The sequence below is a fragment of the Dipodomys merriami genome, unplaced genomic scaffold, assembly GCF_024711535.1.
Source record: "Dipodomys merriami isolate MVZ:Mamm:240054 unplaced genomic scaffold, mDipMer1.0.p SCAF_5, whole genome shotgun sequence".
NCBI lineage: Eukaryota > Metazoa > Chordata > Mammalia > Rodentia > Heteromyidae > Dipodomys > Dipodomys merriami.
The window spans coordinates 37,604,226-37,892,583 of record NW_027206068.1 but is presented as its reverse complement, the minus strand read 5'-3'; the positions used below and the strand labels follow the sequence as shown (position 1 = coordinate 37,892,583).

The 288,358-nt window shown below is 36.5% G+C and overlaps 3 protein-coding genes, 1 long non-coding RNA gene and 1 pseudogene across 15 annotated transcripts; 4 read left to right on the top strand and 1 right to left on the bottom strand.

Moving 5' to 3' along the window:
• Positions 1-16,045: 16,045 nt before the first annotated feature.
• Positions 16,046-16,141, top strand: LOC138810311 (U6 spliceosomal RNA; annotated as a pseudogene).
• A 16,307-nt stretch (positions 16,142-32,448) lies between these two features.
• On the top strand, positions 32,449-57,628 carry Steap4 (STEAP4 metalloreductase). The gene is made up of 5 exons (XM_069996420.1): positions 32,449-32,540; positions 49,750-50,207; positions 51,009-51,536; positions 53,243-53,407; positions 54,679-57,628. The coding sequence occupies exons 2-5, from the start codon at positions 49,752-49,754 to the stop codon at positions 54,940-54,942; spliced, it is 1,413 nt and encodes a 470-aa protein (XP_069852521.1). The 5' UTR covers positions 32,449-32,540; positions 49,750-49,751; the 3' UTR covers positions 54,943-57,628.
• Positions 57,629-77,626: 19,998 nt separating this feature from the next.
• Positions 77,627-101,183, top strand: Sri (sorcin). 2 transcript variants are annotated; one of them, XM_069996419.1, is made up of 8 exons: positions 77,627-77,716; positions 87,267-87,350; positions 89,725-89,794; positions 94,854-94,897; positions 95,793-95,940; positions 96,163-96,276; positions 97,124-97,182; positions 99,236-101,183. In XM_069996419.1, exons 1-8 carry the CDS (start codon positions 77,711-77,713, stop codon positions 99,260-99,262), a joined length of 552 nt encoding a protein of 183 aa, XP_069852520.1. In that variant the 5' UTR covers positions 77,627-77,710; the 3' UTR covers positions 99,263-101,183. The 2 variants fall into 2 exon arrangements, with proteins under 2 accessions (XP_069852520.1, XP_069852519.1); XM_069996418.1 differs by lacking the exon at positions 77,627-77,716 and adding an exon at positions 85,863-85,961.
• Positions 101,184-103,254: 2,071 nt separating this feature from the next.
• Positions 103,255-282,505, bottom strand: Adam22 (ADAM metallopeptidase domain 22). 11 transcript variants are annotated; one of them, XM_069996407.1, is made up of 33 exons: positions 282,359-282,505; positions 281,722-281,882; positions 255,462-255,538; positions 192,831-192,897; positions 173,545-173,627; positions 167,615-167,678; positions 165,956-166,025; positions 161,231-161,301; positions 158,509-158,583; positions 156,515-156,586; positions 155,576-155,742; positions 154,056-154,140; positions 152,980-153,070; positions 151,581-151,632; positions 150,074-150,173; positions 148,668-148,739; positions 148,351-148,443; positions 144,168-144,248; positions 141,650-141,700; positions 141,221-141,284; positions 139,169-139,274; positions 136,283-136,402; positions 133,734-133,902; positions 130,996-131,110; positions 130,128-130,218; positions 127,006-127,023; positions 122,826-122,933; positions 120,216-120,316; positions 119,861-119,927; positions 117,312-117,422; positions 115,123-115,209; positions 110,215-110,338; positions 103,255-109,247 (listed from the first exon to the last, which is right to left on the bottom strand). In XM_069996407.1, exons 1-33 carry the CDS (start codon positions 282,441-282,443, stop codon positions 109,227-109,229), a joined length of 2,919 nt encoding a protein of 972 aa, XP_069852508.1. In that variant the 5' UTR covers positions 282,444-282,505; the 3' UTR covers positions 103,255-109,226. The 11 variants fall into 11 exon arrangements, 10 of the variants coding, with proteins under 10 accessions (XP_069852508.1, XP_069852509.1, XP_069852510.1 ...); XM_069996408.1 differs by lacking the exon at positions 117,312-117,422 and having other exon boundaries at positions 122,739-122,933; XM_069996409.1 differs by lacking the exon at positions 115,123-115,209.
• Positions 272,610-281,731, top strand: LOC138809652 (uncharacterized). The gene is made up of 4 exons (XR_011366913.1): positions 272,610-272,807; positions 280,806-280,956; positions 281,332-281,451; positions 281,650-281,731. It is a non-coding gene; the product is annotated as an uncharacterized lncRNA (long non-coding RNA).
• Positions 282,506-288,358: the final 5,853 nt, after the last annotated feature.

The window sequence follows — 288,358 nt, the reverse complement described above, 5'->3', positions numbered from 1 at the left end:
ATTTTCTATATGTCTTTCCTGTATATATTCAAGAAAATTACCTTTACCTCTCTGAGAATCTGTCTCCCATCATAAAATTGGCCTGAAACAAATATGTCATAGATTTACAGGGAGAGCTAAACATGATATGTGAATATATCTTAATCAGTGTTCATAGCACTATATATTTACTCATTGAAAACAAGGAGGTTGGTTGGTTTGGTTTGTCCCATTTTTGTTATGTTTTGTTTTTGAAAATGAGAACACGAAAACTCAGAAACTCAAGAATTTGCCTAGGGCACAAAGGCTAGTGTGGTAGAGCAGAATGGAATTTTAATTGTAGCACAGGCTATTGGACCCATCATATCCTTCTCTTTTCAGCCCTTATAAGCAAAGCACACATCCCCCAGCTACACATAGGTTTGGTGGCTGACAGTTCGTATCTGCATGCATCCCTCTGGAGACATTATCTTAGGGCAAAAGAAGCTATATGCCTAGGAGCAAAACTCTTTTCAAATCGCTCACTGCAAGATACACAGGCCTGTACCCCCTGCCTAACGTGTGTATACCCTGACAGTCATTAGAGTTCCAGGGGTCCTGATAGGATCCACTGAAGCAGAGAAGCAGTCACTTGCAGAGAAGCTCAACTTCTCCCTCTTCGCAGTCTTGATTTCTTTAGCCCTCTGTTGGTAGTTACAAATTCCCAGAGCACTCCTGTTTACAAATCTCCTCAAGCTCTCCCAGGAACAAGACTTAATACAATCTCCTACCCCCAAATTCCATGTTGTTGGCACAACATTTTTATTATTTTTTATAATAATATTTGCAACTGCCTACCAAGTTATCAGCAAATCTTTTTAAGAATGTAAAGTAAGACCTCTAATTTTACATTACATAACAGTTTGGAGTTCCAGAAGAACAGAGCCCAAAGCAAAATTAAAAACCATAAATATTCTCTCATGTGTTTTTTTATGTGAGGAGATATAAAAATGAGACAAAATTGGTTGCTGCTTGTCAAGGAGCCTACAACCAAAATGCCTAGGACATCAACTCTAGCCAATCATATTTTCTCCTCCCCCAGTAATCTGGGCTTTTGACCCAAAGACTCTTGCTCATGCTAACATTAACCTACAGAAAATGTACAACCTCCAGAGAAGCCCTGCTTCCAAAAGTCTACATGTATTTCTTCTTGTGAAGAACAACATTCTAATATCTAATAAGATAGTTTATGAAAACAATCTGAACCGGATGTTGTTACCTGAAATCCAAAGAAATTAACTACACCAAGTTTTCCATAAAGTTTGATATTAAGCCCCAGCTATTTCAGTTTTGGCTTTGGCAGACAGAGAATGTCTGTCTGAATAAACTGATTCCCATATGGTGATGTTATTGAGAGTAAAAGAAAATAGCATGAAGTTAGAAAAAAAATAAACCTTGAAAAAACTGTCCACCTGTCTCAAATGCCATAGGACAAAGAACATGAAAGCAGAAACAGAAAAAATGAATCTATAACAGCAAGCAAAAGGGTCATAACAGGTTAGATCATTTCTTTCAGAAAAGCTAACAACAGCTTCTCATCACAAACAATACAGTCTTTACATTGGCTGGTCAGTGTAGTGCCTACCTTGTTGAGTCTTGGCTGTCTCTAATCTCATCTCCACCTACTCTCCTCCTCACTTATTCCATCTAGAATCACAGGCCTCTTTTTCCTTCTTAAGCACATACCTACCTGTTCATAATTTTCCTATGATAACATCTGTATACCTACAGCTCACCCACGGCTTACAGCTATTTAGTTCTCTGCCCAGATAGTATTTCCTTACAAAGGTTTTCTCTGAACTCCAATCTAAAAAATACCTCCGATATCCTCATATTTTACTTAATTTGACTTCATGACCTTTGTGATTATCACTACATTAGAGACTTGCTGCACTTCTGTTCATTGTTATCCTTACTGGGTTGTTGTGGCTATGCTGGTCATGAATGCGTGCTTTAGATCATTGCAGACTCTGCACTATTTTGAAGTGGATGATACACAGAAAATTGTCAACTGATAGTTATTCATTTGATTGATAAATAGTTAAAATCTGAGCAGGGAGATGTTTCTATTTTCAGATAGTGTCAAAATATGTGTGGAGGAGTGTGATGACTTTACCTGAGGCCCTCATCTTTCACAGGATATTCAATAGCAGTAAACCTATTCCTGAGAAGAGTCCTGGCATGCTGATGTCCACAAAGGGATCAGCTCTTCCATCTCTGTTTCCTCAACATATACTGGTAAGGGACTCAACACTGAAGCATCTCGAGTCATTGGAGGTGCAGAGTCAAGCGATTTTCATGGCTGCCATCAGAGCAAGGCAGCAATGAGTACCGATAAGGCCTGTCCCAATCTGGTTGCAGCAGAGGAAGAGTAGGCTTAGAATAGAAGCAATGAAGATGTCAGAATGTCTGGACCGGACCTATTGAAACATCGCTGAGCATACAGTATTTCTACTACAGGGGTTTCTTTTCTATTGTTAAATGGCTTTTCCCAAAACTGCTCATATTTTTAACCAGGCCCATTCCCTTATGCCTATAATAGTAGGAAGGGGGATGGGAAGAGTTGTTCTCCAGTTTGTCTTATTTCATGTCTACCTGCAATAGAGTTTCTACGAAGGTCAAAGAAACAATCAAGCTTTCATATGTCAAATTTTATGCCTCACAAAATGCATTTTGCCTGAGAATTTTCCAGCCTTCTTTAAAGCCAATTTGCTGGTGAAAGAATAGGCTAAAGCCTTTGTTGAACTGTCATTTAGATTTACTCAACAGTGGTAAATTGAATTTCAATATGATCTCTAAACAAATATGGATGAGGTACAACATAATGAGATATTCACACCTCACAATTTGTGAGGCGTTTTCCTGCCGTTCTTACCAAACACACTGGGCATGGGTAGAAAGCCAGGGATGGGTTGATGTGGAAGTGATCTTGAGATACGGATTTATACTACTACTATATGTCACATTTCTCTTATATAGTACAGTAAGTGGGAACAACTATATCTATATGTTCTTAAGTGTTTTTAAAAACAGGTAGATAGATAAACACATACATAGATTATTATTTTACATAGTTGGGGATCACACTAATGAGTGAATATAATAATGAATATAACAATGCTTCAAGAGGGAAAATAATTATGATCTCAGGGAAAGAAAAATATATCAAAACCTCAATAATGTGCTTCTTTTTTATTTAATTCTATTTCTAGAGCATACACTAATACAACAAATATATAGTGGGTAAATAGATTCAGTTACAATAATGTTGGCTTGTGTGTAATCATAACCATGCAAAGATTGGAAATGACACAAATGTTTCACAATAGATTTGGAATAAAACAAGCCCTGAACATGCACATTGTGAAATATGGTAACTCACTTGTCTGATGTTAAAATTTTAGAGAGTTTAAAAGTAATCATACATTGTCTTAAGTTGTCTTAAGTATTACAGCATTAAGAATTCTATTTTAATGTTTTATAATGCCAATTTAGTTTGAAACATATTTTTTACTCAAATAAAAAATGTATCTGGTAGAAAATATACCAGAGGTAAATTCCTATAAGTACTTAAATTATAGATAGTTTTTATTTTATTGCTTTTTGCCTTTATTCCAAACCAGTCACAATGAATGGTTATTACCTTTTAATAAAATGATCTGCATTTTCAATCCATATGATGAAGAAAATGTACTTTGTGGGCAGCAAAGATAGGGAAAAAGCAGCTATTTGTTGTAACAATAGATTAATTTGTGTGGTATGTTTCAGAAATAAAATCCTATCTTGTCACCTTGAAATGATAATAAATAACAACCACTCTTACAATGAAGCAGTGTCAGAGGGCTACAAAGGGGAGGCAAAGTAATATTAATAGTCGCAAAGTCATATGTCAAGCACATGCATAAGTTCCCCAGAGAAAGATGCTGGTAGAATAAATAATCTAGAATAGAAGATTGTACTCCTGGTAATAGTGCTCTTTGTGAGGTGACATAAAATAGGTTCTGAAGAATTTAAGTGTTATTATGCTGATTTTTGATGAATGGTGGTAAGGCCTATTGCTATATTTATATAACCACACATAAAGCTCTTATAAAAAGAAAGTTTTGGAAAGTTTTGATCCATCTAACATAACATTTAAGATCCTGTGTCAAGTAAGGTTTAGAAAATATATAAAAACTGTAAGTTTATGAATATAAGCTATAACTGACTGTATCTACCTTTCTTTTATTTCTTCTTATTCCCAAATTATTTACCCATCAGCTTAGTCTCTCTTTCTTTTTCCCTCTTTTTTCCTTCCTTATTCCCTTTACTCCCTCCTACTGTTATGATTTCAAAAACAAGGTGAATTTTTTGCAGTATTACCTTGTACATTTTTATTCACCAGCAATCTACTTACTTATTTTTGCTACCTAGGAAAAGTCCAGAAGAAATTTATGAACATTTTTATTCAAATTACATTAACCCTTGGTTAATAAAACAAGAAAGGAGTTGAGATAAATTTCAATGGCCTTACTACCTTTTCTGCATTCATTGTAGAGAGAAATGTGACCAATTCTGCACTACATTTCAAATCCAGGAAGAATTTCCTGGATCTAATGGTTCATAAAGGATTTTTCTGTCATCTGATGTGAAAAAAAGACCATGTATTTCATTGCTTCCCATTTGGGACAAACAGGACATATGGCCTGTCCATCTACAAGGGAACTTTCCATCATGTGAGCTTGTCAAGGCTTACTATTGCAGGCTCATTCAAGTGGTTACTATCTTTGCATTTGCCCTTTCTTAGTTCAGTGCCTCTTGACCCACAACCCTGACAACGAATTTAAAGGAAAATATAAATAAACTCTGTGTGTAAGAAATAATTAGTTTTCAATCTGGGTTCCTTAAAAATAGATCCTGGGTCAAGAATTTATGTAAATATTTATTAAGAAATAAGTATTTATTGAGCAACAAATATTTTCAGGAAACTCCAGTGCCTGAATAAGGGAAAAAAATATCCAAAGGAAGAAAGACAGTCAATGAAAAATAAGTTGTCAAGAAAATGTTAGTTTCTGCTGCATGACAAACCACCCTAATAATTACTGACCTTAACAAACATAGATAGGTCTTACACTTCCATGAATCCGTCATCCTGGCAATTTTTATGTGGGCTGAGTGCATTTAGCTGGCTATTCCACTGAGTCAAATCTGTCTTGACCAGACACAATGATTGATGGGTCTTAGAGGTTTCCTGGAACTATTTGTCTCTACGTCATTTCCCATCCTCCCACAAACTGGCTTGGGTTTCTTTAGGCAGCCATCTCAGGTTCAACCACACCACACACACACACACACACACACACACACACACACACACACACTAAGCCTTATTCAAAACACTTTTGGGTCATGTTTGCTAAGCATTCAATAAAGAAAGTCACATGACCACCCAGACTGCAATTTGGGATGGGGACTTTACAATATCATATAACAGCGAGGACAGTTTGTGGCTCATTTATAATTTACCATCACCACCTGCCATACTGGTGGATGAAACACAATCTGTCAGAGAAGTTTTGAATTAATACATTCTTCAGAATTAATCCCCCCAAACCTTTGGCATGAGGAAACAGATTTTTGTGTAGGATTCCTCAGCCATTGCAAAGCTGCTCTGGGATAGTTAAGAGCTTAGCCATTCTAGCTAGCTGCCAGGGAGCTGGAACAGTGGCTACCAACAGACTTCAGACACACTGATATTCGTACTGATGGTTGGAAGGCTGAGGCGACCAGAAATACTAAGTCCTTGAGGACAGTAGTGTGACTGATCGGAACTGTACACATTTTCTCTACAAATTGATTTGGAAATCTAAGGGAAATAACATTATCAGTTATTTCCTTTGTAATTTGTGGGACAGTAAAATGTATGAAATGGGCATGTGATATCCCTTAGCAATTCTCTGTTTTTTTAAAAAAAGGACATGGTCACTCTCTGGGGCTCAATCAGGAGCTTCCTACCAATAAGAGTCATTGAACTGAAAATCTGAACTAAAAGTCAGTCTGTTTACTGGGCAATTTTCAATATCCACAGGTACCATTTTTCTTCGCACAAAAGGAAAATAAACTACAAGCTACCTTGCTTTAGACAGTCACATTGTATCTTTCCAGCATGCCGATGAATGACAACCAAGGTAAGTGTTTTATGAAGCAAAATTTTCAGAAAAGAGCAAAAACATTAATTCAACCACTTTGAACAAGCTCTTATTAAAGACAAGTTGATGTTAGAAATGTAAACTTTGGGGTTTACAAAATGCTTCTGTTAAGCTGGCACTGGTAGCTCATGCCTATAATCTAAATACAGGCTGAGATTTGAAGAGCGTACTGGTAAACCAGCCAGAGCATGAGAGTCTGTGAGACTCTTATCTCCAATAAACTACTCAGTAAAGGCCAGAAATGGAACTGTGGCTCATATGGTACAACACTAGCCTTGAGCCAAAGAATCTTAAGGACACACACACACAAAAAAAAATCACGTAGTACATTAAAAACTCTTCCTATGATATATCTCCTGTTGTCACTGTACTTGATTTGGGTACCCTGCATCTTTTATATACATTTGTCTACTTAGGGGAATGGAAGGGGTATAACAAAATTCTGAAACAAGGACACAGGATGACCCATTGCAACAATGATACTCACAGGACACTATGTTGGAAATGAACCTTACAACTTGGGGGAGGGAAGTTAGGGAAGTGGGGGAAGACAAGTGATAGTAGGAGAAAAACAAAGGAGAGAGTAACAATGCTCGACAAGAAATGTACTCATTACCTTAGACATGCAATTGTAACCCCTCTGTATAGCGTCTTTACAATAAAATAATTGTTTTAAAGAAAAGAATCTCAAGGACAGTGCCCAGGCCCTAAATTCAAGTCCTGGGAAAGGAACAAAATAAAAAGCTTCTATTTAGTACTGTGAGACATGGTACAGTATCATTGCCACTGTTATAGATTCTGAATATGGGTTAAAATTCACATGGCTGGTCCTATGCAGCCATGTGAACCAGAACAATTCACATTCAGTCCCTGGGCCTTCATTTTATCACCTGTAGTAAGGATCAATACTCTTAACCCAATATTGGACAATATGGTAAGAATTTGCAAATTTTAGCAGTAAATTAACAGTTCTGCAAAGGCTGTTAGCTTGAATTAGTATGAATTTTTTGAGAAAAAAGAAATCTAAATAAAGTTTGCAAAAGTGTTTTATTTGCATCCAGATGTTAACTTATATATTGAGAAAATGAAAAAAAATGAGACTAAAAATTAAAAGCAAGCGATTTTGACCTCAACCGATCTTTTTTTCTCAGTAATTCTTAGTATGGAATAAATTTTCATCGCACACAGCCACCCATTTATAATACATACTTGTGTGCACACACACACACATACACACACACACACACCAAACTTAAAAAGGTTTCAGAAAGAACAGTCATTGCAGTCTTTTGTACTGTCTTCTATTTCCATTTATCAAAACACTGATGGCAATCTGTGCATCTCACGAGTGTAACCTTTTAAAGAAATACTGTATCACCAATTTTTACAATGAGAAAACTGCTCTTCCCAGTCCTGATCTCTCTTCCATTCAGACAAGCTCCCTTTTGTAATAAGGGAAACAGACGATTCCCAACTTTACCAGCTACCCTGATGTCTAGTCATGGTTTCAGCTATTCTTCTCAGCCCTTTCGTGATCTGCAGGATATAAGGAATCAATGTTTTTGCGTGGGAAAATAAACCTCTCTCTGTGACCTAAAGTTCTTCTGCCTAACATGGACATGGGAGGCAGAAGGCTAGAGAAGGAAGAGGTTATTAACCTCTAGAGAGCTGTGAAGAGCCTCTTTCAAACCCCAGAATAAACATCATGACCTTAGTCATTTTATCCAATTTGTGGCCAAAGTAGCACATGGCACACAGCATCTAATTTAATCCATGACACTGAAACACCTAACAAAGGCTTTAGAGACTGAAATTTTGTAGGACAGCAGATACAAGGCCAGATTAAGTATATTCTAAGATAAATAATGATGATTTTCATAGTAAGGTATCATTTTTATTTTTCTACTCAGGCCAACTGTGTATCATAGAATTCCACTTTTGGTCATGGTTCACATTTCTTACATTCTTTTAAGAACATAACTCTACTCATTGTTACTCATACTTGAAGGATTAAATTAAAGACCAGAGAACTTTATATCACAAAGCAAATTATAGCGTTCTAAAGATAGATGTTACTCAATAATGTGAATGTACTTAATGGTACTCCCTTATTTATTTAAAAATTATTAAACAATAATGTTCAATCATGATTAAACTGTTATTTTCATTTCATCACAATTTTGAAAGTAGATTGTTTAAAGTTTTAAAGTTTGACATTTGAGTTCTTCTTAATTTAAATCTTCCCACCTTGCTTCTAAAAACCAAAGATAAAAACATAAATAAATGAGCATGTATTACATTTAATAGTATATCAAGTAGGATTTAATTAATTATTTAGATCTTTCAATCTGTTATTTCTTATCATTTTCTAGTCTTTGTGATTTGAGGGAATAACCAGAGAAATCAGAACTATCCTTCTTAATCTCTCATTTAACCAAAAGTCTCCATGCATCCCTATCACTTTTCCACTGGTAAATTTCTTCAGAATAAACAGGTCTCTATAAACTGTTATTTTCACTCCTGAAATTTTGTGGCAGAAACCTACGGACTCAATTACAATTGTTTTTTAAAATAATCTCTGTAGAGAATCAAACAAACGTACTATTCCAAAAATATTAAAATAGAAGGATTGCTTAATAATTTCTTGTTTGATTGCATCTCAAAAACTAAAGAAAATAAGGACATTTTATCTAGATGCCTCTATTAAGTTAGGCATAGTTTTTAAGCAGAGCCTTGAAGGAAATGAGAATAGCAGTTCATTTAACATAAGCTTCTCATTGACCTTGCAAGGTACCCACCTAGCATCCTTAATAAAGAATGTGTAAACAAGAATGCTCTCTTACCTTTGAATTTTGATGACCTCAGAAGGCATTGGAGCTTCCCCTCTGTGGTTAAAGTGTCATTGGGCTCTGTTTCTAGTCATCTGTGAATAGCTTGGTTGTAGCTTCCAATTACCATACTATATATGCTTCCCTCTCATGCTCATCTTATTACCCAAGCAAACATTCTACTAAGAGACAAGCTACTTCATGTAAGATTTATTTTAAAAATCTAACTTTAAGCTTGTTTCCCAGAGCTTGAATAATGCATTTAGTATCTCTCATTCTTAATTCTAGTCTTGAAATGTAATAGCATGTCAACCACAGTCATACCTCCCTCACTGCTCTTAATGTCCCAAATAACTGATAAGATGTTAAACCCAATCTAACAAAAATCTAAGGCTAAATATATGGATACTTGTTTATCCAAAAGATGAATCTGGTAAAGCTAAAGGTGTACAGTTAAAGTGTATTTTGTGGCACTGACCTAATCTAGCATCAAAATTAATTTCTAGCCAAAAACAGCAAATAAATAAATATTTTCAGTATGGATTCTGCAGTGTACAATCCTTATGTACTTAAAGATTTGAACAAGGGTGGGGGTCAGCTTTCTAGAATTTCAAGGACAAAGCAATGCAAATAGCCCTGGCTAGATCATATTCATACAAAAATTAAATCACCAAAACAAGCTGCTTTTAAAACATCCTACCAAAGAGATTCTGTAATTAGCATAAAGATCAAAAGATGAAGATTTATAAGGGCACACCTTAAAAGTAAACCATTTTATAAAGAAAGAAATCTCAACCTTGGAGCCCTAAATCTCTTTGTAAACAGGAAGTATATTTCATCCAAAATGTTAGTGAAATTTAATTTTCATTAAACAGAGAATTTAAATAGCTATGAAGGATTAAAAATAATCAAATGTATTTTACATATTGGCCAGTTTGCACTCGTTTCATCTTTAGATATTCCCCCGAAATCTTTTAAGCTTGCAGCCAGGAAAACTTTCCAAGTGAGTCAGCTATGCTGAGTTCTTATTCTTATTATTACAATCTACTCTGCATAAGTAAGTGGCTTCTGAGAATTGTTGCTCTTTCAATTCCTACTCCTCACTTTGATTTTCACTAACTCCTTCTACTCCTCTACTCAAGAAGAAAAGGACTAAAAAGTTCTTTAAGGGGGGATATGTGAGGAATTCATACAAGGGAAAAAATAAACAAAAGCATAATTTACATGAGTCAAAAATACCTCTCTTCATTCCTTTCTTTTTTGCAAGTTAACTAAATTCAGTACCCATGTATTGAAATTCATTCTGATAATAATAATAGCTCCCATTTAGAATATCTTAAGAGTGAGGCATTGTTGTAAGCATGTTACAAATATCTCATTTGATATTCATAACTCTACAAGATGAGTAATGTTAATGTTCCATTTTGAAGACAAAAAAAATGTTCAGTAACTTGATTCTGGCCACAGAACTAGTAAATTCTAGATCCAGCAAACAGTGCAATAAAACTACTTATAAATCTGTTATTTATTATCTTCCATTGCTTTTCTGTGTTAGAGGACTCACTAAGCACTCATATACTTGTGGGTTCTGCTTTAATATTCTGCACTCATGGGGCAAGGTGATACTAGGGACTTCTTTCTTTTAAAGCACTTATGATAAACATATTCTACATGATTTGCCAGGCTTGCACTGTCTGAAAGAGATAGAAATATTAATAAATCCTGTTCAAAGGTTAGGTAAATGCATAATCCAGTAACGAGGGTAGGCTTTATACAATTCAGTGAAAGCAGTGATTGATTATACTGAGATATCCAATGGTGCTATTGAGAATGGTGTAGAGATGACTAACTACTTGGAAATCTTTCAGGAAATTGTTGCCAGGAAGGTTAAAAAGTGATCAAAGTTCTGGGGGGACAAGAATTCTTTAAAATAGGAAAGGCACAGGAAATCAGATGTCCATATTTTGATGCTTTATCTTTATTTAAGAGCTCTGAATGGCCACATTCCACTTCAAGAACAAATATTAAAGAAAGAATCTTCAAACAGGAGGAGAAGCATACATCACAGAGTAGTCATACTGTCTCCAATCCCTTTGCAGTCCCTGCTCTAATCTTTTGAGAGCTACTTATATTCTTAGTCCTGTATCTTATTTTCCTTTTATTTAACTCAATTTGGTTTTCATCAGTTAAAACCAAGTGGATCTTAAATATATTTCAGAATCTATGTGATACGTTATTATTAGCCCATTATCTAGGATATAGTGACAACGGGAAGGAAGGAAGGAAGGAAGGAAGGAAGGAAGGAAGGAAGGAAGGAAGGAAGGAAGGAAGGAAGGAAAGAAGGAAGGAAGGAAGGAAGGAGTAAGAGGGATGGAGAGAATGGAATGAAGTAGAAATGGAGAAATAAATTATTTTCAGTTATCTATATCTGTCACTACTTAAAACTCCCACTCCGCTCCACCATAGGGAAGATGATAGTTTCATATCCTAGGTTGCAAAAGTGTATTGATGTACTTCCTATAGGGAAGTAGGGAGGTCAGGTCTGGCATGTGCTATATTGGCCAAATGGTGGATGGTAAGGTCTGACATCTTGTCTTCATGGTGGGAGAAGGTGAAACCCTTGCCTCCCAAGTGATGGGTGTGCCAGATCACTGGAGGCAGGGGTGGGCACTTGGCTGATAGGTTACTGAACCTATCAGTCCAGTGCCTGGGCCTGGGAGTGTCCTGTGACCCTGCTCCCTGGCCTGACCTTATTTAGGCAGAGAACAGCAATGGTGCCATTACCCATTTCATGTGTCTCCGTGTTTACATCCTGTGTCCTGTCTCCTGGCTCTCCTCTGGTCATCATGGCCTCCCAATTCAGCTCTCCACTGGAGTTGAATTGGTTTGTTAGTATTGTTTTTGTCTTGTCTTTCATATGTGGCCTGTTTCCTAACAATGTTAAGTGAATTTGTGGGTGGCTGGTCTTTGTAACAATTGGCTGTCTGCAGATTGCTAGCACTCTAATAAAGACTCCAAGGTTCAATCTCTCAAAATGTGGTTCTCTGAATTCTTGCCTTACAACAATAGGAACAATTAATTTGGTGATTTCAATTTCCAGATGAATTTATCAGTGCTTTTGGAAAATGAACCGGGTGGTGGGTAGTGGGTAGGATGGGGAGTAGAAAGAGGAACATGCAAGGAATACAAAGGAGGGATCAGTTGGGAAAGAAGGAAAATCGTTACTGTAGACGATGAGAAATGAGCCTGACAATACCTAGAAACCAACCAGCTGCATGGGACAGTGAGGGAAAGGAGTCAAAGGTGACTATCTCATGGTGACTACAAGGGGGAACTAAAGCCTGACATCAGAAGGAAGACTGCATTTATGGGGATCATGAATTCATGTGGTATCAGCTGGCTTCTGTGGAAAGGTCCCACCTGCTCAGGAGGAAAAACAAGAGCAGAACTACATATCTGGGTGTTTTTCCATGGGGCTGATGGGTGACATGAGCCCACCTAGGCAAGACTTTACAAAGATAGAAGAAGGACAAGAGCAAAGTCATGAGGAAGAGTACCCACATTTAAGAACATATGGAGGAAAGAAAATATAACCAAAAAACCACAAGCAAAGCAGGTGGAACCAGAACAATGCAATGGCAGGGATGCTCAGGAGTTTTAAGGAGGTGGCCAACAATGTTAAACACCTTAGAGAGGTCAGGAAAAAAATTGAAATTCTGAGAGTAGCCACAAAAATCCACAATTAAGGAGCAGTTGAGCATTTTCAACAGGTTTACATAAAAGAATATCAGATTACGAAGGTGTTTGGAGTTTAGCAGTAAGAACCAAGTAAGGAGAAATCTTTGAAGAAAAGAAAAGAAACAGAGAAACGAGACCTGATTGTGACCTTTTTCCTCCTCTTTAAAATTTTTGGTTTCTTTGTTCTTCTTCCCTTTCTTTTTCTTGTATTTCCCACCTTTGGATATAGAGGGCCTATGCATAGCAATTGGGTATGAAGGACGAAGGCACAGTGCACACACAGATTAAAAACACATATAAGAGTAAAACTGGTAGAAACAAAATTCTCAAGGAACAGAAAGCATGACTGAGCCTAATTCATCTGATTTAGAGGTAAAGGCAATTAAGAAGGCCCAATGGCATCTACCCTGCCTGTAGAGCTACAAGAAGGATGGCCTCCAAGGTAAGGATGCTGGCATACAAACACACAATATACAGTACAGACATATAACACAGCAGCACCTAAAGATACTGTCTCATGTGTAGCACAAACACATCGGTGTAAATATACACCCAGCAATTTCTGTTCCTGATGGTTTTTCAAATTAGCTCATAAAAGGAAGAACGTTCTACAGCCATCAGCCCCAAACAGACCCAAAAGTGACAATAACTTCTACTAGTATCAGACATCAAGAGGGGCATCATTAACTGATAGGCCAGTGAATCTGGCCATACCTATCTACTAAGAAAGCCAATTCATCAGTGGAATAATTAGCCATTATGACAGGCAAAATAAACCAAGAACATTTTATTTCTGACAAGGAAATTCCATGATATTCTTCCCACATGAACTTCTGCTATTATTGTTTTCCTAGAAAATGGTTTTGTGCCTTCCATCATGAATATTTGCTTCTATCTGACTCAAATAAGGCTCGTCAAAATATGAACAAGACAGAGTAAAGATTCTAACACATGTAAAACTAAAACTGACAGTTGAAGATGATTGAAGATTATAATAGAGTACCCCTTTTTTCAGAAAATCTCATAAAATTTGCCCAGTATTATACATATGAACTTATATATGTGGGTGTGGATTGGGTAAAATTTGCTCAGTATTGCATACAAACACACACATACCTACACACACACAACAAGACCTTGGGTCCTTAAGGAAAATTGTAATGTTACTTATGGTCAGTTACCTGTGTCCTTGAAAGGAAACGTGTTTAGTAATTCAATTTGCTGAAGGACCAAATGTTCCAATAGTCACAAAGTTTAGCTACATTTCTTACAAAGAGCTAACACAGTAATTAAAACTTTCTGTGTCATATACTTCTTTGGCAACCTGACAAATTCATCCGAAATATATATACACATATATATGTATATACATATGTATGTATACATACTATATTCGTGCTTTTGTTGGTGTTTATGCATCACAACTCTAGAGTTCAGAACCTACAATAACAGTTGAAAGAAATTGTCAGTTTCAGTGTGAGCTTAATAGAGTCCCTCTTCCCATCTGAAAGTTACAAGCACCAGCTTACAAGCTTGAACTCCAATTTGTCCCTTTCATATAAACTGCAAATATTGTTAGTGTTCACTGACTGCAATTGCTAACTAAATTAACACCATCTCTTACCCTCTAAGAACTTCTAAGACTTCACTTCGTTTTCAAAGAGCACGGAAATAGAACTGTGGCTACAGCTACAAAGGGAAGATTAAAGTCCATGAATGTGGAGAATCTCTGATGTACTCTGAGAAACAACATCTAAGAAATTGACTTCACTGTGAAAGCCACTCTCGGAAGAGCCCTGGAAAGATGAGTACGCTGGTGCCTCTCTCCATTATCCCACACAGCATGCATTTCTCTCTGTGCTCTGAAAACCCATAATGTACAAATGATCATCTTAAATACCTAAGACTATGCTGTCATGTATGTTTCCTCACTGTAACATGTTCATTGAGCCTTGTCTGGAGGATCCACATTCTACTAAAAATAAAAAAAAAAATTAAGATTCCCCCAAATCCTGTCAATCACGGTTAATTCGAAAATTAATGAAGGATGATCATAATGAGATTATTAATAAAGCCATATATAAAGCACTCATAAAATAGTTAAAACAGGGGGCTGGGAAGGTGACTCAGTGGTAGAGGGCTTTCCTTGCATGCATGAGGTCCTGGGTTTTCCTCAGCACCACATAAGCAAAAAGAAAAAAGCCGGAAGTGGCACTGTGGCTCAAGTGGTAGAGCACTAGCCTTGAGCTGAAGAGCTGAGAGACAGTGCCCAGGCCCAGAGTTCAGGCCCCACAACCGGACCCAAAAAAAAAAATAGTTAAAACAGCAAATTCATAAAACTAAAATGTCTCTTTATTTAGTTGGCTGGTTGATGGTTGTTGATATAGGGTTGTTTTTACTATAAAGGATATAAAGATAGCCTTTATCCTAGCCAAAGTGGCTATCTCATAATGCACAGTAGCAGAGGATCTTTGTGGCCTCACTCAAACCAGAATTTATTATTTTCCTACCTATATGTAAAAATATTCATTTCCTAGAGCTATTATAGTAAATTACCTAAAATCACAAAACTTTACTCACAGTACTAAATGCCACCAGTAAAAAATCAGGAGCCAGGATTGGTGTTGCAAGACTGCCATTACAGAACTCAAGAGACAGAGAGGACATGAGTTCAATTCCAAACTCAGCTACATAATGAGATCCTGTCTCCATAAATAAATAAAACAAACAAAAAAATAGACCATGAATGTAGCTTAATGATAGAGTTCTTATTTATGGTAGGCCAAAGATGATGGGTTTGAATTGTAGCACCAAAGAAATATATGTCTAGGACAAGCAGAAAATGTCAAAAGCTATGTACATTGACCATATAAGATGATGCTAAATGAAATGAACCCCAAGATAGGGACACAAGGGGTTTTTTTCTTTCTTGCTGTTGTTTTTAATGTATTCCTAATGTACTATGTGATTTTTTTGTTGTTGTTTCTTTTGTATGTTCTTCCCCCATGGTATAATCCCTGTTTTCACTGTATTTGATTCTGATGTCCTGCATCTTGTATGTACATATTTCTAATTTGGGGAGGGAAGAGAAACAACAAAATGCTGAAATAAGGTTGACCTATTGTAACAATGAGATATACAAGATGCTATGTTGAAAATTAGCTTTACAGTTTGGGGGTTGGGGGAGGGAAAACTTGGGGAGGTTGGGAGGGAAGGGATGGTAGGAGAAAAACATGGGAGGGGATAACAATGATCAATAAGAAATGTACTAATGTGCTAGCTTCAGCAGAACATATACTAAAATTGGAACTATACAGAGAAGATTAGCATGGCCCCTGCACATGGATGATACGCAAATTCCATATTTTTTGAGACTGGTAATGGACACAGGGGAGATACAGGATCTTCCCATCCCTGCCCCCCCCCCAAAAAAATCAAAGAACTCTTTTTTGTACCTTTTTTTAAATTTTTATTTAAAAAAATTGTTTTCTATTAATCTTTTTTTTCTCTTATAATTTTTATTCTAGGTGTATATGTATGTGTGTGCTCTTTTTTCAAAAATCTCTTTTACCTTTTGGTCCTTTTTTGTTGGTATGTTTGTTTTATTCTTTTCATTTTTTTCCTCTTTCTTTTTTGCGTGACTTAATTGCGATTCTGCTCATCCCCAGATATATACCCATCATCAATTATTAGACATTATCCCCCATTGTGTACATACTTAATCCAGAAATTTATTACTCAATTCACACCTCTTAGGCTTAACTTCTTTAATAGCACTATTATCTCTTTATACATATATAATTTTCAAGTAACTAACTTTAAGAATTTTTATTTTTTAGTTTTTCATGTATCCTTTCTATCCCTCTCCTCCTCTCATTCTATCCTTTTCTTCTCTCAATATCATTTCTTTAAACTTACATCATTTTTAAGTGTTTTACTATTAAAATTTAAATTTTTGTTTTTCCATTTTTTTCTTTTTTTTCTTTAATCTCTCTATCAGTTTGTCCAATCAATTTCCCTCTCTGAGATTAGGACTTGGTTAAATTCACTCTCCTTTTACCTCTCCACATCCCTCTAATCCTATTTTTTCCCACATTTCTCCCTAACCCTAATAATTTCTGGTTTGCCAAATTCTTCTTTGCTTCTCTTAGACCATTAATCCACAGTTGGTTGATGCTGAATGCATTGTATCTGTTGAACTAGATTGTATCTGCAGCCATTTTGACAGTGAAACTACAGGACTCTGGTTGATACTTGCCTTAAAATAGTGTTTTTGGCACAAAATTGGTGTTACTTTCATACCAAATGGGCAGAACAAGCAGGAAAAACACAAGAAAAATGGCAAGTCTGGGTAACTCAACTCCCACTCATGACAATCAGGTGACAGAACAGTTAATGAATAACCCAGAGGAGAGTTCCCCAAAAGCTCTACAAACACTACTGGTAAAAATGGTAAATGAAAAGACAGAAAACCTGCAAAGGACTCAGTGTAAGCATGCTGGGGAGTGAGAGGAGGCAAACCAAAGATTAATGCAGGAATCTCGTGAGCATGAGGAAGCTACTCAAAGATAAATACAGGAATTGAGTGAGCAGGTTGAGAACAGTCAAAGAGAAACAAAGGAATTGTGTGAGCAGGCTGAGAACAGTCAAAGTAAACTACAGGAATTGCGTGAACATGAAGAAGCTAATCAAAGAGTAATACAGGAATTGCGAGAGCAGGATGACAATAGACAAAGATCCATAGAGGCATTCATGGAATCCATAAACAGACATCTGAAAGAATTTAGGGAGACCACAAAGGGAATGCTGAATGGAGCCCAGGAGAAGGAATGGGAGTCCAAGGAAACCATAACCAATCAACTAAATGATTTGAGAATAAACACTGAACACCAAATTAAGGAAGTAAAGAAGTTCATACAAGATCTAAAACAAAGCTCAAAGAATTTGAAGCCAACAAAGCTGACCAATTAGAAGGAAAAGAAATAAAAAACAAAGTAGAAAGTCTTGACAGTAAGTTAGACCATGCAGAAGATTGAATCTCTGGATTGAAGACAGCCTAGATATATAGAGAAAAAGGGACAACTATCCAAAACAAATCCAAGAAATATGATAGATATATTCAACATTTGGAAGACACCTTCAGAAGGCATAATCTAAGGAGAATGGTTGTAGAGGAGCACCTAGAGACAGAAGTTAATGGTTTAGGAAATTTGTTCAACAGGATCCTAGCAGAGAACTTCCCAAACATACAAAAAGATAGGCCTATTCAGATACAAGGAGCTGTTAGAACCCCAAATAGACCAGACCAGAATGGGACATCCCACCTTCACATTATAATCGGCCCAGGATCAATTCAGACCAAGGAAAAGATCCTTAAAGCTGTAAAGGAAAAAAGATCAATCACCTATAAAGGGAAACCAATTAGAATCACCTCAGATTTCTCAGCAGAGACAATTAAAGCAAGAAGAGTCTGGATTGATGTATGCCATGCCCTAAAGACAAACAACTATCAACCAAGAATACTGTACCCAGCTAAACTCTCCTTTATAACGGAAGGTCAAATAAAAGCCTTCCGTAACAAAGAAAAACTAAAACAATATATCTCCACCAAACGAGCCCTACAACAGATTCTTAAAGATGTCCTACACATAGAAAACCAACAAGACCACAATAAAGGCCAAGGAACTGCATTCAAACTGAGAATCAGAGAACCATAGGAAGAACCCAGTCATCATAGCCCAAAAAAGATAGATAACATGGCAGGAACTACCAAACATCTCTCAGTACTAACTCTCAACATTAACAGACATAGACTGTCCGTTAAGTGACATAGACTGTCTAGTTGTATTATAAAGCAAGACCCTTCTATGTGCTGCATTCAGGAGTCACACCTTGCCCATGAAAACAAACACATTTTGAAAGTGAAAGGCTGGAACAAAATCTACCAAGCAAATGGCCCCCATAAACAGGCAGGAGTTTCAATCCTAATATCACATAAAATAGACTAAAAATTAAAATTAGTGAGAAGAGATACAGAAGGTCACTACATACTAATTAAGGGATCTCTGCTTTGGGAGGATATTACAATTCTAAATATCTATTCACCAAACAACGGAGCACCCAAATTTTTCCAAGAAACAAAACTTTCCCTCAAATCTCACATAAATCCAAAGACATTTATTGTTAGGGACTTTAACACACCACTATCCCCACTAGATAGATCAACTCAGCAAAAACTCAACAGAGAAACTGCAGATTTAACAACTGCATAGATCAAATCGATTTAACAGTCATCTACCAAATATTTCACCCAGCAGCATCAGAATACACGTTTTTCTCAGCAGCACACAGAACATTTTCCAAAATAGGTCACAAAGCAAACTTGTACAAAATCAGAAACATTGAAGTTATACCTCGCATTGTCTCAGACCACAAGGGAATAAAACTAGAACTCAGCACCAAAAGCCACCAAAGAAAGTCCTGTAACACATGAAGGCTGAACAACACACTGTTGAATCACCAGTGGGTCATGGAAGAGATTAGAAAGAAAATTCAAATGTTCATGATATTCAACAAAAATGAACACACGAATTACAAGCTCCTCTGGGACAGAGCAAAGGCAGTACCCAGGGGCAAGTTTATAGCTCTGAGTTCCTACATCAACAAGTTGGAGAGATCTGAAACCAACAATTTAATGAGACATCTGAACCTCCTTGAAAAAGAACAGCAAGATGAACCCCAAGATAAACCCAGTAGACAGAAAGAAATAATTAAAATTAAATCAGAATTAAACAAATTAGAATCCAAAAAAACACAGAAAGAATCAACAAAACAAAGTTGGTTTTGGAAAAAATTAATAAAATTGACAGACCCTTAGCAAATCTTATCAGAAAAAGAAGAGAACACACCCAAATAAATAAACTCAGAGATGAGAATGGAAACATCACCACAGAAAAAAAACAAGATTCAGAACATTATAAGCAAATACCTCTCAAACCTTTATGCTAATAAGTTTGAGAACTTGACAGAAATGGACCTTTTCCTAGCAAATATCGACATGCCGAAACTAAACCAAGATGAGTTAAACCATCTTAATAGGCCCATATCAAACATTAAAATAGAAACATCAATAAGAGACCTCCCAGCTAAGAAAAGCCCAGGACCAGATGGATTTACAGCGGAATTCTACAAGGCCTTCAAAGCATAGCTCACACCAATACTGCTCCAACTCATCAATGAAATTGAAAGTGAAAGTTCACTACCGAACTCATTCCATGAAGCCATCATAACACTCATCCCAAAATCAGGCAGGGACTCATCAAAGAAAGAGAACTATAGACCCATTTCTTTGATGAACATTGATGCAAAACTTCTCAACAAAATTTTGGCCAATCTACTTCAACAATTCATCCAAAAAATCACACCACAATCAAACAGGATTCAGTTCAGGGATGCAAAGCTGGTTCAATATATGAAAATATATTAATATAATGCATTACAAGAACAAGGATAAGAACCACATGGTTATCTCAATAGATGCAGAAAAAGCATTTGACAAGATCAACACCCCTTTATGATGAAGGTTCTTGAAGAACTAGGAATCCAGGGAACATTCCTCAATATAATAAAGGCTGAATATGACAAACCTACAACCACCATTACACTTAATGGTGAAAAACTAGAGCCATTTCCTCTTAACCCAGGAAAGAGACAAGGATGTCCATTCTCCACTTCTCTTCAATTTAATATTAGAATGCCTAGCTACAGCAATAACACAAGATACATACATAAAAGAGAACCAAATACGGAAAGATGAAGTAAAACTCCCCCTCTTTGCAGATGACATGATCTTGTATTTAAAGAATCCACAGACTCCACTCCCAAATTACTAAAGCTGATTCAAAACTTTGGCAAAGTAACAGGATATACAATTAACCCTCAATAATCAATGGCTTTTCTGTATGCCAACAATGAGAAAAGGGTGGCTGAAATCAGGAAAGCAACTCTATTCCTAATAGCCCCACAACAAATAAAATACCTAGGAATTAACTTAACCAAAGAAGTGAAGGACCTCTATGATGAAAATTTAAAAAACCTGGAAAAGGAAATCAAAACAGAATTTAGAAAGTGGAAAAACCTCCCATGCTCCTAGATTGGAAGGATCAGCATTGTGAAAATGGCAATACTTCCCAAGGCTATCTACAAATTTAATGTAATACCTATCAATATTCCAACCTCATTCTTCAAGGAAATAGAAGAGGCAATCCAAAAATTCATATGGAACAATAAAAGACCCCAAATAGCAAAAACGATCCTTAACAGAAAGAACAATGTTGGAGGAATATCAATACCAAATTTCAAACTCTACTAAAAATCCATAGTAATCACAACAGCTTGGTACTGGCACAAGAACAGACCTCAGGACCAATGGAATAGAATTGAAAACCCAGAAATGAAACCACAGACCTATAGCCTTCTAATCTTTGATAAGGGAGCTAAAAAAATAGAATGGAAGAAAGACAGCCTCTTCAGTAAATGGTGCTGGCAAAATTGGTTAATCACTTGTAGAAAACTAAAGCTAGATCTTTATATAACACCCTGCACCAGAATCAACTCCAAATGGATCAAAGACCTCGGAGTCAAAGCAGACACTCTGAAAACATTACAGGATGGAATAGGAGAAACCCTAGGTCTCCTTGGCACAGGCTGAAATTTTCTTAATAGAGACCCAGAAACACAACAAATCAAAGAAAGGTTGGACAAATGGGACTGCATGAAATTGCAGAGTTTCGGCATGGCAAAGGACATAACTAGCAAGATCAATAGAAAGCCCATGGGTTGGGAGAATATCTTCACTGACATTCAATTGACAAGGGTCTCATATCTAAAATATACTTAGAACTCAAAAAATTAAACGCCCCAACAACAAATCCTCAAAGATATAACTGCCCTATAAATAAGTGGGCTAAAGACTTACAGAGAAACTTCTCTGAAGAGGAAAGAAGGATGGCCAATTGACACATGAAGAAATGCTCAACCTCCCTAGCCATAAAAGAAATGTAAATCAAAACAACATTGAGATACCACCTCACCCCAGTTAGAATGGCTAAATTGTTTAAATAGGGATACAGGTGGACCCATTGCAACAATGAGATGTTCAAATCCTTGTGTCGAAAAATGAACTTTACAACTTTGGTGAGGGGGGGTAGTGGAGGGTAGTGGGGGGTGCGGTTGATGGGAAAGGATGGGAAGGGGAAACAGAGGAGGAGGCAACAATGCTTGATAGGTATTGTACTCATTACCTTGCTCATGTAATTGTAACCCCTCTGTACAGTATTTTCACAATATTATATAAAGAAAGGAAGAAATGCCTACATAGATTGATTTATTAATTAATTAAAATATTAAATGCCAGGAGGATCCAATTCCCTCTGAGACAAAAATCTCTTCCCTGCCTCTCTTCCTCTTTCTGGTGTTTACCAGCAACTCATTATATTCTGTATCTCAGGACTACAAAACTCCATTCTCTGACTGTCAACATGCAGGAGGAAGGTCTCCCTCCCTAAATCCAGGATAATCTCTTCATTCTTATCTGATGACTGCTATACTCTATTTCCAAATAAAGTTACATTCTCAGGTACCAGGGATTAGGAATGACATGCTATTTTAAGGGATATAATTCTACCAACTATGCCAAAGATTCCTAAAATTACACATACTTTATTGCAGAAACATTTTAGTCAAAGACAATACAAAGCATCAACCTGTATCTCCTCCTGCCTCAGCCTCTGAAGTACTTTGACTACAAGTGTACACCATCATGCCCTGTAACATCCTATTTTTAACTATAATTACAAGTGACCAGTATTTGTACATTTGTATCAGAAATACACAAGAATATTCACCAGAATTTATTCAAGGAGTATATGTATTTACAAAATAGACACAGGATGTGTGGTTAGGATCAAGTTAAAGCTTGGTAAATATAGCCCCAAATCAGAAATTCTCAGAAATCTCTTCTGAATGGTGTGTTTGTTTAACTTTGAAGGGTGGGGGTCAGTGTAGGATGTGAGCGTGGGTTTAGTCCCCATTACTAACAATTCTTAGTGAGCTAAGCTAAGGATCACCCAATCCGTACTGAGCTATGTCTGAATTGATTAAGATATGCTATCCATATTTATGTTTAAATTAAAGTTTATAAACTATATATAATTAATCAAGTAGTTTATACCCAGTCCTTCTAACGGAATGTTCTATGTTTGCATAATACTAAAATAACAGTAGAAAATACTCATAATGTAGTACAAAAAGAAAATGGAATCTCATTTGTGTAGACTATATAATACCTGCAGTCATATTTTTTTTCAAAAGGGGAGACTACAATGATGCCCAAATGTGGGAATTCATTTGTGGAACCAACAACTTCAACATAGCATGAGAATTTTAAAGCTAGGTGCCAAGGTATGGTAATATGGTTTCATTCATATACCTAACTTCATAAATATTTTCTATGCACCAAGGTATGGGGATATGGTTTTATTTAATATACCTAACTTCATATTTTCGGTCCCTGAAATGGAAAGCATACTATCATCTAAGAATTAGAAGTGCACATGTAAATACATAATTGGTCAATCTATTTGCTCTTTGCACTCAGTGACACTGTGCAATATACTCCTTTTTAGACTGACTTACTGGAATAATCCTTTGTCTTTCTTGAAAGAATCTTGTTTTATTTATCTTTGGTACCTCCCACAATGTCTAGTACAGTTCCTGGTATCAGGGAGTCCACAGTTGAGAGTAACTAATACTTTCTGTTAACAGTCGACCTGTACAAGGTACCATTTTCATATGAGGAATTCATCTAAAATAAATATTACACAATATTTTTCCCACTGAAGCAACTATGAAACCTGAGTTTGGGAGCACCTAATTGTTTCAGTATACACCAGGCTTACTTAGCTGATATGGAAGTTATTGCTTCAGAGCTTTGCTGTTCAAATAAAGCAGTATTTGTAAAGTATTCAGAAGAATTCAATAGAAGCACTTTCATTAGTAATCCTGGTGGTATTATTACTGTTAAAACTTCCCTTCTTGAGAATCTTCAGAGCCATCATTGATTGAAATCCATTAACTTGACTGAATCAGAATGAATTTCTGAGGTGTCTTTTATTTGGCTTTCTTTCCTCAGGACAAATGAAGCTTCATTCTTGCAGAGAACAGGGCACTACTGTTGACCCATGCCAACTCCTGCTGACAGTAATAATAATTTTTATTTCTAGCAAGTGAATTTTTATAAGATTTGACAAACTTCTCTAACTTTCTGGTGTTCACCAATATTCTTCCAATCAAAAACTTCAATAAAAATGTGCTTATAAATAGTCTTCTTCACTATGTTAAAAATGAACTTTACAAGTTGGGGGGGGTGGTTGGGGAGGTGGGGAGGGAAGAGATGGTAGGGGAAAACAAAGGAGGGGGTAACAATGCTCAATAGAAAAGGTACTCATTGCCTTACTCATATAACTGTAACCCCTCTGTACAGTATCTTTACAATAAAAAAAAATTAAATTGTGGGCTGGGAAGGTGGCTCAGTGGTAGAGCACTTGCCTTTCATACCTGAGGCCCTGGGTTTGATTCCTCAGCACCACATAAGCAAAAAGAAAAAAGCTGGAAGTGGCATTGTGGCTCAAGTGGTAGAGCACTAGCCTTGAGTTGAAGAGCTGAGGGACAGCGCCCAGGCCCAGAGTTCAGGCCCCACGACCGGACCCAAACAACAAAAAATTTTTTAATTAAAAAATGGTCTTCTTCAGAAATAACCATTAGGTTAGGAAGGGGCCCGATGTAAATTCAGTGGTAAAATAGTTATGATTTAGGCTTGTAGTCAACTCATGTTAATGATATAAAAAAGTTGAATGTGGGGCTGGGAAGGTGGCTCAGTGGTAGAGCGCTTGCCTTGCATGCCTGAGGCTCTGGGTTCGATTCCTCAGCACCACATAAGCAAAAAGAAAAAAGCCGGAAGTGGCGCTGTGGCTCAAGTGGTAGAGTGCTAGCCTTGAGCTGAAGAGCTGAGGGACAGTGCCCAGGCCCAGAGTTCAGGCCTCACGACCTGACCCAAAAAAAAAAAAAAGTTGAATGTACCTTCACACTAAGGAGGATTTTCCTCTCTGGCCTATCTATTGCAATCACTATTTTACAATGGCAAGCCAGTACAAACTAAGAAAATTCTCAAGTAGCCAATGGATATATCCAAAAGGGACTGGTAAATTAAGTCATTTATATTGTCTTTTCTCTACTTTGTTTTCTAAATTTAAAAAATGTTTTTACGTACACCAACTGAGCATACACATCCATGTCCCTGCAGCCACCATACAAACACAGAGATGCTGGTTGTGAGGAGTTAGACCTCTTCCAGTTCCTATGTGCAGTTCCATCATATGAGACAGAAGTATCCACTCCATGTATGTGATAAATTATGATGGAAATCCTTCCACAGTCTGTTTACACCTGGTAACTCTCAGGACTTAGGAAACAATATCTCACTATAGAAATTCTTTTTTTTAAAAAAAGACCCAGGAACTCTATTATATTTTCACAAAATGCTATTGCAGACATAGAAGAAATGGAGCTTTGAAAGAAGTAATTAAATGAAAAGGTTATAAATGAAAAAAAGGAGTCTGGAAAAACATCAGAAACCTGGGAATAATAAGAGATGAACTAGCCAGGGGCATTTGGCCTTTTCTTAACCATTTTAGCACAGGACTGTTTGGCAATCTGGAGAGACATTCTGCTTTAGGTGGTGAAGCGTGACTTTAACCTCTCAATATGTTTTTGACATGGATAGTTTCAAAGATTTTGAATTTCTATATGTGTGTCATTCATCCAACAATGTTTATGGAGAGCCCTTCCTATGTGTCAGTCACTATTTTATGTGAGAGAGAGAAAGTGCAAAATGCAAATTATACACACACACACACACACACACACACACACACACACACACACACACACATTTTCATCATCTCTCCTGAGTTCCATGAGAAAGACCAGCAATGAACTTAATTAATAAAAATAAAAATGTAGTGAGTGTTATCAACATACAAGAGTGTGGAATAGAGCAAACTGGTCATGTGTGACTTTAAAGAACTACCTTGATGGTGGCGCTATTATTGGTCTCTAAGTTACATCATTAAATGAAAGGGGCTAAATGTAGAAGAATTCTACTACCATGCTACCACTTGTATTTTATTAAGAATAAATACATATGTATGTATTAAAAAACTTAGTTTCCCCATCTCTGCAAACTTTTTTGAACATTATATTTGATAACATCATAACTGAATTTTCCTCAGATCAGCAGATACAATTGGGCCTCTTCTAGATTTCTGCTGATGATGGTCAATCCATACCCATCCAGTGCCCTGGAAGTTTCTGGAATCAGTGCAGACTTTGTAAACCAAGGAGTCAAAGACTCAGATAAAGATGATAAGAGTTCCTTGCCCATTTTCTACTTCTATACATATTGTCCCTCCGTCCTAGTTTCTGTCCAAAACTTCTTTAAATATTATTATTCCTTTATATCACACATTTACTACTTTCACTTTTGCCTTCACTTGAACCACAGCCCTTTTCTTTTGGGGCATGTCTTTTTTCTCCTTCTTCTTCTTTTTTTTTTTTTTTTCTTAGTCCTGGTGCTTGAACTTGGGTCCAGGGCACTGTCTCTGAGCTTCTTTTGCTAAAAGCTGGCACTCTATGACTTAAGCCACAGTGCCATTTCTGGCTTTTTCTGTTTATATGTACTGAGAAATCGAACCCAGGGCTTCATACATGCTAGGCAAGCAGTCTACCACTAAGCATTCCCAGGCCATTGGGAAATATCTTATTTTTAAATTCTTTATTGTTATACCTGACCACCACCTAGCCCAGTCTCCAGTAATGCCAGTGTTCCCATCAGAGCTGTTTTGGGATACAAGTGGGCAGTAAAATGTTTGGTTTTACTTCCTGGTCTGCGTTGGCAAAAGTCCCATGGATGGGTTAAAATCAAGTCAGTGGGCTGGGTTTTTGCACTATAACTTCACTATAACTTCTGTGGAGTAAATGGAGGAGGAGGATTCTTTTTAATCCATTTCCCCATAGAGTAAACATGAAGCAGAAAAAGTTTACTGAAACAGGAAGTTTAATTTCAGATTTACTGGGAAGTAGCTGAGAAACTTCAGCCACAGAAAACAACAGTTTACCCAAATCTCAAATCTACTTCCAGAAAACTCAGAATGGTTTGTTTTGAGTTTTTATGTGTTTGTTTGTTGATTAGCAATGAATACCATGCTTACTCTAATTGATCCTAAGAAAGAATATAATTTTAAAAGTATGATTGATGGGATGATTATGTAGCTTAGTGGTAGAGTGCTTGCCTCGCATGCATGAAGCCCTGGGTTCGATTCCTCAGCACAGAAAAAGCAGGAAGTAGTGCCGTGGCTCAAGTGGTAGAGTGATAGCCTTGAGCAAAAGAAGCTCAGGAACAGTGCCCAGCCCCATAGCTGAAGCTCAGGACTGGCAAAAAAAAAAAAAGTATGACTGAGCCAAAACCATTTTCATCTTACTATTTCTAGTTTATTAGTCAGGACTATGTAAATAAATAAAAAAAAAAAAGCTTAGTATGTACAGCCCTCTTCAGGTATGCAGTTCCGCAACTTAAGAAGTCTGTCTCTTCCCATGTCTTTGCTTTCCTTTTGCTTAAAGAAGCTTCTTTGGGGGCTCATTTTCTTTTCATGGCAACCTAGGTTTATATCCTAATGGTTCATATTCTAGAATGAACTACTTTACAGGATATTTCAAGAAAGATTTATGTTTGCCCTCACTCAGATCACATGCCATCACTGAACCAATTACTATGTTCAAGCCTCGACACAAGAACCAAAATTGTGCAAGGATGTTTATGAAAAGAAAAGGGATGTTGCAGAGCCAAGACCACAATTCAACACTGAAGTACCAAAGAAGCAAAACTGAAGGCATTCCTTTTCAGGTTCATGGAGGGTATTTTGGGGGGGGGGGGGCGGTTCCTGTAGTGGGGCCTGAACTCGGCCTGGGCGCTGTCCCTCAGCTCTTCAGCTCAAGGCGAGCGCTCTACCACTTGAGCCACAGTGCCACTTCTGGCTTTTTTTTTCTTTTTGCTTATGTGGCGCTGAGGAATTGAACCCAGGGCCTCAGGCATGCAAGGCAAGCGCTCTACCACTGAGCCACCTTCCCAGCCCCATGGAGGGTATATTTTTGAAAGTGTCTCCTCTATGGGCCCTAGTCTCTTTCCTCGCCTCACTTTAATTCTGGCCAAGGAATAGATAAAATATTCATCACATCCATATTCAAAAATTTCTCCCACAGGGCCTGAACTTCCTACCATTTCACAATTGGAGCTTCATTTCTTTGACCTAAGCAGAAACCTCTCCAGGAGTATTTCCATTTTTTCTTTCTCTTTCTTTCCTTCCTTCTTTTCTCTTTTTCTTTTGTTGTTGTTGTTGGTTGCGGGACTTGAACTCTGGAGGCCTGGGTACTGTCCCTCAGCTCTTCAGCTCAAGATTAGTACCCTACCACTTGAGCCACATTGCCACTTCCATTTATTGGAGATAAGAGTCTCACAGACTTTCCTGCCCAGGCTGGCTTTGAACCACAATCCTCAGATTTCAGCCTCCTGAGTAGCAAGGATTACAGGCATAAGCCACCAGCACCCGGCCTGCCTCCCTTTCCTTACTCCTTTCTTTCTCTCTTTCTTTCTCTTTCTTTCTTTCTTTCTTTCTTTCTTTCTTTCTTTCTTTCTTTCTTTCTCTCTTTCTTTCTCTCTTTCTTTCTTTCTTTTTCTTTCTTTCTTCCTTCCTTCCTTCCAAACAAGTAGGGGGCAAATTTAAGTCAGTAATAGTGCCCCATACTTGTATTGATCCTAGAGTAAGCAACCTCCAGGGCTAGAAGTAGCAGGAAATACTCACCGAATCAGAGTAAATGTGGAAATCCCTAAGCAGGAAGACTTTGAGGCTGCATCACTTCTGGGAAGATAATCTAGAGTTCTGAGAACATAACTACAGAAAGAAGGATGAATCCTGCCAATACCAAATCCTTGACTATTCAGGTTACTGGCAACTTTTGGAAGCTTAATTTTTCCCTACAGCAAGGTTTAAAGAGAAACTAGGAGAGTTATGAATTCTATGACCTCCCTATGCCAAAGGGGGAAATCAATCTTTAAACCACAAGAAAAGTCAAATGCGTCTTAAGTTTAGTACTGACATGAAGTTCCATCCTTCATATCCCAGTAATTTAATATTTCTTTTCTGGGGCTTTGATTGCCCTCAGCAAAGAAAAGAACTTACATAACTGAGATATATTTGTGTTTCATAACAAGCGTGTTCTAAAATTTTTCATCTACCTAATAGTGATAAATCTATAAAGGTATGATTCTTTTAGTAGTTAGAAGCTATATCTGGTAATGTGCTTGTCCAAAAGTCAACTCAGACTGGAACAAAACCAAACTGACCTGTTCCATAAATGTAAGCTGTTAGTTTCTGCTGGAAGATTGGTAAAAGATGCTTTACCAATAAGAATTTGGTTAATAAGTTTTTAAGTATTTCCTGTAGATATGGTAATAAAGTATTTCATGTAGATATGATAATAACCATCAAGTCAATCAACTGCAGGGCCAGTACCCATTAACAATGAAAGGCGGGGGTGAAGGGTATTGAGCAAACAAGACCCAAACCAAAGGAAAGAGAGTCATAGAAAAGAAAAAAAAAGCTTGATATTTCTCTACAAGCAAGGGTATAAGGAAAAACTAAGAGTTATGAGTGTCTCTCCTAGAACTAAGGGAAAATTCAAGTCCACTTTGAGAAAATAAGAAAGTCATTGATTGAGCGGCACATATGATGATGGCTTGGGAACAGGGATTCAAGTTCTCCTGAATGATGTGTCCCACCATGAGAAAAGTTACAAGAACTCCTGTAACCACAGGAAAGAGTCATGAATCAATGTCATTATACAGTAACATAGGTCAGGTCATCAACTACCTCATGGATGGAAATCTGTGGGATTTAGATGTGGTCTTTAACACATTCTTACAGTCAGTGGAGGGTAGGTTCAACAGACATAGTAATATCATCTAAGAATTTTATCTACTAATAGTCAAGAGAATATTAGGTCAGATAGGTGGATAGGAAATGACTATTAAAAAAAAGCTAAATGTAGCCCAAAAATTTTTGGTTCTTGCCCTACTATACTCTGTTTCTCCTCAATTAAGATATTCTACTGAGGTTACATGCAGGATCTTTAGTATAGAGACATCTTTTTCATCTTCACACAACTTGAGTTCACAAACCACAAAATAAGTTAAGGACCTCTTAAATTAACAAATAAGGGTAATTTATTTTTGTGACCTATTTTAAGCTATGGTGCCACAGATATCATTGACTCTCTTAACCAGGTGCCAATAAATTTTGGAATCTTGTGACTCACCACCTTGCAGCATTCTTACAGATTTAAAAATGGCTTACACAGGAAGAATCCTAAGGAAGAGAATGCGAGGTCCCAAATATCTGGTGTTCTCCACAACTGTCTGTTTTCACTGTATCTATTTGTTTTCTGTTCCATCAGCAAGTAACAAATGTGATTATAAACATCAGGATCCATGTGTGGAGAATCAAGTTGTCATACACCCAAGGTATAAAGTCAGTGCTAAAAGATCTTAACAAAGCACTTATCTACTCCCAAACTGCATTGTAAAGCCTAGAATCCTCCTGCCATAACATTGACCAATCACAGAGCCTCTTAGGAGCACATTTACAAGCATTCTTCCCTAGGCAATTATCATTGATGTTACAACATCAATGAATACCTTCTTTAAGTTTTCTCTGGTCTAAGATTCCGATCAGATTAACTCTTTGCAAAATATAATTTTTGGCATTAGGTTTGTTAGTTAATGAATGTGATAAATACTTCTATGTGCCAAGGATACTTCTATGTACTAAGTGTGGTGAATTCAGATAGGGTGCCAACCCTTAGAGCTTGTATACCAGAAGAGGAATATATAAATAAGTCTCTTGAGAGGCAAACTATCCTAACTGCCATATTAAATATATAAACTAAACTAAATTAAGAAAGAAAAAAATGATTACAACTAGTGGTTCCGGGAAGACTTTTTCAATGACATAGGCTCTAAACTGACCCAAGAGATGCCCTAGGGAGAGGTGCAAGTCAGGGAGACGGGAGGTTGGCTCTGAAGTGCTGGAAACATTCCTTACATTTGACTGGGAATATGGACCTTGGCAAGCACATCATGGAATTTACAACCAGATGGCCAAATGAACCACTTACTGGGAGGCCTCTATGTTTCAGACTGGAGGGTCTACGACTAGAGGAGTGCTTTGCCTGTGAGATTACTATGATTATTTAAATATTATACTATGTGGATGTGGCTTTTGAACAAGTCCTGTCCAGAAAGACACACAAACCCATATACATTCAGTTCTAGGCATCTGAGAATGTCCGCTGTGTAAATTCACCCAAAATATTCAGAAAGACATGTTTTCATCAGTTTTGAATATGGACAGTTTTTATTATTAAAACAATATAATATAGTGTATTTATACCGCATTTCCATTGTAATAGGTTTTGTAAATTACCTGGAGATAATTTAAAATATGTTATACAAAGGGCTTGAGCTTTCCAGGATTTTGTTGTACAGGGCAGTTCTGGAACAAATGCTTGTAGAAACAGATGGTCCTCAGTACATGATAAGATCTCCTCATCCTTGTTTTATTGTGTTTTATTTGTTTGAGTTTGCTTGGTTTGGTTTGGTTCTTGTGATGGTTGTTTTATGAAGGGCTGAGTTTGGGGGGTTTTTTTCTTTACTTTTTTTTGGGGGGGAGAGGTGGGGGGAGGTATGTGCCAGTACTGAGACTTGAACTCAAGGCCTAAGCATTATCTCTGAGCATTTTAATTTTTGTTTATTTATTTTTTATTTTATTTACTTATTTATTTATTTTTGCTTAAGGCTGGTGTCCTAACACTTCAACCACTTGAGCCACAGCTCTACATCCAGCTTTCTAGTGGTTAATTGGAGATAAGAGTCTCAGGACTTTCCTGCCAAGACTACTCAGCTTTCTGGGTAGCTAGGATTGCGCGCCCGGGCACGTGTTTCTTTTTCTTTTCTTTTAAGAGTGATATATCTACTTGCATTAAGACTTGAAAACTCCACCAAACTCTGAGTCCCATGAGAACCCAGGCCTTCCAGGTAGAGAGGTGCGTGATGACACCTTTTACTCTGAACAGACAAGAGAAAGAAGACAAGCAAGTCCAGATGGTATTTTCTCAGCTTCTCAGAGACTTCTCTGGCTGGGATCAGGAAAGGGTTTGTCCTCTGCTTCTCCAAGCGGCAATCAGCCAGCGATGCACAGATCCCAGGGGCTCGGGAAAAACCCTGCTACACCCCAATCCCTCTCTGGGAGTAAGCAACAACATCTGCGAGCAAGATCGGCACAGGAAGTGCAGGTCCTTCCAGCTGCCCGGGAATCCCGGGCGGTTTGAACTCTTCCTGGAAACCTTTCTTCACCCCTTCTCTTGCGAAATCTCGCGGGCCCTCCCTCTTTCTCTCTTGCCTTCTTAAACCAGGCAAAGCCCGCCTGCAGCCTCGTTGCCTGGCTGGAAACCCCGCGAAGCTTTTCTCTGCGGGCCTGGCTGGGGAGCATCGCGGCTGCAGCGCGGAGACTCAGCCCGGAGGCTCCTCTTCCTTCCGCAGGTGGGTCACCTTGCTGGATGTGGCCCCCTGCCTTTCCTAGGTGGCCCGGTCCCACTGCCCACCTGGAGCCCCTGTTTCCAGGACCTCACTCTGCAGCCCGCTTGCACTGTGGAGAAAGTGTTTGGAAACACCGGCGCCCTGGCACCCCTCCAGCCCAGGCAGGCAGCCCAGGCCGCGTGGAGGTCGGTTAGGTAATTCAGCAAACTTCCAGCTTTCTGAAGTTGTGCATGGCTCACCATTTCACTGTCCCAGGGTGCAGAGAAACACCAAGAAGTAAGAGAGGGGGTTGGATTCCGTTTTCGATCTTAGTTCTGCACGGGTGCAAATCTGTGGCGCCCTTCAAAGGCAGCCTGGTTTAAAAAAATGTGAATTTGGCAATCTCAAAGTCCAGATGTGAGTCTCTTGCTTCAACTAGAGCTGAAGTTTGCCCTGAGACCGGGAACTTCTTTCTTCCTTTATCTTGATTTAAATTCACTGAGCACTATAGCAATTGCTTCTATAGAGGGGGAAAATTTTTTTTTAATGTTACTTTCTGCGAAGAGAAAATAAAGTCTTGATTCTTTGTCCGGAGACAGGAGGAAGATAAGATCATTTTAGTTTAGGTGGTGTTTTTGTTTTTTGTTTTGCTCTGAGTGGTAATTTGAGCATTTTCTTTCACAGATAAGTGTGTCAGGGCAGCTAATTGTTTGGAGCAAGAGGAATGGGATGGAAAATTTTATTTCTAGTTACAACTAGAAGCTCAATATCCCAGCCTCAATGTCCATGGATGTAAAATTAAAGGCTTTTGGTCTGGATGACCCAGAATCAGCTTTAGTAAGGTGAAAAGCCATGTAATTTAGGATGTTGCAGATTTAAAATACATTGAAAGTCTTGTTAAATGGTAAAGGTAAAAAGGTGTAATTGTTTTTCATAATAATGCAGGTTTCATTTTTATAAGACAACTAGCCCAGCTGTTGGAAGGAGTGTCTCTTCCCACATGAACGTTTTAAAGTTCTACCACATTTATCATTTTGCGAATGCTCTGGGTTTTCAAGAACCATTCTTCAGCCTCACTGTGTGAAAATGTCCTATTCTCTATAAATGGCAGTCATATAAATGTCACTCACATGAAGGAATATTTTTTTTCTGATACAGGAGGTGTAATTTTATAAAATGGCACATTTATTTGAGGCTGTAACTTTTTTGAGATATGGCCTTTTGCAAGGCCCTGAGTTTTTCAGAATGCTGTGATTTAGCACGGTATGAAATTTTACCTGCATGTATTCTACCTGCATGGCAAATGCTGCCAGCGCAGAAAACAAGATGAAGCACTCTGTATTATCAGGCTTCAAGGTTGTAAAGTAAATGGTACATGTGCACAGAGAAATTGGGTCATAGCACTTTTTCCATTTGGAAACATTTATGATTTTTCCTGAAGTTCAAATACCAACTGGAGGCTCAGAAAGCAGCATATACAAGGCCTGACCTCTAACTTGAGAGTGATTTCTAGACATCTGACTTGCTTGACTTGCTAACTGTTGTTTAGAGGGCACCAAATAGATTTTTGTAAACCGATAAGTAAGTTGAAAAACCTTAAGCCTTGTACTACGTTGTATGCAACTTGAGAGAAATAGGTTCATTTGTCATAGAGTTTTGAAGTTGAAAAACTCTTGATGAATTTCTTAAAGGACAACTTTTTCTCTTAAAGGAGCACCCTAAGTCATCCTATATGATCAATACCATTATTTACAAGATATAGGTTCTACTTTCAAAATCTAGATGATGTGTAGTTATAGAAATTCACTTCAGTGTTTTATGACTTCTAACATCTAGTTCTCTTTATAACTTTTTATCAGCTCCTATGTAAAAGTCATTGCATTGGAAAAAATCCCCAGAAACTGGATAAACATCTAGTAAACCAACCCATACACACACAATTAAAAATAAAACAGCAACAGTATGATGGTGCTTCAAAACTGGGAGAGGTACCTGGTGGCTAGTTGTCTCTGTGTTGTCCTCTGAGAAGGTTATTTGTTAAGTGTCTGTAGCTATATCTACTCATAATTGTGCATAATGATTTTTTTCTGGATGGGCTGTGCAATAGTTTTTAAGTTTAATATAATAACAAAATTACAGAGGCAGAGCAACTGAAGCTACCTATCTGAGTCTGTTTTTCACATAGCCACAAAGAATGATTCCTTAATGATTCCTGCAATTCTACATGATATATTAAACTTCTATATGTTATAACTTACTCACATTTTGTCAAAAACTTTGAGATAATTTCCAGAAGATTTGAATTAAAACATGGGTTTTTAGTTCAAAAGAAACTGAGTAAAATAAAACTAAGTAAATAACTGAATAGTTTAAAATATTGTCTAATAAGGAAATATTGTTGTCTTATACACGTGAACAATTTGTCCTTCCAAATTTTATTAAGGAATAAAGGAAGGAGAATGTTCACGCTGTTTGAAGATCATTTCAGAACTCTCACTGAGAAAAGAATGCAGTAGTCTACTAAAATATTTCCACTAAAATTAAGTAGGCAAAACATTGATATCTTAATCTAATTTCTCCATAATATTCCAATAGTTTATTTAGCCATGTGTGAAGTGATCTTATCCTGTTATACATTGCCACTCAGATATTGCTGAAAGTTATTTTGAGAGATTGGATTCTTTTTAATACAGATTATAATATCAGAATAAAAGGTTTACCTTTCAGCTGGGTGCTGGTGATTCTCATATAATTCTAGCTACTCAGGAGGCAACATCTGAGGATCATGATTCAAAGCCAACCCAGGTGAAAAATGTCATGAAACTCTTAACTATTTACCACCAAATTGCCAAAAGTGAAAGTGTGACTCAAGTGGTAGAGTCTTGAGCACAAAAACTTAGGGACAGCACCCAGGAACTGAGTTCATGCCCCATGATGGGGACACACACACACACACACACACACACACACACACACACACACACACACACACACACACACATACACACACTGAGTTCACTTCCTATTTTAAAAGGAAAGAAACTATGCTCAAAGAGTAATTTTGAACTTAGAAACTACTATGCTGAATAAAAAGAAAGCTAAGAGGCAATAATATAACTTGTAGAAAAATTATTTGTATAATACCAAGTAGTCATTTTGGCATCAGCACCTAATATTAAAAGAAAAGTAATTCATCCAGAACAAAGCTGGAGTTCCCAGCAGGCCTTTAGTGTGAAATGGCACTACTAGCATCGTGGATTATGGCAATAGGAAGGGGCAAATAATGTTTCCACATTTATGATGAAGCTCACCATAATGTGAAATCTTATGAAATATGCAATGTATTATGTATTACATTGTACATAATGTATTATGTCTTACATAATATATGTACATAAAAAGGTAATGCAAAATTACATTGTTACAGTGTAGAAACTGAGCTTTAACTTTGAACCTAAATTAACTAGTGCCTGAAAAAACTCTGTAGAGATCTTGGTAAACTTCCTTGTCCTTTTTCCTAACAGATTAGTATCCCTCCTCTTGGCTTCCAGCCTCTCTGCACGCTCCTCTACTCTGGCCCTCATACAGTGCACTATAATAGTTATTCTAAGACCAAAACTTCTTGAAGTCAGGGAGATAGTGATTTATCATGCTTTCCTATAGTGCCTATCACAGTCATTCATTAAATCTTGGCTGGAAACAGGAAATCTTGGCAAGTCATTATTGATAACCCTGGGTTTTGTTTTTAGGAAGATGTTAACAAACATTATGGACTATGATGGACTTAGTAGATAAGAATAGATAAGTATGGATGTTATCTGTCCTGTATTAGCTCACAGAGTCAAAGTATAATAGCAATTATACTTTTTAACTACATGCCATTTGGGGAGAAGTGGGAGGATGTTTTGTACTATTTAGTATTATAAACCATTTGATTACCATAATTTTTTTCAAAGCAGAAGAAAGTAGAAATTTTCTGATTCCTTTCAGCCACTCTAATTTTAGTAACCCTATTATATTGTTATACTGGATAGATTTTCATAATAAATTTGCAAATATTAAACTCTGGATACTAATTCTTTTTTTTAATGGCATAATACAAGTAAAGCATTTAACCAAGGTCATGAAAATTGGAATACCAAATGTTTTAAGACTTTACAACTTCAGTCAAACATTCTAGTCCTTATTTAATGCCTGAAAGCCTAGCATAAAATATAAAAATTACTCAACTATTCAAAAGAACTTGATTATGTCAAAGTATTCTTATATGTGTGTTCACACACACAAACGCATACACACACAAAATACTGTGTTTCTGGTCATTCGTCTACAGCCCCAAAGTACAAAGGTGATTTTTTTAAATATAGTTAGTTTCCTGACATCTACTGTGTTTCTGGTTATTCTTCTCTAGCCCCAAAGTACAAAGGTGATTTTTTTTTAATATAGTTAGTTTCCTGACATCTATGGTAGGGAGAATGTGAGGAGGAGGTTAAGGAAAATGAAATGAGGTTGGAAAATGGTTCACTGCAGTCAATAATAAAATTGTGCCAGTTGCACTTTTTTTTACCCTATTTTGGGTCATGTCTAAGAAACTATAAAGTATTTGTTTGGGGATGAGGGTACACAAACAGCTCCCTGAATCTATTTCCCTGAGGGAAACAAGACTCTAATGGAAATAGATTTACAGTCAAAACTGTGTTGCCTATGAAGATGAGGTAGATAGGGCGTAGGACTCTAGGAGTAGGAGAAAACACATTGGCTTGTTTTGATAAAGCTCTGGGAGCCTTTGAAAAAAGAGGCTCCTAAGGAAAGAAATTCAGACCTAATGTGTAGTCAGGATGAAAGCAGTGGTGCCATCTTGTCAGCCCAGTTATTTCCATGAGCACATGCCACAGCTATGGGGAGCAGTGTATCAGAGGTAGGGAAAGACCAAGATGTACATTCAAAAAAGAGGCTAGAGGCAGGCGCCGGTGACTCACGCCTGTAATCCTAGCTACTCAGGAGGCTGAGATCTGAGGATCTTGGTTCAAAGACAGCCCAGGCACAAAAGTCCTTGAGTCTCTTATCTCCAATAAACCACTCACAAAACTGGAAGTGGTGAAAGGATCTGAAATTAAAATCCTGGGAATTAAAAACAGGTTATTTCTTGTAAATATTTTGCTGTCAAGCTTGTATATCAGAGTATAACAAAAGGAAGGAGAAATGAGTTGAACAAGCACTTTTCTCTGTAGGGTAGAAAATGGAGCAAGTGCAAGGCCAGATTGTGCTCAGCAGTTCCATCTGATCTACCTCAGTAAACATTAGAGGCATTGGGCAGTGGGAGTCCTTTCCTCAAAATGCCAAATTAGAAAAGGAAGAAAATGATAGGGAAAAGAAGAAAGGCTGAACAACCCCCAAGAACTTTCTAAAAATGGAGTTCCCCTGTCAATTGGGTGGGCTGGTAGGGAGGGGATGGCATCAATCTCACATCAAAACTATCCTGTCCCCAAATTGAGTTAGTAGTGTTCAATATTTAAATAATTCCTAGAGGAAGGATTGTAAAGATGCATGACTATTTATAGGAAATTCTTATGTGGACAAAGTTGATTGAAGACTATAATTATCAGATCACTTTCTAAATGTCTACCACTCCAGTAACATAGAAAGAAAAACCCCTAAATGACACTAAATACTAAGTCAATTATTGCATGTCATCAAATTAAGCAAATATTCACATTGTGTGTATAAGCAAAATACTGCCAAATCAATGAAATAAGACTTTGGGTCCTTGGTGAACTACAATTTTGTAAATTGCTCCTAATTTTTTAATGTAAAGAGATAGCAAAATGAAGGACCATAGGCACCCTGACCTTGTCCTCCTGAGATGCAGGCTTTAATCAAAGGAGCCAGCCATCCTAGACAGAAGCTAATGAAATGCCAGGGTGAATCAGGAAATCATTACTGAATGAGGACCCTCCATTCTCAGTCAGGAAATCAAAAAGATATCTTAATTTATCCTGACAGATACTACTGAGATGTAAAGAGTGGATATGATGAGGGGAACATGACATATCAGTGAGATTTTTAGTTCAACTAGAAAGTATCAACAAAGAACTTAAATTATAAATCACTTGTAAAATTCAATTGAAATAGATAATAGACCTTCATTACCTTGCTGGCCTCATAATTCACAGGGTGGCAGTGAAATGTTATTAATAGAATCACTCAATAGCTCATTTACAACTAGTTGTTAGCAATTCATGTGGAAGTACCCATCTCCACCGAACATCAGTGATACCCTGTGGCCTGATCAGACTGAAGAAGTTGACTCTATTTTAATATTAGTTTATTGGCTCACACAAACATTGCTTATCAGTAAATTAAGTTTTGTGAGCTAAGTAACTTTTTCTCACAAAATAATTTAAATAATAATAGATTTCTGCTAGTCTATGGCTACTTTGATCTTGTAAAAGTTACCAGAATTTATTGTGAAAATCATGACTTACCTACCTTACTACATAGTTTTCCCTTAAACTGACAGGGTAGTAAGACATAATATGCAGCTGTGAGATGTACACACATCTGTACCTCTAGCTCAAGTTCTTCTCTCTCATTTGAGACAGAGAGAGAAAATAAATGTGTTCTTTTATTAACAAATACAAGTTTGGCATAATTAGAATCAAATTTTCCAGTTAAGTTATATTCTAAATTCAGAATGAATTATTTTGGTTGTCTTTGGTACTCAAACATGGACACTACTGCACAAGTTTGCAGTTCCTCTTCAGCCAAACTTGTCCATGTGCTACACTCTCCTATTACTTTATTATAAAGACCTACAAATACATAAAAGCATCAAGCAATCAGCTGTTTCATTTGGCTCACTAGGAAATATTTGCAATGTCAGAAATAGCAGTTTTTTGAGATAAGATAACCTAGGCTAACCTAGATCTTGTTAAAACTAACCTGTACTAAACTGAGTGTTTTGGGTAAGTGTAGACATTTACCACCACAGCTAATTAATGCATACACCCTAGCTTTAACTTTCTCCTTCACCTAGAAAGATCCTTACCTTAAAGCCCTCCACAATCCCTAGGTATCAGCTTGATTCAATTTACCACAAAATTCACAATGCCCAGACAAACTTGAACTTTATGTTAAAAGTGTTTTAATGTAAATGTGTCCTAAACGTTACAAGGGCTAGACTTGTATTCAAAGCTATTGGATAGTTGACAACAATTTAAACTTAATAGGGCACCATGTGTTTTAATTATTAAATCTGGCAACCTTCACTTGACTGGCACCTCTTTTTTAGAGAGACATCTACTGACCAGCTCTCAAAATGAGACAGTCCCTCTCCTAACTGAATTTTTATTCTGTAACCCTGTTCTGTCTTCTTTAGAATACTTACTCTGAAATCTGAAATCATATTTATCTGAAATTGACTTATTTATTATTTATGTAGACATTGTCTAACTTTCTTACAATAATGCACACACAACAGGTTTTGAAGCATACAAATTCAGAGTTCTGTCAATTTTCTTTTGGGAGGGGAGAGGGGGAAATCATCGAGTTTGACCTCAGGGCCTAAGTGCTGTCCCTGAGCTTTTTCACTCAAGGCTAACACTCTACCACTTTGATCCACAATGTTACTTGTAGTTGTCTGGTGATTAATTGGAGATGCTAGTCTCACAGACTTTGTTGCCCAGGCTGGTTTTGAATCCAGAGATAGATAGATAGATAGATAGATAGATAGATAGATAGATAGATAGATAGATAGATAGATACATACATACATACATACATACATACATACATACATACATACATACATACATACATGCATGCATGCATGCATAGACAGACAGATAGATAGATTGACAGATCTAGATATCCTTTTCTTTTCAAATTGCCTGTAGTTCTCAGATATGTTTTCTCTTTACAATCCCTGAAGTTTATTTTGATTTTTAGGTTCAGATGCCTGAGCTCTACCTCAGATCAACAGATTCAGACTCAAAGCTGGCTCCCCGGAGTTTTAGCTGTTCTTTAGCTGATAGTAATGTATGGCCAGAGAGGAAAACCAACGGAGCCAGCTATTAAAAGGAGCTAATAGCAACAACAAAACCCTGATAAAAGATTTACCACCACTGTCCTCAATCTGGACTACACATTAGAATCACCTAGGGGAGCTTTTGAGAAACACACACACCCACACACACACACACACACACACCCATCAAGCTCTATCCTAGACCCGTTCAGGGTAGGCACTACCCTGAATAAACTCACTGCCTTATTATCATGTACATCAGGACTAAGAACCACTGGCTTCTTGCAGAACCCATTGAAAAGTTTTCATATTTTTCACAAAGCTTAATGATTCTAGAAAGTTTTGAAATAAGGAAAGTTATGCTAGGAATATAGATGTCTATCTGCTTGTACACCACATGTCTCTCCTCCTTCTATACCCTCCCAGTTAAATTCTATCCATGTGTTTGTCTTTGCCTTCTTATCTCCTGTTGGATCCCAGCAAAAGAAATGTATACTAATGATAGTTTTGCCTTTCAAGTTGCTTTTTATTACTTCCAAACCTCTTTTATATGGAACATTTTATTTTTTTTAAATTTAATTTTATTTTATTTGTGAACATACTGTACAGAGGAGTTACAATTACATGGGCAGGATAATGCGTACATTTCTTACCAAGCATTGCAGCCTCCTCCTGGAACATTTTATTTACATTTTCACTTTGCATAAATATGTCAAAGTCAAATAAGCTAAAAAAGTTTAAGACTCCTTTGGATGTGTACAAATAACTAAGGTTGAGTCTTTACCTAAAAGAAAGTATCTTTATTTTAATTTTGTATGGATTTTCTAGAATTAAGAGGAATTCATAGAAGCTACTTTCTCCCTTCAGGGTTCTCTACATCAGAGAAAGATTTCTTTATCTTCCCAAAAACATTGTATTTTATATAATAAATATATAATATAGGAAATAGATATTTTCCCCTTTATTTTGTAAAATTTGAAGGAAACAAATGGCCTGTTTGCTGAGTGCAAGGCAGTATAATGACCACCTTTTGAAAGAGTTGTGATTGGGTTATAGATTCATCCTCTTACCAAAAGAACTGGGGAACAGAGTCTATTCCAAGGTATAATAAGGTAAAGTGCCATTTGGTCTCACGATGATGATACACAAAAAATTTCAAAATTGAATCATTAACTTATCTTCTAATGGAATCCTATCCATAGATATCCATATGCTACTGTTATGCGTTGGTGAGTGTCTGGGTTTTTTGTTTTTTGCTTTTTGTTGTTTTATTTTTGTCAGTTGTGTGGCTTGAACTCTTGGCCTGGGCACTGTTCCTCAGCTCTTCAGCTCAAAGTGAGCACTCTATCATTTGAGCCACAGTACCACTTCCAGTTTGCTGGTGGTTAATTGGAGATTAGAGTCTCATGGACTTTCCCACCTGGGCTGGCTTCAAATTGTGATCTTCAGATCTCAACCTCCTGAGTAGCTAGGATGACAGGCGTGAGCCACCGGCGCCTGCCTTGTGTTAATGTTTTTTAACAAGCTGTATTTATCATCTAAAAATATAATTTGTGTTGTATTTTTGGAATATTTTAAAGTATTTGTTTTTGTAAGTATCAGCACTTGAATAATGTATAAATATGTAAGCTTATTCTAGGATTTATATGGAAAGAAAAATGAACTAGAATAGCTAAAATAGTTTTGAAAAAGAAGGTAAGAAGCAGAACTACACTACTTAGCTTGAAGGCATTATAAAGCTACAACCCTGGGCGCTTTCTGGCAAGAGGGGTGCACAGATCTATAAAGCAGAACAGACAACCTGTAAATTGGCCCACATCTACATGACAATTGACCTTTTAGACAAAGATTAAAAAAGCCATTCAATAAATAAGAATAGTATTTCTACTAATTAATAAGCTAATAGTACTCGTAAGCAAATAAAGGAAACTTGAACCAAGCTCTCCATTTCATAAAAATTTCAAAATGGATTATGGGCTTAACTTTAAAAAATAAAACTTGTAAAAAAAAGAAAAGAAAAAGAATTATTTTGAATTTAGGCTTTTATTGAGTTTTGTAGATAAAAATCTTAACCCATGGACAAAAAAAAAAAAAGAAGAAATTGGACATCATCAAATTTAAGAACTTTTCAAAGCCAAGGAAAAAAAAACTATAAGCTGGAAGAAGAGACTATATTCACAAATCACAGATCTGACAAATGAGTTATAGATGAAACATATAAGAAATAATCTACAGTCAACAGTATATATATATATATATATATATATATATATATATATATATATATATGAAGAATGATAATTGAGAACTTAAGAAAATATTCAACATCTTTAGTCACTTAGGAAACGCAAATCAAAACCACAACGAGCAGGAAGGTATGGTGGTGAACACTTGTAATCCTGGCACTCAGATGGGAAGGGAGAACCACAAGTTCAGGTCAACCTGAGCTACAAAGAGACATCCTCACTCCCAAAAAAGAAGAAATATCAGAGTAGCTAAAATTAAAAATACTAAGAACAGAAGCCATCGCTCAAATGATAGAGTGTCAGCCTAGAAACATAAGGCCCTGAGTTCAAACCATCATATTACCAGAAAAAATATATATACTAGCACTCATAAATGCCTCATAGGAATGTAAAATAGTGCAGCCACTCAAAAATGCCACGGCTACTCCATGTACAGTTAAATATACATGACCCAGAAATTGCACTCTTGTGCCTTTGTCCCAAACAAATGGAAATTTGTTTTCACACAAAACCATGTTTATAAATGTTGACAACAATTTTATTTCCAGTGATCTAAGGTAGAAACAACTAAAATAAAATGTTCTACATGAGATACAGACCTACACAAGACAACAGAGAATTCAACAGTAGGGTATATGTTTGGCTTGTGGGAAACCATGGGTTCAATCTCCAACATCAAAAGCAAAAAACAGGGGCTAGGAAGGTGGCTCAGTGTAGAATGTTTGCCTTGCATGTACGAGGTCCTGGGTTCGATTCTTTAGCACCACATAAGCAGGAAAAGCCAGAAGTGGTGCCATGGCTCAAGTGGTAGAGCGCTATCCTTGAGCTGAAGAGCTCAGGGACAGTGCCCAGGCCCAGAGTTCAGGCCCTACAACTGACAAAAAAAGTAAAAACAAATAAACAAACAAAAAGTAGTATTTCTGTTCCTTGAGATAGAACTGTACAACAACGAACACATATACAGCAACAACAACAAAGTAGATGAATCTCAAGACCACCATGTTGAATAAAGAAAATGCAACATCAAAAATTTCACACATACTATGATTTCATTTTGAAATTCTCAAAATGACAAAATTAGAGAGTACAGGTTTATGGTTTTCAGGAGCTAGGGTTAGGAGAGGAGGATGAGCATGGTGTAAAAGAGTGCCATGAAAGAACCTCTCGGGGTTGAAATCATCTGTAGCATAATTACAATATGAGTTTGAAAATCTCTAGTTAGATCAAATGACATGGAAATAAGCATGTGCAGTGTACCATTGTCACTGTCCTAGCAATGTCAGAAGCGATGTTGGTTCATAGGATATTGTGCTAGGATAGTGTAAATATTGCCGTTGGAGAAAACAAGGTGAAGAGTGAACAGAACTCTCTTGTACTGTCTTGTACTATCTATAATTATTTCAATTTAAGAGTTTGTTTTTAACAAATCCTGACTTACTAACAGCATTTAATTAGTGAATTTTTAAAATCCTGTTTCAACATTTCCATGTTTTTAATAAACTGAAATCCTCAAAAGTTGGAAATGGTTTCAGCCAGTCTAGTCTCCAAAATGTAAGTGATAACATGCCAGGCATGCTAACACACACACATTTCTCAGTGACAGCTGCCTTCATGACCTTCAAACTCATCTTTGCTACCTTTGTATTTGCGTCACTGAATGCTAATCCTTAATCTATATAAACATTCCCGTGGGATCACTTTACATAGCTTGGCTGTTTTGTGAATAGACTTCTGTGGGAGATATGTCCATAAGAGATAAACCAGTCCTGGTGAGTTTTTAAGCCAAGAGACACTGGTTGTTTATCCTCTGACATAATAGAGGTTTACACAGTATTCATGGACTGAAAGGAGAGCACTGTTATATTTTAACTATTTAACTCATTTTTCCCTTAAGTCTTCTGATTATCCTCTCTACTTCTTATTATCCCTTGTCTTTACACAAGTAACCTACTCCCCTCATAAATCGCTGTTTCTACATAGCTTTCTGAGTTATAGCTATATTCACAGCCCTCTTTGTAGAGCACTTATTCTTTAATGCAACCAGATCTCCCTTGTGTTTGAGAATATGCATATATTCCATATCTGTGATCTCCTATTATTAGAATATTTTTTTCCAGGAGTTCAGAATCAAATTCTTCCAAAGAATTACTAGTTTAGTTTTTTTGCATGTTATTTATTTTACCATTCCAATTATGGTAACTTCAAGTTTGGTAATATTTTCCATTAAAACTATTATTTCATGGATTATCTTGTAAGTAGGGCCTTGACACAAGCCTAGATGCCAATAAAAAATTATTAGGTAAATGATTCAAAGGAACCAGGAGTGGGACCAAAAGCATGACCAAAGAAAGACAGTACAAGAGGAAGTTCAGTTGGCTCCAACCACAGATGACTTCTGCTCTGTTCTATGGGAGCTATATGATGATTCTTAAGAAATGTGTCAGAACTGGGTACCAGTAGAAAGAAAAGGCTTATCCATCAGATTCTGCTCCCATTTGATTATGGTGGCCCCAAGGGTTGTACATGTCTCTGTGCTGACCAGGCACAGGTCACAGAGAAGCACAAAGACAAAAGTATCAAGATGTATAAGACTTAGAATCCAAATTTGAGTTTCTGTCAGGCAATGGAAGCTGAGCAGAGCTTAGTTACAAAGCTCTTGTGTCTTCCATTTTCTAGAACTGGAAATAGAGCTGGGAGGATTTAAAGCAAAATTCCTAAAATGACAAAATATCAACCTTAGAGTTTCGATACATTGCATGAAAACTAACTACCCAATGATGATAAAATATCACTGGTTGACTTAATAGAAATACAAAAATTTCTATTAAGAAATTAAAACTAGTGATTTTTTTATATCTTTTTACTCTTTTTGCATCATGACTTTGCTCCTTGATGTCTCTGAAGTTTTGAAAGTTAAAAAAATACTAATAGTTGAGGTAACATACTAAGAATATTATATTGGACTGCCAAATAACATTTTTAAAAAGAAATAATAAAATAAAATATGAAAAAATTCTTAATAAGAGAAACTCACACGATCTGTGTTTATAAATTCATATGCTGTAAAGCTGTTTCCATATAGGTTTTGATATATAAAAATTAGTCAAAGTAAGAGCTTCCTAGAAATCACTAAACTCTAGTGATCATTTTGCATATTGACAATAATTGCAGTTATGTAAGTATAATTAGACCTTAATTGGAAGGCTTTACATTAAAGTTACTTTAATCCAATAATAATGGGTTATTTGACTTAGGTACTACAATACAATTACTTAGGAAATACCGTACAACTACTTGGGTAGTTATTGGATTAAATAATGTATTAAAGACAGTCCATTTATTGAACATTTATCATATCTCAAGAAATGTTTTGAGATACATAAATTCATCTATTCCTCAATATCTCTCAAAAACATACTATCTTTTTTTAAAAAAAAAATAGCAAGGATTAGAGAGAAATGGAGAAGGAAGAGAAGCATTTCCTGCCCGCCAATCCATAAAGAAAATCAGAGGTAAAAACCTCATGTCTTACCGTGATGAAATCGGTCCCAAAGTGTCTTGAGTAACTTGCCAAGGAAGCATTACTAGTAAGAGAGAGAGCCAAAATAGTGCCTTGAAGTGGATGTCTTCATTTGATAAAAAGAAGAAGAAAGGAAAAGTGAGAATGGAATTAGTGAAGTAGCTAAATAGTGAAAATAGTCTGGGACCACTCTATTTGCAACATGACTCCAATGATAATGTTTCAATAATTGAATAATTTCTCTCATTGTAGGACATTGGAAACTTCAACAAGTCTACATTTTGCTTCAAAATGTTCATTTCGTGTAAGGGAGAGGAGAAAAAAGTAATTATATCAGGATAAAATAATGGAGGCCAACATGAGATGAGTAGCCTCTTTGTCTTGTGACACATTAGCCAGTTCTACAAAATAAAATAATAAAGGCATCAGCCAGCAGTATGAAGGGTTTTTGTTGTTATTTTCATATATAAGCAGTTGTAAACTGATTAGCAACTAGCCAGCCCAAGTAATTTAAAGTACTAAACTAGTTTACATTATTAATGGACGCTAAGAACCTCTCGTGGGAACAGCTGGGTTCCATATCAAAGCCCTGATCATCTGCGGATGTTTTCTTATGTGGGTGTCACTTCTACTCACCTACAAATCCTGAATGGCCTGCTTGTCATAAGTTTCTTTCATAAATTAAAATCAAAGGGACAGATTTCTGAAAATCTGGTTTTAAAAAAAGCCAAGTAAATACATGCTCTATGATCTGCATGGAATCTACAATGTCAACATTGAATAGTGATTATATTTGGCTTGAAAATTCTCTATCAAATTCAGTGACTTTTACTTTTCACCCATTTGAATGAAAGAACAAATGTCTTTCCAACATCCAGCCCTACTTCTTTCCTTCTCTCTTTCCTCTGGGTTATTCTTTAATCATTCCACTTTCTCTTTCTCCTCTATGCCTGGAGCACAGTCTACACCTTATCAGAAAGTGGTGGATTTCTCTTCTAGCACTGAAGATAAATTATTAAAAACCAGAGAATCCTTACACACACACACACACACACACACACACACACACACACACACACACACACACACACACACACACACACACACACTCTCTCTCTCTCAACTATTTGTAGAGAGCTTGAAATAAAAATTAACAATAGTAGCCAGGCGCTGGTAGCTCACAGCTATAATCCTAGCTTCTCAGGAGGTGGAGATTTGAGGACACAGTTCAAAGCCAGCCCAGTTAGGAAAGTCCGTTAGACTCTTATCTCCAATTAACCACCAGCAAGCTGGAAGTGACACTGGCTCAAGTGATAGAGTGCTTGACTTGAGCTGAAGAGCTCAGGAACAGCACCCAGGCCCATAGTTCAAGTCCCACGATGAACAAAACAAAACAAAAAAATTAACAATAGTGTATTATATGTATGTATGGAAACCTCTTACATTGGTTTATAGGTGCTAATTAAAAACAAAAAGAACACCTGGAAAATTTTCAAAAAGACAATGCTGAAAGAAAAATTATTTCCTTCAAAAATATAGATAGTACCCATATTATTTGTATTGTATCATAAAAACAAGTTGCTTTTTGTATTTAAATTTTATAAAGTTCCAAGAAGGCAATCATTTGTAAGAGTATCTAAATTTAGTTCTAATTTTCATTTATTCGATTTCATATAAGTCTGAATCTTATCTAATTCTTATACAATAACTTGAAAGTTTTTTTATCCTTCCTCAAAATAACCCATCAGTTGATATCCTTTTCTCAGTTCAGATACTTATGTTTTTTTCTTATTTATATCTGTTGAAAAATTATTGGTTATCTTCTGTTTTTGATTACAATTCTTTTTACTTTCAGAAATTACTTATTTTATGAGATCATGTTTGATCATATTTGTTCATCTACTCTCTAATGTTTAATGATGTTGGAATAATTTTTCACGGTTGGATCTATTTCAATTATAATCCTATTTTTTAAAGTTAAATGTATTTTAAATTTACCTTGTAGTGAAGTTTGAGGAGAATAAAATTTTCTTCCAATTGGTCATTGAATTGTCTGTGCTAGATACTGAATTATCAATCTTTTTTCAATTAACTTGAGATGCCATCTTTATCACATACGTTTAGATATGTTTTTAAATTTTGTACTCCATTTTATTGAATGTTTTCTATTCTATTGACAGTACCTCATTGTTTCAGCTTTACAGTCTTTTAATATTTATTATGACTGTTTCCATGAATTATTCTGCTTTTTAGAACTGATAGATAATAAGAGAAAACTGACATTATTGTGAAGCTTAGCTGCCCCATCCAAGAACATGCAATGCATTTCAATCTATATGAATATTCTCTGATTAAGATCGTTCTAACATTTTCTTCCTATCTTTCTTGCTATCTTGTCACATGTTGCTATCTTTTTCCATTTTCTATAGCTATAGAGTCCTTTCTTCTAGCAAGTCCCCTAAGTGGTTTGATTTTAGAATATATTACAAATACTATTTTCAATTGGGTTCCTAGGAAAGATGTTGAATTTTCTCTATGTTCTATCCTTTTTTACTGCTGCTTTTTTTTAGGTCGCTTAGTCTACAATTTGCTCATATGAAATCTTTTTTAAGGTTATATATGTCAATTTTTTCTCTAAAACTTGTTAGCTACCACTTCTAGAAAAAAATGCCCAAAGTGGCCAAATTTGACATATTTGACCTGCTTCTGATTTTATTGGAAATGTTTCTAAGAATTCTATTTTAACTGTGAAAATAGGTTAAAATACTTTCTGATGGTTAAGAAATGTCTTTCTTTTACTTTGAATGAAGAATAACTGTCAAATTTTAACATATGGCTTCTATGCATACATAAATATGACTATATTGTCTATATGTTGTTACATTATATGTTGTTACATTAATAGATTTTTCTAATATTGAATCTGAAGAACTAAGTTTTTTGTAGAACAATTCCTATCTGAATGATGTGGACTTTCTCTTAGAAAGACAATAAGTTCTATTTACCAATGTGTTATTTGGTATTTTTTATCACTAAAAGTAAGTGAATGGCATATAATTTCTCTATTAACACATTCTTCATCTGATTCTGTTCTGAGAACTTTTGAAACCAAATGTTCAATTAATGTAATGTTATTGCAATTAGGTCCACAGTTTTAAATATCCACTAATGTCTTGGTTTTTTATTGCATCTTTTTGTACCACAGAAGTTTTTGACCAGTGATATTACTCAATACAATATACATATAAACATACATGACCATTTTTATTCCTGCCTAGTTTTGGAGGAAATATACTCAAGGTAATTACAAGGTTAAAACATCAGCTAATTACACTAGTTAATTACACTCTAATTAATTATCTGTTCCTAGATTTTTCTCAATTTTTTTCATGCCCATAGAATTATTAGCTTATGTTTTTAATCGGTGTGTTTCCTTTTCAGTAATGGAGAAAACATATACAAACACCTTTCCTCTCACTATGACTTCTTCTGAAAAGCAAGACACTATCTGTATTTTTGGAACAGGGGATTTTGGAAGATCACTGGGATACAAAATGCTTCAGTGTGGTTATTCTGTTGTTTTTGGAAGTCGAAACCCTCAGATGTCCAGCCTGCTGCCTAGTGGTGCGGAGGTATTGAGCTATTCTGAAGCAGCTCAAAAGTCTGATATGGTAATTCTAACAATCCATAGAGAACATTATGGTTTTCTCACAGAACTAACTGAAGTCCTCAAAGAGAAAGTTTTGGTAGATGTCAGCAACAACCTCAAGATTAATCAGTATCCAGAATCTAATGCAGAGTACCTTGCACAGTTGGTGCCAGGAGCCCATGTAGTAAAAGCATTTAACACTATCTCGGCCTGGGCTCTCCAGTCAGGAGCAATGGATGCGAGTCGGCAGGTAAGATTAAGTGAATTTGCACTCAATCTTTAGAAAGGAAATTTTTTTCTGTTGTTTTTTTTTTTCTTTTTTTTCTTTTTTTTTTTTTTTTTTTGCTGTGCTGTGCTTTTTTCTTACACACGATTTCACCATGTAGCCTCGGCTGGTCTTGAATTTGCAGTCTTCTTGCCTGGGCCTCCCCAGAGCTAGGATTATGCCTATGGACCAACAACCCACTTGACTCCGTGAACTATCTTGTAGCTGCATTTAACTCAAAGATCCCAAGGCACGGTTCTAAAATAAATTGCCCAATAAATATTTCATGTTCCTAATATTTGGCAAGAATAATTGCCTTGAATTTGACCAGCATAATACTTAATTCATTTACCAACTATCTCCATCATCAGTTTTTAGTTCGACAGAACACAAAGTATCAGAATCTGAAGGCCTCTTGCCAGTACTAGAAATAAGACAGCTTACTGGATTTCTTACCACTTCCATTACCTTGATTAGAAGAAACTGTAAGTGATGTTTGTTCCCACAAATATGAAAGAAAGATGAAACTGCTCAGAGTATAGAGAACCAAATCTTACAGCCATGTGAGATGCTGAAAATCTCCTTCAACTGAAAATCCTGGTACTTAGCTACACAACACTTGAGTGCAAGTTTAAAACATCATCTGGCTAGGTATGTTAATTCCACATCTGTTTTGAAAAACAGCTCACTATTACATGCCATTTTCCTACAGTGCTTACGCATAGATTTTCAATACAATTACTACATAAGGAGAAGTAAATATAGAATTAATTCTTTTTAACCTAGGTTTTTGTCTGTGGAAATGACGGCAAAGCCAAACAAAGAGTGGTGGATATTGTTCGCACTCTTGGACTGACTCCATTGGATCAAGGATCTCTCCTAGCAGCCAATGAAATTGAAAACTACCCCCTGCAACTGTTTCCAATGTGGAGGTTGCCCTTCTATTTGTCTGCTGCACTAGGTCTCTTCTTCTTTTCCTACTGTGTTCTAAGAGATGTAATCTATCCTTACATTAATGAAAAGCAAGATAGTACATTTCGCCTGGCGATTTCCATTCCAAATCGAGTCTTTCCGATAACTGCCCTTATCTTGCTGGCTTTGGTTTACTTCCCTGGTGTTATTGCTGCCATATTGCAGCTCTACAGAGGGACAAAATACCGCCGGTTCCCAGCCTGGCTTGACCACTGGATGCTTTGCAGAAAGCAGCTTGGCTTGGTAGCTCTCGGATTTGCCTTCCTGCATGTCATCTACACACTTGTGATTCCTATTCGCTATTATGTTCGATGGAGATTGAGGAACATCACCATTGCCCAGGTAAATCTTTTTCCCTGTCTTCATGAGGAATTCTGGTATATCACATTCTATTTCACAGTTGTGGAAGAATCTCTCTGCTAAACATCTTTATTTTCTAAAGTAAAAAGAATTAGAAACATCAACCCATTGAGACCTCATAGAACTATGAAAAACAAAGGCTATTCCCAGGCTTTTGGGATCCAGATCTGTCATCTCAAAGCTCATTGAGACACTGTCTGGCATATTTGGGGCTCAGGAACGCTTATGACACATTCTTGAATTCCTATGGGTGGAAGACAGTGGATTTTGTACAATAAGTGAAAACCCATGTGTTTTCAAGCTTCTATTTTTATGCATGCTACTTCCTTTTGGAAGTCAAAATAACTACCTTACAAGTAAAAAGGCTGTTCAAATTCATGTCACAGTAATGTATACAAACTTATAAAAGGGCACTTATAATTCTGCAATGTTTAACTTGTGAGAAGCTGTCCTTAATAACTAGAAAACTAAGCAGTTCTAACAAAATACCAAATATATGCTGTATATAGTCAAAAGTATAAGAATCAGGCTCAAAAAGTCTTAAAGCATCAAAGAGAAGTGCTTTAAGTCAGTTCTAGTTTAGAAATTAATGGCTCTGATGTACCTTACTACTATCTCAAAAGTTGTCACTAATTTGTTGGTGATACTTCTTTGTAATGTTGGTGATACTTCTTTGTAATATGAGAGTTTGTTGAATAAGTCATATTACAAAGACTATGGTTCCTTTTGACCTGAAGTGTGACAGAGTTTATGCTATAACTATGACATAGTCAGTGCAAATGGCCTAAACTTTATGTGTGTGTAAATAATCAACATATAAAACAGAAAAGTCAAAATCTCTTATTATAATTTGAAAACATCAGGATTATTTTTCTGCCTTGCTCTTGCTAGGTAAAAGCACTCTTCCAGCCTTGTTTTTTGCTAATTATTTTTGAGCTAGAGTGTCTCTTTTTGTGGGCACAATCCACCTATATTTGGCTTCCTGTCATAGCTAGGGTAACAGGTGCATTCCACCACTTCCAAATCTCTCAAATTTTTCTGTCCAGCCAGGCTGTCTGTAATCACGATTCTCCCAATCCCAGCCTCCCAAGTAGCATGTATATCAAGTTTTGCTTCAGGACCAAAAGTCATATGGTAAAGAATGTTTAAGTGAATATTTAATTTGTTTTAGATAGTGCAAGGTAAATTAAAACTCTCTGCAGGACTCCTAGAAAATATATATTATAGGCTGGGAAGGTGGCTCAGTGACAGAGCGCTTGCCTTGCATGCATGAGGTCCTGGGTTCGAGTCCTCAGCACCACATAAGCAAAAAGAAAAAAGCCGGAAGTGGCACTGTGGCTCAAGTGGTAGAGCACTAGCCTTGAGCTGAAGAGCTGAGGGACAGCGCCCAGGCCCAGAGTTCAAGCCCCACGACCGGACCCCCTCCCCCCAAAAAAAGAAAAAGAAAATATATACTGTAAAAACTGTACAAATCATAAAACAAAGCTACAGTGCAACCAAACCGGGACCATTTTTTTTAACAAAAGTAATTCTAATTGTGTTTTTCAACATTTTTTAAATGATGAATGAGAAGTGCCATCTAATTTGCTCTGAGCAAATTTCACATGAGAAGTATGTTTTAGTCCCTTAAAAGTGAGGTCAATTTCTAATTTAAAAAACTGTAATTTTTTTTTTATAACTTTCCTTAGATCATGGACAAGAAAGAGAATCCCTTCAGTGCCTCCTCAGCCTGGCTGAGCGACTCCTATGTGTCTCTGGGGATCCTGGGATTTTTCCTGTTTGTTCTCTTGGGCATCACTTCCTTGCCATCAGTTAGCAACACAGTCAACTGGAGGGAGTTCCGGTTTGTCCAGGTGAGAACTTCATAATTGAAACTTCTTTATACTGCAAAATAAACATAACGTTACAACCATTCTCATTTTTTTCTCTCCTATCATGCCTATGTTTCATTTTGCTCCAACACTTCTCCAGCTATCTCATTTAATGTTTAAACTCATATTAATGTTTGACAAGAAATGTACTCATTGCCTTACTCATGTAACTGTAACCCCTCTGTACAGCATCTTTACAATAATATAAAATTTTTCAAACATCTAAGGTACAAGCTGGCAAGTTCCATGGCAGTTTGGTTTTCAAATTAGGACACCTTGCCAGTATTACTGAATGCTCCCAGTGCCACAGCTCAGACAACTGAAAAGCACCAATAGTTAGGAAAGTAGGCATGGCAATGGACTAGGTAGAAAGTGAAAAGAAACCTAAAGACAAATTTGTACCTTCAGAAAGTGAACCAGACAATAGGAACATATTGCTAGGAAAAGGCAGATACTGCAATAAAATTTAAAACCATCCAAGTAAGATTTGATAGAATCACTTTAGAGATTCTTGGTCTGTAAGAAGCAAATTGGTTTTTTGTTTTTTGTATATCAGCCACTCACACACTGCATTCACAGCAATTAATGACTATTCTTGGAGACAAATTGTCCTCAAAGTATGGCCCCAGAACCAGTAGCAGCAGCACAAAGATAAATACATAAAGCACCAAACCACACCTAGAACCACTGAATCAGACACTCTGAAGACGTGGCCCAGAGAGTTACCAGGTCTCTAGATGAGTCAAATGCTTGCTCACTGTGAACCATTGTTAAGACAATAGACCATTAGTAGTGGACGTTGGAATGGATTATCAAGTTCTACAATTCCTCCCAGAGATCAGATTACAGCCCAAAGCTTTTCATGATAACACATTTAGTCAAAGTAAGACAAGGAAAAAAAAAAAACCCTGAGTTTTAGAATTTGGGCAATAAAAGATGATAGGTAAGAGAGTTTTACCACTGGAGACTAAGGCAAGGGGCATTATTATCATTCTAAAAAAACTTTTCCACTCATCCAGATTAAGGGATAAGTACCAACTCATTTGTCACCATCATTGATTTTTTTTTTTTAGTGAAAAAAAATAGTATCTTGAAGAAAGATTAATACATTTTACTCCCCATGGCAACATCGTAAATATTATAGGTTTCAAACTTTGTGGTTGTTCACAAATACACTTTATTGGCTTGAAATGTTTCTCGATTTAAGATATAAGTAATGTTAATGTACCTATTTTTTTCTTTCTTGTTTATAGTCCAAACTGGGTTATTTGACCCTGATCTTATGCACAGCCCATACTCTGGTGTATGGCGGGAAGAGGTTCCTGAGCCCTTCAAGTCTGAGATGGGGTCTTCCTTCAGCCTACGTGTTAGCTCTCATCATCCCTTGCACAGTGCTGGTTACCAAGTTTATACTCCTCATGCCATGCATAGATAAGACCCTTACTCGGATCCGCCAAGGCTGGGAGAGAAACTACAAATACTCAAAATCAGCACTGAATGGAAGATCCGACATTTAAAGCAAAGTTGAGCTTTTTCCCTCACCATGCTCTGAGGTGTTAGGAAATGTTGCCTGACTTGGAGAACCTGATGTGTTGAGAAGCAACACTTACTTTATTTCAGGTTTGTGATGAATCAGACCAGGTCTGGAGGCATGAAGCCGAGATTTAGATTAGCATAGTGGTTCCACATTACATTAAGAAGTTTCTTGAGTGTCTGAGTGTCGGCAGCATGAACAATGTTAGATCTTACAAATTCCAGAAGAAGAAAAAAAGTGTATCTCCCTTCTATACGTCGAAGGCAGAGATAAGTGAAAGAGAAAACAGTGATGAAGGTTTTGCTATAGGCGTGTGTCTGAAGAAGCAGCCTAAATGAAGCACAAAGAATGTAATTTGTTTCTATCTTTCTTTTCCAAAAATAACAGTGATCATAAATATTGCCATAGTGATTTTATTCTACTTTGTTTGTTAGCAGATTTGGTGGTGGTGGTGGTGGTGGGATGTTTCTCTTGCTTGCTTGCTTCTTCTAAAGCTCAAACTCAAACCCAGAGCTTCATGCATGGTAGGCAAATGATCACTGAACTATTTCCCCTCTCATCACATATCCCCTATGAATCAGACTATTTTATGACACAACAAAATGATCACCATCCAATCGGAAGCAACCATGCCTTGAGTATACACAAAACTGCAGTTGTAGTAAGTCTTCTTCTACAAAAAGTAGGTAGAGGAAAAATTGAAAAAAAATAGAAATATATTCATTTGGATTTTTTAATGTGTAAGCAAAGAAGGGTTAATAGATGCTCTTGCCCATAAAAAACTCACAAGCTAGAATTTTAGTTAAGAAATAAATACTATAAAGTTTCATTATATTATGTCTGGCATCATGAGGATATTATGGTAGATTTTGTAAATTATATATTCTGAATATTGCTCAATATTGGTCATTTATGAATTTAATTTCTAGTCTGGTATAATTTTTAAGCAGTCAAATTAGATGAATTATGTGGTGTGAATTTGAACAGTGCAGAGATGAGTAAGAACTGTGGGAGATCAGAGACGTGAGAGCAGTAGGTGCAGTATAAGACCCACTTTGTTTTCCAATTCTTGGTGGAATGTAAATGGATTTACCAATTTGCTGAAGGTCCCTTTCCAAGGTGACCTTCAACAGGATTAGCCATCCTAGCACAACCCTGGAGCTAAAAGGAGACTGATGCACAGTCTTCCCACATATCACTGAAATAACTAAAAAACATTGGATCTGACATTTTTCTGCCTAATCTACAAAGGCCATTTATAGTTTCTTATTTTCTCTTTTTTTCTTTTTACTTTTGGTATCACATATTACATATGACATTATACCAAGTGATTAAAATATGTGAGAACATCACCCACAATCCACCTTATTTTTCTATACAACTTTTTGCAAATAGCTACATCTATATAGTTCTATTCTATTTAACTTTTCTTTTAGTCTTTATTTATTGAAAGTTTTACACTCTAACTTATACATGATATACACATGTATTTAATGGCTGCATAACATTACATCAAATCGGCATTTAACTTCTGCCTTAATTGAACATGTAGGAAATAGCCATTTTTTTACTAAAACAAATATTTCATATAATATCTTTGTACTAATAAATTTTTTATATATGCAATTTACTATGTTCGGTCAACTAATTCTAGAGTGGCTTCATCAATACCATTTTTATTGGATGAGGGTATTTGTTTCATCATAGATTTGAAGTTCTATGATTTTTTTAAAAAATAACTGCACAAGAGCACAGAAGATACGGTCCTCTAATGTATCTTTGATCAGCTCAAGCAAGTCTGCAAGAAGCTGGAAGACTTGGAATGCTAAGAGATATGAGATTGACCCAGGAGCATCAGTGGTGAAGAGAGAAAAATGTCATTGCTTATTCTTGTTATGTGAAACAGCTCAATGTTACCGAACTGGCTAGAGAGTTGTTTGATTAAAGTTTCTCCACCCTCAAGGCTAGTCTAAAGAAGGCTTTAGGATTAATCACACTTCCTTGTCAGTAATAGTTTGATCCATCACTAAAAAATAGGAAAAACCACATCTAGATAAAGCACTTGCCTAAAGTAAAAATGAACTCTACTTTGATAATCCACTTTTTAAAAAGCTCTAGTGTTTGGGGCATAACAGCTACATTAACAGACATGACCTTTGTCCCCAAGCCATAGTGGTTGGCCACAGAAAACCAGCATTGTCCAATCCCTCTCAACCTCATCCCTCCATCTGCCCCAAATTCATGAACCCAAATTAACCACCTTAATAAAGCTGATTCCTTCAGCTAACTTAGACAGTGGACACAACGGGTTTACAGCCAATGTGACAGGTGCTTGCATAAACTCCTCCTTTTAACAGATGCAGACTTTTTGACATTAATAAGAGACTGCTTTCCTTGACTGCTGCTCCATTTCCTGTATCCTGAAAATTTTCTACTAAGTTCATAGACCATTTATTTTTGTATCCTTTCCCCATGTTAAGGGATAACAGCTATGGTAAATGTACACTCATTAAATGTTACTTTTGAAATATTTTCTAGCTTTGTTAATTCTGGTCTTGACTCATCAGCTTTCCAAAGAAATTGACTGAAAGGTTTTGAATCACAGTAAATCCAACTTTAGGGACTAAAAACAGCACTCTCCAAGGATCAAGGAAAAAAAACTAAAAATAAAAAAGGAGATGCAATATGTGTGTTTGAAGCAACTACATGAATTTATAGCTTTGTGCAATATATGCTTGAGCTCAGATACATGGTGCCTTGGAATGTGCTGTGGATGCTTCAGTAGTACCCTCAGAGAGAGGGATCCACTGGCTAAATAGAGGGAAAAGACTATCCCACCTTTGGCTTCTGTAAGAATTAGAAAAAGATGCTTTCCTTCTGCAGGCACATCCATTAGGACAGGGCTAATAGCCGACAAGTGGATGTCAGGTTGCATTGAGACTGTGTGACCTGTTATTAAATTCCCTGTTCAACCAGACAGCCACAGCCTTAATGGGTGATATCATTCTTTCAAAAAAAAAACTATAAAAGAAAGAAACAGTATTTTCTTTCCAGCAACTAACTAGGAGGAAATCAAAAAGTCTACTTAAAACTACTTCGATTAGAAAGACACTCAAGAGCCCTTCCTACATTTATTGTTTTGGGATCACAATGGAACTATGATGATGAACATGTACGATGCAGAACTCCTCACAAAGTTAGGGTGCCTGACAGTCAAAGTGTTCCACAGAGTGATCACAGTTTTCCTTCTCTCTTACCATGACCCGAACCCCACCAGCACATAACCAATGCAGGTGCACATGCACATACACATGAGCATGCATGCGTACACACACACACACACACACACACACACACACACACACACACACACACACACGCCAGAAGAGCCCACAAACATCCTTACAGGATCCCAACTCCCATTTTCTATAATAAAGATTACAGTCTAGAAAAACCTTCCACTCCTCTAAAACTTTGTTTGGTAGAATTTAGCTCAAAAGTATTAAGTTACTCTTATATGACCTTTCCTCCAGCTCAAGGCAAAACCCAAGCCTTGTTAAGATTGGTTTGGGAAGAGGGAAGGAGAGGAGGGAGATGGCTAGAGGAGTAAGTCTAATCAAGCTATACTGTATGCATATATGGGTGTGTCTGAATGAAATCCCTTGTACAACAAACAAAGAAATAAACAGAAAAAGCTTGTGTTGCCAAGTAAGACTCAAATGAGGAAAGAAAAGAATCAAGGGTAAAGGTACCAAGGCAAGAGAAAAAGGAAATGTGGAGGGGCGAGGGAAGATACCCTGGCCCTAGCCCAGCCAACACAAAAAGCACCTGCTGCAGTATGGTTTTGATGCAGAAGGGTTTTGATGATGTTTTCTACATAGTATGCTGGGTATAACCTGTGCTAACATGGTATGTTAACATATTCCATGTACAAAAGAGCTCTTTATTGCTATTGCTACATGGTTAGAGAAAGAAACTGAGTCTTAAATACGTAGCACCAGGGCTCAGTTCATACAGCTAGTAGGAAGCAGAGCTGGGGTTTGAATCCAACCCCTCTGACTCCAGGCCATCTTCTCTCAACACCATCAGACATTCTCAAATTTCCTTTACAATCCAAAACTTGGGGTACATAAAGCAAACTATCGACAAAGCCGGAAACATTTTTTTAAAAACACAAAGCCCGTTTGCATTTTAAATACATCCTGATTACCTTGTCCAAACATACCAACGGTTTGTTTAAGCTGATTTCAATACAGCCTACAAGGTTGTAGCAATGTAGGACCTGCAGGTTCCACATTGGGTTCAACACCACTGCCACTATCATTTCACTCTTCTGACTCTGATTTGGCCACAAGTCATCCTGAACCCTAAAGAGAGTCTTGCCCGGTAGACAGACAGGTACAGGTGAGAAGAGTCTAACTTCTCTCCAGGGCCTAAGAACAGTGTTTCCTTTTGCTTGGTTTTCTCCTTTGTGCTTTGTGTGCTGAAGGGGCCTATTTGTTCTTGAGATTTAGTGACTCATGCAGAAAATTTCATAAAAACCATTCGACTGGAACTTGCAGTACAATACCACCTATCAGGATGTGACCAACTAGCATCAAGCTCTTCCCTGTGATTTTTAGAGGCTGAAGTTTTTTTAAGCAGCATAACCAGAGAGCGGTCCTGTCCTCATTTCATTAGAGCCGAATAGCAGAATCTGTAAAGCTGCGAGCCACCAACACAGCTATCGTCCAGTCTCTCATACCCAGCCTTCTTACCATACAGGCTTTTCATAACAGAGCATTGACCTCTACAGGGAGGAAGTCTTTGGTCAGTTTTAACCACTGGGAGCAATTAGGAAGTTCTTACTTGCATATAATCAAAATGTTTTCTAATTGCACTTCTATTCATTCTCTATAGTGTTATTGCTTAAAGAGAAAAGTACCAATATTATTTTTCCAGCTCATCACAGATCACTGTGTGTATACATAAAACACAAAAATCTCACACTTGAATATGGTAGCAACATCAAACTTTCATAAAAGCTTGGCAGCAATTACTTCACAAAACAGCACCGTCTGCAGACAAGATGTTGAATAGCATCCGGAGATGAATGAAACCACCTAGTTTGATTTAGTTCCTCCAGAAACTGATCCTGCCGCAAGGATTCTGGGGCAAATACTTTATCCTAGAAGTGAAATCACTAAATACCGGGAATGAAAGCAAAGTACACAGATGAGCAAAGGAACGAATGTGAATTTTTAAGTTCTGTTCTGGTGGGAAACTCTGAAAGGCAGCGTCAAATGTAATCAGAGTTATCCCCATTAACAGGAAAGAAAACTGGTTTTCATCCATCAAACCTGTCATGGAGTGAGAGAAGACACCAAGCATGAACTTTCTGGCATTGGTGAATTCCCCCACATCCTCACATCCTATAGCACTTTGGCCAGGAAGAAGGGCCCACAGGTAAACTGTCACAGGTCTTGATGAATTTCAAGAGGGAATTGCTGAGACATTAGCTTGATCCATTGGGAAATCGCAAAGGCTGTGAACAGAACTCATAGGAGAAGTATGTGAAAACTTTTTCTACTCTATTCACAATGAAATGTATGAAAAGCCACACTTATTGAAAGGCCACTTCCTACATAACAAATGGGCAAGAATCCAACAGATTGAACACCCACTGGGTGGCCGAGGCTATGGAAATAAATGTTCTCTGGCACTGATCTTGCAATGCAGGACCACCCTTGCAGAAAACAATTAGGCAATATCTTTCTAAATTAAAAATGCACATTAAGCTTAACCCAGGAGTCCTAGTCTTGAGAAATTATACCGCAGATAAGTTCATAATCATCTGTAATGACAAACAGATATTGTTATTCATATTATTGTTTTTCCTGAGTGAGGGCATTGTAAAAGTAGAATATGAGCGATATCTTAAGCATGTATCTGTAAGACGACTTCGGCAAACTCTGATGCTTTCAGGGGATGGAAGAGCATGCAGCTATTCTAAACAAACAAGGTGCTGTGTTCTACAAACACAGAAGCATTTCGAACTGCATGTGATAAAGAAAAATAAAGACACGAAGAAGTGCAAATAGGTAGGTTAGGATAATATGTTATCTACAAAAAACAAACAGCATATACAGAATGGTTTATTTTACATATCTGTGTTTGCTTTTAATTGTCCGAAGGAACATTAGAAGGATCCAAAAGAGTCATCACTAAGCACGATGGAGAAGAGAAGAGTATGAATAGAAATAGAAGCACTGTTCGCCTTTTCATGTCATCTTGATTCTAGAGTTACATACTTGGTTGGTTAAAATAAATTTAATTGAAAAAGTAATTAATTGCCTATCCTACCTAAACTTTCCAGCTGGCTTAACCTTGTTCATTCTAAACCATTCCAGTTTATCCAGGACTTTCTCTCATATAATAATTTCCAAATCTTTTTTATCACCCTGGCCCCTCTTCTTCTCTTGTGCCTCCTAAAAGTATGTCAATGTGTTGTTTGTTTGTTTGTTTTTTCAAATGCAGTTCCTGAACCACAGGCAGAATTCCAGCTAAGGCCTATCCAAGTGAGAGCACAGCAAAACTGCTTGTTCCCTTATGCTAGATGGTGGTGTCCATACATATGATGTGAGAATTCACAGGGCATTTTGCTTTGTGTTTGGCAGTTACATATTATCAGGATCACATCAAATGATATAACGATATTTTTCACAAATGTATTAAATCTGTTCCACCCACCCAATCAGTCTCTTTTTCCACCATGTACCCTACCATGTATGATAGCATATTTTCCCACTTACATGTGAAGCAAAAACCAATAATCATTCTGTACTATCTCTGTAATAATTCCATAAACATAAATGTGTTCAAAGATCAAAGAGCTATTAAAAATAACCAAGCACAGTACCTTTATTACATTTTATCTTATGGACATTAATCAATAATGTAGTGTCTATCTTAGAAAGTTGTTTAAATTAATAATCCCGTTTTCCAAACTATGAGCAGGCTATAGATCTCCTATGGTTTCCACATTTTATGTGAGTGTATGTTGGTCCTGGGGCTTGAACTCAGGGCCTAGGTGCTGCCCCTGAGCTATTTTGCTCAAAGTTAGCTATAGCTCTACTTCTGGCATTTTGGTGGTTAATTGGAGATAAGAGTTTTACACAATGTCTTGCCCAGACTAGCTTCAAAACCCTGATCCTCAGATCTCAGCCTTCCGAGTAGCTAGAATAACAGGTATGAGCCTCCGGTTTCTTTATCTTTAGATTTTGATACCAAGTATAGAAACATTTAATCCATAACTTCCATCCTCAGCTGCAATATTTCATAGGCTAGATGAAGCCTATAAACTCATTTCACAGATGTGAAAACCAAAGCCCAAGGGGGTGAAGCAATTTCTGTAAGGTCACACAGCTACAGATGACTTGATTTCCAGGCTTAGGTATCTTCAGGTCCTTTTGGAAGCAGGCCATTCTGTTGAAAACAAACTGGTTGTACATCAAAATCAAAAGGGGCAAAAGGTCAGATGGATCAGAGGCAGATACACACACACACACACACACACACACACACACACACACATTCACCTACTGATTCTGCTATTTTCAGTCAGTAATGAGTGCTTTACCTCTAACAAAATAACAAGGTTAAAAGACCAGCATTGCCAAGGTTATATTTAGGCTGTGATTTATGTGAGTACTACATAGTAATAAAACATGTATGTATCCATTTTCTATATTCTCAGATTTTAAAAAAAATTTTAAATTCTTAGTAGACATTTTAAGAATACTTGACTGCAAAAATTATTTCGTCCCGGTTGGAATTCTTTTCCCATAGGACAGACTTTGTCAAACGATATAAATACAGCCAAATAAATACAATAAAATAGTTTTTTAAATAAAACTGGTTGAATGTAGCAAGCAGGCTGCACTAGCATTCACAAGGAAGGTGACCTACTCAGATGTCCTTTAAGACAACCTGCCCAAAGGGAGCCTGACTGGTTCACAACCTTTGGCTGCCATACTTTGGAATGCAACAAGTCATTCACAGGAGCCACATGGTCCCTGAGCTGCCCTGGCCAATGACCATTCATGAGAGGTACCAAGCCAGCCTGTCTCCTGAAAGTTTCTGCTAGTGAGTAACATTCGCTTCGGTATTTCCCAAAGCCCAGATGACAGTTTTTCACAACTGCATTATGATGTGAACTTCTGCCCACCTGATTATTTTTTAATCATTTCATTTTCTGCAAGTATAAAATCTGCATTGTAATACAAAGGCTTCTGCCTCCTTTACCCTTCAAGATACTTCCTCCTTGGACATCTTTCTCCCTGGACTGGGACCTGTGTCCTGGTCATATAGCATGTGCTCAACATAATTAACACCCAGAGTTCAGTTCCTCGCACTAAAAATAAAAACAAAACAAACTAATAAAGAAAAAAGCACCCTTTTCTTATATGGCTATTGCTGTCTCCGTCTTGGAATACTTTAGTGACAAAAGTTTGATGTCATGGCAGAACACTGAAAAATAAATTGTTTTTATCAAGAATATGTGGTAGCAATAATAGCATTTATGAAATCCTTTACCCAAGTACACATCTCAATAGTTAGTTTCACTAATTGCTGTGCACTAAGATGTTAGGTAAGAATAAGCAAAAGGGCACATGGACAAAATCGGTTAGAAAAGGATTCTTTTTTTCCCCCCAAGTTCTAATTCCTTGCTCATAAAATAGAAGACAACATTCCCTGCAAAGGTCTGGAAATATAAAATGTCCTTAAAAACACAAATGCAAATTTTAAAAAACACACGTTTCTATTTTAACCACCATTCTGATGCAGAGAGGCCGACAGCTAATGAAGAGAAGATATTGAGACAGTAACAGATAGTGCAAGTAGTAAAAGGCTGAATCTGAGAGAAAGACATGGAGCTCATGTCATTAACATCCTGAATCACAGGCAGACAGAAGAATGAGAATTATGGATTAAATATCCCCACTACTGAATGACATCTTACAAGTGTTAGTAAACTACAAAAGATTTTGTCTTCTGTGTGGCAGAGCTCTAAGAACACATCTCTCTAGACAAACCTAAGTGGAGCCCAGTCTGTTTTTATTGCTATGAACAGAACAGTTTAACTAAACTATATTAATTGTACAAAGGAGGGTGTCCTTGTCAAGATTTAATACATACCTACTGTTTTTGTACTTTGTGACCTCTGTTTCTCTTCCTTAAGCTCCCTCTCCCTCCCTCCTTTTTTCACAAGAGTTTTAATGGAGTTCATCATTGGTGTAAATGCATAAAATGTATTTAATCATATTCACTCATTTCCCCCTCCTGCCAGTTTCCCTCACAACAGTCTCCCTTTTGGAATCATATAATTTTTTTCAGTTTTTTAAGGTCTAGATTCTGCATATGAGGGAGAACGTGTTACTTATCTTTCTGCATCTCCAGATGCAGTCTTTTTTCTGCCTCCAGATTCCTTTCATTGGTTGGAGCTTTCCATCCTTTCCAGCCTTGCATTGGAAGTATTCTCAGTGTCCAGGCAGGATTGGACAGTAGCCAGGTTGACGTGCAGATTGCCACTACTGGGCTGTTGTTCCATTTGTCCACATGCTGAGGCTACAGGCGCAGTCCCCAGCATGACTCAGAGAGAAGAAAACTATCTGGAGCCTTAGCAGTACAGGCTGGTGCTCTATGTGTGCTGAGGATAGGCTTGGTTGAAGATCAGGTGTCCTCTTCTGGGCTGCACTTTGTTTAGAAGCTTCCCTTCCTACCTACACAGGGCTGCTGCTGACCACAGGAGCTCTGGAGCCTGTGGGCCAGGCAGGCTCTCATTGGTCCTATAGATCCCTCCCTTTGTATTGCTATGGTCAGCATGCATGAAAGCCAAGTGTGTACCCCAGTGTCTTGGAGCACTGTGATGTGCCCAGGGCCTCAAGCACACTACCTGCTGTCTCAGGCCTGAAACGCTGCCCAGAAGACCATCACTCTATCAGAAGGAGGAGGCTGGGGAGAGAAAGAAACCAAAACTCCAATGAAAACTCACAATGAAGCAAGGTAAATCACACTGGACAATTTTAATTCTTCCTTTTGTCTTTTTGTGCTGATCCTGGGGTTTGAACTCAGGGCCTGAGCATTGTCCTTGAGCTCTTGTTTGAAGGAGAGTGCTCTACCCCTCGAACTCCAGTGCTAGTTCCAACAATTTTAATATTAACAAAGAGGAGAAGCTCTATAGAAATATCAAATAAAATAAAGTAATAAAAGGTGGTTGTATGATTTTCAAAATTCCCCCAAATACATAGTTGCCAAGTGGGAGGCAAAAAGATATCCTAAAATAGAAGTTATGACATAAGATTGATACAGTTCTGTAAATTTTCCTGATAATATTACCATGACACAAAACAAAATAAATGATATCAAAAGCCAGATGATGAACTGAGAGAAAATATTTGTACTACAAATTGGAAAAAAAAATAACATCCTGTAAGGAAACTGTTGAACTGGTGATATAGATACATGGGGAGAGGGGAAGGAGGGAGGAAGGGAGAAATACATAGATCTATCAGCAGACATTTCACTGAAAAAGAAATGAAAATGGAATATAAATGCATGAAATGATGCTCAAAGTCATTCAAGGGAAGTGCACACAAAAACTATAAGCAGCTACAATTTCCCACCTATCAGATTAGCAAACATTTGTGTCTGATAACAGTCCATCCTCAAGGTCATGGGAAACAGCTGTGCTTAACAATGCACAGCACAACTCCTAGGCAATAGAACTTGATGATGTCTACAAAGGCAAATGCTCACCGCCACCCAGAAATCTCATTTCTAGGGATCTTCCCCAAAAATATTCTGGTAAACATGCAAAATGACTTATATGAGGCGCATTTTCTAATGGTAAGATACAGAACAGTATGCATAGGATGGTACCATTGAGATTAAAAGAGATTTAGGCAAATTCCCTGCATAGATATTGCCTGCATTCCCTAAGTAACAAATCAAAAGTAAAACATTGTTTTGAGACATTCAGGGAATTGTTACAAATTGATCATATTAAACAATACCAAGAAAGTGTTGATTTAACCAAGAGTGATAATAATTCCATGATATTTTAAGTCCATTTATGATAGAACTTGCTGAAATATGTCAGGACAGAAAAACACTATTTGAGATATTTTTCATTGTTTATTATCACCACAACGTTGTTACATCAGTTACATTTTATTATCATTAAGTGGTACAAAGGAGTTACCATTCAACCAAGATCTCAGGAAAAAAAAAAAAATAAGGAATGGAAAGCATGCCCAATTTCAAACCAAATGTGGTATTGTAGCTCCACCTTGTGGATTTGGGGCAGTACAGCCAATAACCAGGTTTTGTTCTGACTCATTTCCAGATATTGTTCCCAGATGTTTTTATGATTTTTTTTTCTCTTCCTCCATTAAAAGTTTCAGTCTTAAAAAAGAAACACTGAGATTTTATCTATTTGTTTCAGCAAGTTCTGTTTTGTGTAAAATAATAAAATGAGATCCAGTATAAAGTTCATCATACATTTTTCTAGTTTTCCTAAGTTCTTCCTGGAGGGTGGCTCCTAGAAAGAGCATGAAAACTTCTAGCCCTGTCCCCCACCCTATTCCTTGTCATACGTATTGCTTCATCAATATTTTCTGTAAGATGACTTATAATAAGCCAGTAAACATGTTTTCCTAAATTATATGAGCTATTTGAGCAAATGAATTGAACCCGAGGAGTGGGTTCCTGGAATTTTATTTAAAGCCGGAAATACAGGTAAAATATCTTCAAATTTGTGTCTGATCTCTACCTGGGGAATCTGATTCTATCTCCAGGTAGGTAGTGTTAAAATTAAGTAGACTTATAAGATACCCCAGTGGTGTTTACTGATGCATAATTGCTTTCCTTCTGGTGGGAGAAATCTTTACATGAAGTGTATGCATGGATTACGGTGTACATGTAGAGGAACAGACACTTTATTTCTGACAACTATGTATTCCCTAATTACTGAAGATCCAATTAGAAGACTGAAAAACTCAGAGGAAAAAAATTCTCAGTGACAGTTTTTAAGGTTTTTTTTTTCATTTTTGAAGATTAATGTGTACCTGAAATGAGATTTAGTGCATCAAACAATGCTCAATAGGAAATTACCTTGCTCATGTAACTGTTACCCCTCTGTACAGCATTATTACAATAAAAAATACAAAAGAGAATGACCAAAGACTGGTAATTAAAGGTGACATCTAGGAGGACCTGTCCAGGTGGATTGGGCTAGAACATAGATGACAAGGGACATGCAATGATGACAACAGTGTAAAGGGGGAAAAGGCATAAAGGTGACTGAGAGAAAATGAGATTGATCAGGATACATTTGATGCATTGTGAAACCCCTTTGTCTAACTAATGTAGGCTAATAGGAATTTTTAAATGGTTTTAGAGAGGAACACTGGTCAAGTACTACTTCAGTATGTACTATTAATAGAACTCATTTGGGAGCCAAACTGTATCTTGTTTTGATAGTGCATATGAATTATATGTGTAGATGTCTTGTTTCCCTATACAGATTACACATTTACAAAGCATAGATGTCTAATAAATGCCATAAATTATACCATGTGCTACACATCAGTGGTATACATGTAACAAACTACAATACTATATGGAAACCCTGTACCGGAGCATGTAACAAAGTGCTTCAGATTCCCAAAGGAGATGTGATTAATTGCAAGCTTCACAAAAGCATAAAACAATTCTTGCATTCTGTTCACATCACCCCCAGAGTTTTTATTAGCTTTACAACAAGCTAATAAATGCTGGATACATGAGTGAACAGAGGAACTAATGAACCAATAACAAAAGAAAAATGCAACAAAGAACAGGATACCAGGAACAAGAGAATTACCCAAATTGGTTGGAATTTTAAAAAGTAGAAAAGCAAATTGGCACCCAATGTTTGGAACCATGAGATCCCAGAGGAAAAAGGTTATACCTGAGGTTCTTCAAAGTCGCTAGTAAGCACAACTCATCCTTCTTTTTTCTTTTTTTAAATTTTTTGTTTTATTTTTTATTGTAAAGATACTGTACAGTTACATGAGTAAGGTAATGAGTACATTTCCTCCTGAGCATTGTTACCCCCTCCTTTGTTTTTCCACAATCATCTTTTCCCTCCCCACTCCTCTAATTCCCCCCTTCTCTCCCAAGTTGTAAAGTTCATTTTCAACATAGTGCCTTGTACATCTCATTGTTACAATGGGTCAGCCTGTATCCTTGCACAACTCATTCTTATACAGTTAAGAAGAAACAAAAGTTAAAAACAGACCATGGTTACCTAATATGGGAAATAAAATTAATAAGCGATTGTTTTAGTTAATTAACTAGTAGGTATATGGAGGAAGTGAGAAAGGAGGAATTTAGGCTCTACGCATCACAATTAGTAGGTCCCACATGGAACTTCGAACTTTATGAAATCAGAAAGACTTCAATTTACCAAATATGTCATCACCTAATATCAGTTTAACGACTGCTGCATGCAGTAAAATATTAAATTTTTTCCATGACGCATGAGACTATAATAATAAACGATAAATATAAATTATTTCCATTTTTCATTTATTTCTCTCTCTATTTTGTCAGTCCTGGGCCTTAAATTCTGGGCCTGGGTGCTGTCCCTAAACACCTATTGCTCAAGACTAGCATTCTATCACTTGAGCTACACTGCTACTTTCAACTTTTTCAGTGATTGATTGGAGATTAAGAGTCTCACAGACTTTCCTGCCTGGGCTGGCTTCAAACTCAGCCTCCTGAGTAGCTAGGATTGCAGGCATGAGCCACCGGTGCCCAGTTCTTCGTATTATTTAAGACTATTAATTTTCATAAGACAATATGGACAGGGAAAGAAAGGTGCATGTACCATTTACATCCTTTAAGACCACAGTTGTGTTGAGGAAACAGCTTGTTGGCTTAGAGGCAAAGAATTTAATTTCTAATGAAACTGAGCCTTTCCAAATCATTTTAGACACTGATTGAAGAATAGCTGATTGCCCAATCCCTTGAAAACATTGATATTTTGCTAATTATTTAGTTTTAAAGACACCTCCATGTAAAGCCTAGCACATAAAGATCTTGCTTATTAAATGTTGGCTATTATCATAAGAAATGGAAGACAGAGTGAACAGGAGTGTATATTATGAAAGGAGCACTCATGATTTACCCAGCTCTGCTTCTTCTCAGCTGTACAGCCTGGGGCAAGTGATTTTACCAGTCAGACTTCAGTATTTTTAATCTGCACAAGAGAGATAATGGTAGCAAATCCTGTAAAGATTCCATGAGATGTACACTTGATAGAGTCTTAGGCACATAGTACTTGTTAAAAATAGAAATAGCGGCACAAACAGCAGAGCAAGATCAAAATCAAGGCCTTTCATCTTCTTCCTCTATAAGAGAGTTGTTCTTTACTTTCTCTAACAAGTTTATTTTGCAACCTATGTGTGCTTTTTTAATTTTTCATTATTATTTTTTTGTTTATGTGGTACTGAGGAATCAAACCCAGGGTCTCATGCATGCTAGACAAGCGCTTTACCACTAAGCTACATTCCCTACCCCATATGTTGTGCTTTTGAATGAATATCTTTTTTTTTTTTTTTTTTGACAGTCATGGGGCCTGAACTCTGGGCCTGGGCACTGTCCCTCAGCTCTTCAGCTCAAGGCTAGCACTCTACCACTTGAGCCACAGCGCCACTTCTTGTTTAGTTCTGCTTATGTGGTGCTGAAGGATCAAACCCAGGGCCTCATGCATGTGAGGCAAGCACTCTACCACTGAGCCACCTTCCCAGCCCTTGAATGAATATCTTTTACACAAAATAATTTTTTAATCTTAATAATCGTAAATACTACAAATATTTCCCAACATTTCATATGTTATTGTTTGGTTTAGGGGGAAGAAGGTTTACATATTTAATGCACACAAGACTATCAAACTTTTGTTTTCTAAAAATCTGTTGCTTGTAAGATTAACTCTTCTGTGGTTCACTGATAGCAATACTTTTTCCATAGTCTCATTAGCTTTAAAATACAAAGAGAAAATATTGTTTTCTCAAAAAAAACATTATCATACAATTAAAAGCCCCTGTTATTCCCATCTTCCTAACCCTGTCTAACCCCGTCTGTACTCATTCCTCTAGAGTAAGCACTAAAGGTTGAGTATGCTCAAAGACATGTCTTTTGTATAATATAATTTTTTAAAAGTTGCTTTTTAAATTGTGTTTGATAACTAGAAAAACATAATGTCCAATTGTTCTTTTTTTGATCCAACAGCATGTCCTAAAAAGCTGTTTGCACAATTCTACATATTCCTTTAAACAACTGTATCTGTATCACTTCTTTAATCATACTCTTAATGATTGACTTTAAATTATATCCATTCCTTTTGCTATTATAAACAATGCAGCAATGGACATCTTTCTGTGTGGCTTCTTAGAGTAAATGTGAACACCAATGATAAAAAAATAAAATTTTTTGGCCAATCGACTTCAACAACTCCTCAAAAAAATCATACACCACTATCAAACAGGATTGATTTCAGGGATGCAAAGCTGGTTCAATATACACAAATCAATTAATATAATTCATCACATCAACAAGAGCAAGGATAAGAACCACATGGTTATCTCAATAGATGCAGAAAAACCATTTGACAAGATCCAACACCCCTTTAGAAAAACCATTTGACAAGATCCAACACCCCTTTATGATGAAGGCTCTGGAAAAACTAGGAATACATGAAACATTTCTCAATATAATAAAGGCTGTGTATGACAAACCTACAGCTAGCATTATACTTAATGGTGAAAAGCTAAAGCCATTTCCTCTAAACTTAGGAATGAGACAAGGATTTCCACTCTCTCCACTTCTCTTCAATTTAGTATTAGAATGCCTAGCCACAGCAATAAGACAAGATGCAAACATAAAGAGGATCCAAACAGGGAAAGATGAATTAAAATCTCCCTCTTTGCCAATGACATGATCTTGTATTTAAAGAATTCCATGGACTCCACTCCCAAATTACTCAAGTTGATTTGAAACTTTGACAAAGTAGCAGGGTATAAAATTAACCCTCAAAAATCAATGACTTTTCTGTATGCCAACAATGAGAAGAGCATGGCTGAAATCAGGAAAGAAACTTCTATTTTAACAGCCCCACCAAAAAAAAATACCTAAGAGTTAACTAAAGAAGTGAAGGACCTCTACAATGAAAACTTTAAAAACCTAAAAAAGGAAATTACAGCAGAATTTTGGAAGTGGATAAACCTCCTATGTTCCTGGATTGGGAGGATTAACATTGTAAAAATGGTAATACTACCCAAGGCTATCTACAAATTCAATGCAATACCTGTCAATATTCCAACTTCATTCTTCAATGAAATAGAAGAAGCAACCCAAGCATTCATATGGAACAATAAAAAACCCAAATAGCAAAAACAATCCTTAGCAGAAATAACAGTGCTGGAGGAATACCAATACCAAATCTCAAAGTGTACTACAAAGCCGAAATAATCAAAACAGCTTTGTACTGGCACAAAAATAGACCTGAGGACCAAGGGAATGGAACTGAAGATCCAGAAATGAACCCCCAGACCCATAGCCACCTAATCTTTGATAAGGGATCTAAAAACAATAGAATGGAAGAAAGACAGCCTCTTTAGTAAATGGTGCTGGCAAAATTGGATAAACATCTGTAGAAAACTAAAGCTAGATCTTTATATATCACCCTGCACCAGAATCAACTCCAAATGGATCAAAAACCTTGGAGTCAAAGCAGACATCCTGAAAACATTACAGAAAGGAATAGGAGAAACTCTAGGGTTCCTTAGCACAGGCCAAAATTTTCTTAATAAAGACCCAGAAACACAACAAATCAAAGAAATCAAATGGGATTGCTTGAAACTGCAGAGTTTCTGCATGGCAAAGGACATAGCTAGCAAGATCAATAGAAAGCCCACGGATTGGGAGAAGATCTTCACTAGCCATACAATGGACAAGGGTCTAATCTCTAAAATATACTTAGAACTCAAAAATGAAATCCCCCAACAATTCCTTAAAGAAACAAGCACCCCATCAACAAGTGGGCTAAAGAATTAGAGGGAAACCTCTCTGAAGAGGAAATAAGAATGGTCAATGGACACATGAAGAAATGCTCAGCTTCTCTAGCCATAAAAGAAATGCAAATCAAAACAACACTGAGCGTCTACCTCACCCCAGTTAGAATGGCTATAATCAAGAAATCTAACAACAAGAGATGCTGGAGGGGATGTGGTCAAAAGGGAACCCTACTGCATTGTTGGTGGGAGTGTCAACTTGTTCAACCACTTTGGAAAGCAGTATGGAGGTTCCTCAAAAGACCCCACATAGAGCTCCCCTGTGACCCAGCAATCCCACTTTGGGACATTTACCCAAACGATCACAAACAAGGCCATACTAAAGCTACCAGCATAACTATGTTCATTGCAGCATTATTCTCCATAGCTAAGATGTGGAACCAATCCAGATAACCTTCAGTAGATGAATGGATCAAGAAAATGTTGTATATATATATATATATATATATATATATATATATATACAATGGAATTCTGTGCCTCCATCAGAAAGAATGACATTGCCCCACTGGTTAGAAAATGGAAAGACTTGGAACAAATTATATTAAGTGAAGTAAGCCAGGCCCAAAGCAACATAGGCCCCATGGTTTCCCTTATCTGCAATAACTAATATATGTCTAGGACAAGCAGAAAAGGTCAAAAGCTATGTACATATGACCATATAAGATGATGTTAAGTGAAATGAACCCCAAGATAGGGACACAACTGGTTTTTTTTCTTTCTTGCTATTGTTTTTAACATATTTAAAATGGTACTGATTTTTTTGCTTCTTTTGTATGTTTTTCCCCCATGCTATAACCCCTGTTTTTCACTGTATTTGGTTTCAGTGCCCTACATCTTGTATATACATTTTTCTAATTTGGGGAGGGGAAGGGAAATAACAAAATGCTGAAATAAGGATACAAGCTGACCCATTGTAACAATGAGATGTACAAGACACAATGTTGAAAACGAACTTTACAACTTGGGGGTGGGGGAGGGAGGAGTTGGGGCGGTGGGGAGGAAGGGGATGTTAGGGGGAAAACAAAGGAGGAGGTAACAATGCTTGATAGAAAATGTACTCATTACCTTACTCATTTAACTGTAACCCCTCTATACACTATTTTTACAATAAAAACATAAATTAATTAATTGATTAATTAATTTTCCAGCAAAGTTTCCTAATATTTTTGGGGGGACGGGGGCGGTGGTAGGGCCTGAGGGCGTTGTCCCTCAGTTCTTCAGCTCAAGGCTTGTGCTCTACCACTTGAGCCACAGTAACACTTCTGGCTTTTTCTGCTTATGTGGTGCTAAGGAATCAAACCCAGGGCCTCATGCATGCAAGGTAAGCACTGTACCACTGAGCCACTTTCCCAGGTCCTAACTAATGTTTTTATTTATATTTGTATTTGTATGGAACATAGTGAAGGCCAGTTTTCTTCAGAAATCCAGAGCTCTATCACTCTTTTCTCCTCCCCACCTTCCACTATACCTACGCATATACTTACAGGCAATCTATTTCTTCATTAGGTATACTCATATTCAGATTTACCAAATACAGGTAAATGGCCTCCCAAATTGTTGTAACGAGTTATAGTCCCACCAGTACCAAATAGGAATTATTTCTCCATATTGCTCCAACTCCAACATATTGGAGTATTTCCGTTAGTTTTGAGGAACCAGCACTTATTTCCATAGTGGCTCTACTAATCAACATTTCTACCAACAGTATATTTCTCTAAATCCTCACCAGCATTTGTTGTTGTTTCTTCCTTTTTTCTCTCTTTACTTTTTTCTTTTATCTGTGTGTATGTGTGTGCACATGTGTTTGTGTGTGTGTGTGTGTGTGTGTATGTGTGTGTGTGTGTTCTCTATACAGTCCAAGATGGCCTCAAACAAAATCCTTCTGCCTCTGGCTCAAAATGCTGAGGTTACATGCCTAGATCACTGCGTATTTTTGGGATAGTAACCAATCTGACTAAACTGAAACAGAATCTTTATGCAGTTTTTGTATATATTTCTCTGGTAGCTGAAAATATTAAACATTTTTTCTTATACTTATTGGTCTTTCAAGGTAACAACTATCCTGATTTGTCCAGGATTGAGGAGTTTCCTGGAACAAGACACTCAAAACAAAACCAGAACAGCACTGGGTTATTATAAATAAATTTGAATAGTAACATATATTATAGGTACAGTGCTTTCTGATACTCAGGATGTTACATATACTATTGATCTGGTCCAAATTTAACTTATGTGCATCTTTCCAGATGGCTTGTCAAAATCCATTAGTAGGCAACTTAGTGCAACATTTTTCCCCTAGTCCTAGGGCTTGAATTCAGGGCCTGTGCGCTGTCTCTTAGCTTTCTTGCTCAAGGCTAGCACTCTATCATTTGAGCTACAGTGCCACTTCTGGCTTTTTCTGAGGTTTTTGTGTGTTTGTTCTGCTTTTTGTTTTTTTGAGATAGTTTCATGGACTTTCCTGCCCCTGCTGGCCTCAAACCACAATCTTTAGATGTCAGTCTCCTGAGTAGCTAGGATTATAGGCATAAGTCACTAGCACCCAGTTTAGTGGAATAATTTTTTTTTTAAATTGTTAAATTATAGCTATATCTTCATATGTTTTACCTGACAAACAGGTATGAAAACTACACAAAAAGCATACATTTGTCAAAATCAAAATTGCATATTTAAAAAGGAAGACTTTATTTTATATATAGCATAGCTCAATAAATCCATTTACAAAACCTTATTAAGTAAATGAATTTTAATTCCTCAGTCTAGTGTAGGTTTATTTTTCAAATAGACATTTTTTTAATCTTTTTTTATTGTAAAGATACTGTACAGAGGGGTCACAGTTACATGAGTAAGGTAATGAGTACATTTCCTGTCAAGCATTGTTACCCCCTCTAGATATGTTCTAAAAGTAGAAAAGAATAAAATTGTCTTTTGAAAGTCTTCTCAGTTTTGTTAGAGAAAGTGTTTTGGGCTACAGGTAGCAGAAAACACTGACTCAGCTAGATTAAGCAATTAGGAAATCTATTTCTCAGAAGTGTGGCAACTTCCCCGCGGTAAACCAGTAGTCTATTTTGTTTTCTGAGTCTGTTGTATTTTTGTCTTCTACTTGAGATGGAAAAAGATGTCACAGTTCCTGACAAATATTTCTTAAGTTACTTTCTTAAAAGTAAGCACTGACTTCCCAAATGCCCCACCCTTACTGATTCCAGCCCCAATAATTAGTTATATGCTCATTCTTTTTTTTTTTTTTTTAATCTGTCAGCCATAGGGCTTGAGCATTGTCCCTGAGCTCTTTTGCTCAAGGCTAGAGTTCTACCACTTTGAACCACAGCGTCACTTCTGGTTTTCTGGTGGTTAACTAGAGATAAGAGTCTCAGGGACATTCCTGCCTGGGCTGGTTTTGAACCATGGTCCTCAGATCTCTACTTTCTGAGTAGCTAGTATTACACACCTGAGCCACCAGTGCCCAACTCAATCTTCTTTTTAATAAGATAACTAAGGATTAACTAAACTGTAGAAGAATCTTACAATTGCATACTTTGCAGCCATCAGTATTAGGAACATTAAAGGAAAAATATGATATTAGAAAAATAACAAATGTTTTATGCATAAAATATTCTATGAATAAAATTAATGTGTCTAAATCAACCTCCAAATGGAAGTGATGAAGTTTGGCTCAAAGTACTGTTTGTACTTAGTGAACTCCATTCCAACTAGATGTGTAAAGCAATTGTAACCTAACCTAAGAATGTGTCTTTATAACCAAATTGAGCCTCACCAAATCACAGGAGTTTAGCTCAACCAATCACAGGCTGCTAAATGATCAGAACATGCCCATCTAAGGCAAATATTGGCCTCAGCCAACCAGGTTATATCTGTATATTACTTCCTTTTTTCTGAGTATAAAATATAGTTTTGATATTTAGTGAGGTGGGGCCTTCTGAACTATCTTTGACTTGGAAAGCTGCCCATCTATAGAACCTGTTTTTTTTGATTGGCTCATTTTTTTCCCTTAAATTACTTATTTAGTACTATTATTGTAACAATTGAAAGCAGCTGGATAAGTATAAATCAAAACAATAGCAATAGTTTTCTTTGAGTGGTAGGAAACTTTCATCTTATTTTTATTTATATTTTATAAATCTTAATTCATGCTATTTTATTTTTTAATTCTTCGATACTTTATGATTGAATGTTAACTCTTAAAGAGGAAGTTTTCCAGTATACAATTACATTAGACATCTGTAATTGCTTGCTGCAGCCAAAATGTAAGTGTTTCAGTGGGTATAATGGGGGTTGGAAAGTTAAGGAGCTCTTCAAGGAGAACTGCATGTAAATTATGGAGTTTGGACAGTAACACAGAAAGAGGAGAGACACCTAAGGCCCTGTCATAGCAGCTTCCAGAAAGAAGCCTGGGAGGGCCCCCAAACTTCTGAAAATTTACCAAGATATGTTACCTTCAGTTTACCAATCAATACCAAGCTCAAAGCTTGGTGCTTAGATGTACTTTCTTAAGTCCTTTAGTTCAAATGGCATCCCCTGGCTCTGAGGCTTACTCAGTGATGGTAAATATTTAACAACTGGCTCTATGATATTAGGGTTACTTTCATGTACATACATATGTATATAAGATGATTATAAATTTTACCTAACTAAAGGCTATGGTCTCAGCTCAGGTTGCTATAATATACTACATAAAATGAGGCTTACAAGGAGCAAAAAATTGATTTTTCCGAGTCTGGCGCTCACAAGTCCAAGTTTAAAGCAGATGTGATAGCTGGCCAGGGTTCTACTTTCTACTTCATAGATGGCAACTTCTAGTAGCATCCTCACAGGATGGATGGGCTCTGGGCCTCATTTGTTAGGGCACTAATTCAATGCACCCGTGTTCTACCCTCAAATTGTCTAATTACCTCCCAAGGTCCCACCTCCTAATAGTGTAATATTGGAGATCAGAAAACCAGCACATGAATTTTAAAGGGACACAAATATTCAGTCCATAGTGCATATGTCACCCAATGTGCAAATAATAAATATACCTGCTATGCCAAGTTCAAACTGTTAAACAGTGTGAGTAAGCCTGGAGTTGAGGAAACATGTCTGGCCGTATCACATGACCTAGTAAAACACAGAAGTGATGTGTTTGAGTATTTATTACCAAGTTTTTAGTAAGTTGAAATTTTAACCTTTACTATTGACTGTCCTGAGAATTGTCTCTCACCAGCTCTCCTAATCACTGCTTCCATGTATAATTCTGAAAGTCTTCAGAAGACTATTGAAATGGTAGTAACTCCAAAGCAATGCCAAATCTTGGCTTGGATACATGATTAGAAAAACTCTTTCTGCTAGCTCTGGCTGCCTCAGCTAAGGCATTATTTCTACCACAGAGACAAGCATGTGTCTCGGGAAACCCCATAAGCTCCCACAGGAAGTTGGCAGAAATACAAATTTGGTTATAGTTAGTTACTGATTGCCAAGGATCTATCAGGTAATGTGAGTCATCAACCATTTCTCTTGAGATTTCCTGACTCTGCCATTTGGTTACTTTCCAAGGCTTCTAAGAATCACCAGCTTTCTACCTGTGGACATCACCTCAAAATGCAAGTATGTTAAAAGAAAATGTAAATAGCGTTGGGCCATTTCACTTAACTCAAATAGTCTCATTCTACTACTCAGAATAAGAAAGTTCTTTACTTTTTATAAGTAGAAGGTGGTTTTTGCTTGACCTATAATAAGGGCACATATGTATGAGGTGCAATGTGATAATTCTATACAAGCATACAACCTGCGATGATCAAATCCAGATAACTAGCATTTTTGTCTCCTTGAACATTTATCCTGACTTTGTAATGGAATCTTGGCATACTTCTCCTCTAGTTTGTATAAAATATGCACAATATTCTTCATAAAATATATACAAAATTGTGGTAAACATAGTCACCTTAAGTTAAGTTTGTGTGATTCTACATGCTGTTTGTTTGTTTGTTTTTTGGTTTATTACAGGCTGAGATTAGCTATAGAGTCTATTGTAGAAGATATTTTTGAATGCTCTTAGGGTGTCTAAAATTGAAGAGTGAAGTTTACAAGCTTGTATGAGTGTGCTTGTGTGTTGCTGGGGATTGAACTCAGGGACTCACACATGGTAGGCAAGCTATGCCCCAGTACAAGAAATATTTTGCTCTTATTTAAGAAACCCTTAAATTACATGTAGCTGATTTATGTATAAGCTTCATGAATATTTTGCTTCTTGGAAATACCTCCTCCACCTGGGTACCTAGCAATCATAGTTATTTGTCCTTGTCTAAAGCTATAATTTGGAATTCTTTTTCTTTAATTTGTTTTCTCTCCCCTTAAGCCACCCTACTACATGCTAATTGAGTGTTAGGACTGGATCTTTTCTCGTTCCCTTCGCCCAGCCTCAGTTCACCTCAGGTTCTGCGCAGACTTTATTGACATCAAGACAGGTAGATAAAACAAAGAACTGAGATTATGAAGTGGGTGGGTAGAAAATATGCTCTAAGTGTTCCTTGCCCCACTCTACCCTGGCTTCATGCTTGGTCTTCTTCCGGAGAGCACTGGGGGCTTTAGAGAGCTATCAGTTTATGTTCCATGCCTTTATGGAAGAATACAGGCCAGGTTGCAAACACCCAGCTTATAGAACACAGCTTCTTTATAGGTTGGGAACACCCAACCTATAACCAACATTTGTCCAATGTTGTTGGAACATTTGTCCCCAGATGCTGGCCATAGATTATTGTCTACATGGGAATTCAGCCCTATTTAGAAATTGGTAAGCATGATACATGGCGGTGGTAATAATAGAGTCCTAAAAGCTTGAGTCCAGAGCCTTCCCACTCAAGATGCCCATGATCTGGCTTGATCTCAGAAGCTAAACAGAGCCAGGCCTGGTTGGTACTTGAATTGGAAAGTTATAAAGGCTTGGAAATTAGAAAAAGACAGTCAGTTCTTGCATTTATTTCTTAACTATCCATTACTGTATTTATATCATATGTATCAAAACACTAAAATTGTCTACCTTAAAAATGAAATACAGCTACTGAGCTGTCCATTATTTTAGGCAATTGGTGATTTCTAAAACACATTTTCTTCATTAATGGAAAAATTCCTCCCAGATTATTGAGTCAACACAATTGCAGAATCATAAAAAGAAGAGTTCTGAGAGAACAGAGGATGAGAAAAGATTTAAAGTCAGAAGCTGAGCACTTAATACTCTAGTTTTTGTTTCTGTTATTCTGATGAATGAGAGAAAATCACATAGCATCAGTTTCTTCATTTTGCAAAGCTAGGATAAGCTAAGTGGTGTTTATGCAAAGCAAGAGAAAACTATTAAAATATACTATAGAGCATTAGTTCACCTACCACCAAGCAAAAGTATAAACCTACCCTTCAACATCACTGACAGACTTGTTTGATCACATCCAGTGACAGGCAGCTCATCTCTGGATGCCATTTTCAAACAACCATAATAGCCATAAACTATGAATATGTATGTGTTTTATATATATATATATATGATATATATAATATATAATTACACTTGCATATATATAAACATATATGAAAACACAGTATACACATCCTCCAAATCTGTCTCCTTATTAATCTTGATTAACTATCTTAGCTATAAAAAAATCTTAACTAAAGGAAAGTATAGACAAGCAAGAACCTCTTCAATAGGAATAAAAATATGGGCATATTTTCTGTAAGGCTTATGACCAACAACCTCTGCTTTGTTTTAACAATTAATTTATCTTGCTTATCATGGCCATTCCAGTCAAATAGAGCAAATCACTTTCTCTGAGAGCCAAGGACCAGCATAGATGATAGTGTTCCTAAACTATCCAACCAGGTAGCCTTGTCTATTTAAATGTATATAAAAGGTTCAGCTTATCATTTCATAAGCTTGGTAGCATGTGTGAGTAGCTATTAAATGGCACAGACATAGAATGTTTCCATTATGACAGAAATTCTTATGGCCTAGCTGTGATTGATTACTTACTGTCACCTACAAAGTTCCAGGAAGATAGTAAAGACTTTATATGCAGGCACGGAAACATCAATGATGGATGTTTTTGTATTCTTTAATCATCTGTTTACATAATTAGTTGAGCTCTGTCCTGAGCAATAAAAGAAAAAATATTGCATTTTCTTGACAAATTAATAGCCTCCTCTTCCTACTCCCTCCCATAATCTTAAGAAAATGAGATTGTAGTGTGTTGTTATTAAACACTTATTTCCACGCATATTAGAAGATCTGAGTTTCTCACAAAGACAGAAGTATTTAAATCATAAATTGCTACACACCCAGATTAAAACTAGAAGAAATTTGAGAATTTAACCTGGCCAATGTTGCATTCATTTCTTCCTGATACTTCAGCCTTGTAATTGACTCAACTGCAGGAAGTGAAGAAAAGCCTGCTGTTATTCAGCTACACAGTCATCTTTCACCACTGAGCTGAATGGGGAAGTTCTTCCAGGATGTTACATGAAATGTTAATGTGAACTTTTTCCAATGGATCAAGAATTGTCTGTTGCCTTTTGCCTCAATAAGATCTATAGAGATATATTTGGGAAGAGTGTATCAGGAAAGAGCATGACCCTTTCTGTATTACTCAGCTTTCTACTGCTGTGACAAATTACTGGAAACAGTTTATGAGGAGGAACAATTTGTTTTGTTCCATGGTTACAGAGGTTTCAGTTGACTGTAGATTAGCTCTGTGGTATGTTGTCCTGCCAATTGGCAGGACGTTACCATGGGAAGTGCCTGATGCATTATGGCAGCCAGGAAGCAAAAGGGGAGAAGGGACCAGGATCCCTAACTGCTGCAAAGGTGTGTCCCCAGTGATTCACCTTCTTTCACTAACCTCTGCTCCTGAAAACCAAGCTTTCAACACATGGCCTTAGGCAAGCATTGAGAAATCCAAAGTGCAACACTCTGAGTGAAGTAAATTCAGAGAATGTCACAGCTTTCTTTGGGAAAGGTAAAATAGTTCCTTGGAACTTAGTTCAACCCTTGGAGAGTTTGGCCTTGCCATTCCCTTGCCTGAGGCTCAGGTGCTTTGTTTGCTTGTTGTTTTGTTTTTCCTTTTATAAACCTATAAAACAGCAAGATTGGCAACAGATGATCACTAAGATTTTGTGTGGGTACAATGACTATCTAAATAACTAGCATTCAGCCCAATTGATAGACTTGATACAGCTCTCTCCCCAATCCACACTGCTACCACCACCTTCTGGCATGGCAGCATGGCTATATCATTGTTCTCAGACTTTTTCTAAGACTTAGTATATTATTAGGACAAATAGCACATATTCTAGCTCTTCATACCAGATAGAAACCTTCTTCTAACTATAAATATTCAGCTTTTGGTACTTGGTAGTGGAGTTTCTTTAAATGGCTTGTAGAATGCAGTGTCTGTTTCTAGCATTCATATTTTGAAGGTATAAGAACTGGGATACCACTGAGTTTTTTATTTGATTTTTTTAAATTCTTGCCTTTGGAAGTATGTAGTCCAGGCTGGCTTCAAATTCTCATTCTTTTGCTTCAGCTTCTCAATTGCTGAGATTATAGGTACCTGCCATCACCCCCCTTCCCCCCCCCCCCGCTTCAGAGGGCTTTGTATCCCTAAGGTTCTTTTTCTGTAGCCCTTCTTCTGCCCTAATTCCTCAAGAAGTGGTATATAAAAGGTGAAGGGGGAAAAGAGTTGAGCTTAGTCTAATGGCTTTGTGGCTTGTTTTTATTTTTAATACAGTCAGGAGAGAGGTAAGTCAGAAACTAGAAAGACATGCTCTCTCTCCACAATGTGAGAATTTATTTAATAACAAACCCACAAGCTACTTTAGCTTTGTTAATTCGTACTGAGGTCATTTGTGAGCCTTGGTTTTTGGCAACACAGGTTCATTACGATCTTAATTACTAATATGGATTCCCAGATTACACATTACACTTAACACAATAATGTCTGCAGGCTTTCTCATTTGGCATGCCTTCTGATTACCACTTCAAATTGGGGGGGGGGGGTGTCTCACAATGTTCCTCTTGATCATCTTTCTAGTCAGTAAGAAAAACTCTGTAGTAGCTCACCTTTCTCCAAGGTGTGTGACTCAGCCACCACTAGTCATAAGCTTTATCTTAAAGCTGCAAATCATTTGCTACAGTGAGTCATAGCATCCTGGAAGTGGTTTACAAGCTACCGCCCAAGAGTCAAATCTGGCCATCTTTTGTTTTGGTACACCTGGAAGTTAATAATGACATTTATTCCTCAAATGGTTTGAAAAAAAAAATGGAAATTATGTGAAATCCAACGTTGTGTCCATAAATGAAGTGGTACTGGATTATAGCCAGAGCCACGCCATTCATTTATCTAAGGTCTTTGGATACTGTGGGCTGGAGATAAGCAGTTGCTACTGAAAAGATGAGACCAAAAATGTTTCCTTCTCCAGATACAAAGTTGCTGCCCCCTGCTGGAGAAGAGAGGCTGGATCCAGAGGGCCTAGCTGAGGTAGCTCAGCTCGGAGTCTTCTACTGGGATGTTTTCCCTCCTCTGTCCCTCACTTGCATAACAGCACCTATCCCATGGGGTTTTTATGAGGATAAAGCAAATATTAAAATGTTTGAAAGTATACTAATGTATACTAACATACATAAATTTGTCATTACTACTGCCCACATTTTAAAAGTAGCTGTCATTTAACAATTTGCTAGCAACATTTGTTAGGAACTTCATTACACACACCACTAAAATGTAATTCTTTAGTAGGAGGAAGTAGTAAAATGTCTAAAGATGGAATAACAATTAACAATGCCACTCATCCATGAAACGAGTTCTATTCTAGTTGTAAATATTTTACAACTGTGGATGTGTCTTTAAGATTTGAGCCTGGAAAGAGCCTGTATTCAGTCTTAAGTTCAATGTAATCACTTAGTTGACTGAAGTTTCAAAACAGAGGCCAAAATGTTCTTTTTAAACCTACCTTTCAGAATTTCCATGCTGCTTGAGAAACCAAGAATCTACTTCCTGAATCAAGCACAAACTTCCATATATGCGAAGATAAATATATATATATATATATATTCCTTTATCTCTCTCTATATATAAATCTATAAATCTATATCATATTTCCTTTCAACCATTGATAGCACACAGGCAGATGCCATAGATTGGCTATTGTGACTACTGTACTGATGCGATGAAGAGAGTTGTTTAGGTGTTGCTCTTGTGTTCTGACTTGTATTCCTTCAAGCAAAAATATATTCTACACATACATGAAAATGTCACAATGAACTCCCCATGTTATACAATAATGTGTACCAATTAGAATTAGGCATAGAAAATCCAAGAGAGTAGACACAAAAAGCAAAGCCATGTATTTTCTTTGTATGTGTATCTTTTTTTATTTTTATGTTTTTATTGTAAAAATACTGTACAGAGGGGTTACAGTTACATGAGTAAGGTAATGAGTACATTTCCTATCCAGCATTGTTATCTTCTCCTTTGTTTTTCCCCTACCATCCTTTCCCTCCCCATCTCCCCAACTCTTCCTGCCCCCCACCCTGAAGTTGTAAAGTTGGTTTTCAACATAGTGTCTTGTACATCTCATTGCTACAATGGGTTAACCTGTATCCTTATTTACGCATTTTGTTATTTCCCTTTCCCTCCCCAAATTAGAAAAATGTATCTACAAGATGCAGGGCACAGGAATCAAATACAGTGAAAACAGGGGTTAGAGCATGGGGGAAAACATACAAAAGAAGCAAAAAAATCACACAGTATATTTTAAATATGTTAAAATCAATAGCAAGCAAGAAAAATAAAACCAGTTGTGTCCCTATCTTGGGGTTCATTTTGCTTAACATTATCTTATATGGTCATATGTACATAGCTTTTGACCTTTTCTGCTTGTCCTAGAGATATACTAGTTATTGCAGATAAGGAAAATCATAGGGCCTATGTTGTTTTGGTCTGGCTTACTTCACTTAATATACAGATAAGGAAAATCATAGGGCCTATGTTGTTTTGGTCTGGCTTACTTCACTTAATATAATTTGTTCCAAGTCTTTCCATTTCCTAACCAGTGGGGCAATGTCATTCTTTCTGATGGAGGCATAGAATTCCATTGTGTGTGTGTGTGTGTGTGTGTGTGTGTGTGTGTGTGTGTGTGTGTGTGTGTGTGTATCTCACATTTTCTTGATCCATTCATCTACTGAGGGATATCTGGGTTGGTTCCATATTTTAGGTATGGTAAATAATGCTGCAATAAACATAGTCGTGCTGGTAACTTTAGTGTGGTCTTGTTTGTGATCATTTGGGTAAATGCCCCAAAGTGGGATTGCTGGGTCATAGGGAAACTCTATGTGGAGTCTTTTGAGGAACCTCCATACTGCTTTCCAAAGTTGTTGAACAAGTTTACACCAACAATGCAGTAGGGTTTCCTTTTAAAGCCATGTATTTTCTATGAGACAAGGACTATAAGAATTGTCTTACTATTTGTGACTTTCACGTTTGAGATTCTGTATCCAAAAAGATGATTTGAGAGGGAATACAGGAATAAAGGAATACAAGCCTGATAAGAACACAGTATAGGAACTTGACTTCAAGTACAGTACCACACGTCATTGGCAGGTGCAATAATTGCTTTTAAATGCTTGACTACTCCTTTGAACATTTCATGACAACGTCCATAGTAAATATCGTGGCTGTTGCTTAAAAACAAGAGAGGCAAAAAAGAAAACCCAACAGCAAGCAAGTTCGTGATTGAAACTGCCTAAAACTAAACCCCAAATCCCGTGCCCTGCTTCAGATTGGTTAACTGGATGAAAACTTAATAAAACACAGAAAAGCATTTCCTAAATAACTCAGATTAAGTACCCATCTTCACCAGTATTTGCTTCTCTCTTAGTTTGCTCTTAACTTTTCTGTGTTAAAGAAAAGTAGCTGGGTGGGAAGAAGGGACGGGGGGGGGGGGGGGAAATGAGGGAGGAAATGGGAGGTGGGAGAAGAAGAGGAAAAAAAAAAACTTATCAGAGCAACTTTGGAGAAAGTGATTACTCTTGTTCGACTCATGCAGAAAATTCAAACAATTCAGATTCCTTAGAACAATCGGATCCGGTTGAAGCTTCCCAGCCAGTGTAGGAGTTATACCCAATTTATCCAGGGAAGGTATGGTCCCCCTGGCAAGAACACCATTCCCATTCAAAGAAAAGGGTGGCGGAAAGCCAAATGCTCCCTGCACACAGTTCCCGGAGTTCAGTCTTGTTTTCCGCAGGCGTTAATCGTTTATGGTGTCCATTCCCACCCCACCCCTGGCCCCTAAGAGCTGCGAATGCATTACCCTCTCCCTCCAATTCTGCACAGTGCTCTCAGCGGGTCCGCCCGTTCCAATAAACTCCAGATAACACATGCGCTGGAAAACAGCCAAATCGGAAGAAAAAGAGAGAGGGGGGAAAAAAACCCAAGTCCCCAGTGTCCGAGTCGTAGTTGGAATGTGCCATTCTTTTCACAGGGAGGAAAGTTCCTTCCGTGACTCGCATCGCAGTTCGTAGGTCACCGCAGGACCTTGGAATATGTCTGTCTTTGGCAGGAAGAGTGCAAGGATTCCGTAGCGCGTGGGTCGTGGGTCGGAGACAGGGTGGTCCGGGGTGCGCGGGGCGCGCCGGCCGCGCGTGTCCCCTCGGGGCGCGGTGGTGCGCTCGGGGGCGGCTCCGCGGCGGGCGGGCGGGCGGCGGGTGGGGAGGCCGGGCGCGCCGGGCGCGCAGGGCGGCGGCGCAATCTTCACCATGGCGTACCCGGGGCACCCTGGCGCCGGCGGCGGGTACTACCCAGGCGGGGTAAGTCCTGCCCCGCACGGGCGTGCCTCCAAGTGTCACCTTGGGGTGCGGGAGGGGGGGCGCAGAGAAGCCATCTGGGGGCGCTGCGGCGGGCGAGGAGGCGACCCCGGCGGGGCAGATCCCCGGCCCCGCTGCTCCCCGAGCGCTCGCCCCCCGGCGGCCCCTCGGTCGCGGAACTTTCCCTCGCGGGTGACCCCGCGGGGACAGGGCGCGGGCGGCCCGGAGACCCGATGCCCTCCCAGCCCCTGTGACCCGGAAACAAGGCAGGAAAGTGTGCGACCTGGTATTGGTTTCCTCCCAAAGCAACAACAGCCATTTTGATCAAGAACCGTCCTGAGGTCTCCCTTAGTCCTTTTAAACGAAAATGAAGTGGGGGGGGGGACCCGTGGGGAGGAGGGGGAACACCCCGGGCTCGTAGCCCGGGAAGAAGGCGCCCCGCCCGGCGGCGTCGGGATGCGCGGAGTCCCGCAGCCCGGACACCCCCTCCCCCTCTCCCCCCTCCCCCCTCCCCTTCCCCCCTCCTCCTCCTTCCTCCCCCCTCCTCCTCCTCTTCCTCCTCCTCCTCCTCCTCCTCCTCAGTACTCCTTAGTCCTCCTTCCTCCTCTTTCCTCTCCCTCCTCCTCCCCCTCCTCCTCCTCCTCCATCCTCCTCCTTAGTCCTTCCTCCTCTTTCCTCCTCCTCTTCTTCCTCCTCCTCCTCCCTTCCTCCCTCTCCTCCCCCTCCTCCTCTTCCCCCCTCCTCCTTCCTCCTCCTCCATCCTCCTCCTTAGTCCTCCTTCCTCCTCTTCCCTCCTCCTCTTCTTCTTCTTCCTCCTCCTCCTCCTCCCTTCCTCCCTCTCCTCCCCCTCCATCCTCCTCCTTCGTCCTCCATCCTCCCCTCCCCCTCCTCCTCCTCCTCCTCCCCCTTCTTCTCGCCTCCCCCTCCTCCTCCTCCTCTTGCCACACCTGTCAGTGCCCTACCCACCCGCGCCTTGCCTGGCGCCTCACGTGCTTTTTACGAACCCCAGAAAGCTGTAAAGCAGAAAAGGAGGGGCCCGCCCTCCAGCTGCCAGCCTGGGTTCCGCCCCCCCCCCCCCCAAGTAGCCTACAAATTATAGGGATGTTGTTTAAGCAGCGCGTGCTTGGCTCATGTTTTGGTGATTCCCGCCTTTGGTTCAAGTCACCAGCTGGGAAGTACCCGAGGAGCGAGGAGCGGGCGTGGAGTTAGGGCCGGGAAAGGTCCAGGAAGGACAGCCCGCCTTTGCCCGGGCTCTGCACGAAAGCCGCAGGCAGATGGAATGATGGTTTTGTGTTTCCTCTTTCACAGTACGGAGGGGCTCCCGGAGGGCCTGCGTTCCCCGGACAGACCCAGGATCCGCTGTATGGTTACTTTGCTGCTGTTGCTGGACAGGTTGGGCTTTTCCTTGTAATAGTCAAGAACTGTCGCAATAGTCAAGAACTGTCGCGTTCTGTGCGTTAGCGTCCAGGGCAAAATTAAAACACACAACCAAACTTATCCTGGAAATGAATCATTTGCCCTGGAGTGGAGATGGGAGAGTTAAGGTTCTGGTTTATTATTATTATTATTATTATTATTATTATTAATGATAATATTCAGAAGGAGTGAGAACAGATTTTTTTTACCCTGTACTTAGAGCAGTTCCGAAGTAAACTTGTGTGTGAACTCATGTAAGGTTAAACAGAATAGGGCATTTAAAAATATCCTTTGAAGATCTACAGGATAGAAAGATGTAATGAGGGGCTGGGAAGGTGGCTCAGTGGTAGAGCGCTTGCCTTGCATGCATGAGGCCCTGGGTTCAATTCCTCAGCACCACATAAGCAGAAAAAAAAGCCGGAAGTGGCGCTGTGGCTCAAGTGGTAGAGCGCTAGCCTTGAGCTGAAGAGCTGAGGGACAGCGCCCAGGCCCAGAGTTCAAGCCCCACTACTGGACCCAAAAAAAAGAAAGATGCAATGAATCCTCAGGGGCTGGGAAGGTGGCTCTGTGGTAGAGTGCTTACCTCGCATGCATGAGGACCTGGGCTCGATTCTTCAGCACCACGTAAGCAGAGCCCGAAGTGGCTGGCGCTTTGCTCAAGTGGTAGAGCGCTAGTTTTGAGCTGAAGAGCTGAAGGACAGTACCTAGGCTCAGAGTTCAGGCCCCCCCCCCCAAAAAAAATTATTTTTTAATAAAATTTAAAAATACTAAAAAATAAAATTAAAATTGAAAAATAAAAACGAATCTTCAGGGCCCAGAGTGGTTTCCTGAGAAGAAATTCCAGATCTGATTAACAAGCCCCTGTTTGTCTACTTACAAACTTGTAGTCATGATTATATAGCCAGGTCCTAATGACACTTTCAGTTGAATTTGTTATTTACAAAGTAAGTATGTGTGGTAAATAAAAACAACAAAAAGCACCTTTTTCTGAATAAGAAATTCACTGTCAGCAAAAGAAGTTAATATGTGAGCAGGTTTACTTTATTGGATAAGATGCTTGCATTAGATCAGTTCTGCTCTCACTAGCTGTGGTGGCTTGTTGACCCAGAGACGGGATTGAGGTTCACTCCCCTGTCCCTCTTCTCTCCATTCACAAGTTGTAGGACAGCTGTGGGGTTGCTTTAGGAAGGATGGTTGCCTAACTCACAAGGTCACTGTCATAATTGTACTGTTGCCATAACAGCCATAGCCAGAGGGCATATTTGTGTTTGCTAGTGTAGTCTTGTTTAATTCAAAAACTCAAACTAGTAAAATATTGTGAACAACACTGCAGAATAGAAACCAAAGACCTTCTAAGGAATACAGCTTTGAGAATTTGAATGGAAAATTGAGTCTAACACTGGAAGACTTTCCCCTTCAGTATCTGTTGAATCTGTTACTGATCTGTATCTTTGAAACCACAAGAAACAGCACACCTCAAGACTAGCATTCTTAGATTGCCAGGGCCCCCAGCCTGTAAGTGACTCTACCTGCTTAGCTTTCAGCACCCCTGGCCTCTCTTCCATGCATTCATCATCTTTTAGGTTATTAACCCTGCTCCTTGTTTATAACTCCTTGACTTGTGGATTTGGATATTTGATTTTTAAATTCTCTTTAAAAATTATTCAAGTTCTGACCTAATTTAGCCAGTAAGCAGGTACTGGAAACCTAACTTGTACCTTCCACATGGAATTGTGCTCTGAAGAAAATCATCCACCAAGTCCTAAGGTGATCAAAGAGGAGTGTTCTGTTTGAACCAAGTGTTACATTTACTAATTTCTGCTGTGCACCCTTCTTCTCCCTTCTGGGATGAGGAAAATAATTTTAAGGACCCCATAAATCATTAAGCGCTGTAATCCTAGCTTGTAATCCCGTGCTTGTAATCCTAGCTACTTAGAAGACTGAGATCTACGTGGTTCACAGCCAGCTCAGGCAGGAAAATTCGTGAGACACTTATCTCCAATTAACTAGTGGAAAAGCTGGAAGTGGAGCTGTGGCCAAAGGGAGAGAGCACTATCTTGAACAAAAAAGCAAAGGGACCATGCCCATACCTTGAGTTCAAGTACCAAGAAAACAAGAATTCTATAAATAGTTTTATTTTAATAAGCTTGCTCTTAGTAGTTTTCTAGAGGTTCAGAAGGAGAGAAGAATGGTTGCCAAGATGCTCACTTTTAGAAGGCATTCCTTGCATAAAGTATCTCATGCATGATGATAATTCTGTTTGTTACTGCTGGGTGGAATACTAAAAGACTTTGAGAGAACCTGAAAGAAAAGTCATGATAGTGATTCCTCTTCCTGTGTCTTTCGAAAGGATGGACAGATTGATGCTGATGAGTTGCAGAGATGTCTGACCCAGTCAGGCATTGCTGGAGGATACAAACGTAAGTTGACCACTCCTAAAGTTTCTCTAAAATTACTTGATCTTCACATCGCAGCTGCTACATATGATCACAGCATTTAAAATAACAGCTTTTCTGACTCACCCACTGTGAGAATTTCAGAAGCTAAATTAGACTGCTATTTTAAAATGTCTATTTAAGGGCTGGGAAGGTGGCTCAGTGGTAGAGTGCTTGCCTTGCATGCATGGGGCCTTGGGTTCGATTCCACAACACCACTTAAGCAGGAAAAACAGAAGTAGCACTGTGGCTCAAGTGGTAGAGCACTAGCCTTGAGCTGAAGAGCTGAGGGACAGCGCCCAGACCCAGAGTTCAGGCTCCACAGCCAGCAAAAAAAAAAAAAAAAAAAAAAAAAAGTCTATTTAAAAATAATTCTTAACAAATCAATCTGCCCTGCCTGGCAGGTTAGTAGATTTCTTGGATTTGGGTTTCATGTATGTGAGACCATTCAAGCGAGTCAAATTTGGGTGTCCATCCTCACAGAAATCAAGATATTAAAATCTACTTAGTCCAGTGTCATTAAGGATAGGCACTAACATTTACTGCTGACAGGTTGCCAGAGCTTACTCCACCTTAAGCCTAGTGGCACTGAGGGTTTTGAATGGTCTCTAACCTCTGGCTGTGCATTTAGAAGTATGAGTGTTTGCCAGGACATTCCCCAGGTCTCTCCTGTCCTCTTCCCATTTCAGAACATTTGCTCAGGCTGAGGAGGAAGTGTTCTTTCTACTTCCTGAGCTCACACTTGTCTTTCTCCTCTCCTCGATTCCTTTGTACTGCATCAGCTGCCCTGTAATGCAGTGCTTTTCCCCACCTCCTTCTTTTTGAGCTGTCTGTCATAGCAAATTGGAAGATAAATATTGCAAAGATACCTCATCCTCACATATATACCTTGTACTTTGCTTTCAAATATAATCTTGCCCATGACAGATTTCTAGGCTGGATACTAGTATGTTAGCTCAAATTTGTAACCTGCCAACTTCTTTGCCAGTTGATAACTGAGTCAGAACATCAGACAGAAGCCCCAGTTTCATGATAAGCTGTGAGCTGAAATGTTCAAACTAGAATTCATAGTCGAGTATTTTATAGTGGCATTTTTGACTGTGTGACCTGGAACATTTTCTAGATGGCCGTCTGAACTATTTATGTTCCTGTCTTTATCATCCCTTGTTTTCAGAGTGACTTGGTATCGTGTTACTATTTCCTGGTTGGTGGAATTAATACAAAAGAGAAGAATCTTTTGAACTTGTGTCATTTAATCTTGTCCTAAAAAAAAACCACTCTGTAGGGGCAATGTAGTATAGGTAATAGTTTTAAATTGTTCATTGTTAACTTCAGACAGCTGAGAAGGCAAACAGGAAGGTACAGCATTAGGGTTACCAACGCGAGGTGTCACACACAGACTTATTATTTACACTTTCAGTAGAAGAGGTGAAGCAGATTAAGGAAAATAAATTTCATCATCTTTAGAGAGTAGTCATTTAAATATTTTCAAAAAAACAAAGAAAGAAAGAATTTTCAGAAAGCTGCATCTACTGATGACCTTGGGTCAGTGCATTATAGAGAAGACATTTTCTGAGACACAAGGACTGTGTGATTTCACTGATGTGTTTAATGTCCACTGCTGGCTATAATAAACTGCCTGCTCAAGTGCTGTTGGACTTTCCTTATGCAGAAATTATATAGCTATTGGTCTTTTAAACCCAGCTTCCAAACAGAAATTCACAGATTCAAAGTGGGTGGGCAGATGGGTTAAGCACATAATAAGAGCTCATTAGGTGTCTGTTCAGCTAATGTATTTGGAAAAGTCATGGTCCTACAACTTTATTTGTATTTTGATTTAAACCTATTTATTATTTTTAAGTATCCATGAACACTAGAAGATCTTATGTTTTTGTTTTTATTTTTTTAAAAGAAACACATTTCCCTTCGGTCTATATGAGAAAGAAATGCATCTAAACTACAGAAGTATGTACAGCTTCCTCCACATGGAGTAAGAATTCAGTCTCATCCCACACATCATTCCATCCATCCAGCCAACCACCTCAGTGGATATTTATGAGGTGCTGGGTTGGCAGTCACACACAATGCCAGTTAGATATTATGAAAGCACTAAGAAAAGTACAGAGGCTGTGGGATCAGTCACATATCCCAGACTGGAGTTTCCCTGCTGTACTGATACCTAGACAAAGGAGAAATGGTGCTGGCCAGGAAGTGGGGTAGAAGGAGGGGGATTCCAGATAGTCCAAACAGTATCTATGTGCCCAGAGAGAGCATGCTTTAGTCATGGGAGTGAGAAATTCCCAGTGAGTTACAGTGGCTGGGAACTGGAGAAGAATAAGACTAGCTGAACCAAGGAAATAAATGAATGACCTATGTGCCAGGGAGTTGTTTGACCTTTCATCTGATGTGTACTTGACAGCCTTATAAGGTTTTTATAGAGAACACATGTAAGTCTAAATTGATGGTATTGTCTTAAAGTCCTTTCCTTTAAAGTCCTTGAAAGGAAATAAGCGTTCATTCTGAGTGAAACATGAGTGGCCAAGGCACAGGACCACGGTCTCAAGTGATCCTAAATGCTACCTTCTACTACGGAAGGAATAACATCACCTTGTGTTGTCACAGAACAAGAGAAAATCATAGACCAATTCCATTGGTAGAGGTGTCCAATAAATGGACTACAGAAAAGCGAGAACTCTTCTACACAGTTAAGACATTGTAGATTCTTGCCAGAGTTAATGGATACTAGAAGTCTGCTAAGGCTGGTGATATGTTCTGAATGATATATTAGTTGAGAGAATATTTAGCTCAGATCCAAAAAGCTGGAGACTACAACATTCCATCATTCCACAAGTACAATGCCCCTGTCAGACAAAGCCATTGCAGTCTGCAAGATCTTCAGTGTAGCTATAGAGTCTTTAGGGCACTGCTGTTCACAGGAGTTGAGTAAAACTAAATCAGGGCTCCTGGTTGGAGGTCCCATGCAGTTACAGGTTAGAGTGTTAGAGCAATGCTAACTTACCCAGGGAAATAATCATGGAGCCAGTAGCTATTTCAAAGGTGATTGAATTTCAGGGAGAAGGTATTAGGTATGCTCTCATATGTCTAGTTTGGGCAACTGCTAAGTCAATAGTGGTGTCGTTCATGAAACTTGGAGACTGAGAATCTATTTGCTTTACAACCCTTCAAAATCTAGGTGTAAGCCAAAAACCAATGCGCTTTTTTCCCTGTGGCTCTCAAGCTGTCCAGAGTGATAGTTCTTAAACTTTAGTAGCATCAACATCACCCAGCAAAACTCAGATTGCTAGGCCCTGCCCTGTACTTTCTCATTAGCAGTTCTGGGACAAGACTTGAGAACTTTCTCCTAACAGGTTTCCACGTGATGTTTGTCCAAGTTGACCATCACAAAGTTGGACCCTCAGGCTAACCTGAGAACCTTGTTAAATTTTACAGTGTTAGCCTTTGCTGAAAGCAATTCTGTTATGCTCCCAGGTGAAATCCTGGGACTGTAGGGCAAGAATCACGCTTTAAATAGAATGTTGGTCTAGGCATTGCTGTGTTCATTGGGATCATATGAGAAGCTTTTACTCAAAAAATACTAGTACCTGGATCCCACATTCTAAGATCCTGATTTAATAACTCTGTGATTCTGCTAAGAGGAAGATGGAGAACCATGGTTTTAGATTAGAAAGCCTTCATACCTCATACAATTGAAAAGTGTGAGTGAAGATTTGGTGCAGTTTTCTCAAAATGTAGAAAAGTGTTGCTACATTCTCTCACCTCAGAGAATTGTATGAATGGGTCAAAGAGATTGAGGGACTAATAATATAGAAAGAGTTGCTGATCCTTTCTTTCTGGGAATGGATATGCTAACCATAGTGATTCATTGAATGTAGAAAACCCATACTTTGGAAGTTTGAAGAAAGTACAACAATAAACATTTTTGAGTTGTATTCTTATTTCAGTTTCTTAAGGGGAGTGGGGAAGTGGAGTCAGAATGAGCTATAAGGAATGTTAGTTCTGTTACACATGAAAAATTTGTACTCACTTTTCCCATTTGATACTTTTTACTTCTGTTTTGTAATCCACTTCCACTTTTGTAATAAATTGCATGTACAGGGTTCTGCTTTTTCTTAATACTTAGATTATCAGTGAACTGCTCATTGGTTGTATTTCAGTTTGGCTTTGGAGTAAGGGAGATATTAAAATGTCCTCAGAATTCTTGCAAGTTACAGGCAAACTAAAAAGGCTCCTGAACCATGCTCACCTGCACTGCTCATTGGGTTCTACTCCAGAGGGCTTCCATGCACACAATTCTGACAAGATGACTTATCTGGTTTCATATATAATAAGCTTATTGTATAAGAAAAGAGGTCATAGAAGGTTACTGCTTAGTACCTGATGTTAAAGGGAAAATATAGCAAAATGACTTGAAACCAAAATACCAAAACCAATTACATATAAGTATTTATTAGCAGTAACAAAGCAATACCATTTTCCCATCCACTCTGGTGAGTATACTACATTATAAGTACATTATAGTTGCAAAGGCAGGAAAACAGAAGTTTTCCATACAGTACTTTTAAAAATCTTATTTTAAAGGTGTTAAAATCAGACTTAGGTTCTAGAAGATATACTTTTCTTTAAAAACCTATTTTGAAGCTCCATATAAAAGTTTTCCTATAGCTGGGCGCCGGTGGATCACACCTATAATCCTAGCTACTCAGGAGATCTGAGGATCACAGTTCAAAGCCAGCCTGGGCAGGAAAGTCTGTGAGACTCTTATCTCCAGTAAACCACTAGAAAACTGGAAGTGGCACTGTGGCGCAGGTGGTAGAGCACTCGCCTTGAGCTGAAGAGCTCAGGGACAGCACCCAAGCCCCAGAGTTCAAGCCCCACAACTGACCAAAAAAAAAAAATTCCCATATAAACTGAGAAGTATGTTTTAAAAAGTAGATGAATAATCCTGTTCTTAATTTGAGTGTATCTGATGTAAATAAGTGTTTGAGATTGTATTTATACATGTGTACTCTTCTGGATTTTACAGCTTTTAACCTGGAGACATGTCGGCTGATGGTTTCAATGCTGGATGTATCCTTTATCTTGACTCTTATCTAGAGTATATTTTCTTGCTTTCCTAAAAGCATTCATCCCAGAATTAATATCCAATAAACACAAGACAGGTAAAGCCTTGTGAAATAATTAGCCTTTAGGATGTAATTTAGTGTGAATAGGAACTTGAATGTTAGTTGCTCAAGAAAACAGAAGCACCAAAGTAGAACAAGTATATAAGAGACAAATATGCCAGGGAAATCTTTTTTTTTTTTTTTTGTCAGTCGTGGGACTTGAACTCTGGGCCTGAACGCTGTTCCTCAGCTCTTCAGCTCAAGGCTAGCGCTCTACCACTTGAGCTACAGCGACACTTCCAATCTTTTTTTTTTTTAAACATTAATGAATCTGCACAATTTACCCTTGAACTTCATGTGATAGGATGTTTTTCACATCCAGTTGTTGGATTCAGGTTAGCTATTGCTGACCCTGCAGTGCCTTTCATCCCAGCTCAAACTTGCCAGAAGTGGAGTCATTGGCTCTAGAAGGGCTTAGCAAAGGAATGTTAGAGGCCAGAGTGACTCACAGATAGATGAGTAAACATGCAAGCAGCCCATTTCTGGTAGTAACATTGCTTTTCACATGTGGCTCACCATGCAGTGTTACAGACAGTAATCACACCATTTAGGTTCTCTTTTTCCCAGGGTGAAAAATGAGAACTCAGACTATTTTCTGCACTTCTGTACTTTTCATTATATCTTTCATCCTTTATCTTTTCATTATATCATACCAAGAAGAATGTGCAATAACTTGGTAAGCCATTTTAGCAGAAAGAACATGAATTCCTCTTATCCTTCCTTTTATTTATTTATTTTTTAATTTAGTCATTACAAAATGTTGCGAAACATAGCAGCTCTGATCCTTGACTGCAGTTCAGAGAGATCGGTCTGGCACAATGGGATTCAATGAATTTAAAGAACTCTGGGCTGTCCTGAATGGCTGGAGGCAACACTTCATCAGTTTTGACAGCGATAGGAGTGGCACCGTGGATCCTCAAGAACTGCAGAAGGCCCTGACAACAATGGGTACATACGGGCAACTCAAACTTCTGGTAGAAGTAGATTTGGTTGTTTTCCCCAAAAGTGCCGATTTAAGACAGTGTCTTATTCTTAGAAACTGTGTCTGTTCATAACTAAAATGAATGCACCATCCTAAAATCAAGTCTTGTACCTGAGCATTATTGTAATGTTCTCTAGCAACTCTTAACGTTTTCGTTTTGTTTGCTGGATGGTTTTTATGCCTTTCAGGATTTCGGTTGAATCCCCAAACTGTGAATTCAGTTGCAAAACGATATAGCACCAGCGGAAAGATCACCTTCGATGACTACATCGCCTGCTGTGTCAAACTGAGGGCTCTCACAGGTGTGTTCTGTGGGGTCATCTTTCCACCTGCAGCAGGATTCATGCATGAGGTTATGAGCTTTGATTCCTCAGGACTTCTGAACTTTGATTCTCCCAACTTTTATTTGTTTATTTATTTTTTGCTTTAGTAGATGCTTCAGTTGACTTTTTAACCTTGCGCATTTCTAGCATAATCATTTTGTTTTTTAGAACTTTTTTAGTGAGTAATTTGCTACTAAAATAATGTTAATTTCTATTGCACTTTTAAAAATCTCCCCCTTCTCTCTCTCTCTTTCTCTCTCTTGTTGTGGTGCTAGGAATCAAACACAAGGCCTCACACATACTAGGCAGTACCACTGTGCTGTACTTCCAGTCCTAACTTGTGCTTTTTTTGAGCAGAGTAGGACTTTGAGTGATTACTCTTTAAAATGTGAAAAGCTGGAAAAGAGGTGGAAAGAGAAAAAATAAAGCAAACCTTTTTATTTATTTATTCATTTATTTTTATTTATTATTATTATTTTTTATTTTTTTTGCCAGTCTTGGAGCTTGAACTCAGTGCTTGGGCACTATCCCTGAGCTTCTCTTGCTCAAGGCTAGCATTCGATCTCTTGAGCAACAGAGCCACTTCTGGCTTTTGCTGTTTGTGTGATACTGAGGAATCAAACCCAGGGCTTCATGCATGCTAGGCAAGCCCTCTAGCACTAAGCCATATTCCCAGCCCTCCTACATACTCATATACTTATCTGTTTGTTTTGGTCTCTTATGTTGACTGATTGTATCATTTAAATGCATTGATGTTTGAACTCAATAATAATTTTATAAAAGTTCTTCACAGAAAAGAACAATACATTTTATTGTTGTTTTGCAGATAGTTTTCGACGACGGGATACTGGTCAACAAGGTGTTGTGAATTTCTCATATGATGATGTAAGTCTCAGTTAATTAGGAGCTAAATAGAGGATATGAAATACACAAATTGGGTATCCCCTTGGAAGTGTACTGTTAAGAAGATCCAAAAGATTTTAAAGAGAAGTCATGGATTAAATGACCAACGGTTACCATCCAAATTTATTAACTTTATTTACTATTAGACCAATGGGTTTTCTTGTACTTTTTTATTGTAAAAATGCTGTATAGAGGGGTTACAGTTACCTAAGTAAGGTAATGAGTACATTTCCCATTGAGCATTGTTGTCTCCTCCATTAGCTGCATCTTTCTTTTTTTTTTCTTTTTTTTTTTTTTTTGTCGGTTGTGGGTCTTGAAACTCTGGGCCTGGGCACTGTCCCTGCACTCTTCAGCTCAAGGTGAGTCTTTACTGCTTGAGCTACAGCGCCACTTCCGGTTTTCTAGTGGTTTATTGGAGATAAGAGTCTCATGGACTTTGCTGCCCGGACTGGCTTTGAACCGCAATCCTCAGATCTCAGCCTCCTGAGTAGCTAGGATTATAGGTGTGAGCCACTGGCACCCAGCTTAGCTCCATCTTAAGCAGGTTCTGTGAGGGTTCTGTATCTGATTGAATAAAGAGGATGTTGTTATCATAATGCCTCTTTCATTGGGCTGTTGGAACAGTTCAGGAAAGTTCCCTGTGGGTCATGTTGATATTGTGTCTGCTTCTGCTTTCTGTAAATAAACCCCATCTTCATCATTGAGAAATATATTTAACATCTCAAAACTATACTTTCCATACCTATGTTCATTGAGAACATAAAGCAGCCACCAGCCAATCACAAATTAAAGTGACTTATTTGCTGAGGACAAAGGCTGGGTTTCATCCTCAGAAGTGCAAATTAAGAGATTTCTAAATTTCCTGAACTTTAGTTTCCTTTTCTCTACAAAACAGATAATCGGCTAATCATCTTGAGCTCGGGAATTACGGGAAGGATTAGCAGTGCAAAGTGCCTTATTGGTATTAGAGAATACAAAGGAAAATTGATAAGATGCAAAGATCTTTTTCTATGTGTTCGGGGAGGAAAGGAACTTTTTTGCACCAGTTCTGGAGCTTGAACTCAGGGCCTAAGTACTGTCCCTGAGCTTCTTTTACTCAAAGCATTGCCACTTGAACCATAGCTCCACTCCAAGCTAATTTTTATTTTTTTATTTATTTATTTTGGCAGTTTATTGGAGATAAGAGTCTCATGGACTTTCCTGTCCAGCCTGGCTTTGAACGATGATCCTCTGATCTCAGCATCCTGAGTAGCTGGTATTAGAGGCATGAGCCACTAGTGAGAGGAACGTTTATAGAAAATATTGATACTCCCTAACTCAGGTTTCTGAATTGCTGGAGAATGGTCGACTGTTCATATGCATATTCGCATATTAGGTTTTACTTTAATAAAGCAGATTTTAAAAGACTGGAGAGATACTTAAATGTATTTCATTAGAGTACTGAGTTAAAACTGTGCAGCTTGGCAGTCCATTAACCAGTTATTTGAGGGGAAGGACCTTTGACCATGACCATTTCTAGACTTAAAATTGGGGATTGAAGTAATTGTTCATTAAAGTAATATCTCTTCAAAAAGTGAGAAACTGGCCAAGTACTGAACCAAGTGGTTCATGCCTGTATTCCTAGGTACTCAGGAGAGTGAAATCAGGGATAGAGGTTCAAAGCTAGCCAGAGAGACGATTACCTCCATGAGACTCTTACCTCCAATTAATCAGCAAAAAGCCAGAAGTGGCACTGTGGCTCAAGTGGTAGAACACTAGCCTTGAGCAAAAAAGCCAAGTGAGAGCATTAGGTCTTGAGTTTAATCCCCAATACCAACACCAAAACCCCAAACCACAACAAAGATGTGAGATACCCATTTTTATTAGAATTTTCTTCATCAAATGAACCTTTCTACTGATATCTTAGATATCTGTTGCAGGGGCAGAGCGGGGGGTTAATCCACCATGCCAAGTTAGAGAACCAGATATAAGCTATAGGCCATGGCAGGCTAAGTGTTCTGAGATCTATAGGTAACAATGACTTCTCTGTTTTCAGTTCATTCAGTGCGTCATGACGGTCTAAGTCAGGAGGAAGCCAGAAGGATGTCAGAGGAATGAAATCAACATTCCAGCTTGCCTTTGCTTACTCTGCCTTCTTACATTGCCACTTTCCCCTGACAGCTTTTGTAATGATTTATTACATTATGCACAATTGAAGCTTTGGTTTTAGTTTTCATAATAAATTCTCTGCAAGTTTTAAGAATATAAGATTAAGTCTGTTAAACTAAGTGGAACTTCCTGAAACTATTATCAACTATGCCTTATACTCCTGCTTCAGTCTCTTTTATATAAACTTAAATTTGTAAAATGTTTAACCCATATTACATATTTTTCATTGTGAGATATATAAACCTTTTAATTAGACTGAACTGTTACCTTTCCTCTTCTAGAAGATTATGAATGCAAGTTTTATGTGTGGGTATCTTATAATTGTTTCACTGGGATGCAAAAAGCAAGCAAACTAAACATAACCGGGGTAGAAATTTAGTAGAAATTGAGCACAGACTAAATTTACACTTACATAGATGTAACCTTACATGTGGCCACATACAATGGTTCATGCCTATAATCCCACCAGTGGGGTTATAAGACAAGAGGGTTATGAGTTCCAAGATCTGTATGGGGTACATAGTGAATTGAGGTAAAAAAAAAAAAAAAAGGCATCTTTTGATAGCCTTATGAATGAACAGAGAATGTGGAAACAGATTTATTTTCTACCTGTTCAAAAGCTATTGGTAATTAGCATAGCAAATTATATCACTAAGTCCTTCTTTGTTCTCATTCATTTAAACTTTTGTTTCCAAGTCTTGTAGATTAGAAAAACACTAAGAGGACATCTGAAAATATTAACTGTTTGTGTGTGTGTGTGTGTGTGTGTGTTTTGTTTTTGTTTCTTTTACACATGAAGAGATTTATTATAAGGAACTAGCCCTCACAATTATGAAGGCTTAGCAGTCTCTTGAGTCAACACCTACAGTTGCAAACCTAGGAACCCCTGGTGGTATAGTAGGAAGACCTGGGAGCCAGAAAAGCACTGGTATAGATTTCTGTCCAAGTTGGAAGCCCTGAGAATAAGGAAACTGGTTTGTTTTTGTTTGTTTATTTGTTAATGTGTGTCTGTGTTGGTTCTGAGGCCTGAAGTCAGGACCTGGGCACTGTACCTAAGCTTTACTTTTGCTCCAAGCTGGCACTCTACCACTTGAGCCCCAGCTCCTCTTCCCATTTTTGCTGGTTAAGTAGAAATAAGAGTCTCATGGACTTTCCTGCCCCATTGGTGTGGAGCCTCAGTCCTTCAATATCAGCCTCCTGAGTAGCTAGGATTATAGGCATAACATGGAAGTGTCCATTCTTAACTGGTTATTTTTGACTAGAAAGATTTCATGTACACTAATTTCTATACTATGTATGCTTCCATTTTAAAGTCAGAAGATGTGTGTCATTTAAAAATACTGATGCATCCATTTTGAAATGGATGAACATGTTCATGCTTTCAAATGCAGAAGGACTGGAATAGATGTCCCAAATGTGGATTTTGTGATCCCTGAGAATTGGGGACATTGGTCCATTTTCTTCCTTTCTATTGTTTTTCCAAATAGTCTCTAATAAGTAGAATTAAACAAAAATTAAACCAAAGGATGTCAAGATGCAGATTCTATGCTGGCTGTGCTTCTTTACTGTGTGAATAGTTATTTTACAAAGTTTGGTGTTTTTTAAATCACCCTTTCAATAAAATAAAGTTATAAAAAAAACCCACAAAACTCAGTTCACCCATCTTTGAAAAGAAGCAAACTTGGAAGCTACCGATTGGGATGGTTCTAAATATCTGTATTAGTATAATAGGCACCAACAACATTTCTGTTCCTTACTTCTAAAGCTGGCCTTGTTTGTTTGTTTGTTTGTTTTTGTTACAAGAGAGTTTAACAGATTAAAAAAAATGACATTCATTTTTTTCTCCTTGCCAACAGTGTGTCTTTCTTATATTATGGCACAGTGTAATAGATTCAAGTGAACAATTAGTTGTTAATGAAAAGAAAATTTTCCTTAACACTTTTAATCTCATTTCCCTACTATATTTTCAAACAGTATTGTAATTTATATATTCATTTCATATTTATTCAATCCTAACATGAAATTATGTATTTATGCCAAGTAGTTATACCCAGGTTCCAGGTCCTACTGTGTCTTACTTGGCAAGTCTGGTTTCATCCCAGATATATTCTCTGTGAAGCCACAGATTTGTGTTTGGTCCTGGACTGCACAGAAAAGGAGCCAAGGGTTGTTCAGAGGACCAGGAAACAGGAGTTCTTTCTATCTGCTGTTTGGTTTGCACTCATTAGGATTCTCTGTAGTATCATAGTTTAATAGAGAAGGTTCTTTCCTAATAGAGAAGGTTCTTTCCTAGAGAGTTGTAAATGGCAATACACAAGGCTATAGCTAAACTACCTTATCACTTGGAATTCCAATATGTGCTATATTCAACATGGTTCTGAATTTGCTTTGGGCATGGGTATGTTGGTGCATGCCTGTATAATGCTAGTAGTTGAGGCCGGGTAGGAGGATTGAGATTTGAAGCCAGCCTGGGCTATATTGCAAGCCATTGTCATAAAAGAAAAAAAAAAATAGAATTTGCTTTAAGTACTACATAATTTTAAACCATATTTTAATATCATTCAATTAATTGTTTTAAGCATTGATACTTCAGTTCTCCTATCCGCTCTGTTTTTTTTTTTTTCATTTCTTCCTAAAATCATGGCCTAGAGGACAGTCTTGAATAGGTTCCTGTAGTTAGAAGGTTCCATTTCTTCTTGTTGAATTTGATGTAGCCTAACTCTTGATTACAAGGAAGTACCTCTATTCCTTATTTGTGTTTTACCTTGGTTCTGTGTGTTTCACATCAGTTGTTTATTTGTATACCTCTAGTGCAGCCTCATCTTCTTGAAACGGCTTCTTGGTTTGTTCCTTATTAAAGCATATATTTAGGGCATGGTGAAGCTGTGAGCTTTTACATGAATATGTCAGTTACTAGTAGAGTTATATTCCCAAACCACTTGGGATCGTATTTCATTTGGAGATGTGTGCTTTCATTCTTACACTTGAAGTGATTGATTTGTAAAGGACCTATAGCACATTTCACATGCTTTTATAGGAATATGGCTTCCAGAAGCCTGGTGTTTCCTGGGGACACTGGCATAGATTTTTTACTACAGCAGTCTAAAGTTCTCACTCCTGTGAAGCCAAGTTAAGAATCTGAACTCCAGAGGATATTCCTGGTAGTACCATCAGGCCCAGAGATGGCACATGAAGTAAACTTTCTGCTATCTCTGACTAGAGTTTGCTTCCTCAGCTGAAAACATTACAGTTCCTTTTTGTGAGTTATATGTTCATTTAAATGAATCATATGCCTAAAGTACTGTAAGAAGTGGAGCTGTGTATAAGCACTATGCTTTCTTTAAACCTTGCAACAGATGTGCAAGGCCTTTGTCAATGACTTTCTTCATTAGTCTCATATTGTAACAGTACCTTAGATACAGTTTTCCTCTACAGACTATGAACTGAAACTGAGGAAATCAAATGCCTGTAAAGACTGGTTAGAATGGCTGTCTCGGATGAAAAGGCCAAGGTTGGATTATTTTTAGGCAATGAACTTATGAACTTAAACTGAACCCATCTGAAATCAATCGGTGTTTTAGAAAGCTACACAGGTAAGCTTAGTAAATACCAGTGCCTGGGCTACAGGACAGCATCCAAGAGGTAAATCCTCATTCGAACAGAGAAGAACTTAGGCAAGGCAGGAGAATGAGTAGAGGAAACGTCATATCACCTTGCTGAGGAAACTACCCACGAAATTGAGCACGCAGGCTTTGTTTTACATATCCACAGTCGTGGTCTCATCTGGCACAGTGTGGAACAGAAAAGAAACAACTCTGTAATAGTACCTACACAGCTTCTGAAAGAGAACTGGTCAGGAGGCTAAAAAAACAAAAATTAAAGGGAGTCATGCATCAAAATAACATGAATCTTTTATTGAAAGTCACTTTATTGATGTTACAATGAGAGTAACATAGAAAACTGGATCTTATTAGCTTCAGAAGTGAACACTAATAAAATTGTGCCAGAAATTTGATCCGTAAGTTACAGTGACCTTTAAAAACAAAATTTTGTGTACCTACAATATGAGAACAACTTTACAACTTGAACAGCCATAAAACAAATCACGCTTGCTCAGGAAAGCAGTCACCATATACATATCCATTGATGTTTGCCAAAACCCAGTAATATTTAAAGTAGCATAAGAATCTGAAATGCAGAGAAGCAGAATGTTAAAATGGTGTGAATCTATATACACATGAATACCTGGTTGCCAAAGTGAAACCATGCTGCTATTAACACTTCATCTGGGGAAACTCGCATCAGCTGCAGATGGAAATCATCCTTTGAAAGGATGGATGAGGGAAACACTAGGGCAGACCTACACTGGCTAACAAAAATTGCTTTGATGTGGTAGAATCCCCATTTTCTGAAAGTTGTCTCTTGGAGATGCTATTTTAAAGGGGCAAATTTTCCAACAAGTTAAAAAAAAAGTGCATGCTTAGTACCTTTTGAGCCTTTTGCTAAGCACTTTTGCAGTTCGTGTAAAAAAAAATTTTCCCATACAAAACAAAAGTATTGTGTCAATTTTTTTTTCCCATTAAAAAGACTGGTTGCAGAATCACAGTTTGATTTTGTGCTGGATTATAAAAGAAAAGTGGGGTTTCTAATCAGGCAGTGATATACATGTATCATGTAGCAGGAACTCTGGTGTTATTACTAAATGTAATAGTTCAGCACTTTCTGTATTGTGTTATCTGATAAAATTTAGCACCGCTATATTTAAAGATTTGGGCTATTTGAAGTATATTAGAGTTTAACCATCAAAAACACAAATCACCCATCTGAAACTCACTAAAGCAAAGCCTAGGCCATAAAGTATATCCATATATAAACACACATGCATATTTATACCCATATATACATATGCATATATCTACCTATACACATATATCCATATGTATATGCGTAAAGATGTATGTGTGACTATATGAGGAAAACTAACCTTCATAAACTCTAAAGCTATGATGGTTTTGTATATACATAATCTTAACGAAATTGATTAGTCTCATTCTTTGACTTCTTTGTAAAATAAAACAATAAAACAAAAATTTTCTGGATTTATTCCAAGGATACTTAGGGACACAAAATGACAATGCCCCTCACCAAAGTCCTGCCACCCCTGAAGCATTTTCCCAGCATGTTGCAGGATCTATGAACAACACAACAGGGATATAACCACTCAACCATGAAGCATTTATAGAGTTAACATAATATAAAAGGCATAACTAATTATGCAACCTTTTTTTTTTGTTTTGGTGGTTTATTTTGCTTTTCTGCTTACAAAATGAAGATGCTCCATGTTGGGAACTGACAAAACAATGAATCAAATAGGAAGAAAGTGCGTGTTTGCTCTGCATCTGCAGGTGTGGTAGGAATAGTCTTGGAACTGAAAGTGCCCCAAAGCATATGGTAGAAGCATGTGCCAACACTTCCTACCAGATCCACCTGAGCAGCAGGCTGCTCATACAACCAGAACTGTGGGAGGCAGAAAAGGCTACCACAAGTCACTTTCAAAATGGTAGACTGGGTGCCTCAGTACAGCATATAGGGGGAGTTGTTCATCAAAATCCCTTGTTCCCTGGTGCCAGGTGACAAGATGCGTATCTAAAATCAGAGTAGCCTTCTAGTCTGAATCATTTAAAAGTAAATATCTCAGATGAGGGGAATAAATATTTGAAACCTATTTTAAGCCCCATTTCATGGAAATGTCAGCTTTTTATCAATGGTATCCTATAGAGCAAGAACATGACAGTCATTTTGAGTGCTTACATTTATGGGGGAAAATAATTTTGGTAAAAATTCTAGAAGAAGGCAAAAGCAAAGAGGAAGTATACAATTAGGAGCATAAAAAGTAGAAGATATGCTGGAAATGAAAGTCGTGGGATATCCATGCCAACTCACCAACTAGTAGCATGCTATTTACATAGGCCCTTGCTGGGCATGAGTGGCAGCCTGTAACAGCATCCCAAGCAGCTGCTTCTTTCTCTTTAGTTCTCTTAATTCCAAACTTTATTTTTGTGAAGTACCTAATATCTTTCCTTTGAGCAAGATAAGAACTTATTATGTTGAACAACATAAGAAAATATTTACACTGTTGTGTGTATGTGAGGCTAAGTTAGAACTACATGACAAAAGGAAATGGAAGGGTAAAACAAGTAAATGAACAAACAATTTTGAAAGACTCAAAGAAGTGAGTGGAAATCACATACCTCCTCTGCTTCAAAGATGACTCACAAGAACAAAGCTTGCTTAAGGGGTAACAAAGGAGTCACAAGATCTAGGACTACGGACAGGATGGAATTATGCAAATAGGCAATAGGATCAATAGACAAGAATGTAGAATGTCAGACTAGCCTGGAATTCAGACAGTCTTTCTATAGAAGTACAAAGGATATTAATTTTATCTTCAAAGCAGCTTCTATTAGAAACCTGATTAAACGTACATTCAGAATCCTATGCTGGACTGACCACATTTACAAGCACAATTTTAGAAACCTTAAAAAGCAAAAGGAAAAGAGAAACTGCAGTGATTCTTAGTAAAGCACCAACTTTAAACTGAGAAGTATGCCATTTTAACCCTACTTTTGCTGTATGTCCTGTCAATATTTTCTTTAGGGAACAATATTTTCTTTAGGTTATGCCTAATAGAGGTGCTAAGTTTCTTTACTAATATAGCAGCTGCAGCTAATTTAGAAACCTCACTGTGCTGAGCTGTTTGAAGAAGTATTCATCTACTCCCATCCACAAACGGCCTATGAGTAGGACCATTTTTTAGCTAGCTGACTTTACTTCCCATCTAAAGAAAGTGGCTGGGTACAGAGAACAGTGTCTGGCTATCCCATTCCTTAAGGTCCCCTGATATCCCAGAGCTCCCCTGGTAACATTTTGTTAGAGACAGAAATGTTCCTTCGTGCAGTTCCGACTCTACTGACATTGGTAAATGGAACACTTCCAGCAGAAGAGTTGTCCATCTGAGCTCTTCTCTATCTCCATAACTTAAGAAAAAAGAAAACATGGGGGAAAGGCATACAATGGAACATAAAGGGCAAATAACTGCTCTTCTCTGCTTATTGGCTATCCATAGTGGACAGGGGAATATAAATATTAGTTACAAACTATGTGTCCCCAAAGATTCTCTTCGAAATAGATATGTAAGAATTAATTGCTGTGCTTTTATTTGGTGCCAAGGGTCCATTCTATCTACCTCAGTGATTAAAAGCAAACATAGATGTAATACTCAAGTATGCCAATCATAAATACACACATAGATACTTCTTAAAACTATTCATCAAGACAAAAACTTGTCAAAGAAGTCCCAAAATAGTTCCAAGAATGTTTAAACATAGGAAATAGAGTATGTAGTTGTAATAGAACATTAAAGCTATTATATTCCTAAAATCCTGATCTCTGCGAATTAAATAAAACCTCTTTTGTTTCTGTTCTTATGAAGATTATTAGGAAGGAGGATTGTTACAAACTGTACAGCACTATGGTGACCTTATCTCCCAAAAGGCACATGATAATGATTTTCCATTTGAAATAATTTCAGTTAAAAATTGAGATGTTAAGAATGAATAGATGGATGCATTGATGGGTAGATTAAATAATCAGTCAATTAAGCCATTTGTGTATTCTTGCAAATTAGTGCTTGTATAACTGTAACTAGGAAGCATATTTACATGAGGCACCTTACATTCAAATCTATATTCAAATATTCAAATCTATATTCAAATCTCTTTTATAGTCAAAATAAACCCTATAACATAGCTTTTTATACACTCAATGCCAGAAAACATTTGGTGCACATTTAAAGTGGTCTTTTGTCAAAAGTTCCTTTCCGTGCTTCACCTCTTCATCTGTCTCTCCTTCTGTACTTGGCCTGAGCTTACACACACCACTGGCCAACCATCACCTAAACCTTGGTCTGACAGTTTTATTGAGGTATCTACAGCCACATCATTTCTTATCATCCTTTTCCTGTCAAAAATACTGTTTATGCTGTATGATTTTAGATAGTTAAATTGCCTTTCAAACATTCAGAAGAGAGGTCCAGTATAGAAGACAGGAGCACAAAGCGGAAAACATTGCCTTGAAACTGGTCCTTCAATGTGGGCTTCAAAGGATCATTATACATGAAGATGAAGTAGACTTTCCCATGGACATTACAGGAAGAACTCAAATTTAGATGACATTTCTGAAATCTTGTCTGCTGATTCCATTCCTCTCAAGAAAAAATACAGGGTTTGGGGGGGGGGAGGGGGATGAACTCAGAAGTACACATTGCAGTAGACCATGTGGTTGATCAAATTCAGACCTCACTAGAGCTGTATTACAACTATTAAGCTCTTGTTCTAAAGAAGGCGTTTAAATGTATTCTCATTTTTCTGATTTTTATAGGGCTGACACCACCAGATTCTTTTCACTTCCAGGTGTGTGTAACTTCACCATTACTACATCCTTATGGCTTTAGATTTCGTTGAGGCTTTCCAGCTCAAATAGGAGAACTATTCATCATCTCACTTCAAAGTCAAGGCTAGACTTCACATCCCAGTAGTAACAAATACCTTAATAAGCAGTGTGAAAGGTGTTTTTGTTAAAATAAGCCATTCCTTTGGCAAAAAGGGGTGGCTGAAAAAATCTGTCCAGGAATAAAAACTTCTGGTCTCAAAAGATGGGAGTATTGGTTAGATGCAAGCTACCAATTCAAAGGCAGCTTGTGGTCTCTGCCTGGTGCATCTGGCTCTGTCTCGGCAGGACACACTATGGAGGCCTCCCAGTGAGACTAGCTGATGCCCTCTGGTACCAAACAGTCACTGTAGCAGGCACTATGTGCCCTTGGGTGAGAGGTGGACACACTGGCTAATTCCTAAGGAATCCATCAGTGAAAGGCTGTTTCAGGTAGTCTGACAGCTGTATTACACTCCAGAAGCTATGCAGGGAAGAAGTTTTGCTGGACATTTCCTTCTCCTACTCAATCACTCGATGAAATTGCCTCCAGACGGTACACATTTTAAAGGGCTATCACATTTTAGACATATATCAGTTATGGAAAGACACATTTACAGCATTGACCACTATATTTACAACACCATTTGCTTATACTCTTTGAAGACCATTGATGGAGGACATTGATGTGACTGTGATTCACTGCTTTCAGGCATTTGGCAAAATACACTTGTGTGTAACAGCTGCTTTTTTAAAATTTTAAAAATGTTTACATATGTACAATTGTCCTTGTATGTTGATATAAGTATGAAAAGTAAAAAAAAGTAAAATAAAAATACATGTTTAAAGTTAGCATGGGATATTGGCCTCTCAAAGCTTTAAAGTCCTGCAGAATAATTCTATATGCCTTAGCCCTGCATGCTAGTTTCTATTATGGGATGTTGTTTCCTTAAATATGGAGAACAATAAACAGAGGGTTCATGCACACAGCATTACTGTTTACAATGAGCATGGGGTTCAGAATGTCAGGTTCTGAATCCACTACTGTCCCTTGGGAAACTTGCTACATTTTGGGTCATGTGAGTTTACTGATATTTCTACATATATCTGTCATGCAGGTTTTTCCATTAGCATACCAGTACCTTTATTGTTCTGTGTTTTAGTGTGACATTTCAGTGTTCTTTTCATGGTTTGGTTGAATCTTAAGCCAATGACAAAAAGAAAATGGTATCCGTGTGTGAGATGTGGCTTTCTCTCCTCTAGGCATCTCAGAGGGTCTTGTGATGACTGAAGAGCAGACAGATTTGCAGATTTGCAGTGATTGTGGGAGGCTGGATTTCTACAAAAGTTGAAGTAAACAGTTTTGATGTGTCTCATGTAAACAGTTGATCTTAAATGGATGTCTCCCATAGCTGCACAATAGAGGAAAGCAAAAATGAACATTGGGAAAACACAAAGAAGCCAGCATTATGAAGATGAATGAGTTGGTAACTCCATTGACACATATGTGATTATAGCTGCACAACCTAGCAAAGTCAATAAACGGATAAAATAAACGTTTCAACTGTTAGCTCTTTTTCTCATGAAAAAGAGAAGAGAAAAGAAGAGGAGGGGACAGGAGGGGAGGGAAGAGCAGGGAAGGGAAATGAGAGAATGAAAGAAAAGAAGGAAAAAAAGGGAAGGAAGTTAGGAAGGAAGGAAGGAAGGAAGGAAGGAAGGAAGGAAGGAAGGAAGGAAGGAAGGAAGGAAGGAAGGAAGGAAGGAAGGAAGGAAGGAAGGAAGGCAGAGAAGGAGGGAGGGAGGAAAAAGGAAGGAAGTTTTTAAACACAAAAACTGCTATTTTCTCATATCATTTGTAATATTAATTTTTTAAATTACATTTTTTCTTATCTCCTTTTTCCTTGTTTCCATTTCTCAATTTTGTCAAGGCATTGAACTGATTTTCTGACACCATTTCCTATTTCTAAAATGATATTGAGTTATTAGCTGGTGAAATGCCTAAATTGAGCTCACAATCCAGGCATGGAAAGGAGGCTAAATTACTTTGCTCTGGAATTAGAAAACTGGTAAAGTAAATTATATACTTGACGTTTATCTATTCCAGATCTTAATGTATTTGACTACAATGAGTAATGAAAGATATACATATATAGTAATGACGTTAGTATATACCAAAGATCTCTAGAATCTATCAATACAAATTGTTTGGTAGGTGTAAACCTGAACTGGAAAACCCAAGGATCTTCTAATTTTCCAATTTAATTTTTCTCACTTTCTTATGAATAAAGAAGGTAAAACAAGATTTTCTTTTAGAATGTGAACTCAGAGATAAATGGTAATAGCCACGTGTGTAAGCAGATGGAAGAAGCTATCACATACCCTGGCACTTTGTCGGTTCACTTTCTTCTCCTCATCGGGAAGTGGAGGCATTGGGTAAGGGTATTTTCTGCTGGAGGCAATAGACCCAGTTGATGAAGAAGGAGACTTGGCAGGAGATAAAGTCCTGAGATGTTGAGAACATACAAAATAAGTATCATGTGATTGCCTAATTTCAGATTCAAATATCTGAAATGTTTGTTCAGAACAAACCTTCTGACTTCTACTTTGATAAGCATCTAGTAGAAAGTTTTAGCTACTAGGAAGATTGCTCTGTCATTCCTAGAACTACACTGCTGAGTTTTAGCATCCTAATTCTGTGACTGCGTAGACTTCCTAAGTGCTAGAACAGAGAACCATACTTTTCAACTAGAAAGATGATAATGAATTTCCCTATTGAATAGATGAAAAGCTAATATGAATAAGGGATAAAATTATTCTAAGAGCTCATAATGATAAAGTACACATTATATTAATAGTCTGCCATACTTTTACCACTTGATAAAAATGTTTCTAAGCACAATTATTATACTTAAGATCTTAAAGTACATTACCACTGATATATATATATATATATATTAGTTGCTACAGACACTAATTTACATAATACTCATGCATTCAGAGGCCAGTGTGTTAGTTGTGAAGGAACAAAGGCAAATACAGAGGTTTTGATAATAAATTAGTAAACATGCAAGCAGTAAGGAGTGCAGAGTTCCAGCCAAACAAAGTCTGATGAGAACATACAAAAATGGTCTGATTCATCCCTACTATCTGCATTGCTGGGGAAGCAATGGTGTATTATATTGAGCTGCTTTGGTTCTTTGCGTGCAGTGGTAATATTCATGATTATGCTGGGCATGTTAGAAGAACCCAATCCTGCTGCTAACTTGTTTTGAAGAGGTAGGGGGTTGGAATATCTACTGAAATCCATGGGAAAGCAACATGATAAGTGTAGTGGTTATCTGTTCCCTTCACAAATGCCACCACTAGACATCCATGACTCCTGAATTCTGTCATGACCCAAATTACTGAACTGGTTATGCTGTCACACATGCTATGATACACGTGTATTGCAGTTGAATGCACCTCATCTGCTGTGACCGGTTCAGTCTGGGAGTGCAGGTGGTGGAGTAGCATCAGATAGGGTCAGGTGTCTCTGGCTCTGCTGCACTGGGTCTTCCTCCCTATAATGCCCTTGGCTCTGCTTCTATCACTGTTTTCAAACTCATGTCCATTTTACAGACACTGATTTAAGCTTGAGTTTGAAAATCAAGCTTAAGTTTAAAATTGTGAGTTTCCTCACAATTTTGAGATCCAAGAGAACATTCCTAAACTGATATTAGGCAGCAAAGTGGTTCTATTTGCTTTTAGGATGTAACTCTTAGCACTTCTATTTCTGAAAAGTGGCTAGAACCACTCCCTAGAACAAAGTGCTAGCACAAACAGCTAGAGCTGTCAGACAGCTCTCATGCCTAGGAGTTCCATTGCTGTGTGGATGGACATCACAAAGAATATTAATAATTCAAAACCTCTAGAGTTCTTAAGTTGGGCATCAGTTCAGATGACTGGAAATTTATATACACAAAATATTCCAATGAAGGATACTGGAAGTCCCTTCTTCTCCTCAAGTATTTTTCTTTGGGGAAAACCAACAATAGGTGGAAACAATTAGCAGTATCCTTCAAAATCCCAAATAAATCATACCACACTGCTTCTCACACTAACACATTAATTAATCACACTTTAGATCTTGAGGTGAGAAGAGAAGCCAAGCAGAACATTTTGTTGGAAAGGGGGACAAAGAGATCCTGATAAAAGGCTAGAGAAGACCAGAGCAGGAGTCAAATAAGAATAAAGAGCAAGGCAGGGTAAATGAGTTGAGATTTGTCACAAATGTCTAAGAAAGACATTCAGTTCCAGTCCAGCTTTTATTTAAAAATGGCCTCAGCTCAGCTCATCCACTTACAAAGCAAAGTGATCTTTGGATAAATGTTAGCCATTGTCATTACTGCATTAAAAACTATAATAACTGTAGAGGGTACAAAACAGCACAATCACACAATAAAAGTGTTTGTGTGCCAAAGGATGGTGGCACACTTTGAGTACATCACACATTTTTTTGTAAGGTCAACTTAGTTCTGCCACTCAGGACAACTAACACCAGGCCAGTTCCCTGAGAGGGATACAAGTCCACTCCTCATTCACTTGTGGTCATAAGTGAATTTTATAGGAAGACTTATCCAGCGAGGTCCAGGTTCTAATTCTCTTTCTTACACTTATTAGCTATACTATATTAGCTGTGTGCCTCTATTTCTTCTATCCACATAAATTGAATAAGGATGCTTTCATCTTATGATGTAAAAGAACAGTATCCAGTGGACACATTACATGATAGTTCCTGTTAGGAATTTATTTCAGAATAAATGTATTTTCTATAAGATCATAGAAATGGACTCAGAGAGCACTAAGCAAGTGAAGAGGATTGGGAAATACCTCGGGAGAGCTTGAGTGGCCCTGCCACCAACTGAACTGCTCTGAGGACTTTGGCAATGGTGAAACAATGCTCTTGCCTGATAATACTCCTTCCTTGGAGCCTGGGAACACGTTGAGGGTAACTTGCACGGCCACTGTCACATCTAAACTAGGTAAAGAAGGGGAGCCAAAGGCACTGACAATCAAACCTGTAGGCCTTGTTCTTAGTTGTATCTTAGGAACATTATGTTTCATAATGTTAAGCTGTTTTACAGACCAATTTACGACAGTCACAAATTCGCCATGGGATTATGATAAGAATGCCACAAATCTAATCTGTGTGACCAAGGTGGTTTTAGTGGTTGGTGACTTTGGCAGGCGAGGTCATTCTAATGACCTGGCAGCATATGAAGCACATCTGAGCTTATGCATAGGGTTGGAAAGACTAAGTCAAAGGATGGTTGCATTCTAGGTCTCTGTGAAGCTTGACTTGGATAGCAAGTGGATGAAATTCTCTGTCATGTCAGGATCATAAAAGCTCTGGGTCATCTCAATTATTGACCACTGCCACGAAAAGTCTGTGTTGATTTTACAAGATTTACCAGCATAATCTTTATTAATTTGAAAGATGACAGTAAAATATTAACTGTCCACCCAACTTTAGACGTTAATTTAAAAAAATGTGGACTATCTCCAGTCAGAACTAACATCTCATATTAGAGAAGGCAATAACTAAACCCTCTAAAGTTGCCCTCGTGGCTGTGCAACGTGCAACCAGGGGTGCTAAAGCATTTCCCCATCCAAATTGCATTTGTAGTCATGCAGCTTCTGGGCAGACCTGGGTGCTAATTTTAACAAATGTGAGCTCTTCTTGAGGAGCCACACAAACTACTCAGCTCACCCAGGGGAGGTGAATCAACTCTTCCGGGGTACCATTTAATCAATTATTGCTGTAAAAAAATATGCTAAGTACATTTAGGAATAAAAGTCCTAACCCATATAGGACCAAAATTATTCTGGTTTTGGTTCCATGGCTGGTACAAACTATAATCTGCCCACAAGCCTGAGTAAATAGAAAGAAAAAAATAGTACTGCAGATGATCCAAAATTCCCAATAACATTCAAAATCATCTTACCTGGCTTCCTGACGTTGGCCATCTTGGGAGCTACAGGTGAGGGTGGGGTGTTTGAATGCGAGTGTGTGCATATGAGGATCCGTGTGGGAACTTGTGGGACAAGCAAAGGACAGGGCAGGAGGGAAAGATGGGGTATAAAGCAGGATATATATTTTTTGAGCAGGCAGGAGTTATGCTTTCCTTGAGGTATATGCAAATGTTATGGATCAAATTAAAATGCCGATAGGTCTAATCATTTTCTCACACTATACATGACTAATCTAAATGGTACACTGGAAGAGAAAGTCCACCTTATTTGGGTGCTGAGAGTTAAATATGCATAATCATATCTGTTCAAGCTGACCCAAGTTGTAGCAAAAAGTAAGATAAAAGCTCATTGTTAGATTATATTCAGAAGTAGTAACCGAGTCTGTATTTTTTTAAATTAATTGTCCACAAAGTAGTCAGATACAAAGTGGATATTTACTACTGGTAACCACTTTGACTTTATGAAGAATGAAAAAATTACTAATAAGAGCTCTTGGAAATTCTAACAGTGAGTGCTATATGGAGCTACAGTCAATTGGATTGTTTCTAACCTGTAGAGATGTTCTTCTCTTTTGTGACTCAATAGCATGTTCCTATCGACTTTTCATTCTGACATATTAGACAGCATTTTATTAACATAAAAATCCTTCCATGCTTTGTGTAGAATCTGTAAATCACCTCAGCACAGCTCATTTGTGATAGCAAATGGTTGTATGAACAAAAGCTAAATCATTCCACATTCTTGCATAATCAATTATTGTTAATTAATATATCAATAATTTTCCAGTTACATCAAATCAATGTTTCTACGGAAAGTATAGTTCCAGTACATTTCATCTGGTTTCCTTTCATGTTTTCCCTGGAGTTTTCATATGCACTATGCACTCTTCAACAGGAAGTAGGAAAAATGCATTATGAAACCAGAAATTAGATTGCTGAGGTTAATAGTGTTTCTTTATTAGTGGAAAGTATGTTTCATGCCCATAGAACACTACTACACAGCATAAATGAAGAGATAGCTACTAAGAAGCTCAACATGGTGACAGGGACATGCATTGAACCCGCAACCCTTTCAAATGGCTTCATTTGAAACATTCAGAAAAGAATCAGATTTGCTCAGGAAGCCAAAACAGATCAAAGGCAGCAAATAAACAGGGACCCCTTTTCACCTACAGGAACTTGTATTAGGAGATACAAGATAGAGAGCCAGTCACACTACAGTGTTTGTATGTGCTGGGAGAGTTTGAAAAGGATATAAAATTAATTAATAAAATACCTAAAGTATGGTCCTTCAGTGTTTTTATTCACATCTTCTACCCACTTAGCTACATTATAGTCTCTTTTGAACCATGGGTTTAAATACCTGCAGAAAGCAATGGAAGGAACAAAGAAAGCAGAACAAGATAGAAAAATCTGAAAAATACACAGCACAAGCTTAGCAAGGATGTCTTCACCCTCCAAATGCAAGTGGCTATGGCAAATAAACCAGGATGGATGTTGGGTGATTATGAAGCAGTCTGTACAATGGCATGAGAATAATCTCTGCTATATCACAGCCCAAGGCATTCTCAATGTATTCCACATTTCTGAGGAAGCCTTTTCCAGTGGCTTCACATAGTGAGTGGAAAACTCTCTTCAATCATAGTGCTGTCAGCCGTCCCATTCACCCACCTCCAAAGTGGCTTTTTCCAGGCCACCTCTCATTTGGCTACTTGGTTTCAAAGGATAATGGTGCTTTGTGAAAATATCCAGGTAGCTGCAATTCCCACCTGGCATTTCAGCATATAAACCCCAAGGAACAATTTAAAGGAGCAAAGTTCTTTTCCATATGAAAAAGCTTTTGCATGACACTTCCTTATTCCCTGAAACAGATACAAAGCTGGAGCCATCTGAAAGTACTCTTCAGGAGGCTCTGAGGTAAGAGCTTAAACGGCCCCACTCTTCCGAGCATGGGGCCCCAAAACACATTGTGCTCCCCAGAGGCCTCCATGATTGGGATGCTGGGTTAGTAACTTAATCGCAGCTGGAAAGTTCCTTCCTCCTCTTGCGCTCTCCAGGCTAAAGTGTTCAGGGTTCCATCAGGAAACGGCCCTCAAAAGAAGAGGCCTCCTAAGTAGCTAATGAATTGGACGAAATGACCTTCGTTAACATTTCCCTGACAGACCTGCCACTGTCTCCCTCGGGATTGCTGTGCAAAATTTAAAGATAATAAAAGCTGAGGTGCATTGTTTTCTTTCAGAGGTGTTTGTTTTTCCTCTTGGAGACGAACAAAACGGCATCCCTTTAAGGTGCCCTTTCAAAATAATATAACTTTTAAACAAATTCAACATTGGAAGAATTTGGAGATTCCCAGAATAATGAAGGTCCAAGCTTTTTATGACTTATTTGGAAAGAAACCAGGGGGAATTATAAAGTGTGTCACTTATTTTTTAAAAATTGCTTCTTTCCTTCATATTTACTCTTAAGAGATTTTTGTTGTTGTTTGTTAAAAAAAATTTTTTTAAGTCCAAACTACATTTCCACAGTTGTTTTAGAAAACCAGGCTAAAACCCACCCAACACAGCTTTTTCCTTCATTTTTAGCCATAACCAAGGTACTCTACAAAATAACATCATGATTTGCTCTTGAAAGAAGGGTTATTTTTTTTAATGTTCATAAGACCATTTTTGCTAAAATGATGTTTCCTGACTCAGGAACAAATCACATACGTTTTACCTTTAGCCACAATCAATGCCAACTTGCAATTTTCATAGAGCCAATTAAAACTTGCATACACATTTCCACTGAGCCTTTGAACAAAAAGAAAAAAAGTAAAAAGCAAGTGCAGCCACTGATGAAGGCTCGTTCATGAGTGCTCTGGCCTGGGGAAAACTGTAGGATAAGCCCATGCAGCTGTCATCAGGTGAAACAGAGCCACACAGCAAACAGTCACCTACAGGCAGCCAGCCACTTCCTGGAGGAGGTATTTGTTCCTTTCACTGACAATCTTAGAGACTCAAAGGACTGGGGCCGTGTCTGTTCCATGAAAGTTATAACCACATGGTTTGATTTCTACTTCGCAGATCTCTTCCTTCATTCCAGGGAACATTTCTGATGATAACTTCATCAGAACCACTGAAAAGGATTCTTAGGGTTTTCTTCCTTTGGGGGATCTTCACAGTGGGCCTCCTTATATCTCTAGTGGTGATGGGATTGTATCAAACTGTAGTAAAACCTGACTAAGTGGGTTGACTTGGCTTATAGCGCAACATGCAAAAAAAGTGCGTCAGACAGGTTAGGAGAGCTCATTATGTTCTCCAGGATGGAAAGGCAGAGCAGAATTAGCTGGTACTGGCTGGACCAGAGCACCTGCGAGCAGACGGAGGGCTCGGTCAAAGATCAAATGACTCTTTTCTCAGCCAAGGAAGGGACTTGAGGAGGGAGATTAAGTGGCAGCCCAGAATGAAGGGGCAGGTGGAGACTGACCTGTGATCCAGACTCCCTGTCTGGGGGCTGTCAGAGCCCCCTGGGCTTATGCCTTGGGATAGGACTGTCTGGGCGAGGGAGTGCCCAGGCTCAGGTGCTTGGGGCTCCCTCCTGTAAAAACACAATATATAATACAAAGTCTAAGCCCAAAAGGTTTTTACATCATGAACAACAGTGAGGAAGATGCAAAAGCTCTGAGTGTGAAAACAATACAACAAACAAGGACATTTTATTTTGTTAATTAGCTTAGCATGCATTTGTGGGGCATGTTTTAATTCCTGTCTCAATTTTTTATCATCCTTTGAGATGATGGGTTACTAAAGGGAAAGCTGTAAGAGTAGAAAATAGCTCTCACTGTAAGAAAAATAAAGCATATGTTTCCTGTGGTCACTCAGCTCCTTTTATACTAAGAGAAATTATACTATCCTATCAGAAGTAAACAATATTGCATAAATATTGCAAGTATAAGAAAATGGCCAACATAATTCTTGATATGTTGTGTATTTGGAATCTTTATGTTTAAGCAGTATATAAATGTATATAGAGACAGTTTCTAGATAAGGTTTATAAGAAGAGTGGCCATTTAATACTCATGGCCATTTAATTCATATGAAGCATGTAACCAAAATCAGAAGTCTGAAAATTCTGAAGGCATCCTTAATACATTTCTCTCTAAGATGATTCTAATTAGATGTCATATGAAATATTACAACTTTATCATATTGGCAAGATATCTCAATGGTTATCCATAGTATAATAATTATTATACATGATTTAAGTGGAAATTTTACACAATTTTTTGGGGGGTCCAGTTGTGGGGCCTGAACTCTGGGCCTGAGTGCTCTCCCTCAGCTCTTCAGCTCAAGGCTAGCACTCTACCACTTGAGCCAAAGCGCCACTTCTGGCATTTTTTTTTTTTTTTTTTGCTTATGTGGTACTGAGGAATGAAACCCAGGGCCTCATGCATGCAAGGCAAGTGCTCTACCACTGAGCCACCTTCCCAGCCTACACAAATGTTTTTTAAAGTCAGTGATTCTCTATAAAACACTGTATAAATATTCATAAACACCAAATGTTCTTTGGGCGCTAAGCTCATAAGCATTAACATACTTTTCGACATTTCGTTTTTTCATGTAGGAGTTATCTAAGACTTACTATAGGAACTACTGTTAGAACACTAAATAGTACACAAAAGAAGATCTGTAGAACATTTTGTAGTTTTCTCTGTGATCTTATGAGCAACTGAGATAAGCTAAGGAGCTCTTACCAGGTGATCCCATGCAAAAGAAATCAAATAACATTCCAAGAGTTTATCAGCAATGAACCCTAAAGCATCCAAGCACTTTGGGAATGCATAAGATAAACTCTAACAGATTAGTTATTTTATGATGGAGTTCTATGATGCCATTCTGGACCATGCAATGGTATCACTTGAAATCTTCTATTGTTCTAAGGCAAAATACCCTCTAGTAAATGTTGATCAGCCACTTACAAGACAATACCATTCAGGTGGAAGGTCCAAATTTCAGGGCAATGTTATTACTCCTAGACTGAAAAAGGCAGGGCATATGATGGAAAAGCTAACATAAGTTTCTATCAAGCAGTTAAAAAATACCTACTATTCAGATTTTTATAAGTATTAAGGCATGAAGAACCAATAGAGATCCAGTGAACAATAACTACCACTGCAATGAAATATAAGTGGAAATTCTTAGATGCCTTAAAAAAAGTACTATAGTGAAAACCAGTTAGCAAGGTCAGTCTGAAAGGATATTTGGGGAGTATTTTATTCCATAATGGGGGATAACACTGAAGGGGTTTATTTTGCTTGCACTTTCTTAAGTGAGGAAAAAAACAAAAAAAGGTGCATGATGGTTACTTCATTATAGAAGACTTTAGATGTAACTTCTGATCCCTCTACTTTTTTTTTTTTAAGGTTATCATCTAAAATGGGTACTGTTGCATTCAGTGACAACGATTCCATTAAAGAGCAAGTTTAGGAGACTACCCTTTTAAATATCCTCAGAAGGAAACTTTAAAAGGGAAATCTATTCCATTAGTCTGAGAGAATGCTTAGATTGCAGCCATGAAGATCTCTGAGCGGTGGTGTCAGATCGTGAGCACTGTCATGCTCCAGTAGGGTGAGAATTTTCCCCGGATGCTTCCAGGCTGTGTGGGTATTGGGGAGAGGAAGGGTGACCCTTTGAAATGGTTGTAACCCAGATGATGAAAAGAAAGGAATGTTATCAAAATTCCCTTCAAAGGGAACCAAGACACCATAATGGCAGGTGACTGGAGGAAAAAGCCTGCAGCAAGGGTGAGACCCCACTGTCAGTGCATATGGGTATGGGCACAGTTGCGAAGATGCCTATGTAAAAGAGAAAAGCCATGGTTAATTTTTAAAGGGCAAAAAAGGAGAGAATTAAAAAGACACAACCAAAACCAGAGGCATGGTTGACCATTCTTTGGCTACCTTCTTAATTAATACTGGACACTAATGCACAGGACCTTGAACAAGTATGGCTTCTCCATTAGAGTTTCAGACTTACTCAGTTGAATTAGATCGAGGTCTAAATCGTTTGCCTCTGATTTTCTTTCTGTTACCGCCCACATTGCCTGAAAAAGAAGATTTGTAGCTAAATTTCCATGTTAATCAATAACTGTTCATCAACTTCCATGTTAAACAATTACTTGGTATTTCAAACAAGTTCTTACAGTTTTTCTTTATTTGGTTGATACAAATCCCATCATTTCCTACCCAAGAAACCAAACCAAACTAAATCAGATTGTCATTCTAAATATTCTCTTCTTTTTTGGGAGAAGAGTGAAAAGATTTGCAAACAGGAAAGAATACAACAGAACCTGGATTATGTGGACAGATGGATTCAGAACATTGCTCTATACCTTGCCAGGAGTTACTTCGAGGTCGCCCATTTTCACAAATGTCTGAAATATGTTTTGTATCTGGTATCCTTTCACTCCAGGAATGAGAGAGCCCATTTGACCTAAAATTGAGAAGATAAATACATTGCTCAAAAATGTAAGCAGGTGAATACTTTGAAATCAGGCAAAATTTCTAGGCATTATTATTGTGCATTAAATAAAATAAACCAAGAAACAAAATCTGAAATGAAAGAATGAAGAAAACATGAAAGTCCTCATGACGAAGGCAGAATTACACAACATTCAATTTAAGAAAAGTCAAATACAATGGAACCCCATTACAATAGTCTATAAATGAAAAGTATCAGGACACAATGCAAGCCAATTTTCACTCCCCAGAACACTGCAACCACACAGTAAATTCATTGTATTTCAGTTACATAACTCCAGCAGCAGGGTTATAATGGGGTCCCACCATAGATGTTTCTTAATTGTAAAGCAATGGCTTCCATTCAAAGACTATGAGAACATGGACTTCTAAGAGATTATAGAGATTTGCTCAAATGAACATGGTTAACCTTTATCAAAGTGATAGAAAATTTTCTTAATTTTTTTAGAATTGGCATTTTTCTTAATAAATAAAATCCAAAAAGTATAGTATATGTCAGTTAATTGTCTAACAACTAAACTGAATCATATGTCTGTCATGGAAATATCTCTCACAAAGCCCATGTACCATTGAACCCTTCTGCTATTTGTGTTTTTATTATCTTTAAATAAGTCATCTATAACAACATAATTCATATACCTACCTTGAACCACATTAGAAAAGAACTGAAATAAATTATATGTACATAAAAATCTAACAACTTGATACATTTTAATTGATTAAAAATAGCAAGATTTTTCTAAAATCTGGCAATTATTTAAATGGGTATTTTAGCTGTTTGTTTTAAAATACAAAACAGCACTGTATTTGAAATCTTCTGATGAATTAAAACAAATACAACTCAGCACAATTATTATATATTAATGTCAAAGGCTAGAACTTTTTCAATATCATTGCTAATTACAGAACAAGCCCATATATTTTTACATGAAGGGACAACAGAAACTTGTCTGAAACCCACTGATTTCTCCATTTCTTTACTATGTTATTTAATTTAAAATTTTGTATTTGACCCAGAAAAGATTTCTATAATGAGAATTCCAGTAGATCTCCCGCAATCTTCTGTTCTCAGTCAAGAAAGCATCAGTAAATTAAAACCATTAAAAAAAATTACATCCTTCTATGGAACTTTGCTCCTTGCCTCAAAACTAGTATTTCTACTTTTGCTTTAAAAACTGTATCTCAATGAAAACTATTCTTCATGCTTCAGAAAGTTCCACATAGAGTTCCCAGATCCCACCAGTGCCTCTGCATTCCTTGATTACTATTTATAAAGATTAGTAACTTTTTAAATTTTTATTTTATTTTTTATTTTGCTGGTCGTGGGGCCTGAACTCTGGGCCTGGGCACTGTCCCTCAGTTCTTCAGCTCAAGGCTAGCACTCTACCACTTGAGCCACAGCGCTATTTCTGGCTTTTTCTGCTTATGTGGTGCTGAGGAATCGAACCCAGGGCCTCATGCATGCAAGGCAGGTGCTCTACCACTGAGCCACCTCCCCAGCCCAACTTTGTGATAGCTTTACAGATTATTTTCTCTAGTTAGTATACTAGAAAAGACTGTTTCCCCCACTCTGCAAAGTAATGAGTGTGCCCAGAGGCATGAGTGGGCTGCTAAATTCTCTTCCTACTTATTACACCCCAACTGGCAACTGTAATGAAATTTCTCCACAGGAATATCTGACTTCTTTTAATGTGAATATAAATCCCACTCTCTAAAACGTTCCAACTATTTTCTTCTACGCATTTATTTATAAGCAATGACACAGCATGCAGAATATAAGTGGTAGCATATACCTTAAGATACTATGCTAGAACAGATTAAATCATCAGAGCTTGAGACATATAATAATATATTAGTCCCATCTGTATTTTATGAAACTCAAGAATATATTAAGCATACAATGTCTGCTAAGGGGTAAGTTATAAAAGTCTACAAATAATCGTTCCAGAAAAAAAGGCAAAATCATAATATCCAAATACATGATCACAGAGAAGCAATCTTTGTTTTAAAGCGAGCTTAGCTTTGATAGATATAATAAAAAAAAGTCAAAGCAGCACAATTTATCTTAACTGCTTTTATTGAAGCATGACAGTAACCTTTTTCTTTGACTACCAAACATGACATAAAGCTCACCATTTAAAATATTAATTACTATGTTTGGTTTCTTAATACATACAAGTGCAAGACTAAAAAATAACCCTGTGGTTTCTACAAAGATTTAGAATTTTTGTTGTTATTGTTTTATTTTGTTTCCATTTTGGAATTTGATTTGTATAATAAGTGGTTCTGAGCATATGGCATTTTGAAATAGAGTAATCAAAGAACAAAGGATACTATTTTTTAACATTCAAGAAAGAAGGAAGAAGTAATCAAACCTGCTGCAAAATAATGAAATGTTCTGACTAATGGAATAATGTGTGATGGAACAGGTAGAAATCTGAAAATGCGACAGAAAAGCAGACCTCTTCTTAGAACTAGATGCTGAGTTTGTGCTGACTCCAGGAGGAATGTCGCTATAAAAAGAGTCACCATCTCCAGGCTTTTTTACATAATCTCCCTGGGGTAACTGTCTAAGGCATAATAAACATTTCAGAGTCAGAAAACAAGACACACACACACATGAACACAGACATATACAAATATTATTTCAGGAAAAAGAGAGGTAGGGATAATGATCTACATGAATCAAATCTGTAACAACACATAAGATTATTAATAAATGTGACAAGATAAAGTCATTCTAACTATAGAAGTCAGAAATGCAAGCCCTGGAAATCTTTGTAGCTTAGATGAATCTAACTACTCAAGGGGGAAATGTGGGAAGATGGGGAGGTTGCGTCATTATAAACTTCATTATATTTGGGGGGGTTAGCGTTTTGTCTTTTAAAAAACTGATGTTGAAGATGTTTTTGGACAGTCCTACCCCAGATAAAGCAGGGTATTTTTTTTAAGGCAGTGAATAAACTATTCGTGATTTCAAAACATTATATCATGGATGTGGCCTTGATTTAGTTTAAAGAAATTGATTGAGTTCTAAGATACTCTATAATTAATTGAAACAAATTCTTATTGCAGTTCAGTGTTCAATTTGGAGTTTCATTATTTATTTAAAAGAAACATGAAGAAGGTTGAGAAAGATTGAAAATTGAATCAAAGGGTTATTTTGAAGCTGTACAGTAGTCCTGTGAAGGAAGACAATTTTTGCAAGAGGGAGGAAGAGTTTCAAAGATAAATTTAAACATTATGTGAAATACTGAAGGATTACCCAAAAAGACATTAGGAAAATGGTTATTCCTGTTGTAAAAGAAGTCTGATCTATCATAAAACCATTCGTTGATATTTATCTAAATAATCTTGGTGAATATTCAAAATGAGATAAAAATAAGTCTTAACCTTAATGATGGAGGAGATATTTGTCTTATTGGTGTCCAGGATGTCTCTTCTTGGAGCTGTTATTTTACTCTTTTAAGAAATGTTATAAAAGGTACATGCCAAGTCAACAATGACAGGTGCATGAATAACACTGAAATAATAAAATTAAAAGAAACTAAGAAAGGTTTGGGCAAAGTCCACAAGCAGAAAATAAAGTGGCTAAAACAGGTGAAGGGGAAAAGAAATAGAGTGGAGGAGGAAATTTTGCTTAAGGTAAAACCACAGATCTGAAACACAGGAACTAAGTATTCTATTCCTCATTAATCAAAGTGATGTGTTTCCTTTTCAGGAAAAAATAAAAGAATTTTAGTTGGATGTTTTAGAAATCTAAGTTGAGTTATTTTGCATTATTCTATTTCTACTTGTAAGCCTGACTGCTTATAGCTCTTATAACAAACCAGATAGCAGCTATAAGCAATTATTCTACGACAAACAAAACCAACTAGAAAAAAGGTGGACTTTTTTCCCCCGGGACATTTTAAAGAAATAAATAGCCAGCCTCATAATTACCCAATGTCTTGAATGATATTGGCAATATAAAGTGATGCTGTATGTGTGTGGTTTCTGCTTCTACCATGCCCTAGAAAAGGAGTTTCTATTATTTTTTTATTCATAAGACATTTCCTATGTGATTCATTTATAGAATAAATTCATACTTGCCTATTGTCTCCAAGAGTTTGAAAACCAATAAATATAGCATTTCTGAGCCATCACAACATTAACAAGAATCTCAGAAGTGGTTATATGAATATTTTGTATTTACTTATATACTCTTGGCTTACAGGGAGATTGTAAAATTATATTAAATAGAACGTCTGGTTTCCTTATGGATATTTACACTCAAAGCAAAACTTGATGTTCATCAACATTTTTACCAGCTGAAAGATAGGTATGGATCCATCATTCAGGTTGATGACTTTTGCCTTCTTCTCTAAGAAGAACATCTACCCCTTTCATCTGAAGATCAGAAAATTTAGTCTGAAGGTCAGATACAATCCTGATAACTATGTCCCCCATAGTGTGTTAAAGATTACAAAGAACTTTATATGATTTTAGAGTTGAGGGGGAAAACATTAAGTAATTCCCATCATTACATAATATAAGATTTCTAATTCCTTGTCAATTTCTTGTCCCAATGGAACCTTAAAGGAAAATCTAAAGGCAATGAGACCCTCCAAATGATTAATTCTATTTCTTGACATTCTTGGGAACTGGATAAGTCTTTATTTGAACATGTGTAGATGATTTTGTAAGACTGAAATTTTCCTAATGTAAGCTTTTGTCAATTGGACTGATCACCTCCTCTATAGCTACTAATATATATATATATATATATATATATATATATATATATATATATATATATATACACACATATATATAGTGAAAAAGAAAAAAGTATACAGTGCAAAAGAAGATTCTTTTAAAAGTTACTTAGACACATTTAAAGTCTATTCTTTGTTACTCTCCATTGTGAGATTTTTAATGTACAAACCTACTGTCATGGGTTATAGACAAAATTAAAAGAGATTTGGTTGAAATATGTCAAAATATAACAAAAGCACAAATATTATTGGAGATGAGATAGCTCTCAAAAATAAGACTAGATTTTAAAAAGGGTAGCCAGATTAATGAAATGATGACTTAGTAATTTAGGAGATGTGAAATCATATCAGTCAAATAAAAGCAATTCAGAGTACAAAATGTTTTTAACTATATCTATGGATATATTATATGAGAATGACAACTAGTGCACACTTTGAAAATACTTTTTGCATAGTGTGAACAATTTCTTTATTCTGGATAGCATCCCTACCCAAAAAATATCTTAAGAGTATTATTTTACCTTTTCTTGGGTTATATATTTGCTAACTTTTACTTTCCTTGTTTTATATTCAGTATTATTATATTATATCATAGCTTTAACTCCTATGGATATGAAGTGAGTCATCAATTTTTATCTTATCAGCATAATTTCACTTTCCACTGAAGAAAACTAGCAGTCTTAGAGTTCTTGTATGATTACTCAACTTCTACCCAAGAAACCATATGCTCCTGCCCTATTAAAGTATTTTTGTATGAGAATTCAAAAGACTTCAAAAAGTAAACCAATTGTTTTAAAAACTGTATCAAGTTTGCCACACTTTTATCTTTTCTTTTAAAGTTGAGTTCCTTATTCTAGGGTAAAGTCCATATTTTCTAATACCTATGTTAACCAGATTTCAAACCTTATCTAGGGGCACCTTTCTTTACCGAGATTCTACAGATAATTTGTGGCTAAACTCTTAGATAAATTTTAACACACACGCAAACAGAATAGTAAATTTAAAATTTCTATTGATGAAAAAGTGAAAGTAGTGGTTGGAGTGAGAAAGTGTCAACACGTGTATTATACCTTGTTCTTAATTTGCTATAGTCAGGTGATGCAACAATGGAAAAAACTCAATAGCTAAGAATCTTTGTGAATACTCTGAACACAGAACTAAATACTATATACAATGCAACACCTGGTATGGATTTTCAATTTCCAACATGATATTTTCATTTTTATATCAATAGCTATTAGCAATTTTTTGTGAATAGTGAAAGGTGTGTCCTAATACAATGTGGCACATTAGATTTTGATAAAATAGTCACATCATAGAGAAAAACATATTTTGTACATAAATAGGATGTTTGATTTCCTTATGAACATTTTATTTTTAAGTTAAGAAGGCCATAAGAGATTCTAATTATGCTAATTCCTTCTTTAACTACCTATGTGATTACTTAGTCAGTGCAAAAATATTTTTATACAAAAATAGCAGGTTCACCAAGTGCCAGGACATACCCCTAATACCAACATTGTACTCAGATAAACTTTGTCATTTATGTATGGAAGTTATTACTATAACAATAATAACAGAGAAAACCTAATTCCTTCAGACAGTATTAGGCAAGTAAGAGTTAAAAGCACAAAGAAAAGCCAGTAAGCTAATGTAAACAAACATGACAACTTAACATAGAAGTTTGTTTTAGATGAAAAAGTTCCATTTTCATATATAACTAAAAATAATGTGATTTAAAATGATTACTTCAAGGTCATAAAAATCAAGATTATTGTTACATTAAAAACAAAGTAAATTTGATTTATAATTTCATGTTTAAATTCCAACAATGCTAACCAAAGTTAAACTTTTCGAGTATGCTTAGATTAGACTTATCACATACCTCTGTTCCCGATAGTTTCTTTTCAGGACAAGAAGAAAAAGAGGGAAAACATAAAAATTAGTTACTTTCAGAAGTACATTAACAACAATATGAAACATAAAAGCTCCCACATTTACTGAAAGATCTTTATAAGACTATTTTGAATTGCATAATTAAAATGGAAATATGTATTTAATTATCACTTTAACATTAGAAGAGATGACACAGACACCGAAGGGTTAATATTATCAAACAGTTATCCATTTTTAAAAGTGTAACTGTTACAGCACAACTGATTTCTCAGTATCAGTTGAATTGCAATAATATTTTTCATTGTTCTGAAGTCAATCCTATTTTAAATATGGGTTTGAGGACATATTATATTGGTTTGAATAAAAACTTATTTTATCAGTTTACTTACTTAATTGTATTTTCATAGAAATAAAATAATGTTTTGTTCCTGCTGTGATACAACCACCTCTACTGCTATTCCTAAGAATTTCAAATAAGGAAGTAGAAATGCACATCAAAAACATTTTATTTTACCATATAACAAAGAATAGTTAACGCATAACTGTTCTGGTCCTTCTTAGTCATTACTAATCACCAAAGCTTGACAATGGAAATAGCTATAGATAATTGTTATTCTACCATATTTTTTTGTTTTATTGTTTTTTTTCATTTTACCATGCTCTAAAGTAAGTTTGTATTAAACTTCAAAATAAATCGATGTAAAACAAAAATTTGTTCTAAAGGATGTGATGGTGCAGTACCAGTAACCTTTTTTCAAAGGAATTAAAATAGTCTATCTTGACTGGATTGCTAATATGGTAGGTTAGAAAGGTCAAATGATTGAGTCACTTTGAGCTCCCTCCTCTATGATGAAGGATAAAGTTTCCTAATGGATTTAATTTGTAGTTCTTTCCCTGGCCAATCTATTTCATCCATATTGTAAGGATCACAATGAGAACATGTGGGTAAAAAGTGTCAGTTCAATATTAGTATTCATTTCTTTCAGATATCTTTCTATTCTTTCACTTGCTCAGTTTGATTATTTGAGTTGTATACTTCCAGATGAGTATTTCTCTCTTTCTAGTCCCTGATCTAAGACTTAAGAGTTGGGGTGGAAACTTCCATGGAAAGAACTCTTTATAAAAAGAATTCCAACTATGCGAAGTAATCTTTAACTACCTATGTAGTTACCAGATCAATACAAAGTGTTTTCTTATGCAAAATTAACAAATAGGCAGCAGGTGCTAAATCTGCTTCTAAATTTCAAATGGACTAAGTAAAATACCACATTCATAAAATTTCTGAGTTTTTTTATTTCTAAATATATTCTGAACAATTTTAGAAACACTAAAACTAATCATTTGGGTTCAAATGATTATGAGGAAGATATTGCAATATTAACAAGATTTTTCTGTTTCTTGCAAAGAAATACTGTGTGTGTGTGTGTGTGTGTGTGTGTGTGTGTGTGTGTGTGTATGCTTTGTTTTTGTCCATCACGAGCTTGAACTCGGGGCCTGGGTGCTGTCCCTGAGCATCTGCACTCATCTGCTAGCACTCTACCACTTACAGCCACAGCTGGTGGTTTACTGGACATGAAAGTCACATAGACTTTCCTGCCTGGGCTGGCTTTGAATTGCAATCCTCAGATCTCAGCCTCCTGAGTAGCTAAGACTACAGGCATGAGCCACCAGTGCTTAGCTTAGACATATCATTGTTTAACTCCAAATATTATGCCCAAATCAGACAATCTAATGATATGGCACATTGCATATTGATACGGCATATCAAAAAAGCCCACTGGTACTGAACATCTGCTTTGAACTAGATCAGAGCAAAACTTGCTACTATGATGAGCTCCCTCACTAGGTTATGTCAAGTAGACTATGCCGTGGTGGACTTGACTATATTCTCTCTGTATCCTGTTAATTTAGTCTCCCATGCATGTCCTTCTGCATTTTACTGTTTGTACCACACATTTATCCTGGCAGTATATTAAATAATTGATCCTCCTTTTTAGTCAAAGAAACTCAGGGTTTTAATCTCACAAGCAATCATCATATATACTTTTAAAGGGTGTATATGATTTAACTTTTGATTCCATTGGTTTAAGACTATGTCAAGAAATAATAATTAAAGCAAATAATCACATTTTGTTTATTTGGACCAGGTCCTAATCTCAATGCTTGTCATATATGAAACCAGAGAACAAAGATGAAACCTTGGAACATGATGTTGAATTTTAATTTTAGCAAATTAAAATATCACAAAAACATATCTACATGTCATAAATAAGTGTGTCTCTTCACACAGGCCATGAGGATTTTGCCCATAGTGTGCTGCATAGCCATGCAAGTTCTTGCTAACATATCTGCTGCTATTGTTTTGTTGAAACAAGTCTTATTGATGCAGTTATCAAAGCAGTAAGGCTTCCTAATTTACTGTCTTTCCTAGACTTCAGCCTTCACATAAACACAACTTGGATTAAGTTTTAATTAATTTCTAATGCCTTAATAAACATTTGGTACTTTTAGAATAGAAGAAGTTGTCTTAAAATGTAAAACATGGTGCCCAAGTCCAGAGTTCAAGCCCCACGACCGACCAAAAAAAAAATTTTTTTTAATGTAAAATATGGTCAATCATCGTGACTTCTAATGATGACAAGAGTAATCCACTGATTGTTTTATTTTTTTAATTGCTTGTTTGTTTGTTGTAGTGCTGGGGATTGAATCCATGCCTTGCACATGATAGACAAGCACTACATTTGAGCCGTACTACCGGTCCTTCATTTTGTTTATAAAGATAGGATTTTGTTAACTTTGCTTGGGCTGGCCTCAAACTCTCAATTCTCTTGCTCCAGCCTCCTGTGTATATAAAATTACATGTAAATGCTGTCATACCCAGTTTAAAATAAAAAAAAAAAAACAAAACAAAACACCTCTTTTCTCACTAGTGGGAATTGATCCCACATGTTAGGCTTAAACCATACCCACAGACCAATCAACTGTTGAGCTAAAATGATTTTTTATGTAAGTATGTTTATCCAGTGATGCAGAATTTTCTAGATATTCTTATTTAATCAAAATGTTTAAAAGTATAATTTTAGAGCAATAATATTGAGACATTCCACTTACTTATAACCCCATGCAGTTATTCCTAATATGAGAGCCAGCACTAAAATGGTGCCAGCAATTATCCCTATTATGATATTAGTGCCAGCAACACCTGCAAAGGAAAAAAATAAGCAAGATCAAATATTTAAAACTCTTTCAGAACTTTTTCTCCAGCTGTGTAATCATCAAACTAGCATTGTTTGTTTTAAAAACACGAATATTTTTCAAAGAAAAGAAAAATCAACCAATTTTTTTCCCACTATAAGACCTTTTTAAATTTTTTTTTATCTTTAAGTAGTTGTACAAAGAATACGAATACGAATCTTGATCAATGTCACCATTTCATCAAATTATTTTTTGCATAGGTTCAATTTTAATTTCTGCCCAGGTGCATTTTGCACAGTTGTATTTTCTGGTTTTAAGAAAATATGATGCCTTCAAATAAAATCAGGAAAAGCAATGATACAAAGAAAACATAGAACCATTTAGAGAGGAATAAAAAACCTTAAGTTTCTTTTGACTTACCTTTTTGTCAAAAACTCTACATGAAAAAAATCTTTAAAGTAGGACATAATAAGGCTCAGTTGGTGAATTTAGTATGGCAAATAACCACAATTTAATGAAAAATAATCAGTGTCACTAGATAAATTCCAGTTGTATCACTCCTTTTTATGTAGATACAATTTATTTTGAGTTATCATAAAATTAACCCAAATAAAAATGCCCACAGTAAATGTACTTACTATCTTGACCATGTAATTGTAACCCCTCTGTACAGTATTTTCACAATAAGAAAATAGTATAGGAAATTAAAAAAAATGTCCACAGTGCTTTTTTTCTCTTTCCTTTCACATAAAGATGATATAATGATGTAAAACAAAGAACCTACCATTGCCAGACAGAATGATACCAGCATTTCCATCATCCTTGTGAGGGAAGTAAGTGTTGCAGTCTGCTCCAATCCAGTCCCTGTTACATACACACTTCAATTCATTACTACAAACCTGAAATGCAATCAAGTTAGCGTTAGTGTCAAGTTTCTGTTACAGAGACATGAAAAAGTCAACATTTATTTCTAAGCATTACATGGCTAGTATTTGATGACAGTAAAAAAAGTATTAGCACATTTTTCTCAATACTAAATACTCCTGAACCTAAAAATACGTTTATCTCAAGATTTAACCAATGACCTACAAGGGAACAGAACTTTGGTAACAAGGGAGTTAATCTGTGTCTAAAAAAATGAATTTATTATTTTGAATTTTATTAACATATGTTATGAAATTTAAAAATTAAACAGAAATAAAATATTGGTCAATCATCTAATACAAAGGCTTTTGTTTTACTTTGGAAGAAATCTTTATGCCAAAAATGTTATTTTTTAGGAAGTAGAACAAGAGAAAAGGAAGTCCAAGAAAGACATAGGAAGAAGGCCCAGTGTTTTACAGTTGACTGAAAGGAAAAGTCTGAAAGCCACCACCCTCACACTCAATCCAAGCCCTAGAAAGAAGCTATGCCTCAACATAGAAACTAATTACTCTCACAAATAAAACAGAAAAAGAATTCGCATAAAATATTCTTTTCAAATATAGGACAATAATATATTTCTATTAATCTAAGCAATATCCACACCTGCATCTTATAATTTGAAACAAATGAGTGGAGAGGGAGTAGGAGAGGGTACAGGTAGGTTTTCATATGTACAAGTGCTCCTAGTCAGATTTGCTCTGCAAGGTGTTTCAATCTTAAGTTTCCTAGAAGGCACCATATATCCAAATCTTAATGTGACTATAGAATAGCTCCATTTAGGTTAAACATTATGCAACAAGAGATTCAAGTTTAAAGTCAAAAGGCCTAGATTTGAAATATCTCCATTTCATTACTGACGTACTAAGGTTTTACCCAGCCCCTTGGCTTCTCCAAACATCAATTTTCATATCATTTGATAGTACCAGTGAGTTAGTGAAGAACAGGGCCTGTCTGTTAATTAATGATAGCATGGCTAACTTTTATTGAACATTCACTCTATGTGTCCCGGACATTGTTCTAAGTGCATTAGAAGCATTAGCTAACACCAATCTATAGCACAGGCACTATTATCATCTTCATTTTACAGAAAAGGAACTGTATCTGGGTACTAGTGGCTCAAACCTATAATCCTAGCTACTCAAGAGGCTAAGATATGGAGGATCAAAATTTGAAGTCAAATGAGGCAAAAAGTCTGTGAGACTCCATCCAATTAAATAGCTGAAAAGTGTTGTCTCAAACTAGTAGAGTACCAGCTCTTAGTAAGAAAGCCAAGCAAGTGAGCTCAAGCCTCTGTGTTTAAGCCCTGGATTCAGCAGCAAAACTGATTCATAAAAGAGCTTATTCTCAGTCACCTACCTACTAAGAAATAGACCTGAGACTCAAAGTCATCTGATTCTAAATCTACACCCAAAAATTAAAAAAAAATAAATCTACATCCAACTGTATGATGTATAGCATATAAAGAAGATTCACTGTACTTCTTGTCCTTTAAATATAGTTGATCTACTATAAGTTAAAATTACATAGGATACAATTATTATGCATAATTATTATAAATTACTTGGGTGCTATTTACCACCTGGCTGTACTTGCATCTGACACTCTTTTACTAACTCCTTAAACTAATAGTTACTAGAAAAAACATCTGTTCTCTGAATTACATATTCCAATTTTATGAGTAAAATATGATAATTCATTCACATTATTGATCAAAAATAATTCCATTACTCTTTTCCATTGCCCCACAAAAAGTGTTTTCTGACCCCCACAGTACAGGAGCAGAGCTATTTAACTGTATGTGTTCTCTTTATCATGTGTCATAAAATTCCTATCTTTTAGCAATTAACTAACAGTTCTTTCTCTCTATATATTCTTGGCATATCCCTCAAGAATATTACATGAAATGACCAGGATTTCAAGCCCATAATTGCAAAATGTGTCTCCTTTACCGTAACTGGATAATACAATTCAGTCACACAAAGAATTTAGAATGACAGTAGGAAAAAAAAAAAGCAAACATAAAGAAAAAGAACCAGTATTGGATTTCCTAACCGAAAATAACAAAAAATTTGTCACCAGTGGAGGATGAATCTTTAACCTACAAACTTATTTACATGGAACTTATATTATCTGATACATAACTGGAAGAAAAAAATTAAAAATCCGTCAAATGCCAGTTTTCTCCCGTGATTATTCTGTTCTAATGTTTAGGTTTTATTCTCTGTGGGTAATGGTTATTTATGATCTGTTCTCATTGGTCAGTGATAAGACCACAACAGTAGTTAAATGTTGTGGTTAACACCTATTATTTTACTCTCTTAAAATCTCCATTGCAGTTTAATTCACATTATTAGTTCACTTGTAGAAAACTAGCATTATATGAGATCATATTAAAAAAATTCATTAAGGAAAATTATATTCTTTTTTTTTACTTTCTCAGATTACACAACAAAAATAAACAGCTATGATAAAATCGATGCTCACATAAAACCAAACAAAAACCTGAATACTGCTGTTTTCTATAATTAGGGAAATAAGCATTGTAGGATTGAAGTAAAAGAAACAAATGGTTCCAATGATGAAATCATGAATACTTACTCCATTCCCTGAACAAATAGTTCCTTCTTTATTGCTTAAGCAAGTACTGAAGTTGAAAGAGGCCACAGGAAGACATCTGCGCTCTAAGCACATCATCTGAGGACCACAGGGAGTCCCATCTTCCACATAGCCAATATCTCCATCTTCTTCAAGCTTAACATGTCCACCACTAAATATAAATTGGGATTGAAAGCAGATGGGATTCCATTTATTCATTCATCTTGAGAATATGCTCAAAAACTAAAGAAGGGGGGAAGACCATTTCATCTATTTTCTAGTTATTATTTAGTAAAATCCAGTAATGTGAGCATGTCCAACTCTCAATTGGAGAAAGCAATTGTTTATCTAATTCTTTTTTAATTTAAATTTTATTGTAAAGATGATGTACAGAAGGGGTTACAGTTACATAAATCAGGTAATGAACAAGGTTATCCCCTCCTTCATTCCCCTTCCCCCGCTTTTTCCCCTCCTGACCACCCATCTAAGTTGTAAGGTTCATTTCCAACATAGTCTGTCTAGTGAGTATCACTGTTGAGTTGGTTCACACTTTGTCTAATTCTTTTTAACAAAATTAATATAGTTTGAGGTTTAAACCTAATCATTTGATGTTATGTATAAGTCTATTAGGTTATATTAAGTAGAATTTGGTTTAATAATTAAGTTTCCCATGAGTCTTAAGCTACCTTTAATTCTTATGTCTCTACTTTTCACATGTATTTCAAATGAAGATGAAAATAGCGTTAGTTTCCCCCAAACCTTGAATATCTACCAGTTCTATTTGAGTATAACTATTATATAGATTCAATATAGCAACCTCAAATTTTTTAGGATTAAGCAAAATCAGAATAAGAATTGAAATCTTATATTAATAATCAGTTTATCATATAATGATACCAAGTCAATACTAACATAACATTTTTTAGTCTTTTTGATTATTTTTATAAAAATTATGCATTTATGTAGAGTCAAATATAAATTGTTCACCAATAGATCATTCTTATGATATACTGAGTCTGCACAACTAATATATTTATATTTAAATTATGGCTCTGTCTTATTGATTCAGCTTTATGTGTTATCAATTGACTTCTATATAGGAAACTTGATCATTTATCTTTTTCTCTGTCCTCACTGAAGACACATTTTCCTCTTTTCCTTACTCTTTTATCATAAATTTTATTTAATCAATAGATCAATTAAAGAAATGGACATTGTTATTAACTACATAAATTATTCACTTGAATGAAATGGTGCTGTCATGATAAAACTCTGGGTTTTTAATACTACTTTTTGTTTTCCCTTAGTCTTGTATTTGCTTGCAGTTTCTTTGCTTACTTTTCTAAAAATTTATCATCATTAATTCAAAACTAATCCAAAATCTCCACTGGCTATCAAATCTCCACTGATAATATATCTGAGGCTAAGCTGGAGTTTCTGACCTGTTTTGCTTTGTTTTTGCTGTTTTGCTTTAAAAAAAAAAAAAAAAAACCCTGACACAGAGCTATAAATCTTAGTTTCTCCTCATTATTAATTTGAGGATTACACTGTCTACATATGTATCTTGTTCCTTATCTCCTTTGCCTTTCTATTCTTTGGTTTACTATTCCATTTTTTGTGGAGTCTAAATCTAGTAGAATGTAGGAGGACAAATTTTGGAAATATTTACACATTAACAATGTCTTTAAATATTCTTACTAATTTCAAGCTAGAGCTGATATTTTCTACAATATTCTAATTTTTAAATAATTATATCTATTTTCTTCTGATTCCCAGGGGTCTTATTATTAAGTTTTAAACCATTTTTAATTCCTGTGCCTTTAGTTTTTTATTCTCTGTGAAAATTTTTGGGATTCTTTTCTTTTTAAGATGTTACTTTTGTCTCCATTTTTGTATTTTTCATGCATATCTGAATTCTTTTTTTTTCTTTTTTATTGTGAAAATACTGTACAGAGGGGTTACAATTACATGGGCAAGATAATGAGTACATTTCTTATCAAGCATTGTAGCCTCTTCCTTTGTTTCCCCTTCCCATCCCATCCTCCCTCCGCCCTCTCACCCAACCCTCCTCCCCCCCCCCACCAAAGTTGTACAGTTCGTTTTCCACATAACGACTTGTAGGTCTCATTGTTGTAATGGGTCCACCTGTATCCCTATTTAAATGATTTGTTTTTTCCCTTCCCTTCCACAAAAAAAAGATCTATTTAGTCAGTTTGATGGGATTAGATTGAGGAAGGGACCAAAGTAGATGCAGACATTTAACTCACTGACATTACCTAGAAGTTATCGTTTCCTTAAAAAGAAGGAAATGTACACTACCCTATAGGATTTTACTGAATAACATATCATATCCACAACTACTTAATATACTACATTCAGCTAATGCTCACTCTTTTATCTCTTTCCCACTAGGATTTATTCAATTATCTCAAAGTGATTGATTACCTACTACTTCAGCTTACTAGCATGCACATGAACTGAAAGCAGTAGTCCTAAGCTGCATTTCTGGAAAGACAGATGACTGAATTTCTCAGTAACAGTTAGGTAATTACCTGCAGTTTAATGTTCTTCCCTGCTGCACAACTAAAGTGGATGTGATTTCACCATCCAGTTCTCCGAGCCTTGGGATATTTCCAATATTGGTACACAAGAGGAAACCACAAAGCACATCCCTGTGTTAAAAAGAGTACCAATTATCTCCCATTTCCTTTTTCCCCAAAGATATAACAATCCACAGACATCTGGAATAACAATTATCTCTCATTTTAGAATGAGTTTCCATCAACTACATCACTTAATAATACGCCAAGCAAAATTAAATAAATGTAAACTCAGTTTTAGTTTGTTCCCTGCTCTGAAAAGCGTCTTCTCTGAAACTCTTACTGGTGCAGCTAAGTCCCAATGGCTTTAGTTTTTCCTTTATTGCTGGTTAGTTCAAGTAAAGAAAAGTAATGTATCAGATAAAAACCTTTCTATCAGAATCTCTTTGCCCGTAACTTTTCTTTCTTAGTATTTGAGAAAGGAATGAATGATCTCTGGAAGAGTATTCTTTTATAAGATAGATAATTCTACAACTCATCTCCTAAAATAAAATGTTATACATTGCTTATATTGAATAGATTCTGAACTTCAAAGACTCACTACCCCTTTAAAGATGTATTGTTTTCCTTACTATTGTATATGATTCTAATTTGATTTGTAAAGAATTTTTACTGGTAATAAATATTATGTTATATATCCTTTATTTCAAATACGTTTTAATTACTGATAGGTAATAATAAACATATTTTAAGGTATATTATAAAAACTGACTAGCAGACTAGCAAGATTATATATGGACATACCAGACTAATAAATAGATAAAAGATTCAGTATTTATTACCAATGTAAATATATATTAATTCACTTCTTAAAAATTAATTTCAAAATATATCATTTTCATATTTCATGAACAAAAATGTTTTTCTAAATAGAAGAGGTATTTATTCAAAATTTTTGTAGTTGCACTTATATAAATGAACCTTTCTTAGTAATTTAGAATATATAAGTAAAACTGAACAAGACCTTTATGCTCAAGGAGATCATACTCTACATGAGAAGAAAAATTGCATCTATAAACTATTATGAAATAAAGGGGACATGACCAGAAGACTATCACAAGAGCCTGTGGGAGTTCAAAACAATGATATGATTTATTTCTAGAGTCAATCAAGAAATGACTTTATAAAGGATTTTCTAACTAGGCTTTGAGAATGAGTACATTTTTCCTGGTGGCGGTGTGTGTCAAGGCTGTATCTGAGGAATGAATGGCAAAAACATAGTTTTGAAGGTAGGACAATAATGTACACATTAGGAAAAGTAAGATTTGTTAGACTGTGAAACTGAAAAGAAAATTTGAAGTACGTAGTTTGGCACAAATCATGGAAGATGCTAAGCTAAGATTCCTAAAATTTTATTTGTGTCACTGACATTCAGCAATGATTAAGAGAGGGTTCTAAAATCAGACTGCTTTAATATCATTTTTATCGCATCTTAGTTACAGTAAGTTTGTGTAAACTCATTGATTGTATCGCCATTTCTTTATCCAAAAAATGAGAAGACTTCCAAAAAGATGAAGTATCCAAGCTTACTCAAGTCTTGATAAACTGAGCACAGGGTATACTCAATGAATGTTGAGTGAAACTAATGAAAGCTAAAGGCCTGGCACTGGTAGTTTATGCTTATAATCCTAGCAACTCAGGAGGCTGAGATCTAAGGACCGTGGTTCGATGCCAGCCTGGGCAGGAAAGTCTGAGAGGCTCTTGTTTCCAATTAATCACAGAAAAAACTGGAAGTGGTACTGTGGCGTAAGTAGTAGAGTGCTAGCCTTGAGCAAAAATTTAAAAAATAAAAAAATTTAAAAAGAACATCAGGGAGAGCACCCAAGCCACAGGATCAGCTAAATAAATAAACAAATAAATAAATAGTTACAGAATTGGTCAAATCAAAATGACTCAGAAGATTATTTTGATGGAAGTATGCTAGAGACTGGTAGCAAACAAAAAGCTACTATTAAACTAATAAACTAATATCAGTAGGGTAATGGCAAAAAGAATGAAAATAGACTGATTAAAGATAGGTGATGTTGGGCATGATGGTACAAACCTGGAATTCTAGCACTTGGGATGCTGAGGCAGGAGAATCTCAAATTTGAATCCAGCTTGGGCTATGTATCAAGACCATTGCAAAATTAAATGAGTTAAATGAATGATGGAAGGAATGGAATGGTGGGATAATAAAAGTGAAGAGTGACCATAATTTAGCATCTGGAAAATGTACAAATATTCTGAGGCTTCTACTCAGGAGAACAAATCACAGATCTTTGGTAAGAACAAGGGTTTAGATGGAATAACAGGGCCCACTGATTTTTTTTTAACAGCAGAGGATGTATTCTGGTGGCTTTAATGTTCACAATTTTTGAGTTGCAGGAAGCTGTTCTCTACATGAGAAAGTTATACATTTGTTGAAAGTTATATATTTGTTTTGCAAATATATAATTTTTTTTGGTTGGTTGTGGGGCTTGAATCCTGGGCCTGGGTGCTATCCCTGAGCTCTTCAGCTCAAGGCTTCCAGTTTTCTGGTGGTTAATTGGAGATAAAGAGTCTCACAGACTTACCTGCCTGGGCTGGTTTTGAACTGTGATCCGCAGATCTCAGCCTCCTGAGTAGCCACAGGCACCCAGCCAAATACATAACTTTTGTTATACATAAATTTCCAAATATATAACAGCTTGACCTTAGGAAAGAGGTCAAGTACATGTCAAGTTGGAGCCCTGGGAATAGGTGCAGGTAGGATCATTCTTTGTTGACTACAGAAAACAAGAACATACTGGTCACTCAAAATTTACACTTGTGATTGACTAAGGGATGGACTCTGGGCTAAGCATCGAGTGGCCTCACCGCTTGTTGCATTGTATCCATGTGTCTTTGTCCTTCCCACAGTTACCCTTCTCAGTCCCCTCGATATTCAGTTTCTCATAGCAGTATTTGTCTGATGCTGTCACCTCTGAAGCAGAAGAAAATTTTCTGTCAACATTGGAAGTAACATGCTTTTCAAAAGGTTTGCAATTGAGGAAAACTGCAATTTAAGGACTCTCTTTTTTCTTCTTTCTAACCACAGTGTTTAAAACCAAAACATGTACCCATGGCTTACAAAATTCTCTTTCTTATCTCATAAACATTCATGATGGGTCAGGTACGTTTTTCATGGCTGCTCATTTGGCAAACAAATATATTTAGGTCTCTAATGTGATTTAGGCTATATATTATCATAGAAATCAGGATTTAGCTAAAATAGGGATGATGCTATTAAAAGCTCCTTGAGTGGGCTTTAATCTCAGTGCTCAGAAAACTTCACTAACCAAGGCAAATAAACAATATGGCTGGATTCAAGAAACACTGGTATAATTTCGATTTTGCCTACTAATTCTTAAAAGCTAACAAGAACAACTTCATTTTGCATTTAGCTAAGATCGAATCCATGGTAAATGTCTGAAAGACAAATAACATTTTAAAGGATGCCCTAATTTTAGTCAAGTTTTGATCTTTTCTGAGGCCAGGGTTGGTTGATAGAGCTAAGAGTTACAAGAAAATGACCTTAGTAAATTAACCAAAGAAAACGGTTGGAACCAAGTGAACATTCCAAAAAATTTGATATCTGAAATGCTCCAAAATCGAAAACTTTTGAACACCAATGTGATGTCACAAGTGGAAAATTCCACACCTGATCTCATGTGATCAGTCACAGTCAAAATGCACTTCCATTAAAAGTAGTATACATAACTATCTTCAGGCCATGTGCATAAGGATTACATGACATATAAAGAAATTTTGTAGTTAAGACTTGAGTTTCATCCCTAACTTGTTTCACTATCTATAATTCAAATATCCTCAAATAACTAAAAATTCAAAATACTTCTAGTACCAAGCATATTCAACTTCTATATATTAAGCTACAATGAATTATTGGTAGCTTCATTTCTTCTTAGTTTTATCAAATGGAAGGAATAAAACCCATATGTCTTTGCTAAGAGTACAAGCTTGTATAACTAATTTTCCTCCCCATCTCAATAGTTACAGATCAAGATAGCATGTATTTCCTGTCCTAAAAAATTACAGCCAGGACACATTACATGTAAGGATTATTGTTATCTTATAGTTTTTCCCTAATACAAAATACCTTCTAAAACAGTTTAGGATTATCCAGGCATGATGATGCATATCTGCAATCCCAGCACACAAGAGGCTGGAGCAGAAGGGTTAAGAGTTTGAGACCAATGTGGGCTGTATTATAAGACAGCGTCTCAGAAAAGAAAAAAAAAGAAAAATAAAAAACAGAAACAAGAATTTCGAATGAAAACTGCTCTCAAAACTTTTTGCCAATATTTCTGGGAAAAAATATCAATATGTTATAATTTAAATATTATTTAAATGAGTGATATATATTTTTGACAAGTAATAACATTAACATTTCTTTCTGGAAAAGAAAAACTACCTCAACAAGTCATCTGTTAGTAGAAAAGACAACTAGAGGTTAAGAAAGAAAATCGTTGTGGAGGCAAAGCAACTCTCACTAAAATGCTGAGGTTTAAGTGAAGGATTCCCCACCCCCACCTCCATCCTTCCCATATGGCTATGCAAGTTTATCCTGTGGCACACAGCAGAGGAGCTAAAATCAGGTTTATTCGATTCGCCAAGCTATGTAGCCTGGCCTGGGTTTCACCTGCCTGGCAGCAAAGGAATTTTCTGTTTCATCCACAGGCACTGCCAACTGGCCAAGAAGTGTGGGGCTGTGTCCTCTCCAAGGATTCAAATTTCCAGAAAAGTGCCCCAGCTAAGACTTATGGTAGCTGTGAGAAGCCTCTAGACACAAATTTACTTCCAATCCATCTGCCCTTATGAAATCCACTGAACACCTTCTTTAAAAATAATCAAGCCACACTATTTACTTACTTTGCCCCCAGATGTATTTGCATTGTCTGTCCCTGGTTTTGCATCTTCCTCCAAAGCAAATTCCCTAAAATGGAAAAACAAATACCCAGGAATGGTTCAGTAAGTGCCTATGGCAGAAAACTCAAAAAGACAGAATGAATGGTTAAAAAATATTAGAGAAGGATGTGTGTGGATGAGGGAAAAATGACAGAAGGAGTGAATCTGATCTGCCCATGTGGTCATGTCAAAATGAACCCCCTCCCCCCATACAACTAATTGATGCTAATAGAATTGTGGGAAAGCAAGTAAATAATATTAACTATATTGTAAGGGTCTTTTATCTTCAGAATTGATTATGAAACATTTCAACTGTTCTTCACAGGTTGATAACATTCCAGAATTTCTTTCATTCTCACAGAAAAAATCTACAGAATAAAGTGATGTTCCTACCTGAACACCATCACATGAGGATCCATCCATCTTATGAATATTAGGAGCACACTAAGGAAAGAGAACAAGCTATAAACCAGCGAAATATAGAACAAAATATCAGGATGAGCTAACAAGGATCTCTTTAAGGATCTGATTCTAAAAATTATGTCTGATAATACACCTAGTCCCTTTAACTATCTATAAATCAAAACAAAAAGTCCAGACAGGAAGAGGAAAAAGCAGTTCATGTCCTTTTCCCTAAAACTATGAATATACTCAAGTCAAAATATTTACTACATAGCAGCAAATGAAAAATACTGACCACAATAGTCTCAGTGAATGATATGCTTAAGAGCATCTGCTTCATACTGATACATCAGTCATCAAAGCAAGAAAAAAAATGAGCACAAACTCAAGGCAAGGGTTCTGACCACATAGATGAAGCCATAGTACAATGTCCTCCTTGTTTACCATGAGAAATAAAACACCCCTTTAAATGACTCTCCATTGTCATAGTGGCTCAGGCCTATAATACCAGCTAATCAAGAGGCACCTATAGGAAGGATCACTGTTTAAGGTGAACCTAGGCAAGAGAGAACCCATCTCATCAAAAAAAAAAAAAGCCGGACATTATATTGCATGTCTGTAATTTCATCTATACAAGAGACATAAGCAGGAAGATGCCCATCTAGGCCTGGCTAGCTCCATACTCACCCCAAAGGGAAAAAAAAGTGAAACCTTATTTTAAAAAATAACTAAAGCAAAACCTGAGCTAGGGGTGTGGCTCAGGAGGTAGAGTGTTTGCACAGCAAGCTTAAAGTCCTAAATTCAAACCCCAGTACTACTTAGATGTAAATGGAGTAATAGAAAGAAAAGAGGTGGCACTGAGGTTGTAAATACCATTGTTCAAGAGACTAAATATGCAACTAGAAAATGTTGTGAAGGAAAACTCACTAAGTGTAATGCCTTAGAGGAAATGATATATGTCTCCATGTGTCTCAGTGACTTCCTGATATTCAAAGGACAAAGGGTGAGAATTAAGTGGTTCAAACCTGCAATCCTAGTTACTTGGAGGCTGGGTTTGGAAGAATTCTATTTTGAGGCCAGCTAGGGCAAAAAAAAAAAAACGTGAGCAGCCCCCATCTCAAGCCATAGCTGGACATGTTGATGCATGCTTGTTATCTCAAACTAAAGAAGAGGCTGAGATTTGAAGGACTACAGTTCTAGGCCAGCCTGGGGAGGGGTGGGAGGGGTGGTTGACTCACAAACTTTGGTTCATGCCTGTCATTCTAGCCTAAAGCAGGCAGATTACAGTGTAGTTTCAGATCTACACAGGAAGCAAGACCTTATCTCAAAAATAATCAATGCAAAAAATGGGCTAGAAATGTGGCTAAGTGGTGATAATACCTAAGAAAAACACGACCATGGATTCAAATCCCAGGGCCACCAAAAAATTTAATCAATGAAAAATGAAAATATAAAAAAGAACAATGAATATGATGTTGAAAGCTAATCAAAACTTAGAAGTACGTCAATGTGAAAGTCATAGAAACAAAGCTCACTTTGTATTATAAGGTTTACAAGAAGGTAAGAGCACAATTCAAACTGCTGCTGATATGTATTTTACAAACAAGTCAAATACTTTAATTTTCAATGTTTTGGTTTCAGTTTACAGTATGCTAAATATTAGTTTATTTTTAATTTCCTTATGCGTTTAAAACCAGTGTTAAGGAAGAGAAAAAGAAAATGCTTTTGAGCCAAGAGTGATGGGACAGATCTATAATCCCATCCCTTGGGAGGCCGGGGCAGGAGGATTAAGAATTGGAGACCAGTCTGATGCATGCAGTAAATCCAAGTCTAAAAAATAACAGTAAAGGCTTGGGAATATAGCATATGTATTAGTGGCAGACCATTTACCTAGAAGGCAAAAGATCCCAACCCCCAGAGGAGGGAAGCAAAGGAAGAAAGAGAAGGATAAGAAGGAAACAACTAAAGGGAGGAACAGAGAAAAGAAAATAAGTACAATATATTTAAGGTATGAATGCTGTCCTTTTTTTTTTTTTTTTTTGTCGGTCGTGGGGCTTGAACTCTGGGCCTGGGTGCTGTCCCTCAGCTCTTCAGCTCAAGGCGAGCGCTCTATCACTTGAGCTACAGCGCCACTTCCGGTTTTCTGGTGGTTTATTGGAGATAGGAGTCTCACGGTCTCTCCTGCCAGGGCTGGCTTTGAACCGCCATCCTCAGATCTCAGCCTCCTGAGTAGCTAGGATTACAGGCGTGAGCCACCAGCGCCCGGCTGCTGTCCTATTTTTATCAAGACAAAATTATGCTGAGCATTTTCTCAAGCTTGGATTTTTAAAACTTAAATTCATGAAAAATAAAAAGGTAGTGAGGGATAATGTGAAAGAGATGCATCTTATCCATGTACATTTCTCCTGCTGGGGGGAGGGGAGGGGAGAAGAAGTCAGTGCACTAAAGCTATTCCCAGTTTTTTTTTTCTCTTTTGTATGGGATTTAGAGTGAACATTTTGTAAATTACCTGGCTTGAATTTCCTGAGCATGTTTCACGAATATCACAATCATTCACTGCTTCTCGGCACACAGTCCCCATAGGCTGAAACTAAAATAAACAAAAAAAAAAATCAATGTATAAAACTCTAGAAGGATCAAAACTCTATTTAAATGGAAGCAGAATGAAAAGTATTTGAATAGGAATCTTAAACCATGTTAAGATGATACTCTTATGGTAGCAAAAGCTACCATTATTGAGCAAGTGCTGCTTTAATCGTTTTAAGCGACAGCTTCTCATGCATGTCCCAAGAAATGTTTATAGACATCACATGAGAGTCTCACCATCTCCTGCTACAGTAGGACAATACTTGAGAGAACAAGCCACAAGATGAAAAGTTAGTCCAAGTGCTGGCAATTCCATATGTTATTTCTGCAGTACTGTCTTGTTTAGCTTTGTTTCTGAAGGGCCTAGAACTTGCTAGGCTAGCAGTCCACTGCTGCTGATGTGCCAAACCCTAATCCTATAAATCTTCCTTGGGATTTAGGACTTAACTTCATTCTTATTGATATCTTTACCACACAGTACTTTTTCCTCTTATCTGTGAAGCATTCAAAGTTACATTTTGGGATAAATTATAAAAGTTAGCTTTTCTAGAACTATTTCCTCCCAAGCTTTCTCTTCCCTTTTCCCAACCTCGTCTTACATACATTCAAATCTTAGTCTTTGACTCTATTTGAGTATCTCTATTATTTATGCCCAGTGATAGGGCTTTAGGGGTTTTGTGTCCATTTCTTTGTTTTTGATTGCCACAAATATTTCTTGTATGTATACAGTTGTATTACTTTTTTTAACCTCATGGTATTTATAAATTAGAGTATTCATTGTGACAAAACAGAATAGTATCATGTTCCTCTTTCTTCTTTCCTTTATCTCTCTTCAAAATGCTGACATTTGGGGCTGGACCAATCTATACTTTGTCTCTGCTCACACAAATGCACACAGTTTTGGTTCACTCTCACACACACACACGATATACATTTATTGTATGTGAATTTCTTTCTTCATAGTCCTCTAGGTATTTGCATCTCCTGTTGCCCTCATGTGTAAACTTTGCTAACTCCTTAGAATTTGAAAAGTTATATTTTAAAAGATCTGAGTAAGATTTGTATTCATTCATTCATTCATTCAAGTATTTTCTAAGCATTTACATTTATGCCATGTGCTATTTGAGTCCATGAAGACTCAGTGGAGAACAAAACACAAGAATCCTACTCACAAGCAATTTGCATTTTGATGGAGATAAATGGCCCTGAAAATAAAGTAAATGAGAAAAATAATTTCTTTTTCTTTTTCTTTCCTTTTTTTTTTTTTTTTTTTTTTGGTCATTCATGAGGCTTGAACTCTGGGCCTGGGTGCTGTCCCTCATCAATTCAGCTCAAGGCCAGCACACTACTTGAACCACAGCACCACTTCCAGTTTTCTGGTGGTTAATTGGAGATAAGAGTTTCACAGAAGGGGCTGGGAAGGTGGCTCAGTGGTAGAGGGCTTGCCTTGCATGCCTGAGGCCCTGGGTTCGATTCCTCAGCACCACATAAGCAAAAAGAAAAAAGTCGGAAGTGGTGCTGTGGCTCAAATGGTAGAGCTCTAGCCTTGAGCTGAGGAGCTGGGGGACAGTGCCCAGGCCCAGAGTTCAGGTCCCACGACCAGACCCCCCCCCCAAAAAAAAAAAGAGTTTCACAGAATTTCCTGCCTGGGCTGATGTTGAACTGTGATCCTCAGGTCTCAGCCTCCTGAGTAGCTAGGATTATAGGCATGAACCACCAGCACCTGGCTTAATTTCACATTTTTGATTTGAGAAGATCTAAAACAAGTATCAGTAGATTTGACATAAAATTTAGATGAGAGTATAAGTTTTGAACTTTTTTAGGAAATTTGGGAAGAAAGTATGTGTGTTAGGATACAACAAGAAATAAACTGGCCAAAAATCCATACTAGAAATTATAATGGGAAGAAGAAAATAAGAAATAAAACAAGCTGGCTGCCTATCTTCATAAATACAATTTCATTGGAAAACAACCACACACTTCTATTTCTGTATTTTCTATGGCTTCCTTAAAAAGCAGAGCTGAATAACTCAGACAGATATTTTCTCATAAATCAAGGGTAAAGTATTTTTTATGTAACTTTTTTTCAGAAAATATGTTAGCCTTTGGCTAATGAATACATTATTATAGATATATGTAGAAAAGAGGGATACATATAATTTCCTATCTCTTTTTTAATGTTTTTTAATTGTGAAAATACTATACAAAGGGATTACAGTTTACATGAGCAAGGCAATGAGTACATTTCTTATCAAGCATTGTTGCCTCCTCCTTTGTTTTCCCCCACCATCCCTTCCCTCACTTCCGCAAATACACTCTTTCCCCCCCACCTAAATTGTAAATAAAGTTCAATGTTTAACAGTGTCTTGTGCATCTCATTGATACAATGAGTCAACCTGTATCCTTATTTAAACATTAATGCCCACCATCCATTCACTGCTCAGCTTCTGGCTCCCTTAGGAATCCAGGATTGGGAGTGAGGAGTAGAGGAAGTAGTGAAAATAATTGACAGACTAGTAATTTTATTTTGCAGGACAGTAACCATGTTGTTTTATTTTAATTTTAATCATTTTGAACTTGTTCTTCACCAAAGGCCTAAAGTCAAAGAAAAATGTTGTAACTGAATGTGTTTTACAGGAGGGAGAGCCTAAAACCACCAGATGTAAGATAAATGGTTTTAGATTCCCTACTATGTTATTTGAAGATGCTGTCAGAATAAGCAGCTATGGTAGCCAGAACAAAAGCTTTCAGAGATCTCTGCCAGTGCCTGGCTGCCTTAAAAGCTTCCAGAAGACACAGTGGTAAAGTGGAAATAGAAGAAACTGCTGCCAGCAGTCTGAGATGTAACTGCACAGCTATTCTTTCTAGCTGAGTGGGCCTTGGCAGCTCTTTAACTTCCTTGCTACTGGGATTGCTCAGTTGTAAAAACCCAAATAATAGTGTCTTTCCTAAAAGCGTGCTTGGGAATATTCTCTAAGATAGTGGTCTCACCGGGGCTGTTTTGTTCCCTTGAGGAGGCATTTGGAAATGAATGGAGACAGTTTTGGTTGTCACCACTGGGAGGATTGCTTCTAGAATCTAATAGGCAGAATCCCCATTCTACCATTCCCAAGATAAACCAAACCTTCACAAAAAAGAATTACTCATCCAAGAATGCCAATAGTGTAGACTGAGAAATCCACATATAAGGTGTTATAAATTGAAAGTGCTTAGCACATTTTCAGGCACAAAGTGGACACTTCCTATGACAGTTTCATCAACCACTTCTCTATAACTCAATAAAGCTGTTCAGTCAGCAAATTATCACACAGCATGCTGGGCATATTTATTCATCCACTGGACCAATATGTATTGAAAACCTACACTGATTACTGTGTAAATGTCTCTCTCTGTACACAGTGGAGATAGACATTAAGCTTCAGAAATATGAGGACTATGATATCAGATATGATATCAAATATTATGTGAGATGATAAAACATCTGATTTCTTCAGGAAAATAAAGGAAAGGGAGGGAAGTTTCAAAATAACTGTTAGTCTTAAAGTAAAGGTATAAATTTTTGGAATTAGGTTATCAGGATGCTGTGTAAAAAAGATGTAATAAAACAAAATGTGTAAAGATACATTCTTAACTCTCATGCCAACAAAACGTGCAAGGCTTGGTCATATCCAAAGCATTTATTTCACTTCCTCCCTTCCTCAACAGTGAATGTAAGAGGTACTCCAAATAGAGCAACAATAAAGGAAGAATATATCGTGCACTTTCTTGGCATTGAAAAGAAAGGAAATGTATTGGAAGTAACCCTTGGTTTCATTCAACACATGTGTTCTTCAGGGAGGCAGTATGAATAGGATAGCCTCTGAGGATAGCCCAGGGTTCGAGAGCCACTTAATCAGTATATGATCTAGGGCAAAGTCTTTTCAGGCAGGAATGACATTAGTAACTATGCCTCATATGATTTTATGAGGATCTTGTTAGCACCTAGCATTTCATCATTTACTATGTCTTAGACATGATTATTAGATCATATTTACACAGCCTTAATATTTTGTTTTATCACATATGTCCTTCTTTCTGTCCTTTGGTCAGAAGTCAGAATTCTTTACCTTGCACTTTTTACAACAGAGACCATCACTGCATTGGGAGTCTTGGGTCAAGGTACATTTCTTACAACACTCTGCTCCTTCAAGGATGCATTCCTAAATAACACAAACAATTGCAAAACATCAGAGTATGGCCATCATTTTTCTGAAAATATCAGGTTATTTCCTAAAGGTGAATGTACAAACTCACAAAAATACTCTTCCATCCACAAATCCTATACCATTTCCAGGTATAACTCTTGCTCTCTGTATGTTCGTGTATGGACCTGGAATGATACTAAGTTACCTTAAAAAGTATCTCCAGACTACCCAAGACTTACTGCAGGGGTCCCACAGTCACACTCTTCTCCAGTTTCAATGAAGCCATTGCCACATTCCGGAGGGTCAAGAAGCTGTGGAAGGAAAACCAAAAAGGGATCTAAAATGCACAAAGCACAACAGCAAGGATTTTTGATGCTCCTGCATGCCATACCTGGATATTTTACTTACCTTAAACAAAAAAGCAATTAGAAACATCTACTATTTCCATTTTATATTTCATATATGTATATATGCTTGCAAAGATTCACATATTTAACATATATAACAAACAGGATCTAATAAATGTTGCCAAAATAAAAAATGATATAGCCACTTACTAAAACCATAAAATTCTATGTCAGTCAGAACACAAGAGATTTGGAGTCCAAAATGTTTAGGTTAAAATTTTGGTAGTATATGTGAAGTTTTGGGTTCAATTCCTAGAAGCAGATTAAAATAAAATCTTGATACAACTAACTGTAACATTCAGAAAATTTATTATTTCTTTTTTTTTTGACAATACCAAAATTTGAACTCAGGACTTCAAACTTATTCTGCTGACACTGTATCACCTGAACCATGCCTCCAGCAGAAATTTTTGCCTGTTATTTTAGAGATGGAGTCCCAAGTATTCTTCCCTGCCAGGCAGACCTTGAACCATAATTCTCTGTATCTCAGCCTCCTGAATAGCTAGTATTACAACAATGAACTATTGGTGCCTGGTAAAACATTACTATCTTAAACAAGGATAATAGTACAGTTGTCCACCTAATTAATTAGTTATCCAAAATTGCTGTTAGAATCAAGTTTACTCATTTGTGAAAAGCCCTTTATTAATTAATCTTCTTCTTAAAGTTATTTTATTGATAAGAAAGGTATTATAATAACTAATATATTCACTAATTACTTATTATAAACTATATCTCTTACTATAAATACAGCTTTGTAGAGAACCTCATTGCCCCAGACTTTAAAGTAACTTTTGAACTATCTGAGAGTACATTTTAAGTTTTATTTTACTATGTAATTCTCCATAAATTTTAGTATTTTTAAAATATAATGTACCCTATGCTAAACAAAATGAGTAATAGTAAATAATTGCTATTAGCTGAAAGTTAACCAGTTTTCAGACTACAGAATGGCAATATTATGCACATCTATAAATAAAGAAATCCACACCACATAATATACCCTTTTCTAACTAGAAGAAGAAATATAAAGAAAACAACAACAACAACAAAAATGAAATACATATTTCTATCTGCTTTCTATTGCCAAATGCTTCCTATTAACGTTGGCTTTGAAAATGTAGACATTTAGTATAACTAGAACATGCATATCCAATTGAAAGATCCAGTGGTGAAAATTTGTTTTTATAACACTGTAGAAAGATTAATGATTAAGAACTCTTGGTTACATTTATTACCTTAGAAGGTTTGTTGAACAGACAGGCACCACCTCCGCTATTTAGGAAGTCATGGTACTCTTCGATATTACACTGGGTGAACTTTTTTGGGAGATAGTAACTGTGGAGAGCAGAAAATCAACACATGTATACAATGTTTACTTATGTTTGTCATCTTAAAATTGCTCATTGTTAAAGCTATACAGTTTTCTTTAGAATGAAAAATTAAATCCACTTAGACATAATATTTGTATTTAATCTATAAGAGTGTTATTCAGCCAGTATATTTATAAGTTTTGAGGACTATGGTAGTTATTATGAGTTGTTTATTATTTACATGCACATCCCCCCAAAAACACATGTAGTACAACAGTACCTCTAATTTAAATCTAAGAATTAGAATTTTTTATTCCATAATGGGTCCTAAATATTAAAACTGGGCTACAAACAAAACAGTAGAATTTGGATGCAACATTCCAAATAAAACTCTAATTACCTATTTCCTTTACTCCCTTTTTCTTTTTCTTCTCTTTTCCTTCCTTCCTTCCTTCCTTCCTTCCTTCCTTCCTTCCTTCCTTCTTTCCTTCCTTCCTTCTTTTCTTCTTTCTTTCTTTCTTTCTTTCTTTCTTTCTTTCTTTCTTTCTTTCTTTCTTTCTTTCTTTCTTTCTTTCTTTCTTTCTTTCTTTCTTTCTCTATTTGTCGGTTGAGAGGCTTGAACTTGGGGCCTGGGAGCTGTTCCTGAGCCTGAACTAATTTTGCTCAAGGCTAGTGCTCTACAACTTTGAGCAACAGCTCCACTTCTAGATTTTGAGTGGTTAATTGGAGATAAGTGTCTCAAGGACTTTCCTGCCCAGGCTGGTTTTGAACCTTGATCCTCCATTCTCAGCCTCCTGAGTAGCTAAGATTACAGGCTGGTGAGCCACCAGAGCCCAGTTGTAAACCTTATTCTTAATTTGAAAATTTTCTTCACATATTACTTCCTTTTTTCTCTTCAATGCCTGACACCCAGCTGTTATTCTTACCACCTTCTCTTCTAATCCATCCATATCCTTGTAAGATTACTCACTACAAAGAGGGTGTTTTGGGGAGCTCAGTCTATTTAACCCACTCCAGGAAACTCATTCCTCCAAAAGGAAATCCATATATATATATATATATATATATATATATATATATATATATATATATGTATATATGAATCTCCTTATCCTTATTTTTTTAGCCACATTGGAATTCCTATAACTTCAACACAATCTAAGTAAACCATAAGTAATCAAGAACAGCATTGTTACTCATTATATTTCTAGCCTCGATTCAAGATTGAAAACTTCCTGGGGGTAAGTAACTTAATTGACAGTAAATGTCACAGGCTCTTCTATGAAGTATTTTTATGTACAGGGCCGTTAGAGTATTTACTTCTGATTTTTCTTATGTATGAGGTTCCAAATACTAAGGTAGTATCATATTCCTAAAAGAGGACAACACAGCATGCAAAGTGAGTGATTATTTTTGGATAGAGGTGGCTTACCCAGTATCTCCCATTATGCATCCGGACCAGGTGTCTTCACATTTACACTCGCCTATGAAAGAACAAAACAACTTTTTGTACACTGTTTTTTGAATAATCTTCAGTTTATATTTTAAATATTTTCTAAAAAGCAATAGCTGATTTATGTCTGCTAAACATGAAGATTTTTATGCAACGTATAAACCACAAAAGCACACTCTGATCCTATCAAGGTAATGTAATTTTTACTTAAACATCAGCAGCTTAACAATGGCCATATTTTTAAACCATGCACTTAAAATGGCTCATTGAAAAAGTGAACCAAATTCCAATTTCATAAGAGTAGGAGAATTATTCTAATTCTGTGCCTACTTCTAAAAGCATCAGTACCAAAGCTTATCTAGTAGAGGGCAGTAAGTACATTAGTTCAGCAGAAGGCCCTCAAAACCAGGAAGAGGAGGTTTGCCAGGTCATCTATGTATATATCTTGGAGACATTACTATTTTGAAGATCTAATCACTTCATCTTTAAAGTAGTACTAAAAAAATGGATATTTTCTAGAATTATCTTGAGAATTAAGCGAGCAGATGTAGATAACAGGATATTTAGTCACAGAGCAAATAATCATTACTCAGTAAGTAGTAATAGTTATTATTACACCTGACCTTATTTATAATGCTTATTATTAAGATAATAAATATGGTTATAATCAAACTGTTACTCCAAATACATGGCATTGGACCATTCATGGCGAAGTAATTTCATCTATCTAGGAATGGCAGATGCTATTCCTAGCACATTCAACTTTTTCATCATTTTATTAATCCCCTTATCAGGTCAGATCCTGACAAGGAGATCCTATCTCTGTGCCCATACTTACAGATCTTTCTAATAAACCACAATTAGGGCTGGGAAGGTGGCTCAGTGGTAGAGTGATTGCCTTGCATGCATGAGGCCCTGAGTTCGATTCCTTAGCACCACCTAAGCAGAAAAAGCCAGAAGTGGCGCTGTGGCTCAAGTGGTATGGAGTGCTAGCCTTGAACTGAAGAGCTAAGGGACAGCACCCAGGCCCAGAGTTCAGGCCCCATGACTGACAAAACCAAAAACAAAAAAACAAAAACAAAAAAAACACAATTAAGCACTATGTGAAACCTACATACCCAGGACTCTAGTAGAGCAATTCAAATTGCCTAAATGAGTTTATTTTACCCCTTTTTTTGTTAAATTCAGCTCTGAATCCATCAGTGACTTCCAGTGTTTATTATATAAAGAGAAACTTTGGAAAGCAACATTTTATGTCTGGGCTTGTTTACCTTATATTATCATCTCTACATTCCTAATCAAGCAATCACATTGTACAAAATATATAACCGGTAGTCTACTTTAAATACAACTAAGCCATACTCATACTAAAACTTACCACTAGCTAATTTTCTTTTATCTGAGAAAATACCAATGTTTTGGGCTAATGACTGGGCAAGTGTAACCGCCATTAAATCGGTTTTCCCAAACTGAAAAACAAAAAATGAAAATAAAATATATGTAAATGAAGTTGTTTTTCATTCAAGATCAGCCATAGAAAATGTCACAATAGAATGAAAAGAAGTAATTTATAATCATTTTATTTAGCAGAGGCTAAACTCTTTATAGCATGTTCATTTAGGAAAAGTAGTAAGAAATGAATTCAGGTTTGTTTGGGTCTTACAGGAAAGATTAAGTGCCAGAAAATCATCAGTTTTTGAGTTTGGAAACAAATATAATCTCTAAGTTTTACTAGGTAACATTGCTAAAGAACTTAGCACTTGTATATCAATATACTAGTCTTTTGAATAATAAAAAATAAAATAAATTTGTAGAAATTATTTGACTGTTTTGCTTTTATGTGTTCATGCGTTCTCCTGAAATTTCCCTGAAATAAAATAAAAAGTAGCTTTAGAAAACAAACACAATAGAAAATCGAAAATGGTGGTAGTATGCGCCAATAGAAATTTAAAATAAAACCAAAGAATTTTTTTCAATATGCAACCTTCTAAAGATTTAAGTATTTTTATTTTAGGAAATATTAATCAATTTCTATGTGTTAGGAGTAAAGAAATCTTTTGGGAAGAGCTATACTTCTTTATCCTCCCAAAATTTTTCACAGACTGAGAAAAGATTCAATTGGTTTGCTGGTCAGAAACCCAATGCTTCAGAGAATTCAGCAAATCTCTGTAAAATCATTCAGTCATAAATATGGCCTTCTGTTCAATGAAAGTTAAGATAAAGATTATATGCATTCAATAAACAACTGAGTCTACATATTATTCTAAGAAGAACATGAGAAAGTTTTAGCTTCTGTTACCTCCCTGTTCTACTCTGGTGATGTACGGTACCCGTATTGACTGCTAATAAGAGAGTCTAACTCTCTTATAGTACTATTCACCAATATCTTTGAAATATTAGAAAAACATTTTCAGCCATCATACCACTTTGTATTGTACAGATGTTCACACCTACTTCATTCACGCCTCCTCCTTTCAGCAACGAGCAAATCCCACCAATATAAGCTGCCCCGCTCCGGCTACTCTCAAATTGACTTCCCCTTTTAGAAAAGGAAATGAAAAATGCTTACTGCTACAGCTCAATCATCCAAGCACTTCTCATTACTAAGTTACCACACTTATTTTCTCAGGGCACACAAGATTTCTATAAATATATATTCCCCAGGCAATGTGAAAACTGTTTACATATCCAAAGGAAAAGATTTTTGAGGATTGTTTCCTCAAATGATCAATAACTATAGTACACCATTTTTTTGTAATTGCAGATATAGTGCACTCCAAGAATACAAAATTACGTCTGTCTTCTACCAAAAATACATCATTTAAATCTCATAATAGGAAACCATCACATATGTCCATGATGAGAAGTACATAAAATACCTGATCTATACTTTTGAAAAGCATTATGCTCAAAATAGACAAAGGTGAAGATCTTTCAGCTTAGAGACTACACGAACATGATAATTTAACAAAATCTCTGATATCGGACTGAATGCTGAATGGGAGAGAATTTTCTATTTAAAAAAAGACTCTAAGACAATAGGTGGAATTGGAATATGACTTTAAATTACATAAAAGGATTACATTGGTGTTAAGTTTTCTAATTTTAATAATTTTCTATATTATGTAAGAGAATGTATTCTTAGAGAATACATTGAAATGTAGAAGTATTTAATAGTACATGCTCAGTGTTTCCAGCTTATGCTTGCAAAGTTCAAGACAACAACAACAACAACAAAAACCAAACCCAATAGATAGATGAAGGAAGAAAGAAAGGAAATAAAGAGAAACCATATAAAAAATGAGAAAAATGTAAATAATTTGAGTCTAGGTAAAGAGCATATGTAATTTCTTTGTAATATTCTTGCAACTTTTCCCTAAATTTCAAATTATGTAAAAATCAAAGTTACTCCTAAACTATGCATTTTACTTTCCAATCATTCCTATGTTCAGTAGCTGAGTTTGGGTAATAGATTTTTTAAATATTAGAATATATATTTTGCTAGCATAAATATTTATCACATTAAATATAACATAGACAGTACCATGAAAATACGTTTGTAATAATGATCAAAAACCTAAAAGATAAACTTCAGAAATTTAGTTCTTACCTTAGAAAAAAGACAGAGAACATCAGCATTTAAAAGGCAGCAATTTTAAAGAATATGAATTAATCGGTTGCTTAGAATATTATCAGTACAAACAGTAGGTTTACTAACCATATGTCCTAATTAAATCACTTTAAAAATAAAATAAAATAAATATGCAATGATACAAATAACCTAAAATTAAGTCACATAAATTGGCATGACAATTTCAATCTACACTTTTAAATATTTAAAACTTTTTCCAAATGTACTACTATATCAAATACTAATTATATTGTATAGTACATCTCATTCATAAGTTAACAGAACATCCAAAAACAAGGAACAACAACAAAAAAGATAGTAAATCATTACAAAAATTACGTACGAAAAAAGGTGAACTGCGTCACTTTTCTCTTTGATAAAATCCCTCCTGTATTTCATAAACTCACGTAGGGTGATCATGGGGTTTTCAGATATGGCAAACTTGTTGTCAGCTGCCCAGGTTTCCATGGCAACCAGTACTATCCTGGTCTTAAGTTGGTCTTTATATATCTAGTATATTAACAAAATGAACACACCAGCTGTACATGTGGTAAAAATCAAATAGTTTACAAATGTACTATAAAGCTAGTTTCACAGAAATGCCTTGGGTTGTTGTTTTTAAGAGACTGTTATTCTTCTAATTTACATGCATTTTCCTTACAGAATAGAGAATCAAATTATATACTGAGTAATACTCAATGAAAAGTCACTTTTTGAAACCAAAGATTCCTTTTAAATAAATACTAAGGATCCCCTGCCCCTTTTTTTGGTCCCCTGAACAAAATAGCTCATTTATTCTTGAGGTTTTTCCTCTAAAAAAAAAAATCAAGTAGAACAAAGAAGACTCTCTAAAGGCAAGGATTGCTATACAGCTTGTCTAGCTCCATTAAACTCATGGGGAAGGCCCTGGACTGCATTGTGCAGGGAAGACATGGAAGGAGGCACACTGGGTTATTTAGTGGTCTCATTGCTGCAGGAGGTACACAACTGCTTCAATGTTTCTCCATACCTTTTTAGAATTATACTGAACATCCTTGCTAGGGTCTATGAGTAATCTGTCTTTCACCACACAGGAATGAATACTGGTAGATATGTGGGTAACTTTCACAATTCCTTCTTCCCAGACAGAGACTAAAGTGAAGTCTATGGCAAAGTCATAAGGAACTTCCACCTTAGCTGAAGTACAATTTAGAGCAATAAAAACAAAGGGCCATAATACCCGTTCTATTAGTAATTCAGAGATTAAAAGCCTGGGGCAAAATGGAACCAGGTTGATACTTACTAGATCTGCCATGTTCACCACAGATTTCGCATAGGTATTGGTATGCACAATGGAAAGTCGATGTTTTTTAAACTGAGAGAAAAAGAAAACATGTAAGGGCTTTCAATGTTATCAGGAAATAACTATCTCAGCCAGGAAAACTGTGCAAGAGAAAGATGCCTAAGGTTTTCTGAAAAGAGTTAGAGGTGAGACCTACTCATTTCTATGGCCTAAGTTAAATGTTCTTGAAATGTTGAGCCTCAGTTTATTCATTTGTGGAATGAAAAACAAACAACCCCCCCCAAAAATCTTTACTCCAAGAAGTTGGGGTGTTATATGTATGAGACACTGAGTTGAAGCACTAGAACATCTCCCCCCAAAAGTACATAAATAAAAATAAACTTTGCATTCTCTTTCATGGTTTAAGAATTATTATTCAAAATGATAAAATATATGCAAGTGTGTGAATTTCAAGACATACAAGTCTACATAGCAAATAACATTGCTAAATGCTTAAGAAGTTACAAGTTTTGTATATCTAAGCCTTTTCAGTAAAAAGAAAGTCTGATTTTTGCCTTCTTTTAAAAGTAGTCAGGCATGAGAGCACAAGCCTGTACTTCTAGCACTCAGAAAGCTGAGGCAGAAGAATTACAAGCTTGAGGCCAAGCTGGGCTACATAGAGAGATCTTGACTCACCAAAAAAAAAAAAAAAAATAGCCTCACATGGTACAGTATAAACTATGTGCTTTTCCTTTTGCCAAAAGCCTTACTTCTCCCTATTGTTTTACATCTGGTTCAAGTTACTGATAATATCTGTATAGATGTATATAGAACACTACATCTCAGGGTATTCATTTGTAAAATGAAGTAAAAATAATCTATTCTAAGGAGCTGACAGCATTAATCTTTGGTAGAGAAATTATGACTATGGAAGATATTCAAAATAATTAGGGAACAATAGCATTTATTGTAATCAAATAGGTAGGCAGAAAGAAAAGAGGCCTAGCTGGAACAAGGAAGTGCCTTTAATCTAAATGCATTATTATTATTATTATTAGCAATAATAAAAAGGTTAACACTATATACTTTATCATAAATAAAGTAACACATTTGCCTTCAAAAAAATCATTCAAGTAAATTAAAATGCACTTGAAACTGAAGTTAAGAAAAATTCAGCAATGTGTATCACTGGTCATTTTTATTTCATGGAACAATTAGCATTACAATTCATTGCTACACTACAAATGTAATCATGCTGATTACAACATGCTCATTAATTGAATATGTATGTCATATATATGGAAATAATTCCAAAATAATTTGTAAGAAGGAAGCTTTGCTAACTTCTTATCCTAGGACTCTTCACTGCTTGGTAGATAAGCATTTATGTATGATTTTGCTTTTATTAGAATTAAGCTATACACTGAACACTATACTGTCATATAATTGGTGTTCCCCCTTTTCAATATGAAATGAAATTTTCTACTTTTCTTAAACCATATCATTTAGAGGAGATTCAAATATTAGTTTCTGTATTAGTCAAGAAATTCAGAGTTAACATCATGATCCAGCAATAATGGCTCATGCCTGTAATCCTAGATACTCAGAAGGCTGAGATCTGAGGACTATGGTTCAAAGCTAGCTCAGACTCTTATCTTCAATTAATCATAAAAAAACTGAAGTGGAGGTATGATTCAAGTGGTTGAGCACTAGCTTGGAGCAAATTAAGCTAAGGAAGAATGTGAGGCTCTGAAAAAGCCCCAATGCTAGCACACCACACACATGCACACGCACACGCACACACACATACACATTATGAATCACGGAAATATTTTTGGAACTTCACAAATTATTGCTAGCTTCTTCCTCCTACGTGTATTTCCTATGTGTGGGTTGTTGCTATTTAGCCAAATATTGATTAAACAAATACTTTCTCTAGGTCACTTGATGTGTCTTTTATTTCTTCTAAACTTACTTTTGTACCTACAAGTAATTTTTATTTTACAAAATCTTACCATGAGATGATCATTCACTATCATCAGTTCAATGTATTTGGTTTCCTCTTCTACATTACGAGGGTATCGAAGAAGCTACAATGTAGTAAATGAAAAAAATCTAAATAAGTCCTCGAAAACTAGTGAAAAACAAAAAATATGGAAGATAACAACAAAAGTTCCCCCTTCAGAATTTACTTAAATTTTTTATCAGCATACTTAGCATTAAAGTGAACAACAAATTTACATAGTTCAAAAAGTCAACAAAGTAAAAAGAATTAAAAGAACTAGAATGAATCTTCCTCTCACTTCTGTCCCCCATCTGCCCAGTATCTAGTCCTTATTTAAATTACTAGCTTCTTCCAAAACTACTTATGCAAATAAAATTAAATGTGAATACATGCTCTGTTTCATACTTGCACTTGTTGCACTGATATTTTTTTTTTTACCTAACAGAATGCTAGGTAAACTGTAAACCATCACACATAAAGAATATTCTTCCCAATTTAATTCAACTGAATCTCAGGAATCTTTCTGATAGTGGGGTGATACTTTTATTCTATAATCTAGAAATCTGGGAATGAAACATTCCTATTCCCAAAGTGGTACTGGGGTTTTGTCAGGCTAGCTTTGGGAGCACCCCAAGCAGTCTTGGGATATTTATTGCAGCTAGTTTTGCTCAACAATAAATTTTCTTCTGACCAGTGAATGGTACAGGAAATAGCTAGTCCTGAAGGACAGCCATTCCCATAGCAGTTATTCTGTAACACAATCAATAACAGGATCTGCAACACTGACTTTTTCTTTCTGTCACAGCTCAATACACTTTTTCAGTACATGTTTTTGTTAACTTTCTCAAGGATCACGTTGGTGATGAGGGCATACAATGATTCCTAAGTCAATACATGTATGTATGCTTTGAGTGCTACATTTAAAACAAACTAAAAATACGCTGCACCATAGGTTTTGTCTCTTGCTAAATACATCCCTAAACTTAAAAAAAAAAAACTCTTAAAACGTTAAACTGATAAGGAATAATGGAGGATATTCCTGAAGATGAAAACCAAAGAATAACATTAACCTGTATCAAATGACAAGTAACTTTAAAAAAAAAGTATTGTTATTAGGACAATGAGATTTACTTTGTTAATGGGGACACTTACTAGTTAATATGCCTCTCAGCATTTTTATTAATGTCATAGAGTTGTCTTTTGGGTCACATCATTCTATAGCATCTCAACTTTGTGAGTTCCTAAGAAAAATTAATGTTTGTCTAATTAATGGGATAACTAGATTGTTGAGATGTTAGCAAAGAACTTCAAGGGAAATGCCTAAAGAATAATATCAAGTTCTTTGAATTCAGAACTCATAAAAATAAAGTGTTATAATAAAATCTGAATTGTAATTGTTTTTGTTTTCTGTTTAGTGGGTCACTCAGGTGTATATATCTCTTATCTCCACAATATACCAAAAGCACATGAGAGTAATTTAGGGAATACTCTCACTGCTTAAGCAGCACACAGAATAGTTGTGGCAACATATGTGCCTAAGACTAGACTTCTTACTTAGAATGCTATTCCACCTCTGAGGGACTAATGTGACCAAGTTTCTTAAGCCTTTTGTGCCACTTTGCTTATAAAGCTGTTAGGAAGATTGTAAATGTGTCAATTACAGTTAAAATTCTAGAATAGGGATGGGAACAAGGGAAAAAATCAAATTTAGTAACTATTATTCACACAAACAAAAATCTAAGTTGGCCTGGGAAGGTGGCTCAGTGGTAGAGTGCTTGCCTCACATGCATGAGGCCCTGGGTTCAATTCCTCAGCACCACAGAAAAAGCCAGAAGTGGTGCTGTGGCTCAAGTGGTAGAATGCTAGCCTTGAGATGAAGAGCTGAGGGACAGCGCCCAGGCCCAGAGTTCAGGCCCCACAATCAACAACAACAACAAAAAAATCTAAGTAATAGTGTGATATGAATCCTAATCTGCTATAAACATATTTGATCTAAATCTGATCAGATCTTAACTTCTTCAATTGCTTGATATAACTTAATAACTATTTCTTTCACCATGTATTTTTTTGGCATATACAGACATATCACAAACCACTGCTGCAGTGGTAACTACACCTTGATTGTAACAACTGAAGCTCTTATTTTATCTGTCCAATTTTATCACCAATTCTGTGGTTCTGGGGAAGTCAAAGCCATCACTTTTTTTCCTCTGTGAAATACAAATAATACTTATTTCATGCAATTTAAGCTGCTGTATGAATACCTATTGTTATTACTTAGTCCAAAATTCAGTTGTATAATCATAAAGATATGTCTTAATTTTATATGCCAGAATCCGAAGTAGCTCCAATGAAAAGGCATTTATCACAAACCCTGATAGATTTACAAATAAGAGACTGTCTCCAAGGGGCTGAATGCAAAGATACCACACAAGCAAACTCCTTGATGAGGTGTATATCCGTGCAAGGAAACAGGATTGTGGTACAAAGAACCCTAGATGCGGTAGGCAGGGATCTCATAATCTCTGTAAATAATGAAGAGCTATATTATCTCCACTATCTTAAGTCCTTTTTCATCTATTAAATAATTTTACAATACTTACCTATCTGCTACCTATTCTGCTTACACTCTGACAAATGCCTGAATTAATACTCTCTCACAGAGAGCAAATATTCCAGATGGGTGACCAGGAACTAGCAAGTGTTTTTAAACAGCACCTGAGAACACATACCTGCTGTTTACTCCTTTTTGGTCTTGGCTTCACAATAAACTTTGGTGGGGTGATGTTTATTTGTTGGAATTCTAAAGGAAAATAAAAATAAATTTAAACAGTGAAAATAAAAATAAATTTAAACAGTATATTTCCCAGATGTCTTTGATGCAGTACAAGGTTTCAGTTGCTCTTTTTATTATTTATTTATTAATAATTAATTGCTTACCTAATTTTAATTAATTTTCAAGACATGGTCTCATTTTGTAGTCCAGGTTAGCTTCATACTGAGGACCCTTCTGCCTGTCTTTGCTTCACCTACTAAGTACTGGAATACCCAGATCTTCTTAAGCATTTTATAATACATAATGTTGTAGTTAATGATTACATAGATCATTAACCTAAGAAGTTGTATGTATTAGTATTAAACAAATATATAATGAATAAATACATTTCAAAAAATCTCAGATATTATTCTTGTCCTATATGTCTCCTATAAATACAATCCATAACACTTTATCAAAAATCTTCTAAATCGGGCTGGGAAGGTGGCTCAGTGGTAGAGTGCTTGCCTTGCATGCATGAGGCCCTGGGTTCAATTCCTCAGCACCACATAAGCAGAAAATAAAAAAGCCGGAAGTGGTGCTGTGGCTCAAGTGGTAGAGTGCTAGCCTTGAGCTGAAGAGCTGAGGGACAGCACTCAGGCCCCACTACCGGACCCCCCCAAAAAAATCTTCTAAATATCCAGCCTGACTCTCATTCCCATTATTAATCTTGAGGTATTAAAATAAAGAAGGGAGGCAAGAAGAAGCAAATAGAATAATTATTTGTGTATTCCTAAATAAATGATTTATGAAGACTTATGGGGCACCTAAGTTTTAGCTTAACTTTTTCTAATTCATTAACATTCTTCTTTGCCCATGAACAACATTATTTGTTCTAGAAAGCAAATGTGAACATTTGAAACCCTCTTAACTTGCAGGTCAGAATTAAGCACCAGTTGTGTATGCACAAAGATTCATCACTGGATATAGATACAGAGGATTTCTACAATGTGAAATAAAAGTGCAATTATTCCTTGTGGTACATGTAATAAAATGTATTTTCTTATCAGATAGGTTTATTATTTTACTCAAATGAAAAACAATTATATTATCAATCCAGATAATTTCAAAAGAATTATTAAAAGTCATTTTATCTATCCAAGCTCATTTAAATGAATTTATCTTTTTCATTTTATCTATCCAAGCTCATTTAAATGAATTTATCTTTTTCATTTTATCTATCCAAGCTCATTTAAATGAATTTATCTTTTTCATAGCTTTTTCATTATCATAAAACTGAGGCAAAAAGATTGCAAGTTCAGGCCAGCCTGGACTACATAAGGAGAACCATTCCCAAGGCAAAAAAAAAAAAAAAAAAGAGTAAACATTCCTAGATAAATAAAATCAGTGCTATCTAGGGACCTGCTAGAAATTTGTGGTAGGGAACCCTCAAGCTCATTCTGATAAACCTCATTCTGGTAAAGCCTGAGAATGCTGTTTTAAAGTTAAACATATATCTACTCTGTGGCCCATCATGCTATTCCTAGATATATATCAGAAAAATAAAATAAAATATGCCTTACTTATAGTTGCTTATTCATAATGGCTCCAAACTGGTAGCAACCCAAATGTCAATCCGCATATTGGATAAGTAGTTGTAGTATATTCACACAAAAGAATATACTCAATCATTTAAAAGAATAAACCAATGCTGCTACACTCGACAAAGTAAATCACACAGGCATATGCCAAACAAACAGACATAAAAACCCTAAGCATAATACATGGCTCTTTAGAAAGTTGAGGCACATAGGCTGGCTTTGAATTCCCAATCCACCTGCCTCAGCCTCCTGAGGGCTGAGATGACAGGAGTGTACTACCAAATCCATTTGTTTGAAGTTCTACAGTAGACAAGCATAATCTATAGCAAAAACAGTCAGAAAAGGGATTTCAGAGTGGGAGGCACTAACTAGAAAGGAAACAGAAAAGTTGTGGTAATAGCAATGCTCTATCTCAGTAGTGGTATGTGACAAGTACTAAGGAATCCAGATGAAATGAAATAAGCATTTTCCAAATGTTACTAACACTAGTTCTGAGAGGAGTGTTATATAAAATAAAACATTATATAGTCAAACACATTTGGAGAACATCTGATCATGTTTGTCTTCTGGGGTATACATAATAATGCTAAATGGGTGCTGCTAATACAGTTTAGACCAATTAACCTTTCTTCAATCAAAAATAAATAAGCTACTGGGTGCTGGTGGCTCACGCCTGTAATCCTAGCTACCAGGAGCCTGAGATCTGAGGATCTCGATTCAAAGCCTACCCAAGTAGTAAAGTCCTTGAGACTCTTATCTCCAATAAACCACCAGAAAACCGGAAATGGTTCTATGGCTTAAGTGGTAGAACCCTCACCTTGAGCTGAAGAGCTGAGGGACAGTGCCCAGGCCCAGAGTTCATGCCCACAACCAGCAAGATAGATAAATAAATAAATAATAAATAAGCTTACTTTGGATTATTCCTTGGTTGATAGTGAGATTGAAAGACAAATACAACTCTTAAAACGGATCTACTATCTTCTGATGAGGAAAGAAAACCAGAAACTAATTGAGACAGGAATTTTCAAATAATTAATCTAAATTTTATTGTTGTGTGTGCACTTGGTGCTGTCAAGCCTTCAAGCTCAAGCTGGGTTTGCTTGCTCACAGCCGGCATTCATTCACTTGACCAGCACCTCCAGCCTCACTATTGTCTGGTAAATTGGAGTTGGAATCTTAAGATATTCTGCCTAGGCTGGCTTCACAATGTGATCCCTTGACCTTGGCTTCCTGAGTACTTTGAATGGCTTAGCTTCAAATACAATTCTATAATATCAAAACTGCTAAGTCACTTCAAAACCAAAGAAACCTAATCAACAAACCTGAACAAAGTAAAAGCAAGCCTAAAGTCGAGTCGCTAAGAAGAGTGTTGGTTACTTTAAATATTAAGTCATGTTGATTATTTCCAGTAATACCTATTAAATTGTAACTTTATCCTCATGTAGCTGTAGTGATCATTTATTTTCTTCCCATTAAAGAGCTTAAAATTAGTTTCATAATGTCACTAAAGGGGGAGTCTAAAAAGCTTATATAAGAGAAAGGGGCATTAGAAAACATTTCTTTCATTTTCTGATGAAAAGACTATAAACTTCTAAGCAACTTTCTAAGCAGTAGTTTAGTATTTTCTCTCAGCTTTCTCCTTTCCTCCAGTGCCTCTCTCCCATAGTACCTTTTCTCAGTGTTGTAACCCACGGCCTCATTTTATCCCTTACTACCTCTGGGATCCTGAGATAAGACAAACTAGTCAAGCCTCTGATTCGTTATCTACAAAACAGGAATACTATTAATCTGTTACCAAGATTGAGGGGTAACAATATTACCCCTTGTTTGACAAGAAATGTACTCACTACCTTACATATGTAACTGTAACCCCTCTACACACCACCTTGACAATAATTAAGTTTTTTTTTTTTAATGGGAATGGTCAGGACTCATATAAGGGGAAAAGTGTCTCTATGCTAGATAAATGAGCTATTCTTATCTTCAGAGGAAGAAACAAATGAGTCAACACAGCCAAAGAGAAATCCCCACCAACCCCTGAATAATCACTAGAACAAAACCCAAGTCTGAGTGATCTATTCATATGAAGATCCAACTATCAAATTGACATTCATTATGACCATGGAGGCCTAAACCAGTAATTCCAGTACTTGGGAAGCATATGCAGAAAGATGACAAGTTTGAGGCCAGACTAACCTACATAGTAGTCTCTAGGCCAACTTTGCATATATAGTGAGATCTTGTCTCAAAAAATAAACAAAAAATCATCATCTATAAACAACAGAATCATAAACAGGTATAGGGAATAAAATATTAATTTAATGACAGTACATAACAACATAAAGAGTTAATATACTAAAGAATTTCTCTTAATATTCTAAAAAATGTTGATAAAAAAACATTAAATGGGAAAGTGATTAAGAGTTCTTCCTTATATTTAAAAATTCATTATTAGCCAGGGGCTGATAGATCATGCCTATAATCCTAACTATGCAGAAGGCTGGATGTGAGGATGACAGTTCAAAGCCAGCCAAGGCAGGAAAGCCCTTGAAACTCTTATCTCCAATTAAACTTTACCAAAAGAGCTAGAAGTGGCACTGTGTCTCAAGTGGTAGAGTACTAGACTTGAGCCAAAAAGCTCAGACATAGTGCCTTGGACCCACACTGAAAAAAAAATTATTTTACCAAGAGTGAAATTTTGCACTTTTTATTTATGAATATCAATTATAAAATTATTTCTTCTGTACTCTGAGTCCATAAAAATTTTTGAGAGGATAAAAGTACTGTTGATTTAATTCAGCCCCTTGAGCTTGCTTATCAAGAATGCTATCACTTGAGTAATCTTCCCAAGTCCTTTTGCTTTTAGTTTGATTTTCAGATAGGGTCTTCCAGACCTCGGTCCTTTTTAAATTAAAATTTTGTTTTAGTGTGCAATATTTTTCTGAATTTCTCAACCACAAAGCTAGTTTGCATTTTATTCTTTCTCTTGATATGACTTACCTTGATATAACTAAAAATGTTTTGCGTGTTACTAGTATTTACATATATATTCATTTTAAGATACTAAATGAATCACATAAGTAGTTAGATGAGTACCATACCAGATGGAAGATCATCCAAAGGAAATTCAAACAGTCTGGATTTGTAAACCGAATGAAAATGGAAATCCTCCTGAAATGACACAAGCAACCGAGAGTACATACTTACAAACCACGTATCTCTGCCCCCAGGCCATCATAGTTGCAGAGGCTGGGCCTCTTAAGAGAAAACTGACTACACACAGTCCCCTGGGCTGTAGAGGCCATGAGCCATTGCAAGCCATCTCACTTATGTCTGAATTCTCCCAGCACCAGAACAATACCCAATTACAAGCAAAATACCTCTCAGAGAAGCCAAAGCCTACTGTAATGGAAAATAAATGAGCAGATCTATTCCCCCAAGGAAAAATAAGGCATCTGGGAAAATGGGTTAATGTTTCTTTGACTGGTTCCTTTCACGGCTCCTTGCCCACTTTTAAGAGCCAAATAACCTCTCTAGGCAAAGCCTGCAGAGTCCAAATTCAAGCGGATGCCCAAATTCAAGTGTCATGGACAATCCTATTAGAAAGCAAGAGATAAAAACCATATTTTCTGCTAAGAAAAATTATTGAACACCGAAAAAAATTATCTAGCTTTATACAGGTACTAAAATAAGTTAGAATGCTGGAGTCAAGTTTAAGAGAACCATACTGCCAAGCAAAATGACAGAACAGCCAATGATATGGACACAGATAAGAATATACTAGTAAGTTTTCTAAACAAGGTTGTTAATAGGGAAAAATGCAATGTGCATTCCTTGCTTCTCTAAATGTTTGTCCAATGTTGCATGATACCAAGGAGGATATTTGTGTGTAGAGACCTAGAATGGAAGTTTATTTAGTTTCTCTGTCATCTACAGTATTAACTCAATTATTTTGTAATTTGCACCAAGTAAATGTTTTGATAGATGTTTCAGAGTGAAGGATAGAATTAAGAAGCCTTAAGTTTCTCTAAATTTCATTAGTATAGAACTTTAAAAGCAATGGAGATGGAGGAACATCTGGAATCCAGAAAAGAAAGGAGAGGTGAAATTTCTGAAGATTTTTTATATTATAGACTAAATGTTTGTGCCCCACCCAAAGCTTATACACTGAAGCCTTGCTGTGTCACCGCCTCTGGAGAAAGGGCTTATGAAGCCATAACAAAAGTAGATTGAGGTTATAAGGGTAAGGCCCTAATCCGATAAGGCTGAGCCCTTGCAAGAAGAGAGACAACAACTTGTTCTCTATATGAGATACATGATCAAGGTAGACATCTATCCCCCAGGGAGGAAGTTCTCACTGGACACTAGCCTTAACAGCACCTAGACCTTGGACTTCACAGCCTTCAGAACTATGAGGGGAAAAAAATCTGTTGTTTAAGCCATTGAGTCTGTAGTATCTTCACAAGCTTGAACATCATAGCAGCTTATAGTGGAGATAGAAATAGAGGCTCTTGAACGCCTCAGGAAGGTATTTCTAACAAAATGAAGAGACAGAAGAAAAAGAAAAAAATCTTGGAGGTTTGACTTAGTCAATATTTAACTTAAATTTCAGCATATTTAAATGACTCATATATATATATATATATTCATAACATATTTACATTATCCAAGCCCTAAAAATATAAAAACCAACTAAAGTAGAAGTACAGGAAGGCAAGGGAACAAAAGTCTTCCACACCAGCACTAACATTTGCACTTACTTGGGAGGTGTCATTTTCTTCTGGTTCAATGAGATATGTGTGGTTCCCATCATAGAACATCCCACTGCCAAGCACAAGAAAATAATTAGGCATGACTATCAACTCTCCTCTCAGAACAGGATCATTTTAAAATCTGTAGTCAGCTACTTTCAATACCTCTTTCCCCATCTGCCATGATCACCAAATACACCACACACACTGGTGAGAAACTAAGGCCTCCATGAATCCCTGTCACCCTGACCTACTCCATGCTTACCATAGTCATTCTCTGGCCATTTTCTAGTACTCCTCCCTCTACCATATACTTCTAAGACTTTAATATATAAAAGGCTGCCTTGTAAAAGGAGTGCTTGTAAAATGTAAGTCAGATCTCCCTGAATGTCTGGGTGGGGATCAGGAAGTCACATTTTTAAACAAACCCTGGGTGAGTGGGATGCAGGTAATACTGAAAATTTCCTCCCTACTATACACCTAGAACATTCCCTGGTAATAAAGCCTACCTCACATTTCTGTAACTTGCCATGCACTAAACATATATTACTCATTAATTTCTTTCACAAATTTGTGAGAAGGGTACAGCGACTATCCTCACTTTATAGGTGAGGAAACAGAAACCCCCCAAAATGATGCATCTTTCCCAGATTACATAAGTGATGAAAGTAGAGGCAGCAAATGTAGGACATCCTGTGGGTCCGTGGTTATTAACCAATCAACTAACTGACCATTTCCAACCTGTAACTCGAGTTCATCCATTTATTCATACACACATTCAGTATGTATTTATAGAGGACCTACAATGTAATGCTGTTGGTACTGGGGATATAGTGGTAAAGAAATGAGACAGTTCTTGTGGGACATTCTAGAAAGAACATACAACAAATATAGAGTAAACAGAAAACATATATTAGTTGAGGGTAAGGCTTAGAGAAGAAAGTTTAGAGGTATATAGGGGCAATACATGGTGCCAGAAGATGGCATGGGGAACAAGAGACAGGCCTTCCAGTCCACAAAGTGGTCAGAACAGGGCTTCACAGAGAAGATAGAGGTTAAAAAAATCTGAAAGAAGGGAAAGGATGAATCATAAGTGCATCCTATAATGAGCATTTCAAAATGCAAGCTCCAGGTAGGAGAAATCTTTTGGGAGCCTAATCCAATTCATTAGGTTTCTGCCTCCTGAGTGCTAGGATTAGAGACATGCACCACCACACCCAAACTAAAAAGAACCAACAATCAAAAGTTTCAAGTTAAAGAAAATCTTGGCATGCTACAGGAACAGCAAGAAGGGAGCAATGCTGAAGTAGAGTAGGTAGCAGGACAGAGTTGCCAGAAAGTGAGATAAGAAGGTTGATCTTGTTAGGGTTACATCAGGTAGGCACCTCTGGGGGCTTTAGCTTTTACTCTGGGAGAATAAGAATCCAACCACTGCAGGCTTCTGAGCAAAGGAAACACAATTTCCTTTGTAGCTCAAGAAAACCAACAGTTGGTTTTCCCAGCTGTATGTCACAATGATCTTTAGGACAGCAAGGACAAAAGCAGGAATATTATGGAAATGCTGGTGGAAGAAGAAGGTGGCTTAGATCAGAGGAGCAATAGCAGAAACAATGAGAATTGGCCAAATTCTGGAGCGATATGTGTGTGTATACATGCATATATGTGTATGTATATAAACGTATTTATTCATATGCACATATGTATATATGAAACACATGTATTTTTGGTGCTAGGGATTCAGCCCAAGGTCTTAAGGATGCTAAGCATATGTTCTATCATCGAGCTCTACCCTCAGCTTCAATTTACTTTTAAAGCAAGCTAAAAGGTTTATTGATAGATTTGACATGGGGTGTGGAAGAACAAGAATCATCATCAGTACTCCACATTTTTCACATGAACAACCAGAAAGATGGAGTTGCCATTTCACAAAAAAGAATGGCTACAAAAAGAACATATGAACAGGCCCAAGGTAGAGGGAACAAAGCAAGAACCAAATCAAGAGTGACTTTAGACCTCTTGATCTGGAGGTGACTACAAATGAGAGATTTTCTGGAGGGCATTTAAGCTCTACCTGACCTCCACTCCCACTCACAGAACTCATTACCATCCCATGTAGAAGAACATGCTCTTCTACTGAAATCAGCCCCTTCTGAGGCTGGAGAAATCTGTCCTGGCAAGAAGTAAGGGAAGCAAGTCTGTGATCTTCTGTAGTAATTTTTTAGCTCACAGTAGAAGTGACCAGATGACAGCTAAGTTCTTAGACACAGAATAGCATTTGAATCCTTGGTGGAATCTGTTGGTTTTCCTGAGCTAAATTATAATTACTTCCAGTTCCGTTTCTATCCAAATTCTTTCATTGCTGCTGTAACATCTTCCACATGTCCTAAACTTTCATGTACCCACAGAATAGCTGTTCTCACATCTGCAGGTTGCAGCCCCAAGTGCACTTTCTGAATTTGGATGACATTACATTTGGACTTTAAAGATAAACAGATGTAGTTCGCAAGATACTACTGCTGACATATGCCTAAAGAAAGTAGCAAAGCAAATATGGCAGTGAACATAGTTTGTTCACTGGCTGAGAACTGGTCACACTGATCCAGAAAAATCATAAATATCAGCCTGTGCCAAACTTCACATGCCAACACGGGTTAGGTAGCAAGGAGATTATTTTTGTTTAAATAGCACCGAGTGTTATTTACTCTAGCATTAAGTTAATGTCCAATGGCAAAAGGAGTTCTTTTTATTGGGCTTAAACATCATATCTTATAAAGACACATCATGTATTTTTAAGAAAAAAGATTCTGACACTGTATTTGGGAGATTCTGGCTCACTATGACCAGTGTATATATCATTATTAATATTTTAGTAATAAAAATTATAGGTATGTTATCTGCTTTGAAGATTATCTTTTGATTTAACAGTATGAATTTGAGTACAAAATCCATATACACTTGCAGCTAGAATCAAGTCATTACAGATCAAAGGTGCTAAAAACATATAAAGCCAAATCAAGGTTTTGAAAGAAAATAGTGGACATTCTTATTAATTTCCACAAGAGGGCAATAAAGTCACTTGATTTCAATTTTAACTTTATCATTACAAGACTTTGTCATATCAAACATCCTACAATCAAAATATTGGCTATTAGTCTTTCATATTTGAAGAAATGTACCCTTCTAAGATTTTTATGGGTTAGTCACATAAATATGATTTTTTCCTTTGTAACATTCTTCAAACAAATGTAGTAAATAAAAAAGTGAATAAACAATATCTACTTGGTAGTTTACAAAAGATGAGCCATTCATAATATCTAAACCACTATAATTGAGGTAAGCTTCTTTATTTAATATTCAGTCATATTTCCCCAAATATTTCTGAGAGCAATTTTTCTCAGAAAGTAAAACCAAGATGAGAAGCAATAGTTAATAAATAACTAAAGAGGTACAAAGTGTATATATATATATATATATATATATATATATATATGTATGTATGTGTGTGTGTGTGAGTATATATATATATATATATATATATATATATATACAGGGTAGGATGTATGTGTATGTGTGTGTGTATATATACACACACACACACACACACACACACACACACACACACACACACACACACACATACATACATACAACATACCCATATCAGACTAGGAAATCCAAACACAATTGTCAGTGTGCCAGGACATATGAGGACTTTCTGTTAGTTTGGTGTCACTTAATTTTAAGTAAAAGGTAAATTTTACTTAAAGCAACTTAAAATAGGTTTCTATGTTCTCCTGATCCAATCACAATAAAAATTGTCTGGAAGCTATTATCCTTTCTATAAAGAGTGTGGTAGGATGTTGTAGCATATTACATTCTTATATTCTCATATGTAGATCTCTCAATTCTTTTTCTATGTGTATACCTGTCCTGGGGCTTGAACTCAAGGACCTGAGAGCTCTCCTTTAGCTGTTTCACCCAAAGCTGGTACTCTGTCACTTGAACAACAGCTCTACTTCCAGCTTTTGGGTGGCTCATTGGAGATAACGTCTTTAGGAGTCTCAAGAACTTTCCTGCTTAGAATGGCTTTGGACCACAGTCTTCAGATCCTGAATAGCTAGGATTGCTGGTACAAGCTACCAATGCCTGCCTACCTTCACAGTGTTCTTACAATATTATATCCATTTGGAAACCTAGAGAGCAAACTGGAATAGAACAGAGAATGAGGCTCACATTGTGACTCTGAATTTGCATTCTACAAAGAAAAGAAGCCTCTAAAAAGAATCAAGACATACACTTTTTTTGGGGGGGGGGTCTGGTTGTGGGGCCTGAACTCTGGGCCTGGGCACTGTCCCTCAGCTCTTCAGCTCAAGGCTAGCGCTCTACCACTTGAGCCACAGTGCCACTTCCGGCTTTTTTATTTTTGCTTATGTGGTGCTGAGGAATCGAACCCAGGGCCTCATGCATGCAAGGCAAGCACTCTACCACTGAGCCGCCTTTCCAGCCCAACATTTATTTTTATATATCACTCCTCTAACATATATTTGCTGTCCCCAAAGCCATCAGACTTCACTACACTATTTCTTGCTAACAGCTGTGCTCCTATTGAGATCAAATAGAACAATTATTTCACTGTTGAAAAGCACTACAACATTTCTTAGTAAAGCAGAGTGTCATAAAGCCTGTTTATTCAAAGAATATATTTAAAAATAAATAAATTTACAAATTTGGGCTTGTTGCTTAATTAGTTGTTAAGAAAACTTATGAACCTAAGAAAGACATGGTAGCTTACAAGTAGTTACGAAACAAGTAAGAGTTGGCCACCTGGGTATCACCATAATGGACAGGATGGAGGAAAATGTATTCCCATGTTAGACATCAGCAAGCATGCTCTGGTAGTGAAGGTTATGGGAAAGGAAGCAAGAAAAGATGATCTCTCTCCTTTAGAGATCTCTGGGAATACACAGATCCACCCACGGATTGCTATGAACTAGACAGGATTTGGGCTGAAAGAGGGCTGCAATGCAAGTGCTCTTTAGCTCATGTGTTGCCTTTTTGTGAAGAATTTCCATCTAATGATATTTCTATTATTCTAGCCAGGTGCCAGTGGCTCACATCTGTAATCCTAGCTACTCAGGAGGCTGAGATCAGAAGATCACAGTTCAAATCCAGCTCAGGCAGAGTCTTCAAGACTTTCAAGTCTCCATCTCCAACTAATCAGCAAAATAGCTGGACTTACAGGTGTAGCTTTGATAGAACACCAATGATTGAAAAGCCAAGTAAGAGATAGAGATCTTGAGTTCAAGTCCCAATAGTGGCATGAGCATGCACACACACACACACACACACACACACACACACACACCACTACCACCACGATGAAGAAGAAGAAGAAGAAGAAGAAGAAGGAGGAGGAGGAGGAGGAGGAGGAGCAGCAGCAGCAGCAGCAGCAGCAGCAGCAGCAGCGGTTGCAGCTGCTAATATCAAGGGGAAGTTTTGTTAGAATTGGTACTGAAGGGCTAAACATCCATAGAAACATAAACAAAATTACACAAGCCACTCCTGCTTGAATTTAAATGAAACGAATATAATGCTTCAAGTAATACTTTAAGATACCATATAATAATTCCAAGGCCTCTAGTTCCTAAAAATATAATTTCAAAATCCTTTTGGTTTAAAGATCCAGGCTAGAAGACATACTCCTATATTTCCAGCACTCAGGAAGCTGAGGCAGGTGGATGGCCTTCTGGGCTACATGTGAGGCCTCGCTACAAAAGACAGAAAAACAGAAGCAAACAAATAAAAGAGAAAAAAAGTCAGAATCATAGATTTGGAATTATTTATTGACAGAAAATGGAAATGTCTACTAGAGGACATTAAAATAAAGAAAATAAGTTATCAAAAGAATGATTGAGATAGATAAGGTTTTGGACACTTACTGAAGTCCATGGCATGTTGACAATGCAACGAACGAAGCAGGATTTCCTCGGATCTGGCCCTGGTAGTAACAGTGCTCGCCTCCCTGAAATAGAAACAGAAGCCATAAGCCTTTGCCACCCACAGGGAGAATCTGCCATGTCCTTTCACGGGTTGCTCACACTACAGCTCCATATTACAGATCTGTACAGGATTTCATTATTCCGATTCGTATTACCAAACCAATTCCAACAGAACTATTCATGAACATTCCTGACTAGAAATCAAGACAGGGACATAAATGTTGTCTGAACTTTGCTCTTATGTATGTGCAATTAGAGGAAGAAAGAAACAGATATTGAAATACTCATTTGCATTTGAGAAAGTTTAAATCTTCTTCCTTTTTCATTCATTTGTTCATCCATTCATTCCTTCTTCCTTCTTTGCTTCCTCTCCCCCTTCCTCCCCCTAGTTTTGAGAGATTCAACCCTGAGTAGCAGGAGCAAACCAATGCTTTCATATGGAGCTATATAAGAAGTAATATAAATCATGTAATAGTCACTAACCTATCCCAATGGAGGGAACATGAGTTTTTATAACTTTTGCATCAAAACCTGAGCACCAGATAGACAAATTTAGGCTATTCTTTTGTCAAACCAGTAACTCTTTTACTGGTAAGTAGTCTGAGGATGGGGTTTGACATGAAGAGAGACTCGCTTCCTTAGACTAAATGTGGCCAGAGAAGGACCCAGTAAATTGCCTGCCTTCTTACACTGAGTGCTACTCAGTGTGAGCCAGAGACCAGCAGGACTGGGGAGCTTGTACAATCTCAGGCCAGACCACAGACCTACTACATCAAAACCTGCATTTTAGCAAGGCGAAAGAACTCATATACACATTGAAAGTTGAGGAGTTATGCTCTGAATGATCTTTTTCCATTCTTCCTGCAATCTATACCTTCAGTAGCTAGAGGCTTCTCATTAAATTGACTCACTGGTATACTAAAGAGAGAAATATGAAGGACTGACAGTAAAGGGGCAAGTTTGTTAGTTTAAGGGTTGACTCCACTTAAAATACTCAAGGTTTGTCAAAAGGAAGGGAGAGGACAGGGTTGAAGACAATCTCTTTATGAGAGATCCAAGCCAAACAGCCCAGTTGCTATTGTTGCTCATGACATAATCCCATGGGAACTGGTGACTCTCAGCTTTGGAGAGAAAGTAGAGAGCAGGCAAAATGACAGACAATGCAATTCATGACATTACCCACTCTACATACTCAGAGGAGTCACTGAGCATCATGAATGGGGGGGGGGGGTTGTGCTTAGATTTGATGGTGAAGATAGAGTGATCCTTTACAAGGAATGTAATCTAAAAAGTTGTAGATAATGGGGGAAACAAAGAAACAAATCCAAGATAAGATAGGAAGACATAAGGAAAGTTGATTCAGTTTAAATATTAAAAGCCTGAATTATCAGCTTATTTACCTTCTAAGCTTTGTAATCTCAAGAAAGCTATAGAATTTATTAGTTTCTCAGTCTCCTCATCAATAAAATGGGGAAAATAATCTCAAAGGGCTTTCATAAGGATTAAAGAAGCACACACAAAAAAATACACACAGAGTCATGAAGCATTTGAAATAATGTTTGCATTCAGTAAGTATTTGCTGTTATTATAACTATTTTATGATATCCAGATATCAGGGGCTCATGCCAATAATCCTGAATCATGAAGTTGTGATATGAAGATTATGGTTTGAAGCTAGCTTGGGCATTAAGTCCAAAGACTTTCCAGTTAACCAGTGAAAGAACTGGACTGAAGGTGTGACTTAAGTAGTAGAACACTAACTGTGAGCAAAAAAGTGGAACAAAAGCTCAAAGCCATAAATAAATTCAAGCCCTGGTGCCGGCACAAACACACAAACATAATAATGATTATGTGTCAATTATTGTTTTACTCCATTTATCCCTAAACACAATCACATTTAATCTTCACATCAGCCTTAAAAGAAATGTTATTATCCCTATTCTACACAAAAGGCTACAAGTAAGGCAGTCCATTTAGGAAGTTGTCAACGGAGGTAACAAAAAGCCTAAAAGTGCTTAAGAGTTGGCTCTAGAGTCTGTGTGTGATCCATGCACTGCAAATCTAAGTTTTACCCTAAGACTAATTTATCCTATTTCACTTTTCCCTTTATGATTCTAGTAAGGACAAGAGTACATTTATAGCTTAAATGTCTTCCATTGGGTTGTTAGATGGTGAATGCTTTATAATTAGATTCTAAGTGCATGAGATGACATTATGATTAGGGTGAGGCTGAATTCATGGACTCATTTGATTGGACCTGAAATCAACACTCTAGCTTCAAACTGGCCAGACAGGAAAGGTCATCAGTCAATCAGGTTATCTTGCCAGAGAAAGAATTCTGCTTAAATGTTTCCCTAGATTGCACAATGATGAATTAAACCAGATCTTCTCTCTCAGAGGCTTAAGACTATAGAAAACAACAAAGCAAAAAGATAGGAGAAACAAAGAAAGTAAAACACACAGAAACAAAGAAGATAGTCATAAGAATTACAACATCAAATCAGAGAAACATAGGAAGCCAGAAGTCATTATAAGAAGGAGAAAAATGCCAAGGGCAAAGCCTATACGAGAGGATGTATTAGTAATTAAAGTTTTTAAAAATATAAACTCTGGAAAAGTCATGTTACACTTATTAAAAAGACAAAATTCATTTTAAAAATCATTCCTCCATTATATTAGGGAGTGTTAGAAGATTAGATAATAGAAAACAATATTTCACTAATTTTTGATTCAGAGAAATAGGAACTGATCCAAAAACAGCATATGATCAGACCCCATCTGCACAAATGCCTAACACTGCGAAGGCAGAGCAGAGCTCAATGTGGTTGAATCATGACTGAATGTTTCCATGACACTCCAGGAGAAGCATAAACACCAAAGGGAGAAAATCTCCTCAGCTCCAGCTCCAGCTACTATAATTTTTCAGACCCCAATTGGTAGTATACATATCTCTTTTAAATAATAGTAGAAATCTATTTTTTCTTACAATATTTTTCTCAGATATTATTTGCCATCAGTCAAAATTTACTTCAACTAAGAAGTAACGAAAACTTTTTTCTTTTAAATATCTGGAAATTTTTTAGTCCAAGATGTTTTAATGTTATAATCTATATGAATCTATTTTCAAATTATTAAAATAAAATTAATTGATTTTCTAGTTTAAGTAATTATCTTAGTCTATCTTTAAATTATACATACTTGCAGCAAAAAAGAATTTATAGCGTACACAGTAAAGAGTAACCAGACCACTTATCTACAGTGTGCAGGTTCCTTCCTAGAAGGGAAGCGTTTTGACAGATTTTTTAAATTTTAATTTTATTGTCAAGATGAAGTACAGAGGGGTTACAACTACATATGTAAGGCAATGAGTATATTTCTTGTCAACATTGTTACCCCCTCCTTCGTTTTCCTCCCACTTTCCCTCCCCTGTAATGCCTTTGCCCAAGTTGTAAAGTTGTCTTGTGAATATCAATGTTGCATTGGTTCATGCTTTGTCCTTTGTTTCACCATTTTGTTGTTCTCCTTCCCTTTCCTGATTCAGATAAAAGTATATACAATACACAGGGTACCAAGCATTTTGACAGATTTTTGTGCAAATGTCAAGAACACACCATGCACACATAATGTACACATACATATGCAAGCAACCTTTTAAGTGTGAAAATTGTTTTATCCTGTGTGCACCATTCCATCCCTTTTGACTTTTTCCCCCGTAAAGCATACCTTGGCATTTTTCTTTATCAATACCGCATTCCTGAATGGTGGCATAATATTCCATCATAGAAGTGAAACATAATGCATTTATACAATCCCTATACTAATAGATAGTGAGAAAATCTAACTTTGTCATAAACAATGTTGTGATAAACACCTCTTTACATATTTACATGCACATATGTCAGTTTATATATGTCAGATTATCCATAAAGGGGTCAAAGAAGAAAAGAGCCTTTTAAACTGTAATAAGTATTTAAGGGGATAAATGTAATTGAACTTTTTTGAAATGTGTCATAAAATATTTGGTAGGGGGGAGGCGGGTGGGGGGGTGGGAGGAGGATGGGATGGGAAGGGGAAACAAAGGAAGAGGCTACAATGCTTGATAAGAAATGTACTCATTATCTTGCCCATGTAATTGTAACCCCTCTGTACAGTATTTTCACAATAAACAAAAGAACTATTTTATTTTTCAATTATATATTTTCATAAAGGCCATAGAATTAAGCCAACTTCTTCCAATCCTTTACCAATGATAAAGTATCTCCACATCTTTCTATAACTATTCAGGATCAGATGTTTTAAGGAAGCAGCTACTACATTTGATAATATAAGACATGTTGAAGGAAAAGAGAAAAGCTAGTACATCCTAACAGATAGGCTCTTTATCTGGCTGTCAATCATAGTTTCATTCCTTATTGCTTCTTCTGTTCTAGAAATAAAACCATTGTCCTTAAAATTTTCCCCACACTGTTTGATGTAATAACAGTCATAATACAAGAATTATGATTACAGATGTTTATTTTTAGCTAATTAGATGGTTATAGCTGAAAGATCTGCATCTATAAAAAAAACAAGCTATATAACAATTCATGTGATTAGTTATTAGTTAATCTTCCCAGTAGAAAAAAAAGGCTTATTGCAATTTTTATTCTATTCTATAGAAGTCAAGTGATCATTTATTGTGGAACTTAAAGACATATCCCATTTTATTAGACAGGTAAAAGGAATTCAATGAGATGATAACACAAAGGGATGTATACAGCCTGGATTATAGAATGATGAAAACCCACAAAATAGAACAGCATCGGGGTTACAGCTATCTTCTCTCCATCCAGATTCTTACAGCAAAATTCATGTACTTTTCAGCTCCAAGATAGTCAGGGTGACATTCTCTAAAATGCTTAGACTCCCTCCTCCTCACACATTTCCCTCCTCTATATGTTCATTTTGTTAACCTATGCTACATGTCTTTCTACTTGCATTTCTGTCTTAACTTATTCATCAAGCAGACTATAGTCTCTCCTCTTAAGAAAGCTCATTAGCTCAATCTGGGTTTATATCCCCAAATGTTCTTTTGAAGAAACTCTTGAACCTCCAGTTCCTTGTCAGTAAAATAGGCTAATATCCAAGCAAGCTGCATCACCAGGGAAGGTGGGGTTCCTTCAAGATACCAAACTGAAGTACCCTGTAAACTTTCATGTAGAGGTGAGGGTACAGTAAGGCAGCATTTCTTGAGTGAGGGAAGCTACAGTGTCTTCTGAGCTATGAATTTCATTCTTTAAATACTAGTAGCAATTCAGAAGTCAGATGTGGATGGGGCTGGGAAGGTGGCTCAGTGGTAGAGTGCTTGCTTTGCATGCCTGAGGCCCTGGGTTCCTCAGCACCCCATAAGGAAAAAGAAAAAAGAAAAAGAAAAAAACTGTGGCTCAAGTGGTAGAGCGCTAGCCTTGAGCTGAAGAGCTGAGGGACAGAGCCCAGGCCCAGGGTTCAGGCCCCACGACCGGATCTCCCCCTCTCCCCCCAAAAAAGTCAGATGTGGTGGAACATGCTGCTAATCCCCGCATTCAAGAGTCAGGGACAAAAGGATCTCTAGTTTGAGGCCAGTTTGGACTGTTAGCAAACCCCTGACTCAAAAAAAAAGATGGAATAATTCAGGGCAGGAGTTATAATGCAAATTTTAAATGTCTGACACAGAAAGTTTCTTTAGAAAGCTCTTACATAAGATCCCCAAATCTGCATTTTAACAAAAACTTCATTTTTTAAATTCCCTGAATAAATACAATTACCTGAGTAGCTTAAAAAAAAAAATCCCGATGGGCAGGCCATTTCCCCAAATCAATCCTATCATTATTTTTTGGGATAGGGTGTAGGCATCAGTATTTTAGATAAAGACAAGTAGACATTCAAAATCTATGCATTATGTTACTTATTTTCGTGCTGAAAATTGAATGCAGAAGCTCAAGCTCTAAGTACATACGCTACCACTGAGATCTATCCCAAGCCTGCATTGTTTCAATATTCATTGATGAGCACTTAGAAGTTACAGCAATTATAAATAAAAAGTAAAACATGTTAAAAACTAACAAAAATGCACCTGATAAAAGAAATGTGTTTTATTGAAAAGATACATGAATCCTATTAGAAAAAAAAAATAGGTAAGACATTGTAGCAAAATTTTGCACATGACAAAAATGCTACTGATTATAATAAAAGTGATAACAAAAGAGATAATGTCATTAGAAGATGGTGAACATTGCAAAATACCTGGGCCATAACTTTCTAATGAGTTTGTGAGTTAAAAAAAAAAGGAAAAAAGAAAAAGAAACCACTAGGGAAACAGCAATCTCAAAATCTATTTTTATTATTCTGCATGAGTTTTCCCTTATACTGATTTCCCCTGGGTGACATCATTTGTGGAAAACAAAATATGAAAACTATCATATGGTGTTTCTCAGAGCTACAGCTCACAGGTGCTCTATATGAGCAATTGTTCACATCCTTTTGAGATGCCATGGATTTCCAAAAGGGATGATATTGATGTACTTCCTATTTTGTACACCTCTAGCAATCGTCTGATTGTTTCTACATGGCTGATAGTAAAATCTATTCTTTATTATTTTCCTAGGACTGATGTAACAAATTACCAAAAAATTGGGTGGGTTCAATACAACAGAAATTTATCTCTCATATTTTGGGAAATTAGAGGTCTGAAATCAAAATGTTGGCAAAGCCATGCTTCCTCTGAAAGTGCTAAAGAGAAAACAAACCAAATTCTCTTAACCTCTAGTGATTAGCATCAAGCTTGGCATTGCTTGTATTATAGGTGCATCTCTCAGATCTCTGCCTGAGTCTTCATGAGAGCTCTGTGTATCTGTCTACCCAAATTCCCATCTTCAAAGGATACCAGTTATTATACTAAGACACCCATTAATTTGACATGACCTCGTCTTCCCTTTCGGTATCTGAAAAGATTTTGTGTCCAAGGAAGGTCATATTTGCAAGCAAAGGGAGTAGGAATGTTGTGTAAATACTATTCAATATAATTTTGCATCTCTTTAAATGTGGATAAATAGTTTTTAATATTCATAATCCAAAGATTTTGCATCTAAGAAGTGTGCCTGGGAGGTATAACCTAGAGACTTCTTTCACTGACCTACTAGGATTAACTTGCATCTTATTCAGCTGTAACTAGCCATTCCACTTTCCCACAACTTCTTAAAAATACTGATTATTTTTACACAAATAATATGGCAAATCAAACCTTCCATTCTATTATCAAGTCAAACAGATTCCAAAATTGCTTATTTTTTAACACAGGATACTCAAGAGAAATTATTTTTTCATCTGTCAGGTTATCATTACATCCCCACTATTATAGCAAATGTCTTATCAGGCTACTGAAAAAAAAAATTTGTTTCCCACAAAGTGCTCCTCAGCAACAAATTACTATAATGCAGAGAGGGTACTTATCAGGTTCTCTGAGATGTAGTTCTAAATTGGGAGAATGGAAAATCAATGTGAACCACATACAGTGACTATAAAATTATAAACTCATGAAATTACAACTTTCCAGGAAACCACTACATCATTGTACCCTTTTACAAATAATGAAATTTAAATGTTACTCTGTATAGATTTTTTAATGTAAGAGATTTATATTGCCTAAAATCTTATTCAATAATTGATTTTTAATATGAGTAAGAGAAATATAATTAGCCATATGATAGTTACACATACACCAAAGAAAACATATTTAAATAGCAATTTGAAAATATAGGCAGAATAAAGATTTTGTAGGTGTCTGAGTACAAAAAAATAGGTGAGAAAAAAGCAAATTGCTTTTTCTTCACATTTGTTATGAACTTTTTTTGAAGGGGGAGGAGGAGGGCTGGTCCTGAGCTTGAATTCAGGGCCTGGGCATTGTCCCTGAGTTTTTGTAATCAAGGCTAGCTCTCTATCACTTAGAGCCACAGCTCCAATTTCAGCTCTTTGGTAGTTAATAGGAGATAGTCTCATGGACTGTCCTTCCTGGGCTGGCTTTGAACTAAAATCCTCAGATCTCAACCTCCTGAGTAGCTAGAATTACAGGCATGAGCCACTGGTGCCCAGCTGACCATATTCTTTTTTAAGTTCACTTTCACCTTATCATATTCCTATGCACATCTTCCTCTTCCCCCCTTCTTCCTCCTGTTCCTCCTCTACCTCTTCTTCCTCCTCCTTTTTTTTTTTTGAAGAAGGAAAGATAAGTGGAGACATTTTAACAGACAAAGATTTTCTTACATCTCTCTTCTCTCTGGTTCCTGGAACATTACTTTCTGGGCTCTGGAACTGGACACTACAGTCAGCAGCCATTTTTCACTCCTTCCAGATGGTACATCAGCCCAGAACCAATTTAAAAGCATGGACTTTAATAAGATTAACCCTTCTTTTCTGCTACTGCCCTACCCCTATTATTTAACTGTTTTTAGTAATTTTGTTCTTGTCATCCAAAGATGTCAGATTTCATATATCATATATATTCAGTTTTCAGAACTGATATTTATGGAGTGTTTGTGACATACAAAGCTCATCTGTTTTATTTGTTTAACATATGCAGAAAATGAAGCACAGAAAGTATAAGCATAGTGTGTAAAGCCCACAGATATGAATTGGAAAAGTCATAATCTGATCCCAGGATTTAGAAGTCAGAGGCTAGACAATTTTGAGTTCCAAGCCTGCTTGAGCTAGGTAGTAAGTTCCAGTCTAGCCTAAGTTACAGAGTGAGGCCTTGTCTCAAAAATTAAAAACAAAAGGCAAAAATAAGTAAATAAATAAATAAATCCATCAGGTCTTATGTTTGGGCCTATCAAGCCCTAACAGTGTTCTTAGTCTCTGGGGTTTTGTTGTTTTTGTTTGTTCTGTTTTGTTTTACTGCTTCCAACTACAGCTTTACCCAAGACTTAGAAAAAAAGAAAGTAATGACTATTAGGTCTATTATTACTTCTATAATACTATTCAAGACATTTAAACTTTTTAACAATTTAATGACTTTGAGAAGAGAGCACTACTCTTTCCAAAGTTCTAACTACTATGTGGAATGCCTATTGATTCCATTCACAACCACCAAGCAAGTACTCAGGGTGCTTAAGAATTTGGACTTGTTTATTCTTCCCTAAATCCCTACTGTCAGCTTTCTAACACTTAAACACCATAAGCTGAGTGTTTAGAAATTTCCTATGGGGCTAATCAAGACTACCTTCATCTACTTGTTTTTCTACTTCATTGGTACAAAGAAGATTTGCCAGGAGAAAACATTAAATAGAGCCCTTATCAATTAGCAGCCCCCAAATTGCTATAAATACTCACTATTAATTACGGTACTTATTGCTAATCTTTACTATCTGTTCTTATTTTTGTAGTAACCAGCTATTCCTGGAAAGCAAGTGTTTTTTTCCTAATTAAAAAAAAATGGTTTAGGACATCACCAAAAGTATAAGCTGTGATTGTGAGTATACTTCAAGCAAGCTAAAACATCTCGAAAATAACACGGTTCAACTTCTCATTCAGTCGCAATTTCTCTCATAATAGTTCGCACTGATTTTAAAAAAGAAATTTCACCAGAATATACACAATGATTTTCAATAAAAAGGTTGGTTTTATAATTAGGATTAAAATAAAAAACTCATTCTATTATATATAATTAAGTAGTTCTATACATAGAAATTCCATTAGTTAGTGCTACTTTGATGTTTTCTTTAAGTTTATGCCTGAGAATATCTTTTAACTCTGTGGATAACATTTTTCATATTAACAGATGAAATAATTCTTTATATTCTTGATTGAAGGGAAAGAAATCTTACACCAAAGAGAAATTAAGACTCCTTTCTACTCAAACAGCTTACAAACAGGGCTTAGGAGCGGAACTCATGCTGACAGCAGCTGTCACTTTTCATTTTTCCTTACTCCCAGCACTAGGATGCCTGCCTGACCTGTATCAACTGGTAATGGGCCAATATATTTCCTTCAGGCTAGAGGGTTAAGCCTATGTGCAATCTTTACAATGCCATTAAGGCAGCTGATACATTATACATGATGATGGACCTAGAGCAACCTTACTTCAGTACCAAAGGAAAGCAACATTTACTTAAATCCCCAAAGATTTTGTTTCTTTAAAATGCAAAGAGAATGAAATCATGAAAGCTGAGACTTTCCTGAAACCACACTGATTTCAGTAGGGTAGAGGAGCATATGTCTGCCTGAGCTTGCCAGGGAAAAATGCATGTACCATCATGGAAGAGATAATATGCAGATGCCTGGTGGCAGACAAAAGGTAGTTAGGTAATACACCTATAATAACTAAAGCTACATGTGAGGGAGAAACAAATATTTTCTCATGTTTTTTTTTTCATTAAATGTAGGTAGTTCTTTTATTCTTGTTCTGTGTGGAAGAAGTATGGGTTGAGAAGTGGCTGGGGGGGGTGGAGAAGGGAAGAGAAAAGAAAGAAATAGGTATTTATTTTTACTTTTAAAATTTTTATTCTCTTTAAGTAGTTGTACAAAGGGATTTCCATGCAACAAAGCAGCTTATGAATACAATGAGTCTTGATCAGTGTCACTTCTTTCCCTTCCTTCCCAACCCACTCGTTTCCTCATTTTTCTTAATTTTATATTATAAGCCTTGAATTTTTGTACTGCATTTCCTCCCCTCCCCCCTCCCACCCTGCCAAGATTCAACTATGTCTCTTCTGTTCTCTCAGAAAGAGGGTGATATGTTTTGATTTGGTGACACTTGTCCATTAAACCTCACATTTTTTCCAGATGTAGATCCATAGGCCTAAGACAGGCATAAGAAAAGAGCCATGTGTTTGTCATGTGTAAGACAGCAATATATTTCAAACCGCCATAGTTTAAAAGTCACAATGCTCCCCAGTAATGAACAATACACAATCCAATTTCTACGCAGAACAAAGAAGAGCTAAAAATAACCCCAAGAAAAAATGGTTGAAAAGAAAATAGGACACGCTTTGAAGACATTTAGTTTTCTTTTAGAATAATGGAAATATTATACTGGAAAAACTGAGACTCACCTAGTCTAAATTACTACATATTCAAGTAATGGCTTACTAAATAAACAATTGCAAAAGAAGATGTAATTGCAAATCACAAATTGTCTAAATGGTGTTGTTAAAATATTTGCAATCTAATATCCTTTTGCTATTATGGTTGTTTCCATAGAGTCTTTAGAGTATTGATGGGTAAAATCATATTCCTAATGTCAGACTTCCTGACTTCAAATTCTTAGTTCAATTTTCATGACTCAATTTACTCATCTGTAAAATAAGTGTACTGAGGGATTCCAGAACAAATGTGGAACATATTCACTAATGCCAATCACATTGTAAATGCCATACCTGTGTTTGTTATTACTCCAACAATTACTGATACTTTTCTCTCCATCCTTTGTGGTAGATGAATATTTTGAAAGTGTAATAATTATTAATTTGTAAAAATACAAAGTTTTACCTGAGTGCTGGTGGTTCATACATGTAATCCTAGGCTGAGGTCTGAGGATCACAGTTTGAAGCTAGACTGAGCAGGAACTCTCATGAGATTCTTATCTCCAATTAACCCAGAAAACTTAGAAGTAGATCTGTGGCTCAAGTGGTAGAGTATTAGCCTTGAGCCAAAAAGTTCAGGGATAGCACCTAAACTCTGAATTTTAAGTCCCAGAACTGGCAAAAAGAGAGCATGAAAGAGAGAGAGAGAGAGAGAGAGAGAGAGAGAGAGAGAGAGAGAGAGAGAGAGAGAGAGAGAGAGACAGAGACAGAGACAGAGACAGAGACAGAGACAGAGACAGAGACAGAGACAGAGACAGAGACAGAGACAGAGAGACAGAGAGACAGAGAGACAGAGAGACAGAGAGACAGAGACAGAGACAGAGACAGAGAGACAGAGAGACAGAGAGAAATACAGAAGCAGAAAGACAGAAAATAATGTAAAATGGGAATACAGAAAGTCATTCTATTTTTTAATGCCATTAAATGGAGAGGATAAGCTACAAGTAGCCATATTAAGGAAGCACAATAAGTTTGTATTTGTAAGCAAAGAGGCTAAATCTTCCAAGTAACTAGTATTAAACTAGTAAATATGAACCAATGAAATTAGCTCCCTAGGATCCTCATACCTTGGCCATCAAAAATGTTGTTTTTTTTTTCCCAGCTACACTTTTGTTCTGGACTTAAAATACCTTTGTGAAAATATTATAAATTTTGAAGTAACAGAGAAAACTGAGTTTTCCTCCTGATTCAATTTTAAAGTTAAAGTATTTTTTAAATGAGCAGCAGCTCAAACCCACAACACCCAAAGGACTAGGTTTCCTGTGCTGGTCTTATTTGCAATTAGAGAGTGATCTCTAAATAACAAGATCCTGGAACTAAATCCCACTATCATCCCTGAAATTCAGTTCAATAATTCATCATATTACCATAAGATGAAATCTGTTTTGCATTTTGAAAGTATAGTTGTCATTCTTACAAAATATTTTGTATTATGAAGTTAAAAAAATAATATCATGTCAGTAGCCAAATGCTAACAAAATCATTAAAATATAATAAAATTTAAGCTGGGCATCAAGGTACATACCTGTAATCCCAGCATTCAAAAGATGATCAAGTGTTTGAGGCCAGACTGGACTTCATAGTAAGACTATGCCTCATAGTAAGTAAATAAATTATAAGAATAATATTAAGAATTTAGAACAGGTATAATTATAGCTAATAACTAACTGTTTATGTATGGAGAAGATGTGCTGACATAAATCCTTCTTAAAATCAACTTTCCAAGGTATGTGACTTAGTGATGGTCCAGGTAACTAAGTATTATCCAAATGTCTATCCAAGTGAACATAATTTAAGACATAAATAATGTTTCTTCAATATAAGACAGTGATGCAGATGAGAAAGATACCTAGGAATTTAAATGCTGCTGCTGAGTTGCTCTTCAAAGAAAAAAGAAACAAACAACATAATATAGAAAAATCCTTAGTATAGATCACTTGGCAACTGTGGCTATTTCTTGCATTGCACCTCACAGACAGCCTCCAAAACAACAAGAAACTAAGAATCCACTTGAAAAATAAAAACACATCTCTACCAGAGAAGATTCATCACTGATGGAATGGTATAGAGGGCACTGTACTAATGCATGCAGCAAAATTTCCTGCACATCAAAGCCTGGTTTTCCTTTTCTTCTTAATCGCCTACTGTTCTTGTTTTATAGAAAGAACAAAGATTCTGTATGGTAATGCACTTTTGAAAATCAATAAGGAAACTCAATACCCAGGATAAGCAAAAGCAGATTAACCCCTGTGTGCATCTTTTTGGCTCCAAGAAAAATATATGAGATGCTCTGAATGTGTAATAAGTATTTTTTTCTTGCCTGGGACCAAAATTGAAATAATTCAAGTGTTCCTTGCTAATATGTAATCAAATTTGAGAAAAATCATTTTGAATCTTAAATTAGGCTTCTGTTATTTTTACAAAGTAGAGAAAGCAGAATAAGGTTACTAAATAACAATTTACATGTTAGATAAAATAAATTCTGGTGCTAATGAAAATTGAGAACATTTTTTAGCTCAAGAAAGGTATCTACAATATTATATAACACCACAAAATAATTAGTGATGTTTTTCTACCAATAAAAAAGGTGAAAAGTATGCTAACACACTGTGTAACTTTTGAATTATTATAATGTTAGATATTACTCTCCTTGTAGCAAAATCTAGCAACTCAGACTAAAGAAATCTTAAATACAAGTAATTTTTATTGATGTTGTTCAGGCTCAAGGAAACTATGAAATTCTAGAAATATCTGTTGTCCTCAAAGCCACCATATTTAAATTTTTCTAAGTGATTTCTTACAGCTGTCCTCAGAGTATAATTTTTCCTGTTCTTAGTATATTCATTGCGGAATATAAAATGATTAAGTCAGAATATAAAAGAGGATCTCTTCTTAATGAGCTGGAAATCTGACTTTAAAAAAGTAAGCGCAAAGGCACTTCGAGACTCTGCTAGTAGCACAGGTTTCCAAAGAAAGAGGGTATTTGTGCCAGGTTACAAATCTTGCGTAGAGCTCCAACCCCAGGAAGGGAAGATGGATAGGAACAGCAGGCAAAGCTGTTCTGTAGAAAAACTGACTTTCTCCTAGAGTGTAAACCGATTTCTCTTTTACTGTTTCTAGAAATGATAGTGGTCTTTTCAGTTTTGCCTCAAAGCTATTTTCAATAGAAATTTTAATACATTTAATCGAAATAAAGTTTCCTGGATTCACAATAACCTCTCTCATCTTTCAGTAGACACTTTCTTCAGTACCCAGCACTCTTCAATATCTTTACCTACCTCCAGACTTCAGTCTTGTTCCACATGCTTTGTATTCAGATCCATCTTTCTACTACACCATAAGCATCATTAAGACTTTGAGACAATGAGAATCAAATGTACCCAATTCCATGAGTAGTAACTAGCAAATGCCAGCCCAATACCAGTATTAAATAGTGGGTGTCTGCTCACATACTCAACCTACAGGTTTAGGACCCTAATCTGAAGATAAGATGGAATGCTCATAAATAGTATATTATCAATACTGGCTACCAATTATCATAAAAGATCAAAAACTTTAACAAAAAATACCATCGATTGGTGAAAAAGCACATAATATCTCTACAGTAGTATCTATTTCTACTTTTTTGTTGCTGTTGTTTGGGTTTTTTTCCCCCTGTTGTTTGTGTTTTGAGACAGGATCTCATACCATAGCCCAGACTAGCCTTAAACTCAAGGTACCCCTACCCCTCTGTCTCCTGAAGGCTGAGATGATTAGCCTGCTCCACCCTAGCAGGCTAATTTTCACTTTTTGACCCCAAGGGAATCTGCTTCCTCCAACATCATATGCCTTGTATATAAAAAGAATTATGTTTCAAAACATGTTGTCAGGAGTTCTTTCCTAAGATGTTCATTCAAGGAAAAATAAGACAAGCTTTGGACAGAAGTCTTTCTCATTTTTTTTCATAATAAAACTACCCAAATACTATGACATCACAAAACTATACAAATGTGTAACAAAATTTGAGAGAAATATCTAAATAATATTTAAACCACTAATTCAGCTTAACGATTAATGACTATAAGGAGTAATTGTTAGAAACCTCGAAAATGAATTTGATTTTTATATAAAAAGGACAAAATACATCTGACTTATAGATATACTTGTATGGATATTCTATTTTAGGTAATATGGAATATATGATAGTATGGTGTAAGGGGTGGATCTAGAGTTGGATAACCTAGATTCAAATAATTGTTCAATTATCCCGTCTTACATTCCACAAGCCAAGTGCTTCGGTGTCTACAAAGTAAGATAACAATTCTGCTTATAATCAGACAATGTAATACATATGATTTTGTGTGCCCATTACATCACTACACCATTTAGCAAAACATGTTAGATGTTATCACTATTAGAATTATAAGACTGAGCCTACATAAATTGAGGTTTCAACTAACCAGAATAGTACTGACCATTTTTGAGTTCTAAGACAAGCTAACTATAAAACAACAAACTGTGTAGTTTAGACTCTGTTGCCACTATTTTTAAATTCAAGTTTCTTTTTTTCAAATATAAAGCCATAGTTCTCTAGCACCAAATAAAAATAACGTTCCACGGCATTTTGATTAGTTGCAATTTTACTTAAAATTCTTCAAAGTTCTCCCTAAAGAGAGGGATAAATTTTTAAACTTAATCTTCTTTCTCTCTCCTTTTCTTTGTTTGCCTTCTTTCTTTTCTTTTCTTCTTTCCTTTGTTTTCTTTCTCTTGCTTTCTCAATATCTTTATCTCTCTCCCTCCCTCCTTCTCTTCCTTCTTCCCTTCCTTCCTTCTTTTCTTCTTCCTTTCATTATTTCTTTTCTTCCCTCTCTCTTCCCTCCTTCCTTTCATTGTGCTAGGGTTTGGATTCAGGGCCTCCTGCTTTCTTGGAAAGCATTCTTCCACTTGAGCCATGCCCTGAGTTCTTTTGCTTTAGTTAATTTTCAGGTAGGGCTTGTCCTTTTTGCCTAGTGCCAGCCTTGAACCTAAAACAGCTTCTGCCTAGCGGGGATTAAGGAAGTTCAGTTATTGAGAAAGTATTCCTAACTCTTTTGCACAGGCTGGCCTGCAATCATGATCATCCCATTTCTAACTTTGTTGGAACTGTAGACATGCCAGGCCCTAGAACTTAGTTTTCAAGTGATCAATTATATTGCAAGTGAAATTTGAAATTATATATATCTTATTAAAGGAGCAAAAAGCATGTAAGTTTTCTGCATAAACTTTATAACCACTGGGAGGGGACAAATGTTTTAAAATAATTTAGTAGAACTTTAAAATCAGGGCTATGCCTAACTAAATGATCAGGATAAAAGTATTTCCATGGGGATCTTTTAATCCTATTTCCTGAGTGAGAAGCAGGAAATATTTCTCTTTTCTTTCTATTTCTCACTACTTTGTTCTAGATAAATCTTTGATAAAATTTACACAAAAAACCTCTGCCTTTATTAATGCATAAAAGACCCTGCAGATAATATAAAATGTTATGTTAAGTGGTAATTGCTAAGATATACTTTAGTATATCTTAGGTATACTCCACACTAAGAAACTGACTAGGATAAACAATCTGGTTTCTTCATCATATAAACTGCAAGGAGGAACAAATAGAAAGATAAAATTTAAAGTTTATTTTATTTTTTTTTATTTTTATTTTTTTTGTCAGTTGTGGGGCTGAACTCTGGGCCTGGGCGCTATCCCTCAGCTCTTCAGCTCAAGGCTAGCACCCTACCACTTGAGCCACAGTGCCACTTCTGGCTTTTTCTGCATATGTGGCACTGAGGAATCAAACCCAGGGCCTCATGTATGCGAGGGCAAACTTAAACTGTAGGGATACATCTTTGGGATTAAACTATAGACATCAGTACAGAAATATTCCCATAAAAGTTGGGACCGTGTTTTCCAGTATAACAAGAGGCCAGGCTTAGGACATAGTCGCAAAGGCTCTATGGCTTGAACCAGGAGATGATAATGTGTTAGTAATTCATCAGCTCATCCATTGTTTTATGTGCACTTTTGTGTTCAGGTTATATTTCATAATTTAAATGTTGATTTTTCACAAATTAAAATTCTATGATATCTGGGTATGGTGGCATGTACCTTTAGTCCCAGCACTCCACAGGCTAAGGTACAGGATGATGAGTTCAAGGTTACATAACAAGGCCTGTGTCAACAAGGAAAAAAGGAAGAAAAAACAATCTCTAAAAACAAGCAGATCCATTTAATGGATTGGTTTCTAACTACTGGTTTAAATATAACATAATGATTTTGATAATAATTTGCCTCACTTCAAGGCATATATATATGACCATGCTTGTGATTGCAAACAGACACAAAAAAAAATCTTACGGAGTTTAGCTTTGTATTCATGCATAGCTTCATTTACCTCTGTTCCAAGAAAACCATCAACTAAAAACAAGCCTGAGGCTGGGAAGGTAGCTCAGTAGTAGAGTGCTTGCCTAGCAGGCATTAGGCCCTGGGTTCGATTCCTCTGCACCACAGAAGCAGAAAAAGCCGGAAGTGGCACTGTGGCTCCAGTGGTAGAGCACTACCCTTGAGCTGAAGAACTGAGGGACAGCACCCAGGCCCAGAGTTCAGGCCCCACAACCTAATTAATTAATTAACTAATTAATTGAAAACAAGCCAATAAAAGAAAGGCATTAGATGCTGTGTTCTCTTAAAATTCACATGTTGAAGTCTTATCCCTCATTTGAAGACATGATCTTTCAAGAGGTAATAACAACAAAACAAGGTCACTGGGGTGGGCCCAATACAATCTGACTGTGTTCTAAGAAGAGAAAACTAAGGTAGAAATACGCACAGTGGGAAGGCAAGCTGGGACCCAGGAGAAAAGCATAGACAGAGAGACCTCACAAGATAGCAGTCCTATAGACACCTGAATCTCAGGATTCAGTCTCCAGAAGTGTGAGAGAATGTTTTCCTCTTGTGCTATTGCTGCCACAGCACACTGATATGAAGGTAAAGGAAAGGTGAAAAGATAAGTCACCTCACCTAACTCATAATGAATAGTAAAAAAGAAAATCTTAAGAGAAATGTATCCAATTGTATATAAAAGGAACTATCCTGAAGAACCAATCACAGGGAGCAGACAGGAGGGCCTAGCAGAAAAAAAAAATGAGTTACTGACTTTAGATTGGTGGGTGAGATTCAGTCATTCCAATGTGGCTCCTGGGGGCTGGGGATAGGGAGGAGGAGGGAACCCAGAGAGGAATTTGGAGTGAGAGTTTTAAATGAACAGGAAAAAAAGAGGCGATGATACTCTAAAGAAGAGATCCTTTCAGTTATATAAATCCTATAAAACACAAGTCCAGTAATTCCTGTACTGCTTGATTAATTCTTTTCCTAGTAATTAATAATGAAGGTTTTTTTTAAAAAAAGTGAGTGATCATCTTCCTTGTAAAATTATAGAATAATTAAAGAACCTCTAATCTGTGCATTATAAGTATCAATGAAAATTAGTATCATGATCAGCAGTATTTAAAAGATTTTCAAAACTTTTAAATATCTTTCTTTTATTTGGGGGGGGGGAGGGGCGACCATGGGACCTGAACTCTGGGCCTGAGCGCTGTCCCTCAGCTCTTCAGCTCAAGGCTAGCGCTCTACCACTTGAGCCACAGTGCCACTTCCGGCTTTTTTCTCTTTGCTTATGTGGTGCTGAGGAATCAAACCTAGGGCCTCAGGCATGCAAGGCAAGCACTCTACCACTGAGACACCTTCCCAGCCCCAAAATTTCTTTGTTTTTATTGTGAAAATACCATACAGAGGGGTTACAATTACATGGGCAAGGCAATGAGTGCATTTCTTATCAAGCATTGTTGCCTCCTCCTTTGTTTCCCCTTCCCATCCCTTCCCATCCCCCTACCCCTGCGCCAAAGTTGTAAAGTTCATTTTCAACATAACATCTTGTAATTGGGTGTAATAGGTGCAATGAGTCCACCTGTATTCCTATTTAAACAATTTGTTTTTTTCCCTTCCCTTCCACAAATTATACCAATATCAAATACAGTGAAAACAGGGGTTATACCGTGGGGGAGGGACATACAAAGCAACAAAGAAATATCTTAATATTAGACTTTTAAATTTCTTTTTAAAACTTACTTTGATTTCCACAGTCTTGCCTCCATGTTCAATGTGTCTCTCTATGTAATCAGAGGACAGCAAATCACTGCAACAATGAAAAGAAATGATGGTTAAAGAGATGTTCAATGGGAAAGTACTTACCTGTTTAGGATACTCTAGGCCAAGCTAGACACTGGGCTCTGCAAAGTAATTAATAATAATAATGATACTGAAGATGAAAAACATTTGAAAATTGAGAACAAGTTTATACATATATGATTTAAAAATTCTTTAGCCCTGATTGTAAAATCAAGTACCATATCCCTTAAAAGATGAGGTATTGAATTGACAACATAACACCTGCTATTCTGAGTCTTAGCACAGTTGATTCTGCCAATTTGGCTATCAGTGCTAAGAAACTACTATTAACATACTATTATTTTCAAAACATGTTATTTTCATTTTTATTTTACTTTTTACCAAAACATTTACCATCTCATTATGTGTTATTTTAATGTTGTTTAATTGTAAAAATACTGTACAGAGGGGTTACACTTACATGAGTAAGGTAATGAGTACATTTCCTAACAAGCATTATTACTTCCTCCTTTTTCTCCTACTATCACTTCCCTCCCACCTCCCCAATTCCTCCCTTCCCTCCCCCCCTCGTCACTCCCTCCCCATGGAAGTTGTAAAGTTCATTTTCAACATAGTGTCCTGTACATCTCATTGTTACAATGGGTCAACCTGTATCCTTATTGAAGCATTTTGTCATTTCCCTTCCCCTTCCCAAATTAGAAAAATGTATACACAGATGCAGGGCACCAGAATCAAATACAGTGAAAACAGGGGTTATACCATGTGGAAAGAACATACCAAAGAAACAAAAAAATCACATAGCATATTATAAATATGTCTTTATCTAACAAAACACTACTTTCCTTAACAAATTTTTTAAAAAGGGGGGAAGTTAAATGAAAAAGAAGGTAACCTCAACACTTAAAAATAATCCTACAAATAGAATAGCATTAGAAATGTATAGTTTATTTCTACCTTGTTAATGAAATTTTGTTCATAATTTAATGCTTAAAAAAATTGAAGACTTAAGCCAGGTGCTGTTGGCTCACACCTGTAATCCTAGCTAGTCAGGAGGCTGAGATTTAAGGATCTCGGTTCAAAGCCAGCCTGGGCACAAAAGTCCTTGAGACTCTTATCTCCAATAAACCACTGAGAAAGCCGGAAGTGGCGCTGTGGCTCAAGTCGTAGAGTGCTAACCTTAAGCAGAAGAGCTGAGGAACAGAGCCCAGGCCCAGAGTTGAAGCCCCACTGTAGAGCCTTAGCAACACTATCACCATTTTGTGCATATAAACTCCAATTTGAGACAAGGCCTATTTCCAGCAACGAACTTAGGTCCCCAGAATGACCACAGACGTCCCACTTGCACCCTACCCCATAAGTTCCCCTAGCAACAGCCAATGAGCCAAAAGGTGGAAAGTCTCCCCTGAGACCCCAAGTGTTGCGTTGCAACATATTTTTTGTGGTTCAGCTTGCTTCCCTATCTGAGACTGTTACAAGACTGTTATAAAACGCTGACTAAATGTCTGCTAACATTGGTAAAGAATAACCAATTGTACTAACCAATAAGAATGTGACAAAACTTACTAACCCTTAGCTGCTCAATTGTTAGCCAATCATGTAACTGTTAAGTTGGAAACTCCCTCTCCCCTGCTTTACTTGTGATAAAAAAAAAAAACCAAAAACGCTGTCACCCCTTAAGTTGGGGCTCTCAACTCTGACCTGCTGTGTTGGTGACAGTTGCAATAAATGACTCTCGTGTGCTTGAATCGGAATCGGCTCCTTGGTGGTCTTTGGGGGTCCCTATCTGGGCACAACACCACGACCGCCAAAAAGAAGAAAAAAAATTAAAGACTTAATGGAAGTTGTGTCTTGAGGAATTCCATTAAATGGGGATTTTTTCACATATATGGGATTAAAAAGAATAGTTAAAATTATATGGACATTTAAAAATTTACAAGTGTTGTTTAAAGGAAGCTTAAAGATGGAATTACTTTAAAATGTGTTAATAGTTGTTCTTCCAGAACAAGTATAATGCAGACATGTAGTGAATATTCAGTTCTGCTAGATGAGTAAATTGGAGGTTTGTATCTATATAAAATATAGGCAAATGCTCTGAGACATTTTAAGTATAGGTAAGTAATTAGTAAGCAGTATCATGTTAGATGTGGGCAGAATTCACCAGATATTCTAACTTTTTAGGTAAGAATGTTATATATACGCTATTGTTCATTGATAGAAAGACTTGATAATTAAGAGATAACTTATTAAATGTTTATAATATACTAAATATATTCTAAACATAGATAAGCAATTTATTATATAACCATGACATCTAAATATAGATCAGCAATTAATATTCTATCACACACTGGTGCTACCCAACATTGCCTATTGACATTTTATGTCAGCAGTATTCTTTCTCTTGGGAGGCTATCTTTCACAAATGAGCACATTTATTGCACTATCTCTGACTTCTACCCACTAGATGCCATTATATCTCCTACACACACGAATCATGACAATTAAAAATGTCTCCAAATGTTGCTAAAAGCACACTGGTTGGAACAACTGCTGATAATTTATTCCTGCTCTATGTGTTCTTTGTCCAAGAAGCACACATAGAACACATGAGTGTGTGTGTGAGGCTAATTGGCAAGCTACAGCTAGTGACCAGGCTTATTTTTCTTATGTCTTTCAAATAAGGCAAAAGTGAGTATAAGTAGTTCAGGATACTTGCCATCTATGGAGCTTGCTCAAATCTCAGTTTGAAGCCAAGAGAGCAACAGGATATATGAAGATCATATGTCCATATGCCCCTCAGACTAGACTAGTTGCCATCTTCTCCCTCTCTCCTATTCTACACATGCAACTGAGGATTTTGTGCTTGCTATGTGTTCCAGTAGTGGGGCATCTTAGTTTGCTTAGCTTTGGTGGAGGGAGGGGCTCAAGGCTGACACTCTACCACCTGAGCCACACCTCTACTTCTAGCTTTTTGCTAGTTACTTGGAGATAAGAGTCTCTTGGATTTGTCAGCCCTGGCTGGCTTCAAACCTCACAATTACCACTTTTGTCTAAAGAAGCTCTTTACTTTGTAGTTTAATTATTTTGTTGGAAGCTATTGAAAAAAATTGAAATAGGTGGCATACAAAGAAAGAAAGAAAGAAAGAAAGAAAGAAAGAAAGAAAGAAAGAAAGAAAGAAAGAAAGAAAGAAAGAAAGAAAGAAGAAAGGAAAAGAAAGAAAGAGAGAGAGAGAAAGAAAGAAAGAAAGAAAGAAGAAAGGAAAAGAAAGAAAGAGAGAGAGAAAGAAAGAAAGAAAGAAAGAAAGAAAGAAAGAAAGAAAGAAAGAAAGAAAGAAAGAAAGAAAGAAAGAAAAAGAAAGAAAGGAAGGAAGGAAGGGAAAGGAGGAAGGAAGGAAGGAAGGAAGGAAGGAAGGAAGGAAGGAAGGGAGGGAGGGAGGGAGGGAGGGAGGAAGAAAGAAGAGAGAGACAGGGAGAGAGGGGAAGGAAAGACGAGGAGGAAGAAGAGGAGGAGAGGAGGAGGAAGAGGAGGAGGGAGGGAGAAAGAGGAAGAGTGGGAGGGGAAAAAGAGAAGGAAAAAGAGAGGAGGAGGAGGGAAAAGGAGAATAAGAGGAGGAGGAGGAGGCTGACTGTTCAACAGATTTTTTTTTTCTTCACTATCATCCTTTTCCTTGACATTAACTCTCTTTGTGAAGTCATGATGTTCAAGGGAAGCCAGGGAGCAGAACCCTGATTGTTCAGAGACAAATGTCCTCGTCAAAGAATTGGTTTAGGCATGGTGATGTAAAGACTGTAATATTCTGGCAAAAGAGAATTGAAAGGATGGATGCTAGGTACTTTCTGGGGGAGGGGAGAAGGCTTAAATTATTTTAATCTTCATGAGATGTTTAGAATTACAGACGCTGTATTTGAGCAATAAGACCAGCCAGTGAAGAGACTGGCCAGCCCTGATACTGACTAATGGCAGAGCAAGAAGTTGAAAATAGGTTCCATTGTCTAGCCCCAAAGAGAAGAGGTACTATCAAGAGTTTTGCAAAAACCTTGCTACCTGTCTGACAAACTGCGCTTCTCAGAACTGAGAGGGAAACACTACCACACATAGGCAATGTTCATTAACATAGCCAGTCAGGTTCCTAAACTACTGAATTCAGAACAAAAGCAAAACCAAAACATTCAGCTCATGAAGAAAAGACAAAGGCAGAAAATAAGCTGTTGCAACCATCAGAGTAAATGCTTCAAATCTTTGCTGTTCTAGCCCATAAATCCAGAACAGTCGATCCTGACTGCTATCTGTCTGTGGGCTTGATCCCCATCACTAACCCCCATTATCAAGCTAGCATGAATGAAATCAAAAGCACCTAAGTAAAAAATGTGGAGAAATAGCAGTTAGCAATAGTAATGACAAGAATCATTTCTTAAAATCAATTTAAAGTCTTCTAGGTTTTCAAATTTTAAGGGAACATTTTCCTTTGAATTATAAAAATGTAGGCATTAAGACAGTATGAGTCACCACAGGAATGTAATTACAGCAAAGAATAACTCAGCTCAGGAATTATGTAGCTTTTTCAACCAAGCCGCTACATCTACAGGGATTACTAGAAAAGGCCCCTTGTAATTAAGCCAAAAACAGCCCAGGCAATTTGGTTTTGTTTGTTTGCAGTGTAGTGAAAGTATGCTAAGTATTGTTATTTTAATTATTAGGCTGAAACCCCCCTTATTTAAAATGCCACTGTTCCTTCTATTAAAATCCTCAATATCATCAAATTAAAGCCTAAGTAACTATTCTGGAAGCCACCTGAAGCAATCAAAACTACTAATGTCCTTCTCTTTAGAACATCATTATTTATTGTTAAGGAAGTCTCTACTTAAATCATTTTAAGCTTCGGAAAATAAAGGATTCCTTAGTATTAAGAAAATCCTACTGTAAATGGAGAGGGTAAAATTTAACATGTACTAACAGTTACTTAATACCAATGTGTGAAAATGCTTTGTGATCTCCTTTGTGAATTTAAAGTACAAATAATTTACAACCAAATTCTAAAGGCCATTCATTTTCTACAGATCAGACATATATTCGGACACCTACCCCCATCACATGCCTGGAATAAATAAAACAATGTAAGCATTTCCAATTATACTGATGCCTGTGTTTTGTTTCATTCACAACTACCATGATTCAGAGGTAGCTGGTACAAAACAAAGATTTGAGAATAAAAACTAAAAACAAGAATTTTATCTTCCATCTAAGCTTTGGTATTTACTAGCTCTATTACTTTGGGAAGGTATTTAAATGTAAGAAACAGCATATGTCCATGCCTAAAATGGAGATCAGGAAGTTGACAAGATAATAAACCAGCATATAAGTGATTTCACTTAATTTTTATTATTCTACTCTTTTCAACATTTCTTAGTAACCCATTTTTCTCTAGAATTCCCACTTTACTTCTCTGGTTTGAACATTTCACCCTAACTACCATATCTTAAATGCCATTGAGCCCTGTCCACTTAAAGGCCCAGTTCATATTACCTGGTCTATCCTGATCATCTAAATCCATCTCTGAATCAGCCTCTACCAGAATAATGGAAGAAACTAAGATTATGTGCCTTTGAAGTATCATTTTATAAAGGATGATGCCTCATTTACAGTAATCTTTCCTAAGATGCATAAGAAACAAATGAACAATAATAAAAACTGATCTTGTACATTTTTCTAATATAGCAAGGGGAAGAGAAATAACAAAAAGCTGAAACAAGGATACAGGCTGACCCATTGTAATAATGAGATATACAAGACACTATGCTGAAAATGAACTTTACAACTTGGGAGGGGAGGGAGGAATTGGGGCGATGGGGAGGGAAGGGATGGTAGGGGAAAAACAAAGGAGGGGTAACAATACTGGATAGGAAATGTACTCATTGCCTTACTCATGTAGCTGTAATCCCCTTGTACAATACCTTTACAATAATATGATATAATATATGTATGTATATATGAAAACTGATCTTACAATAACTTTCAAAAACATAGTCTCAGCAAAAATCTAACCTGGTAAAATGTGACCTCAGAGTCAAGTTCAAATTAAGGTTGTGTTAATTTGAAGTTCTTTACTAAGACTTCAGAAAGATTTCAGGCTGCTTTATCTACACTATATATCTATATAAAAGAGTTTCCAAGATCCATAGGAACACGCCTTCTCAGTTAAATGAGAGGAAAAGTCTGTTTTTCTCTCTTTAGTACTTGGGAGGGAAGAAAGGGGGCAAGGGAGGAACAAAGGAAAAGAAAAAAGGAGGGAGGGAGGGAGGAAGAGAGAAAACAGAGGAGAAAGAGTAGAAAGAGTAATACTGGAAAGGGAAGAGGGGGAAGGGAAGAGAAGGGAAAGAAGAGAAGGAAAAGAAAGGGAGAGAGAGAGGAGAAGAGAAGGAAGGGGGAGGTGTAAGCTATTTGCTAGAGCAATACCTTATACCATTTTCCCCCTTGTCATTATAAGGACAAACTAACTCTACATGTTCTTGTAGCCATTTCTACCCAGATCAGAGTGGATCACTACCTAATGGGCCCAGCAGAGGACCTGTAATTGGTGCAAACCCAATCCTTCATTTACATAAATCACTCTCATTTTTGGTGAAAGAGATTGAGCCATGATTAGTGCAAACCCAATTATTCATTTACATTTGGGACTGCCATGCTTGGTTTATATACCCTTCTTACAACCCCTTTCTGATGATATAATCAGGCTATTCAAGTCATTTGGTAAGCAATCTGGAGATACCTTTTGACATATATTACAAAATATGTTTGCTTCCATTATCACAGAGTCATTATGATATCATATCTGACTTTTTATTTTGTTAATATGTCTATGATACCCTTATGGTCCATGTAGAATTTCATCATTAGTGAAAACACAGACATTATTATACACTATTAATGATGGTCAATTGTTGCCTTTGTTGAGACAGTAAACTTTTAAATTTTAGAACAAAAGCCTTAAAATTTCTGATATTTTTTGTACCTAAGAATCTACTAAAGAAAATAAATTTAGAAGATACTTACCTTAAAATAATTGTTACAAGAAAAACAAGGCTTCAAAAGAACCACAAGCATCAGAAAAATCGTCTTTAAAACTACATAGAGCTGGGGCTGGGAAGGTGGCTCAGTGGTAAAGCGCTTGCCTTGCATGCTCGAGGCCCTGGGTTCGATTCCTTAGCACCACATAAGCAAAAAGAAAAAAGCCGGAAGTGGCTCAAGTCGTAGAGCGCTAGCCTTGAGCTGAAGAGCTGAGGGACAGTGCCCAGGCCCAGAGTTCAGGCCCCACTACCGGACCCAAAAAACAAAACAAAACAAAACAAAACAAAACTACATAGAGCTGGATGCCAATGGCTCATATTTGTAATCCTAGCTACTCAGGAGGCTGTGATCTGAGGACAATAGTTCAAAGCCATCTCAGGCAGAAAAGTCCCTGACACTCTTATCTCTAATATACCACCAAAAAGCTAGAAGTGGAGCTATGGATCAAGCGGTAGAGCACTAGCCTTTAGTCCAGAAGATCAGGGACACCACCCAGCCTTTGAGTTCATATCCCAGAACTAGCATCAAACAACAATAAAACCTTCACAGAGAGAGGTTTAATGACATATATTAAGTGTCTTTTAATCTTGCAGTTCTGTTTCTAAGCATTTGGCCTGCTTTTGTTTCCATGAATTTAACTAAGGAAATAATTTTGAATGTGTACAGTGGAATAATTATTTTATTCAATAAAACATCATGGAAAAGCTCTGGAAGCAACAACTGAAGCAGTTAAATAATAAAGTACAAAAATTATAATTAAACATTTTTGACATGAACAAGTTACAGGAGAGAGTAAAAGGAAGAAAAACTTATACATGTGAAGGGAAAGACAAATATACCTCAGGATGCTAATAGTGTGAAAATCTTGGCAATTAAATTACTGCTACATTAATTTTACTAGTTTTGCCTCTGCGTATTATCTAAAATTTCTAAAAGTAAGTAGGAATTATGATATAAAAACAAAACTAAAATTTTAAATGTAGTACATAAAGTCATTATCTTAATGTTACTAAGGAATCATTTCCCAGCCATTTTTAGTAAGGTAAAGTAGCACTGGAATCCTAGCAGTAGAGAGGCTGAGGCAGGAGTATCAGGAATTCAAATCTAGTCTGAGCTATGTAGTGAGACCCCATCTCAAAAAAAAAGGAAAAAAAGGAAAAGAGAGAGAGAGAAAAAAAGGGAAAAAAATAAGTGGTCTACAGACTTACAGAGAATTTTCTCTGAAGAGGAAAGAAGGATGGCCAATAGACACATGAAGAAATGCTCAACCTCCCTAGCCATAAGAGAAACGCAAATCAAAACAACATTGAGATACCACCTCACCACAGTTAGAATGGCAAAAATCAAGAACTCTAATAACAACAGATGCTGGAGGGGATGTGCATTGTTGGTGGGAGTGTAAACTTGTTCAACCACTTTGGAAAGCAGTATGGAGGTTCTTCAAAAGACTCCACATAGAGCTCCCCTATGACCCAGCAATCCCACTTTTGGGCATTTACCCAAATGATCACAAACAAGACCACACTAAAGCTTCCAGCACAATTACGTTTATTGCAGCATTATTTACCATAGCTAAGATATGGAACCAACCCAAATACCCCTCAGTAGATGAATGGATCAAGAAAATGTGGTATATATACACAATGGAATTCTATGCCTCCATCAGGAAGAATGACATTGCCCCATTTGTTAGGAAATGGAAAGACTTGGGGAAAAATTATATTAAGTGAAGTAAGCCAGGCCCAAAGAAACATAGGTCCCATGGTTTCCCTTATTTGCAATAACTAGTATATGTCTGAGACAAGCTGAAATGGTCAGATAAGTTGATGTTAGGCAAAATGAACCCCAAGATAAGTATTCAAATGGTTTTTCTTTCTTGCTATTGTTTCTAACATATTTATAAGATGATTTCTTTATTGCTTTGTATGTTCCTCCACCATGGTATAACCCGTTTTCACTGTATTTGATGTTGGTATAATTTGGGGAGGGGAAGGGAAAAAGCAAATTGTTTAAATAGGGATACAGGTGGACCCATTGCAACAATGAGATGTTCAAGACGTTATAGCGAAAAACAAACTTCACAACTTTGGCGGGGGGGGGGGGGGGGGGGGGGGCGGGGGGGGGCAACAATGTTTGATAAGAAATGTACTCATTACCTTGCTCATGTACTCAAGTAATTGTAACCCTTCTGAACAGTACTTTCACAACAACAACAAAAAAAAACCTTTTGTTTTGTTTTGTTTTGTTTTGTTGTCATGGGGCCTGAACTTTGGGCCTGGGCACTGTCCCTCAGCTCTTCAGCTCAAGGCCAGTGCTCTACCATTTCCGGTTTTTTGGGTTTTTGTTTTTTGTTTTTTGTTTTTTTTTTTTGCTTATGTGGTGCTGAGGAATTGAAGCCAGGGCCTCATGCATACTAGGCAAGCAGTCTACCACTGGGATACCTTCCCAGCCCCCAAAAAACTTACTAATAATAATAAAAAAGGGGAAGCAGAGCACAACATTTAATGCAACAATTGTATAAATAAAATATACAAAGGAAAAATAACTAGTGAGCTATCTGCCCAAGTGTTTTTAAGTTTCACATGATAATTTTTTTTATTATAAGCAGCTTTTTCTGAGTATATATCACTATGTTTATCAAAAGAAATATTCTTATACTTTCCTCCTCCTGCTCCTCCTCCTCCTCCTCCTCCTCCTCCTCCTCCTCCTCCTCCTCCTCCTCCTCCCCCCCCCCCTCCTTTTCCTCCTCCTCCTCCTCCTTCTTCTTCTTCTTCTTCTTCTCCTGGGGCTTGCACACAGGGCCTGAACACTGTCCATGAGCTTCTTTTGCTCAAGGATAGCACTCCAACACTTGAGCCACAACAGCACTTCTAGCTTTTTCTGAGTAGTTTATTGGAGTTAAGTGTCTTTTCTGGACTTTTCTGCCCAGGCTGGCTTTGAACTGTCATCCTCAGATCTCAGTCTCCTGGGTAGTTAGGATTAGAGGCATGAGCCCCTGGCACTCACATTATTTTTTCAATTTTAAAATGAAAAGCAATAATGAAAATAATAGTTAAAAACTCGATCCCTTAATATAATAGCTGCTGTTATTTCTACCATTACCCTTGACATGCCTTATATTAATTCACTTAATCCCCACACAACCTTGTTAAGAAAGTCTTGTTGGTGTTTCTACACAAGTAAAGAAACTGAAACACAGAGGAATAACTTACTCAAAGCTATGCAGGTTGAAGCAGTCAACAGTATAGTCAGTATTCAAATTTAGATGGTCTCACTCCAAAGCTTACTCTCTTAACCCCTAAACCCAACACCAACATGAATTCTGTTTTCCTTCCATGATTCTCTTTACTTTGGGTGGCCCATGTGTCACCATACCTGAACTAACCACACTCTAAAGTTTCTTGTTCTGCTCTAATTTGGGAATTTCTCTTCCCATGATGCTGGGAATTCCCTTTACTGTTCTTCTCATTGTAAACTATTTTCTTACATCTCTTATTTTCATCATTCTGGACCTTCTTTTTATTTTCATGGAGCTCAGTCTCCTATACCTTCCAAATAAGCAATGGATAATTATTTCAGCCTTTACATATGTACACTTTCTGAGAATTCAACTTGGTTGATGGTGTGGATTTTTAAGTACAGAAACCCTGCATTAACCCCCATCTCCAAATGATTGCATTACTAATGAGAAGTCTGGTCTACTCTGATTCTGATTCTTCCAATATGACTGTTTTTCTCTCTCTAAAAGCTTTCTGATCCCATCTTTCTTGTCTTATTCTAAAACTTCACAATTACGTATTTTCATGTGGGTTTTCTTAATTTACTGCTGAGCATTCAATGAACCCTTGCAACTTAGAAATCTATGTTGTTCTGTTATGAAGAATTTTCTTAAATTAATTCTTCGACAATTTCCTCTGTATATCTTTTTTTTGCTACTATTCTCCTAGGACTCCTATGAGTAAAATATCTAATTTCCTAGATTGATCTGTCATTTTTCTCCTTTCATTTTTTAATTTTTCCCTCTGTTTTCTATGAGACTTTAAAAAAATTATATCCTTCAGCACTTCTGTTGATTTTAAAAATTTTTTTAAATTAAATTAATTAATTAAGTTAGCAATACAGGAGTATGAACTCAGGATTCTCTGTCATACCACCCTCTACCACCTTTTTTTGTTTTGCTTTGTTTTTGCTTTTGTTTTGCTTTGTTATTTCTCAGGTAGGACCTTTTAGTTGTTCCTCAGACTGTCTCAACATCCTCAGTGCCTCTCACAGAGGTGAGATCATAGTCCCCTGCCACCATGTTTGTTATTGACTGAAATGGGTCTTGCTAACTTTTTACCCAGGCTGTCCTCAACCTTTGATCCTTCCAATCTTTACCTCTTGAAGAAGTGAGCCATAGTACTCATCATTTTCTGCCTTCTGTCTAATTGTCTTGGGACCTTTGGTAGCATTTTCTTGTTTCATATGTAGTAATTATCCCTTTGAATATATTATTATCAGCTTAGTTTTTTTAAAAAATTAAACATCTAAAAAACATTTTCTCCTATTTCTTGCATTTTCATTGTTTCAGCTGAATTCTTCTCATTTGTTTCCTTTTTTATTAGTTGTTCTCCTCAAACCAGTGGTAATCCCTGGTTCTTCATTGTTGTTGAAGATGAAGCACTACAAACTGCCTGGAGGCTCTGTGAAGAACAGCTGGGTTAGGCAGGCCTATCCAGAGGGATGCACAAGAACTGTGGTAGATCAATGACAGAGGTCCTGTGTCTGTAATTTCTTTACCATGAGCTGATCACTCTGCGCAGATAGTGAGCATTCTTTCTCCTAGATGGATAATTATAAGCATAATGCAAATATCCAGAGATCTAAGCTGGAGGAAGGTGTCATGGATCCTGATTCCACAGGAAGACATCACTATACCTTCCTGTAGCAGGCACAAGCTCACCTTCTGATGTTTAGATCCCCAATCCAGAGATTTTGACTGCTTCTCCAGAGAAAAAATTATACTGACAAGATAATGGAGATGCCTTCTCTGAGTCCTGGGATATAGCAGAACTGGGCTCCTAGCAACTCCTTAACAAAGATTCAAACTCTAGATGCAACACATTACACAGTCTATACTCTATTTAGTAAAATTCTCGTTCTGACATTTAAATCTCCATAGTATAGTCTTTATATTTCTATACCTACTTTGTTTCTAATAGTGAAATTTCAATAATTAGCTTTGACGTTCCCAAAGTTCTTCCAGCTTCTAGCAAAGGAAGTCTTTCATAAAAATGTCCCTCCTTACAGCAGCAGGTGAGCTGTAAGGAACAGACTTCGCAAACGTTATTTCTAACAACAGATCCTTGTCCAGAAACCAAACACAAAAATGTGCAGCTATGGCCTCTGAAAGTATATCCGCTTAAAGTCTGTAATGCTAATTGTTCTCTTTAATAATCCTTAATCCTATTAATAATACTTACACAGATGTATCTATTTCCTGTAAACCCCAAATAACAAGCCAAAAGGGAAATATCAGCACTTTCCCCGCATATGTTATAGATGTAAAACAAGATTAAACAAAACCATGACTGTCAGATTTTACATAATCTCTAAAAGAGATTTAGAGTCTATTTCAAAATGTATATAACCTGTTCTTTTCAGCCACACAAGCAAAAGCATACATCAATTTTTTTCAAGTATCTGGTGACTCTCTCTCTAGAACCTTTTTCAGGTTCTACTTGACAAAATTAGGCATCTGCTTTTTTGCAGACTGTTGTCAATTACCTCAGTCTATCATTCTTATAAATTCTGAAATTTTACTGATGATTCTTATCTGTTTTGTGACTTTTTTATGCCTACATTACCCATCATTACAATTACAAGCAAACTCAATTCAAGTCAAGGATTCTATCTGCCTTGCATAACCAGAAATTCTGCATCATTTTGAACATTTATTTTTCTATCATCAGTATATAATTATTATGATGGAAAATTATTGTATCAAAACTGAGCCAAGGAAATCTTGGTTATAAGGTCATGAAATAGACCCAGAAGGGCAGAAAAATATATCTCACAATTTTCTCAAGAACACAGCCCTTGAAAGGTGACTGTTCTGCCATCTCACATTTCAGTCTGTTCCATTAACTGTCATTACCTTACCTGCCTTTCACTTCTAAGGGCCATTTCCAGCTAATATCAGTCCATTTGCAATTACTTTTGATGAACAAATGGTAATCGCAGCAAGTCAAACAATGTTATTTTGCTTCCATTAGAATGTCTCCTTCACAGTAGCAGAACGTTGCAATAAATAGTGAAATGGGGTTTTATAACAAGCTGTAACAGAACTAGTATGTAGAGCTGTCAATTTCCAAACTGTCTTCTTAAATTCATCATTACTTATACCAGTGTTACTGCAGTTTCTGGAGACTATTAAAAAATTTTCCCTTTCCAATTACCTTTGGAGACATAGTGACAAATGAGAAAAACAGTAGCATTATTTCTGTTGTTTTTAGTGCTTGGTATCAAACCCATGACCTTATTATGCATGACAGGTAATCAATCACTGCACCAGTGAGCTACATACTTAATCCACTTTCATCATATATATATATATATATATATACATATATATATATACGTATATATACACACATATATATACATATATATACGTATATATATATATATATATATATATATATATATATATATATATATATATAGTACCAAAGAGTAGTAACTCATTTTGTTGTTGTTGTTGTTGTTGTTTTTTGGGGGGGGTTGGTATTTTTTGTTCTGTGCTAGGATTTCAACAGGGTCTCACACTTGCTTGACTTGCTTACTTCCGTAGCACTTTACCAATTAAGCCACACCTCCACCCTCACTTTTCTGCTGGTTATTTTGAAGATTGAGTTTCAGAGATTTTTTTTTTCTGCTCTGGTTGCTTTGAACTGCAATTTTCAGGATATCAGGACTACAGGCATGAATCACCAGTGCCTGGCCTAGTTTCATGATTTCTTAATCATATCTTGTCATTAATATTAAATATAAGTTGAGAAGCATCTTTATATGAAATGTTCTGAATAAAAATGAATGCTTAAGATTTCAGTTTCTTAAAAATATCTAGAATATTTGCAAATATATAATGAGATCACCTTGGGGATAGAGCCCACATCTAAATGTGTGTCATATAATATTAACTATAGGATTTTTCACTTGCAGAATCAGATCAGTGCTCAGAGTGTTGCAAATATTACAGCAGAGATATTCAGATGATAGATGTTCTGTTATTTGACAACTAACCTATACTAGTATAAAAGTGATTCTGGATGATTTTTGTCTCTTGTAAAACTCAAATATATTCAATTGATGTTATTCCAATAAAAAAGGTGTTAGAGATTTTCACAGAAAAATTTCCGAAAGCTGTAACATCAGCATGTGGAAGGGAAGCTGTTATTGTAATATATAAAATGCTGGCCTACAATGACAACTTAGCTGTCCACACTTCAGTGAAGCTTGTTAAAACTAAAATTACCTTGTAATCACTCCTAAAATATTATTCCATATTTACTCCTAAAACTGTTTAAATAAGAATAAATGAAAAGAAAACTAAATGGGATTTTTATATAGTGACCTACCCTTAGCTAGATTCTATATTCTAATTATCACATCAAAACTAATAATCCATCAAAACTACAAACATAAAAATTAAATATACTTTGTTCTCTAATCCCTTACATTTTAGAAAGTCACCACTATGAAACCCTCTTAGTAGTGAATTTCTTTTGAAAAATTAATGAACTTTTTATATCTGAAAAATGCAAAAGAATTTATACACACTTATGTATAAACTGTGCATGTCTATACTATAGTCTCAGAGGATTGATTATCTTAAGGCCTTTGTATTTGGCAACTGTTTTCCCAATTACCTGATGAACCATTGTATTTCTTGCATTTTAAATTCAACTGCCAATCTAGCAAAAGGGAAAATAATGCTTTTATTGCTGTTTTTCAATCGTAAATTTCAAAATCTGTTTTTACAAAAGAAAAAGTCAATGTGCAATCATAAGGTCTCATATTCAAATACTAGAGAATAAAATGGGATCCCCAAACAAAATAATTTCTTTACAAATACCCAACTGAAAAGGATCCAAGACATTTTTACATTTTACATGTTTCCATGGCTCTTTCTAGTTACTGCTCTATTTTTACATTTCAGTATCAAATTAATTGGGCATTTGGGGAGATATTTTAATAAAACGAAAGCATTTCCCCTTGCCTATTGAAGAAAGAACATATGAATATTCTCTGGAGATTACAAGTATAAAATTATACAACTTAAAAGGAAATACATAAATATTTTGAAACTGAAATGCAATGAAATTAAATATTACTGGGAACTAGTTTCTTTGGTCCTACACTTACGACAATATTTTTTAGTACGTCTATTGGTAAAAACAGTGATTCTTTGCTGTCCACCTTCCTGCCGACTTCTCAGTACTTTCAAACATGGTTGGTCAGGTTCTAGAAACAAGGTCTTGACAATAGTTGAGCAATGGAAGAAATAGGAAGAAATAAATAATATATCTTATATATTTGCTATGTTTAAAGAAACAATATTATATTTCATTAAAAACAGAAATTTATAGATCCAAGACAGTATTACTGGTATAGTGATATAAGCCCAATGGTCATAGGAAAAATCTACTGACTAATTTTTTTCTTAAAGTAACATAAAATAATTAATTGAATAATTTTAAATTTAGAACATTAAGATTAAATTTGAAACACTATATTTTGCTAAGAAAGTAAACATAGGTTAATAAATATGTTCTCATCCAACTTTAGAATTCGGCCATGACTTTGTATCAGCTCATACAAAAACACATTAACCAATTTCTACTTCATGGTAGAAAAGTTATTTGAATAAAGAGATGAAAATGGCATGATCTATGTCATAGAATCATTTAATGGGATTACAAAAAAGAAAATGTATATTACTGAGCATCATTCACAGAAATCATGCAAAAATATGAGTGTAGAGGATACTTACACATACAGAGAAAAGGAGCTTAACTGGGCCTGGAGAGTTTTGGGGGAGTGGAACAGTGGAAGGCTACAAAGATGACTATAAGAGTAATTTATGATGGATCTAGATCTTGAAGAAAAAAGACTGGAAGGAAGGAGAAGGAATGGTAGGACAGAGTGTTAGGTATGTGGAGCTTTGCAATGGCATGAGAACATGCCAATTAGAACAACCATGAAAGAGAGAACACAATCACCTCAGGGTCTTCAAAGCAGTCAAGAACTGAGCTAAAGTTGCATGTAATGGATACAGGGTGCTAGAAATTGGGCACTTGTCACATTCTTTGCATAAAAATCTAAGTTTATAATCCCTTTGATCCACCAATTTCATTTCTAGGATTTATCCTACAGATATAATCCCATATGTTCAACACAATGTGTTTAAAAATTTATCACAGAACTATTTTTACCAAAAAAATTAAAACAACCTGAAAGTAAACATAAATGACTCTCAACTGTGCACTATTTAGCAAATTAGAGCAAATCCATGATTTAGAATATTATGCAACACTTATAAAAATGAGGTAGCATTGTATGTACTTATATGGAAGCATATTTGAGATAAATTGTTAAATTAGGAGGAACAGATTAGAATAATGTATTTAATATGCCAACATCTGTTTAGAAAATGTAATTTTGAGGACTGGGGTGTCAATAGCAGAGCACCGGTTTATTTTATATTAGGGCCTGAGTTCAATACCCGGTACCTAACAACATAAAACAGACTATTGGGATCTAGTCTCTCTTAGCAGAAAACTTAGCTAAGTTAGAATCTTTCCTAACTCTGATTTCAATGACCAAAGAGTAGTCTCTCTTTATATGCGAAGGATGTATTTCAAGTTTCTCAAAGGATGGCTGCAAACACAGATCATACCAAACATTACATATGTAAACCTTTGTTTTTCCTGTACATATATAGTAAGGTTTAATTTATGAATTAGGTACAGTTAAATGATTAACTAGAACTAAAACTAAATAGAACAATTAGGACAACATACTGTAGTAAGAGAGGTTTCATCTTACTGCTCAAAATAGTATAATATTCCATTTGATATTTTCAGATTACAGTTGCCTATGGGTAACTAAAATTACTGAAAGCAAAACTGTTAAGGGGATTTCTGAATTAGCCTATCACTCAATTCTCAGTTCTCATACACAAACCCCTTAGGCTATTCTACTGAAATCTCTAAGACTGACTCTGGTCATTTCTTCTGTTTAAGTCATTATAGTTTTCTTTTTTTTTTAAGAAATTAAATTATGAGCTAGGCAACAGTAGCTCACACCTTTAATCCTAGCTACTCAGGAGGCGGGATCTGAGAACAAAGATCTGAGATCAAAGCCAACCCGGAAAAAGTCCAAGAGACTTTTTCTCTAATTAATCACCAAAATAGCCGAAAGTAGAGTTGTGACTCAAGTGTTAGACTGGTTCTCTTAGGCATAAAAGCTCAAGGACAGTGCCCAGGCTTTGAGTTTAAACCCCAGGACTGCATGTACATGCGTGTGCACAGGTACACATGCACATGCAGGCACATACATACACACTGAACTATTATGTTTAATTGAAAACATTTTTAAAGAAGAGTTTTAAATAGAAAATCAAAATTACATTCTATACCTGTACTTTATTCCTAAATTGACGTTTTTCTGTATTTATTTTTACAAAGTAACATTATTATTTTTCTTCTGTCAGCACTTCATATTTCAAAGTTTCTGTTATGAAAAGCATTTTATGTAAAATGATGTTTTATTATTTAAAATGCCATATATTAGGGACAAAAAGAATTTATGTGTCATTCACCAACTCTTAGATTTCTCTATGATCATCATAAAGGTAGACTAATCACTTTCTATCCTAGACTTAAGTTATCCAAAGCACATGTAAAAGTGTACATGAAATAGTTCAATACCTAATGAGATACACCAGTAGATAGTGAACAAGTTGTTTGCCCTACATGGACTTCAACTTGAGATGAGAAATAACCTGATTCCTTACTGTCTATGTGACAGAACTGAAACTGGGAGAGGCTCAGGGATTCCAAAGAGCTTATAACTTGTTAGCACCATCTTCAAGTCTACTCCTCCAGGAACAACTGGCAGGCCCTTTGAAAGACAATAATGCTGATTTTCCTTCTCATTAATACCCACAGAAATTCTAAATGGGCTAAATGATCAATTATTTAAAATAAAATCATGAAAGTAATTAAAGAAAATCTGGATGCTATTTCTTCAAGGAGGAAGGCTTTCTAAAATGAAGATCAAACAAAATAAAGCAAAACATTACTACAGACATGGCTATATGAAAGATTAAATAATCCCTCTGATATAGGACACTGAACTTAATTTATGATAAATGACCCACTGCTAGGTATAGAGAAAACAGAAAATGATTTATAGGTGACCATATAACCTAGACATATATTATTTGCTCATGAACTATAGCATAACATTTATATGTCATTTGTTTCTAGGCTTAGTGAGCATAGTGTACAGCAAATAGTTGACATCGCTAATATGAGGTTTACAATAAATAAGAAATATGTGAACATTCAATTTAAAATATAAAAAAATGGAAACGCAATAAATAAAATACCATTCATAAAACAAACAATATAAAACATACGTTTAACCTTTCCAAAATCAAATGACAAAAAATATTAAAAGAATAATGTTTTCACTCATCAGATGCAAAGATTTTTTGTGATTAATAAAATTGTAGAAACACAGTTTAACTCTAAACTTTCTTGTTGGGTGGGTTGTTACACAATAGAAATGCCAGCCCTATGGAGGTTGAAGTAGGAGAAAAAGAGTTCAAGGCCAGCCTGGGCTACAGAAGACTGTCTCAAAAGCAAACAAACAAACCAAAGGAAAGTATTGAATAGTACATTCAGTGTTCACAAAAAATATACAGAAAAAATTAAATCTAAAAACATGTCTGCACGCATCTTTCTAGGAAGGTCTGAGATTTAAACGGCACTTGAGTCATGGAATTTTTAGTCACATTAAGGATATAAGACTACAAAGTGCTCATCCCAAGGTAATGTATTAATAGGAGTTATGACTAATGGAACTGACTGACAGTAGGCACATAGAATCCATGCAAAGGAAAAATCTCTGTGAATTACAACAGTCAAGTCAAGATTCATGAAGGTCTAAAAGACTTAACTACATTAAGTAAGCTGTTTATAGATTGTAAGAAGGCAGAGGAGGATATTTCAAACAAAAGAAATAAAAACAGAATTACTAGGACAGAAAAAATTACAAGTGGCTCCTGCAGCAACAAGAAGACGAGATGATTAGGCGCCAAAGGTTGAAGTAAGGAAACATTGCATTTTCAGAGTGCCAGATGCTGTTTTCTTTCATGTTGTGCTTTTGTGTTGCTGAAAATCTATACTAAAAATTTTAAATCCATTAGCAAGTGGATGCAGTAAGTATAAATAGGACCCCATTTGCTAGGTGAAGAAATCGAAGCCTAAGGGGTCAATTGCCCAACTAACTCGGCAATTCAAGTGATAAGTCCAAAGTTCCCCAGCTGGTTTGTAACAGTAGCAAAATAAATTCTCGGGTAAGCCTGACTCTTAAATTAATGCTAGGAACCACATTCTTCTTCTTCTTTTTTTTTAGTGGAACAAAGTAAAACCAGACTCGTTTATATACTATAACAAGATGGCCAATAAAATGAAAGGACTACTCAAGATGAAAGTTCAACTGAGAATAACCTAACTGAACTTGTACTGGAAAACTGCATAACCATTATGGAAAACAGTATAGAGGGTCTTGAAAATTGCTAAAAAGAAAAACAACTTCTGTCATTGCCAACGACATCAATATATGCATAGAGATCATTTTGTTTCAGGACCTACTTTATCCCCCAAAAGCTAAACTTTTTAGTCAACTTTAAATCACTTTCTTTACATAACTGAATTGTTGGCAGCTTGCTAGGAATGAAACTCTAGTGTGATATTTGAGGTTATAAATGATAATATAGGTCCATAATTTTGAAAGCCACTAAAAACACTTACCTTTTCATAAATGGCATATTGTTTGGCTTTCCTATTTTAATTTCAAAAAGAAGCACTTCTCTTTGGATTTAATTTATGCCATATTGTAGTTATGAAAACGAATAATGTATTTGATTTATGTAATATACATGCATATATAAAAATAGATGGAAAAAGTATCTTTGATGCCAGGGTAAAAATTATTGTCCCTGGGATTCTTTGTACTTTTAAATGGCATGCATACTGATGAAAAGCATTTCACAATTTCCACCCACATATGAACTGTGTGAATGTGCATTAATGTATCTGAAATAATGAAAATGTTCGTTTTATTTTGCTTATACCTTTATTCAGCTTTTTCAAATCAAAATGAATGTTAATTTCTAAGCAAAAATTTCTATAGCATGGAATGTTACAAGCTTTACCATGAAGCTTAGAATATTCTTTAATTATGTATTCATATATCTGCATAGATATATACAGTAAATAAACTGATTCTCTCATATTATTTTCAAACATTTACTTCTATCTTATTATTTTCACAACAGTTATTCTCTGATACCTATTTTCAGATTAGAAACTTCATGTCTGAATAATGGAACTGGCATTAAAGATTTATGAACAGAAAAAAATGTCAGATAGTGAAAAGTAACACTCTACAAAGAAGTTTGTATCTACTTCCTTTCTACAAAGCAACAAAACTTCCCTTATATAGCTATAACACATAGGCTGATCATTAGAAAGCTACTACTATATTCAAATGTTGATCTGGTATGTGCAGAAAATTAAAAAACACCAATGAGCAAATGAGATAACTGGGACAACTGGGGAATTAGTTAAAAGTAAATCTTAAACATATTCAAGAACAAGATGTTATCTTTTGGATATATATATCCATAATTAAGACTCCTTTAATTAAGGAGTCTGACTAGAAAACGCTCAAGAAAGAGTTGAATTGGAAGGTAAGAAGAATTACTGACTATAAACCATGAATCTTTTTCTAAGGGAGCAGAAATGTAACGTCAGTCTAGGAAAGTGAGGACACACTGTGTCTGTGTGGAAGCAATAATATTAATTTCCAATTTCATCTGAAACTCCTTCAGTGAGTTGACCTAAAAAGTGAGATGACCTATAGCAATCTATGAATGCATACACAAAGGCCATTCCACAAAATAGTCTTCATAAGTATGTGTAGCTGAAATTTTGAAAAGTGAAATCTTCAAATTGTAAGTACTTAAATGGCATTTCAACTAAATACAAGCTCATAATTCCTTGAGACGGCTAACTCACAGTCCAGCAGAATGATTACTGGAAATGGGTACTCAAATGGTACAAAATGAAGGAAGAGAAAGGACAAAAGGTATCAACATAGATATAACAGAAACTTGGTAGAGGGTTTCTAAAAAAAAAATCCATGTATCTCCTCACCTTTCTTTTCCCTTTCAGATGTGAATCTAAGCTTGAGATTTTCATTCTTTTCCCCATCATGACAAATAGACTAACAAGAGGTAATTTAGTAGGCCATGTGCGATGAGCTCTAGGAAAACTAAAGTACACATTCTTATGAACTTCATTTAAAAATTATGATATCATTGCTACACATTTCCAAATTTCAAAAATAGCTTTAATATACTGTAAAACTGCATTATAAATATGCTTCTTATACTTTGCTTTATTAATTCTGTTATTTATAACTTTTCTTGGAGAAAGAATCCTAAAATAAGAAAGCCTCCAACCAATAGATTCATAATAGCACCAGTTATAAACAAGTACCCAGTAAAATTTGAATTCCTTCACAATTATGGGCCATCAGCAAATAATATTTTATGAAGTCAGCTAGGTATGGTGGCTCATGTCTATAATCATTGATATTCACTGAGATCCCTCACCCCATCTTAACCAACAGCTGAGGTGGTGGCGCACATCTGCCATCCTATGACACATAAGTAGGAGGATCATGGTCTAGGTCAGCCCTGGACTGAACCCAGGATCCTATCAAATAACAGTCCAAATAGGAGGGGCTGAGAGATATGACTCAAGTTGTAGTACATGTATGCCTGCCCCAAAATTGCAAAAACAAAACAAAACAAAAACCCAACCACCTTATGAAGCCATAATTAATTGGGATATATATGGAAATGTTCATGACAAATGGAAAACAAATTCGTAATAGGCTACGATCACCATGACATACATAAAACATGTGCAACCAAATCAGAAAAGAGAAAGGAAAAATAGGCAATATACAGAATTATCTGGAAAGTAAGATACATAGGATACTTTACTTTTTATTGTCATAAATTGTGGGACTTTAATCAAAAGAATCTTTCCAAAATGGCTGAATAAAACAAGACAATGTTTTATGTAATCATAACTAATTTCTCATTGGTTGGAATGGGAAGGAAGAATAAAGATAAAACCCAAAATAACTAAATGTTGGTGAAATCAATTTATCCAAAGGTTTTATGTCAAGGAGGACACAAAATGCAGTCCTGTCTTCTCTTACTATAGTGATTTAATAATAAGGAAAACTTCTTCATATGTTGTTTGTTTATATAGTTCAATGCATTATTAATATAAAGCATACAATTTACCACAAATATGATTAAGATGAATTGTCATTGTGAAAAATATTTACATCTTTATTTGTTTTGTTTTGTTTTGGGCAATAGCAGGAATTAAATTTAGAACCTGTGCTTGCCAGGCAGGCACTCTACCATTTGAGCCACACCTCCAGTCCTGCCTTTTTTCCTGGTTAATTGAAGAAATGAGTCTCTCTGTATTTGTCTGTACAAGCTGTATCTGAACGGAGATCCTCAGATCTCCATTCAGAAGTAGTAAGAATTATAGGCTTAAGGCACAACACCCAGCTCTTTATCCCTTTTAGTGTTTGTTTCCACAATTAAAGAATGCTATTTTTCCATCAAAAGAATTAGTAGAATAAAGAAGATTTCTCAGTTTTTGGAGGAACAATACATCTCATACAATTCATAACTCGGTTATTTTCATTCTTTTATTTTGGGAGGGAGGGGGTCATGGGGCTTGAACTCTGTGCTTGGGCACTATCCCTCAGCTCTTCAGCTCAAAGGCAAGCACTCTACCACTTGAGTCACAGAGTCACTTTTGGTTTTCTGGTGGTTACTTGGAGATAAGAGTCTTATGGACTTTCCTGAACAGGCTGGCTTTGAACTTCTATTCTCAGATCTCAGCCTCCTAAGTAGTTAGGATTACAGGCATGAGCCACCAGCACCTCACTTATTTTCATTCTTTAGGGAAAGTTTTGAATGATTGTAAAAGGAAAAAAGGAGGGAGAATCATATGGAAAAGTAGGCAGGACAGGCATATTGTTCCCAAAATGTCATGCAGGAATTACTTTCAAATGTATTGGAAGGATCAGATTAATGAGTTCTATTTGTCAATTGCATTCATATTCAATTTCACCAGCTAGCCAGCAATTTGAAGAGTGTCAACTAAATTTAAGTATTACCTACCTGCCATTCTTCTACAGAAAGACCACAAACACAAGGAAATTAAATTATACCCATATTCTGTGCTTTCATAGTTAAAAATAGAGTAATCAGATCAATTCTTTGCTTATAGAGCCAAGAGAACAGCCCATTAGTTAGTCAATTGGCAGAATCATTTTCTGAGACAGTATACACTAACACTTTGCAATAGTTAAGCCAGCCCAGAAACCTGACCCCTTTAGTCTAGTAAGGTTTCTCTTCCCTTTCCTTCAGAAATGGCTTTACCAGTTTATGAGTGGATCATTAGTCATGGAACAAACTCCTGGCTGAATCAACCAGCTCCAAAGCAGGAACCAACCAACTCCTTTCCCTCAGATTTTTATTTGTTTTTAAGTGAGGAAAGAGGAATTTTCTTCCCTCCAATGTTTATTGGCTAGAGAGTGATGTCTTATCCTTTTAATGACTATCATGTTTGTTACTGTAGTGAATTAGAACAAAGTTGGGTGTAGTAGTATACACCTGCAATTTCAGCACTTCGGAGACTCAAGATCACAAGACCTGTCTAGACTACATACTATAACCCTCTCTCAAATCCTTCATCTAAGAGAAAGATCGGGAGAGAGAAAAAGGACAGACAGAGAAGCAGGTAGAGAATGAGGCCAACAAAGACACAAACACAGTCAAGAAAAAAAGAACAGACCTGAAGTAAGGAGGTAACTGGGGCCCTATATGCAGACATCCCCAACAATCCTACTTCCACTGTTTGGAATACAATTCATCTCAATGAAAACAAATCTCCTCTTTTATTCAAGCCAGTTAGGTTGCTCATACTTATAACCAAAATCCTAAGCAAATACAGTGAATTGAGTAGGTAAGTATTGATTCGTTAGTGTAGCCTTACAATGCTTTCTAAGTGCAATAAGAATTATATTACTCCACTAATATTCTCATAGATTATGTTTGCCTTATAAAAGAGAAAAAATCCTTTAAATGTTTCTAAAATATGTCAAATAAAGTAATTTTATCATTATATCATGATTTCTTAGAAAAGTATTTGGCTACAGGACAATTACAACACGAATCAAATGTATGGCAAACATTTAAGTCATATAACTAGAGCCACATGTGGTAGCACAAGCCTATAATCCAGTTACTTCAGAAGCAGAGATCAGGAAGATAGCAATTTGAGGTCTACCCAGGAAAATTGTTTAGCAAGACTATAACCAATAAGTGAGGTTTAGTGGCTGGTTCCAGCTACTGGGATCAATCACGAGATACTATCCAACAAAAATAACTGAAATAAAAAAGGCCTGAAGGCATTACTGAAGGGCTAGAGCAGCTGCTTGGCCAGGGAGACCCTGAGTTCAAAGTCTAGTACTGAAAAAATAAATTCTACAAAGAGTAATTTGATGATAAAAATAATTTCATAAAAGTTTTAAATATGATTGCAATAGTTTATCATATGTACTTATAAGTATAAAAATTGAACAACAACTATATATATATATATATATATATATATATATATATATATATATATATATTTAGCCTGGCAATGATTACTCATGCCTGTAATCCTAGCTACTCAGGAGGCTGAGATCTGAGTATAAGGGTTTGAAGCCAACCCAAGCAGAAAAGTGTCCTATATTCAGTTAACCACCAGTAAACAGAAAGTGACTCTGAGGTAGGCTCTATCTAGCCTTAAGCAAAAAAGCTCAGGGACAGTGCCCTGGCTCTGAGCTCAAGGCCTACAACCAAGTTAAAAAAAAAAAAAAGATAGATGGATGGATTTTATAAAATTTCTGGGTAATCTTATGTGGCAAAAAACAATAAGTAATGTTTTCATTAGCCCAAATTGTCTTTTCTATCACTTAAAACATTTTTCTCTTGGTTAAAATTCAAGTCAAGTATTCTCACCAAACTCAAATCAAGTCATAATGAGTTTTGGTAACAAAGATCACACAATTTTCTATTTCAGGAACCATTTAGCACATATGATTCCAGTACACCGAGCATTCCGTTTGCAAGTCATTGAAAACATTTGGATTTCAATGTCATGAAATGTCTGATATCATCAATATTGTGCAGGCAACTGAAACCAAACAAAGCAGAGATCACTTAAAACATGGGATGAGTGGAGGTATGGCTCAAGTAGAAGACCACCAAAAGTGAGCAAAAAAAATAAGTGAGAATTCAGTTAGGACCCAAGCACAGGCATACATACACATACAAAATATATATGTGAGAGGAAAAAATAAAAACTTCCTTTAAGCCAGTGGTTCTGGGTCTGTTACTACTCAAGACATCCATGAGAATTAGTTGAAAACCAAGACATCTCCAGAAAACCGAACATGTGCACATGATTAACATCTTGAATGTAATTTCAGTTGTTCCTGAAATTTGATGTTTATCCAGGGACAATGGATTAGGAAGCTGAGAACTCTTAAAAAGTCCTTTTAAGAAAAGAGCGCTACAATCACTTGTCTAAAAAGAGCCAATATATTTTTTCTATGTGCTACTCCTGAGCCAAAACACTAATAGGAAACACAAGGCAATAACACAAAACTTTACCTCTTCAGTAATTTTAAGGCCAAAATGGACCCATACAGAGCACCCAGAATACAGAAACAGGATATGTGTCATACTGTAATGACTCTCAGCAAACCTTTGGCATACAGTAGGGATGCCTTCCAAGCAACAAGGTTTGCTTCAGGCAAATTTTAAAGCCTATCAAAACAGTCCTCACACTTAAATGTACTTCAAAAATGACAGGGGTAGATTAAGATCTCAGAAGGCTTTGGTAACACGGTTGTTTTTGCCGAGAACTAGGCACTGAGGCAGCAGAGTCGCTTCCCGTTTATCCTTTACACTGGTTTTTTTTTTTTAAGGTATTTTTTTAAATTTAATTTTATTTGTGAACATACTGTACAGAGGCGTCAATTACATGGGCAGGATAATGCGTACATTTCTTACCAAGCATTGCAGCCTCCTCCTTTGTTTACAGATCCTTTTGCCTTCTTACCCTGTGCCTTAGGCTGACCTCTATAATTCAAAGCAAAGAGTTCCCTACTTTCTGGTCTGGTCTTGGATGAGTTGTTTCTGCCAAAACTCATGTTAAGGATTGCTGCCAATGTGACAGTATTGACACGTGGTGAGACCTTTATGATTAGGGCCTAATGGGAGGTGAATGGGTGGTGATTATACCCCTATGAAGGGTTAATGCTGGTCTCGGAGCATAATATGAGACTCAGCGAAGTGCCTTGGTTCCCTGTAGCAGATGATGGTTCTAGAGGTGGCCTGGCTCCTCTCTAGACTCTTCCTTCCTGCCTCTCCATGTGATCTCTTCCTTCTAAACAGGCTCTACCACCATGATACTGCCTTCCATGAGGTCCCTTACCCAGGCTGATGGAAACCGCAGATTCTGGGACCTCCACAACTCATAATGGTTTGAGAACAGAACACAACGTTTTGATCTGTACCATCAAAGGGTGACATAACACTAAATATTTTTTCATAGTGTATAGGCTTTTTATTAATTGTAAGATTAAAATATATTTCAATGGAAGTAAATTTACTTCTTTATAAATTTCAAAATCGGCATATTAAATTCTAATGTATCTTCTTAGTGGATGTTAAACACTGGATTTATTTCACAAACTGAACAAGAAGGATAGGGGAATGGTGGCTCATGCCTATAATCCTAGTTAGTTAAGAGGCTGAGATCTAATGATCACAGTTAGAAGTGAAGTCTGTGAGTCTCTCAACTCAAATTAATCACACATATTCACATATAAAAGCTGGAAGTGGAGCTGTGGTGTAAGAGGTAGAGTGCTACCCTTGAGTACAAAAGCTCAGAGACAGTGTACAGGACCAAGTTCAAGGCCAAGGAGCAGCACGCGCGCATGTGCGCACACACACACACACACACACACACACACACACACACACACACAGATTTTAAAAAAAGGAACATTTTTGGAGTTAATTTTCAGCTTAACATTTTACATCTTTGTATAAATTTCAGGAAAAAATCACTAGTATGCACCATGAGATAACATTATTTTAAGATAACTAAACTCAAACTGTTTCATGCAAAAAAACACATAATACAAATAAACTACACATCAAACTATCCATACCATTTTTGTCCAAAGTTTTAGGTGGACATGATCACATCAAACATTTCTTGAAAATTAATTATGCCATTTGTTTTCTATAGGTTAGTATGCAAAATATGATCAGTACGTAAAAATAGGGAGATATTTATTTATTCCATTTTATTAGCATACATTAATCATACAATGGGGGCTTTGTTGTAACATTTCAACATACATGCACATATATCCGATCAACCTCAAAAAGTGGTTACATTTATTGCTAAAAATCAATACACACTGCTAAGAAACAATTTAAAATATAATTTGACCTCCAGGGCATTTTGTGTTCCAACTTTGTGTGCCTCTGGCAGGAAAAGAAAAGGAAGTGAATATGCCCTGGGGAGTCTTTAAAAAATGAGTTCCACTGGAAAATCTTTTCCAGAAAGACTGTTTTCTTCCTTTACAATGTGTTTTGTTGTCAATAAATGCTTTGAACAGAATAAAGCCAGATGCTTACATTTCTACCCACATCGCAATCATTTCTTCAATTTCACTTGGTTTCCCTATTGTTTTTATGCTCATTCTGTCTTGCTAGTCAGTGTGAATATGGTAATTTTGTAGACTAGCAATGGTGGTGATGGAAATCTAGATTAGTTAATGTAATTTACCTAGAATATCAAAGATCTAGCATAGAGGAGTCAACAGTGACATTTTTCTGTATTGGTTTTCAGCAATGTTTAAGGAGAGGGGGCAAAAAGGACACTGGCATCTCCCCTTCCACCTGCACAGGCTTATTTAATTATTTATGTAATTATTTAATTAATCATCTAATACATATATAATTGGCATTTTCTACCTACTTTTTTTTGCACATGTGCCAGTTTTGGGACTTGAACTCAAGAGCCTAAATGACATTGTCCCTAAGCTTTTGGCTCTATCTACTGATCTATCACATGAGCCACAGCTTCACTTCTGGCTTTTATTGGTGCTTAATTGGAAGTGAGAGTTTTATGTACTTTCCTGCTCTGGCTGGCTTCAAACCTGGAGCTTCAGATCTCAGCATCTTGAGTAGCTAAGATTACAGACATGAGCCACCAATGCCCAGCCTCTATGTTTAAGTGAATAATTAAACAAAATGAATAAACTTCAATTAGCTTAAACCTTCATTCTCTATTTCTGCTTTTAGTTATGTTATTCTCTTTAGAAAGTATGGACTTTTTCTTTTCTTGTGGTGCTAGGGATCAACTTCAGGACTTCACACTTGTCAGGCAAATGTTTTGCCAATGAGTTGCATCTCTAGCCCCATGGACTTTCATGCATGAAAAATTATGTATAAAAGAATTCAATAACCATAAGGCTCCATATTCTAATGAAAATTAACTCACAATTTTAAAATCTGTGTTCTAAAAGACCTACACACAAATCTCTAGTAATAATAAACTCAGAGCTGTTTCTGGATCCATTTCTTACTATTGAGAGGGGGGGTAAGCTTACTAGTTTGTCTTGTTGTTATTACTATCATTGGTTAAAATTGTAACCTTAGTAAATAATCTTAGTTGGGTTATCATTTTAGTTGGGTCATCCTGGGTCAAGTAAAATTCTAACCCATAATAGGTTAAGTTTAGTTTGTGTGTACAAAATAATATACCCATGACAAAAATGAAGAAAGTTTAGGAAGGTGTCTTTTCAAGCCTTAAATTATATCATATTAACTCAAAGGCTATTTAAAGCACAGACCCTGGGCTCTGGATTCCAGTAAGCCTGACTTATTAGGTAAACAGCGGACCCAGTGCTCTTAATTTTTTAATAATTTCAATTAATTAAGATGATAGTGATCGATTATAGAACACAAATTGAGAAACAGTTTCAGAGAAAAGCAAAATGGATATTTTCAATATCTATCATTCCTTCTCCATTTATTACATATGACAGAAAACTTTTTAAGGATTTGAAACCAGTTGCCTCTTGGGAAAAGAAAATTTACAACTAATTTATTTAAAAACATAAATACATAACTGATTAAAAACTAACCTTCAAAGAGGAATCACAATAAATACCTCTGCTATACTCCCACAAACCTCACTTCAGAAGGAAGTATAGTTTTTAAAGAAGTTACAAAAAGAATGAGAAAATTAGACTTCGTCATTTACCAGAAAAGAGTAAAGTCTAAGCTGTGTAGTGTTCAAAGCCAAGCTTTTCGTATTTGGGGGACTTTGCTTGGATCTGGTAAGAAGACTTTAGTGTAATAAGATGAAATGTGATGGCTGGAAGTCTGGTTCCATTTCCTCCTTCAGTTTCATCAATGCAGCTTTTTTAAAAAAATTGATTCAACCATATTCCCTTTACCACTTAGTTCTTCTGAGCCTCTTTCCTGAAACCAAATGCTTACAGCTATGCATGCTTGTGATGATTGATTCCAAATGCACAAAGGGTGTCAAGGATGGTGGAGACAGCCTAGATACATGAGCAGAGACAGACCCATAGTTGCTTTATTTCGCTATGATATGGCATCAATATGGGAAAATGATTTAGGAATTTTACTACTCTCTTTCCACCTATGGATGTTGGATAAGATGTATCAATTTCATAGATAATTCATGTTTGTTAGCTGCTTCCTAATTCAGAGATACCATTTATTAGGATTCAAATCAACTCAAGTAATTTTAATCTCTAACTCCTGAAAATTTGCTATTTTCAGACAAATGATTGATACAGTGTGATACAATCTTATTAACATTATTATTATTATTGAGTTGCATTGTTATTATTAAGGAATCACGTCATGAGTACAATGTTTCTTGGGCAATGTCACTCTTTCCTTCCTTTTTCCCTTCCATCCTCACTCACAGTTGCATAGTTCATATTTTTTACATACTCTATTTTAAATATGATAACTATATTTGCTCCCAATTAGTTTTTGGAAAAAAATAAAACTTGTTTCACTTTATTTAGGACAAAAATAAAAAATAGTTACAAGCCAACCAAAGAGAAAGAGAAAATTGTGAAAGAAGCTAAATAATAACATAAACAAACACCTTTCCCAGTGAAACGAAGCCCAGAATAGTTTTATAATAAACCTGAGAGCCTCTTCCAAGCAGTTTCTTTCCAGTTCCTGAAAAGTATCAAACGATGTGTGTAATACAGTGTTACATTTGTTATATTTACAAAAGAAAAACACTTAACCATAATGAGTTGGTATGGTTCATTATGGCTGTGGCTATTGTAGGTATCCAGGGAAACACATCACTCATATCATTTTCATACGTAGTTAAGTTGTTGCTAGGTTTAGTGTACAGTACATTCTTGCAGCCCATTCTGCCAATGATGGAGCCTATGGTGCCTGACAATGAAGGATATAAGGAGAGGAACTAAAACAGAGACTGTAAAATTCTCCCTAACCACAGCTGTATAAAATAATAAGTAGAAGGCTGGGAAGGTGGCTCAGTGGTAGAGTGCTTGCCTTGCACGCATGAGGCCCTGGGTTCAGTTCCTCAGCAGAAAAAGGCAGAAGTGGTGCTATAGCTCAAGTGGTAGAGCATTAGCCTTGAGCTGAAGACCTAAGCAATAGCGCCCAGGCCCAGAGTTCAGGCCCCATGACCAGCAAAATAGTAATAATGATAATAATGGTAACAATAAGTAGAAGAGTCCATTATCACTGTTCCTAGTCAAAATTAGAAGTGTTTTTCCATCAGAAGTGAACTCCATATAAATGTACCATATTTTTTCTTGTTTGAAGAAACAGCTTCATGAATAAAATCTGAATGTAATATTTTAACTGAAATTTGGAAAGATATTGTCATACAGCTTTTGTAACAAAAGCAGCAGACTATCAAAAAGAAATAAAAATAATGAATAGACTCTTGGCTTCTTTTTTAAACAATCTACTATAAAGCACACTTAAATTATATAAATGCATTAGGGAACAAGTCATATATCTACAAATACAATGCAATACCTATCAATATTCCAATCTCATTCTTCAAGGAAATATAAGAGCTAATCCAAAAATTCATATGGAACAATAAAAGACCCCGAATAGCAAAAACGATCCTTAACAGAAAGAAGAGTGCTGGAGGAATATCAATACCAAATTTCAAACTCTACTACTACAAAGCCATAGTAATCAAAACAGCTTGGTACTGGCACAAGAACAGACCTCAGGACCAATGGAATAGAATTGAAAACCCAGAAATGAACCCACAGACCTATAGCCATCTAATCTTCAATAAGGGAGCTAAAAGAATAGAATGGAAGAAAGACAGCCTCTTCAGTAAATGGTACTGGCAAAATTGGTTAACTACTTGTAGAAAACTAAAGCTAGATCATTATATATCACCCTGCACCAGAATCCACTCCAAATGGATCAAAGACCTTGAACTCAAAGCAGACACTCTGAAAACATTACAGGATGGAATAGGAGAAACCCTAGGTCTCCTTGGCTCAGGCCGAAATTTTCGTAAAAGAGACCCAGAAACACAACAAATCAAAGAAAGGTTGGACAAATGGGATTGCATGAAGTTGCAGAACTTCTGCATGCAAAGGACATAGCTAGCAAGATCAATAGAAAGCCCACGGATTGGGAGAAGATCTTTACTAGCCATACAGCAGACAAGGGTCTCATATCTAAAATATACCCTGAACTCAAAAGATTAAATCCCCCAACAACAAATCCTCAAAGAAACAACTGCCCAATAAATAAGTGGGCTAAAGACTTAAAGAGAATTTTCTCTGAAGAGGAAAGAAGGATGGCCAATAGACACATGAAGAAATGCTCAACCTCCCTAGCCATAAAAGAAATGCAAATCAAAACAACATTGAGATACCACCTCACCCCAGTTAGAATGGCTAAAATCAAGAACTCTAATAACAACAGATGCTGGAGGGGATGTAGATAGAAGGGAACCCTACTTCATTGTTGGTGGGAGTGTAAACTTGTTCAACCACTTTGGAAAGTAGTATGGAGATTCCTCAAAAGACTCCACATAGAGCTCCCCTATGACCCAGCAATCCCACTTTAGGGCATGTACCCAAACAAGACCACACTAAAGCTACCAGCACAACTATGTTTATTGCAGCATTATTTACCATAGCTAAGATATGGAACCAACCCAGATGCCCTTCAGTAGATGAATGGATCAAGAAAATGTGGTGTATATACACAATGGAATTCTATGCCTCCATCAGAAAGAATGGCATTGCCCCATTTGTTAGGAAATGGAAAGACTTGGAAAAATTATATTAAGTGAAGTAAGCCAAGCCCCCAAAAACATAGGTTCCATGGTTTCCTTTATTTGCAATAATTAGTATATGTCTGAGACAAGCAGAAATAGTCAGATAAGTTGATGTTAGGCAAAATGAACCCCAAGGTAAAGATTCAAATGTTTTTTCTTTGTTGTGATGGTTTCTATAATTTTTTTGGGGGGGGAGGGTCCAGTCGTGGGGACTGAACTCTGGGCCTGGGCGCTGTCCCTCAGCTCTTCAGCTCAAGGCTAGCACTCTATCACTTGAGCCATAGCGCCACTTCCGGCTTTTTTCTTTTTGCTTATGTGGTGCTGAGGAATTGAACCCAGGGCCTCATGTATGCAAGGCAAGCACTCTACCACTGAGCCACCTTCCCAGCCCTGTTGCGATGGTTTCTAACATATTTATAAGATAATTTCTTTGTTGCTTTGTATGTCCCTCCACCATGGTATAACCCCTGTTTTCACTGTATTTGATGTTGGTATAACTTGTGGAGGGGCAGGGAAAAAACAAATTGTTTAAATAGGGATACAGGTGGACCCATTGCAACAATGAGATGTACAAGATGTTATGTCGAAAATTGAACTTTATAACTTTGGCTTGGTGAGGGTGGGGGTCGGGGAAAGAGATGGTATCTTGAAGTTTCACAAATCAGAGTTAATTATGATAAAAATTTTTGCAAATATGACAAAAGACATAAAACTTACATGACACAGCAAAGTGAAAACTAAATAAAGTTTTTTTCTAAACTATCAAAAGTTCAAAATAGATTTCCAACAACTAGCTCTTGGAAAGGCTAAATTATGTCCATATATTCTGTATAAAAATATATTTAGGCCAGGCACCTGTGGCTCATTCCTGTAATCCTAGCTACTCAGGAGACTGAGATATGAGGATCATGGTTCAAAGCTAGCCTGGGCAGGGAAGTCCACAAGACTCTTATCTACAATTAACACCAGAAAACCAGAAGTGGTGCTGTGGCTGAAGTGTTAGAGTGCCCTCCTTGAGCTGAAGAACTCAAGGATAATGCCTAGGCCAAGAGTTCAAGCCCCATGGCTAACAAATTATATATATATATATATATATATATATATATGAATATATATATATGTATGTATAGCCAAGTAACAGTGCAAGGCCCTAAATTCAAGCTCCAGTACAAACATAACATTATACATACACACACACACACACACACACACACACACACACACACACACACACACACACACATAATATAAGATAATGATTAGGAGAGGGGATTTGATAGTATGCAGTTACAAAATACAGATTAAATTGAAAAATTACTGTAAGGAAATTAATTTTTAATTGTCTTATTTCCAGGTCTTGTGGTATTTGTTGTATTATTCAGATTTTAAAATGTATTTTCACTTGAAAAGCACAGTTGTATTTCTTCAGTTGATACAAATTTTTAATCCATACCTGACTTTGCATTCATAATTTCACATTTTTTCTTTTAAAAGTTCCTTTGCAATTATATATTATGTTTAACCTCATAAAATCAAGATGCAACTATGTGCCTCTCTTTGTATTATGCTAGTAAATCTCAAGTTACCCAATGTCACTCCATATGGTCAATGTGGTGGATTTAGCATCCTTCTTTAATTGATGCCTTCACTTACTTACCCACCTCAGCATCAGGGTATTATAAAGGTGCTTATTGGCTGCTATTTTCTCACATCCACTCAACCCTAGAACTAAGTTGTAAGTATATCAACATACTACAACAAACCTCCACAAGAACAAGTGTAGTTCTAAAAAGAGTACTTTTCTGTTGTCTGTAAGTACAACTTGTTAACAGGTAGTAATGGTGACAGCATTCCTAAAACCTCCACAATCTGCCTACTCTACAGAAACCATCTGTTCTCTAGGCATTTCACCACCTCTGCAATGCCCAGAGAGATGCTCTACTCCTCCAAGGCCCTGTATCCAGATCACAATCACACCAGAAACTCTATTCCAGTAAGTTAGATAAATGTGTCTTGCTGTATCTTTCCTTCAAGCCCAGTTTCCTCATCATCATTGTCATCAACAACCTTCTGGCTAACATCTAGTTGTTATATAATATGAACTCACTAATTCACAATGGAAAGTCCTGAATTGTAACTCTTGATTAATGACTTAATTGGGAAAAAGAATGACCTACCCAAATGTAGGATTTCCTTATGAATGTTTTGCCCTTGCTCCAACATTTGAATTTTTTTCCCTTAGTTCAGAACAAGGTGCAACATCAACCTGGTAACCAGCTCAAGCAATCCTCTCTCTTGCTAATACAGCTTTAAAAGTGAAGGGGGACAGGAACAGAGGGTACAATTGTTGTTTTTTGGTACTATAAGTTTCGACATTTGGTTACGGATTCTTTAAAATTCAAACTACATTGATAGAGCTCTAGGAAACAATTTCCATCCACCCACACACAATACTACTGTCACTCAAAAAACATGAGAAAAAAAATCATCATTTTTTTAAAAGTTTCCAAGTTCTTAACCAGAAAGCCAGAACATGGATTGTTCAAAAGTATAATATCTGGCCTTAAGATGACTCATGCTTTTTTTAAAAATTTTATTGTAAAGGTGATATACAGAGGTGTTATAGTTACATAACTAAGGTAATGAGTATATTTCTTTTTGAACAGTCACCCCCTCCCTCATTTTGTCCAGCTTTCCCCCTTCTGCCTTCCTCCCCACGTTGTAAAGATAATTTCCAACATACTGTCTACTATCACTAGATTGCATAGGTTCACCCTTTGTCCTACCATTTCTGTGATTACCCTTCCCGTCTCCAAATCAGATGAACTTATACACAAGATAAAGAATATAGAAATCAAAAACAGTGACAACAGGAAATAAACCAAAGGGAAATAAAAGAAAAAAGAAATAATTGAAAATAGAACATTAAAGAAAAAAAAACCTCTTGTTTCCATTTCTTGGAGTTCATTTTGATAAGCATCATTTTATGTGGTGATATGCATATAGCCATTGAGCTTTTGTGATCCTCTGCTAAGAATATCCAAGACAAATTCTAGCTATTACAAATGAGGGAAACCATGCCACCTATGTTTCTTTGGGTCTGGCTTAATATAATTTCTTCCAAGTCTTTCCATTTCCTTATGAATGGGGCAATGACATTCTTTCTGATGGAAGCATAGAATTCCATCGCGTACATATACCACATTTTCTTGACCCATTCATCTACTGAGGCGCATCAAGGTTCAGTCCATATGTTGGCTATGGTAAATAATGCTGCATTGACCATGGTTGTGCTGGTAGCTTTTGTATGGCTTTGTTTGTGGTCATTTGGGTAAATGCCCAGGCGTGGGATTGCTGGGTCATAGGGGAGCTCTATGTGTAGTCTTTTGAGGAATCACCATACTGCTTTCCATAGTGGTTTAACCAGTTTACATTCCTACCAACAATGTAGTAGCATTCCTTTTTGGTCACACACCCACCACTATCTAGTATTTGTTTTCTTGATAAGGGCCATTCTAATGGGTGTGAGGTAAAATCTGAATGTTGTTGTGATTTGCATTTATTTTATAGCCAGAACTGTCAAACATTTCTTCATGTGTCTATTGGCCCTTCTTGTTTCTTCTTCAGAGAAGTCTCTCTTCAAGTCTTTAGCCCACTTATTAAATGAGGTTGTTGTTTCTTTGAGGATTTATTTTTTAGTGGGTTAATTTTTTTAGCTCTAAGTTTATTTTAGATTTCAATCTATTGTCTGTTTATATAGCTAGTAAAGATCTTCTCCCATTCTGTAGGCTTTCTATTTATCTTGCTCGCCTTTCCTTTGCCATAAAGAAACTCTGCAGTTTAATGCAATCCCATTTATCCAGCTTTTCTTTGATTTGTTGTGTTTCTGGATCTTTATTTGGAAAGTTTCAACCTGTGCCAAGGAGCCCAAGTGTTGTCCCTATTCTTTCCTGTAATATTTTCAGGTTATCTGATCTTACATTGAGGTTGTTGATCCATTTGGAATTGATTATGGTACAGGGTGATATATAAGGATGTAACTTCAGTTTTCTACATGTATATAGATAATTCTGCCACCACCATTTGTTAAAAAGGCTGTCTTTCTTTCGTAAGCTGACTCATTTTGAATCCTTAGATCCACCACATTTTCCATGGGTACCTTTATGTAATTTACTTCATTTCTCTGTGCCTCACTTTATTGTGAGTTCTGATCACATTTACTCAAATAAAGTAATTAGAACACAGTCTGGCATGGTAAGTGGTGAGTTTTTGATGTTTAAAAATTTAAGAAGTTTGCCATGACATGGTAGCAAAAGCCTGGATAGTAAGTTCCAGGACAACCTGGGCTACACAGGAAGAACTTGTCTCAAAACTCAAAACAGCAATAAAAATTAGAACCTTGCTGGATCTTCCTCCTTAGCTTGTTTTATGGTTTAGTTGTCTTTTATTTTGATTTACATCTAACAAGACCACTATTCCCGACTCAATGGCCTTAAAGGCCATTGACACTGCTAACATCTTCCTTCCTGTGGTTAAGAAGATATTAATAGATGTTTCAACAATATGTATGGGGACTGCAGATAATGACTGATCAAGAAAACTTGAGAAATGCTGAGTCGGCAACTTTCTCCAACTCAGGAATTCTCAGAGCCCTAAACAAATCTCATGGACTAATATATACCAAGTTACAAGAGAATAATCCAAGTGTTCTCTGCAGAGAGATGTCTCCTGGTACAGGTTACACAATAATAGATTTTTAAGTCCCTAAGAAGGGAAGCCCTTACTGCTGCTGTTTCTGCTTAAATGATTAAAGATAGATTGTGATTTTCTAGTTTTTCTAATACATGCCTTCCTAGACTCTCTAACTGTCCTAGTCCTTTTGTGACTGCCCATTTTCCAGGGTCAAGCAGCCACTAACAACCCAGCTCAATCATAAATATTCACTACAGGCAGGAAAGGTAATTTCTTAGCCCCCATACAGCTTAACTTTTTTAAAAGAATATTTAAAATTATCTCAAGGAATACCCACTGCCCTGAAACAGTGACAAATTTATTTTGTTTGATTTTAAGTTTCTGAAAATAATTGTCTTTTTACCCAGAATAATCTTTTCTTGAAGAACAAAACTTCCCTCCATGAGGAAGCTATGATCTAGCTTTTTACTTCCTAAATTTGAAATGGCCAACTATTTTACATCTTATTTAAATCTGGCATGGGATTCTTTCTTTTGGAAAGATACAAAAAGGGATTCTCAGAATACATCAAATCTAAAGGAAGAATCCAAATGACACTGTAGTTCCCAAAAGGTCCATGGAATCATGGACCACTTGAATTATGCCTTCTGTAGCACCAAGCCAACAGCTTCCCACTTAAGGGCTCACGTCAATTACTGGACAGTTGAAGAATGTGGAGCAAGTTATTTAACACCTCTAAGCTTGATTTTCCCCTTTTGTAACATAGAATTATAAAATTGAATTGTTGTGAAGTTTAAATAAGATGATGATTATAAAGCTTCTGGAACAATTTGGCTGTTTCTTTCCTGGTTTTATAGCTGTTTAGCTTTGGGCCTTTCTAAGTCTCTTTCAAGTTTGTTTATTCCACATCTTCTAAGACTCTGTGTTCTCCACAGGGGCAGCAGCAACATGCTTTCTGAAGCTGTCTGCCCTTCCCAAATAAAATTTTATTAGCCCTTTCATAATTTTCTCTGTTCAGCTCCTTACATTCTGACCACATTTAGTCACTGGAACTTAGAATTATGTTCACAATTTGTGGAACTACTTTTTTGGCAATAATGTGTACATTTCTGACAAAGAATTGGTAGGTGTAAAGGTGTAACATTTCACAAATTAACATTCTCTTACTTGATTTACGATGGAGTTTTACTAATCCTATTTCTGTGGCTGAACCCAAACCCCTTAACAATGAATTATTTCATGAATTAAGACCAAGAAGGCAGTAAAAATTGTTTCATAAAATGGTCATCTAACTGGGTGGAATTTAAGGGCCACTAGCTATGATCATTCTTCCTCACTGAGATCACTGTATTTATCTGTCCTTGAAAGATTTCTGGGCTTCTATTCCTCTGGTTTATTAAATAAGACCTTCCTTTGAAATTTAGTCCTTCCTTTACTTTTACAAATGTGAGTCAATAATTTCTTCACATTTTAGGCCACTGTACATTTTGTTCACAGAGAAAAAAATAACAATAGCATCTTTCCAGTGGTCTACCTGCTCCAGGTTAAACTTCATCCATTATGAGAACTCAGTGTACAGTACCTGCACATCCTCTTTTCTCCTCCCAACCAACACTGCACCACATGCCCCACTCATTTGCTTCCTAAATGGAGCATTTAGGCATTTAGGCAAGTAGGCATTCAACTAGCATGCTGGGTATGAATTGAATTTCCATTGTACACAATATAATTATTCTTCTACACCTAAGATATTTGGGAAGGTCAGTTCTCCTTATAGCATAGTATTCTGATGTTGGCAAAGTGTGTCCTGAAGGTCCTCCATATCCAGCTCCTGGGGAAGAATGGATTCACAACCCAAACCCAGACTGGCCCTGGCCAACTGCCACATTGTATTTCCTGGATGATCTTATGACCAGACTCCACTAGATCTGCTTCAAAATGATGTGGGATCATGGGACAGGAGAAGGCAATCTTTCTTCCTTATTGGTCTGAACTTGAAGACACAGGAGGTCTGCACTGTGTCAGAGATGAAAGACAGTGCAGAGAACTAAGTGTTGGAGAGCAACCACAAGCTATAGACCAAAAACAAGGATTATGTTGAATTTCACTAACCTGGGTTAATAAATCTTTTTTTTTTGCAAGTTCTAGCAAAATTTTGGCATCTACAAATGACACGCGTCATATTTTGACTATGTGGCAAAATTGATAGCCTTAGCTTTTTACAAAAATTCTGCCAGTCCACGTAGAACAAATTCATTTGTGATTATAAAATCTAGAAAGTTGATCTCAAAAGAGATGATACAGCAGGGACAAACTTGTAGAACTAATAAGTCACAACCCAAACCTGCTTCTTTAGAGTCCCTACTCATCACTTTTACTTTCCTATAAATATAGAAATATCCATGTGCCCACTTGTACTGTCTCACCGCTGTGTCTCACCAGAAACATAGATCCTATGGACTCACCTGCTAGAAGAGAAGCAAAATCACACTCTTACAGATCACAGTCTTCAATTCCATGTGCTTGGTCTTAATAACATAAAGCTTTTTAAATGCCAGAACAGAGTGCCCTATATTCCAATTCTAGACTTAAAGGTCAAAATACCATACTCCCATTTCAAAATAAGCCCAGTATACAGATATATAAAATCGGGAAGCCTTGGTCTCCTCTCTAAAGAGACAGTAATATACTAGATCTCTACATGAGGGGATTGTTTATTCATAATGGTATATTTTGAATTTCAATTGCCTTTCATGCTATCTTGGAATAAAGCTTCCACAGTATTTTTTGTATGTGTTTCTATTCCTTTTAGCAAAAAGACAGGCAAGTATCAGAGTATTAAGTGCTTTGTGGAGAAGATATCACATAAAATCTAATAAATTCTCTTGAGCCTCTAAAGACAGAAGCATTTTCAAGATAATGCAGCTTTAGTGCCTGATTTAGAATGTTGACTAAAAAAGCAAAATCAAACAATTAATAGTGAACAAAAGAGAGAACACCAGGGGAATAAAACAACAAAGCCAAGGCCTCTTTACCTCTCCACTGCTTTATCTCCGTATACAATTACCACAGCTAATTATTAATACACAGTTAATAAATGCATTAAAATTGTTTTAATTCCTCTGGAAAAATATGCATTTTAGGCATTATTCTAAATAGACAAAATATTCACATCATCAGCATCAGTGCAGTCAGGTTATGTCAAAATTTCATTTGTTGTTGTTTTTGTTAATAAATTCATTTGATGTGTGCTGGAATTTATTTTGTTTAATTTTACAGTTGGTCCTTAAAATCCAAGATTTTAAAAAAATTATCATAATGAATAATGCAATAGAAGAATGCTTTTTGGTGGGTATGAAAATAAATAACAGGAATAGAATGAAGGCATTGTAAAATCATTAGTCTTCATATTTATCTTTCAAAATAATGCTCAACACTGTACCCACATGTCTATTCTGGTTGTTTTATTGCCTCTGACTATACAATGAAAAACAATAAGATACAATTTTAGTAACAACTCAAAAGAAATTCCTATTTAGATACTCGTTACAGCTGTGTTTTTTCAGTTCTACTAAAATACTCAGTATGAACACTACACTGTGATTTGTACTTCTAATTGATGTGTATTTTTATCTCTCTGTGCTGTTGCTTTCTGTCAACACTTTACTACATGGAGACAACAGACACCAAAACAGCAAAGAGGAGTTTAAACAGAGAACAGCAGGGGAGCTGTTTATTTTTCAAAGGAGAATATTTTATATAGCAGGAATAACAAACTGGAGAACTAAAAAATAATAGAGGATTGCTTAAAAACACTGGATCTAACGAAATAACCCAGTATTTTTACATATGATTTTTCCAGTATCTAATTATTATTAAATTACTAAAAATAGCAGAATGTCATTTTAAGAGATGACATTTTATGGCATTTAAATAATTCTAAGTGAAGAATGTATGAATGGTAAAGTATTCAATTAAGACTGAAACCTTAAGGTTTTGGTGATGCCAAAAATGATTATAAATGATAGGTTTTAATTCCATATTATTGATAACCTAAATCCAAACTAATTCTGGTAACAGGCCAAGCATCAAAAATTTCTCTAACAAGTTTTTTTTAATGTTTTAACCATTTTAAATATACATTTGAATACGTAGTTATGCAATTACACCAGTCATGTGTTCCTGAGCAATTTGCTATTTCTGATTCTAGATACACCTAAAATGGACAAAATGGAGCCTATGCAGGTAAAACAATTAAATCACACATTCACAATCATTCTACACATATGTTGTGTGCTATGAATTTCATAGCATTTCCTAAATGCTCTCTTTCCACCTTTTCTTTCACATCTATGATATTAGTGTCTTTCTGAATGTTTAAAGTAACATGTCTGTCTCCCTTATGGGTTTTCTAAATTTGAATCTGAAGAACACATTAACATCCTCCTTCAAGTAGTGCTACCCATGTACCATTTCACAGGATTTTAAAACATAAATATAAATGCTTTCAAAAATATCTTTCAGCAGCAACTTTGAATAACACGCCCACAATCCCTTCAACAATCCTGTGGCCAGATGTGCTTTGGGGCTGAGAAATTGTTTAATTTTAGAAAGATAGCAATATGCATACATCACATGTTACTTAATGTCCCTAGTACAATGAAGGGCAGCACGCTATAACCAACCATACTTATATTTCTGTACCAAAGGAAACCCATGCTAAGAAGAAGAAATAAAGATTACAAGTAGGTTAATGTATTATAGTAGGCAGAATTTTTGAGGTAGGTTCCCATCTTTGGCTATTTAATTAAATATTTTTCAAAAGATTGTATGAAGAAATTTTGCACATAGAATAAAAGTACTAATCAGTAAACTATAAAATAGAGAGATTAACTTGGATTGTCTTGGTGGACAACTAAGATCACATGAGCCCTTAAAAGCATATAAAAGACAAAAGAATTACTTGGAGGGTTGTAGTGGAAGACGACAGTAGTGGATAAATGAGCAAGAGAGGCCTGAGAGATTCAAAGCTCAAGAGGGACCGAGGCCGCTATTGTGCATTGGAGGTAAAGGGTTCTATTACTAGGGAAGCCAGGCAGCCCATAGATGAACAATCTAGACAGGGGATGAGGCTCACACCTGCAATCCTAGCTACTCAGGAGATCTGAGGATTGTGGTTCAAAGCCAGCCCAGGAAAGAAAGTCTGCAAGACTCTTATTTCCAATTAAGCAACAAATAGCCAATAATCAAGCTATGACTCAGGTGTCAGAGTGCTAGCCTTGAGGGAAAAAGATAAGGGACTGTGCCCAGGTTCTGAGTTCAAGCCTCAGTACTTCCACAAAAGGAGGGGGAGAAGGAGGAGGAGGAGAGGAAGGAAGAGAGGGGGAGGGGACGGGGAGGGCGAGGAAGGAAGGAAGGAAGGAAGGAAGGAAGGAAGGAAGGAAGGAAGGAAGGAAGGAAGGAAGGAAGGAAGGAAAGAAGGAAGGAAGGGAGGGAGGGAGGGAGGGAGGGAGGGAAGGAGGGAGGAAGGCAGGGGATCAAAGGGGAAAGGGAGGTGGAGGAGGAGCAGGAGGAGGAAGAGGAGGAGGAGAAGAACAGGAGAAGAATTCATGGCCAACAAAGAGCAAGGAAGTGGTAAATTCATTCCTATGGTCTCAAGAAACTAAACTGTGTCAACAAAATAAGGTTTTTGGAAGCAGATTTCTGAGCCTTTAAGATGAAGCACACCCCAGACTACACATTGATTTAGATCTGTAAGACTGTAAACAGAGGATGCAGACAAGCTAAGCTATACCCAGATTTCTGACCCAGGGAGACTGTGAGATGACAAATGTATGTTAGTTTAAGTGGAAACCTTTAACAACTCAAATAATACAAATAAATGTATATATTTCTCTATATGCATGCATATACACATATACATACATACACATGTACTCGTATATTAAGCACTAATAAGGCTTTTTGAAATTAAAAATTAATTTTTTTTTATTTTTTGAGATATGTTCTCATTAGCTTTGCCTGTGTTGACATCATGGTCCTCCTGCCTCTATCTCCTAAGTAGATGAAATTGAAGGGATTTACTACTAGGAATAGCTAACAAAAAACAATTTTTAGGTACATAAACAACAGCAACAACCAACCACTCCTGCAGGAATATGTAAGGGAAATGTTAGGTATAGCTCCTTGTCATCAAGACAGTGAAGAGAAACTATGAAGGTTAGTTGGAAAAATAATCACCAGATCAGTGGCTATCAGCTATAAATCAGTCACCCTGTAGGCGTTTGAATGTATTTACTAGGTCCTGGCTACCAATGATTCAGTATGTTTGGGTGAGGACCCTGAATGTACATTTCTAACACTACCAAGCTGATACTGCTGGTCCAGGGAGTACACTGGGAAACCACTGCACTAGCTAACTGAGGCTGAGTTGTTACTAAAATTCCACAGACAACTGTAAAATGTGGACTAGGGAAATTGTTAATGAAGATGATACAATAAAAACTGACTTTGACTGGACAATTATCCCAAAAGTTAATGTCTTTGGAGGATAGTTTACAGGTAGTTCATGGCTCATGAGAATAGCTCTTTTGCATGTCAGAAACAGAGACCTTCACGTACACATGTAAAAATGGAACAATAAAGCTTGCTGAGTTTGTTTGGGAAGAAGGGGCAGGAGATGAGAAAAAGTGATGGAGGGAGTAATCAAGGTACATTATATGCATACATAGACATGTCAAACTGAAATGCTTTTTGTACAACTAGTATCAAAAATAGGAGAGAGAAAGAGAGACAGAGACAGAGACCTAGACAATGCCTACTTGTAATCAACAACATGAAAAGGGGAGAAAATGCTTCATCCTAGCCTTCTCATTCTCAAGATTATTTCTACAGAGGGTAAGCTAGATCAACATCTGTTATTTCTCTCAAATTCTGGGATTCATATCCATAGACATGTGTTATAAGTTAAGGAAAACGCCTCTAAAAATTGCTAGAAGAGCTGTTTCACAGCCATTTCACCAGTTGGATTTGAAAAATATCTATTCATGTGATAAAGTTCTGGAACTTTATGTGATTGTGCACTTAAAAAGGCAAGATGCATAGCAAAGTAAGAACTAGAACTTCCTGTGATTTCTTAAGCTTGGTCTTTCTGTATGCTAGAATCTGAGTTACAAGCTTTAGTAGAGGAACCAGAGTTACAAAAAGAACAGTTGAAAAGTTAGACTCACTTGCAAATTAGCACCAGAGAGGCAGAAAATAGTGGGGGAAAGATACCAGACCGCCACCAAAAGTTTTGGCTTATGGATGACCAACTATCATTTTCACAATTATGAAACTGAACTCAATTACTAAAAACAAAATCTGGTTGAGTCACTACTAAATAACCCCATGCTGCTGATCACGCATAGGGTATATATGTGCACACGGGAGGGAAACTAGGAGGAGAACACAGAACTAGAGGGAATAAGGAAAAACATACAACAGTGGGACCCATCAGCCACACTGGACATTGATCAAAACTAACCAAGCAACTCAATGGCAGCGATGGGAGGGAGGGAATGAGTGGGAACGAGGGAATAGCTGACACTATGCAAAAGGAAAGGAATGCACATATCACCCAATGTGGAAGAAATACTGTATTGTCAAAGCCCATAGAACTCATAAACTTTATTGACCATGATAAAGACAATTTGTCCCATGAAAGTTAGAATGTGTTTGTGAATTTAACTAAGCATTACTATCCCACAATACTGTAAAATTTGTGAAATTATGTAATCACTTAATCACAATAAAGACTTGGCAAAAACAAAAATAATAATTTTAATGGTACTGGGTAGGGAGCCCAGAGCATTGTACCTGCTAGGCAAGCACTGAGCCACACCCCAGTCCAACAAAATATTTTTTGTTAAAAATACAGAAGTTTTTTTTTAGAAAGAGCTTTATATTAAAATTTAGAAACTTGCACAGTTAACATTATTAATAATCTCATTAATTATTAATTAACTATTTCACTCTTTTCTTTCTCTTCAGGATTATCACTTGGGTCGGTTTCTGGTGTCAGTGAGTTCCTGGGTTCAAATCATCTTTTGAATAGTTCTGCATATTTCTGCTTTTTTTTTTTACAGTGAAGTTTAAGAGTTATAAAAATCCTGTTCTGACTTCCTATCTCTTCTGAGTACTTCCATTAAAAGTTAATCCTTTGAGTTACCACAAATAGTCAAAAATATCTCTAAAATATCTCTAGGGTTTAGAACCATCCCGTGTAACATCATAGATCAAGTGGCAAGAAAACAGATAACAGACCTGATATGCCTGGGCAGCCATTACCAGAGGCAGGACAGCATGCACAGGATGGTCACAGTGATGGAAACATGAACATGACGGTCACAGTGAGAGAAGAGGCCAAGTGAAGTCTAATAGAATGGCCTGAGGCACAAGCTCTCCCACAGAGGAAAGTTATTGGCTCAGGTAGTACCCAGATCAGGGAACCAAAGGGGTACATTTCACAGTGAGCCCTACCTTGAATACTTCTAAACTGATTATTTAGCTGTTGCGGAGATCAAGCTGTGTCCTGCTCTATGTTACTCCATATTGTACAGCACAGAGGCTTTCAGGATGAACCTTCTCCTGAGTGACTCATTTTAGAAAACAGCAGTTGGCTCCATTTTGAGAGCAAATGTTGAGGCAAAATGACTGCACATCTTATGTGCAAGTAAGTAACCACCATCTATCTAGTATAAACCACTGATGCACAGACTGACAAATAACATATGAATTCAAGTAAAAGTTTACCATCTATTAATTTATGGTTGTCAAGAAAAAATAGACACATGGACATACCAAAACTATATCAGAAAAACAGTACACATAGAGCTCCTCTATGACCCTGCAATCCCACTTCTGGGCATTTACCCAAATGATTACAAACAAGGCTATACTAAAGCTACCAGCACAACTAGGTTTATCACAGCATTATTCACCATAGCTAAGATATGGAACCAACCCAGATGGCCCTCAGTAGACAGATCAAGAAAATGTTATATATATATATAAGTGGAATTCTATGTCTCCATCAGAAAGGACACCACCCTATTTAGTAGGAAATGGAAAAACTTGGAAAAAATCATATTAAGTGAAGTAAGCCAGAATCAAAGAAATATAAGTCCCATAGTTTCACTTATTTGCAATAATTAGTATATGTCTAAGATAATCTTATCAGATGAGCAGAAAAGCTCAAAAGCTTTGTACACCTGACCATATAAGATGATGCTAAGCAAAATGAACCCAAAGATATGGACACAAGAGGTTTATCTTTGTTGTTATTGTTTTTAATGTACTATGTGATTTTTTTTGTTTCTTTTGTATTTTCTTCCTCCTATGGTATATTGCTATTGTCACTATATTTGATTTTGGTACCTTGCATCTTGTATATACATTTATCTAACTTGGGGAGGGGAAGGGGGATAAAAAATGCTGAAACAAGGCCACAGGATGACCCATTGCAACAATGATACTCACAAGGCACATTGTTGGAAATGAACTTTACAACTTTGGGGGAGGGGAGTGGAGGAGGTAGGGGAGGGAAGGGATACTAGGAAAACAAGCAAGGAGGGGGTAAAATGCTGGACAAAAAATGTACTCATCACCTTACTGATATAACTGTAACTCCTCTGTACAGCATCGTTACACAAAAATAAAATTAAAAAGAAAAAGAAAAAGGTAAAACAGGCCCGGAGCTTATCGAGCAAACCAAACCAATGAATGATGCAACTGCTTCACTATGACAGGAGACACACCTAACACAAATGTTTAAGACCATTCAGTGATGTGTCATAAATCACAGGATTATAGACAACCAACTCCCAACTCTGTTCACTGCCTAACGCAGCCAATCTAGAACCTGTCAGAATGGAACTAACTTCAATCCATTTTTTTGCTTTGGAGCCCTACACAACTTTAATTCTTTTAGCCATTTTCTTATCTATCTATCCATCCATCCATCCATATGTAATGTGTGATCAGAGAGTTAATACTAATAGTTAGATTTGAATTGCCAATGGCCACAAATACCAAATGAAATCAGTAGTATTTACTAAATCAAAGCCAATAAAATTGACATCACTTGTGAATTTACTGTTATTCAATCAAATCAGACATTGCAGAAAGTCAAAACATGTTTGTCTATGTTTCTGATACAGCTTGCTCACAATAGCTAGTTGTAGCAGAATGGAAAAACATAGGGCTGGAAGTGTGGCAGTGGTAGAACACTGGCATATAAAGCAAGAGATCTTAAATTGAAGCCCCAATACCACCAAAAAAGAAGAAGAAGAAAGAAAGAAAAGAAAGAAAGTCATTACAGAATCTCTGTGGATATGAATAACAAGATTAAAATGAGTTAAATCCAATGAGAATCACCAGTTTACAGTCATTTGGCTCATTGTTTTTTAATAAACACACAAATTGTGGTATAGTTAGTACTTAAAAGAATTCTTATTTCAACAAGGCTATGGAATGAACTCCATGGTGATATTATAATGGCACCCCAGTCCATTTATTCTTTCAAGTCACTTTATCCAAAATTATCTTTGTTGGACCTTGCTGTCTCCAATATCTACACTATATTCCATAGTTGTGCAACTCTTATCAGACAGCTGGCAGAAACTAATTGGTCAGAGATCTCTCATTTCCTATATTCGTTGGGGGAAGGGGAAATGAATACCTTAAGCTTCAGAATTATCTTAATGAGTAGCAACTACTCAAGAGAGAAAACTCTTCCTTTGCTAAAGATTAGGAGGAGGGCCAACACAACTCTGCCCCAAAATATTTCAAAAGTTCTCAGCAAAACGTTTTGATTCCTGTACTAAAATAGAAGAAGAGATGGGCTTTTTGTCTTTTCTGTACATGGTAATGGCAAAGCATCACACCTGGAGTGACTGGGGTTTCCCAACTTCCAGGTTGATTCGGATTGCCATGTGAATCAGATTTTCCTTTTTTACTTTTATCTGAAAGCAATATTAAAATATTCTATAGGAAAATTATTTCATAAAACAAATAAATACAATCATCACTGACAGTAGATCTAGCTATGGAAATCTATAATTATTTTGTGATCCAAAAACACTAGTCAAAATAGGGTTTTCATTAGGTAGTCAAAACACAGCCAGTGCTTGTATTAATCGCTTTCCACTAATACAAATGGAAAGATAGAGAGAGTAGGCAGTAAGATTATGGGAAGCTCTCCTAATGGTCTCTATCTGGATAATATAAGCATTATAAGCATTCTCCTTAGAATTATCTTGGGATTTATGTTTGTTTTGTTCTGCTTTATTTTAACAACAGAGTCTTGCTCTGTGACCTCTAGCTCTCATCTTCCTACTTCAGACTCCACTGGGATTATAGGCATGCAGCTTCATCCCCAGTCCAAAGGCTGTATTTATAAAAAAAAACAAGAAGGAAATTTAAATAAAGCAGTAATATGAATATATACATAAACTTGATTCTACTTTGCTTAGCTCAATTAATCCTTATGAAAGGACTGCCTTGAGCTTTGTACAGTATCCTCCCCACACATGAACCCTGCCTTCTCAAATTTATAGAAAGCTGTCCAACCTCTGGAATCCTGATTACTTTAGGATCCCTTCCAGAAACTCCTTCTGAAATAATTTCCCACATCTTAGCTTTAATATTGCTTTCGTTTTTGGATCATTCTCTGGCTCTTTGCCAGGTACATCTAATGGACTAGCTAGTACATTCTAACCTCAGTTTTCTTTGCTCTGGGATTGCAGAAAAGGTGATAGATGTCCAGGTAACAACCAAGGCAACTTTTGCGCCTAGGAGAGGACCTTATGGCTAAACTTCTGGTTAAAAGTACCAGTTTTCAGCTTACAGTAAACAAGTAAAGAAATATTTTTTTAAGCTAGGTGCCAATGGTTCATGCCTGTAATCCCAGCTACTCAAGAGGCTGAGATCTGTGAAGATCAATGTTCAAAGCCAGCCCAGGCAGGAAAGTCCAAGAGACTCTTCTCTCTATTTAACCATCAGAAAACCAGAAATGCTATTGTGGCTCAAAGTAGTGGTAGAACACTAGCTGAGTTCAAACCCCATAAGAAAAAAAAAAAAGAAAAAGAAAAGAAGTTTTAGCTAAGATCTAAGAGATAAAAACAAGGCCCAGTACCAGTAAAAAAAAAAAAAAAAGTGAGATAGAAAGGATATTGAGGAAAGGGGAGATAAGAAAAGGGAAGGGAGAGCTGGAGGGTAGCTCGAGTGGTAGAGGACCAATTGAGCCATAAGTGGAAGTCCCGAGTTCAAACCCTGGTACTAGCAAAGAAACCAACAACTTTACATAATTAATAAATACTAATAAAATATGGAGGGAAAGAGATGTAAGATCTGAAGAAGTTTTAGAATATTCTGCCAATAGTAAAATCTTACACAAGAGTTTCATTATAAGTCATACAACAAAAGATCATAGCCCTGAGACATAGAAAACTCTTTCTAGATTTGCAATGACACGAAACTAAAAACCTGAAGCCTTAATAGCTATTTATATTTGACACTATAGCATATACATAACAAAATAGTTCTATCACACCATTAAATATTAAAATCTACATTGAATAACACTTCTCAAGCAACTATACAGAAAACTACCATATGACCCACTTCTAAGTCTCACCCCAAGAGAAATGAAAACTTAGATCCACACAAAAACTTGAATGTTAATGTTCAAAGAAATATTATATATGATAGCCAACATGATTTAAATATTTAAATGCCCATGACCAGGCGAATGTACAGATCTAAGGTGATACATCCATATAATGAAACTCAGTGATATAAAGGAATGAACTACTGACACATGTTAGATACATCATAAACGAACTTCAAAACCATGGCAGCTGAAAGAAGCCAGACAACGGACTACCAATTAGTCCAGGCCACCTTAAGCAAAAATGGAAGACCTAATCCCAAACATAAATAAAGCAAAAAAGTCAAAGGGTATGGCTTCAATGGTAGAGTACCTGCATAGCAAGTGCACTGTCCTGAACACCATTAATAAAATACAAAAATGAATAAAATAAAATGTTTCCAAACCTATTCACAATATGCAAAGATAGCTAAACATTTAAAATATGTGCATATAAAATACTTTAATTTAAAATATATTAAGACATATAAATAAAGTAGACATGGTGATAACAGCATTTTTATTTTATTTGATAATAGAAGTGTTTCTCATAAGTAAAATGTGAAATCAGATTGTTAAAAATAGGGCAAGCATTTAAGGCAGAACCTCTTTGTAGAGAAAAACTCCAGGTCAATTATTAAAGGGAAATTCCAGAGGTAAAGACCCAAAGTAAAGAATGAAACAATAAACAAGTTTAACATCAGGTTACTGAAATGTGGTAAATAACAGCAGAACTCAGGAAAAGCCCAGATCAGGAAAAGCCAGGAAACCCTGAAGGTCGTTTGGTAGTTTAGACTTGGTAAATAGAAAAGTGTGGAAGGTGTTTTGGCAAATAGAAAGCTTGAGATGTATGAAATGGGTTTTTGGTAAATAGGATGTACTTTTATAAACATGAAGATTGGAGCATGTTTTGGTAAACATCAGTTAAACACCTAAAAAAGGGAAAATCCAGAATGTGGTCTTTGTTTCTGACTAATTGCTTTATTTATTGGAAATTGTTATTTGTCACGTACATAGGCCACCTGCGTGTGTCTCTTTCTGCATACCACCACCTGTGCATGGCCTCTTTCCTTTATAAGCCACACTGTGAGAGCGCCTGGCTGGTATGCTCCACTACCCAATGAGTGGGGTCTAGTCGCCACAGCTAATAAAGACTCCTTTGCCTTTTTTTTTCTGAGTCGGTGGATGTATGTGCAGGAACTGTGATTCTACAACATTCACTGTTAAGCAGAATGTTGATTCATTAAGAGCTCATATTTATCATATAACTAAATGTAGTACATACTTCTATAATTATATATAATTTCTATACTACCAAAAGTAATGTTTGAGTAAATTTTCTATAGGCAAAAATTTATTGCACATATCATTTTAACCTTTGATGTGAAAAAGGATTATTACCAATCTCATTTGAGATTGTAGATACAAAACTTTTTTTTTTGGCGGGGGGGGGGGGGGGGGAGGCGGTTGTAGGGCTTGAGCTCTGGGCCTAGAGCTCAAGGCAAGTGTTCTACCACTTGAGACACAGAGCCACCTCTGATTTTCTGGTGATTAACTGGAGATAGGAGTCTCCTGGACCTTCCTGCCCAGGCTGGCTTTGACCATAATCCTCAGATTTCAGCCTCCTAAGTAGCTAGGATTACAGGTGTGAGCCACCGATGCTCGGCTCAAAACTTTTATATAATATAGTATCAAGTTTATTTCAGTAGTTACTAGTAGTTTACCTGGAGAGACTGTCTTAAAAATTTTAATGTAAGAACTGCTTTAAAATGCAATCAGTTAAATTATTCTAAAACAGATTTAGTAAACCTCAGAATTCTCCAATCCTTTGGGAAAACTTGAACTAGCAGAGAAAAGCAATTGTACTTGTGTTAAGGTGTTAATTACACAACAGTGCCCCTACAAGTCCATTATTTGTCAGCTAACACTATTCCTGAAAAACATCTTAATGAAGTGTTAGCTCACAAAATTGGGAGCCAGAGCCTGAGCATCAAACTGTGTGATCTGATCCATTCTCCATTTTATGCTCAAAGGAAGACCAGGTAAGGAAATGAATTGGTGGTCAAGTATGAAGGACTTCCACATGCGTTAGTGTTAGTTGAAAAAGCCATGCTTTGGAAAAGTCAGAATATACCTTTGAGAATAGAGGTCCACTTTCATTTTCTCAGAATGAATGTCCCATTGCTTTTGCCCTGAGATATGATGAAAAGTACCTTGGATAAAGGAAAGAAAAGGCTTGTCTTTTTCTTGTCCTGGTTCTGAGCAGAGGACACACCTTCTCTCCAAGTGGTGACACTAATCTTCCACAGAATAGAAACAAAATCTCAGAAATAGTTCAAGGAACTACTTGAGGATGAATATTTTGTTTTGTTTTTACATAGAGTAGACCCCCTCTATATTTCCCAGGCTCATCTAGAATTTCTGGCTCCAGTGATCTTCCTAATGCTGGAATAAGGCATGTATAACTATGTCCAGCTGCGGTGAATGTATTTTAAAGCAGGAAGGGCAGCAGAGTGTGTGTCCTAATTATTTAGGCAAAAACAGGAACTTTAATGCTTGTTTATAGTCACAGAGAGGCTGGCAACATCTAGTACATAACAATGAATTCTCCCACATAGCAAGGCAGAGTTTATTCTCTGAAGTCATGAATAATTTTTAATTAGTGAGATATCATTAGAAAAAGCAGTAAGTCAGAAACAGTAATAAAAAGTTTGATCTTGAAAAGAAAAATGGACTCTCATGATTTGCGATTCAGACTACTATGTCAAATTCAAGAGAAAAAATAAAAAGCCATTAGTCTAATTCAGCTACTTCAATATTGAACATTCAATAAGGTCCTATATAACACCCACAAGTAATTATTAAAGTATAATAGAAAAATATCTCATCCACAGTAGCAACAAAGCTAAGTCTATTCCTAGGAAAATAAATTTTAAAAATGTCTTGTTGTACTATGACCATTCAAACAAAAATACTACATTTTATTGAAAGATTTGTTTATGTTGAGACAAGTCTCACTGGGTAACCCAGGCTGCCTGGAAATCACTATGTCACTATATACCACAGCCTGGCCTTGAACTTAGAATCCTCCTGCCTCTGCCTCCCTCATGATCACTATGATTGCTACATGTACCACTGCAGGCAGCTTTCATTCTCTCTTAAATCCATTCCAATCAATTCTATAAATATGTCAAATGTGTATGCTGTACCCCATCAATATGTACAAATATCACATTGATAAAAAAAACTTCTGGAGTTTGAACTTGAGTTTGCTTGGCTGCTGTTCTACCACTTGAGCCACACTTCCACCTTTTTGTTGGTTATTTTGAGGATGGAGTCTTAGGATTTTTCTGTTCTGCTTCTCCTTTTCCTGTTCATAAGGTTCTTTCTGCAGGGCTCCTCACTGATGTGTGGAAGGGCCCCTTGACCAAAACGATTTTCTCTACTTTCTAATGATGAAAACACTGAAAGATATTCAATAATGCTTATTCTTGATACACAATGGAGTATTAAATAAATGGTGTATTAAATGTAATATAAAAATGCCTATTTTGTCCAAATTACAAATAGGTTTACTAACAGTTAAATAATTATAATGAAGGGGGTAAAAAAATTATTCTGATTTCATTTTAGAAAAGGTAAAAATATCTAAGAAAATTTTTCAATGGTAAGAGGTGGTTCATAGAATAGGGTAAAGAACAATGTGAGAGAACCCAGATGTCAACTTAAGAACTAAGTTCCAAGAAGCCAGTGGCTTGAGGTGTATTCTTATCTATTCCAGAGCTGAGATCCAAAGGTTTGCAGTTAGAAGCCAGCTTGTGCCCTTACAAAGAAAAAGAAAGTTCTGGAGATTTCATTTCCAGAATAACTGGCAAAAAGCCAGGCTATAAGCATGGCTCAGGTGGTACAGTGTCAGTTGAGCAAGTGCAAGACCATGAATTCAATCCCAGTACAAAGAAGAAAGAAGGAAGAGAGGAAGGAAGGAAAAAAAGGAAGGAAGGAAGGAAGGAAGGAAGGAAGGACGGAAGGAAGGAAGGAAGGAAGGAAGGAAGGAAGGAAGGAAGGAAGGAAGGAAGGAAGGAAGGAAGGAAGGAAGGAAGGAAGGGAGGGAGGGAGAGAGGAAGGGAGGGAGGGAGGGAGGGAGGGAGGAAGGGAGGGAGGGAGGGAGGGAAGGAGGGAGGGAGGAAGGAAGGGTTTTGCATTTAGAAATTATCTTGAGAGATGATAAGACTACTAGATTTGGAAATATTCTTTGATAATCTATCACAGAGCAACTAATGTAAGAACCATGCCTGATGGTGAACACAGAATCAGTTTATTGTGGCACAATGTGCAATATGCTGTTCATAAAAACAAGAGAGGATGCTTCTTAGGTACAGTTGTTTCTTTTCCTATATCCTTTGTTTAAAACAGTAAAAATGTTAACACAAGGAAATTTTTGCCTGAATAGTATCAGTGATCATTTGAAATGATTTGAATCTTTGGTTAGGCATACTTTATCAAAGGAAAGCATTAACAGCATATTGTTTCAAAGCTCCTAATAAATAACCTTCTAAAAATTGTTTCTTGTGAGTATTATGAAAGTGTCCACAGGTTCCAGTTTTCTAGATATTTTATAAATTTAACTTTAAATAACCATTCCAGTAAGATTAGTATTTGAATTTGCAAATCTCATAGTGGCATTTTTCTGAATATGTACTTATAATTTATTTCAATGATAATATTTCAAGTTTAGTACATTATAAGATATGTATCTTGTTGCAATATAATCCATTCATAGTTACAAGCAGATTATATGGTATATTGATATTATTTTAGAGTGATAGCTATTCTTTGACTCATTTGTTATAAAGGATTAAAAAAACAAAAAATTAACGAGCAATTTCTCCATACCAACCATTAAAACACATTTAAAAGAATAATAAATAGCACAATACCAGGCTCCATCATCAATGAACACATCTTCAGAAGACATTGCTTTGAAAAAATACATTAAAATACAGCGAAACTGAATCTAATGAACAAATGATCACAAATCAGTAAGGAAAAGAGTGAATAATGCAACAAAGTATAGAGAAATCAATAACCTCTGCTTTGACTATCTTCCAAAAGTCTTTCCATTACCTACAAGGCCTTAGATATTTTGGCTTCTTTTTCAGTTTTAACCTCATTTAATAATTTTTGTGGCTTACTTTGTTCTATTCTCCTAAGCCACCTTTCTGCCTCTCAAACATGCTAAGCATTTTCCTGCCCTTAGCATCATGACCCTTTCTATTTTCCCTTTGCCTAGGCTCTTTCCATTCAAATGCTATCTTCTTAGAAATGGCATGTCTCTGACAATAACTGTCAATAGTACCTTCATCCTACACCAGACACACTATTTTGACATTGTCACTTCTTAGAAATGGCATGTCCCGGGGCTGGGAAGGTGGCTCAGTGGTAGAGTGCTTGCCTTGCATGCCTGAGGCCCTGGGTTCAATTCCTCAGCACCACAAAAGCAAAAAGAAAAAAGCCGGAAGTGGCACTGTGGCTCAAGTGGTAGAGCGCTAGCCTTGAGCTGAAGAGCTGAGGGACAGTGCCCAGACCCAGAGTTCAGGCCCCACGACTGGACCCAAAAAAAAGAAATGGCATGTCCCTGACAATAACTGTCAATAGTACCTTCATCCGACACCAGACACATTATTTTGACATTGTCACTCTAAAATTACCCTATTTTATACCTTCATTGTCTCTGACTACATTGCAACCTCGTAAGAATGTAGTGCATATTTCCTATTTCTCCTGAGCCTTTGGGTTCTAGAAGACCACTCAGCATTCAATAGGGACTTAAAAGCTTGTATGTGCATACAAATATATCTTTATGTATAAATGCATGTTTATATGTATTTATGTACATATGTATGTATCAAAATAGGTACTCATGTATGTCTACATATATGAATGATGACATGATCTCAAACTACTCAACACAGACTTGTCTTCACAATAATTTTATGTTAGTGTACATATGGGCAAATATTCAATATAATAAGTTAGAGGGGGCCTGGGAATGTGGCTTAGTGATAGAGTGCTTGCTAGCATGCATGAAGCCCTGGGTTCGATTCCTTAGTATCACATAAACAGAAAAAGCCAGAGGTGGTGCCATGGCTCAAGTGGTAGAGTGCTAGCATTAAGCCAAAAAAAAAGTTCAAGGACAGTCCCCAGGCCCTGAATTCAAGCCCCAGGATTGGAAAAAAAAATTAGGGGAACAGCAAGATATACAGTTATGAATTAGTTAATAACAGTAAAATATATTATTCATTATTATCACATGAAATCAGTTAACAATAATCCCTTCTCACCACTTATTTCTATAACTTTCATCAACCAACTATAAATAAAGTATAGCCACTAAGTAAATGAGACTTCCAGAGAGCTAGCTTTCAATTTCAATTGAACTAATACATATCCTTTTTCCATTGATTCCTCCTTCTTCTGCAAACGCAAAGCTTCCAGTAGAAACCAAACAAGAGGTGACTAACGAAATGACAAGCTTGAACCTGCCTGATTGAACATAATTTTGAGTATTCTTTTCCTGACCTTGTTTCTACTCCCTTTCCTCCCCCTCTCCAGTCCTCATCCTCAAGAAGCCTCCCATTCTAAACTGCCAGTGCCATTGCGGGACATCTGTCACATCTGAGTTGCTAATTCAGTTATCCCCACCAACCATAGTTAAATGGGGGAGGGGGAAGTGGTGGACTGCTATAAAGATCACAGAATAAGAGAAAAAGAATTTTGCTATATTGAAATAAGAAAGTAAGTGGGTGAGAATCTGTAAAACAGTCAAAATGTTGGCACTGGATCATCCATTCTCTGAGAATCATACAACAGAATCTTTTCTTCAAAGAAAAAAAAAGATTATAAAAGATAAGTTCTTTCTTTCCTCATTATCTTTTATATTTTACATTAAAGCCAACTAGCTTTAGTTCATATGAAATGTTTTTTCTTCTTTGGGGTTTGTGTGTGTGTTTGTGTGTTTGTGTGTCTGTGTGTCTCTGTGTGTGTGTGTGTGTGTGTGTGTGTGTGTGCTGTCGGGTCACCCTGGTCACCTAGTGTAAGAGGAGTAAGGAATACTACTGTAGGAATTTTTTTCAATACTCTCACACTACTTTGGACAGTTTAATTATTCACTTCTTGAAGAAAAGCAGAGATTTACAAGAAAAAAGACTTGGCCTTAACTGCTCAGATAATACAATTAAATATCTTTCTTGAGCCCTTTTTTTCTGAGGAATGTTTCACAATAACCTACAATACTTGTTATTGCCCTCTGAAAGGTCCAATTATAGCCTCAGGATGAATTTGGACAAGCCAGGCCATATGTTCAGCTTTATTAATATATCTGTCCTGAAGAGTAAAATTTCATAACTATGACCCCATGAAGGAAAATTGCTTCCCACCATTTCTTTCTTCACAATTTGGACAAAATAGGAACTGGATGTGCTTTTTGTTTTTAGCTTTTCCATATTTTTTTATTTTCCGGTAGAACTTAAAATTCAAAGGGTGAATGAACTCTTGTATAATCTGGTTATAGATAATCTTGTTTACTGAACATTCTGAAGGAATATTATGTAATGATATTTTTCCTTCCATTCCAATCTAAAAATATGTATTATTAGATCCACTCTGAAACTGAAATCCAGCTACATACTTATTCTATTTTCTCCCACTTAAAAAAAGTACTTGATTCATCCATAGACCTAGAATTGCTTCATGTAAAAAAAGAAAGCATTCAGGGGGATATTCAATGTTTCATCTTCCTGCTATAAAACCAACAGAACAACAAAGACAATACACAAATTGAAACCAATGGAATAAAAACTCTTCACATAAAACTAACAGAAAATTTTTATATCAGACTGTAGTTTTATAGAATAAAGAAAATAGCTACCTGTCTTCTGGCAAGACAAATCAAGATCAAACACATTAGGAAGATACAGACAGATCTTGGAGGGCCAAAGAATGGAAGAAAATGTCTTGCATACTTCATCACAGACTAGCCCAAATCCATACTTCTCCTCAACAAGAAGTGTTAAATTTTTGTTGTTTTTGTTTTTATTCATTTGTTTTGTTTTTCCTTCTTTTCCAAATGATTTGTATTTCTCAATAGTTTCTCTTGCACTCTTATTTCCTCTACCTTTATCTCTTAGTATCTTCCTATTTTCTTCCCGTCCTCAAACTCATTCCTTGGAGTACTTTATTTTTAATACTTATGTACTTCACCATCATTAAGTTACAGTTTATCCCTAAAGAGTCCAAGTTCTGTTCTTCCACAGACTTATTGGGAAGGTAGTTGAGGTTTCTTACTATATTTAACTACCCGGTTCGTCACTGTATTGTTGATCTTGTTATATACTGTTTTGGGTTTTTTCTCATCTGAGAGAAAGTATTTTTTTTTGTCTTTTCTTTTTTGGTACTGGGGATCGAACCCAGGACGTTGCACTTGCTAGGCAAGCGCTTTGCCACTGAGCTACATCCCAGCCCTCATCTGAGAGAAAGTAAAAAGAGAAAATCCAACAGATACAGAAATAGCAATGTAGAAATAGAAGCAATATGGACACACAAGGAGAAATCACTCCTTCAAAATCTTGTAACTACTCAATAACTGAATCCAAAATACTGACTTGCTGGAAATATCAGCTAAAAAATGTTAAAAACCCTATTTTTAAACATGATAATGAACCTCAAAGAGAGTTCAAACAGATAAGTGAAGTAAAGAAATCAATTCAAGATCTAGACATAGATAAGAAATTCATGAAGAAAGGTGAAATTGTGGGGGGACAAAATCAGAAATGTTGGAAGTGAAACCCTCAGTAAATCAATCAGAAGAAAAACTTCCAAGAATGGAGGAAAAGACTGAAGAAAAATTAAATTTAGACAATAACAAAGAAAAATAAATAACTATGATTTTAGACTTCAATAATTCTGAACCATCGCTATTGCACATTTATCCAAATGATTACAACTCAGGCTAAAATAAGCTCAGAATACAATATAGGCACTTTAACACTCACGTCCACTGTTGCACTATTAACTATAGATATATCTCCAAGTAGTGGAAATAGCCCATATGCCCTACATTGGATGAGTAGATCAAGAATATGATATAAATATATGTATATATGTAAACACTCATATATACACACATAAATCAGGAAGAACAATATGTAGAGAGATATACAGATATATAGATAAAAAGATATATATATCTACATCTATTTCTCTATATATGTGTATATAGAGATATGCAGATATATAGATATGTGTGTGTATATATATATATATCCTCAGAGAGACAATCTTGTTCAATATAATTCTGGAACTCCTAGCCAGAACAATAATACAAGAGAAAGAAATTAGAGGAATGCAATTAGGGGAAAAGAAGTAAAAATTATTCGTATTTACAGATTATATAATCCTATACCTGAAAGACCATTAAAACTCTACTGAAAATTTCTGAGATCTCAAAAACACTTCCACTAAAGTAACAGGATACAAAAGTCAATATAGAAAAATTAGTTACATTTCTATGTCTTAACAATAGGGAGATATAAGAAGATATCATGAAAAGAATTCCATTTTCTATAGCCTTACCCAAAACAAAAACAAAAAACTTAAGAATAACTTATGTTCGAAGGTCAAAACTTGTCAATGAAAATCATAAAATATTGAAAAAAATCAAAGAAAACACTAGAATTTGAAAGACCTCTCATGCTCATGGACCAAAAAAAAATATTATGAAAATAGCTATCTTGTCAAAACCAATGTATATGTTCAATGAAATCTCCATCCAATTTTCTAATGACATTCTCGACAGAATTATTTGAAAACACAAGGACCCCAAAACAACACAGAAATCCTGGAAAAAATACTTAAAATAATTACAATTTCACAGTAACAAAAACAGTATGTTTTTGGCACGAAAACAGACTGGTAGACTAATGAAAGAAGAAGACTCAGAAATAAGCCCATATAAAGTCAGCCAGTTTTCAACAAAAATATAAAAAACACAATAGAGAAAAGAAAATCTCTTCAATAATTTTTATTGGGAAAACTGGATATTTTTTACAGAAGACTGAAACAAAATCCCTGTTATACCCTGCACTGAAATCAGTCTTACTTTAATGTAAGACCTGAAACCTTTGCAAATATTACCCAAAAAAACACATAGGAAAGTTATAGATATAAACAACAACTTCCTGAATAGGATTCTAGTTCAGCAAATAAGAGCCAGGATTTACAAGTATATCAAACTAAAAAGTTTCTTCACAAAAAGGAAAAAGAAAGGAACAGCAACTAGAAAGAAGAGGCGGTTTACAGAATAGGAGACAATCTGTGCTTGACTATTTATCTCACAAAGAAAAAAATAACCAGACTATATAAAAATCTCAAAAAACCAAACTCCAAAAGAACAACATAATAAACAGGCAAATGAACAGACAATTGTCAAAAAGGAAGTACAAAAGTACCAGTAGGGCTGAGAAGGCGGCTCAGAGGTAGAGTGCTTGCCTTGCCTTGAACTTATGAGGTCCTGGGTTCAATTCCTCAGCACCACATAAGCAGAAAAAGCCGGAAGTAGTGCTGTGGCTCAAAAGGTAGAACACTACCTTTGAGCTGAAGAACTCAGGGACAGCACCCAGGCCCAGAGCTCAGGCCCCACAACCGACCAAAAAAAAAACCACAAAAAGGTACCAGTAAATATGTAAAAATTGTTCGCATCCTTGGTCATAAAGGAAATGTAAATTTAAACACTAAGATTTCATCATATCAGTCAGAATAGACATGACCAACAAGGGGGAAAAAAAAGGCTGGGAAGGATGTGGGGGGAAAAAAAGAACTCATATATTTTTAGTGCAACCACTCTGGAAAACAGTTTAGAAGTGTTGCAAAAATTAAAAATTGGTGCTGGGTATTGGTCACTCATGCCTGTACTAGCTACTCAAGAGCCTTAGATCTGAGGATCATGGTTGGGAGCCCAGGCAGGAAAGTCCATGAGACTCATATCCAATTAACCACCAGAAAACTGCAAGTGGAGTTGTGGTTCACAGTGCTAAAACACTAGCATTGAGCAAAAGAGCTGAAGGACAGCACCCAGGCCCCACGTTCAAGCCCCATAACCAACCAAAAAAAAAATTAAAATTGGACTACCACTCTTTGGAATATAGCCAAAGTAATGTAAGTCAGGGCACAATAGTTACTTGCACACCAAAGTTCTAGTAGTATTATTCATAACCATCAAGTTATAGAATCAGTTTAAATGCCTTTTAGTTGATGAATGGATAAAGACAATACAGTATATGTACATAATGGAGTATAATTTGGCCATAAGGAAGAATGGGATTATGCCATTTGCAAGACAATAGAAGGAACTGGAAGTCATCATGTCAAGCAAAATAAGTCAGGTTCAGAAATGCAAAGGTCACATGTTTTCTTCGATATGTGGAAGCTAGACAATATATATGTATATATATATATATATGTGTGTGTATAGATATGTATATATATAGTCTCTACATATGTATATATACATATGTGGATATACAGACTATATGTGTGCACATATATACACATATAGAGACCATATATATGATATATATAATACATGATTATAATTATAAGACTGCTTGAGCTGGGCACTGGTGGCTCATACCTGTAATCCTAGCTACTCAGGAGGCTGAGATCTGAGGATCACAGTTCAAAGCCAGCCTGGGCAGGAAAGTTCATGACACTCTTATCTCCAATAAACCACCAGAAAACCAGAAGTGGTACTGTGGCTCAAGTGGTAGAGCACTAACTTTGAGCTGAAGAGTTGAGGGACAGCACCCAGCCCCAGAGTTCAAGCCCCATGACTGACAAAAAAAAAAAAAAAAGACTGGTTGAGGAGGCAAGGAGGAAGGGATAAAGGAAAAAGAGAATAATGGTGTGTAAAAAATATACCACAGTAAAACTTCTTTATGCAGTAATTTTCTAATGTGTAACTTAGTTTAAACAAAACACAAATATTTTCGTAACAAGTCATTCACAGGAAAAGTTAGAAAAACTCATGCCTTTCATTTAGTCTGAAATTTGTTAGAGCTGTGCAATTTATATCTTGTGTTCATCAGACTTTATAGTTTTAAATGTGGTAGGTATAAAATGATAAAGTAAATTACAGTAAGTAAAACCTTTATGGGAGGACAAGAAGTTGGATTCAGTGTAAGCACAGTGAGGATAACTCAGCAAATACTTACTGGTTTAGCAGAACATCCAGAATGAATGAGGTTCCAAAGGCATCAACCTGGAAGCTTGCCCGATCAACATGAGTCAACTGCAACATCAAAAATGAAAAGGCTTTTCACCTCTCAGCCATAGCAATCAGATGATTAATATTTCTTATAATTATTTGAAAAGGCTTACAGTAGCACAAATGGGAAAACCAACTTGATATGGAGAATAACAGAAAGCAAATTAAAGCAAACTCTGCTTTTTTAAACATTCCAAGATTTTACTTCATTAACTTTATTTTATATTAAATGAATACAGAAAAATAAACTTTATTCAAAATTGTAAATATGCTCGAGTGAAATAATATGGTGAACATGATCTATTTATAAAGAAGATGAGTAAAACTCTAAAATAATTTTTCCATCATATCTCAAATACATACTTACAAACATTTCAGTTCTAATTTGCCAAACCTAACATAGATGTGTCTACAACTTTCTAAGTTCATATTTGAACCTCTGTATGTCTACTATGAATGCTACCAAAATTTTCTTGGATAAAAATAATTGCAGTTTCTCATGCCATCATATAAAGCCCCATAGAAAAACATAAGGGACTCTGAAAAAGATACAATTTTAAAATTAAAATTATCATTGATATATCAACTGATCATATAAACTAACTGAAAAGCAGGCAATGAAACTGTCTGCTCCATTTCTCTCTCATAATACTAACAGTAGGACTGTGAACTACTGGAATGCCTATGTGTTTCTGTAATAACAAATTTCTAAAACAAACATTAGAACAGTGCTGCTGCTCCTGTGAACTAGAATATTCCAGGAAAGGACATACAGGATTTCTGTGAAGCATAAAGGGCACCTCAACTATCCCTGGGATTTCACATGCAGGAAAGGATGGTATTAGGTAAAGAGAAAAGCTTAATTTACAATACTAAAACTTCTAGGCAAGAAAGGACTGTTCTTTTAAAGTCTTGGATGGTGGGCGCCAGTGATTCACTTCTGTAATTCTAGCTACTCAGGAGGCTTAGATCTAAGGATCACACTTCACAGAAGCCTGGGCAGGAAAGTCCATGAGACTATTGTCTCCAATTAACTACCAAAAAGCCAGAACTGTGGGGCGGGGGGAGGCTGGGAAGGGTTGGGAAGGGGAAACAAAGGAGGAGGCTACAATGCTTGATAAGAAATGTACTCATTATCTTGCCCATGTAACTGTAACCCCTCTGTCCAGTATTTTCACAAAAAAAAAAAAAAAAAAGCCAGAACTGGAGCTCAAGTGGTAGTGTTAACCTTGAGCAAAAAAGCTTAGGAACCATGCCCAGGCCCTGAATTCAAGCCCCAACCAGGATTTTAAGTATGCCTTTAAGTATGTTGGGCCTGTAAATTGTGGTCTCCTCACCATGTCCTCACATAGCCTTGTCCCTGGTCACTTCTTACTTCTATAAAGACTTCAATCCTATTGGAATAAGAATCCTATTCTAATAGATTCATTTAATCTTAATCACATCTTTAAAGATCTTATTTCCAATACAATCACATTGGGAGTCATAGCTTTAACACATGAATTTTCAGGGGACATAAATAAATGCATGACACTTCTCTTCCTTGAAGTCATCCTATGTTTTTCCAGCCTCTTCTTACTACAGGTCAAGATCCTACTAGGGATTTAGTACTGATCAGCATCAGATATTCAGTCAGTATTTCCTGACTGGTTCATTTGAGGGTTGTTGTATCAACCACCTGGATGCACAGATGAACCATGAAACAGCTATAAATCACCTGCTTATTGAAATGCAGTCTTTCCTTCAGGCTTGCTGTTAGTACAGTATCAATAGATAATGCTCTTTCTGCCTAAAAGCTCTTTGGGCTTCCCAACTTGCTAAAGCTCTCTTTTGAAACAGCCAAGGAAAAGCCCTACTTACCAGAATTGATGTCTCAATTAAAATGAACCTCTCCTGCCTCTATTCTTCCTAAGCACATAAGACTATTACAGCTTTTATCTCAGTCTCTTCTGACTTAGAAAAATTAGCATTGTAAATCTGTGATAACTGGGGCAGAGACCATATGATGTTTGCCTTGGCATCATATAATTACAATTTGGATCAGGGTAATACTAACATTCTTTTTCTGGCAGGATGTTTACTATTTACATTAATTCTAATTATTTTTTACTTTTTAATTATTGTGATTATTATACATACATTTCAAAACATTTATAAAATGTGTGCAGATCAAATCAAGATAATTAACATGTCCATTTTCTTACCATTTCATAATGCTTTAGAGCCCTTGAGTTCCTGTCTTCTAGTTCTGCTTAAAATCTATTACAGGTTGTTATGAGCTAAACTTATCCCTCCTATTTAACTGTATTTTGACACCAATATACAATCTTCTTCTAGCCAGCTCTTTTTCCCATCCCAAGCCTCCAGTAATTATTAGTTTGTTCTCCTCAACCTTAAGATCAATGTTTTTGTAGCTTCCACATATGAGAAATACAGAATATTTGTCTGCCTCTCTCAGGATATTTCACTTCATGTAATGTTCTCCAGTTTCAGCCATCTTACTACAAGCAAATTTAGTCTAATTGTTATATTTTCTATTTCCTGAAGCTCCACTTTACATCTGGGTCGTGTTTTATAAAACAATCATTTTTCAAAGAGTGACCCATACGCTTAAAAAGTAAATATGTTGACAGCTTGTAGTAAAACAAAAGAAGCTTGCATTATTAATAGCTATAGGTACGAGTGTATATTAATATAATCTTAATGTAAGGCAGGCTTCCTTCAACTGTATACCAATTGGCTCATTCAGCAAACTTTTAAGAGTCTATCAAGTTCTGGGAAATACTAGGGTATTAGTGACAAGGTGATGAAAAGGACTGTTTCTAGTCTAGTAGAACTAATAGAGGGAGGCAGAAAGTGAATGATTAGATGCTTTAAAAAACTTAAAAAACAAATACACAGATCTCAGATTTAATAAAAACAGGGTTATGCTGTCGAGAATAACCAAGTACCAAGAGTAATAATGAGGGTCTCTGGGTCCTAGAAGATCTCTTCAAGGAAGTTATACCTAGGGCACAATATTAATTTCTAGAAAAGGTCTGTGTTTGGCAGAACAATGGCTCCACAAGATGCCCACACACTGTCCCCACAATATATGAACATGTCACCTTATATATAAGTAATAATTTTTAAATGGAAAAATTTTCCACACTCAAATTTTATCAAACCCTAGCACCAATCAATCAACCTTGCAGTAGCAATTACTAAAATAAATATAATCAAGATTTCATTTTAGACTGTGCCATCTTCTAATATTAAGTACTACCTCCATTTGGCCAGTTTTTAAATAGGTCAAAGAGAAGAAACATGGTGCTTCTTTTGATTATCTTGAAGAAATAACAAATTAAATAGAATTATACTGAATTCTTACTGCATTAATAGTTCAGCTTATTACACAATGCTATTAATGAGAGACAAGGTGGTTCTTAGGAAGTTAACCTTCAACCTTTTAAAGGAAAAAGAGAGTTGAAATGGAAAGAAAATGTTTGAGAAAAAAGAATTAGAGTTACATATATATTATAAAATGAACTTTATGCAGTAATAATTTGTGGGGGGGGAGGTTTTTTATCCTTCTTTTCAGGGTGTTAGGAATTGAACCCAGAACCTGGCAAATGCGATGTAAACACTCCATCACTAAGTTATATCCTCAACCCAATTTTTAATCTTTACAACTACTAAATAGCTGAGCATCACAAAATACTGAGAAAATTCTCTTGAGCTCATATGATATGATATCGCATCTTTATTGATTTAAAAAAACTGAGGTGTGGATAAGTCATCTCCCAGGTCACAAAGTGGGTTTCAATTTAGGCATTTTGCCTTACAGTAAGATTTTACATTGTATTTCCACTCTTAACTCTAATTCTGTGGCTTGGTGTGCTTGCAGGGTTTACTCAGTCCAGTGAGTAATTATAATAAAAGGAACATCTTTAGAACCATAAGAATGTGCTAAACTACATTTCCTTTTTCTTTTTTCTTGTCGGTCATGGGGCCTGGGTGCTGTCCCTGAGCTTTTCACCTCAAGGCAAGTGCTCTACCACTTGAGCCACAGTGCCACTTCCAGTTTTCTGGTAGGTAACTGGAGATAAGAGTCTTAGGGACTTTGCTGCCTGGGCTGGCTTTGAAGCATGATTCTCAGATCTCAGCTTCCTGAGTAGCTAGGATTACAGGCATGAGCCACTGGTGCCCAGCTTTCTAAACTGCATTTTTTAAAGATATGAAAAGGAACATCAAAACATGAGAAACAATCATTAAAACTGTTTTCATGAGAAAAGTCAATGCTACCACATCTCACACACACACATGCACACACATACACACACACACACACAAAAACCGTTATAACACCAATTTGATTACAATCTTACAAAGTAAAATTATAGTTAAAAATATAAATGGAAATCATTTTTTAAGAAAAAATGACAAAGCTGTGGTAAAGTGTGGCTCACGTTTATAGAAGCTGTGAAACAAAAGACTCAAGAAGGAAAACTGCAAAAAATGTAAAATAAAATAAAGTAGCTATCCAGATGGCAAAAACTCCTAATAAATCAATATAATTACATAAAGTTAATTTTAATTTCTAATTTCAAAAATGAATCATAGAATCTTAGGACCAAAAGAACCTGATACAATCCCCAGATTGAGACTTGTTTATTATTCATGGCAATAGCTGAAATTTAAATGTGAAATTAATAAAACCCCCTGGTTCCTCATACATTTAGCTTCCTGGCAACGAGCCCTTTTTTCCTCATATCTCCCAGAGCCAGTGATCCAGGGCTACCTACCTATTCCAGAAAGAAAACATGACTGAACTTTTTAAGATTGCTTCATTGAAAAGTTTTTTTTTTTTTGCAAGGAAAAAAAAGTAATACCAAAGCACTCATAATCCCATCAGAATTTTGACCAAGGAGAAATGGTAGGTTGAGTTCACAATTAAATCCAACCTAAAGTGAAAATATTACCAATCAAATGATATTACACAAAATGAACACTGTAAAAGTAATTCACATTATTAAAAAGAAATGTTCTTTTAAGTGTTAAGTGTTTTAACAGAACCTTTAGCTGCTCTGTTTCTAAATACTTTGCAGTTTGATTGCCATTTGGTTTCTTCAACTTAATGTTTAAAAGAATACAAATACTGGACATCAGTGGCTCACGCCTGTAATCCTAGATACTCAGGAGGCTGAGATTTGAGGATGGAGGCTTGAAGCCCAGCCCAGGCAGAAAAGTCTCCATGATAATCAGTGGCACTCTAGCTCAAGTGGTAGAGCCCTAGCTTTGAGCACAAAGAGGCTCAGGGACAGCGCCCAAGTCCTGAGTTCAAGCCTCAGGACAGGCAAAAAAAGAAAAAAAAGAGGAAAGAGGATACAAACATTTCTAGATGTTTAATCCCTTCAGTTAACTTTGAAAAGTATGTATAGCAAGTATTACTTATATGTATAATTCCTTATTTCTGCATCAGGAAATAAAATCACTATGACTATGATTGCCTTAAGTAAACTTTCAGCAAATGAGCTGAAGGTGGCTGGGAAGGTGGCTCAGTGGTAGAGCGCTTGCTTTGCATGCCTGAGGCCCTGAGTTCGATTCCTCAGCACCACATAAGAAAAAAGAAAAAAGCTGGAAGTGGCACTTTGGCTCAAGTAAAGCGCTAGCCTTGAACTGAAGAGCTGAAGGACAGCGCCCAGGCCCAGAGTTCAGGCCCTATGACCGGACCCCCCCCCCAAAAAAAGAATTTGGATCTGCTAAAATTACTAGTTCTCATTCTAGATATTTTTATGATCATAGTTGTATGATTGGTTTTCTGCAATGAGTTAGCTGTGTACAATCCAAGACTAATCTTGTGAAGAACTGTATTATAATAGCATTTGTTAAGAATGGATTGTAAAAAAAAAAAAAAAAAAAAAAAGAATGGATTGTGTCCAAGGGGTCTTCCTAATATATAAATTAGCATGACACATATAAAAATAAATGGATTTTATCCATATGTTTATGAGTATGTTAAATATCTTTTCTGTCTGGCTAACTCAATCACATCCATTGTTTTCATACTCTCTGTCATCTATTACATCTAATTAACACATTTCCTTAGCGAAATGGTCCTTTAAAGCATTCTCTTTTTTTCCTTCAGTATCAGTGATTGAACCTTGTGTGCTTTACCATTGATTCCCTAGTACACCAAACTGTTCTTTAAATACAACTATCTGCATGATTATTACCAAAGCCAGAACAGTGCATGGAAGCAGGTCATTTAAAACAAAATGAAACAAAACAAAAGCAGTCTTTAAAGAATAAACTTTAAAGATCTAACTGGGCTTGAATTCTGGGTCTTCCATTTAAAAGTGGAATAAACTGGGGCATGTTGTTTGATGTCTCTGAAAAAGCAAAGATAGTAATATGTACTTTGTGAATTTATTATAGCAAATAGGTTACAGATTATGCAGTCTTTATGGAGTTCTGATCACACCAGACTCTAGAGATACAAAGATGAGTTAGACCTGGTCACTACACAGGACATTCAAAGTCTAAAAGGGAATCTACAAGTAAGGCAGGTATCTGTAGCTCATGCCTGTAATCCTAGCTACTCAGGAAGCTGAGATTTGATTACTTCAATTCAAAGCTAGCCCTGGCAGGAAAAATCCCTGAGATTATTTTAATAATCCCCAATTCACCAGCAAAAACCCAGAAGTACAGTTGTGGCTCTAGTGGCAGAGTGCTAGCCTAGAACAAAAAATACTCAGAGACAACACAGAGGCCCTAAGTTCAAGACCCAGGATTGGTACAAAAAAAAAAAAAAAGAAAAGAAAGAAAACCACTAAATAATTTCAACAAAATACATATAAATTCCTTAATAGATATTTATGCAAGATACAATAGCAGCTCTGTAGCATTAGAGAGGGATGGGTTGTTGCTCTCCCATAACAACCAACAGAAGCACAAAAGCAAGGGATATCTCCATAGAAGCAGGAAATTAAAATAAATCTTAGATTACTGACACAATGTGAGTCATCTACTATAGAAGATCAGACTGGAACTACAGATATTAAAGAACTTCCAAACCAGTGGTTTTTGATTGTAGCTGCATACTAAACTTGCTTGGAAACATTTTTTTAAAAACCACTAATATCTTGGCCCCAAGATTCTGATTCATTTGGTATGGAGTAGATCCTAGGCATAATACATTTCAAAGAGTCATCAATGTGGTTCTGAGGTGTGGCTACAGATTAAAAAAAAAAAAAAAAAAAAGATCATTCTAACCAAACTAAGAAATGGACTCTTTATCTTAAAAGCAATAGAGTACTGATGTGAAAATATCTCACAATAAGTCATACATAGCTCCTGCTTCTTTCCTTAACTATTCCTGACAAAACTGTTTAACTTGGAAAAGTGATGAATTCTTACTGAATTCCCAAACATTCTTGCAAGTAAAGATTTATGTTCTTTTTGTTTGCTTGCTAATTCTGGGGCTTCAAATAAGAGCCTGGGCACTCCCTGAGCTTCTTTTTGCTCAAGGCTAGCACTGTACCACTTGAGCAACAGGGTCATTTCTTGTTTATTCTGTGTATGTGGTATTGAGGGATCGAAACCAGGGCTTCATGCATGCTAGGCAGGCACTCTACCACTAAGCCACAATCCCAGACCAAAATTTATGTTCTTTTGAGAATTTCCTACCTGCATTTTGTTGTTGAGTTCAACCAGATTAAAAAAAAAAGTGTTTTTTTAAACAAAAAAAGGAGGGAAGAGGCATAATAAAGCTGGAAGAGACAGAGACAGAGACAGAGAGTTCAACTTGTAGCCTTCTGAAATTAGGTTAGAATTGATGTTTCCAAAAACATTTCTACATGTTGTTTTGGCATATTGTCTGCCACACATTACACTTTCAATATACTATAAAAATTAAAAATGAATGGAAGAAGAGCAAAAGATTAGAATTTTTTTTTGCTTTATTTAGTTTTTTAGATTTGTTTATTCTTGGTGGCACTGAGGTTTGAACTCAGGGCCTTGCACTTGCTAGATAGTTATTTGAGCCACATCTCCAGTCCATCTCACAGTATTATTTTAGCAAGGAGTCTTTTTAGTACAGCAGGATTCAAGTAGGGAGAAATAAAAAAGAAAAACATTTTCTGCTTCTGATATAGGAAATAAGAAAGAATCAAAATGGAAGCTGTTAGTTGGATGCTGATGACTCACGTCTGTAATCCTAACTACTCAGGCTGAGATCTAAGGATAGTTGTTTGAAGCTAGCCCTAGAAGCAAAGTCCATGAGACTCTTACCTCCAATTAATAACCAGAAAACTGGGAGTGACACTGTGGCTCAAGTGGTAGAGTTCTATCTGTGAGCACAAAGAGGCTTAGAGACCGTGTCCAGGCCCTAATTCAAGCCCCACAACTGACAAAAAAAAAAAAGGTAGCTATTATTGGCTTTGTTTACTCTTTTTAAGCTGGGGAAATCACATTATCATGTCAGTCTAGTGACTCCTAATCATTATACCATGGTTTATGTGGGGCCCATGTAAAACACAGATGACTTTCAGGACTTCTTTTTACCTGACATGGTTTTCACTCTTCGTCTCTACTCATTCCATCCCATGGTGTTTCTTAAAGTGCTACCCCTATGAAACTAAAATGTGGCCAGTTCCTGGGGAAAGTTCATCTAGTGGAACTTACTCTCCTCTCAAACTTCAGTTCTTGCTCCTGACTTTACTTAATGTGAATTGTTTTGCAGTTGGTATGAACACAATCTATGACCATTGTTTGAGATACAGTACTCAAGAACAAAGATCAAATAATGTAGCTCTCAGTACACAGGAATCCTTAAGTGAAGCCATACACACAACAAAACTCAGCGTTCCTTAAATAAAATCAGTTTTGAGAGGCATTCCTTTAATTTATTCTGCTGAGTTTCCAGCTGTGAGGGCACGGAGAGCCCTTGACTCTGTGATTTCCTTGCTGCCACGGTCCCTTCTCTCCAGTGGCTTCTGCTCCAGTGAGCAAGAGGCAAAGAGACTGTGCCAACACTGGCACTATATCCTATTTTCTCATCTCCATTCAGGAAGTCAGGCAGCCTCATTACCTATTTATGCTCTAGCTATCTTCTGATAAATCAGTCTCTCCATCATTTGGCCATTAACTGCCCATTACTAGACCTTCAATTTAAGACTTGAACAAGAAAATGCTTACTCATATAATCCTGAAAGTCAAAGCAGACCTCTATGTTACTTAGTAGCCTAAGAATAATACAATGTACAGATATACTGAGCTGTAATTAAATCTGAGTGGAAAGAATCCTGACATTTGGATGCAACAAATGTCAGTAGACAATACCCCTCAGATGAAGCAACCTTGGGAAACTGATACCTTTCTGAAGTCCAGAAATGACTAGGAGAAATGAGAGGAGAGCTCTTTCCAGCCCCACAATTGGCTTGATATTTGATTTAGAGTGGAGTTTGGAAGACTTTCTCGACTTCATTCTGTTGTTACCATATGTGAACTGAAAATAGTCACAATTACGGTATGCTGTGAGAAAAACACTTTAAATCTTTTGTTTACAGTGCAGAGTATATAAAAGCTCATTGCAGAGAATAATGTAAGAAGTTAAAGCTAAATAAAGGAAGGTAAAAGAGCAGAGGAGGAAAATGAGTGAGTGAGTTATCACTCTCTAAAGTGAATTACTAGTTACTTTAGCACTAAATCAAATAATTTTAAAGGCAGACTTGGAAATAGGATCTGTCTCTATCAGCTAGGCCACACGCTGTCCTGGAGGCAACATCAAAAATAGGCTAAATCCAAAGAAGAAAATGAAAAATGATTAAGTTTTCACATCCAGACTTATTTCACCTAGCCCTATTATATCAATGATTTTTTTGTTTGCTTGATTTCATATTGCTTACAGATATAAGGATTATATGGGAGTTAAGGCTCATTTCCACTAAAGGCCCAAATCCAAGTACTTGAGGAAAGAAAATTCAGAAATATCACTGAACAAATTTCATAGTAAATAGCTGGCACATATGAATTCAATTTCCTCTGAAGAACAAATTCACATGGAGTGAAAACATCTTTGCTCTCCTAGAGCTAAGGAACAAGCCATATCATTCCAGAGAACTTTTTGCTCACACATGTACATATAATAAATTTGAGAAAGGCCAGATTTCTTCTTTAACAAAACCCAATTATCCAAATTGTTTTCTAAGAACATAATCAAGAAATAGCCTAAATTAAATATTAAAGGGGAAATACTCTAAATGAAGAAAAAAAAGCAGTTGCCTCTAATGTCAAGAAATTTGCATCTGTAAGTTGAGAGTAATCTCTAAAAATTTTCTTTACTGTGACACAAAATTAGAGAAGTCCATGGACAAAAACCACAATAATATATCCATCTTTTTTTCCCCTAAGTAGTCATAATTATGATTGGTGAGAAGTCATCTTACTTAGAATAATCAATAGAGGAATGTGCATTTTATGTGTGTATGTGTGTGTGTGTGTGAGTGTGAGAGAGTGAGAGAGAGAGAGAGTGTGTGTGTGTGTGTGTGTGTGTGTGTGTGTGTGAAATCAGATTTTCAGCTATTTCTGAGATCTCTATCCCATGGAACCTTTCATAGTACCCATGGGGTACAGTATAGCAAGAAATATGATTTATATTGACTCCTAAATTTTTAAATTTATTTTAGGTTAGTTGGCCTGTAGGCTACAGAACAAATGAAAGAATCTGTCCATGATGCATGCTTGAAAGAAAATATAAAGAAAGTTGTTAAATATACTATATTATACATATCTAGCATGGACTCTTTTCCTGGGATTTTTGCCTTCAAAAACATCTAAAACTTGATATGGTCAGTTGTTTAAGGATACAGGTGGACCTGTTGCAACAATGAGAAGTACAAGTTGTCATGTCCAAAATGAGCTTTACAACGTCAGTGCGGGGGGGGGGGGGGGTTGGGGGGGGAAGGGGGAGAAGGAGAAGGATTGGGATTGGGGGGGGAGGGAGGAGGCTGGGAAGGGATGTGAAGGGTAAACAAAGGAGGAGGCTGCAATGCTCGGTAAGAAATGTACACATTATCCTGCCCATGTAATTGTAACTCCTCTGTACAGTATGTTCACAAATAAAATTAAATTAAATTAAAAAAAATCTAAAAAGAATAAATGAAGCTAATTTTTCAAACAAGGAAAACATCCAAAGTGTAGCAAAATAGTGAAATTATTCTCTTTTATAAAGAAAAATTAATTTTACTTGTATTTTTATTGTTTATTGAAGCAATTCACTATTAGCACCTCCTGGAAAGGGATTAATCTTTCTTACATTGATTCTAAACAATACCTCAAAGTAGAACATTCTAAGAGATAGAGAAAAACACAAATCAAGCCACATCATTCAAATGTACATCCAATAAAGCTTGTATGTCATACATATATCAATTGGCTTGAAGCGAGTTGTAACCTGGAAAATAATTACTATTTGAAACAATGAAATTCTGTAGTCTAATTAGTTTAACAACCTAAAAATAGAAGGAAAAACTACTGTTCTAAATGAGGAAAAGAGAGGGATCCTTATGAAGAGTCTTCTAGACCTGAGATGTGATATAAAATAAGAATCACATGCAGACTCCCCCTTATACTTGAAATATATCTTCAAAAAGGGAATTAAAAACCATAATTTTGGAGAGTTTTAATTAGAATTATGACTTCATGTCTGAATATAAAAAGAAAACAAACTGACATTCACTCCACTCTTTTCTTCATTGACATGAACTCAGCTCATAACAGAAAGAATTTCATGTCAAAGGTTGATGGAATTTTGCTCCCATAGTGTCACAAACCAAAAGAACAAATCATAAGGAGCAATGGCCTCATTAGGGCAAGATGGTGGAGCTCTAAAGCCATTAACTAAGAATGTTCTACCATAAGAACACTACATATAGGCAAGGACTTGGATACTACTTCATCTGTCCTATATATGACCTAGATCTCTAGACTATTGTGTTTGGATACAAAGATGAATAAAGTAAATTCTCCAGTACTTGTCTCTACTGGGAGCAAATTGGAGCAGTTTAATGAAGACATTTTATATGTAACCTGCTGGGTTAAGAGGCTTCCTATAAGACATCTTGGTTCTCTTTCAAGGGAAAAAGGCCAAGCAGAGTCATTCTTTCCATATTTTATGACAGTGTTTTACTTCTTGTTGTTCTGATACCTTAAAGGTACCATGGAGGTCAGTTTTCACTTAATGTATTAAATGATCCCCTAAAGAAATGTATACCTTTCTGAAAATTGTATAGGTTGTCCCTCTGTACATCCCCTCCTGGGTTTCTGGGAAGTTGTCTCCTGGCAAGGAATTCTGATTCAAATGTTCCCCAGACAGCACACTCAGCAAACACCACCAATTCATCCTCTCTGGCCTTCTCTGGCCTTCCTTGACTTCTCTACCATCTCCATTGCAACTACCAAGCCTGAACACCTACTGTGTGCAAAGGACTTCCCTCGGAGCCACATGGAGCTCTGAGGAAGAAAAGGTCCCTGCCCACAGCTTTTTATTACCAAGGAAGACATGTTTCTGTTGTACAAAGTAGTGATATAACATAGCTTCTATTAAAACTGTTGGGTCCAAAAAAAGTTTGCCTTCTGTTTTAAAACTGTGGAGAGTTATTTATAAAAACACGAATAGCATAGTGGTTAAAACCAGAATCTGTAGCCAGATTTCTTATGTTTAAATCCTAGCTCTATTTCTTCCTAAACTGAGTGACAGTGGGGAAGTTCTCTGTTCTTATTAAGTAGAGACAAAAGTACCAACATCTGAGGACTGCTGTGAAGACTGAATTAAAGAATGACTGCAGACGGAATGCCCTAGCTCCATCAATATTAGTATATTATTCTGCAATATGAACAGCCAAAGTCCCACAATGTATGAAGAGAATGTCAAGATTAGTTTTGCATCTGGTGATACTTCCATACTACAGATTGTCTGTTACTCTCTATTGAGGTCTGTGATTTTGTGCTACACTAGCTATTACTAACTACTATCATTATGGTACCAGATAGCTACCTCAGTTTCCCCTATGCTTAGAGCCTTTTCTAGTACAATGTTTTTGTCAATTACAAATTCACACCAAATCTGACAACTATTATTTGATAGTAATATGAAGATTGGATATCTTGCAAATTGTAAGTAGCTAATGAAAAAGAAATCTCATAACTACAATACAATCAAGACTGTTTTCACATTGATTTCTTTGTTGGTTCCTTAGTAGTTATAAGTATTGTAAGTTATTATCCTCCAGAGTATAATCCTTATCAGCATATGCCTTCTATTTATTCTTAAAAACTTCTGACTTGTACTCCTGAGTTAATTCTATTTAACCAACATTTATTGGTGAGTTTGGTGAATCACAGGAAGTATTTCTAACACATACATGTACATGTGAATGAACATGCATGCATGCACACATTACATTAGTATTCACCAAAACAGTTACTGACCTCTAACTTGAAATACCAAAGTATCAATGAAAAACATTTAATTGCAGATCTGGCAAGTTTAAACTTTATAAGAAAAGAAACAAGAATCAAAATGTATTAAGTATTTCCCAATCCCCTGGGTTCCCTCATTATTCAAAGATAGAATGGTACAAAGAAAAAAAATCAAGACTCTCTAGTTCTAGAGATTCTCCTGCAGAGAACAGGAGCTATAAAAAGGCATGATTAATAGCTCAAACAGAACCAAAATACCTGGCTGCACAAAGGTCAGAAGAGACAGAGACGAGTGTAGCTGTTTCTCTCATCTAGTGAAATGCAAAAACTGAAATTCACCCAATGTGAATGATGGGATGAAATGTTCCATGAATACCATATACATACACAAGACTCGCCCTATTGCCAGCAAACAGCAACAGTAATATTCACACTTAGGGCCTTTTTCTTCCTGAACACTTTCTACAATGAACATATGATGCTAAAATAAAAGCATAAGGGCTTTTTCTAACCTAATATTTCTTAAGAGAAATACCATACACAATTAACTTTGGAATAACAGCTTTTGGAAAGTGTTTGTTGAAAACTGTTAGAAATTCAGGAACACATGGCAGATTGATTAAATGTTAAAATATTTATTTAATATGGTAATGGGCTGCAAGAAAATACAAGTTCTTGCACTGAGTTGAATGCTACATCCAACACTGAGCCTACAGTCATGTTAAGAAGAAGCTGACAAGAGGAAGTATAGATCACAGCTGGTTTGTAGGAGTACCACATCATTCAACAGTAAAACGTGGACAAGCCAAACTGAAGAGGAAAAGATATAAATTGAGAACGAATGCAAGTATTATTAAAAGGTATATTAAAAACACTGACTTGCACTTTTTAAAAGGATTACTTTTATGGTATGCGAACTGTATCTCAATAAAATTGCTACTTTAAAAAGGTTTTGAGGGGCTGGGAAGATGGCTCAGTGGCAGAGTGCTTGCCTTGCAATGCATGAGGCCCTGGGTTTGATTCCCCAGCACCACATAAGCAAAAAAAAAAAAAAGGTTTTGAAATGTTGTAAGAACTTAGAAGGAAATGGTCCAGTGATGAAGGGCTGGCCTAACATGCTCAAGTCCCCAGATTTAGTCCCTAAAAGGAAAAAATTTAAATCTATGTTAAAAATCAGTGTTGTTGACATAACTCTATTTCAAATGCAATCTAATTTTGGCTTTTATGGAAGAATAAAGGCTCTGAAATAACTTAAGGGCACAATGACTTGGAGTTTTTAGAAAAAGAGAGAACAGAGTAGAATAAAAAGGGCATCTTTGCATGTAACAGGATAAGTATTGTTTCATTACATGCCTTTTGGTCTGTGGCATGCTTCCTCATGTCCACACAAAAACGTTTACACAAATATTCACAGCTAAAGAAATGAAACAATTAAGTTTTTCTTCAGGATAAATGTGTAAAGTAGTAGACCATGATTTGGCAATAAAAAGGAATGAGGTATACAAACTACAATGTAGATAAAAATTGAAATACAAATGCTCGGATAGTATACTATTCCATTTATATGCCATATGTAGGATGTGCAAGTCTATAAACACAGAACATACATTCATGGTCATTTCGGGAGTGTGAACATAAGAAGGTTTGGAGGATTTCTTTCTGAAATGATATAAATGTTTTCGATTTAATGGTGGTGATGGTTGCCCTAAAAAACTTTTGTTTTTAGATATTTTAAATAGGTTATATGTAAATTATCTCAACAAATCTGTTAAACTATATGTAAGCAAAATATGGGGGGTTTTTGGTCTAAGGTTATACGAGTCACTGGAAGTCATAAAAACTGAAACATTTTATTTCTCTGGGACAATTACTTAAATTTAATCTTTTAACACAAGCACCTCCCCACCAAAAATGTCCCTTTCACTTCTGACTTTAACCCTACTTCCATATTCTTCAGTCACAGTTATATACATGCTTAAAATTACTTTTACTAGAGGGGCCTTCAAATTTAAAGTAGCATGTACACAATCTTAGAAGCACAAAAATTTCCTGGAGTACCATATATATCCTCCTGAGAAGTAAAAGAAAATTACGGAATACTATATTAACTCACATCATTAATTAATACTTAAGTGTATTAGGCGAGGCATGGTGGTAACCCCTGTGATCTCAATACTTATTTAGGAGGCAGGAGGCAGAAGCAAGGTCTTCTGAACTGCGAGACCCTATGTCTACAAAACAAGACCGTAGGCAAGACTCTATCCCCCAGAAAACAAAAAGAAAACACAATGGATTGCATATAATTGGTAACTATTTCAGCTTAAAATAATATTTTAAAGTAAAAATTATAAAAAGTTAAAAAGTCAAAGGAAAATTATTTGTCATAAGTATCTGGGACTTAGCTACAGGAAAAAAAATTAAATGTCCTTAATACAAAAACATCTTTGAAAAATTAAAGGTTTTTTGTGTGTTTGTTTGTTTTAAACTTATGGCCTTGAACTTGCTAGCCCTACCACTTGAGCTATGCCTACAGCCCTGTTTTTTGCTGGTCTTTTTTGAGTCTTGCAAACTTTTTCTGCCTTGGCCGGCCTCAAACCTCTATTGTTTCATTCTCAGCCTCCCAAGTAGCCAAAATCCACCCTAAAGAATAAATATTAAGGGAGAACCTCAGTTGAGTATGTCATATAAATTCAGATGATGTACATCACTGTCTTAAAGAAAATGTTGCTCCAGGCAGCAAATGACAAAATGTGGTGAATAAAATCATGAACAAAGGTTTGATAGCTCAGATTTATTTTTCTTAGACAAGATGGGGCTACAAACTGACATGAATGATTTTGTTAAAGTGATTAAAGAGGCCAAGGAGACAGCAAAGCAGCTTTCTGGGTTGAAATGTCACTGTGTTAAAACTGGCCCAAGATCCTGCCACTTTCTCTGGCATTCTCTCCTCTCATCACTATGGCTCTGCCTTTTCTAATAAGCACTGCATGGGATTCAAAGCAAGAAGGACAACTTAGTTTTCCTTACTGTGCAGGGCCCGCAAGAAAACCAAGGCATAATGCCTATGGGATGGTGCTGTTAGGTCCACAGAATATGGGGGAGGGAAAAAGGAAGAAAGAAAGAAGGGAAGAGAGATTAGGCATATATGTAGAAAGATGCTCATCTTCCTTTTCACCCCATTCCATTCCGCTGGAAAAAAAATGTTACAACTGTGGAAAATATCTCAAATATAATAAAATTAGTAACCTAAGTAGTCATAGAATGTTTTCTCTACATTCTTGAGACAGATAATTAAAACACATTCATAAATATTTACTGAGCACTCACTGGGGACCAGGTCTAGTACTAAACAACAGTAAACAACATGGTTTTGTGAATGATAATGGTTCATTCACATTCATAAATGGCCAACTCTGAACCCAAGATCAGAGTCTATCTCATGTAGACAGTTAGCAGTGCTCTGAGTCCTTTCCCCAACACACATGAGCATGAACAATTTTACGCTGAATCACTATTTGCATAGCTATAACAGTGCCTTGTCGTTTCTTTACTCTGATTAGGAATCCTGTAGCCAAGGGGCACGGAATGTGTATTATGTAGCAATGTTCACCATGGAAGAAATGACGTACTCAGCAAATGAGTACATAGAGGTGAAATCCAGGTCACTGTGGACAATGTGAACTAGGAAAACAAGGTTAGGAAGATTATTCCAGCAGTAAAAACAGAATGGCCACATAAATACCTGTCCAAGGAAGACAATGAATGGGGACAACTGAAGGGCAATCAAAGAAAAAGCAGAGAAAACAAAACCCACACAAGATACAATTTAAAGGTAAACAATAAAATGGTAAGCTGGTGGGACTATAACCCATTTTCAAAATCCAAAAATAAGTTAAGTCCAGCACTTTGCAACAGGATGGTTCTCAACACTGAATGTAAATAACCTTCCAGGGACTTGTTTTTACTTTAGTTGCTAATAGAAAAAGGGACACTTGACAGAAGTAGAGTTTGGGGAAAAGACAAAATAAACCAAAGGTCATAGGAAATGAGAAGCTATGTTCACAGGAAAATGCAAATGGAAAGAGACTACAAGAGAGTGGCCGTTTTACTAAGAGTGGAGGAAAGGAGATACAGTAGAGAGAAAAGAAATAATGAGGTAGAGGAAACCTTGTATAACAACTAATGAGAGAGTCTCACAATGGAACAGAGCCCCTTACAGGCAATGGCATGGGACAATTTCCTTCAGTCAACTTTTGCTACTTGAGTCTTGTTCTGTCTGCACTTAACTCTGGGAAGATGTGAAAATAAAGATTAGGATCTATGCCTTTGTTCTACGTTTTTCTGTGCAATTAAAGTAAAATACCCCAATCATCCTACAGACTTTGAGAATCCATAATCAGAATAATTAATTCATTAATTGATTAATTCATTAATGATCTTAAGTAAAATTACTTATTAATTTAGTTAAATTACAAATTAAGAGTGCTTTTCTGTCATTAACTCTGAGACAACATTGTCTATACAAGATCATTAAGAATTATAAGAACATCATGCTAAACTTATCTTAAGGAAATTAAATTAAGCAATAATTCTTAATATCTCAGCTCCAGAACTCTTCCATGTTTTTACCCTGTTACATGCTGGAAGTCAACAAGAACTTCTATACAGTATGGTTTAGTCTTACCTCTAGTCACCTACCTAGCCAAGATTAACTCCACCTTTGGTGACAGCAATGGATACAATTTGTATTTTCCCTTACCAATCAGTATATTTCCAACTTAAATAACTTAAAAAGAAAGCAATGTTCTTCTATTTCTAACTAAACAATCTACAGATTCATAAAATATGAGAATAAACTTTCAGTCTTGAATGGAAACTTTCATCATCTTCAGTGATGAAGTTTCTATCAAAAGCAATTTTAAAAAATCCTTCCTAAGAAATACTGTTCAGCAAAATGATAAATTAGAAATGGTACCTTAAAAACAATTCCATTGTTCTTATTAAATTCAACTAATGTTTTTCTGGAGCACACACTAAAGTATTCATAACTAATGCCAAAAAATACCAAATTTACCTTGAAAATAACAAGATCAATAGCAAAGATTGACACGAAATTGTAAAAATAATTGCAAATTTCAAAACATAGTTTGCAATTTTCATTCATTCAATATACATTCATTTAACAAATAGCATATGTCATTCAAAATGTGTCTACTTCTCACTTTAAACAAACTGTGATTTTTTTTTTTTTTAGAGAATCAAAAAAGCATGGGGTCCCTTACATTGTAATTTTTTTTCCCATTACTTGGAAGTATAGAACATTCCTTTTCTCTCAACAGTGAAATAAATATTAACCTTTTCTTCAAAAAAAAAAAGCATGGGGCTGGGAAGGTGACTCAGTGGTAGAGCACTTGCCTTGCATACATAAGGCCCTGGGTTCCATTCCTCAGCATCACGTAAACAGAAAAAACTGGAAGTGGCACTGTGGCTCAAGTTTTACAGTGCTAGCCTTGAGCAAAAGCAGCTCAGGGAAAGCACCCTTGCCCTGAGTTCAAGTCCCAGGACCAGCAAAAAAAAAAAAAAAAGTATAAGCTAATTGGGCTTCATCTCATGACCTGGAAGAAGCTCAGGTCCAGAGTCTAAACTGCATAAAGAAGAGAAGAGTGGGCCCTTAAAGCGCTGTCCCATGAGCCTGCACACCTTTAAAACAACCAACTAAGAAGTGTGAAAGGGAAGAAAAAAAAGAGGAAGAAATAAGTAGGAGAAATTAAGGAGCAAGGGAGAAGAAAAGGGGAAAAAGGGAGGATGAAGAGGGAGAGGGAGGGGAGAAGAAGGAAGGGAAGGGATAGACTAGAAGAAAGGTAAGAGGGATTTGAGGTGGAGAGTAAAGAGAAGACAGGATTTGTTCTTTCCTTAGAATTAAACACTTCAAGGGAAGTTGAGGACAATCACAGGGACTATCAGAGAAAGTCTGACTAAACACAAGTTTTCTTTTAAAAACCAGGTCTGAGACATGGTAGTACATTGTCTACAATTCCAGCATTGAGGAGGCTGAGGAAGGAGGATAATGAATTCCAGGTTAGCCTGAGCTACAAAATGAGATACTCTCTTAAAAATAAATAAAATAAAATAAGACAAACAAAAATCCTAAAACTTAGATCAACAGCAGAAACAACCACTAAACCTTAGATGGCAGAGATAAAAATGTAGAAAATTTCTCAGACTCTTTCAAGGTTTCTCTCTAGTGAAGCCAGGAGGATACTGGATTAATCAATTTATTAGGTCTATTTATGTTTTTAAAAAAACTTTGATATGGTACTTTATTTGGCAAAGGGGAATTTTCAGAGCTAATTAAAGCAAAACCTTGAGATGGGAGAGTTAGCTGGATTAGCCAGGAGGGCCTTCTCTAACCACAAAGTCCTTAAAAGAGCATAGTTTTAATGCAACAGTGATTCTCACAAGACACTGTTAGAAATGAACTTTACAACTTGGGGAAAGGGGGAGTTGAGGGGAGAGAAAGTAGGAGAAAAATGAGACAGGCAGTAACAAAGTTTGACAAGAAATGTACTCATTAAGTTATGTATGTAACTGTAATCCCTCTGTACAACACCTTGACAATAAAATTAAATTAATAAAAAAAGAATATAGCCTTTCCCAGCTTGTCAGAAACTGCGACAAACAGAAATGGTTAGCAAGTAACTAGCTTTCAAGATGGTGGGAAAGGCTGGGGCTTCAATGAATATAAATGACTTTAAGAAACTGGAAAGAACTGCAAATGTCCTTCTGAGATCCTAGAAAAGAGCATGGTCCTGCTGACTCCTTGATTTTGAAGCTCTGTGAGAGTCCTGTCAGACTTCTCTTCCTGGGGAACTGCTAAAACAATGAGTCTGTGTTGTCTTAAGCCTCCAAGTTGTGCTGACATATGATGACAGCAATAGAAAACTGATATAATGGCTGCAGAGACTGAGGAGTTTTAGTTATCCTCTCTACCAGGATTGGACCTCTGATTTGTGTGAGCCAAGTCACCTTCCCTTCCTGCTTGATTCAAAACCTGCTTTTGTTCACGTTCTGATGATTCTAGGTCCCTCTTCAGCCAGCTGTGTCTGCCTTGCTCCTTCTCCAGGCTGCCCTAAATTAATAATACCAGACTATGTATAACCTTGACTGCCACTTATGCCTACCAAGGATCCACAGCATCTTTTACATGCATTAAAAACACACTGGGGGATTCACAGAAATCTGCAGAGCCAGATTGTCAAATAGCAACAACTCTTGCAGTATTTGATTCTGAATATCAAATTGTATGTACTATCACAGTCTCAACATCCTGAGTTCACGAGTGGAAGAAATAAAGGCAATCTCTCCCAAATCAGTCTAATTAAAAGACAGACTGAAAAAGAAAGAATAAAAAAATCTGACCGGGGCTGGGAAGGTGGCTCAGTGGTAGAGTGCTTGCCTTGCATGCATGAGGCCCTGGGTTCGATTCCTCAGTACCACATACACAGAAAAAGCTGGAAGTGGGTGCTATGGCTCAAGTGGTAAAGTGCTAGCCTTGAGCTGAAGAGCTCAGAACAGTGCCCAGGCCCAGAGTTCAAGCTCCATGACCAGCAAAAAAAAAAAAAGAGTACATAAAAAAAAAAAATCTGACCATCTAGAAAGCTAGAGCTATGAGGCAGTGACAATACATAAAAATTGAGATCTTTTAGAATACATAAGGAATTCCTGAGTTAGATTAGGTTACTTCAAAGGTCTCTTTTGTCTCAGACTCTGTGGTTACACTTAGATATAAAAATTTAAATAAAGGTAAATGTTATAATTTAAAAAATTTTTACTCTCTTGAAACTATTCAACTGTAAAAGAGGGCTGATAGGTGAACAAGAAAGTTCCCTGGGAAATGTTCCCTTCCTGTTCAGTGCAGTTAACAAAGTTGTGCTTGGTAGTAAAACTTTATCTATATTAAGCTATTTAAACAAATGCCCATTGTATTAAAAGATGATGTGTGTGCTATCCTGCAAAATACCTCCAAAGTTGTAATTCCTAGGAGCCCATTTCTGCCAAGGAAAGCTGCACTGCAGACAATTTACTGTCAAGCTGACTCAGTACTCCCAAATGAAACAGCACAATTTTAAGCACAGCTCATCCACACTTAAACACATGTACAAAGATATTCACAGAAAAATTACAGGAAACCCTCTGCATGTCATCTCATTGCCATCTTGCATCGTTCCCACTCATTACTGGTTATCAAAACTACAAGAAATTGTACATCCATGTCACTGACACATGACTATGACTATTAAGAAACTGCAACTTTCCAGGGGATGAAATAGAGAAAAGTAACCTATCTACTCTTGACATCAAAGGCTTCTAACAACAACAACAAAAAGAAATTCTGCTAATGATAGAGAAATAAAATCACTGAGTGAAAAACATTATTAAAAATTCATGAAGTGACCACACAATAAAATAAGCTACCAAATAACCTATCTTTAATGCTTGGTTAGTAAAAAAAATCATCATCATCATCATCATATCATTATGACCATCTAGATGCTTATTCTAATAAAAAATAACACAAAATTACCAGTATCAAAACATCAGTAAGACTCAGCAATCTTACCCAATGCACTGTCAGTTTAAAAAAAAATAAGTTTTATCCTTCTTCCTGCAAACATGCAATTCATCCAGGTTAGTAATATCAAGACAGAAGGAAAAAGATAAAATATTTTGAATATTCTAGTGCTATTTTCCAACCCTAAAATTATTTCTAACTAAGTTGACAACCTTGAGTAGAGCACAGTTACACATAGTGAAGAATAAATATTCTACCACTTCTAAGACTTTATGGCTCACTAAGCTTTCTATATGGCTGATCATCCTACTTGGAGTAAAACTTAAGCATTGAAATAACTAAACAATGCACTAAAGAAACTTTTTATTATATAGACCCAACAAAGTCACTATTTCCCACCAACATAGTTACCATTTAAATAGAACCAAATGAAATATATTCTAAAATAGCTTTATGTTCCCATTTAGGGATGAAAACAGAAAAAGAACGCATTAAAAATAAACGTAGGATATTTATACAGTCATAGTTCTGATGAATGTTAGGGGTCATTAAGTAATATAAGGCTGATGACCTTACTCTAGGTCAACTGCTAGATCCTACCAGATGAGAAACAATTCCTGAATTAAGATAAATGACGTATAAGGGCTCCTCTCTCTGGAACTATTCAATTCTACTTAGTTAGGGAAATTTGAGTAATTTGTAACTTGGCTTAGAATGTGTTAAACTCAAGCATTTAGGCTACCAGTTTTCATTCCAATGATGTAATAAAATTTCTAAATAGTACTGGAGCAGCCTGAGGGAGTTAATGTTATTTAACAGGCTTTTAGGTTACTTACTATATGCCCAGCATTGTTCTAAGTGCTTTATAAATATTACTCATCAACAACATTTTCGGTATATTTAGGAATTAAGTTCTTAAATAATTTAATAATGATACACATGACATTTACCAGTGAACAAAATGAAACAATCACTATTTGCTCACTGAAGTTAAAATTATTCATTTCTAACAATTAGGACCACCCCACAATGGCCAGTTAATTCTCCTTACTGAAATCCTTGGATTGCCTTCTGGACAAATCAAATTCTTGAGTAAGTTAGGAAGATGTGCAGCTTCTATATCCTACTTTCCTCTTGTTGCCCTTAACTCTTTGCAACTAACAAAGGCAAATCTGGACTATCTGGACTTCCATTTGTCTATGTACTTGGCTGGCCTGCAATTAGATACACATATTTCCTTCTCTTAAGAGGGCCAATTCCTAACTCATTCTCCAAAGACCACACAGCACCCACCCAAGTGAACCTACCTAGTCTGCTGCTCTTCAACAGACTGCTGTCTGTAATCACCTCCAGCAAATCATACCTTAGGGTAAAAAGTAATTGCTTATTCACTGATTCATCTTCCCACTTTCCTGAGAACAGTTTAAAGGTTAGAATTGTCTTTTATCTCTAAACCCTTAGGGCATTTCATAAAAATTGCTACAAAGCACGTGCCCCAGTAAATAAATACCTTCAAATAAATGAATCAATGCCAGGCTACTAAGAAGGCTAACATCTGAGGATCTTGGTTCAAAGCCAGCCGGGACAGGAATGTCCATAAACCATTGGAAAATAAACCATTGGAAAACCGGAAGTAGTGTTGTGGCTCAAGTTGTAGAGCACTCACTTTGAGCCGAATAGCTGAGAGACAGCACCCAGGCCCAGAGTTCAAGCCCCATGACCAAAAATAAATAAATAATCAACAAATGAATATATATATATATACATATATATACACATATATGATTTGTGAGCTCACAAAATAAAATCATCCTGATTTTATTTCTGAAATACAAAATGAGTTGCTAAAAATATCTTAAAGATACCCCAGGTATTATCTATTTAATTACCACAAAAATACCAAAGATCATATAAAATCAACATATGTTTTCAGGTCCTGACAGCTGTCAGTGAATCAGAAATGCCAAAAGGACATGGAAATTTAGTTTCCTGACTATAGGAGATTTAAGTTTCTGGTCGATAGGTTTTTACAATTTGAACGGCCAGATTCAGTTCCACTTGTCAATGATTTACAGAGCATGGTGAACTGCAATGACTTCTCAGGTGATGCATACAGAGATACACTAACTGTTCCTTATTATGTGCCAGGCAGTGGGATAGTTATTACTTTCATGACAACATAGCTTTGGAAGACACAATTTATACATGCTCAGTAAACAAAACAACCCTAATTACACCAAGAGGACCAAGGATGAAGCATGTGGGTGTTGGGGGGGCACAACTAAGTGAGCAGAGAATTGTAGGCACAACTAAGTGAGCAGAGAATTTCAAAGTTGATTTTGATTTTACAGTTTTTCTTTGGAGTATATAGTCATCTCTACCCACCCTCCCCCTCGTTTTTTTCCTTACAGAGTAAATCTTGAGTTGCAAAGTTTTCTCTATCAGCTTTCAAACAATGGTGATGCAGACTCTTCCTAAACAACATTACTTCCAGTTCTGACTTGAATTAATGATCTACTCATGCATGATGTTTACCTAAATGATACCTATTTGTAGAACAGCCAGAGTTTTTCATCCCAATTGTGTACTGTGTAGGAATTACAAGTTGCTCAGATCCAAGATGGCTAGATACATAAACATATAGACAGATGCATAGATACACAAATAGATGACAACAAAACTTTTCTGAAAACATTGGTTATTCAATAGTATTAAATAATTCTTATCTTTTTAAATATCATAATATCAGGTTTACATTTTTAAGGAATCTTTACCTTTCAGAGGTGTATTACTAACATTTATTATGATTGAAATTATATAATTTGCTTAAAAATAATACAGGAAGGAAAAAAATATGTATAGACAAAGCAAAACTGACCATGAGTTACTACTGAAGCTTAGAGTTCCCTGCATTATTTTGTCTACTTTTGTGAGTGTTTGAAATTTTTTTACAATCAAAGGTTGCAAATTGGTCTGAGAATATTCCTTCATAGAAATAATTCTAATTAATTTGAAAATAAGATAAGAAAATTGTGTTTCTCCATGGGAATAAGTCAAATGCAAAAGGCAAATAGGTCATCACCAAACATTAACTCCAATGATAGAGTCCTTCATTCAAAACTCAGAGTATGAGGTTGGCTATTACAATAATCTAACTTTGAGGGCCATTACAGTAGCTTTAATTTCTACCTTACATGCGTAATTTTTAAGGAAACCATGTATTTGGCTAAATTACAGTTTATTTTTCTATTTTTATAGATCTTCCTCATGTAAATCAGTGTAACTATCACATCATTCCGGTATATCTGGATCGGTGAATATGTTTATGCATGCATACATGTTCAACGTTTCTTTACTTCAGCAAATTTTATAAAAATTTTCAGCTACATGAACTTCATATCATTCTCAGGTAGGTGGACTGGCAGGTTAATGCCTATAAATATATGGCTCCAAAAATATTTACTAACCAATAAGTTCAAAATAACATTCAAGAATATCTATGGATATCTATGGATATATTTTATAACTACAGGTACAATAATAAACTAGCTGTGGAAGACACCATTTATACATGCTTAGTAAAGAAAACAGCCCTGATTACACCAAGAGGACCAAGGATGAAGTGGGGGGGGGTTGTCACTCTTGTAGGTACAACTCTGGTGTCCACAGATCTAAGTGAGCAGAGAGTTTTAAAGTTGATTTTGATTTTTTAGGTGAGTTTCTTTGGAATATATAATCATCTCCCCCCACCCATCGCTCCCTCTTTTTTTTTCTTTCCTTACAGAATGAATCTTGAGTTGCAAAGTTTTCTCTATCAGGATTCAAACAACAACGGTGATGGTGGTGCAGACTCTTCCTAAGTAACAATCTCCTCCCCAATGTATGGTTTTCTCTTGCTACTAAGGTGAGAGGCTCTTCCCTTCCCCTCCCTTTCTTTAAGGTTAGAATGAGGCTGGAGGCTTCCTGCACCAACTCCTCACAAGAAGGACCTTGGACCTCGGGCCTGTGCTCTAGGGGTTTTGGTCTCCCCCTCATCCATCCCCACCTCTCTTTTCCTTCTATTTTTTTGCACAGGGAGCATCTATGCTCTTCTCGTCTCCAGGGCAACGCAGCAAATGTGAGGTCGCTGAGAGCCGGGCTGCGCCGAGGACCCCTCCCCGCCCTGGCCTCTCACCTGCCGGCCGCCGGGGTCGCCCCGCACCCGCGTGTTGAGCACGTCGTGCCGAGTTTCGTCTTCGCCGCCCGAGCGGTAGATGAGGCGCAGTGGCACGACGCTCTGGCGCCCCAGGAAGCGGTTTTCGTTCCCTCTCTCCAGCTCTGTCAGCGAGGCGTCTCCTTCCAAGCAGGAAAGTGTGTGTGTGTGCGGGGGGGGGGGGGGGGGGGGAAGAAGAGAAAAGCAAAAATAAGGATCCTGAATCACATTCTCCTCCATCCTGCGTTCCCGTCTCCCCCCCCCCCTCCGCCCCACGAAAATCCCGCCGCCTCCTCCCTCCCGGACCCCATCTGGAAAGGACACGAAGACACACCAGCTGGAAAGCCTGGACCAGCTCTTCCGAGAGCATCCACCATCGGGGCCCACAGGGCACCCTTTCCCCCGCGTGGGGCGCAGGCCTCTGACTCCAGGCTTCAGATGCACCCGCGAACCCCCACACCTGAATTTTGGCTGCTTCTCAGCATCCTCCCCGCCCCCCCCCAAATAAATCTCCCCCGCGCACTTGGGAAATAGAGATGTCCCTTTCCAATGCGCCCAGGTTCTCCACAGACACCCCGAAAAGATTAGTCTCCAAGCCGCACTGGGTGGATGAACTTACCTGGGCGGCCGCAGCGCGCCAGGGGGCAGGTCCCCAGGGCGCAGAGCAGCAAGAAGGGCACGGGTGCCGCCGCCGCTGCCTGCATGATGCTGCTGTCAGCCCGCCGTGCCCGGGCGCTCAGCTTCTCATGCTCCTCCGCTGCGTCCAGCTCCCTGAGCTCCCAGCCCGCCCGCTGCCGTCGCCGCCCCCCACCCCCTCCCAGCCCAGGCCGGTGCTGCAGCGGGCCCCAGGAGCTGCAGCCTGCACCGCCGCGGCGCTGCCTCAGTGCTGCATTGTGCTCCTCGGGCGCTTCCGCTGGCAGGGGGGCGGGGAGCGAGCGAGTGCTGCAGCATTGGGCGGTTGGTAGCTAAGTGGTTTCTAGCGCCTCCCACCTCATCCTCGGGCAGAGGCTCCGGCGGGCGAAGAGCGCACGGCAGGGAGCGAGCACCCGGTGCATTCGCCTCCCCGCTCCACACACACACCCCTCCTCGCCCTCGCACCGGCAGGGGCGCACGCAGGAACGTCAGCTGGGAAATGTAGTTCTCCCTTCTGCTGATCTTCCTTCGCCAAAGCGCAGATCAGCTGCATCCTGCAGACCAGAGGGAAGGAAGGAGGGAGAGCCCAAGGGAGAGCCGATTGGTGCAGAGATTACTGACTGTACCTTAGAGAGGAATTCATCCACGTTGTTTTGCAAAAGGGGGGGGCACAAACAAAAACAACAATAAACTTTAATGGTATCACAAGTTAGTTAGTGGTTACTGAAGTGACGAGGGAAAGGACCAGTACCCTGACAATATGGTAAATGAGTCACTAAGTATGGATGGAGAAACCATATGAATTACCTAATGACTGACATCTGTAATCCTTCACTGAAAGTCACCTGCTCTCTGAGGTAGTTGACTAAGAAGGCCAATTTTTTTTAAACAATACAATGTGGCAAATGTCATAATTAGTTACATTGAGGCGATCCTTTAACCCAGACCCAAAAGTCAGGGAAAATCTCTTCCTGGAAAAGGTCTAGCAGGCACTTTTGAATTATGATTTAGGCCAATTTTCAGTACCTGTTCTTTCTCAACTATCTGCCTATCTCAAATCTGCATTTGAAAACCAGACATAAGAAACAGCTTATTTCCCTAACTGTTTACTCCAAATCCAGAAGGATAAAATACTTTTAACGTACTGTTCAACACTTTTCTAGTTTTCAAAGTTTACATGTATAGGCATTTGTTCCATAAAAACAAATTTGATCAGAGAAGAGAAAAATCTAGGATTAGGATTTCTAGAATACCTTTCAAACACTGTAGCCATTAGCTACATGGGTCCATTTAAACTGAGATAACATTTTGAATTAGTTTTAGTTACACCCACATTCAAGGTGCTCAACCTGTAGTGTGTGGCTATTATATTGGACAGTACATATGTCAAGTTTCCATCCTTGCAGAAAGTTCTATTGGATTTAATTCTGGCTTCAGAGTTTTAAGAAGTTGCATGAAGGTCACAGGCTAGGGCTAGTCATATAGTAGACAGGGATCTGGATTTATTTCTTGCACCTGTTTTTGTGTAACCTTCACCTTGATCCTGGTTCCTGTCCTTTTGAACATACAGAAGAATTTTCCATCTGATGGTCTTTGGGGATATTTCTTCCTTTCTAAAGGATATAGGGGTTGGTTTGTTGTTTTGTTTTGAATCCTTGACTCATAACATGAATTCAAGTTTCTTTTCTATTGTGAGCTGAAAATATATTTGTTCCAGCTGAAGTGTGTAATCTAGAATTAATTACTACTGAGACATGGTTTCACAAATAGTGCAAGGGAGTCTTTTTTCCCCTTGTCCTAAATTCTTGGAAAAGAAGACATTATGTCTTATGTTGGTAACTACATCTCATGGAGCTGGTTGTCATTTCAAAAGGTTTCTTAAAATCTTCAAGTCAATGAGACACTTGAAAATCCTGTATGACATGTAATTGTAATTTGAAAAAAAAAACATTTTAACAGCATAATTAGACATAAATGTAGCTTAGCCCATAAATACAGCAAAAGAAAATTTGAATCCAATGGTCTAGAAAAGTCCTCCACCTTCCTCTGACATTATGGTCACAAATTTTATTCTAAGAGACAATGACAAAAAAAAAAAAAAAAGACCAAAGACTAAAAAAACAAAAACAAAAACCCCCACCATTTACAAATTGCCTGTTAAAAGACTAGTGTCTAGTGGGGGGTGCTGTGGGTCACATGTGCAATCCTACATACCAGTAATCCTAGATACTCAGAAGGCTGAGATCTGAGCATAGAGATTTAAAGACAGCCAGGGCAGAAAAATCTGTGCGACTTTTACCTCCAATTAACCACAAAAAGTGGAAATGGAGCTGTGTCTCAAGTGGTAGAGTGATAGCTTTGAGTACAAAAGCTCAGGGACAGTACCCAGGTCCAGAGTTCAAGCCCCAGCAACCTCTTCTACCCCCCCCCCCACCAAACACTAGTATCTAAAACAAACAAACAAACAAACAACTCTTAAAACTCAACCATCAGAAAACCAACCAATCTAAAAATGGGCAGAAGACAGCTGTATGTGGTGACAAAAGTCTATAATCCCAAAGCTTGGAAGACCGAGGCAGGAGGAAAGTTTGAGGCCAGGAAGGCTCATCTAATGTCAAAAAGAAAAAAAAGAAATTAGAAGGCACCTCATCAAAGAGATATACGGATGGCAAATAAGCATATGAAAAGACATTCAGAATGTTATGACATTAGGGAATGCAAATTAAAACAATGATAAGGTGTCACCCCACAACTATTTGAATTGTTAAAATTCAATATACCTACATCAGATTCTGGTGTTCAATTATACAAAGCAAGAGGACTCAAAACTTACAGCCAGTAGGAATGTGAAATAATATAGCTCCTTAGGACACTTGGGCAGTTTTTTACAGAACTAAATATGATCCCTAGAAATTCTTTCCTCAAATGGGTCAGGAACATTTTCATGGAGAAATGTCAGATTTAACTCTTTCTCCTTTTCTAATATAAGCATTTAATACTATATATTTTAGCAAAATCTCATAAATTTTAACTAGTTTTCATTTTTGTTGCAGATTTTTCATTTTTCTGAAAGCTATTTGTCTTGGACCTATGCACTATTTCCAGTTAAGAATATATATTTTTTATTTATAAATTGCTGGGAAGTTCCCAAGAGTCTCTTAATGGTTTCACTGTTGCCTGAGAATGTATTTTGTATGATTGCTACTCTTTAGAAAATTAGAGCTTCATTTCATTGTTCAGAATAATACATGTTTTGATGAATGTGATACTAGATTTCAAGGGTGCCTGATTAAGGGGATTTTCCACAAGATAGTATGAAGATAATTACTGATTTGGGAGGAATCTACTGATATGCAGGATTTGACATCCTGATGAGGAGGCTAGGATCTGGTGTAAACTTTGATAGAATTTTAGAGGTATATAAGAATTGATGGCTTGTGCTAAGTAAAATGAGATTGCCATAATTTCCATGGTACATGGCAAGGGGAAAAAAGTAGACATATGGGAATGAATATACCTATATTTAGACCAGAAATTACATCATGCTACTTTATTCCATAGGAAGTAGTTGATAATACACTGCTTACCAAATACTAGAATGATTTAAAATGAAGGGCACCAACATTAAAATATGCAGTGATGGCTTCCTGTACGCTAGGGCAAGTGATAGATATAACTAGAAATTGACTTGAAAATAGCAAAGGGATTGACAAAAATCCTTAAGCCAGTCTGTGCCATTCAACAGTCATAGATCAGGGTGGACATAATAATCCTGAGAGCAATATTGAAGAGGCAACCAGAAATCTGATCTTCAAAAAGTTATGGAGTTGGTCAATATAACATGGCACCTATAGAAGTAAAATGGATACAATAACTAATGAAACTCATTCACATAATATGTGCTATTAATACAAGTTGAAAGGAAAAGTCACCTTGGGAAACTAAAGCAGTTGATCCAATAATAATGATCCTGCAACTTATTTCAAGTATATACCCTAATTATTCCCTAAACGTATCTCCATTTACTTGGAGAAAGATGAGTGGTCAAATATTTGTCAGATAGGGTCTGAAATACCAATGATCCCTGGGATTCGAAGCAACTACTGATTGGTACATATAATAGTGGTTAGTTTACCTCCCCGTGTCTGTGATTTTATTTACTCTCAAATGCATTATTGGAAGAGAAATGCTTAGTTCTTTATACAGTCCCTCATATTGTATTCTGGGGTTTATAGGGAAAGAAACATCATAGAGAAAAAGAGCAAGTGGTAACCTTTAAACTTTCTCTACTCTTCAGCAAATTTAATAAACCAAAAGCACTCAAGTCAGAAATGGTAGTGATGAAAATTAGTGCCACCATTAAATATCTAAACCAGATGGTTCTCACCATTCATGCAAATAATAAATGCAGTAGTCCACTACAAATAGCATTAAGTAGATATCTCAACTATAGTTGCAGTGCCATGTAATTGCTTTTGCAAATGATCATATGCAACAGATACATGGTATACAGCCATTGACTGGACAGATACAGAATGTTCCATCCCTATCAGTGAAAAAGAAAATCACAAATGGTTTTCATTCTCAGCATTTGATTTGACTTCAGTACTATTTAAACTTGCTTGCCTTTAGTTACTTTTGAGCCTTCTGTATGCATTATTAATCCATTTTATAATTCTGGCTTGTGCTTGCTTAAGTAGCACATATACTAAAATTGGAACAATATGAACATCAGCATGCCCCTGACAAATCCATGAAGCATTCTATATTGTTTGAACTGAACGCATTGCCTTACATTCGTTCAGCTAATGGCTAATGCTCTACCACTTGATCCAAGAGTATGAAACCGTGGAGGGAAATTACCTAAATTTACCCAACAAGATTAATAAATTATTTCTCCAAGTTAAAAAAAATAATTTCGGGATCAGATGAACTACAAGTTACTAGCACACTTGGAACTTTGAGCTGACATCTAGTTCCCTTATTTAACTCTTTGTAAAAAATAATAGCCTAAGGGCTGGGAAGGTGGCTCAGTGGTAGAGTGCTTGCCTTGCATGCATGAGGCCCTGGGTTTGATTCATCAGCATCACAGAAGCAGAAAAAGCTGGATGTGGTTCTGTGGCTCAAGTGGTAGAGCACTAGCCTTGAGCTGAATTGCTGAGGGACAGTGTCCAGGCCCCATTACTGAAAAAAAAAAAAAAAAAAAAAGACTAATAGCTTAGTTTTATTGAGATCACAAAGGTCTCATGAGTAAAAATAGAACATTTAAATAACATTGCATGTATTTCTTAAAATGTTTAAATTTATATGCATGCACACATGAATGTGTATACAAATGCAATGTTTGTGTGTGCATGTGCATGTCTGTATGTATATACATGCATGTATGGTATATACACATGCATATATATACCATATATGCATATATATACCATATATGCATGTGTATATATATATATACACACATACATACAGATAATAACAAATCCTTCACCCTTTTTCACTGCTGCTACTTGTAAAACAATTTCTAATGCCATACTACTTGCTGCTTGTCTTTTTTCTAATGTTCTTCAGCTTCCATGCTCCTGTTATCAGTTGCATTTATCATGTACCTACCAGGAATTTACATGGACACTTTCAGAAAACTTATCACATTGTTTTGCTAGCCCTTGAAGCCCTGAATTCACTATTCTCCTACTAGGGATTAATGGCCCTTACATTTTCTGAAAGAAACTGAATTGCCTATCTAACCTGCTGAAGGATCTTTGAAGATTCCCACTTTGATAGTACCTTGCTTACAATAAAGGTTGTGAGGAAATCTGGGAAAAAAGTGAGATTTAAGTACTATCAGAAATTAAAACAAAAAAAATTAAGAGAAAATCACTTTGTTAAAAACCCCAAAACACATTGGGTGAACCTAAAACTTTCTACCTCTCTTGGAGCAGGTTCGTGCATTCTGAGGATCAAGATTTGAAGTCAGCCTGGG

Coding starts and splice junctions, on each gene's coding strand:
- Steap4 (XM_069996420.1), top strand. CDS start 49,752: ATGGAGAAAACATATACAAACACCTTTCCTCTCACTATGACTTCTTCT. Junction 51,537..53,242: donor GGAACATCACCATTGCCCAG/GTAAATCTTTTT, acceptor AACTTTCCTTAG/ATCATGGACAAGAAAGAGAA. Junction 53,408..54,678: donor GGGAGTTCCGGTTTGTCCAG/GTGAGAACTTCA, acceptor TCTTGTTTATAG/TCCAAACTGGGTTATTTGAC.
- Sri (XM_069996418.1), top strand. CDS start 85,911: ATGGCGTACCCGGGGCACCCTGGCGCCGGCGGCGGGTACTACCCAGGC. Junction 85,962..87,266: donor GCGGGTACTACCCAGGCGGG/GTAAGTCCTGCC, acceptor CCTCTTTCACAG/TACGGAGGGGCTCCCGGAGG. Junction 97,183..99,235: donor TGAATTTCTCATATGATGAT/GTAAGTCTCAGT, acceptor CTCTGTTTTCAG/TTCATTCAGTGCGTCATGAC.
- Adam22 (XM_069996407.1), bottom strand. CDS start 282,443: ATGCAGGCAGCGGCGGCGGCACCCGTGCCCTTCTTGCTGCTCTGCGCC. Junction 148,444..148,667: donor GTGACTGTGGGACCCCTGCA/GTAAGTCTTGGG, acceptor TGTGTTATTTAG/GAATGCATCCTTGAAGGAGC. Junction 110,339..115,122: donor ACTGAAGGACCATACTTTAG/GTATTTTATTAA, acceptor TCAACATCTCAG/GACTTTATCTCCTGCCAAGT.